The 262,050-nt window shown below is 37.4% G+C and overlaps 45 protein-coding genes and 2 pseudogenes across 77 annotated transcripts in view; 32 read left to right on the forward strand and 15 right to left on the reverse strand.

The window, feature by feature from the left end:
* The first annotated feature begins 4,046 nt into the window (after positions 1-4,046).
* LOC117615672 (GATA transcription factor 21-like) lies at positions 4,047-5,633 on the forward strand. The gene is made up of 3 exons (XM_034344798.1): positions 4,047-4,311; positions 4,625-5,083; positions 5,242-5,633. The coding sequence occupies exons 1-3, from the start codon at positions 4,090-4,092 to the stop codon at positions 5,569-5,571; spliced, it is 1,011 nt and encodes a 336-aa protein (XP_034200689.1). The 5' UTR covers positions 4,047-4,089; the 3' UTR covers positions 5,572-5,633.
* A 1,608-nt stretch (positions 5,634-7,241) lies between these two features.
* LOC117623292 (glycine dehydrogenase (decarboxylating), mitochondrial) lies at positions 7,242-13,102 on the forward strand. The gene is made up of 15 exons (XM_034354210.1): positions 7,242-9,073; positions 9,293-9,538; positions 9,651-9,728; positions 9,820-9,920; positions 10,001-10,196; positions 10,335-10,460; positions 10,629-10,814; positions 10,916-11,029; positions 11,323-11,475; positions 11,643-11,831; positions 11,933-12,010; positions 12,101-12,226; positions 12,313-12,411; positions 12,502-12,619; positions 12,722-13,102. The coding sequence occupies exons 1-15, from the start codon at positions 7,814-7,816 to the stop codon at positions 12,814-12,816; spliced, it is 3,165 nt and encodes a 1,054-aa protein (XP_034210101.1). The 5' UTR covers positions 7,242-7,813; the 3' UTR covers positions 12,817-13,102.
* A 2,844-nt stretch (positions 13,103-15,946) lies between these two features.
* Positions 15,947-22,640, forward strand: LOC117623378 (serine/threonine-protein kinase EDR1). The gene is made up of 13 exons (XM_034354332.1): positions 15,947-16,667; positions 17,207-17,647; positions 17,818-17,921; positions 18,644-19,671; positions 19,744-19,784; positions 20,333-20,401; positions 20,517-20,617; positions 20,935-21,013; positions 21,103-21,201; positions 21,370-21,438; positions 21,583-21,632; positions 21,720-21,896; positions 22,025-22,640. Exons 1-13 carry the CDS (start codon positions 16,257-16,259, stop codon positions 22,125-22,127), a joined length of 2,772 nt encoding a protein of 923 aa, XP_034210223.1. The 5' UTR covers positions 15,947-16,256; the 3' UTR covers positions 22,128-22,640.
* A 79-nt stretch (positions 22,641-22,719) lies between these two features.
* LOC117623387 (uncharacterized protein ycf36) lies at positions 22,720-24,116 on the forward strand. 2 transcript variants are annotated; one of them, XM_034354344.1, is made up of 4 exons: positions 22,720-23,293; positions 23,402-23,430; positions 23,540-23,596; positions 23,691-24,116. In XM_034354344.1, the coding sequence occupies exons 1-4, from the start codon at positions 22,807-22,809 to the stop codon at positions 23,940-23,942; spliced, it is 825 nt and encodes a 274-aa protein (XP_034210235.1). In that variant the 5' UTR covers positions 22,720-22,806; the 3' UTR covers positions 23,943-24,116. The 2 variants fall into 2 exon arrangements, with proteins under 2 accessions (XP_034210235.1, XP_034210244.1); XM_034354353.1 differs by having other exon boundaries at positions 23,739-24,116.
* A 759-nt stretch (positions 24,117-24,875) lies between these two features.
* On the forward strand, positions 24,876-27,231 carry LOC117632024 (protein REVERSION-TO-ETHYLENE SENSITIVITY1). The gene is made up of 3 exons (XM_034365392.1): positions 24,876-25,259; positions 25,693-26,101; positions 26,404-27,231. Exons 2-3 carry the CDS (start codon positions 25,793-25,795, stop codon positions 26,824-26,826), a joined length of 732 nt encoding a protein of 243 aa, XP_034221283.1. The 5' UTR covers positions 24,876-25,259; positions 25,693-25,792; the 3' UTR covers positions 26,827-27,231.
* Positions 27,232-27,279: 48 nt separating this feature from the next.
* Positions 27,280-29,514, reverse strand: LOC117632010. Of its 2 annotated transcripts, XM_034365375.1 has the most exons (5): positions 29,248-29,514; positions 28,630-28,735; positions 28,012-28,515; positions 27,849-27,939; positions 27,280-27,592 (listed from the first exon to the last, which is right to left on the reverse strand). In XM_034365375.1, the coding sequence occupies exons 1-5, from the start codon at positions 29,387-29,389 to the stop codon at positions 27,506-27,508; spliced, it is 930 nt and encodes a 309-aa protein (XP_034221266.1). In that variant the 5' UTR covers positions 29,390-29,514; the 3' UTR covers positions 27,280-27,505. The 2 variants fall into 2 exon arrangements, with proteins under 2 accessions (XP_034221266.1, XP_034221273.1); XM_034365382.1 differs by lacking the exon at positions 27,849-27,939.
* A 4,814-nt stretch (positions 29,515-34,328) lies between these two features.
* Positions 34,329-38,099, forward strand: LOC117632001 (glutamate receptor 2.7-like). The gene is made up of 5 exons (XM_034365363.1): positions 34,329-34,765; positions 35,020-36,350; positions 36,444-36,759; positions 36,943-37,349; positions 37,467-38,099. Exons 1-5 carry the CDS (start codon positions 34,510-34,512, stop codon positions 38,025-38,027), a joined length of 2,871 nt encoding a protein of 956 aa, XP_034221254.1. The 5' UTR covers positions 34,329-34,509; the 3' UTR covers positions 38,028-38,099.
* Positions 38,100-39,834: 1,735 nt separating this feature from the next.
* LOC117630331 (glutamate receptor 2.8-like) lies at positions 39,835-44,061 on the forward strand. The gene is made up of 5 exons (XM_034363072.1): positions 39,835-40,475; positions 40,740-42,073; positions 42,191-42,506; positions 42,669-43,075; positions 43,195-44,061. The coding sequence occupies exons 1-5, from the start codon at positions 40,184-40,186 to the stop codon at positions 43,750-43,752; spliced, it is 2,907 nt and encodes a 968-aa protein (XP_034218963.1). The 5' UTR covers positions 39,835-40,183; the 3' UTR covers positions 43,753-44,061.
* Positions 44,062-44,274: 213 nt separating this feature from the next.
* On the reverse strand, positions 44,275-46,624 carry LOC117630339 (calcineurin B-like protein 10). Of its 4 annotated transcripts, none has more exons than XM_034363086.1 (9): positions 46,395-46,619; positions 46,124-46,295; positions 45,860-45,942; positions 45,713-45,772; positions 45,501-45,609; positions 45,362-45,414; positions 45,148-45,228; positions 44,933-45,045; positions 44,275-44,755 (listed from the first exon to the last, which is right to left on the reverse strand). In XM_034363086.1, the coding sequence occupies exons 1-9, from the start codon at positions 46,410-46,412 to the stop codon at positions 44,698-44,700; spliced, it is 747 nt and encodes a 248-aa protein (XP_034218977.1). In that variant the 5' UTR covers positions 46,413-46,619; the 3' UTR covers positions 44,275-44,697. The 4 variants fall into 4 exon arrangements, with proteins under 4 accessions (XP_034218977.1, XP_034218983.1, XP_034218973.1 ...); XM_034363092.1 differs by having other exon boundaries at positions 46,401-46,618; XM_034363082.1 differs by having other exon boundaries at positions 44,754-44,829; positions 44,876-45,045; positions 46,401-46,624.
* An 18,749-nt stretch (positions 46,625-65,373) lies between these two features.
* On the forward strand, positions 65,374-68,779 carry LOC117622112 (histone deacetylase 2). Of its 2 annotated transcripts, none has more exons than XR_004584950.1 (13): positions 65,374-65,657; positions 65,736-65,791; positions 65,861-65,978; positions 66,097-66,159; positions 66,328-66,396; positions 66,499-66,665; positions 66,796-66,860; positions 66,955-67,001; positions 67,143-67,187; positions 67,282-67,332; positions 67,616-67,702; positions 67,875-67,957; positions 68,225-68,779. XR_004584950.1 is itself a non-coding variant. In XM_034352661.1 (13 exons), exons 1-13 carry the CDS (start codon positions 65,400-65,402, stop codon positions 68,323-68,325), a joined length of 1,215 nt encoding a protein of 404 aa, XP_034208552.1. In that variant the 5' UTR covers positions 65,385-65,399; the 3' UTR covers positions 68,326-68,779. The 2 variants fall into 2 exon arrangements, 1 of the variants encoding a protein (XP_034208552.1); XM_034352661.1 differs by having other exon boundaries at positions 65,385-65,657; positions 67,870-67,957.
* A 3,419-nt stretch (positions 68,780-72,198) lies between these two features.
* LOC117622056 (K(+) efflux antiporter 6) lies at positions 72,199-78,699 on the forward strand. 10 transcript variants are annotated; one of them, XM_034352575.1, is made up of 20 exons: positions 72,200-72,581; positions 72,867-72,910; positions 73,223-73,281; positions 73,399-73,486; positions 73,568-73,629; positions 73,723-73,798; positions 73,926-74,000; positions 74,455-74,526; positions 74,623-74,706; positions 75,001-75,069; positions 75,202-75,279; positions 75,402-75,490; positions 75,701-75,797; positions 75,876-75,929; positions 76,466-76,561; positions 77,162-77,350; positions 77,438-77,515; positions 77,794-77,838; positions 77,987-78,076; positions 78,200-78,699. In XM_034352575.1, exons 1-20 carry the CDS (start codon positions 72,335-72,337, stop codon positions 78,281-78,283), a joined length of 1,776 nt encoding a protein of 591 aa, XP_034208466.1. In that variant the 5' UTR covers positions 72,200-72,334; the 3' UTR covers positions 78,284-78,699. The 10 variants fall into 10 exon arrangements, with proteins under 10 accessions (XP_034208501.1, XP_034208535.1, XP_034208466.1 ...); XM_034352584.1 differs by having other exon boundaries at positions 73,408-73,486; XM_034352610.1 differs by lacking the exon at positions 75,876-75,929 and having other exon boundaries at positions 72,199-72,581; positions 73,408-73,486.
* A 741-nt stretch (positions 78,700-79,440) lies between these two features.
* On the reverse strand, positions 79,441-80,899 carry LOC117618332 (transcription factor MYBS3-like). The gene is made up of 4 exons (XM_034347926.1): positions 80,548-80,899; positions 79,990-80,125; positions 79,709-79,712; positions 79,441-79,602 (listed from the first exon to the last, which is right to left on the reverse strand). The coding sequence occupies exons 1-4, from the start codon at positions 80,897-80,899 to the stop codon at positions 79,441-79,443; spliced, it is 654 nt and encodes a 217-aa protein (XP_034203817.1).
* A 4,392-nt stretch (positions 80,900-85,291) lies between these two features.
* LOC117615103 (abscisic acid receptor PYL2) lies at positions 85,292-86,147 on the forward strand. The gene has a single exon (XM_034344107.1). The coding sequence runs from the start codon at positions 85,410-85,412 to the stop codon at positions 86,007-86,009; it is 600 nt and encodes a 199-aa protein (XP_034199998.1). The 5' UTR covers positions 85,292-85,409; the 3' UTR covers positions 86,010-86,147.
* A 2,529-nt stretch (positions 86,148-88,676) lies between these two features.
* LOC117616301 (homeobox protein ATH1) lies at positions 88,677-92,830 on the forward strand. Of its 3 annotated transcripts, none has more exons than XM_034345560.1 (5): positions 88,677-89,857; positions 90,169-91,455; positions 91,756-92,102; positions 92,253-92,313; positions 92,430-92,830. In XM_034345560.1, the coding sequence occupies exons 2-5, from the start codon at positions 90,325-90,327 to the stop codon at positions 92,598-92,600; spliced, it is 1,710 nt and encodes a 569-aa protein (XP_034201451.1). In that variant the 5' UTR covers positions 88,677-89,857; positions 90,169-90,324; the 3' UTR covers positions 92,601-92,830. The 3 variants fall into 3 exon arrangements, with proteins under 3 accessions (XP_034201451.1, XP_034201453.1, XP_034201452.1); XM_034345562.1 differs by having other exon boundaries at positions 90,500-91,455; XM_034345561.1 differs by having other exon boundaries at positions 89,828-89,842.
* A 110-nt stretch (positions 92,831-92,940) lies between these two features.
* LOC117616303 (inorganic pyrophosphatase 2-like) lies at positions 92,941-94,481 on the forward strand. Its single transcript, XM_034345563.1, has 4 exons — positions 92,941-93,279; positions 93,417-93,538; positions 93,634-93,835; positions 93,938-94,481. Exons 1-4 carry the CDS (start codon positions 93,142-93,144, stop codon positions 94,325-94,327), a joined length of 852 nt encoding a protein of 283 aa, XP_034201454.1. The 5' UTR covers positions 92,941-93,141; the 3' UTR covers positions 94,328-94,481.
* A 449-nt stretch (positions 94,482-94,930) lies between these two features.
* Positions 94,931-98,973, reverse strand: LOC117616269 (protein NDL2-like). The gene is made up of 11 exons (XM_034345527.1): positions 98,657-98,973; positions 97,700-97,799; positions 97,105-97,202; positions 96,879-96,967; positions 96,575-96,635; positions 96,382-96,468; positions 96,222-96,299; positions 96,075-96,131; positions 95,900-95,955; positions 95,579-95,714; positions 94,931-95,477 (listed from the first exon to the last, which is right to left on the reverse strand). Exons 1-11 carry the CDS (start codon positions 98,714-98,716, stop codon positions 95,247-95,249), a joined length of 1,053 nt encoding a protein of 350 aa, XP_034201418.1. The 5' UTR covers positions 98,717-98,973; the 3' UTR covers positions 94,931-95,246.
* Positions 98,974-103,655: 4,682 nt separating this feature from the next.
* Positions 103,656-109,485, forward strand: LOC117621921 (serine/threonine protein phosphatase 2A 55 kDa regulatory subunit B beta isoform-like). Of its 5 annotated transcripts, none has more exons than XM_034352450.1 (14): positions 103,668-104,062; positions 104,819-104,922; positions 105,059-105,157; positions 105,273-105,392; positions 105,716-105,919; positions 106,108-106,199; positions 106,332-106,450; positions 106,897-107,020; positions 107,205-107,328; positions 107,516-107,584; positions 107,692-107,783; positions 107,886-107,963; positions 108,092-108,159; positions 108,477-109,485. In XM_034352450.1, the coding sequence occupies exons 1-14, from the start codon at positions 103,942-103,944 to the stop codon at positions 108,611-108,613; spliced, it is 1,551 nt and encodes a 516-aa protein (XP_034208341.1). In that variant the 5' UTR covers positions 103,668-103,941; the 3' UTR covers positions 108,614-109,485. The 5 variants fall into 5 exon arrangements, with proteins under 5 accessions (XP_034208365.1, XP_034208359.1, XP_034208341.1 ...); XM_034352464.1 differs by having other exon boundaries at positions 103,669-104,062; positions 105,716-105,913; XM_034352457.1 differs by having other exon boundaries at positions 103,672-104,062; positions 105,716-105,916.
* Positions 109,486-110,196: 711 nt separating this feature from the next.
* LOC117621963 (NADH dehydrogenase [ubiquinone] iron-sulfur protein 7, mitochondrial) lies at positions 110,197-111,929 on the forward strand. Its single transcript, XM_034352489.1, has 2 exons — positions 110,197-110,724; positions 111,308-111,929. Exons 1-2 carry the CDS (start codon positions 110,315-110,317, stop codon positions 111,540-111,542), a joined length of 645 nt encoding a protein of 214 aa, XP_034208380.1. The 5' UTR covers positions 110,197-110,314; the 3' UTR covers positions 111,543-111,929.
* Positions 111,930-112,771: 842 nt separating this feature from the next.
* Positions 112,772-119,141, forward strand: LOC117621910 (far upstream element-binding protein 2). The gene is made up of 6 exons (XM_034352442.1): positions 112,772-113,187; positions 113,456-113,742; positions 113,934-114,023; positions 114,100-114,171; positions 114,401-114,517; positions 117,700-119,141. The coding sequence occupies exons 1-6, from the start codon at positions 112,857-112,859 to the stop codon at positions 118,864-118,866; spliced, it is 2,064 nt and encodes a 687-aa protein (XP_034208333.1). The 5' UTR covers positions 112,772-112,856; the 3' UTR covers positions 118,867-119,141.
* Positions 119,142-120,917: 1,776 nt separating this feature from the next.
* On the forward strand, positions 120,918-121,972 carry LOC117621973. Its single transcript, XM_034352498.1, has 3 exons — positions 120,918-121,071; positions 121,332-121,543; positions 121,644-121,972. The coding sequence occupies exons 2-3, from the start codon at positions 121,359-121,361 to the stop codon at positions 121,828-121,830; spliced, it is 372 nt and encodes a 123-aa protein (XP_034208389.1). The 5' UTR covers positions 120,918-121,071; positions 121,332-121,358; the 3' UTR covers positions 121,831-121,972.
* Positions 121,973-122,112: 140 nt separating this feature from the next.
* On the reverse strand, positions 122,113-125,279 carry LOC117621954 (ferrochelatase-2, chloroplastic). Its single transcript, XM_034352481.1, has 9 exons — positions 125,030-125,279; positions 124,431-124,749; positions 124,196-124,339; positions 123,915-124,016; positions 123,621-123,724; positions 123,411-123,537; positions 123,087-123,239; positions 122,822-122,922; positions 122,113-122,676 (listed from the first exon to the last, which is right to left on the reverse strand). Exons 1-9 carry the CDS (start codon positions 125,098-125,100, stop codon positions 122,361-122,363), a joined length of 1,437 nt encoding a protein of 478 aa, XP_034208372.1. The 5' UTR covers positions 125,101-125,279; the 3' UTR covers positions 122,113-122,360.
* A 2,540-nt stretch (positions 125,280-127,819) lies between these two features.
* LOC117621538 lies at positions 127,820-131,232 on the reverse strand. 5 transcript variants are annotated; one of them, XR_004584932.1, is made up of 4 exons: positions 131,056-131,232; positions 129,537-129,586; positions 128,663-129,095; positions 127,820-128,382 (listed from the first exon to the last, which is right to left on the reverse strand). XR_004584932.1 is itself a non-coding variant. In XM_034352126.1 (2 exons), the coding sequence occupies exon 2, from the start codon at positions 130,518-130,520 to the stop codon at positions 129,990-129,992; it is 531 nt and encodes a 176-aa protein (XP_034208017.1). In that variant the 5' UTR covers positions 130,521-130,533; positions 131,056-131,232; the 3' UTR covers positions 129,841-129,989. The 5 variants fall into 5 exon arrangements, 1 of the variants encoding a protein (XP_034208017.1); XR_004584929.1 differs by having other exon boundaries at positions 127,820-128,420; XR_004584928.1 differs by having other exon boundaries at positions 127,820-129,095.
* A 765-nt stretch (positions 131,233-131,997) lies between these two features.
* LOC117616691 (PITH domain-containing protein 1-like) lies at positions 131,998-134,961 on the reverse strand. The gene is made up of 9 exons (XM_034346080.1): positions 134,828-134,961; positions 134,167-134,247; positions 133,900-133,949; positions 133,350-133,427; positions 133,141-133,198; positions 133,005-133,054; positions 132,653-132,761; positions 132,508-132,569; positions 131,998-132,312 (listed from the first exon to the last, which is right to left on the reverse strand). The coding sequence occupies exons 1-9, from the start codon at positions 134,909-134,911 to the stop codon at positions 132,273-132,275; spliced, it is 612 nt and encodes a 203-aa protein (XP_034201971.1). The 5' UTR covers positions 134,912-134,961; the 3' UTR covers positions 131,998-132,272.
* Positions 134,962-135,080: 119 nt separating this feature from the next.
* On the forward strand, positions 135,081-137,243 carry LOC117616690. The gene is made up of 3 exons (XM_034346079.1): positions 135,081-135,444; positions 136,395-136,553; positions 136,697-137,243. The coding sequence occupies exons 1-3, from the start codon at positions 135,178-135,180 to the stop codon at positions 137,078-137,080; spliced, it is 810 nt and encodes a 269-aa protein (XP_034201970.1). The 5' UTR covers positions 135,081-135,177; the 3' UTR covers positions 137,081-137,243.
* Positions 137,244-138,780: 1,537 nt separating this feature from the next.
* Positions 138,781-140,751, forward strand: LOC117616692 (probable protein phosphatase 2C 72). Its single transcript, XM_034346082.1, has 5 exons — positions 138,781-139,167; positions 139,461-139,802; positions 139,889-140,003; positions 140,089-140,312; positions 140,447-140,751. Exons 1-5 carry the CDS (start codon positions 139,003-139,005, stop codon positions 140,648-140,650), a joined length of 1,050 nt encoding a protein of 349 aa, XP_034201973.1. The 5' UTR covers positions 138,781-139,002; the 3' UTR covers positions 140,651-140,751.
* Positions 140,752-141,032: 281 nt separating this feature from the next.
* On the reverse strand, positions 141,033-144,119 carry LOC117616693. 2 transcript variants are annotated; one of them, XM_034346084.1, is made up of 5 exons: positions 143,972-144,119; positions 143,454-143,741; positions 143,243-143,348; positions 141,673-141,816; positions 141,033-141,533 (listed from the first exon to the last, which is right to left on the reverse strand). In XM_034346084.1, exons 2-5 carry the CDS (start codon positions 143,729-143,731, stop codon positions 141,270-141,272), a joined length of 792 nt encoding a protein of 263 aa, XP_034201975.1. In that variant the 5' UTR covers positions 143,732-143,741; positions 143,972-144,119; the 3' UTR covers positions 141,033-141,269. The 2 variants fall into 2 exon arrangements, with proteins under 2 accessions (XP_034201975.1, XP_034201974.1); XM_034346083.1 differs by having other exon boundaries at positions 143,454-144,119.
* Positions 144,120-145,280: 1,161 nt separating this feature from the next.
* On the forward strand, positions 145,281-149,318 carry LOC117616694 (vacuolar-processing enzyme-like). The gene is made up of 9 exons (XM_034346085.1): positions 145,281-145,660; positions 146,350-146,514; positions 146,600-146,756; positions 146,838-146,923; positions 146,996-147,195; positions 147,560-147,608; positions 147,820-148,029; positions 148,520-148,726; positions 148,855-149,318. The coding sequence occupies exons 1-9, from the start codon at positions 145,433-145,435 to the stop codon at positions 149,035-149,037; spliced, it is 1,485 nt and encodes a 494-aa protein (XP_034201976.1). The 5' UTR covers positions 145,281-145,432; the 3' UTR covers positions 149,038-149,318.
* A 1,785-nt stretch (positions 149,319-151,103) lies between these two features.
* On the forward strand, positions 151,104-157,264 carry LOC117616695. Of its 3 annotated transcripts, none has more exons than XM_034346088.1 (7): positions 151,104-151,343; positions 151,441-151,566; positions 151,652-151,906; positions 152,974-153,382; positions 155,387-155,765; positions 156,846-156,923; positions 157,010-157,264. In XM_034346088.1, exons 4-7 carry the CDS (start codon positions 152,988-152,990, stop codon positions 157,016-157,018), a joined length of 861 nt encoding a protein of 286 aa, XP_034201979.1. In that variant the 5' UTR covers positions 151,104-151,343; positions 151,441-151,566; positions 151,652-151,906; positions 152,974-152,987; the 3' UTR covers positions 157,019-157,264. The 3 variants fall into 3 exon arrangements, with proteins under 3 accessions (XP_034201979.1, XP_034201977.1, XP_034201978.1); XM_034346086.1 differs by having other exon boundaries at positions 157,048-157,264; XM_034346087.1 differs by having other exon boundaries at positions 151,441-151,510; positions 157,048-157,264.
* A 4,035-nt stretch (positions 157,265-161,299) lies between these two features.
* Positions 161,300-164,724, reverse strand: LOC117616700 (glycosyltransferase BC10-like). Of its 3 annotated transcripts, none has more exons than XM_034346095.1 (3): positions 164,291-164,679; positions 163,367-164,023; positions 161,572-162,210 (listed from the first exon to the last, which is right to left on the reverse strand). In XM_034346095.1, exons 2-3 carry the CDS (start codon positions 163,892-163,894, stop codon positions 161,572-161,574), a joined length of 1,167 nt encoding a protein of 388 aa, XP_034201986.1. In that variant the 5' UTR covers positions 163,895-164,023; positions 164,291-164,679. The 3 variants fall into 3 exon arrangements, with proteins under 3 accessions (XP_034201983.1, XP_034201986.1, XP_034201984.1); XM_034346093.1 differs by having other exon boundaries at positions 163,367-164,163; XM_034346092.1 differs by having other exon boundaries at positions 161,300-162,210; positions 163,367-164,724.
* A 1,115-nt stretch (positions 164,725-165,839) lies between these two features.
* LOC117616702 (CXXC motif containing zinc binding protein) lies at positions 165,840-168,352 on the reverse strand. Its single transcript, XM_034346097.1, has 4 exons — positions 168,121-168,352; positions 167,825-167,932; positions 167,205-167,372; positions 165,840-166,332 (listed from the first exon to the last, which is right to left on the reverse strand). Exons 1-4 carry the CDS (start codon positions 168,220-168,222, stop codon positions 166,213-166,215), a joined length of 498 nt encoding a protein of 165 aa, XP_034201988.1. The 5' UTR covers positions 168,223-168,352; the 3' UTR covers positions 165,840-166,212.
* A 650-nt stretch (positions 168,353-169,002) lies between these two features.
* LOC117618342 lies at positions 169,003-170,942 on the forward strand. The gene is made up of 7 exons (XM_034347935.1): positions 169,003-169,194; positions 169,287-169,373; positions 169,459-169,746; positions 169,857-170,018; positions 170,138-170,191; positions 170,271-170,417; positions 170,559-170,942. Exons 1-7 carry the CDS (start codon positions 169,003-169,005, stop codon positions 170,940-170,942), a joined length of 1,314 nt encoding a protein of 437 aa, XP_034203826.1.
* Positions 170,943-171,928: 986 nt separating this feature from the next.
* LOC117618353 lies at positions 171,929-173,889 on the forward strand. The gene is made up of 7 exons (XM_034347942.1): positions 171,929-172,123; positions 172,206-172,292; positions 172,399-172,686; positions 172,805-172,966; positions 173,085-173,138; positions 173,218-173,364; positions 173,509-173,889. Exons 1-7 carry the CDS (start codon positions 171,929-171,931, stop codon positions 173,887-173,889), a joined length of 1,314 nt encoding a protein of 437 aa, XP_034203833.1.
* Positions 173,890-175,505: 1,616 nt separating this feature from the next.
* LOC117618363 lies at positions 175,506-177,414 on the forward strand. Its single transcript, XM_034347949.1, has 7 exons — positions 175,506-175,694; positions 175,771-175,857; positions 175,960-176,241; positions 176,340-176,501; positions 176,613-176,666; positions 176,746-176,892; positions 177,037-177,414. Exons 1-7 carry the CDS (start codon positions 175,506-175,508, stop codon positions 177,412-177,414), a joined length of 1,299 nt encoding a protein of 432 aa, XP_034203840.1.
* A 512-nt stretch (positions 177,415-177,926) lies between these two features.
* LOC117616699 lies at positions 177,927-180,416 on the forward strand. The gene is made up of 7 exons (XM_034346091.1): positions 177,927-178,207; positions 178,458-178,544; positions 178,679-178,936; positions 179,016-179,177; positions 179,307-179,360; positions 179,477-179,623; positions 179,859-180,416. Exons 1-7 carry the CDS (start codon positions 178,043-178,045, stop codon positions 180,249-180,251), a joined length of 1,266 nt encoding a protein of 421 aa, XP_034201982.1. The 5' UTR covers positions 177,927-178,042; the 3' UTR covers positions 180,252-180,416.
* Positions 180,417-180,701: 285 nt separating this feature from the next.
* LOC117616696 (protein EARLY FLOWERING 3) lies at positions 180,702-186,008 on the reverse strand. The gene is made up of 4 exons (XM_034346089.1): positions 185,205-186,008; positions 183,950-184,836; positions 182,264-182,315; positions 180,702-182,066 (listed from the first exon to the last, which is right to left on the reverse strand). Exons 1-4 carry the CDS (start codon positions 185,415-185,417, stop codon positions 181,038-181,040), a joined length of 2,181 nt encoding a protein of 726 aa, XP_034201980.1. The 5' UTR covers positions 185,418-186,008; the 3' UTR covers positions 180,702-181,037.
* A 1,025-nt stretch (positions 186,009-187,033) lies between these two features.
* On the forward strand, positions 187,034-190,706 carry LOC117616701 (egalitarian protein homolog). The gene is made up of 10 exons (XM_034346096.1): positions 187,034-187,172; positions 187,475-187,650; positions 188,049-188,180; positions 188,271-188,321; positions 188,468-188,564; positions 188,880-188,926; positions 189,339-189,555; positions 189,984-190,116; positions 190,218-190,260; positions 190,457-190,706. Exons 1-10 carry the CDS (start codon positions 187,118-187,120, stop codon positions 190,535-190,537), a joined length of 1,032 nt encoding a protein of 343 aa, XP_034201987.1. The 5' UTR covers positions 187,034-187,117; the 3' UTR covers positions 190,538-190,706.
* A 123-nt stretch (positions 190,707-190,829) lies between these two features.
* Positions 190,830-195,557, reverse strand: LOC117616698 (clathrin interactor EPSIN 1). The gene is made up of 12 exons (XM_034346090.1): positions 195,419-195,557; positions 195,226-195,282; positions 195,087-195,138; positions 194,546-194,625; positions 194,343-194,421; positions 194,144-194,227; positions 193,893-194,038; positions 193,540-193,788; positions 193,091-193,248; positions 192,337-192,584; positions 191,586-191,973; positions 190,830-191,356 (listed from the first exon to the last, which is right to left on the reverse strand). The coding sequence occupies exons 2-12, from the start codon at positions 195,264-195,266 to the stop codon at positions 191,124-191,126; spliced, it is 1,758 nt and encodes a 585-aa protein (XP_034201981.1). The 5' UTR covers positions 195,267-195,282; positions 195,419-195,557; the 3' UTR covers positions 190,830-191,123.
* Positions 195,558-196,611: 1,054 nt separating this feature from the next.
* On the forward strand, positions 196,612-198,930 carry LOC117638069 (vacuolar protein sorting-associated protein 32 homolog 2-like). Its single transcript, XM_034373163.1, has 8 exons — positions 196,612-196,772; positions 196,901-197,022; positions 197,164-197,263; positions 197,582-197,667; positions 197,747-197,838; positions 198,055-198,169; positions 198,257-198,475; positions 198,676-198,930. The coding sequence occupies exons 2-7, from the start codon at positions 196,951-196,953 to the stop codon at positions 198,452-198,454; spliced, it is 663 nt and encodes a 220-aa protein (XP_034229054.1). The 5' UTR covers positions 196,612-196,772; positions 196,901-196,950; the 3' UTR covers positions 198,455-198,475; positions 198,676-198,930.
* A 2,227-nt stretch (positions 198,931-201,157) lies between these two features.
* LOC117614472 (transcription factor MYB36-like) lies at positions 201,158-202,820 on the reverse strand. The gene is made up of 3 exons (XM_034343293.1): positions 202,556-202,820; positions 202,161-202,290; positions 201,158-202,062 (listed from the first exon to the last, which is right to left on the reverse strand). The coding sequence occupies exons 1-3, from the start codon at positions 202,689-202,691 to the stop codon at positions 201,450-201,452; spliced, it is 879 nt and encodes a 292-aa protein (XP_034199184.1). The 5' UTR covers positions 202,692-202,820; the 3' UTR covers positions 201,158-201,449.
* A 4,065-nt stretch (positions 202,821-206,885) lies between these two features.
* Positions 206,886-208,481, reverse strand: LOC117614672 (zinc finger CCCH domain-containing protein 23-like). The gene has a single exon (XM_034343556.1). It carries the CDS (start codon positions 208,366-208,368, stop codon positions 207,262-207,264), a length of 1,107 nt encoding a protein of 368 aa, XP_034199447.1. The 5' UTR covers positions 208,369-208,481; the 3' UTR covers positions 206,886-207,261.
* Positions 208,482-216,026: 7,545 nt separating this feature from the next.
* LOC117615853 (endo-1,4-beta-xylanase 1) lies at positions 216,027-220,605 on the forward strand. Its single transcript, XM_034345016.1, has 8 exons — positions 216,027-216,443; positions 216,541-216,603; positions 217,041-217,390; positions 217,472-217,631; positions 217,827-218,179; positions 218,318-218,495; positions 218,600-219,136; positions 219,331-220,605. Exons 1-8 carry the CDS (start codon positions 216,375-216,377, stop codon positions 220,444-220,446), a joined length of 2,826 nt encoding a protein of 941 aa, XP_034200907.1. The 5' UTR covers positions 216,027-216,374; the 3' UTR covers positions 220,447-220,605.
* An 8,447-nt stretch (positions 220,606-229,052) lies between these two features.
* Positions 229,053-232,903, forward strand: LOC117613454 (homeobox protein knotted-1-like 2). Its single transcript, XM_034342062.1, has 5 exons — positions 229,053-230,033; positions 230,116-230,238; positions 230,345-230,492; positions 232,014-232,267; positions 232,432-232,903. The coding sequence occupies exons 1-5, from the start codon at positions 229,596-229,598 to the stop codon at positions 232,633-232,635; spliced, it is 1,167 nt and encodes a 388-aa protein (XP_034197953.1). The 5' UTR covers positions 229,053-229,595; the 3' UTR covers positions 232,636-232,903.
* A 3,839-nt stretch (positions 232,904-236,742) lies between these two features.
* On the reverse strand, positions 236,743-238,355 carry LOC117638256 (homeobox-leucine zipper protein HAT22-like). Its single transcript, XM_034373394.1, has 3 exons — positions 237,645-238,355; positions 237,440-237,519; positions 236,743-237,334 (listed from the first exon to the last, which is right to left on the reverse strand). Exons 1-3 carry the CDS (start codon positions 238,173-238,175, stop codon positions 237,010-237,012), a joined length of 936 nt encoding a protein of 311 aa, XP_034229285.1. The 5' UTR covers positions 238,176-238,355; the 3' UTR covers positions 236,743-237,009.
* A 3,150-nt stretch (positions 238,356-241,505) lies between these two features.
* Positions 241,506-247,190, forward strand: LOC117616445 (annotated as a pseudogene).
* A 186-nt stretch (positions 247,191-247,376) lies between these two features.
* On the forward strand, positions 247,377-250,621 carry LOC117616444 (branched-chain amino acid aminotransferase 1, mitochondrial-like). 3 transcript variants are annotated; one of them, XM_034345770.1, is made up of 10 exons: positions 247,377-247,699; positions 248,145-248,221; positions 248,517-248,700; positions 248,800-248,976; positions 249,071-249,202; positions 249,288-249,386; positions 249,508-249,624; positions 249,830-249,925; positions 250,049-250,161; positions 250,350-250,621. In XM_034345770.1, the coding sequence occupies exons 1-10, from the start codon at positions 247,622-247,624 to the stop codon at positions 250,462-250,464; spliced, it is 1,188 nt and encodes a 395-aa protein (XP_034201661.1). In that variant the 5' UTR covers positions 247,377-247,621; the 3' UTR covers positions 250,465-250,621. The 3 variants fall into 3 exon arrangements, with proteins under 3 accessions (XP_034201661.1, XP_034201662.1, XP_034201663.1); XM_034345771.1 differs by having other exon boundaries at positions 248,148-248,221; XM_034345772.1 differs by lacking the exon at positions 248,145-248,221.
* An 850-nt stretch (positions 250,622-251,471) lies between these two features.
* Positions 251,472-257,884, forward strand: LOC117618372 (annotated as a pseudogene).
* Positions 257,885-261,149: 3,265 nt separating this feature from the next.
* The window catches only part of LOC117618382, a 4,343-nt gene continuing 3,442 nt past the window's right edge, over positions 261,150-262,050 (forward strand). Inside the window, exon 1 of the mRNA XM_034347965.1 lies at positions 261,150-261,501. Within this exon, the coding sequence (XP_034203856.1) occupies positions 261,150-261,501 (352 nt within the window). The remainder of the gene's footprint in view (positions 261,502-262,050) is intronic.

Below are 262,050 nucleotides of genomic sequence, written 5' to 3' on the forward strand. Positions count from 1 at the left end.
ATATTTGGTCATTTTCTGCTCTGACTGCAGACTACAGTACCTTCATGTGTACCACTTGGATCAATTTTTTCACTCTGAAAAACTGAACCAAAGCTACCCTCCAAAATAATTTAATATCTCTTCCATGATCCCATTTGGATAAGAGATATTTAGTAAACTTCCACTGTAAGTTTTAGATTTTAATCTCCAGGTTGGAAAAAAAATAAATACCACTAATTATGCCTTGGTCTTGAAGGCATCAATTTAATGCCTTTTGTCTTGTGAGAAAATTTTAAATGTAATCGGTTCTGTCTTAAATGTAATTAGTTGTACACAACCAATCACGACGAAGTCTTTCTTATTAGAAGACCTTATACTTAGGTGTAACACTGGTTGAACCATCAATTACTTGACTTTTTAATAAAAAATTGTCACTTTTTCTCTGAGCCTTGTGATGTAAAATTCTGGAAATGTAGAGAAAGCTTTGGCAATTACCATAAGCACCTTATTTGGTTGGTCCAGAGTCTAAGACTCTCTAGAGCTAGTGGTCACTCTCTGTTTTAGGTCCAGGACCATCATCATCTTCACTTGTTTCTGGTTTTAGGTTCTTAGGGTTGAAGAGGGAGGGTCCTATAATAAGAAAGCATTTGTCTTAGGGCCACAGAGGCCTAGACCAGAGTTGGTCTCACCATGCATTTTTTTTCCTTTTTTTTCTTGGGTAATTATTATTATTTTTTCCATGTTTAGATCTCAAGAGCAAAAGAATTTAAAGAAGCAACTGCCATGCTCACCAGTAACCATTATGGTCCTTGATCGTGGTAATCATGCCAGATCATTCCGTACTATTTCTCATTATGGTTCAAGCTTCAACTCATTCCTCAACTCGAGAACATTTCTTTCTTTATTTGTGAATTATCTTATGGTTCCTGGGCTTGAGAGTCCAGATTTCCAAGCCCAAAAACGTGAACGTTTGTGCACTATTTGCTGATAGCCCAATTCTTTTTTAGACTCTGAAGCCGATTCTGAAAAGATCTTACTGCACTTTACACTCAACCCATTTGCAATTCCAAGTTGGCGTTACCGAGGCAATATCTCAAGTAGATAAGAACGTTTAACTCTAGATTTAAAGTTACGTGTTCGATTCTTCTCTTTCCGAATATATGTACAATATGTAGTGTGAAAACACAAAATGAAGATTAATTGATTTTCGTTGTTACATTTGTAAAGATAACGAAACATGAGGTTGGAGATGAATGTTTGTTTTGTCCCTTGATCAGCTACTGCCACCACCACACAGTTTAAGCCAACAGAGCGATGCCACCACCAACACCAATGACGACAGACAAACTGTCATGTAGCTCAAAATCAAAATTTGGCCACTCAATTCGAAATTAAACCAAGATTTTGATAACTACACGATGGCACGAAATGATCCGGCAGATTTTTTTTGCATGCTAAATATTACATTGAGTGAGCTACACGTTATAGATGCAGCAATATGGTGACAAAAATAATCCACCAATCAACTTCAAACATTCGTGCCCCGGACTTGCTCACACAACTCATCATACGTAGCATCTTTCTTCATCTCAAAAAAAAAAACCCAAATAAAATGAAATTATGTATGCACATTTATCTGGCCTTCAATCAATCTTTCTTGGTCGAGAGATATCTCTCTTCAGGTTGTCAACGTGTTGATTTTTCTTCAGGTTGTGCCAAACCCAAGTTAACATTTGTTTGTGATCATGGTCACTTATTGATGTTGATTAGATATCTCAGAATCATGGTTTAGGATTCGAGTTAGAACTTTTTTTGTCTTCGATCTTCTTAATGATATAAGATGGGATCAGATATTTCATGGGTTATGTGATTTGATAAAGTGGCTCAGATGCCTGCCACGCATGCAGCAATGGGTTTTCCCCTTCTGTTTTTTTTCCTGTCTTTGTTAACTATGTATGCATTGTCCATATGCATAATTAATTAACCAAGTTAAATTTAACATATCTTCTGGATTTCCTGCATCTCTTATCCTGTGACCAAGATCTAGCTTGGCTTGGGGGGTAGTTTCTGTTTTTGTCCCTGTGTGTGGGTGTGGAGTTTTTTTTACTGCTTGCTAGTATTGGTGAACAAAATTTACTGGTTCATGTGTAAGCAAAAACAGAAAAGAGGGTTTCTCTTCCTGGAATATATTTTTAAACTGTAAAAAAGAAATTGATAAATAAGTAACATCAAGTGGTCAAGATAGCAAAGATTTTTGTCTGAAAATAAGAAGCAGACAAGAACATTAATGGAAAAATCCTGTGAGACTGCAAGAATGAGTATAAAAAACTAGCCTTCATCATTAACTGAAGCAGAGCATACAGGTCATGATATTTTGGCCACTCTCTTTGGGCATTCTAGGTTAGGAAATTAGAAAAAGCCAGAAAGATAAGCAAAATGAAGAGACTTGCATGTAAACAAATATATGAAAGGATAAAAAGTACGTAGATGGGAAAATTCATCTTTAATTATCTGAAGGGGAAGGCATGGTTAAAAAAAAAATAAAGATGAAAATATGAGAGAAAATCGAAGGCTGGTGGCAAAAGGTGTGGGGGACTAAGAGGTCGTCACTGTCTCAAGCCTGTACCAGCATTTGATGACTTTTTGGCAACATTAAGGATGGGAGACGCCCTCTATCTGCTTAGGCTATCCAAATTCCATTCCATACCCATCTCTTCATACATATATCTGCACTGTTTTCTAGATTTCATTTTTCTCATCAATTTTTCTTTTAAAATCGTACCGCTCGATTTGGAAATGTTGAGACATATATAAATCCGACACCTATTGTAGAATAGTATATAAAAATCTTGGTCTCTCCATATAATCATTATCAATTTGGCAGCAGAACAAAAAAAAAAGGAACAACTTCTAAAATTCTATATTTTTGTTATGCGATGTAAATTTCACATTCAGAATCGATGTGAAAATTTATACTCTCAACTCATCAAACCCAAAAGGCCAGTGATGAGTGTGCATATATGTAAACCCTTAAACCCTAAAATGCACCACACCCCACACGCACTCACACAAAACCTCAGATGCACCGATACGTCAGTTTGAAGGGGTATGCTCGTATCGGATACGGCTCCGATACGATACGGCACTGATACGGCTACAATACGTATCCGATACGCCACGTGGCGTATCGTTGACTTATATGGCATGTTGACTTCTCGATACGGTCCCGATACGGCATCGATACGTCTGGGGGTAAAAACGAAAATATTTGCAGACTTTGGGGGTGATTTTGAAAGTTTCTAAACATTTGGAGTTAAAATGTAAAAACACAAACTATAATTTCAGATTGCTGTCTGTCGAGAGGCTAGGTTTTTGGGGTTTCATTTCAACAGAACAGAGTGTGTTTTGGTTTGTTTATGGATACTTGTATTTTGTGTGTTTTGGTTAATTTTTGCTTAGTTTATGGAGATTTGAATGAAGTTATGTGTTTTGTTAATGTTTTGAAATTATTATTGGTGAAATATCAATTTTCAAATTTTCTAGTTATATTATTTTTAAATATATATATATTATTTTAATCGCCGTATTGGTGCCGTACCCGTATCCTATTTTTTGGAGATTTGCCGTATCGGCGTATCATATCATATCGTATCGCCGTACCAGTATCCGTATCGGTGCAACATAGCACAAAACAAATTATATGTATTTTAAATGATATATTGTATGTATTTGATAAAGTTTTTGAATTAACTAATATAAAAATAATAATAGGGGGGGTGTCATACGTGTATACTGTCGTGTGAGTAGAATTGTGAGTAGTAGCTTTCAACGCCTCGTTTAAATTTGTCATTTTGTAGCAGCTCTTGTTATGATAGCTGCTATCTGGACATAAGGTCACGTGAATGGCTTTTATTTTAGGGCTCTCTTCTTTTTTCTTCTTGCCCTTTTCTCTCTTATAAGAGTCCTCTGAGTATCAGGCCCTTTTGATCAGCCTTACCCTATCTCTCTCTCCTCCTTTGCTGGACACAACAGCACCCATTTAACCTATCTGTCTCTCTAGATCTCTCTGTGATCTCTCTATCTGTGATCTCTCTCTCTCTCTCTCTCTCCATGATGACACCAGTGTATCTGAACCCAGCATCCTCTCCTTTCTCCATGGTGGAGCAAGCAGAAGATCAACGCCTAAAGCTCTTTATATCACCACCCTATGATGAAGCTGCTTCATGTACTTCTTTCCCATTTCCTACTTTCTTCGACTCCTTGCAAGATCAAACACCTGGGACTACTTTTACTTCTCTTGCTCATCATCAATCACAACTATATCATCACAAGGTAATTAAGAAACCAACGTACATAAATCAAATTATATATCTTCCTCGTTTATTTTTTTATTGAAATTTTATTTGTTATGGCTCTTGATCCTCCCTTAAGTGATTCTTCTCTCTTTGACATGTCCATATATAATGAAACTTGTATAATTTCCTGATACTTTGTGACCTGATGTTCTCATAATTAATTGATTTGATGGGTTTTCTTACTAATTCATACTCCATATATAGCTACGTTTTATAACTAAGATTTGATCTTTATTGAAAACCCTTGATTTTCACTTGATTATATCTAATTTCAAACTGTCTGATCTCAGGATAAGAACATTTGGGATTGTGGAACAAGTTACGATCAAGCATCCCCATCATCTTCTTTAGTTCAAGCTCATGTGGTGGACGCCATAAGCAACAAGGACCACAGATTGTCCAGATGTGGTGATCATGAAAGAGAGACCAATATTGGAGGAGAAGGAGGAGGAGAAGAGGAAGGTAGAAGTAGTAATTATATCACAAGGCCAAAGTCAGTGAAGTGGATGTCCTCCAAGATGAGGTTGATGCAAAAGATGACCAGCAACAACCCTGATCTCCCACCTGGTACCACTGATCATATACCAGCTGAGATTTCTGAGCATAAATTCCAAATTCATGCTCAGCCTCGAGAAATTAGCGAAACCAGCTTTTCCAGTAATAGCAACAACACTGCGACTGTTAGGGTTTGTTCTGATTGTCACACCAACTCAACCCCACTTTGGAGGAGCGGCCCTCTCGGTCCCAAGGTAAATATCTACATATATTTACCGTGAATATGAACCACACATTTACACAATAATTAATAACATGATCCAAATTGAACAATATAAGCGTATGTTTATAAGCTAAAAACAATGTTCTTAAATTTAAGGTTTTAATTTGTGTATTTATGTGTTTGGTGCAGTCACTGTGCAATGCATGTGGCATTCGGCAGAGGAAAGCGAGACGAGCCATGGCAGAGGCTGCGGCTGCGGCTGCAAACCGGTTTGCTGTTGGCAGCGCCGACACTTCATCTCCAAAGGGTAAGGTGGCCAAGGAGAAGAAATCGCGGGGCAGCCATAAGAACAAGATCAGCAAGCTCGTCATCACCGACAATGCATCAATATCTCACAATAACAAGAAGAAGATTTGTTTCAAGGCTTTGGATTTTCAACGAGTGTTTCCTCAGGATGTTGCTGAAGCTGCAATGCTCCTAATGGAACTCTCTTGTGGCCTAATCAATAATCACTCTTGATCTCGAGCTTTGTCATAATTATTTCCATTACACCATTTTTGTTTTTACCTCGTCTTTTTAATTAGGAGGATTTCTTTTTATTTTTTCATTTTCCATTTTTGATGTGGTTTTGGTTGCTAGTTTAGCTTGAATTAATAAAATCCAAAGGGTTACTTGATTTGCAGAAACTGTAACTGTTTTTTATTATATTTTTATTTATTGTTACACATAATTTGATTGAGATAACTTGGGCCCATGAATGACAGGTTATGAGAGCTCTGGTCAGTTTTGAGCCCATGATTGAGGATTATACAGTGAGGAAGCTATTTGAGGAGGCCAATTATACCATCAAAATATTTAAAATGTTTGCTTTTCATGATTTATTTACATTTGTTAATGGTGCGATTGGCCTCCTCAAATAGCCTTCTCACTTTAAACTCCTCATTGTAGCCTCTCCCAGTTATGAAACTTTCAGACCTCCTTCCATATCTTTCTTTGCAGATATTTGATAATTATATCTTGAATGTCCTTCTTGTAACCTTCATATTAAATTCATATATAATTATGATCACAAAACAAAAAAAGATTTAAAAAAATTCCTAAATTATTCTTTTAGATCCAATGGATTACATTTTGAATAGCTGTATAACTTACTTTGACTGTCATAAATATTGACATTTTAATTTTTAATTAGATTTAAATTGGTATAATGTTTTTACCATATTCGAAAAATAAAATTCCCATTTTGACAAATACAGTAGCTGGTTTTTTATTTATAGTACAAGCGAAAATCTAAACTATAGAGATGTGGGTTTCTCACACACACACACACACACTACTACGGTGTTATGAAAGTTCGTATATGAAATCACTAGTTGTTTTATTTATTTCTTAATATTTGTATTTGTTTCCTCTTTTTATTGCTTCTACCGTAAATGAGAAAATTCGTTGAAAGCATGTGTTAGAATCACATTTGTCAGTCCAAATAACCTAATTTTGGCACATATTTATAGGGCCAGTCTTTGAGTTATCACATTCAAATGCAAATGAAAAGTTTTCCTTTTTTTCTTTGGGTCAAAATTAGGATGAAATGATCTCATTCCTATAAAAGAATGGAATTCCACGCATGCCATTTAATCTACTGTCAAAACACAGTGCCTTTCATAGTAGATTCCCACTTCCCTCTTCCAAGGAGTAAAAAGGCAGACCAAGTCCTAGTCTCCTGAATACATCATCAAATCAGCATTTCCTAACAATAGCAAAAAGGAGTGGTCAGATCACAACCGTCCATTCTGTAATCACCCCTCATAACTTGACAATCCTATGGCCATGATTTTTTCAGACTAAAAACAGTGGAAAAACATTAGCAGCATCTACCACCACAAGAACATCATCTGACCGACTACAGCTGAAACGTACAATGTCTTTTTGTCAGCCACAAGACATATTTTCTCCTCTCAAGGATGATCCCCTGCTTTTCCCAAAATTACCACACCAACCCCCAACTCCACCAGATACAGAGGGCCCCGCCAAAAGGAAATCCAGCAAATCACAAAATTAGAATTGGTTGGAAGACTATCCACCCAAATTTCCATTACGGCAAATGCGATAATTCTATGTGTTATCTGGTGGAAACTGATATTTAAGATTTAGATCTGATTTAGTGAGTGAATTGCATTGCTTCATAAGTCATAACCTAACCCTAGACTAATTTTTCTTTTTTGTTCTTATTGTCTTTGAGGTGAGACATGGAGATAAGCATACTGTGATAGAGAATCTGCCAACTAACTACACAAGAGATTCTCAGATTTTCACTCCAGATTTAACAGATATTCAAAAACTCTTTGGTACATGTTTTTTCTCCGGCTGAATAAAATTTGGAAACCATTCAGATCCATTGAAACTCAATCTTCTTTGCTTCAATACCTTCCATACATTCATGATTTCTCAACAAAAAATTTGTAAATTTTTGTGGGTTTTGATACCCTACAAACAAAACCTGTCTTTTTCTCAATAGGTGCGCAGTCACCCACCACCCACCACCACTACCAGATCCTGAACTCCCATCATATTTTCTAAATTTTTATATAAATTATTAAAATTATTATACTCATATATTTATATATAGACAAAACCTCTTTGTGTTATATCACTTATCAAAACAAATTCATATATTTGTTTCCAAGTTTTTTCAACAACCCAATTTGCTTTTCCTCTGTTTTTGCTTTCTGTGTTTTTGTTGCAAAAACAGTCTTTTGCTCTCATGGAACGTGCAAGGCGGCTGGCTAACCAGGCCTTCGTGAAGCGCTTGGTTTCAGAGGCCAAGCAGTTTCGCCAGAATGAGACTGTGTTGAGCTCTTCAACATCCCCCGTCTTGTACACGCCTTCAAGGTACGTTTCTTCATTGTCTCCATGCTCTTTCATGCGCACAAGTAGCAGATCAGATTCATTAGCAGGCAAAAATGTGTCACATAATGTTGGTTATGGCACTGGGACACAAACAAGGTCGATTTCTGTTGATGCATTGAAAAACAGTGACACTTTTCCTCGCCGCCATAACTCAGCCACCCCAGATGAACAAACCAAAATGGCTGAGTTATGCGGGTTTGGTAGTCTTGATTCACTTATCGATGCCACCGTGCCCAAATCGATTCGACTCGAATCGATGAAGTTTACCAAGTTTGACGAAGGGTTAACTGAAAGCCAAATGCTTGAGCATATGCAGTATTTGGCTTCCAAGAATAAGATTTTCAAGTCTTTTATTGGGATGGGGTATTATAACACTTATGTCCCTCCTGTGATTTTGAGGAACATAATGGAAAACCCAGCTTGGTATACCCAGTACACTCCTTACCAGGCTGAGATTTCCCAAGGGAGGCTTGAGTCTTTGCTCAATTTCCAGACCCTGATCACTGACCTCACTGGCCTACCCATGTCAAATGCTTCATTGCTTGATGAAGGAACCGCCGCTGCCGAGGCAATGGCGATGTGTAACAACATTCAAAAAGGGAAGAAGAAGACCTTTGTTATTGCTAACAACTGCCACCCCCAGACCATTGATATTTGTAAGACAAGAGCAGATGGTTTTGATCTTAAAGTTGTGACTGCGGATCTTAAGGATATTGATTACAAATCGGGTGATGTTTGTGGTGTTCTTGTTCAGTATCCGGGGACTGAGGGTGAGGTTTTGGATTATGGGGAGTTTATTAAGAATGCTCATGCTAATGGGGTTAAGGTTGTGATGGCAACTGATCTCTTAGCATTGACACTGTTGAAGCCTCCTGGTGAATTTGGGGCAGATATTGTTGTTGGCTCTGCACAGAGGTTTGGTGTTCCAATGGGTTATGGAGGTCCTCATGCAGCATTCCTGGCCACCTCCCAAGAGTACAAGAGGATGATGCCGGGAAGGATTATTGGTGTTAGTGTTGATTCTTCAGGGAAGCCTGCGCTGCGTATGGCGATGCAGACAAGGGAGCAACATATCAGGAGGGACAAGGCTACCAGCAACATTTGCACTGCTCAGGTTCGATACTATTCTTCATTTGATTTCTTTTATGATTTACTTTTTAGGGCTGACTGATTTAGGTTTTTTTTTTTTTTTTTAAAATATGTAAGGATAGAATTATTGACATGATTTCCTTAGCTTGGATAACCCAAAAACAAGGAATTACCGAGCAGGCCCCCTCATGTATTTCAATTTGATTTACTTGGCTTTGTTTGATTGGATATTGTCTTTGTGTAGGCACTACTTGCAAACATGGCTGCCATGTATGCTGTTTATCATGGACCTGAAGGCCTTAAAACCATATCCCAAAGGGTTCATGGTCTTGCTGGGGCATTTGCAGTTGGATTGAAGAAACTTGGGACAGTGGAAGTTCAGGGCCTTCCCTTCTTTGACACTGTGAAGGTTAAGACTTCTGATGCACATGCCATTGCTGATGCTGCAATCAAGCATGGAATAAATTTGCGAGTAGTAGACACGAACACTGTAAGTTTGTTTGTATCTCCTGCGTCAATTATTCAACTAAAAGCTCTCTAGGGAGAGAGGAGGGAGTATATTGCTCTACTTTATCAGATTACTGAAGGTTAACTCCTTGCAGATTACTGCTTCGTTCGATGAAACAACTACCTTGGAGGATGTTGATAAGCTTTTCAAAGTTTTTGCTTTGGGCAAGCCTGTGAGTATTTTCATGTCTTTATCATAAAGGTGATAGTTGAAATTGTTTATAAGTTGCATCCATCTAAGTGAGAATTTTGTTTGATTTTCAGGTTCCTTTCACTGCTGCATCTCTTGCACCAGAAGTTCAGCCTGCAATTCCTTCTGGGCTAACTAGGGAGAGCCCATATCTTACCCATCCAATCTTCAACTCGTATATCTCTTTCCTGATGATTTGAACTCTCACAGTCTGCTATTTGGAAACTAGACTGACTTTCATTTGCTCTCTATTAGGTATCATACGGAGCATGAGTTGCTTAGATACATTCATAGGTTGCAATCAAAGGATCTTTCGCTATGCCACAGTATGATTCCATTGGGATCTTGCACAATGAAATTGAACGCAACAACTGAAATGATGCCAGTGACATGGCCTAGTTTTACTGACATTCACCCTTTCGCCCCTGCAGAACAGGCTGCGGGTTATCAGGTAGTTACAAATGTTTACTTACAAACAAATTTAACACAGTTGCAAATGTTTTTTTTTTCCTGAATTTCTTTTTATATGTTGCTTTCCTTCATACAACTAGTAACTTGATAGTGTTTGTTGTCAAATAATAAAATCCAGGAAATGTTCCAAGATTTGGGTGACCTATTGTGTACCCTCACTGGGTTTGACTCTTTTTCGTTGCAACCTAATGCTGGAGCTGCTGGAGAGTATGCTGGGCTGATGGTTATTCGGGCATATCATTTTGTATGGGGACCCTGAGCTTTTCTCGTTTCCCTCTTTCTAATATTTCATAACAAGCACTTTTCTGTAGAGCTTAAAAGAAAACTTTAACTTAAGGTCTTCGAGGTTATGACCTAAAGGTTTATTCTTGTTACGAATCATGCTGAACTGTTCACCGAATACCCACTGCAGGCAAGAGGGGATCACCACCGCAATGTGTGCATTATACCTGTTTCAGCACACGGTACCAATCCTGCTAGTGCTGCAATGTGTGGAATGAAAATTGTCTCTGTTGGAACTGATGCAAAGGGAAACATCAACATTGAAGAGCTGAGGAAGGCTGCTGAAGCAAACAAGGATAACTTATCAGCTCTTATGGTAAGCATCCTATGTTATAAGAGGTTTAAATTATTTGAAATGATCAAAGATGGAGAACTTGTGCAATTTTGACAGACATTTGATCATATTTCGAATTATAGGTGACATATCCGTCAACTCATGGAGTGTATGAAGAAGGTATCGATGAGATATGTAAGATAATCCATGATAATGGAGGTCAAGTATACATGGATGGGGCTAACATGAATGCACAGGTCTGTGTTCTACTACATTACTCCCCTTTTTAGCTCCATGCTTTATAGTTTTGTGCTTGAAATTGAAATTCAAATAGTTTCTGGGCTGCAGGTTGTTGGCTGAGTATTTTGGTGTTAAAATTTCAAATTCATCTACATTTCTGCATGGGCATTCCATTGTGATTGGTTTTTAACTAGTAATTTATTGAACATCTTAATGTTGCCTGTACATATATTATGTTTATTTTTGTAGATAGTTGTAATTCAGGCTCAATTTTTCATGTTCAATCTGACGAAGCTTTTCATCCTTGCAGGTTGGTCTGACAAGCCCAGGTTGGATTGGAGCTGATGTTTGCCATCTCAATCTCCACAAAACATTTTGCATTCCACATGGAGGTGGTGGTCCTGGCATGGGTCCTATTGGTGTGAAGAAACACTTGGCGCCATTCTTGCCGTCTCATCCTGTGGTAATTTACTCTTTTGAAGGTTTCATGTGATTCTGCAAATTATTGCTTTGTTCATGTTTTTTTTGAACTTGAGATGTGTAAATGGAGGCAGTATCTGTTCATATCTTTCCAACTTCTTGTGATTTATTACATGCTGGATTTCTAAGCTTTTTGACATCGTATTGAAGGTACCTACCGGTGGCTTTCCTGCTCCAGACAAGTCTCAGCCACTTGGTACCATCTCTGCAGCACCTTGGGGTTCTGCACTTATTTTGCCCATATCTTATACTTACATAGCCATGATGGGGTCCAAGGGGCTCACCGATGCATCAAAGATAGCAATTCTAAACGCAAACTACATGGCCAAACGCTTGGAGGTTCCTACTTCTTCCTTCACTGTTGTTTTTGCTTTACAGTTTGAGCTTATGAGGTTATATTTGCTCTGTTTTCTCATGTTGTCTATGTTAATTTCTTACAGGATTATTACCCCATTCTATTCCGTGGTGTCAATGGAACTGTTGCCCACGAATTCATTGTTGACTTGAGAGGCTTTAAGGTATGTTCTTAACACGTGCTTCGATTTAGCCGCTTGTTTCTTACATTCTCTGTCTAATTGAACTCTGGTTTTTTTTTCTTTTACTTGTAGCATACTGCTGGGATAGAGCCTGAAGATATCGCTAAGCGTCTTATGGACTACGGATTCCATGGACCAACAATGTCATGGCCAGTTCCTGGTACTCTCATGATCGAACCAACAGAAAGTGAAAGCAAGGTACACCCCCACAGAAAGATTTTATATTTTTTCTATTTTTGGGTACTGTTTTTCTTTGGGTTAAGTAAACTCAATGTTTCTTGCAGGCTGAGTTAGACAGGTTTTGCGATGCTCTTATTTCCATTAGAGAAGAGATTGCTGAGATTGAGAAAGGAAAAGCTGATCTCCACAACAATGTCCTCAAGGTAAAAACACTCATTTCTTCTGAAGGTGAAAGCAAATGCAAGTTAAATTGTTCAATACTTATATAAAACAAGTTATGAACCTTTCTGCAGGGAGCTCCTCACCCACCATCTCTGCTTATGGGAGATACATGGACTAAGCCATATTCCCGGGAATACGCAGCCTTCCCCGCTTTGTGGCTCCGTTCAGCCAAGTTCTGGCCTACTACAGGTATGCTATTTACACCCCCAAAAAGAACTTTGAATAGCGTGCATTTTGGTGTTGTTCTGATTGCTTTTACTGACAACTAAGTTTTGTTGACTGTTGCATCAGGACGTGTTGACAATGTGTATGGTGACCGCAACCTCATCTGCACCCTTCAACCAGCGTCACAGGCGGTGGAGGAACAAGCGGCAGCCACTGCTTAGTCTTCAGCTCTGTGCCTTTGAACTCAACACAAAGTCTGGTCATGGATATATCTGAAGTCATCATTTCTTCTTCTTCTTCTTCTTCTTCTTCTGCTTCTCCTCCACGTTGTATATAATTATCCATCTTCATACAGCCCCTTATATCTCTGGTGACATTCTTTTCCTATTTATGATGATGACGATTAGATTTTCTAATAACAACTTGTTGCTGATTGCAACTCAGATGTTGTAATTATTATTGCTTCTTGTTTTATCTATTTTTCCTTCATTAGGGTCTTAGCTGGGATGATACATTTTCATGTTTTACCTTTTGTTTTTTCCCGCTGCCTAAGATTTAAACATAATTGGGAAAAATAAATAATAAGAAATAGATGCATCTCTTTTTGTCTGTTATTGTGGAGATTCGTGGATGGATAAATACGACGCAGTCAAAGTTTATCTTCTATTAACATGGGGCTAATCCAATTCATTGACAGTTGTGTTATACTTTGATGTGACAGGCAATGCCAATATGCCACATTTACATTTTAAGGAAAGAAAGTATTGTTCCTTTATCCCCTTATCTACATCTGAACTTGGATGCAACTAAACGAACTCCCTAACTAACTAGTTTAATTAATATTTTTAATTTTTAATTATTTATTTATTAAAACACGGTGTAAAAAAAACTCCAAGAATATGAGGAAAACTTTATTAATCATCAAAAGAAACACGGGTGAACATAAGGCATGACCCCCGATTACAACCATCAATAATCAAAGAGTCCTTAAAAAAAGGTCAAGGGCTCCTCAACCATTCAAACCTATCACTACTAATAAGCAAAGCCTATGCATGACCTCATTAGCATGTCGACATATGAACACAAAAGTAGTCTCTGTCAAACTTTTACTCATCGCCCTAATGTCCTCAATGATGACTCCATGATTAGATAACACGAGAAGGCTTAAAATAAGTAAGATTGCTGTTAAATAAACTTTCTACAAAATAATAATTTTTATATTTTAAAATAGTTTTTTTTTTTTTTTTTTGTTTTTTTTGTGTGTGTGTGGAGATATTTAGTCATATACTTATTTATAGCACTAATGATATAGATAAACTATACACCATTTAATTTCTATACCTATTTTGAGTTCTTTTTATAAGGTTTTAGAGTTTGGCTTGTTTTAAGAAATTAATTACGGTTTTGTAATTTATAATAATTTAAAAACCTCTTTATTATGTTGTAAATGAGTTTTGAATGTGTTTCTAAAGTTCATTTCATATCGAGTTTTTTTTAATATAATTTAGACCTTTATCTTTGATATAATAGTAAATCTCCTATATTTTCTTAGGTTCGATTTCTTTCCTTATTAGGGTGCTTTACATTTTCTTTTCCTTTTTTTAGAAGGCAGTATTCTTAGATGTCTTATTCGGAAACAAAACGAAAAATGAAGATAATATTGATTATAGACCATAACTTTGGAATAGGCTCCCGGCTTTCAACACGGGCGTTGGCGTATGGTGATCGCCGATTGGTGTCCAAACAGACCCATACCCAAAAACAAACAAAAAACCAGTCCTTTAAAAGCTCTAAACAAATCCGTGCGACTTTAAAGATAGAGTGGGCCCCACCTCGAGGGTCCTACAAAATTATTTAAAATAATAAAATAAGAAATGACAATGGATAAATAAAATACTATTCCCACTAGGCACTACGCTGAGGTTGCGTGCGATATTTTTTTAAAAACAAAGGGAAAAAAGAAAAAGAAAAAAAGAGATGAATGCTGAAGTCAAATTTGTTTTTTCAGCCCCTCGCTCTTTCTTATAGTCATAATTAATTACCATAAAAACGAAGCAAGATGTATAATTTGCATAATTAACTTTCTAATTGTTGTTTATATTTATGTTGGTTTACGTTCTTTCTTTATCTATCTATTGGTACCTCATTTTGCACATTGCTGTGTTCAACGTGGATCCCATACAACGAACGTACCAACGTTATGCTGCACCCTCCATTGCTCCATCCACCGTGTTGTGTATGAATTTCAAATCATTTGCTTTTGATCATCGCATTGTCTCTTTCCAACCGTAGAAAGTTAGAAACATCTCTGATCATGATATCAACACATGTTTCGGTATAAATCTCTCACGCAATCTTTTTGTCTGTTTAGTAACATCTTTGTTTTCATTTTTATACGAGAAATTAAATATAAATAAAAATAACGAAAAATGATAAGATTTATGATAAGTTTGAAAATTTCTAGAACAGGGTAGTCGGTGCAGCCACTACTCAGAGAAATGGGGTAAGGCTATTATATCAACACATTCTTGATAAACGTGAAGGATACCACCAAATAGCTCTTTATATATTTAATTCCTCAACGATAATAAACGTCTATAAATTCGCATAGATTATACAATCGTGCAATGTCTATATCATAAATGTGGAATCAACACAACATAAAATGATACTGGTGAATCCCACCACACTTCTTTTTATCTTTTTCACACCTCAACCTCAACATACACTACAAAACTCATCTATGAGTTACAATTGTCGTATTCTCAATATGATTGTGTTAAAGTTGTCGAACTCTCCGAACATCACAATATCTATATAATAAATACATAATCAACATAGGAAAAGAATAGCAATGAGTCTCACCACACTACTCTTCATCTTTTTCACACCTACAATTGTGTTACGGCTGTCAAACTCTCTTAACGGCGCAATATTTAGATCATAAATACATAATCAACATAGGAAAATGATAGCGATGAGTCTCATCGCACTTCTCTTTATATTTTTCACACCTCAACTTCAACAAACAATGCTGGATGCGTATACGAGTTACATTTGTTGTATTCTTAATAGAATTGTGTTACAGTTGTCGAACTCTCAGTATCACGATATATGGATAATAAATACAGAATCAATACAAACGTAAATGCTTATCTCTTCATCATCCTAATCACTAGTTGATCTTTGGAAATGGGATGGAGTGAAGCCCATTTATATAAGGCAATGCCATTTTGGTCATAGAGACCCATAACACCACCATCATCATCACAATCCCAACTGTTGGATATCTAACATTTCCATCTGGAAAATGCATCATACATACTCAACGGTCAAGATTGGGTGAAGTCCATAGTAAAGATGTGTGGATGAGCGTACGAACACAGTAGTGGGAGTCCTTCACTTGACTTGGGGGTGAGGAAATATAAACAAATTGTAGAAATTGTTTATTGGTTTTATGGGTTTTTATTAAGCGTGTTGGAGGGAATGAGAGAAAGGGTGAGCGGTTAATCGAAGTCTCTCTCTAAGTGGTGGTAGCTTGACGAAGAAGGGTGCGCAGGTTAAGCGAATCTGCTTTGTTTTCTAGTGGGCGTAGTTTAATCCAGTAGACAGAGAGAAGAAGAGAGAGACAGAAGGATTTCATAATTTCCATTGATGATCGATGTCGAAGATGAAGCACTTACTAAGAAAGCTTCACATCGGTGGAGGACTCAATGAGCACCAAAGACTGGCCGAGACCCGACCCGAGACGAGTCCGAGCACGAATCTCAACCCTACCGCTTCTTCGCCGGCGTCGTCCACGGGTTCGGCTACAATGGGGAGAATCACGGCCGTTGAATCGGTGAGTGATCGGACGGCTGGGGACGGTGGTAGCGGTGGGGGCGTGGATTACAATTTCTTGGAGGAGGAGTTTCAGGTCCAGTTGGCCTTAGCGATCAGCGCTTCGGATCCCGATTCGCGCGACGACCCCGATTCGGCTCAGATCGACGCCGCCAAGCGGATTAGCCTCGGCTGCCCGGCTACCGTCACCGACACTCAAGCCCCCTTCGAGGTTCTCTCACTTCGCTATTGGGTACGTTTTTCTAATAGAAATATTTCTAGGGTTAATCATTTTCCCGCATTTACGACTTAATCTGAGCCAATTGGAGTGGATTAGGTTTTCTGCAAACTTTGAATATTGTTCGTTGTGTTTGTATGGAATGGTAATTTGCATTTCGTTTCTTGGATCATTTTCTAACCATAGGGCGATGATAATGGTGTGAGGGTTATCTTTAAAAGGTTTGATAGCTGAATTATGGATTGCTTTGTATTGCTTACGGTGCCATTTTCTTAACAATTTCATGTTGAATCATTGTGCCAGTTATGTTAGGCGGGTGCTTCTTGTTAGTTCGGTACCAAAAAATTTGTGAGCCGTAAGAGTAGTGCATTGGTTCAAGGATAATTATTGGTTTCATTTTGCAATTACAATTACTTTCCAACCTTATCTGAATCAAGTTCCTTTGGTTTTATTTTTCTTCTTTGCATCTTAAGTTTGAATTTGATGCGGTATAGTTCTTTAATATTGTCAATTTCGATGAAATTAGCTTCTTAACTAATTTTTATAACATGCAGAGCCAGAATGTTGTAGATTACAATGAAAAAGTGGTCGATGGATTTTATGACGTGTATGGAATGACCTCAAATTCTCTTAGACAAGGGAAGATGCCATTGTTGGTGGATCTTCAAGCTGTGTCTGTTTCAGATAATGTTGATTATGATGTCATATTAGTTAACCGGTTGGTGGATCCTGAACTGCAACAACTGGAGAAAACAGCATACGCTGTATCTCTAGAGTCACGGATTTCTCAACATGGTGTCCTTTTAAGTGGATTAATTCAGAAAATTGCTGATATTGTTGTTGATAGAATGGGTGGTCCAGTTGGGGATGCTGATGAAATTTTGAGAAGGTGGAAAGTGAGGAGGTACGAGTTACGGAGTTCGATGAAGACTATCATTCTTCCACTTGGACTTATTGATGTTGGACTTTCACGCCACAGGGCGCTGCTCTTTAAGGTTGTGACAGTTTTTTTTACTACCTTATTTGTCAAACTGAATCATAGACAAAACATTGTGCACCATGTAACTTACTAACATCTTCATTGCTTTTCTCAAAATGCGACTCTCATTCTTTTGCCCTTTCAATTGCTTTTCTGTTGTTAATTGTTTCATACCTTTGGTTCTAGGTACTGGCTGATAGGATAAATCTTCCATGTATGCTGGTCAAAGGTAGCTACTACACTGGTACTGATGATGGAGCTGTAAACTTGATTAAAATTGATAGTGGAAGGTAATGGCCACCAATTCTAAATTTCTATGTTTATGCATAATTTTCTGATAACTTCAATCCAGTAAATCTTGTGATGTAGTAACTTTTTTGTGCCTTAAGCTTGTCGCTGAATTGTTACTTTAATATAATGTCATGCTGTGTCAAATGGGATTGCAGATAGTGATGGTCAAGTTTGTAGGGTAGTTTATGAGGGTTTGGATTATCAGATGTGGTGGGGGTGCCATAGGTAAGGGGAGCACCATAGATGGGGGCTGTAAGCTCAATTTGTAGCCACAATTTTTTATTGAGTGCAGCTCTTATCCCGAAAATTTCAAATCCAGATGCTTAAAGAACACCCTGTGTCCAAAGTTCATATGAGATGTTTTTTTGTTATTCAAAATGTACTTATGTCAAGAGGCTGATACAAAATTAGAATATTTTTGGTTGCTTTCTATGTGAAGTGCTTTGATATTTGAATGAAATTTGAAAATTAAATCTATACATATATGTGATTTTCATATATTCTCTGCAGGTCCTTTGGTTTCAGATGCCTCTCTAAATTTAAGCTGTTTTAACTTTCTATCATGTTTAAGTAAGGATATTAGAATTAAAGGTTCATGATATTTGTTTTCTGCTTTGCTCCTAAAATTCTGTGCACATTTTCCATCTATGGTGAATTGGTGCAAGCCGGAAGATGTCCTGGAACTAGTACCGATGATTAATGGGGTTGTTTCTCTGTGCAGTGAATATATTATTGATCTGATGGGTGCTCCTGGAACGCTTATTCCTGCCGAGGTGCCCAGTAGCCAGCTACCAAATTCTTTCTTTGCCATAAGGAGCTTTCAAGATGCCACTGAATTGCCCAAAGATATGTGTTTGTTGCAAGCTGAAGGAACTGGAACGTTGGCAGTTCCACCCGATCTTGACAGACTTTCTAGAGTTGGCAGCTCACAGTCAGAAGAAGCATCATATGTAGGTGTTCAAACAAAAAATGATAGAAGCGTTGTTGAAGAAAATCAAACTGAGAGTTTGAGAAGCGAGATTGGGACTCCTCTTAGATCACTTCGTAAATCATGTGAAAGTTCATCAGGCACATCTGAGAAAGCCACATCTGCGCAAAAAAGGAAAGTGAAAAATGTGTCAAAGTATGTCATCAGTGCAGCAAAGAACCCAGAATTTGCGCAGAAACTACATGCTGTATTGTTGGAGAGTGGTGCATCACCTCCCCCAGATTTATTTTCAGATATGAATCCTCAATATCTGGACGAAGCTAAATTGCTTGATCAAATCCATGCAAATGGGAAACTTGTAGATGATGGGATTCATAATTATCTGGTTCAGTTATTATCAGGCAACGAGCAATCCACTCAAGCTGCTGCTGCAGTGAGCTATGACAATTTTGATAACTTTCTAAAACAATCTGCTGTGGACTTAGCAGAGCAACGAAATGAATTGGAGACAAACATTTTATCTCTTCCCTCTGATACTGTTGATGAGGGATTTGTAATTGTTTCTGGTGGAACTAGTGAAACAACCCAGATTGGTGCTAAAAGTTCAGATCCTGTTCTTGTTAGTCCCCCAGGAATGAATTCAGAAGCTTTTCATGAGGATAAAAGCCATGAACTTTCCTTATCTAAACCAATGGAAACAGCCAATAGTGGCCTGTGTACTAGTTGCGATAGTCACTATGAGAGGTACCCAGCACTGGGAGAAGTTGCAGAGTGGGAAATTTTATGGGAGGATCTTCAGATTGGTGAGCGCATTGGCATTGGTAAGCACCCATCTGTTGCTTAAATTTGGTATATGTTTTAGAAACAGGCTCACAATATTTCCTCTCTGGTAGGTTCATATGGCGAGGTATATCATGCAGATTGGAATGGCACTGTAAGTGTTCTTTCCAACACTAATAGTCATTCCTCATATTCCTTTTCCTTGGCTATACATACAAAATTACTTAGCATATAATATTTTGTTGATCCGTTGATTTAAAGAAATGCTAATATTTGCAACAATTTGATAAATGCTTTTAAACTCTCTTTTCTAACAAAATAGAGAGATACTTTAAAATTGATATCAGCATATTGGTTGCATTTTTCTTATTGGTTTTCTTGTTGAAGTAGAAGTGCCAGTTGTTCACATGGTTTGGAATTTCGATGATATCCTCGAAATTTCTCTCCTTGACAAGCACTGATAGTAGATAAAACATTTCCCAATTTTTTTAATCATATTTCACTCAAAGTCTCTCAACATCAATATTTTGTTGATAGTTTCTGTACTTTCAACGATGATACTTTCATTAACATCAATATTTGATATGCTGTTTTTTATTGGCATATGTTGGTTTTTGATGATGGCATGAGGCTTGTCATGGTAATTCTGACTGCTATCATTACAAATTGTTTATCGGTCTGTGTTGACTTTTTGCATGACAGGAAGTAGCTGTGAAAAAATTTTTGGATCAAGATTTTTCTGGTGATGCTTTAGTTCAGTTTAAATGTGAAGTAAGCATCAAGACTTGAGTTTGTATATCATATTTGTTGATTATATATAAGCATAAAATTCAAATTCATTGGTTTTGTATTAATTATAGTTGATTTTTGGTGTTTGTTCATGCAGGTAGAAATTATGTTAAGACTTAGACATCCCAATGTTGTCCTTTTCATGGGGGCAGTTACTCGCCCTCCCCATTTCTCTATCCTGACAGAATATCTTCCCAGGTTGATTTCCTTATTACTTGTCCTTTATCAGATTTGTTATATTTCTGAAATTGAATGACCGTATGTAATTTAAATCATACAAAGTAATAAAGTAGAAGGAAAAAAAAACTGATGTGTATGCATGCAGTCCAAGATAACTAGGAAAGCCTGTAACTAGGCAAAAATAGGTCTATCAAGCAAAAAATTCCTTTACGGGGGCAGGAACATCATCCAACCAACTAGACATCCACAACCCTGTTTCCTTGACATTGAGTCATTAGTTATCTGTTTAATCTTATTCTCTTGTTTTGTTCCTTAATCATTCACTTGATACACAGGGGGAGTTTATATAGACTGCTGCATCGTCCCAATTCTCAACTTGATGAAAAGAGGCGAATGCGAATGGCTTTTGATGTGGTAAAACAGATTTTTTTAATATTTCTTTGTAGTTTTTCCTTTCCGGTTTCTTTTTGATTTCTTAATCAGTGCTTCCTGAATTTATGCAGGCCAAAGGAATGAATTACCTGCATACTAGCCATCCTACTGTTGTGCATCGAGACCTGAAGTCTCCAAATCTCCTTGTTGATAAGAATTGGAATGTGAAGGTCAACTCAAAACCACCACTTGCGTTTTAAGTTCTTCCCTGATAATGCTTTTTTTAGTCATTTATATTTTTTCCTCTTTCAATATAGATAGATTGATATTGATATCTCTATTGGTGGGAGAAAAATTGATTATTCTTTCTCAAACATCTTGTTTATATTGTGGTGCAGGTTTGTGACTTTGGGTTGTCACGTACAAAGCACCATACTTTTCTGTCTTCGAAGTCTACTGCTGGGACGGTAATATTTGTTCAATATGAATCTTGAAAACAAAGTTGAATACCCTATCATATGATCAATATCTCATAAAAAAGATTTGTTACAAGAATAGAAAATTAATCACCCTTTTGTTTTATGCACTCATTGCGTACTATTGGAGTGCAGCCCGAGTGGATGGCACCGGAAGTTTTAAGGAATGAACCAGCTAATGAGAAGTAAGTTGCCGGAAGGTGGATGCATTTTGGGAATTTTCGTTCTGGAGGTTACCATTACAATAAGCTTTGCTTGTTGCTTGCTTGCAGGTGTGATGTGTACAGTTTTGGTGTCATCTTATGGGAACTGGCTACTTGCTGCGTCCCATGGAAAGGATTGAATCCAATGCAGGTTGTAGGAGCGGTTGGATTCCAAAATAGGCGTCTTGAAATTCCAGAGGACATGGATCCAGTGGTTGCTGAGATAATACGTGATTGTTGGCAAAGGTAAGTTCTACACTCTTTAGGCAAAAATAGGGAGTGTGTAGAGAGCCAAGTTTCTTAGAAATTGAACCTGAACAGCTTGACTTATACCATAACTGAGCTTGGCTAACCCAGATTTGCTCCGTTTGCAGAGAGCCAAATCTACGGCCTTCGTTCTCGCAACTCATGGTCCGTCTCCGACGTCTTCAACGCCTTGTTGGAAGAACAAACTCTACAAACCAAACGACTGAATAACCCCAAAAAAGAAAAAACTTTACCGTGTTAATAATTGAAGTTGAAGTTGTTCCTTGTCTCGAAGAGCGGGGGCAGCATATAAGTTTTTGTCTTCAATGCAAGAAGGAAAAAGAGAATGCTGGATTTGGAAGTGTTGGCTCAGTCAAAGTGGGGGCTCAGCACAACCTATACGGAAAAGAAGTGTGGAAAACCCTCCTAAATTAATAGACTGCATAAGAAGGGCAGTGGAGGTCCCATTGAAGACCAGTCTCTCTAGTAGTAGTAGTAATAGTAGGTTGTATCACATCTGCATGTAAGAAAAAAAAAAATTGTAGAAAAAAAAGAAGAAAAAACTGAAAAAGAAAGGAAGAAAGAAACTAATAATTCTTAATTCTGCTACTGTGGAGATCTCATTTGGGAATTGTAAACATCTGATCTCTGCATATGTTATTGTGAAAAGAGTAAATACATTTGGAGGAAGAAAGAAGAAAGAGGAAGAATTTATGTGCAATACAGAACTAACATTATTTGTCATTGTAGACCTTTTAAATAAACTTCAATTTAAATCAAAATAATAACCCCAATATTTCTATTAAAATAAATAAATAATAAAATATCTCTGAATCAGATTGAGAGAGAGAGCAAGAGGCCAATAACAGTTCAGAGTTTCACTACAGAGAGATCATCGCACAGTGCCGCCATGGCCTCTGCTGTTCTGTACACATCACCAAAACCACCTCCACCGACTCTCCTCTTTCCCTCCGCACCAATCATTTCAACTCCAAGCTTCAGGTATCACCGCCGCCACTGCAGTAGAATTCCCAAAATACCCTTGTCGTCCTCGTTCAGAAACGGAAGCAACAGCCCGGCGGAAACAGGGTGCCCTGTGCCGCCGGAGCAGCAGCCTATAAACGAGTACCAGAATCTGTCGACCTCCTTTCCCTTCTCCTGGGCCTCCGGCGACCTCATAGAGTACTGCTCTCGACTGATTGCAACTGGGTCTTCTTTTGCTTTGCTTGTTGGCCTCCCGGTTGCCTCGGTCGGTGCCTTGGGCGCCCAATCGGAGCCGTTGAAGCAGTCTCTGTACGCAGTTTCAAGTGGATTTCTTGTGGTCACTCTTGCCGTCGTGAGGATGTACCTGGGTTGGGCTTATGTGGGCAATCGCTTGCTTAGCGCCACTGTTGAATGTAATTGCTCTGTTTCTCTCTCTGTTTCAACCGTGTTCTTGATTTTGAATCATTGACTGATATTGAGTTGCTGATGGGGTTTTCTGCTCTTCTTCTTTCTGGTTACAGATGAAGAGACTGGATGGTACGATGGCCAGGTAAATAGGTTTTTTTAAGCTTGCCTTTGTAGAATCAAAATGTAATTTCTTTTAGAAGTTGGAAGTTTGGCTTTTCAAAGTTAAGGCCTGAATGAGATTTCCTTGGCAGATGTGGGTGAAGACTGCCGAGGTTTTGGCTCGTGACCGGCTACTTGGTTCATTTTCTGTGAGTGATTGACATTACACAGATAGATTGATTTCTTTATTTTTCCCAGAAAATGAAAATCAGAGCTTGTTGCTGACAAAACATCCTTTTTCAGGAGAAGAAAATGACTGGATGGTTGTTTTGCCTTGATTTTGTTCAACAGGTTACGCCTGTGCTGGGCAGATTGAAGGTCACACTGGTATGCCTTGCGGCAGCCATACTTTCATGCGTTGTGCTCCTCATTTCCATTGATGGAGGAGGCCAAACTGAAGAAGCTGGCAATAGGGTTATACATGGAGTTTACAGTGACGAATCTGCAAGATCATTCGAGCCTGACGCCTTCTGTGGCGAAGCTGGCCATCCCTAATTCTCAGCCATTCAACAACTGCAACGCGATATCTATATGCTCTGTCCATAGTTAGTGATAAACAAGTCAAAAGGTATAGGACAAGAATTTGTATGTGTTTTGCCTCTCTCTTGATGATTTGTATTTAAATTAGCATAGCTTTTATATGTAATATAATAAGAATTATCCTTCAAATAAATATATTTCCTTGTTAGGCAAACTGCTACTTGTAAACATTCAATTCTTGGGGAAACAAAAACCCACTTTTACACTAGTATGCATAATGGCTTATTCCACACCCAAGCTTAAAGTTCAACTTTTTGAGAATTTGGTCCCAAAAAGAAGCTTCTCAAAAGAATGGAGTTGGGTAACTTAAATTACCAAGCATTCTCATTTCTAGTGGCGGTGCCACCCAAATGGTTGGAAACCTACCATCCCCGCCAATAAAGGAGGAGGCCCTACCTCAAGGCTGGCTGGTGGTGGTATTGTCTTCCCAAAAGTTCATCAAAATAAGATAACATTGAGTTTGACTATCACCATCGTGAAGATTGTTGCCCCTCAACGTTTCATGTCAATCTGTATGACAATGAAAGATATTCGAAAATCCATGTAACAGTAAATTTAAAAGTTACTCTTTCGCTATAAAATTCAGTGATGCTTTAAAGAAACACGCGTTGTCTATGAAATTTGAACTCGTAGTCTCTTCTAACAAAGTGGACACCGAGTACCACTGGCCCAAGTCGTCATGGGACATTTGATGTGGTCGCTTACATTTTGTGATGAGAAGTTACATACAGACAACATAACTACTCTGGCGGGTAAGTTTATGAAGTAAGTTTCAAACCCAACAACAAACGAAGCCAACCGTTTTCTAAGGACGGAAAGAGAGAATAAAAAAGGTTAGAAAAAGATGGCGAAGGAGGCAAAGACAATTAAGTGAGGAAGGCGGTGGGCCCACTGAGGGGCTGAATCTCAGAGAGGTTCATGCACCTATGCCCTGTTTTCGCCTTCTCCTTCATCGTTTCCAAAATGAGAAAAAGAAAGTCTTAACAAAAAATTAAAAAATCAAAAGATATTAAAATTTTGATCGGTTTTCATTTTTTTTCCTTCATTTTTTCAGTCAAAATATAATCAACCAGTTATTGTGTCTCGACAACAATGAAGAATAACAAGACCGATAAGAATAGCTCCTCTTCGTCTTCTTCTTCTTCTTCTTATTATTATTATTCTTATTCTCTCTCTTTCTCGTTCTCTTCAACTTCTTCCTGTTCCTTGTCACCGAATTTTACCTTACTGGGGCGGTCTCATATTTTCCTCAGCTATCACCATCCTCTGCAGGTCAGTAGCATAAGATCTTTGCTCAAAGTTCTAATCTTTGCTGACCCAAATGCATTATGTATGGTTTGGATCTTGTTTTCTTTCAATGTATCAACGAATTTTATGGAAAGCCCATTTGGGTATTGTCTGCTAGCGAGATAATCTTTGGAAAGTCTTAAAGATTGGAATTTTAAGCCACCCATTTCCTCAAAGTAAACATAATTGATGTGATTCAATGTTTCTCAGCTTAAAGTTGCATTGCTGGAAGCAGATGTTTCCTTTTCTGAGTTAAATTTTAAGACTTGGGTATTTTCGGCCTGCAATGTATTTTTCAGGAAGTAAAAAATCAAACCATTAAAGCGAACAGTAATCTTTCATTTTTAATTTATGTATCATAGACTAACTAATCTTTCTGATTCTTTTTAAAGAAGGCTTTGCATTGTGTTTATGGCAGATTGAACTGATTTGCTTATTGTACTGGGAGACAAAATTTGAATGTCTGAAGGTGTAGTTTGACATTGGGATGCTTCTCCATAAAATTTTAAACAGAGCATATGCAGCACATTAGATTTCCTGTAATGGAGGTAAAAGAAGCTTATGACGTTGAGCATATGAGGTCTACACAGAGTATCCAGCATGAGCTGTGGCCTCTTGATGAAATTGATCCAAAGAAGGCAAAATTTCCCTGTTGTTTGGTTTGGACTCCTCTCCCAATAGTCTCTTGGTTGGCACCATTCATTGGACATGTTGGCATTTGCAGGGAGGATGGAACTATTTTAGATTTCGCAGGTTCCAATTTTGTGAATGCCGATGATTTCGCATTTGGTGCTGTAGCCAGATATCTACAGCTTGATAGAACACAGGTACTGTGTCATGTTGTTTTTACATTCGCCATATTGTGTAATAATTTTGTGCTCCCTCCCCCTTCCTCCCGGCTCTCTAAACACAAACTCGTAAGGGTATTCATTAGTTTGATCTAAAATTGTTTGTGAAAGGCATTTAAATGCATCTTAAAAGTACTTGCTTAGATGAACAGCAATTAGAACTGTAGCCAAATCAAGCATTTGTCTATTTGCTTGCTACTTTGGAAGAAAGAACTAGAATTGACTTCTTAACCTGTTGATCCTTTGACAATTTTGTAATGGAATCTGAAATGTCAAAACAGTGTTGTTTCGCCACGAATCTGGGTGGCCACACTTGCAAGAGTGGCTACAAGCATGCAGAGTTTGGGACGGCAATCACATGGGATGATGCCCTGCAGTCAAGTTCACGGTACTTTGAACACAAAACCTACAACCTTTTCACTTGCAACTGCCATTCTTTCGTAGCCAACTGTCTGAATCGGATATTCTATGGTGGATCAATGAGTTGGAACATGATCAATGTGGCAGGCTTAGTACTGCTCAAGGGGCAATGGGTTGACGCCATGTCCGTCTTGAGGTCGTTCCTCCCTTTTCTATTGGTGCTCTCTCTAGGTGTTTTCATGGTTGGATGGCCTTTCTTGGCTGCGCTTCTCTCTTTCTCTCTCCTCCTCCTGGTGTGGTTTCTACTGGGCAGTTATTGTTTCAAGACCTTGTTAGAGTGCTAGTTCCTGTTTTCACACTACAGCTTGGAGGAGTAAACAGATGTTATGTAGTAAAGTTCCTCTGTATGACTCTCTAGTTCCTGATACAATTTTGCTATAGGTTTTTCTGTCAATATTGTTTCTGATTTCAAGCTGAGTCAACTTATTCAACTATAGTTGATTGATTTGGAAAGCTTATTGACTTTGTACCCTCTCTAACATGCTCGATTTATGATTCAGAATGAGACGGGACCCCTGTTGCAGCTATAGCAAATTGTAAAATGGGTAAATCTTCAATGCCCATATGGCATGGTCTTGTTTCTCATTTTGGGGAGTTTTTAGGTTCTTTCTATTGAATTTAGGTTATGGAAAACGATGTATTGCAAGTGGTCTTCATCTATTGTAATGGAAGATTAACTTGAGTGTTCATAACTGGCATATTTGTCAGATGAAATTCTCTCATTTCCAGAGCCGTCATTAAATATCAAAACGAACAAAACTTTCTATCCCCAATTTGCAGTGGGGAATGCCAAACATGAGCGGTGTTTGAGGTCACATACAGATGAATCTTATTACATGTAGGGTCCGGTAAGGCAAGTTAAAGTTGAGAAATGCTTAGGAAAACATTTTAGATAAGCAACGGGATGCTCTGCCCCTCAGGTTTAGCTTCCTTGCTTACACTGTCTTGTATAAACTTGCCTTCTCAAGCTCCATATTTCGGGGCCTTCCAAAGCTTGAAGGCCACTTCGTGCAAAAACCTATCCGCTGGTATCACAAGATTTCCACCGTACTGCATAGAAAAGAACAAATTTCATAATTCATTTGTAAACATGCAATCAGCCATTCTAGTGAAAGTATCATAGTTAAGTGAAATTGAAAATCTTTGAACTCAACATGAGACTTATGACCAGATAATGTATCAGCTCCTAGCTAGGCTAGTACAGTAGAGAAAATCAACTCTGGAGTCAGTTATATCAGTAAATCTCTCAACAATTTCCAGCATGTGCCATGCAGTGAACTCAATATCTGATAATCTCAAATTGTACCTCTTTGAAATCCTTAAATGAGAATGTCTCAGCCATATCCTTGCGAGTTACTGCATATTGCCACTGAGCAATTAACATTGGGCAATGGTGCCTGTTCACAAAGGATAGCTGGAGTTACTAAAGGTATTTCAAGTGTGCAAGAAACCACCAAGTTTTTACTCACCTAACATCCTTTCGTGGTTGAGATCCTTTCATGGTGTAACTTTGACGAGGAACAAGCTTTGAAAGATCAGATTTTTCATCATCTTTTCTAAATGAGACTGACAAGTTGGGATCATCCTTTTCTGAGACCTTCCCATAGCTCGTCACAACAGACAAGTGCAAACGGGCACCGATTTCAGATCCAGGTTGGGCTATTTGCGTTATAGCACCAACCAAAGCATTGAGATATCCCACATCATCAGTAGCCTTGTCTTTCTCAACATTCACCTCACCAGCCCCAACATGCACAAAAACTAAATCATACTGGCTCGTCTCCACTGTCTTCCCTACTTGAAACCCAAGCAACTTAAGTAACTCAGATGCCCCAAAATCAACTGGCGGTTCAGCACCGGCTGGACTGTTTTTATAAAGAGCATCGATTTGGAACACGCTGAAACCAAGTTTGGTGCCAAAAGATTTCAAACTTGCATTGTTTGTAAATATCGCAGCTTTCATCCCCATGAACCTGAAGCATTATGAAAAACGTCACTCAGTTGACATTGGGTTGTTAAAAGTTCAAAACTTTTTTTTGAACATTTCCAATTACAACAGACTGAGTGAAACCCAAAAGTTATATTACCTTTCTGATATGGTAACCAAAGATGTGGATCTCACTGTATCATGGTATGCTTCATATGCATCCAGCAGTAATGCGAACTCTCTGACTATTCTCTCATCCTCGCTTTCTGCAATCTAAATTCAAGTAAATCCCGGTGCTGGGAAGTTGGAAAGGAAAGGTGTAAAAGCACGCCAAAATGAACCCTCAGAGGAGAGAGAGAGAGAGAGAGAGAGAGAGAAGCAGGCGACCGCTCAGAGGAGAGAGAGAAGCAGGCGACCGCTCAGAGGAGAGAGAGGCCGCGCGAGGTTTTCTTTTAAGTCAGGAAAAAAAAAAAATAAAAAAAGGACCCAACCCGCCCAGGCCGCCTAGGCGGGCGCCTAGAGTGAAATCGCCCGCCTAGTGCCTAGGCCGATTTTTTGAACACCCAAATACCAAAAAGAAGTAGATTTGAATTGCATTTCAGGTCGCATATGACAAATCAACAAACTTCATCGAACCCATAAAGGCAAATTAACAAACTTGATCGAACCCGTAGAGTTCACTTGAGAAGAAAGCAAGCCTCATATTATTAATAATTAAATTATCTATTAAAAGTGAATAATTTCCAGAGAGAGCAAGAGACATTGAAAGAGTTAAAACCTGAGGGAGGGGCAATGGGGAGGCTCAAGAAGCCACAGGAAGCTTTAGAAGCGAGAGAGTGGAGATGGATGTGTGATGGGTCGACGAAACGGACCAACCCATCTCCGTACAAAACCACAGCTCGGCTTGGCTTGTCCGCCATTGCTGTATCTCTAATCACTGATCGAGGTTTACAACCAGCTGTGAGAGGAGGAAGATGAAGACTGATTTTGGGAAGGCGTGGGGTATGAATGAACGATATGGGGAATATTGTGCACGTGGCGGGGTTTGGAGGAGATAACAGCAAAAGCTAGATGCCTCTCAAGGCGAGATAATGACAGGGAGAAAGCGGTAATTTTAGATTTTTATTTCAATAACGCTACGGGTACAAACTTGTTTACCAATTTTTGGATACCAACACATGTGGCACATGACATAGGTTGCCGTGTCATGTGCCACATGTGTTGGTATTCAAAAGTTGGTAAACAAGTTGGTACCCGTAGCGTTATTGTTTTTATTTTTAAGAAATGGTAAATTAAGAACTCAGAAACTCACTTCACATAAGGACTTGTAGCTCAAGTAATCAAAAGCAATTATTCGTGCACACACAACTTCAAATGTTCGAATCCAGTCTTTTCCAATATCGCTTATATAAAATGGATGACATGCATTTTAATTTTTTACATTGAAACAAATAGCAGTGTATGATTGTATCGACACAGACACAGTAGAATACATGTTGCATGGAATTTCTTCTCCTCTTCGCCAGTGGAGTCCCTTCTCCATGCTGCTTGTCTCTCAGTCTGACTGCTCTGCCTCAGTAAAGGATCGAATGGATCAGAAACAAGAAGAATGTTTGGAATTGGAGGTATGCAAGTTTGCATTTTAGCCTTGCCCTTCTACTTTTTCCGTACTCTGCTATATATCGATTCTTGCTCGAGATGAGAGTAGAAAATCTTCTTAATCAGTTATTAATGTTTGGGCTAATCGTACAAATTCTCTGTTGTGTTACAAGTTACAACTAGCTTACCTGTGACAAAACTACTAGTTTATTCACAATTCATCGGTTCTAAAATTTGTTTTTTTAAGGTGTAAAATTCTAAAATTTGTTATTGATATGCTCCCTTACCCATGAATGCCAAGAAAGAAACCTAGCCCTTCTGGCTCTTTCGTGTATCTAAAAAAAAAAACATTGTAAATTCATTACTGTAGGATGTAATTAACTTAAATTTGTAATGCCATATATCTTTGTGGTATTTTGTTTGAACTTGCAGACGATGTGCTCTACAAATGTGTTTAGTTATATGCTTCAATAATTATAAACTTTTTAAAGGTATAGCCGCGCGGCTATACTATTATCCTACACGTATACTTGCGAGGCTATACCTCTAACATATTCGAATATTTAAAGAGTACCAAGTAGCTGCGCAGCTATACGCTTTAAATATTAATATGTTCTAATAGTATAGCCGCGCAGCTATACCGTTAAAATATTCGAATATATTTAAAAGAGTATAGCGACTATACTCTTTAAATAAAAAGTAATTAAGTCTAGCAATTAGGAAATGCATTAAACCATATCAGATATGGATTAGAAAATGACTTACATATGTTCTAGCGCCATTGAATTCTCACATATCTGCTGAACCCCAAAAAGGTTGATGGATTTCATATCAGTCGAAGCATGTTAAGATTGCATTATCTCTCATGAACATTCAGCAATCAACAGAAGGAAAAAGAAAAAAAAAAAAAATTCAGTCCGAAAGGAATAGAAGAAATGTACATGGATATATAGTATACAGTATATATCTCTGAAACTACAATCTGCAACACCAGCATATGGAATTTCATGAATGATCTAACAAAAGATTTTATAGAAGTTACAAACCTTGATGAATGCATTTGCTACAATGCTTTAAATTCCACTAAATATGTAATTCCGCTTCACTCTCGTAATAAAAAGTGTAATTTCCTCATCTTTGCGTGTTATCTATAGGTAGAGAAGCACAAACAAAATGTACCGGTCCATTTCCAAGAAAATGTGGCACTCAAAAAAAGTGGTTCTTAACGAATTAATTCCTTTATTAAAATACATTTCCTTTAAAAAGCAGTAGGGTATAGTCATTTCTGTGTTTAGTATCTCCCTCCAAATCAAGAGAGAAAAGTTACGATCTGCTAAAGCTGGAGATGAGCTAACCTGTGCAATAAGTGAAATAATGAAGTCCTCTGGTTCTTCCGCATCCTGGTCTTCCATGTATTCCTGCTTGTTTATCAGTCTGACTGCTCTGCCTCAGTAAATTGGATCGAATGGATCAGAAAGAAGAAGAATGCTGGGACTTGGAGGTATGCAAGTTTGCATTTTAGCCTTGCCCTTCTACCTTTTCCATGCTTTGCTATTCGATTCTTGCTTGAGATAAGAGTAGAATCTTCTTAATCTGTCTTTAATTCTTTGTTGTGTTACAACTACCTTACCTGTGACAAAGCTACTAGTTTATTCACAATTCGTGGGTTCTAAAATTTGTTGTTTATGGTAAACAGTTTCAAAATTTGTGTATCTAATATATATAAAAAATTGTAAATAAATTACTGTAGGATTTAATTAACTTAAATTTGTAATGGCATACATCTTTGTGATTTTTGTGATATTATGTTTAAATTTGCAGAGGCAAATAATGCCAAGAAACCTAGCCCTGCTTGGGAATCTAAGCAATTGGAGTTTACTTGCTCCCAAGTTAATGTTCTAGAATGTTCGGATCTGCTGTGGGGTTTTTCCCTTCCTCAAGGCTTCTCCTCTTAGCAGACACTTACATTAAGGGTAAGAAAATCGTCTTCAACCTTTACCGGGGATAGATTGGAGGTGAAGGTACCAAAAGAGCTGAAACTTGAGCTGTTTGGCTTTCGTCCTCCTAAAATCTGAAGCTTTATGAAAGGGCAACTTTTAGTTCACGTTGTGCTGATAACAGTTAATCACATATTTTTTAACCATTTACAACTGACTGAGCAAAAACTAGAAGTTACATTACCTAACCTTTTTGATAAGGTGTTTGTTTCCCTCTTTTCGGCTGGGCCGGCCGACAGAAGGAACTTTTGGTCATTCTTCTTTTGAGTATGGGGCGTGCCACCACCAAGCCCCGAATTTGGGCTTGAATGGAATGTGAGTAGATGGATATGTTGCGTCCGAGATCTAACTTTAATCAAACGATTGTTCGGCCGAGCAAGGAACCTCCTCACAGTCTAGGTTCTTTCACTACTTTGGGTCAAGGCTTTATATGAGCTACCAAATGATGTGAAGTGGGTGGAGATGAAGATTGAAGGTGAAACGTAATGAAATGAAGAACAAGTGCGCAAAGTAAAGGTGCTTAAACTTAAATATAATTTAAAGACAAATGCGTAAAGTAAAGTACGAAAGATAAATAACGTAAAAACGAGAATTAAAGTGCGACAAAATAAATCAAAGTGATAAGTAAAGCAAGAACGAAATGAAAGCGAAAAGAACGATAAAGTAAAATGAACTTGAAATTAAACTTAATTGAAGTGCGATAACAATGAAAATTAAAGCAATTTAAATAAACTTGAATTTAAATGACAAGAAAATATAAATTGAACAAGAATTTAAACATACACTAAGAAAAGGAAGAACTCGCTACACTAGGTACATGAAATGTAAAATCTTAAGTCTATGAAAAGAAAAGTGCGAGACAAAAATAGGTTTGTCTGTCTGATGTTGTGTGTCTTCAACCTTCGTTTGGTGAGGTTTATATAGGACTTCCGTCAGCCCATGGGCTGGCCATTGAATGGCCAAATGTCAACTCTTTTAAAACTCTTTCCTTTTGAAGCCCTTTGAATTTGTGGGATCACATTGATGGAAATATTCTGATTGCTTGATTCTCTCATGTTTTGGAGTATGCTGAACTATCATCAATCTCCTTGATTTGTTTCCTTGTGAGGCCTCCATCACATGCACATTGACCTATGGAAATTTTGGGCGTGAATCCGTGGCTTGGGCATTGACCTCCGTGATTTCATCTTGACATCTAGTTGAACCTTGTGCCCCTTGAGTTTTTAGAATTCTAGAGTTGGCTTACCATCTGTCGACCATCCGCCAAGATGGCTGGTATGTGAACTCCAGATATTTGGATGTTGGGCTTGGCTCTACGTTGGACTATATTTGAGTTCTCAAATATTCGAATATTGGGAACTCGGCGGACATACCTCCAGCCGAACTTCAACTCCCTTAGCCCAACTTTGCTTGCCCAAGTGTTGAGAGGAGGGCGCCAAGGTGCGCAAGGAGAAAATTCACCCCGCCCCAGCTTTTTGTAAGAGGAGTGGCCTACCAAGGTATTTAAGGAGTATCTGGCCCAACTTTTTGAGAAGGAAGCATTCGGCCACTTTTGCAAGGATACGCCCGGCTACTTTTGCAAGGATAAGCCTGACCATATTTTTGAGAAGGCACCACGCTAGGAATTCTTCGGCCGCTAGGAATTCTCGGCCACTAGTAATTCTTCGGCCGCTAGGAATCCTCCGGCCCCTAGGAATTCTTCGGTCGCTAGGAATTCTTCGCCCACTAGGAATTCTTTGCCCGCTAGGAATTCTCGGCCGCTAGTAATTCTTCGGCTGCTAGGAATTCTCGGCCGCTAGGAATTCTTCGCCCTCTAGGAATTCTTCCTTGGCAAATTGGGTGAATTTTGACCACCCCAAACAGTGTTCTTAGGATTTCTTCCCTATTTCTCTCCCTGTTTCAGCTTTTCATACTGTATTGTGAAATGAAGGTTCTTGAATATGAAGTTATTCGCTTTGAAAATTCTTAGACAACGATGTTGCAGTCAGCCTATTAATTAGTTTTGTCACTGAAGCAGCTCATATGACTCGTGACCAAGTCTCCTGCTTTAGAGAAGGACAGTTTGGTTGACAGTTCCCGTCAAGAGAGGAAACGATGTAGGTACGAAGAAACTCTGGCATTGACTCACTGAAGCCACCATTATTCTCCTTTTACTTGTTTGATTATGATAATAATCCACTTTGCTACAATTCAGAAAAATACTGGTTTATTTTCTTATATTCAAAGAATCATGAAAACTTGTTCTCCTAGGAATGGGGAGAGGAAACTACTTTTTCCCATTCCCTCTTCAACAGTCAGCAGTTTGAGAAAGTTCCTTCCTCTTTCGTCCCGTTTACCATTTGGGAACCAAGTATTCTGCCATTCAAAATCCTGCTACTATTCACCATTTATAAACAAGTATCTTCTCATGCCTTGAGCTGCAAACCTTCCAAGACCAAGATAACATGATCAAGTGTCCTCCCTACCGTGTTTTTCTTCTCTTACTGTTCTTTAGGATTTTCTTGGCCATGGCACAAAACACAACCATCCCAATCAATGTGGGGGTGGTTCTTGACTTAGATTCCCCGTTAGGGAAAATAGGGTTGAGCTGCATCAACATGGCCCTCTCTGACTTCTATGCCTCTCATTCTAACTACAATACTAGACTGGTCCTGCACACAAGGGACTCCACGAGAGATGTTGTTGTTGCAGCTGATGCAGGTTCCCTCTCTCTTGATCTCCTCTTTTTAATGTTTTGCTTTTTGTTTCACCCAAATATTTTTTGAACCATCAATTTCTTTTTTATTATTTATTAGCATGTTAAAGGTATCATATCTTGTTGAAGTACTTGCTGGGAAAAAGCGGCTTAGATTAGAGTCATGCTTGTAATACGTCATTGGATTCGTAATTGATACACAAAGAATTAAAATATCATCAGAGTGTAACTTAACTTAAAACTCTCACCTTTGAAACAGCGCTAGACTTAATAAAGAATGTTGAAGTGCAAGCCATCATAGGGCTAAAATCATCAAAGCAAGCCAACTTTGTAATTGATCTTGGAGATAAAGCTCAAGTGCCCATAATGTCATTTTCAGCAACAAGCCCTTCTCTGCGGGGTTCATATTTTTTCCGAATTGCACAGAATGACTCATCTCAGGTTAGAGCCATAAGTACCATCATCCAAGCCTTTGGTTGGAGTGAGGCAGTGCCCATCAGCATGGACAATGAGTTTGGGGAGGGAGTGATACCTTACCTGACTACTGCTTTGCAAGAAGTAGGTGCCCGTATCCCTTATTGGAGTGTCATTCCTTCAAAGGCCACTGATGACCAAATTGTTGCAGAGCTTTACAGGTTGATGTCAATGCAAACCAAGGTCTTCATAGTGCACATGTTGCCTTCTCTAGGCTCTCGGTTTTTTGCCAAGGCAAAAGACATTGGCATGATGGAGGAAGGTAATGTTTGGATAACGACGAATGGGATGGCTAACTCTTTCAGTACCTCCAGCTCTTCTGTCGACATAGATAACATGCAAGGGGTGTTAGGTTTAAAGACTTATGTTCCAAACACAAAAGATCTTGAAAATTTTAGAGCTAGATGGCAAACAAAATTCCAACAAGACAATCCAACTATCCTTAACGTTAAATTGGATGTTTTTGGACTTTGGGCTTATGATGCTGCTTGGGCATTAGCCCTGGCAGTTGAGAAGGTTGGGGGTACAAACTTCAGCTTCCGAAAGATGAACGGTTCTCATAATTCCACTGATCTGGGAAGCTTAGAGGTCTCTCAAGGCGGTCCTGAACTTGTCCGAGAGCTATCAAGTACAAGATTCAGAGGCATTTCAGGAGATTTCAGTCTTATTAATGGGCAACTACAATCATCAACTTTTCAGGTAGTTAATGTGAACGATAATGGGGAAAGAGGAATTGGATATTGGACACCCCAAAATGGACTTGTGAGGAACATAATTTCAACTAGAAACACAAACAGATACTCTACTTCTAATGCCAGTCTTGGACCTATTATATGGCCTGGAGACACCACCTTGGCTCCAAGGGGCTGGCAGATTCGCCCGAATGGGACCATAAAAGTTCTGGTCCCGGTGAAGGTAGGGTTTGAAGAATTTGTAACTGTGAGACATGATTCTAGCACTAACACAACCAAGGTCACTGGATACTGCATAGAAGTCTTTGACGCTGTAATAAAAGCATTACCATATCCTGTTCCTTATGAGTTTTATCCCTTTGCAAAACGTAATGGGAAGATTGCTGGCAGGTACAATGATTTGGTCAATCAAGTGTCTCTTGGGGTATAACTTTTTTTCTTGCTGATTTTTCACATTTTATTCTTAGCAAAATTATCCAATGTTTTCACTTGAAACATTGGCATTTTCACTTGACAGAACTACGATGCTGCAGTTGGAGACATAACTATTAGAGCAAACAGATCCTTGTATGTTGACTTCACATTGCCATTCACAGAATCTGGGATATCAATGGTGGTGCCTATCAAAGGCAAACATGACGCTAAAAGCACATGGGTGTTCTTGAAGCCTTTGACATGGGATCTTTGGGTTACAAGCGGCTGTTTTTCCATATTCATTGGTTTTGTGGTCTGGTTTCTTGAACATCCAATAAACGAAGACTTTCGTGGGTCTCCACATCACCAAATTGGCACAAGCTTTTGGTTCGCCTTCTCAACCATGGTTTTTGCACACCGTAAGCTCCCTTCATGTCAAACTATTTTCTAGTCTTTAGTGGTGATTAATGCTTTATAGAACCACTTGTCCAACTAACCAAAACTACTCAAAACCCAATTGGAAAAATGAGCTTTGTGTACCGTTTACATATTCTATGACTCATGGCCGTCCATTTCTGTTTTCTTTTGAGTTTTTCTAACAGGGGAACGAGTAGTGAGCAACTTGGGTAGGTTTGTAGTGATCATATGGTGCTTTGTTGTCCTGGTACTGACTCAAAGCTACACTGCCAGTTTATCATCAATCTTAACAATTCAACAGCTCCAACCAATAGTTACTGATGTGAATCTTCTCTTGAAGAATGGGGACAATGTTGGCTACCAAGCAGGTTCTTTTATTTATGAGATTTTGAGCCAGCTAGGATTTCAGGATGATAAACTTAGAACTTATAGGTCCGCAGAAGAATTGGATGAACTTCTTCGAAACGGGAATGAAAATGGAGGTATTTCTGCAGCGTTTGATGAAACCCCCTATATGAAACTTTTTCTTGCAACCTATTGCTCAAAATATACCCTTGTTGAGCCAACATTCAAAGCCGATGGTTTTGCCTTTGTAAGTTGATCACTTGCTGTTTTTCTCTTTCTCTATCAGACCCTCTCTGGCTTTCTCTCGTTTAATACATGTTTTCTGATGCGGGATTTTTTTTCTTCTTCTCTTTTTGACCTGCAGGTCTTCCAAAAAGGTTCACTTCTGACACTAGATGTTTCAACGGCAATCACTCAAGTGCACGAGGGAGATAAAATGAAGGCCATCGAGGCCAAGTGGTTCAAGAAAAAAGCAAGCTGTTCAAACCCCAACACGGCTGGCTCTTACGACACTCTTAGCCTTGATAGCTTTTGGGGCCTCTTCATTGTTGCTGGTGTTGCTTCATCACTATCTCTCCTCATATGTGTAGCTATGTTCCTCTATGAGCATGGCCACATCTTGACATGCATTGATTCAAAAGCCTCATTTCGGACAAGAATTCGTGAAGTACTAAGAGCATATGATCAAGAAGACAAGAAAAGCAAAAAAGATAGTGTTCAAGGAATCGCTGCGGTTGAATCTTCACCGAACACCAACTGTCTCTGCCTCAGAAGGCCATCAAGATCAAGGCACCCAAATAAGATTATACCAGAAAAAGTTCTTGAAGAGGAAGGAACGACTTGTACTCAGCATAGTGAGTTGAATCCGAATGTTCAAGCAACCCAAGAAATTGAATGTGCTATCGAGTTAACGGCTATGACATAAATCATGGAATCTTGCTATGGTTTGTTTGAAGCTTAATTTGTAGTTTAAATCTTTATTGTGTAGTATATAATATGTATGCATGCAGCAGTGGTTTTGATGTTTCTTGGTTACGAGGGTAACGAGCCTAATTTATATAAGATATGACGGTAGCGTAAATAAAATGTCTTACATTGCTAATTATGATTTTAATACATGATTTAGTAACTTTAATGAATCTATTAACAAGATACATAATTAGTAATCACTAATCGAGGTTTACAACCAGCTGTGAGAGGAAGATGAAGACTGATTTTGGGAAGCGTAGGGTATGAATGATATATTATGGGGAATGTTGCGCATGTGGCGTGGTTTGGAGGCGATAACAGCAAGGATATGGGAGAGAGAGTGGTAATTTTAGATTTTTATTTCTGAGAAATGGTCAATTGAAAACTCATAAACTCACTTCACAAAAATAGTAGGGTAGGAGCAGCTATCCAAGCACACAAGGTCCACTGCTTGAATTGCCTTTCTCACAGAAGGTCCAGTGTCCGAATCCCCTCTCCTCTAATATCGCATGTATCTATCTACATTGAAATAGCAGTGCATGATTGTCATGGATATCGCCACAGCAGAATACATGTTGCATGCAATTTCTTCTCCTCTTCGCCGGTGGAGTCCTTTCTCCATCCTGCTTGTTTCTCAATCTGACTGCTCTGCCTCAGTAAAGGATCGAATGGTAAGAATGTTTGGAATTGGAGGTATGCAAGTTTGCATTTTAGCCTTGCCCTTCTACTTTTTCCATACTCTGCTATATATCGATTGTTGCTTGAGATGAGAGTAGAAAATCTTCTTAATCAGATCTTAATGTTTAGGCTAATCGTACCAATTCTCTGTTGTGTGTTAAAACTAGCTTACCTGTGACAAAACTACTAGTTTATTCACAATTCATCGGTTCTAGAATTTGTTTTTTAAGGTGTAAAATTCTAAAATTTGTTATTGATATGCTCCCTTACCCATGAAAGAAAGAAACCTATAGCCCTTCTGTCTCTTTCGTGTATCTAAAATAAAAAATGTAAATTCATTACTGTAGGATGTAATGAACTTAAATTTGTAATGCCATGTATCTTTGTGGTATTTTGTTTGAATTTGCAGATGCAAAGAACGCCAAGAAACCTAGCCCTGCTTTAGAGTTGAAGCCTGAAGGCTTCTCCTCTCCTGCAGACAGTTACATTAAGGGTGGGCAATGTGCATAGTCTTGAGCAAATGGTCTTCAACGCCCCCTGAAGCCACTATGTTGGAGCTGGGGGATGGATTGGAGGTGAAGGTACCAAAAGAGTTGAAACTTGAGTTGTTTGGCTTTCATCCCCATAAGACCTGAAGCTTTATGAATAGTCAAGTTAGTTCACATTGTGCTGATAACAGTTAATCACATTTTTTACCATTTCCAATTACAACTGACTGAGCAAAACCCAGAAGTCATATTACCTTTCTGATAAGGTATTCTTAGGATTTCTTCCCTCTTTCTACCCCCAAGTGCAGAAGTCCCCAAATCATAAAGCCTTTCTCGTTGGTAGAGTGGGGGCCCAGTTGGCTTGGGTTCAAGCTTTGATATGGTCTTCCTCTCAGCTTTTCTTACTGTGGTGAAATGAAGATTCTGGTATGAACCTATTTGCAAAGGAAAACAACTAATACATATTAAATGTTGCATTGAGCTTATTAATTAGTTTTGTCAAATTGTCACTGAAGCAGGTCATTTGACTCTTGACTAAGTCTCCTGCTTTTGAGGGGGACAGTTTGGTTGACATTTTGGGTCAAGAGAGGAAACGATGTAAGTACGAAGAAACTCTGCCATTGAGTCAATGAAGTCACCGTTGTTCTCCTTTTACTTCTATGATTACTATAATAATCCAGTTTGCTACTCTTCAGAAAAATAATTCAGTAAGGCACACTTCCTATCTAAAATACTGGTTTCTTTTCTTATATTCAAAGAACCATGAAAGCTTGTTCTCTTAGGAATTGGGGAGGAAACCACTATTTCCTATTCCCTCATCAGCAATCAGCAGTTTGAGAAAGTTCCTTCCTCTTTCCTCCCATTTCCCATGGGGAACCAAACCAAGTATTTTGCCATTCGAAATCCTGCTACCATTCACCATTTATAAACATGTTTCTTCTTCCTCATGCCTCGAGTTGCAAACCTTTCAAGATATTCAAACATGACCAAGTGTCCTCCTAACCCTGTTTTTCTTCTCTTCCTATTCTTTAGGATTTTCTTGGTCATGGCACAAAACACAACCATCCCAATCAATGTGGGTGTGGTTCTTGACTTAGATACCCAGTTTGGGAAAATAGAGTTGAGCTGCATCAACATGGCCCTCTCTGACTTCTATGCCTCTCATTCTAACTACACTACTAGACTGGTCCTGCACACAAGGGACTCCGCGAGAGATGTTGTTGTGGCAGCTGATGCAGGTTCTCTCTATTGATCTTCTCTTTTAATGTTTTGCTTTTTGTTTCACCCGAGTATTTTTTAACCATCAATTTCATTTTTCTTTTTTATTAGTTAGCATGTTAAAGGTATCATATCTTGTTGAGGTACTTGCTGGGAAAAGCGGCTTAGATTAGAGTCATGTTTGTAATACTTCATCGGATTCATAACGAATCATCAATTGATGCACAAAGAATTAAAATTGCATCAGCGTGTAACTTAACTTAAAACTCTCATCTTTGAAACAGCGCTAGACTTAATAAAGAATGTTGAAGTGCAAGCCATCATAGGGCTAGAATCATCAATGCAAGCCAACTTTGTAATTGATCTTGGAGATCAAGCTCAGGTGCCCATAATCTCATTTTCAGCAACAAGCCCTTCTCTCCGGGGTTCATATTTTTTCCGAATTGCACAGAATGACTCATCTCAAGTTAGAGCCATTGGTGCCCTCATCCAAGCGTTTGGTTGGAGAGAAGCAGTGCCCGTCAGCATCGACAATGAGTTCGGGGAGGGACTAACACCTTACCTGACTACTGCTTTGCAAGAAGTTGGTGCTGGTATCCCTTATTGGAGTCTCATTCCTTCAATGGCCACTGATGACCAAATTATTGAAGAGCTTCACAGGTTGATGTCAATGCAAACCAGGGTATTCATAGTGCACATGTCGCCTTCACTTGGCTCTCGGTTTTTTGCTAAGGCAAGAGACATTGGCATGATGGAGGAAGGTAATGTTTGGATAACGACGAATGGGATGACTAACTCTTTTAGTTCCTCCAGTTCTTCTGTCGACATAGATAACATGCAAGGGGTGTTAGGCATAAAGACTAATGTTCCAAACACAAAAGAACTTGAAAATTTTAGAGCTAGATGGCAAACAAAATTCCAACAAGACAATCCAACCATCCTTAACGTTAAATTGGATGTTTTTGGACTATGGGCTTATGATGCTGCTTGGGCATTAGCCCTGGCGGTTGAGAAGGTGGGGGGTACAAACTTCAGCTTCCAAAAGATGAACAGTTCTCATAATTACTCTGTTTTGGGAAGCTTAGAGGTCTCTCAAGGTGGTCCTGAACTTGTCCGAGAGCTATCAGGTACGAGATTCAGAGGCCTTTCAGGAGATTTCAGTCTTATTAATGGGCAACTACAATCATCAACTTTTCAAATAGTTAATGTGAACGATAATGGGGAAAGAGGAATTGGATATTGGACACCCCAAAATGGACTTGTGAGAAACATAAATTCGAACAGAAAAACAAACAGATACTCTACTTCTAATGCCAGTCTTGGACCTATTATATGGCCTGGAGACACCACCTTGGCTCCAAGGGGCTGGCAGATTCGCACGAACGGGACCTTAAAAGTCCTCGTCCCTGTGAAGCAAGGATTTGAAGAATTAGTAAGTGTGGTACATGATCATAGCACTAACACAGCCAAGGTTACTGGTGGATACTGCATAGAAGTCTTTGACGCTGTAATAAAAGCATTACCATTTCCTGTTCCTTATGAGTTTTATCCCTTTGCAAATCCTAATGGGGAGAGCGCTGGCAGTTACAATGATTTGATCAATCAAGTGTTTCTTGGGGTAGACCTCGCATTCTATGCTTTCTTTTTCTTTTTTCCTTTTTTGCTGATATTCACATTTTATTCTAGCAAAATTATCCAATTTCTTCACTGACAAATTGGCATTTTTACTTGGCAGAACTACGATGCTGCAGTTGGAGACATATCTATTAGAGCAAACAGATCCTTGTACGTTGACTTTACATTGCCATTCACAGAATCTGGGATATCAATGGTCGTCCCCGTCAAAGGCAATGATGGCGGTAAAAACACATGGGTGTTCTTGAAGCCTTTGACGTGGGATCTCTGGGTTACAATCGGCTGTTTTTTCATATTCATTGGTTTTGTGGTCTGGTTTCTTGAACACCGGATAAACGAAGACTTTCGTGGGCCTCCACATCACCAAATTGGCACAAGCTTTTGGTTCGCCTTCTCAACCATGGTTTTTGCACACCGTAAGTTCCACGCTTTCTATTATATATATATATATATATATATATATATATATAATTTATGTCTCTGTCTTAAAACTCAAAACCCAAATGGTAAAATGAGCTTTGCTTACTGTTTACATATTTTATGACTCATTTCTGTTTTCTCTTGAATTTTTCTAACAGGGGAACCAGTAGTGAGCAACTTGGGTAGGTTTGTAGTGATCATATGGTGCTTTGTTGTCCTCGTACTGACTCAAAGCTACACTGCCAGTTTATCATCAATCTTAACAATTCAACAGCTCCAACCAATAGTTACTGATGTGAACCTTCTCTTGAAGAATGGGGACAACGTTGGTTACCAAAAAGGCTCTTTTATTTATGGGATTTTGAGTAAGCTAGGGTTTAAGGACGATAAACTTAGGACCTATAATTCCGTAGAAGAATTAGATAAACTTCTTCAGAACGGGAATGAAAATGGAGGTATTTCTGCTGCTTTTGATGAAACACCCTACATGAAACTTCTTCTTGCAACCTATTGCTTGAAATATACCCTGGTCGAGCCAACATTTAAAGCCAATGGTTTTGCCTTTGTAAGTTGATCACTTGCTGTTTTTCGCTCTGGCTTTCTTTCTCCCGTTTAGTTTGGTACATATTTTACTGATCTGGGATATTTCTTTTTCTTCTCTTTCTTTTTGAGTGTGACCTGCAGGTCTTCCAAAAAAGTTCACTTCTCACGCGTGATGTTTCGACAGCAATCACTCAAGTGCACGAGGGAGATAAAATGAAGGCCATCGAGGACAAGTGGTTCAAGAAAACAGCAAGTTGTTCAAACCCCAACACCGCGAGCTCTTACAACACTCTTAGCCTTGAAAGCTTTTGGGGCCTCTTCATTGTTGCTGGTGTTGCTTCATCATTAGCTCTCCTCATCTTTGCAGTCATGTTCCTCTATGAGCATAGCCACATTTTGACATGTGTTGATTCAAAAGCCTCATTTTGGACAAGAATTCGTCAAGTACTAAGAGCATATGATCAACAAGACAAGACTTGGCATGCTTACAAGAAAACCAGAAAAGAAGATGGTGTTCATGGAATTGCTGCGGTTGAATCTTCACCAAACACCAACTGTCTCTGCCTCAGAAGGCCATCAAGGTCAAGCAAACCAAATCAAATTGAACCAGAAATTGTTCTTGAAGAGCAGAAGGGAACAATTTCTACTCAGCATATTGATTTGAATCCGAATGCTATAGAGTTAACGGCTATCACATAAACCATTAAATTTTGCTTTGGTTTGTTTGGCCAGATTCTCTTAAGGGTTTTTGTGAAGCTGAATTTGTATTACAAATCTCCATTGTGGTGTGGTGTAGAAATTACATCTTCGTTGTATGGAAGTTCTAACTTCTTCGCAAGTTTCAAGGCCAGTGGAGAATTCTTCTTCTTCTTCTTTTTTTGTTCAAAGTGGAGGATTCTCTGCATCAATAAAGGATCGAATGGAACAGAAAAAAGAAGAATGTTTGGACTTGGAGGTATGCAAGTTTGGACTTTAGCCATGCCCTTCTACTTTTTCCATACTCTGCTATTCGATCCTTGCTTGAGAGTAGAATTTTCTTAATATGTTTTCAATGTTTGAAGTTACTCATACAAATTATGTTGTGTCACAATTCATCGGTTCTGAAACTTGTTAATAAGTTTCAAACATAGAAAGAAAAATGAACTTTTTATTGATGATTTGTAAAATTCTTTTGCATGTGTATCAATGTAACTGGGGTACGACGGTGGGTAGCTTAATACGGGCCCCAAACCTCATGGCGTCCTTACATTGCTCTGCCCTGTTGCTTAGTTAAACAAAAGTTAATGATCTTTTACAGAATTTAGTAATAAATCTATTAACAAGAAGCACCGTAAATTTTTACAAACACTAGTACGTTCAAATTCACTACAAAAATACTACTCTCTCACTGTACAAAGGCTTTGAATTGATGGAGATAGCTGCGCTCGTAGCGCTTTAAATGTTCAATCCAAATGGATAATCTTGTGATGCGGCCATCCCAGCGTGCCGACACTCGGATGTCTCCCATTCCCGGCAATGCTACTTGTGATCTGCCACAAAACCATTTCAAAATTGTCCTGAATCGAAGTAGCTCTGCGTGTGAGATGCTGATGCTTCAGAGTTAAGTTCTTTTAAAGATCCTCAGTAGGAAAAGACTTCAAATTCTCAGTCTTCTTCAACTTCGGTGCGAAAAATGAAACTTGGAAATACCATGGTGATGTCCCTAGAGGATGTGGTTAGCGAAGCAAGTCAGTAAAAAATTTAACAATATTAGATATCATGAAAAGGAGCCATAGGTTCAAACACAAGTCAGATTGTAACTGGAAAATAAAGGTGAGATTGGATGTTTGCATATCGCAGAATAGGATAGCATCTAAAGAGACACAGGCAAGTTACATACTTCAAATAAGGAAGAGTCATGTTTTTCAAAAGGGTTGGATGTCGAAACACAAAAGCCTTCCAGTCTTCTTTGCTAATTTTACCATCTTTGTCAGCATCAGCGTCGGCAAATGTCTGCAAGGCAATTGAAGATGCCGTGAGTACTAAATTCTCCACAAGCTCTGATTACCACCCAGTAAAACAACATCCAAACTCACACAACTACGTACTGCTTACCTTTTCAATGATAGACTCAAGAAGATCATCTGACAATTTCAAGTCAGATTCCATCATTATGGCAATCACCATTTGCTTAACCTGAAACCAAACAGAGGCCGCCTAGTTTAAATAATATCGTGTCTGCGTTCATACAAGGTATTGAATCGCAAGTACCCATAAAAACATAAATTTCCTCGGAGACTTAGGCAGTAAAAAATAGTACAAGACTCACTTCTTCTCGCTCAATGAACCCAGTTTGTCTCAGATCATAGAGCCTAAATGCAACTGCAAGTAATTAACAAACAAGAAACATAAGATAACAAGAAAGACGCACACCATTTAGCATTGCCTTTTATAGCAGTAAGACTTACAATCAATTTTATCATCTATAGGGGCATATGGATGGAAGACATTGAGTGCATGAACAAACTCATCAAATTCAATGACACCATTTTTCTTTTCATCAAAGAGATCAAAAACCTAGAAGAGCAAAAACCAGTTCGTGTAAGTAGAGTTGCAGGGAATTATATATATATATATATATCCTAGTCAGTGGTTCAAGATGTTGGTATGAAGCATTTACCCTGTCCAGGAAAAGATTTTCACCATAGGGAGTTCTGAATAGTGCTAATTGAAGCTCTTCCTGCAACACAATCATCATCCAAATAATCATTACAATGCATGAAACTAAAAAGAAACAGTTTGAATGATTCAGGGAAATTTGGCTGACCTTATGAATCGATCCGTCGTCGATAATTGAACTACTCAGCTTCTTAAACAGCTCATACAATGCCTCCAGCTCATTAACAGTAACTGCATCATCATTTCATGCAAGTAAGCAGCACAAACAGCATTCAAAATTACTATTCATTTCTTTCTTCTTCTCTTTTTCCCAAAATCCCCAAAGCAAAAAGAAATAATTAACAATTCGAAGTTCTGCATAAATATAGTTTTCTTAATCTTCTGAATATTTTTTTAAAAAAATATTCCATACATCTAGTTTCATTGGCGAGGACAGACATATCGCCCAAAGCGAAACGGCATTTGGTTTCGCGCGGACGGTAGCTGAAGCAATCGGTCACAGCAAAAACCAACACCTCTATGATTGCTATAAACGGTATAAATGCCACGCAGATACGCTCGCCCAATGATAAAGAACTCGATCTCTGCCCAACCCCAAAAAATTACAAAATAAAATACGATTAATGATGCTTAAGTCATCGGAAAATATAAACAATGGGAAATGAAAATTCGGCCATTTTTACTTTTACCGAGAAATCCATTGTTGTCTGCTAACAACAGATCAGATCGAGGCTGCTACTTCTCGCGCTTTGTTGCTTTGTGCTTTCCGATGAAATATGTCCGCATGGGCACCGGAGAGCTTCGTGAGGCGTCTTCTTCTCTCTCGCTGCCTGGATTATACATTTCGTTTCAAAGACGGAAAGAGAAGAGGGCGCACGAGGCCGCGGGAATAAGTGAACCAGGAAGCTCCAGTTTTATATATGAATGAATGGACCTCACCAAGCCAAACCAACTGTTTATTCTAATCCGACTTCCGTGAGTGCTCTTGAGCTATATTCTGACACGTGGATTTCGGATTGGCTTTGTAGCCCTGGCTTCCATGTGACGCGGCACGACACGACACCTCGCGAGGTCTGAGCCTATGAAAAATATAGAGCCATCTTCTTAATTCTTGCGGTAATATTTTTCCTCCATAATGCTCAATCATATTTCAAGTTTGGTTCCCATTTTGTCAAATATCAATGAGAAAAAGGACTAATGTTTGGATAACGACGAATGGGATGACTAACTCTTTTAGTTCCGAACACAAAATTCCAACAAGACAATCCAACTATCCTTAACGTTAAATTGGATGTTTTTGGACTATGCTTATGACGCTGCTTGGTCAATAGCCCTAGCGGTTGAGAAGTTGGGGTACAAATTTCAGCTTCCAAAAGGTTTTAGGCATTAACCCTACTATCATTTATTCTCTTTGCAATTGACATCTGTAATGATCCGGTCCTAAATAAATTGATAAATATTATTTTATTCAGAGAAAATACCATTTTGCCCCTAGAATATTTTATTAGGTTTAAAGTTGACTTTTTTTCAAAAAGGAATTTGGAAATTCCGACTGTACCGTTACATATAGCATGGCGAGTTGAGTCCGTAGACACGTAGTGGGCCCGAATCGAAGTTGTAACGAAAAAGATATTATCAAAATACCCTCAATGGCACAATCGTAAATATTACGAAAAGAGTTTGATAAAATCTGATTTTTTTTCCTCTCTCTCTCTCCTTCCACCGCGCACTCTCTCTCTCTCTCTCTCTCTCTCCGACGGCAGCTCCCTCTCTTTCTTCGAAACTCCGACCACCGGTCACGGCTGCGGACGGGACGGGTGCCAAAAGGATCGGCTCAGCCCCGGCGTCACGACCCGGCCCTTTCCCGACATCGGCAGTCGGAAAAAGGTGATTTTTAGGCCGGTTTTCGCTCGAACTTCGCCGGCTCCGATCTCTCCCTTTCGGCCGCCATTTTTGGTGATCAAGGTATGGAAATTCATCCATTCTTCATAATCTAGCTGATGGTTAAGTAGGATTTCATTAATTTTGAGCATAGATAGCTTGATTTTCGAATTGGATTTCAATAGATTTTCGGATCGCGATTTCGGCCACTTTCGGTCACTTTTTGGGGTAGTTCTAAGAACAAAAGTGGGTCCAAATAGGGTGTTATACCTAGGGTAGGAGTCTTGAGCCGTGATTTTGAGATTTTACGACGAAGCTTAATCGCTTTAGACACCCACACGCTGTCGGCGCATGGGCACTGTAGAAAAAGGGCATTTCATCCCAACATAATCTCCTGGTCCTCACAAGTGCAGAGGTGTGCTCGGATGTCAATTCGGATATCGTTTGATAGTTGAACGGATTTCCGCCTATTGTGTGCTATCTGGGTTCGATAGGTTTGAACCTTTGGATCGTCTTAAATTTATTATATGATAATCTAGACATCCTTAGGATCATGTAGGATTTGACGGATCGTAAAATGGACACCCGGATATTCCGGAAAGGCCAACCCTAGGGCTAGGTTTACAGTAACCGTCTGATCGTGCGATCGCGAGCGATCCGACCGTTCGATCTAGATCAAACTTGCAGGACGTGTGTCCTAAACCTTTTAGGACTCATAGGAACTTTCGGATCGGAATTTGGAGATTGTGGGCACCGTGGGCCCGTTTGACCAAGTTTGGGTAGTTTGACCCTTGGGTAACCGTGAGTCTTCCGAGATAGTTTTATCTTCCTAGGAGGGTTAAAATGATCGTAGTGACAGGTCTTGATCGTTAGTTAAGTTATGTTGATTATGTGGGATTAGAATATTAGTTTACTATTTTAAACTAAGGGAAATCGGAAATAAATATTATTAATTATTGTGAGAAATTATATATGATTATTATGTCACACGTGGCGTAGGATTTTCCGGCGTGTTGACAGACCTCATAGTGGCGTTGGATTTTCCAGCGTATAGGGAGATTATGTGATGGTTAGGTCACACGTGACGTAGGATTTTCCGGCGTGTTGACAGACCTCATACGTGGCGTTGAATTTTTCGATGTATAGGAAGATTATGTGATGGTTAGGTCACACGTGGCGTAGGATTTTCCGGCTTGTTGACAGACCCCATATGTGGGTTGGATTTTCCGGCGTATGAGGAGATTATGTGATTATTAGGTCTCACACGTGGCGTGAGATTCTTTCGGCGTGTGAGACAAGCCGCATATATGGTGTTGGATTTTCCTGCGTATGGGGAGATTATGTGATTATTAGGTCTCACATGTGGCGTGGGATTCTTCCGGCGTGTGAGACATGCCCCATACGTGGCGTTCGATTTTTCGGCGTATGGGAAGATTATATGATTATTAGGGAGATGAATGAAGGATTGTGATACTGTATTGGAAAGAACTACGTGTGGCTTGATCCTTCAGTAAGGGTACGTAGGCAGCCTAGGGTAGTGCCTAGGTGCAACCGCGGACTAAATGTTATTTATGTTGTTCTATTGAGATTGGTTCTGACCTTGTCGTTGGTCCTGAAATCCAGTTGAAAATGAGATGAGAGTGAATAATTTTTCATACTCTCGTATGGCTGAGGGAGAATTGTGTAAATGTGTTCTAGTCAAGCCATGTATAAAACTCATTTTGGATTGATATACGATTTGGGCTGAGGCCTTAAACTATTTGTGATTGTGTTGGGAGGTTAAACCTCGCATGTTGGGTAGTTTGGAAAGTTAGATTATGTAAATTTCTTTTGGCATTTATAAGTGAGTTTGAGTTTATTATTTGCCTTGTTTAAGGTATTATCTGGCTTAAGAACTTTGTTGGTGGTTTGCTTTCGGATATTGTGAAGGCCGGAGTTCGTTTATGTGAATTGCATGTTGATACACTATGCATGCTGCTAGTTGTGGATATTAAATGTGTTTTATGCATGTTGGAATTTTTGGGATTGTTCAAATTACAAGGAAGACTCTGTCAAGATTTTGGTAGAAAGTCTCGGTCTTTAGTAAGTGGGCCCGGCATCAGGGTGATGTCGGAATTTCCACAGGATTCGTCTCGGGTTTCGGGGAAGTCGAGGCGGATCCTGTCAACATCTCCTTTGAAGATGCTCTAATTTATTATATTTTAATTGAGAAGATGATCGAACTCGAGTGTATGAAATATAGTCACTTTTATACTAAGGTTTAATTGATCGTTTTTATTTTTAATACTAATTTATTGGAGGAATTAATTATTTCCAACACCCATACACACTTTCACTTGTGAAAATCCTGAAGTTTACCAATTCAGCCGATCACATCAGCTTTCCTCATCTTAGGAAGGCAGCCAGGTTTGTTTAATTTATTGGTCTTTCTTTATCTTAGAAAGGCAACTATATTTGTTAATTTTTCGGATTGTTGTTTAATAGTTTAATGGGCATGTGATGATGTGATTAACACACATTGATTAAATTAAAGAATAATGCAACTACATTATTAACGATTGCGTATAAAACTCCATTTGCCAATATGATTACTTGATTGTGGTTGTTATGACACCATCGTGGTCTTATTCAAATGGATACAAATTCTCAAGCAAAACTAGATTTTTGAAGAAGACTTTGTATCGATTCCTAATACTGAACTTTAAGATTCTTCTTCTTAATTATTGGCAAAAAATTATTAAGATTGTTAAGCAACCGCATGGATTTTCCAAGATTCCAAAAATGTCAATGTCCTCCTTAAAATTTGATGAAACATAGAAAAAGAGGAAGATATTACATCCAAAGTTATTACTTTAACACAAGTATTATCTAGATGTTATTATTATGCAGACTCCATAATAAACAAGGAGGAAAGTAAAGAAGGATAAACAACATTTGCACAATAATAACATCTAAATATCCGTATAGAAGAATTTCCATATATATATAATAGATTATCGATTTTTACACATGGACCTTTCTGTCAATCACATGAAACTTTTTGCCCATATTTGTATAACTCAGTTTATAGGATGGCCTAATGTCACGTGTGGCCTTGGATGGTGCCTGACAACATTTGTTAATGTAACTCCATATATAGTTTTTTTTAACAAAAAAAACAAAACTCCATATAGGACAAATAATTAGAGGATGATGATTTGAATGGGGATTTACAGAAAAATTTCCATTCTTATTTGAGTACCTAGGGAGGGAAGGATCCCGGGCATAGAACGAGAAGAGTAAAATAAGAAATAAGAAATATATTGGCTTGTAGACCTTATTGATTGTGATATTGATCGTACGGGGGGAACGAAATCAAATAATATATAAACTTTAATGTCAAATATTTTGAAAAAAGCATTCGTAGAAAAATGAGTTTCAAATAATTTATTCTTATCATTTTCTTTCTTGACCTTTTTGGCTAGGCAAGATTAGACAAAAAATTATAGCTCTAAATGCTACCATTTTTATAATTATAACTGAAAATACCACCTTTAAAAAAAAAATGGAACTATAACCTATAAATATATATTTATTGTCCCCCTATTGCACACATATCACTTTTGCTGAAGTTCTCTATCAGTTTTGCTGAAGTTCTCTCTCAGCTCTCTCTCTTGGCTCCATCTCTCAGTTTCTCTTCACTCTCTCGTTGCTTTGCTCTCACTCTCTCATCTCTTGTCGATCAGCTCTCACTCTCTCGTCGCTCAGCTCTCAATCTCTCGTCGCTCAGCTCTGACTCTCTCTTCTCTCTTCCTCTCCCAGCGAAATCTGTTCATCGAAGCTCAACTCCATCGTTCACCTTGAACAGGTATTGTTCATCGTCATTTTCTTACAGTTTAAGGGTTTCTCTGAAGTTGGTTTAGGGTTTATGCATTTCTATGAAATTGGTTCAGGGGTTTGTTCGAAATTGGTTGAAGGTTTAGGGGTTTCTCTGAAATTGGTTTAGGGGTTTCACTGAAATTGGTTTTGGGGTTTCTCTGAAATGATCTTAGTATGATGATTCCTTGTTTGAAACAGTGAATGGGTTTGTTCTTTGTGGACTGATGCTTGCACTGCTGTTGTTTTGTTGTTGCTATTGATGTCGTATTGTTGTTTTTTTGCTAGTGTATTGCTAATGTAGTGATGTTGTGTTGGCATTTTAGTGCTGTTGTATTTTTAGTTTATTATGGTTTTATTATGGTTTTTGTAGCAGTTATTGATTGGTATTTGGTGGCTTACTATGGGTCTTTATGACCATTGCATTTAACCTTCTTACAAGTCTAATCGGTATGTATTTTCTTTGTTGAAGATGATATCTAAAGTCTAAGACAATTAACCTGTGTATATCATTTTGAACTTGTAAACTCCCAACCATATCATACTTTTTGTTTGAGAATAATGCTTGTTAATTTGACATATTTTTTTATAACTCTGTTTACTAACTTTAGGGCTTGCATATTGGATATGGATAAGTTTTCTTTAGAACTATATGTGGTGTAATATGAGTTCTTTAAAAGTTTGCTCTTTTGTGCTTGATCATTGTCTGCTTAAAAGAAAGCGGGAAATGAGTGAAGATGGGAACCTACCACCAGCAGGTGTGGTTTAGAGAAATGGGGACATTGATTTTGCTATAAGCTAACTCTTTAAGCTTTTGCTTTTCTTGTTTGTGTATGGATACTTAGAGAACTTTGTTTCTGAGGAGAACTTATAATTTTGTAATTGTACATGTCTTACAAACATTTTATACAGTTTTGATGGTTTATTTATTAATTTATCTTTGATATCGATAAAGCAGAGAATACATACAGACCTCTTATTTTGTTAAGAAAAAACTGAAGGGATGGTGCCAATTTCATTCATTTTCTTACATTTGAAAGGAGGGCCATAGTGGAGTCATTATTGTGGTTGCCACTAATTCATAGGATGTTCCATTACATTATACCTTGAAGTCAATCAATTCTTTCCCGATGTCTTCTTGTTTTTTAAAACTCTTTCTAGTCAGATAGATTTCTATCGTTAGTCTTGAATTGTTCTCAATTAGGCTTGTGCTACCGCACATTCCCATTCTAGCTGAAGCTGTCTCATGATTATCTGGTGTGTTGAGATGTGTCTTTAGATATTATATTATGCAGGAGTGGTAGAGTACTGGGTGTCTTGAGATGTGGCTTTGAGCTATTGAATTAGTAGGTCAGTTGTAAATAGCTGGGGTTTTGTTTATGCTCTGTATTTTTTGTTTATTTTTCACTTAATATCCTATAATAGGCTGTTGATAAGTGCTGATTGTTTATTGCTTGTTATTGTCTAGATTGCAACGGACTGAATTTCTTCTTCAACATATCTGGGACATTGAAGGGTTTAGCAAATAAGTTTGGGTTGGCGGTGGTTGTCACCAACCAAGTGGTGGATTTTATTGGGCCACATGATAAAGTGAATGGGGTGAGGTTGGGAAACTTGGAGTCCCCGGACACATCAGGCAGACGGGTGAGTCCAGCTTTGGGACTGGCTTGGGCACATTGCATAAATTCAAGAGTGTTCTTGGCAAGACATGAGCAATCTATTGAGGTTGACATTCATAATGCTCCTTCAACAAGTATATGTAGTCAAACACATAGGACATTTCACCTTGTATTTGCCCCACATCTGGCCTATGCATTGGCCGAATTTGTAATCAGAAAAGAAGGTATAGTCGGAGTATCACAGTAACTGTGTAATATAGGAATTCTAAGAACTTTAATGTTTTGGATCCATTTGGAATTACATTCCAGTCCCTTTAATTTCACACTCAAATTATAATAGCAATCTGGAAGCAATACTAGAATAATAAAAGTTCAATATAATAGCAATCTGTCAGCAATACAACATGCTGTAGCAATGCAACCCAAATTATGCAAATTTAAAAGAATTCCCATTCAACATAACATGAAACCCACCACAAATAAAAGTAGAGTTTACATGACCTACCAAAGCAACACAAATCATATTGTCTAAGATACATTGCGCAATGGAATATTGTTTTTACAAGAGAATTGCACCTTAAATTCAAAGTGGCCTCTTAATGCCGTCAACCGTAACTCTGTCAACAATGCTTTCTTACTAGAGAAAATTTGCCCAACTGTAATTTTCGGATTCCAATCACTTCGTGAAAACCCGCTGTCCAAATATGCTTCTTCATCATTTACACCGCCTGCATTATACCAATTTTGTTCACCCATTTGACTCCAATAATGTTGACGAGTGGGTTCAGATTCTCCTCCTAAACGCATTATTGGCAACTGGGCAGCTGTGTTCAAGCAGCCCAAATTAGGAGGGGCAGAGTACACTGGCACTTCATTTCTTTCAGTACCATTATCACCACCATGCATCTCCTCCACCTCGCTAAAATCAATCATATCCATAAAATCTGTCCCTACTTCACCTCCCACATCAGTGACATTTGTATTATTCCAAGTTACTTCATTGCTTTCAACAATGGCAACTGAAGAATGACCCATCCGACTACTATCTGTCGTGATATGCATACTATGAACTACATCATTTGTCAGTCCTTTATCTTCTATACTCACGAGTAAGGGAGCTAGTTTTGAAGGTGTTACCTCGAAATTGTACTTCATAAAAAAATTGACATCATCATCGTCCTCAATCTTTATGTGCTTCCACTCATTCGAGGCCACCAAAATTGAGAATTTTAAGCAAACCTTGTCTTCCCTGCTGTTTGTATTACCAATCTGATGCACACGGTCCAACAGTTCAGCAAATTTGATGGTCCGTGGAACTATTAAGCCTTTTGAGTCACCCACTTCGTATTTGCACATCTTCTTCGAGGTGACCCATTTTCCATTGTAGCACACGAGAATAACAATTGTCTCCATTTCTGACCATGACAAAACAACATTTCATTAACACAATATAACCACAATAACCATACAATACACTAGTAATATAACAGCAATATAGCAGCAATAATAAGCAATATAATGGCAATATAACAGCAATACGACTGTAAAATAAGAGGAACACAACAGCAGTACACCAGTAACACATCAGAATCACACTATACAGATCTACTACATCAAATGGAAAATCCCAAGTTTCAAGATTCACATATCCAGACCAATCTAAATGCAATTGGTACAAACCCAGATGAATGAGCATGAATATTCAACAAAACCTAACCCAAAGAAATTAAAGCCAAAACGAATTTAACACAAACCCAAACAATCAAACTATAACCCATTTCACATAATCCCACTGATATTAAGAAAATAACCATCAACACTACCTTTTCGAGGTCGGCAATCCACTAGAGCTTCAAGATTGCAAGCAGCTATTCAGAAGACATAGCTAAAGGGAGGGGTTCGCGATTCCAAACAGAGAGCAAGAGATCGAATAGGGGAGAAAGAGACATAACGAAGCTAGAGAGAGAAACAGCTGCGCTATGAGAAAGAGAGCAAAGAGAGAGAGACAGAGAGTTGTGCTAGAGAGAGAGAGAGCTAAGAGAGAGAGAGCCAAGATAGAGAGAGCCAAGAGAGACACAGAGAGCTGTGATAGACAGATACCAAAGAGAAAGAGAGATGTGCCAGAGAGAGAGAGCTGTGTGAGCTAAGAGAGAACAAAATTTATGAACTTGTGAAAAATCAGCAATAAGTGGACAATAATTTTATATTTATAGGTGATAGTTGTACAAAAATTGGGAAGAGGTGGTATTTTTAATTAAAATTATGAAATGGATGTCATTTTAAGCTATTCTTCAAAAAAAAAATAGACAAATTATTGGGTTTATTGATGTCTATACTAGGCAAAAAGAAAAACGATTTATTTTGGGTCACATCATGTTGTAAAAATGATTGATTGGACTTGGGCCAATTATACCCATGATGACCAGAACGAAGGAATGGCAGAAATGTCACAGGCCCACCGTGGGGGTGGTTGCTTTATGGATGGCAATTTTCAATCAAATTGAATCAAATTTCAAAGTAAGAATGCAGAATGCAAAGCTCTTCCATTTGAAGAGTATATATAGATTCTCGAAGTCTCCTATTCTTGCCACTTCCAAGTTTCCTACCCCATTTGTTTGCTTTTAATCAGTAGCATGGATGGCATGTATTAATACGACTGTTTCAAACAGGTTTGCTTAGTCAAGAAAGAGAGTCCCTTGGCATAGGCTCCGGGAGAATTAATTAAGCTTAATTACCATAAGAAATTAATGGCTTATTTCTTGTTGGCCTTGTGCAAATTATACTAGTTGTTTGAGTATTTTTCTGATTATAGTAGTATTTTTCTTTCAAATGATAACTGCTCTCATATGTGTAACATATGAAACACATATAAGGAAACACTCATGTGAAGTAGTGGAAGGAAAATACTCTAATATTTTTATTAAAAGAAAATACTTTATTGAATTGAAATTAAACATTTTAACCCAATTATAATATACTAAGAAAATTATCCCAACGAGGTCTAGTCCAGTAAAAAAAGGACATTCACTTGCAGACCAGAGGTCTCAGGTTCGAACCCTATGGCATCTTGATTGTATGTATGTGTGTGAGAAACCATCCCTCTCCTATAATTTAAACTATCGCTTGTACTATAAAAAAAAATATCAGCCGATGATCTCAAAATTGCTATTTCTGTTTTTGGCTAACATTTTTCTCTGAACACACCTGTATTAGAGAGATGGTCAGTAAATAGGGTACAAATAACACCACCCTTCTTGATATTATTTAACAAGCAAAGTGAACCTAGTTCCTAAATAATCTCATATGGACCACTAAATTTTTTTATTTTATATACAAGTGATATTGGAAGAATAAGGAATTAAACTTAAGACCTAAAATGTAGGAGTAAATATGCTCTTAACCTGTTTAACTACAAACTCCCTGTGCACCACTAAAAATTCTATTGCAATATTTTTTTGTTGGCTGGAAATTTTTATTGCAATGTGATGTAAACGGTTTATTTACAAATTTCCTAAAAATAGAGCACAGTAATAAACAATCGTGTAAACCCTCCACATCCAACACTTGCATGTCAGAGCACAAAATGACAATGTGTCAATAGCCTATTGGCTAATACATATGATGCAAATCCTGTTGGAAGTTAAACCGACGCAGCAAATTACCTCACCTCAGAATTTCAGAAAGCAAAGCACGTGTCATACGACGTGTCAACAACGTGGACACATGTTGACCATGAGTTGTCATCAAATTGCGGATGCTTCAACCCCCAACCGTTTTGGTTGGTGGTTGAAGCATCCAGAATTTAAGCAGGTGAAAGCCGCACCAGGTTGCACCTTTTTACTTTTGGTTTATAATTCCTTTTACCTACTATACTTGTTTATTTATTCTTTGTTTAAATAAAAGAAAGGCCTTGACGTTGAAGCCAGAAACTATAATGCACTGTACTGTTCTATTGATGACATTGAAGTCAACCGAGCTGTTTTTTCGGGGCCGAGGTTCTATGTCCCATACTAAACGAAGCTTATAGTTAGCATCTACATAATAATAACATCTAAATGTTCGTATGGAAAAATTTTCATATATATAATAGGTTATAGATTTGGACGCATAGACCTTTTTGTCAAGCACATGAAATTTTTGCCCATATTTGTATAACTCAGTTTATAGGATGGCCTAATATCACGTGTGGCCTTTGGGTTGTGCCTGACAACATTTGTTAATGTAACTCCATATATAGTTTTTCCTGACAAAATACAGAACTCCATATAGGAAAAATAAGTAGAGGGTGATGATTTGAATGGGGATTTACAGAAAAATTTCCATTCTTATTTGAGTACCTAGGGAGGGAAGGATCCCGAGCGTAGAACGAGAAGAGTAAAGTAAGAAGTAAGAGTTATATTGGCTTGCAGACCTCATTGATTGTGATATTGATCTTACAAGGGAACGAAATTAAATAATATATAGACTTTAATGTCAAATATTTCACGAAAAAAAACATTCATAGAAAAATGAATTTCAAATAATGTATTTTTATCGTTTTTTTTTCTTGACTTTTTTGGCTAGGCAGGATTAGAAACGTAAAAGAGCTACCATACTCAACTTGAAGGGAAAAAAAAACAAATTATACAAATTATTGGGTTTATTGATGTCTACTCTAGGCGAAACAGTACAGATCTACCAGAAGCTCAATCTTGCCTAGGCAATAAGTCACCTGTATTCCAATAAAAAAATATATAAAAAAAAGTCACCTGTATTATTTAGTCCTTTAAAAAATCTTTTCAGAAGGTTAGCTCTCTCTCTCTCTTCGTATTCATTGAGCAATCAAGGCACAGCCTTACTTTGGACTCTTCCTAGTTCATCATCCAGCATCAAGCTTGAGAGAGAGATAGGAGCAGCCTCGTAATTATGAAGCCCCAAGGGTAACTCATACCTCAAGTTAGCAAGGTGATCGGCTGCTCCGTTTTGCTCCCTGTAGATATGAGAGACATTGCATCTCCAATCACGGTTAAGTAACAACTTGCAGTCTTCAATCAGACTTGAGCAATCATTTTCAGATGTGCTGAAACTCAACAATGATATATTCAATCACTTTAGCCCTGATCCCATTTAGACATTTACGTTGCAGTAAAAAATTAAGAGACATTAACTTGTAAATATCATCAACTATACAAAAGAATAGAGAATCCTATATTGCTTATGGAAGCAAGATCTGTTTTTGCTTCCTCGGTTTGACATTGCATTGCATAGAGATTGAGTCTCATCTGTCATACATTTTTATTCAACCGCAACATCCGGCTGCTGAGCTTTTCAAAATCATATGTTTCTCGACTTCAAAAACATCGAATCCTGGTGGTTTATATTTTTGGAAATCAAATCAATATGTACTTCACCAATTAGGCATGCAATACATTGATTATAGATTGAATTGAAGCATGTGCGCAGGTAAATGAGTGAATTTATTTGTCATTCTTCTCTCATGACTCTTATTATTGGCATGAATATATTCTTTTTTAGTAGCAGATCAATTTTTGGTTTCATGGTTGGTGATGATTAAGAATGAGGTTTCTTGACAGGTCAATAGAAAAATGTGAGAATTTGATAAGTTTTGAGGGAGAAAAAACATGTCATGCGTTTAATGGTTATTTGAAAAGTAGAAAAATGGGATATTGGAGAAAACCAAATTGAATACAAGTGTTGAATTCCTTTTTATTTGGCCGAGATGAAATATGATGTGACCAACAAAGATTACTTGCTAGCGATGATGGGAGTATTTGGCAACTTCACCACGGAAGGAAGTAGTGTTCCTTATTAGTATATTATGTGTGTTATGTCAGACAAATGAAACTTTTTGCCCATATTTGTATAACTCAGTTTCTAGGATGACCTAACATCACGTGTAGCCTAGGGTTGTGCTTGACTACATTTGTTAGTAACTCCATATATAATTTTTTCTGATCCAAAAAAAAAAAAAACCTCCATATATAGTTTTAATGTCAAATATTTCGAGAAAAAAACATTTGTCAGAAAATGAATTTCAAATAATGTATTCTTATCGTTTTTCTTTCTTGACTTTTTTGGCCAAGCAAGATTAGAGACGTAAAAGAGCTACCATACTCAACTTGAAGGGGAAAAAAACAAATTATACAAATTATTGGGTTTATTGATGTCTACTCTAATCCTAATCCCTGAAACTAGATCATAGCTAAGCCACTTTCACCTATATCAAGATAGAACGATTACGGCTTGGGCTCTATAACTTTGTGACGCGACTTGTATCTTAATTCAATCTTTGATAAAATGTACGTACTCCAATATTTGATCGATTAGTAACAACAAATAGTGATAATGTGTTTTTGGAAAATATAATATCATTTTCAAAGGGTCCGTTCGATATCATTTTCAAATAGCGTGCTTCGAGAATTTCAAAACTCTTTTATTTTGAGTTGTAAGGTTCTCTTTCTTTTCTCTTGATAGATTGATTGAAGCAAAGATAATTCTGATACATATCCCCTATTCTATAAAATTTTATTGTTGTTATCTGCGAAATCGGCTAAGTGGAGAGAAAGCATAAACCTTCCTCTTTTTTCTCTTTAAAACTCAGATCACTATCAACACCAACCCCACCATACAACTCTTCCTCAACTCTTTCCTCACATCACATGCAAGTAGCTTAGTTTATTGAGAAAAAAAAAACTTTGTATAAAAAGTAAAAACATGGATTTAGGGAATGCTCTGTTGATGGATGAGCCTTTGGTCTTAGATAGCAGTGGATGAACCTTCGTCTAAGATTGTCACACCCACTTCCTAGATTCCTCTTTTATGTTCTAGAGTTTTTCCTCTAATTTACTTTCTTTCCCGTACGTAATTTTACTTTTACCTTTTCTTTTTTATCACTACTTTTAGTTACTAAAGGCTTTTGGTGTTCTCGAGAAAAACTTTGTTTCAATGTTCAATAGAGATAACACTATTTTGCTATTATCGGCCAATAACATTATACCACGTAGAAAAATTATCAGAGCATCCACAGTTCGGGGGTGTAAAGCCACTTTTACATCCCCTTTACACCTCTGAGGGGTGTAAATATGTTTTTTGCTCTAATGGGAAATGATGTAAATCTAAGATGTATAATTTTTCCCCTCTTTTCTCGAGTGGGTCCCGCCTACAAATGATGTAAAAATATATGCAAATGTGCATTTTATTTTACATCTCCATGGTGGTGATGTATGTTTACAATCCTTTATATCTCCTCATTGGAGATGATTCCGGTGACAAGGGATGTATATTTAACATACACCCCTTTATACACCCTCCTATTGTGAATGCTCTCACGCATGTCATAGCGTTATTGATTGGGGATAGCGATATTCACATTTTATGCAAGTGTTTCTCCCTCTCACCGTAGCCTAAGACACAAATTGGCTCATCTTGCAAGCAACACACATAAAAAGACTAGACTACCAAGACCCTCTATAAAAATATTTGCCATGAAAAAAATATATATATTTATATTGTCAAACTATAAATCATATACTGTTTATTAAGTAAAATGTGAATCTTCAATTTACAGTGAATAATTTAAATGATGAGAGTTGAGTTAAAAAATGAGTTAGAATTAGATTAAGTCAGAATTTGAGTCCATTCTATTGTAGGTGACCAAGAAATCCCTTAACACGTGATAAAATAAGTTTACATATTTAAGTTGTTTTTTTTTTTTGGATTAAAAAAAAAAGAAATTATAAACAGAAAACACCCAAACAGGTCAAAGAAGAAAGGAACCGAACAATTTAGAGTACATTATGTATCAAAGGTACAATCTCAATAAAATAAAATAAAAATCCAAAAGTCATTGTTCCCTTCCCAATTAGATTTTAAAATCGTGGTAATAGTCTTTAGTCGACCATATAAATGCTACTAAATTTGTAAATTTGTAAATCAAAAGCTGACCCATTTAATCTAAAATCTTGTGCTTTACGCTAATATATATGTAATTTAATTTATAATAATGGAGAATGGCAAGCAAGAGGGAACAGAGAAGTACTCTTGGGAAGGTACAATCACTGTCTGATTAGACAGTAGATGGATGGATGGAGATAAGCAGCACCAGCATCATGTGATAAATCCAACACATCATGTTGTGTGGGGGTCCTCTTTCTTCCTCTGTTGTTTTCTATGCTGTTTCTTTCGTTCTGTTTGATAAGACTATAGTCTGTCAGCAGGGGTGACCTCGAGAGTGTGCAAGTTGTGCCATCACACAGAGTCTCTAATTTTTTAGAGGTCTCAATTTTTTTTTATGTGTATAATATGTGTAGAGTGTTGCTATTTTCACCCATCTCATATTTTTTCACCCACCTTATTTTAAAAAATTTAAAGACAAATTTATCTCTATGTAAAATGACTTCTAAAACCCTAAAAATAAAACAAATTTTAAAAAGAAAATAAATTTTTTATTTTACTCTCCATATTCTTTCCATCTTCCTGACCTCAACAAATTCAGCGAGCATTGATCTACCCATCCCAATCCTTTGAAAAGTTTTTTTTTTAAAAAATTCAAATCAAATTCTCAACTCCACCTTTAATATTGTGTCAGGGTTGGTAGGTGTTGATAATAGAGGCCAAATTGTCCTTTAATTTTATTCCATTTTAAAGATTTTTTTAGTCTGATTAACCCACATACGGGTCCTTATTCCATATAACATCACTTCAATTAAAAATCCATTGTAGTCTTGTTGGTTGTATGTTGTTGTGGTGGTGGTGTCGCGGTCGTGAAGCCACCAGTAATGCTAAGGGGTTGATGAGAATATTAATATGGTAGGGTAAGGTCGTGATGTTGAAAACACATGAAGAAGATGAAGAATGTTTTTTTTTTTTTTTTGGGTTAAAATTTTTATGTTTTTAACTTGGAGTTGATGGTGTTTAGTCGAATTAATAATTAAAGGGTATTTTAGGAATAATGGTGGGTGGAAAAGTAGGATTTTAATTTTTCAAATTTACATAGTGGGTGAGAAAATAGGACAGGTAGGTGGAAATAGCAGTACTCTATATGTATAACAAATGTTATATATATATACAGAGTGAGCAAATTGTTGACACAAAGACGTTTCTAGTTGTGTTGGTTTGTAGGGCCTCAACTTCTATTCAGGACTCGACTTCAAAACCTGCTTGTGTTAAAGGCTTGTCCGATGTCAACACCAACATTCAATATCCCATCTACTTTCACAACCACAAACTGAAATAATAAATACCCGATCACAATGAATTAGTCAGTAATTATGCTCAGATATTCAATTTCGCAAAAATAATGCATCCAACTAAGTCAACCAAAATAATTGCATCAAATTAATGATGTTCTTGGAATATTGATACAAAATAAATTAGGTGTTAAAAAATATTTAATATCTGAGTATGACCTATGATGACAAAGACTCATCGTCACAATCATGGTGATTATTCAAAAGGTGTAACATCTCTGACCCAATGTAATCGATTTAATCCAATTTAATTCTTTTGTGAAATTTCAATTTTGTCCTTGGGAGTAGGGGTACTTTGATCACTTGAAGAAAAAAAAACATTTATTGTATGGCATTACATAATGGTGTAAGTTTGTGTTAGCTTATGTGAGGCCCGAATTTAAAGTTTGCACAGGGCCTTCAAAATCTCAAAACCGGCCCTGTCTGTCAGTGTGCTCACTCAAATCACTAGAGGAGAGAGAAAATAAAGTTGACTTGTCTTTGTCAACACCTCCTCCTCCCAGTGGCTCCCTATAATTTAATGCTTCTTTTATTTATCAAAATCATAAGACTTTATTTAATGAGTATTTCAAACTACCTTTATTTAATGCTAACTATTTTTTATTTTATTTTTTAATAGAGATGGACCAATCAAAAAAGAGTTATAATATTTATGACTCCCTGAACTAGAGAGGATTATTGAAGTTTAAATTTTATAGAGAGCTCCTAAAATAACTTTTATATGTTTTTAGTTAAAATTTAACAAAAAAAATAGAGAACATGATTGTGGATGCTCTAAGTGCAACGTGCAGGGATGATCACTTGAGCTACAAATCCCTTGTCGAAAGGTATAAATTTGGAATAATAGTTTATTAGGTTTAGAGAGAATCATAATTATTTTCTTTCTAAACAATAGGGGCATCTTGGGTTCAAGTCTCAATGGTATCCGTGTGTGTGAGTTTTCCCTTCCCCTTCTTAACTTTGGCAACAACAACCAAAAAAAAAAAAAAAAAAAAAAAACCTTTTGGACTAACTTTTACTTTCGCTATATGTTTGTGCACAATGTGGACTGAAAATTTGTCATCAACCAAAATAAAAATAAAAATATCATTTAAATCGTTTTTCTTCTCATAATAATATGTTAATTTATTAATATGCTTATATAAATAATTTAGTTAAGAATAGTGTTCCAAACATTATTGATACATTTATATTTATTATTATTGTATTTTTTTAATCACTATCAAACACGTTTTTATTGTTTTTTATTATGCTACCAAACGCATTCTCGAATCTTGAAAATACAAATTCGTTTTCTCATTTTCGTTTTATGAAAATGTTACCATATGGGCCCTAATATTTTGTGATGTGGCTTGTATCTAAATCTAATCTTTGATAAAACGTGCTCCAATATTCAATCGATTAGTGACAATAAATACCGAAAATGTCTTTTAAATAATATATATATAATTTTTTTTTATACAAGCGATATTGAGAGAGAAGGTATTCGAACACATCATCTCTAATGCATGAGTGACTACTTTTAACTACTTCAACTACAAGCTCCCTTACGAAGAATGTTAATTTCAATAGAGATGGAGACGGATGGATCAAGGTGCGCTAGATCTTGAACTTCTTGTTGTCCAGAGAGCACCTAGAGTTGGAGCAGTTTTGTCAGTTTTTTCTTTCAACTTTACACTTTTAGGGAATAGTTTTTCTTTCTTTGCTTTCCTTTTTCCAAGTGTCTTTTGTTTATGCTTTTATTTTATTTTTTCTGTTTTTTCCCTCAAATTCAAAATTTTTTTAAATTCATTTTTGTCTATGATGTTATTTACTTCATCTACTTGTTCTTGATTCTATTAAAGTGCTTGTTATTATTTTTTGTTTGTTTTTTATTTTTTATTTTATCTTTTTCTGAGTTTTAGTTTTGGCCACTATTGTTTAGAATCCTAATGAAATTTTCTTTTTGTTTGAGATGGTTGAAGGATTATTCATTTGTTCATCAATCTTGGAGAACTATAGCGGACACTTTTTGTAGCGGAGCAGTTATAAGACAAGATACAGTAGTAGGTGGTGTTCTTTTCAGTTGGTCTTGGTACTCGTCCATGGGTTGGGCTTTGTTGGGCTGCTTTGCGCAACATTTATTTATTGTCCACTTGCCCAAGTTTTGCGTGTTGGTTGTTATTGATGAGCAAGCTTTACAGTGGTACTTTTTTTCCTTAATCGGATTTTCCTCCGTTTGGGGGTTTTTAAGGTAATGTTTTAACGAGGCTACTATTGCTCCATCACTTGACTCCATTGGGGACTTTTTGTCCCTCATGGTGATGATTTCTATTGGTGGCATTGCGGTTTCCATGTGCAGATCAAAGGGGTGTTCATGCTTCCTCTTCTTTCTCTTTTCTTGTTGTTTCCATTTGAGTTGTTCAAGCACGAGTCTTTTTAAGATCATGCATTTGTTCATGTCTCTCATGTTTGGGTTTTGGATAGTATTGACTGTTTCAGTGCTATCTTTTGTACTCTCTTACGGTGCTTATTATTTTTTAATAAAGTATCTTTTCTAAATAAATAAAAATGATAAATTATTCCAACAACAAAAAAACTGATAAATTATATTTTCCCTATATTATATAGTATTTTTACGTAAATGGGTTTTAAAAAAAATGAGTAAAATAAACACGAACAACTGAACAAGGCCCATAATGTTGACCAAAAGAAAAGAACAAGGGCCATAATGGCCAGAGTAAAAGGGCTCGAGTCTTTAGAAACTGAATAGGCTGAACATTTGTTTTTAGACTTTTGCTTTGCTCAACCCAGTCTACCCAAAGTTTCTCTCCTTCCCAACTCAGGGGCCAAATGACACGTTGTCGTATTTGCGTAAGAAACGAGTCAAACGACAGGTATTAGATTATCTGTCACAAATGTACGACAGCAGAACAGCAGCTGCATATTAGTCTTATCCGAATCTATCGTCAATTGGCGCGTGAAAATCTAACTGACGAAATAGCGCCAAATTTCTCATCTCCCAACCGTCCGATCAATCAAATGGTCTCAACGTGCCTCAGATCAGAGGCGCTTAACATTTTTCTCTCATTTAACTATTACGAATATGAAGAACCCAGTCGTGACGAGTTGGACCGAGTCGACTCGGAATCTCTTCACACCAGTCATCGTTTTAGTCATCACTTTCGCTGCCACCGTCAAACTATCTCAGTCTCTCTATCGCTACAACCTCCGTCGCCGCTCAAGAGCTCGCTCTGGAACGATGTCGTCGTCTTCTTCATCTGACAACGGCACCGGCGTCCAAGCTCGTAGGCGCAGTCGTATTCTCTCCAGCACGCTCTACTTCGACATCCCCAACTCCAAGGTAAACTTATATATTAATTTCATTTGTGTTTTGATTTTTTTATTATTTTGGATTCTGAGTTTTTTATCAATCAATCAGGTGCCGTTGATTTACTCGTCTACATACGATATTACTTTTCTTGGCATCGAGAAGCTGTAAGAGATGAATTTGCAGTTCTTTTATTTAAAAAAAATTCAAAATTTTAAATGTAATTGGTTTTTTAGGCACCCGTTTGATTCGAGTAAGTGGGGTCGGATATGTGGGTTTCTGTTGGTGGATAATGTTGTGGACAAAAATTGCATCGTAGAGCCTCTGGAAGCTTCAAAGAATGATCTCCTTGTGGTATTTTCTTGTCCCTTTGGTTTGTGTATATAGCTGTGTGGTTGCTTACTTGTTTGCTGTATATATGGTTATTAGTAATATAGCACTTAGATTGCTTACCATATGTTGCATTGAGCAGGTACACTCGGAAGCATACTTGAATTGTCTAAAGAAAAGTGCAAATGTTGCTATGATAATTGAGGTAATGTTGATGGACCACAAACTTGACTTTGGTTTGATTGGACATTCTTGGTTCGTATACTCCGAAATGAACTGAGTGCTTCTGATCTGGATTAATGGTTCTGGCCGAGCTTTGTTAGTTTCGTATATGCTATGAAGATTATGACATATTTGGGCTACGATGATTAAGGTACCTCATGTTGCCGTATTCCCGAATTGCCTTGTGCAGCAGAAAGTTCTCTATCCATTTCGCAACCAGGTAACTGATAACCCGTGTTGTGTTTTAAGTTTTCAGTCGTGTTGCCAAAGAGGAAAAGAAAAACAAACCAAAGAGGTTTGCACTGATCATTTTCCATTGCAGGTGGGGGGAACTATCTTGGCTGCAAAGCTTGCAAAAGAGCGAGGATGGGCCATCAATGTTGGGGGAGGGTTTCATCATTGCTCTGGGGAAAAAGGAGGGGGATTCTGTGCTTATGCAGATATTTCTCTTTGCATACACTTTGCCTTTGAGCGGTTAAACATATCAAGGTAGTAACGTTTTCACCTCAATTCAAATAGTTGTATTATAGGATAGGTTTTGAAATTTCAATAGTAATAAAAGAAAGAAAAAAAACTACTTTCAAGTATGGATATGATCATTCATTATTTGCCAATACAGGGTGATGATTATTGATCTTGATGCACATCAAGGAAATGGCCATGAAACGGATTTTGCCAATGACAGTACGGTTACCTCATCGTCCTCATAGTCATAGGGTGATTTAAACTTTAACTTGACTCTCTTCTGGAATTCGAATAACTGTTTTTTTAAAAACAGGTCGAGTCTATATACTGGATGTGTACAACCCTGGAATATATCCATTTGTAAGATGCCTGCTCTTGTTCTGTTTTGAGATGCAAGTTTTTCGCACCAAAGTTGCCTGCTGTACTGCTGTTAAGGTCTATGAGGGCAGGACTCTAACATAGACCAAGGATCTAACTCCACCTTCATTTGATCTTCTTTAGGATTATGAAGCAAGAAGATACATTGATCAAAAGGTTGAAGTAGTGGTGAGTCATCCCAAATTCCCATTGTCATATCAGATTGTAGTTGTTTCATACTATGACCTTGTGTAATGTAATCCTTTTTCTTGAATTTAAACAGAGTGGAACTACAACAAATGAGTACTTGAGAAAATTAGATGAAGCACTTGAGGTATACACTTAACTTTGTCTCAGATATGCTCAACTCTCATTTGTTGCTGATTAATTTGCTCCATTGAATGTCACTAGCAAGTAATGTGCTGCTGTTTCCTCTCTGGAATAGTGATGAAAATAATAAACCATAAACAGCTCATATTAGTATTAGTATTAGTTGTATTATTGTTTGAATTAATATTTAGGAAATTAGTAATCATTTTTTGCTTATAGAAAATAACTGTTCGCCAATTTTTGTGTACCATACCATGTGAACTAGACCTTGTTTATGTGTATGTTAGGTTTCTGTTCATAGTTTTGATCCTGAGTTGATAGTCTACAATGCTGGAACTGATATTCTAGATGGCGATCCTCTGGGCAGGTTGAAGGTAATATCGTTCATTGATCTTTTTGGTCAAAGAGAATATCACTTGCCTCCATTCTTTTTAGTTCCACTCTTTATGTTGAAGGAGTAGGTCTCAAAATCTTGAAATGCAAGCGGAGAAATTTCCTTCACCGGTTTTCTGTTGATGTGTGTTTATGTTGACTTGTGTAGATCAGTCCTGATGGGATAACAAATAGAGACGAGAAAGTTTTCAGGTTTGCTCGTAAGAGGAACATTCCTATTGTCATGCTCACATCAGGTCTCCCTCTGTCTCATTTTTGCCTCTTTAATTTTCACTGGTTTCTAGGATCGTGTAGTCTTATTACACTAGCCAGTTATGATAAGTAGATCAATAATACAAGAAATTTACCCACCTTTGAAATGTTAAAGTGGTTTACCACACTAGGTTCTTGGGTTTTCATGCCAGTCGGATGTTATTGCGAATTCCAGATGACTTATTGTTGCTAGATAGATTGCATAGAATCGTAGCTTTCTTCAAATTTAATCCACCCCTGTTATGTTTCAGGTGGTTACATGAAGTCTAGTGCCAGAGTTATAGCAGACTCGATAACCAATCTCTCGAACAAATGCCTTATAGATACAGGTAAAAACATGACTGCCACATGAACCATCCCCCAACGTATTTTGTGGCTATTTACGAGGTTGGGTCACTGCCAAGAAGCCATGACATGGGTTTCAGGATTCATACATGAATGATAAATGCATCTGAGACGAGCTAGGCATGCATATTCACTAAAAACAATGTATAGCAATAGCTTAAGTAGCGGGGGAGATTCATCATTCTGCGTTCTGGTTGGCCACGACTGCATCTTGTAATATACAGTCACGCATTCGAATTCAAAGAGATAAGAGAACGCCTGCACTTAGGTTCTGCATAAATGTGTTGATTATCTGATATTAGAGATTATCGAATTCGATGTAATATACAGTCATGCTTTCAGCCCTTGTTTCATTTGGGAATTGTCGGGTTGGGGTCAGCTCAGCCTTCTTTCAGGCCTAATGAGGCGGGGCCTTCTCAGCAAAACAAATAAATAAAGATGACAAACTAATTGACTAGCAATGTTTCTTTTTCTTTTAGGATTTTAAATTGGTTCAGTTGATGCATGAGTTCAATTTAGGTCAAGTTTTAATATATGCGATGGGAATCCTAATCCTCCTCCTACAAAGCCTACCATTTCTATTTGTACGTGAATTAATTGTTACCTAACCTAACCTAAATGTTAATTGATTTGGATTCAACTTCTCTTTGAATAAGGCTTTGGGGTGGGGCAGACTAGCTATTTAAACCCTAGAATTGTTGCTAGCCTTTGTATCCATTAATTTCTGGTTAGACGTACTGTTTCTAGCTTTTTCTTAACCATGTCTGAAAGCTCAGACAAGAAGAATAACAGCATCTGCGACTGCAAGGAAATATTGACGGTGGTGCCGTTTGCTGTTTGCATCTTCCTTGGTTTTATGTTTCTCTTGTTCACGTTCAAGTCATACGAAGGCCCCAAATTCAGCATTAACGATGCTTATCTTACCCGATTCAATTACAGTGAAACCAATCATACTCTCTTCTACAACCTCTCTCTCACAAACCCTAACAAGGGACTCCCATTTGATTTGATCGACATCCGAGTCACTGCATACTATCAAAACAAAATATTTGGTCTTGTGAGTTTGGACCATAGGCATACAACGTTTCACCAAGACCCCAAGAACGCATCCATTTTTCATAATGTAGTTGTTCAAGGATGGAAGGCTCTGGTGTTGGATGAACCTGTGCTTACCAATGCTGCTCACCTTACAGTAACGACGTTGTGATTGCTTTCCAGGAAAATGTTCCTTTGAGGTTTAATGGAACATTTTTTGGGATAATTACAAGCCTATTCATTAAAATATAATACTAATACAATAAATAAAATTAAATTATTATAAGATAAAATAAAAAGGGCCCCCGTAAAGCCGAGCGGCTGCACTCTTTTTATTTTTAAAAAAAATCCGAGTATAGCCGCGCGGCTATACTATTTACAAGACCGCAGTGCTCCCACGTGTCCAAAATAGTACAGCCATGCGGCTATACCATTTTTAAATAAAAAATAATAGTATAGCCGTTCGGCTATACGCGTAAGTATATTATATTTAAAAGGAGTGTAGCCGGACGGCTACACTATTTATATTAAAAAAAAGACCCCAGTACAGCCCGTCTATACTCTATAAAAAAAATCCTGGGCGGCTATACGCAATAAGTATATTATATTTAAAATTCATATAGCCGCGCGGCTATACTATTTTTTAAGAAAAAACACTCCAGTAAAGCCGCCCGGCTATACTCATTTTTTAAAAATTCTCACGAATAGCCTCCCGGCGATACTACTTGTATTTATTTATTTATTTTTAAAAAAAGGGATCTACCTATCAGCTCAGCACCCACGTGTCAAAAAAAGTATAGCTACTATTTTTAAATAATAAAAAATCGTAGTATAGCCGCATAGCTATACTACTTATTTAAAAAAACTAGGTCCTCGCTTGAATTTGACAATATCCAAGTAATCCAACAAATAAAACTAAGTCCTCACTTGAGGATCATATATATGGGCCTTATTATAGAACAACTCTGAACTCGTGATACTTTGGGTATTTGTACTGATATGTATCAACCTTCTTTATCATAAGAAATACCGCAACAACCGGGTAACAAGAGTGCCCTTGATTGCCATTTTCTAATGCTTAGTGGCAGAGACTAGCCTGAAATATTCTTTTTGTATACGGTGACATTGTCAAAGTATTAAATTTGAGATTATTATGAATTCATTGCCGTACAAAACAAGTAATTATTTTAATGGTTCTTTTCTTCCCACTTTATGGGCATCATGCTATATTGCTGGCTTTTACCGCCTATGTCGTTGATTGCAATTGTTTGTAGCTTCTTTCGTTGGGAAAGTTTTCAATACCGTACGTGGTATAGACAAAAAAAAAAAAATATATATATATATATATATATATGAGGCTTTTTATGGCCCTTCCTCTCTGTCAAGTAATAGTGATTTTGGCTGCAAGTTGGCGTCAAGCTCAAGTCCATTTCAACTCTAACATAAAAGAATTTATTTTGGCGTGTTAGCAAACATGGTCATTATCTTGTGACAAATGGCCAAAGGCAATAATGCACAACAACATTAATTTGGATTGGAGAGGTGCACGACATATTTACACTTCCAATTATGACATTATTCTTTTTTTAATATTTGTGATCCAGTGAAATAATGTCTACCACCATGATAAGTAATTTCTCCAATTGAGCAAACACAACTTTTTTCCATTCCAAACAATTATTCAATCATAATTCTATTTATGATCAATAATTTGATTAGTAATGTTACGAATTGTCACTCAAGAACAATTTGCATGGATTGCTAGTTGACACGCTTGTGTGAGTGGTTGTTTGTCGTTGATGAAAGTGAGTTATATGATCTCTCAACGAATAACAACTAGCATAACTCGAAACTTAACAAACCTTAATGGTAATTCTCTAAATCCCAAATCACATGCATTAATTTTGGACAACACCAATTATAACTCTCATAAGGGTAATTCTAATCTACATAAATGGTGATTCGAACTTGAATGCAATGAGCGGTCATATTGCCTTCATCAATTGGCTTAACCCAAATATGTAATAATTTGATTAGTTTGGAATCCCCAAAAAAAAAAAAAGAATTTTTATATAAAATTCAATATTCCTTGAAGTTAATACTTGCACACGCTTGCGTAGGTGAATTCTACAATATATCAACGGCTAATAACTATTTCACCAATTCGCATCCAATCCAAAATAAATTGGATTATGATTTTTCCAATTGAAACCAATTGTATTAGAGGTTTAAATCCAATATGATCCGATCCAATTGCTATAGGATTGGATTGGATTGGATGCTCGGTTTTCATAATTAAAAAAATATAATAATAAAATATGAAACATTTATCGTCAAGTTTAATATAATCAAACATTTTAATAGACATAAATGTAAAATATAATAAAATGTTAGAGAATTATAAACATCACTCTATCAAATTACTTAAAACGTTTATATCTTTCTTAATAAAAATTACCTAATGAGCAAAATAAGCATGAAATTAGATTGGATCCTCACAAGCAAATCCGTCATCCGATCAAATCCAATCATGTCAATTTTAGAAATTAGAGATTCAATCCAATTCGCCAAATCATCTAAACCGACTAAAATTGAATTAAATTAATCAATTTAGACGGATTGAATTGGATCTTACACACCCCTATCTTAAAAGAAACCATAACGGTAATTCTCAAAGTTCCTAATCAAATTCATTAATTTTGGTCACCGCCGGCATTATAAATTCATAAAGCATCCCAGATTACAGTTTCCACCGACGACGGAATCCCACACATTTGTTTAATTAATCTGAAGATTTATGAGTCTTTGACTCTAAGTTGACCACACCGCCCTAACTCTGGTTAGTTCCCACTCTCTCTCTCTCTCTCTCTCTCTCTCCCCCTCTCCTCTCTCTCTCTGCTCTCTCTACCAATTGCGATTTCTCGTTCTTGAAACTCGACCCTCTGCGAGCAGTTTTATCCTTCGCAGCTGCCATTTCTGCAATGTTGAGAAGAAGCTCGTCCTCCTCGCATGGCCTCTTCACTATTTTGATCCCTACGCTGCTCCTTCTCAGCTCAGATTTGCTTTTTTCACTGTCGTTCGCTGAGCCGCTCACTGAATCAGATCCCCTCCTCAACGCTAACGCCACCGAGTCCAATGTCTCCCTCTCCAAGCCAAAAGAAGGCAGCTTCGCTGACATGATCGATAAAGCTCTCGAGAACGAGTTCAAAGAAAATGATCAGAACGAAGGTTTGTAACTTCGTAGATCCGATGTTCCTCCTCTTTCTCTGCATTTGGGTTCAATTAGGGTTTTAGGTTGAAGACCAAAAAGAAAAGAGAGGAAAATTTCGAGGATCTTTGGTTTTCTTTTTGGCTAAGAAGAAAAGGCAAGAAAATTGGTCATGGGAAGATTACTTCTTGAAGAATCTATAAGATCACGTTAAGTTGTTAAAATACGGTTATTATAGTCAACTAATACATGTTCTTAAATTTTAACTTTGTTTATTGTTTTCCTTTGCTTGCTCGCACTTGCAGCTACTGATCCTGGAAGCTTTAACAACAGCGTAGCCGGCCAGCAGGTTGGTGTCAAGCTAATTTATCTAACATTTCTATACAGTGAATGGGCTACAGCCATAGAGAGTCATTACATCAAGATCTGATTTTCTTGAATTCAGTTTATAAAATATTTTGAAATCCTTTCTCCAAACACCTTCTTATTGCAATTTATGCTTTTCTAATATTTTGATGCATTCGTAATTCATTCTCAAATTTGATATGGTTGTAAACTTTTGCTACACTTGACCTTTTACCCATCTTTCAAATCCATAAAGAATCTGTTTCAGTTCGAAGGTCTGCTAAATCACAACTTTATCTCTCTTTGTGTGGATCAGGCAGTTCTGGAGACAGTTGCTAGAGTGAAGTCGAAGAAAAATGAGACAAAAGAGGAAAAGTACGCTTCTTTTAACTTACACTTTTCATGTATCCTTGTCACCATTAGAATAATGAGCTTCACTGTATAGCAGCCATCTTCATTATTTAAAGCCCGCTTCTCACTACTCTGTTGTAGCTTAAATAGGTCGTTTCAACTGCACGATGTATTTAATCTGGATAATGATAATAGAGGAGAAGATACACCAACGCTAATAGATCGAAAGGTAAGACTGCTTCTTTGATACTGCTGCAGGTATTTATCTTCATGGTTATAAATTTAAAATTTTTTTTATAAATTTTTTTAGGACAATGTCTTCATAATATCAAATTTCAAATCAAAATATCCAGTGCTGCAACTAGACTTAAGGTAAACTTGCTGGCTCATTACAGTTTTGTTAAGTTCATTGGTCCTCACTTGATAGAAATGCTGATTTGAACTTTTCTACTTATTGCATTGTAGATTAATATCAGATCTGGTGGTCGTTATTGTATCTGCAACCTGTGGTGGCATTGCCTTTGCTTGTGCTGGACAACCGGTCTGATACATACATTCATACATACATACTCGTATACATATATTTCCAAGCTCAATAGAGAAAATATATAATTCTATGATCTTACTAAGTGTTCGTATTCTGCCTCCTTGATACTAAAACATTACAGGTTATTAGTGGATATTTGCTAGCTGGATCTGTTATTGGGCCTGGAGGGTTCAACTTCGTCAGTGAAATGGTTCAAGTATGTTTTACCCTACAAATTTACTATTTGCAAGAAGATTCTCTGGCAAATTTCTCTAGAGCCCTTTTGTTACAGTGGTTCCTAAGCTATTATTTTGTACTCTTAGGGTTTTGGTCAGATGATCTCGTAGCACCTATCAAGATGGGTATGAAACTACAGGAAAAATATTGTAATTCATACTCATTCTTGAAAAGAAGAAACAGAACTGCCATTCATTTTAGCTAATCCTATCACTGCTAAGGCTTAGACTTTTTTCACTTGTAGTCTTGTAGTATCCAATAAAAAAATTTCGGTAAGGCACTTTTGCCTCTTTTATGATTAATAAATGAAATGAAACAATTACTTTATGTTAGAGATAGATCTTCTTTTTGCTGAAATTTATTTGTTAATGTTTCTTCTTACATAAGATAGTTTTGTGTCTTACATCCATCTTTGCTCTGGTTTATGTGTGCAGGTTGAAACTGTGGCTCAGTTTGGGGTAATTTTTCTTCTTTTTGCTTTGGGCTTGGAGTTCTCCACAACAAAGGTAGACTTCTCTCTCTCTCTCTCTCTCTCTCTCTGCAGTTTTGATGCGCTTATAACTGAGCTAAATTAGTCAAACTTCATCCCTACATAATTTTAGCTTCGAGTTGTTCGAGCGGTTGCTGTTCCAGGAGGCCTGCTGCAAATCTTCCTATTTATGTGCCTGTGTGGTATTACAGCCTCAGTATGTCTACTAATTTTCCAGAGAACTTACTTTAAAGTTGGTGCTTGCTTATACCTATTTTACATGTGAAAACTACCTCCAACTTAAGCTCCTAATTCTTGGCATTCTCATTCTTTCTATGCTCAATTCTTTAAGTCATATGTAATTCATTTTCTATATCTGGTATTTAGAAGCTTGCAGTTCTGATAAATTTTCTTGACATGGATTTTGAAGCTAAATATTCTGTTAATATAGACTGTGTTATACATGTTTCTCATTCTCAATGCTGCAGTTCTGATTGGATGCTGTTTGCAGTTATGTGGTGGTAAAGTTTCCGAAGGGATATTCGTTGGTGTGTTCCTTTCTATGTCTTCAACAGCAGTGGTAAATTAACTTAAACATGTCTCGTGAATGCCCAAATACACACAGATTTGCATCCACATTCACACTCTTAGTTATCAACTTTGTTGGATGCGTAGTTTTCACAAGGTTTTTTTTTTTTTTTGGTGGTTCTAGGTGTTGAAATTTTTGATGGAGAAAAACTCTACTAATGCCCTTCATGGCCAAGTTACCATTGGCACCCTTATTCTGCAGGTTTGTTGGTTTTATATACATATACTTGTGGACTTCAATTTCCTTTGTGAATGCCGAATTACTGCTTTTTGCACTGATTTATCACTCTTCTAAGTATGTGTAGAGAAGATTTTGCTTTTCAGGATTGTGCAGTGGGTTTGCTGTTTGCTTTGCTTCCAGTTCTAGGTGGGACTTCGGGTATTCTTCAAGGAGTGATATCTATGGCTAAGTTGTGAGTTGTTCATGTTTTCTTTTAATTGTCTTTGTTCTTCCCTCATGGAACAGTCTTGTATCATATGTGTGGTATTTCATGTGTTGACCTTGAGGTTTTGAAGTCAAGATATTTATAATGTTTCTTGTTATATTTTTTATAAAATGACTCAATCAGTGACAAATCCATCTATTAGTTTTAAGTTTATAACATCTTTCTATCTTGAACCAGGATGGTGACGTTGATTACATTTTTGGCTGTTCTATCTATATCATCTCGTACTTGTGTTCCTTGGCTACTTAAGCTGATGATAAGCTTATCTTCACAGGTACCATTTTCTTAAATTTGTTATAGAAAATTGCTGGATGTATTTGTATTTTCTGTAATTAAAATTTCATCTTTGCAGACCAATGAACTCTACCAATTGGCATCAGTTGCATTCTGCTTACTTGTTGCCTGGGTATGTTTTCCTTCCTGCTTTATTTGTCCTTACTTCATGTTGGCAAGCTTCACATTACTCTTCTCTTATATTCTAAAGAATCATTTTCCTTCATGTTGCTTCCAATATATTTGCTGGTTGTTTTCCATTTTGGCATAAGTCCTTTTTTAATGTGTTAGGAGAATTACATACGGTGTTTCACTTAAGCCTATCTATGAATGGACATTCGCCTTGACTACTCACAAAATCCAGTAGCAAGTTGGGTTGATTGGTGACCTAAGAATAGTTTTGGCTACAAATTTATACTGTGTTGATTATATTTCAAAGATATAGCCTTGTTATGTGAAAGATTAATTTTGCTTTGCCTATATGTCCTATTACGCCTTATGAGTCGTGTTTATAAGTTCTGTCCGTTACAGTATATGCATAGACCCTCAGCATCTGGTCAGTAGGGTACTGTGCACCTTATGAGTTTCTCGAAATGATGTAAGATAATTGTGCTTGAATTCCCTGACACTAGTCGTGACACTTTAGTCTAATTGTTTTTACAATTTCAGTGTAGTGATAAGCTGGGACTAAGTCTAGAACTGGGTTCCTTTGCTGCGGGAGTGATGATATCAACAACTGATCTTGCTCAACATACGCTAGAACAAGTAAGGCTATACTCCATGCCATATTCATGCAGATGATCTTCTTTGGATGTATTCCTTAATTCTATAGCTCAAGAATGCATGCAACCAACCATAAATAGAAGAAGTGGTTTATTTTACTTTCTTTGTTATGTTGGTTATCTTCTGTCAAAGACCTTTCTTTGGCTAGGGAGAGAGCACTGTTGTGTTTATGGTATCCATCATTATACGGAAGGGAAAAGGTTATCTATCAGGATTTTATTGGTGGGCTTAATTGAATTGGGTCCTTACACCAGCTGAGGTGTTTCATTGAACAATATTAGTGAAAGTATTTCGCTCACTGCATAATGTGGGTTTGGATTCCCTTGGATCGATTAAGGCTCTGTACCATCTACTAGAAAGTGAATGGTGAGCTTAGTGCAGACATGTAAGAAATGTAGGTTTCTAGCCTTCTAATGTACCAATACCCTGTAATTTGGTAAAGAATGCAACTTGCAGTAAGTGTCACAATCATTATATGTATTGGTTTTCTCGTTCTTATGTGGATGATAAATTGTTGCTCATAATGTTGAAGCTCCCGATAGTAACTTTTTATAGCAGCACTGAACTTTTCCGTATTTGCAGATTGAACCCATCCGCAACCTTTTTGCTGCTCTTTTCCTTGCCAGCATTGGGATGCTGATCCATGTTCAATTTCTCTGGAATCATGTTGATATATTACTAGCGTCTGTTATCTTAGTTATCATCATAAAAACAATTATTATCACCATGGTTGTCAAGGGATTTGGTTACAACAACAAAACCTCATTTCTTGTGAGTTTGATTTGAATGTCACATTGTCATATTACTTATTCTAGTAATTCAGTTGTTGACAGTTCTCGGATTCTTGTATTTGTTTAGGTCGGAATTTCTCTGGCACAGATAGGCGAATTTGCTTTTGTGCTTCTAAGTCGTGCCTCTAATCTCCATCTAGTTGAGGTTAGTGCTACTATTGTTTTTTTTTTTTTTTTCCTTTTTGATGATGATATATACTTAAAGTTAAAAATTCACTTGCTGAGGAAATTTCTGGTTTCATACCCGAGTAACCTGATTCTTTTTGGGGTCAAACCTGAGTAACCTGATTGACGCCATTGTAAATAGTTAATGACCACAGTACATTAGTATGTCTGTGTTCTCTGGATCTTATAAACCTCCAACTTGTAGAACAATGTGACTACAATTATGAGCTAGTGAGCTAAAACTTTGACAATTTTCAGGGGAAATTATATCTCCTGCTTCTTGGGACCACAGCCCTTAGTCTGGTATGAAAATTATCTCCTTCTGTTTTATGATGTGCTTCTTTAGTCCATTATTGATGTGGTTGCATTTTATTTTTCATTGATAAAGAAAAAAGTGTAGATATGATTTTTGTAATAATTTCCTGCCTACATTTTCTGAAATTTATTGCAGGTGACCACTCCTTTTCTATTCAAGCTAATCCCTGGTTTAGTGCATCTTGGTGTGCTTTTAAGGTGGTTCCCTCCGGACGGGGCTGTTGAGGTATTGACATTTTAAAATTCATTTTCAGAACTGGTTTAATAGAACTTGATTGAAAGTTGAAGTTTCTGCGCTTTTATTCCCAGCTTAATCTTCACTTATCTTACATATGTTTGTTGACTTCAGATTGGGTTTAAAGGAGATAACCTTCGCACAGATAGTGGTAAACAGCGCGTTATTTTGATGGTCCGAGAATCACATGATTCGTGATCTCTGTATAGAGGAAACTGTAAAGGCAATCTCCGTTTTACCCAACATGTTTTGCTCCAGCCACATTTGGGGAGTGGGTGCTTGTGGAGTTGATAAGAGAATTGAACTGTTTTCTTCACTTCTCATACAAATCTACTCTGGAGTAATTTTCTGTTTCACATTACCGGCCTAATCAACCGCTCAAATTGAGCTTCAGTAATGGAAGAACAGGAAAGAGACTATCTAACTGCTGAAAGAAGTTAACATGCTTTACGTATAACATTCATTCTTTGCCACAGTGATTTATTCTTTTGGAGTTGTAACATAATTTTGCGTCTTGTAATTTGAACTGAAATTTGTAGTTCATATGTTTCTTTTTGTCCGGGAAGTGTAGAATTTTGGATATTTCAAGTAATGTCTATATCATACCTCCTCCATGTCTTTTTCTCTTTCAGATACGCTTAATTGTAAAGATTCACAGTTCAATGGATTTGTTTTTCCTTGTGGAAGTTTTAACTGTCATAGATACCAAACCGCGATGTATCACTGATGTGTGCTATAGGAACACGGGGGCCAACACAACCCGGAACAGGTGATTTTTCTCCTGTGGCACTGTGAACCCCGGTATATAAGCCAAGGTAATAGTTGGAACCAAAACTCATGGGCATGGATCCCAATCCTTCCAGTGGACATGAGGAGAGATTTTAGGATAAAATTTATTATTCCGACTCTGTTTGTTTCTTCTTCTTCTTATGTCACAATCAATCAATAAAAGAACACAAAGTGGTCATGCTGACAATGAGAACAAAATCAAAGGAGGTCCCCTGTGACTGTCCACTTTGTCAAGCATGGGCATGGCCAGTATAATTAATTAATTTAAAGGAAAAATTAGGGCGCCATCCTTCGCCACCAATGTTTTTGCAATTACTTCTAAACCAATTACCTAGATTAATTTATTATAATTAGTTCATTAGTAGATGGCATGTCACATGTACTTCGCTAATAAGGTTAAAAAATGTGATGTTCCTAACATTATTGTTTCCGATATAAAGCCACAAAGTTACATCTGACACATGAAATTAAACAAACATTAATGTCCTAGAAATACTATTCCACTAGCACTAGCAGTGGCTGTAAATCTTCCGATCCGTGTCATGTACTAGCTAGCTAGATAATGCTTAACATATAGATATAGGTGCAATTAGAAGGGCTCTAGGGATGGGTTTAGTCTGTTGATCCAACGGTATCAGAGCTGCAAGCTTAAGTTCTAAATCAGTTGCTGCGGTTAGAAGAGGAGCTGCAGGCTCTGCTGCTAAAGTTGATGAGAAGACAGCTGACAGCTGTCAAACCCATACCCATATGGAATAATAGCACTCGAAGCTTCAATATTATTAGGTCTAAAAATGTTTGGTTTGTTCATCAGTTGAACTGAGAGTTCATCTTTACCAACCTGCATGCAGCAAAGAAAAAAAATATTAAATTAAACTAAATAATTAACTGAACATGAATAAAAATAGACGCAAACATGAGCATAGCCAAGTTAGCTTAAGCGAATGAACTCCCTCATTTGGCACGTGAGTTTAAATCCCCTCCCCATAATTTAGAAGATTATATTAAAGTATAATATTTATTGTATAAAAAAAAAGATATATTAATTGAAATTAATTACATAAAAAAGGTTGGGACGGCGTCGTTTCTTGTTGAGGGTGTTTAATCTCAGAAAATACTTCTGAGCATGACTGGCGACTTGGGTTGGAGTTCTTGTGGTGACAAAATGCCGAGAGATGCCCTTCCAGTCGCCCTTACCGAGCTTTTCTAGCCCCATCACAAACACTCGGTGCTCTTCCTCACTCCAAGCCACACCTACATATTATTATTAAATATTAATCATCACCACCAACTCATCATCAAATCAAACCACAAAAAAATTATGAAATTAGTAAATTGGCAATTCTAATCAAGTTTGTTTTGATCATTAATTCTTATACTATGATAAAGCTAGTTTGCTGGTTTACAAGTATTCGAAAAGTTTTAAGGTGTTAATGTGGGCCAACTATATTGTTGCATCAACTTCATATATTCCTTCCTCAGACTATTAGTCATGTGAAGTACCTTCTGATGCATCAATCATCACTTTCAAGCAAAGTTGACAGAAAGAGAAACCCAGTAATTAACGATTAAAATGAGTGTTTATGCAATGGTACCGTTTTTGTTCGAGAGAGAGAGAGAGAGAGAGAGAGAGAGAGAGAGAGAGAGAGAGAGAGAGCAGGACAAGAAGAACTGACCCTTGTTATTATTTTCTTGGGGTAATGCTGTGAGGCCATCAGAGGGATAGCCATTTGACATTTTCTCAGAATTTAAGTCGATCAAGGCTCTGCTTTGAAGGCGTGAAGATGTAGAAGAGGAGGGTGCTGTTGGAGAAGAAGCTGCGACAGATGGCAAGCAGTGGACCATGCTCGGAGGACATCTCTTAATTATTATATTCTTCTTCTTCCTGGAAATTAGAGAATTAGTTGAGGAAGAAGAAGAAGAAGATAGGTCAAGAACTTGGACCCCAAAGAGCCTAAGGCCACCACCTCCACCTCCACCTCTCTGCCGCCGCTGCCTGACACCGCAAGTCCTTGAATTGTGACCCATGTTCCCACATTGTGAGCATTTCCTGCCCATCTCCCTCGCTCTCTCAGATAAAAATGATATGGTATCTATCGTGCAGCGCTTGGTATTGTTATATGTAGTCAACCTCAACCAACCCTTTTTTTTGGGTTGGGAATTTGATGATATGAGATTATGAGTAGTACTAGTAGAGAGAAGGGTGGGCCCACAACAAAATCAATGCTTGTGTTGTGTGTAATAAACTTTAGCTATCAATGCCTGTTGCTTGTGTTGTCTCCAGTCTCTGAATGGAGGAGGAGGAGGAGGAAGAAGAAGCATGCATGAATCCATATGCATGTAGGGCCCTTCCCACTGAAGTTGTCCGATATATAAAGGGAAATTAAAGGCCACCTTCTTATTAATCAGTGATATGATATTATCACGTTATGAATTTTACGTGTTATATTATAAATGAACGATAATTTATAAATAAGTTTAAAAAGAAAAAAAAAAGAAAAAAGACTGAATCATCAATGAAGTGAGTAGCTAGGGTGCCTCCAACTTAGCAGACAACCAAATGTAAATGGTTTTCATCGTACCCTGCTCTTTCTGATTTGGTTGAAAACCAACCGACCTAGTTCATCAATTCTTTCTTTCCAAAGTGTTCTTCTTCAGCATATTCATAATGTAGGATTATGTTCTGTTCAAGCCCATGTCCATAACATTATGTTCTGTTCAAGCCCAACCAGGATAAGGTCCTCGGACTCAGAAGCTTGGTGGAATAAAGAGTTCCGTTTGTTTATTATTTGTTTTTCTCAAGCTATATTGGAGGAAGGAGGGACTGAACCTAAAACTTCGGATGCAAAGATAAATACTTTTAACCACTTAAATTAAAAAGAAGTCATTGCTTCAAAAGACTACATAATTGGATTAAAATCTAAACAAATTTAATTTCCTTTTGCCATTTTGAGTGACGAAAAGCATGGTCTTTTACAATTCTTGAGCTCAATCTTGTGCATGCTGTCGGGGCTTTTTCGTTCCTACAGCTACAGATGGGCCTGAGCTGCTGTAAAGTGCAAATGGGTGGAATTGCCCCATGTATCTGAGTTCAAGAATCAGACCCCAATAGTGCTTCGAAAGGTTCGTGGAGCCTTAGGAAACACTTTGGTCTCATTCACCAACAAAACCAACAGTTGCTTACAAGTAAATATTTGGCTTGGCTTGAGGAGTTTGTGGCATGGAATCTAAGCATTCATGAGTTTAGCATTAAAAAAAGAGAGGGATGTAATTTCCTAGGGGAAACAAGGGTTCAAAGTAAGGGATGAATTTTGAGATGATTTGTTGAAGGGAGAGAGAGAAATGAAGGTGGAAAAATGGGTGGTTTGAGCAAATTTCTGGTAGCTTAAAGAAAGATTTGTCAGGCTCTGGAGTGGCTTGCCAGAAGAGAAATAGGGGAATATGCCTCAAAATTGAAGGGTTCCAGGGATGAGAGGTGATGCTTGCTCTCTCTCTCTGACTATGTGCTGGAGACTTTTAGATATTTTCTAAGTCACTTGAGCCATTCCCTAAGGTAATGGGCTAGTTTACTAAGGGGATGAGCCAACCTTCTAAAATGATGGACTCTTTTTACTAAGGTTATGGGCTAATTTTCTAAGGTAATGAGCTACCTTTTTTTCTCTTTCATGCTTACCCACATATTTGGGCTCAAGAAATTGGCTCGAGTTTTGGGGCTTCCAAGCAGCCCAAAACTTCCACTTCTTGACTCATTAATGGGCCTTATGAATGCTCGTAACCATCCATACCACAACCCACTCAGTAAGCCCCTGACATTTACGTAGCTTGGGCCCATTTAAGCTTGTAGCGTGGCTAAGTGCAAAATAATGATTTTCCGCTTGGCATTACATGTCGATTGACGTGTTCGTGCTCGAATTTTATCGCTTTTGTAAAGAGCTATGATGTTTGATGGAAAAATTAGCATGGGTTCATGAAACCAATGTATGTGACGGATTACATATTTATTTGGCATGACACGTGGATTATAACTCGTGCAAGCGTGTATGACGAACTTTTGAGTGCCCAATACATTTGGACTATGAATATATTTAGGTCCACCTTTGAATTTTTTGAGCCTCAACACATGCATTATTATATTGTTTTTGTCAAATGGAAGTCAAGTATTAATATTTTGGGATTGAAGTGAAGACAGACTTTAAAGCAACCTAACATTATATATATATATACTTTGAAAACAATATTTGCCATACATTTCCGCATACAGCCATATATTGTTGGATATGCATAATGCATGCAGAGGCAGAGCTGTATGTTATCTGTTTCTTTTCCTTTCTTTTTTCCTCAACTTTGTGTGAAACCAAAACCAAAACCCTCAGATAAGCATGAATGCATGCCCATTATATATATATATATATATATATATATATGTATATATATATATATATTCATATCTTCCTTCCTAAACCATGGTTCGAAATTCACTCAAATTCGAAATCATTTAATTATATAATAAAGTGATCGCAACTAGGTGTTTCTATGATTTATAATTCTTTGCAAAGATGATAGTTGAACGGACAATTAGAAACTAAAAATAAAAATGGTATATGCAAATTGCAATGCAGATAAAATATATTTATTAAAAGAATATGTCAATTTCCTTACCAGTTTGTTTGCTGTGCTTTTAGAATAAAATCAAGAACCACACGACTGCATCATAACTACCACTACCACACAACAAGCCCAAACCATAAAGCATAAAGTGTTCAATCTACTCTCCGTCATCAATTGCAACCAACAACACCACATTAACTAGTTCTTTGGTATTTATTAATTATTGGACAAGTTTTAACTTCTCAATCAATAATTCACCAAAAAATAAAATTTGCAATTTTCATCTGCAATACTTTTTTTTTAAAAAGACATTTCTTATTAGATGAGAGAAACGATAGCATATTAAAAAATTCACACGCACTACACGAATGCTAAAACTCGAAGTCATTAAACTATTATATTATACTAGGTCATTTGCATCTACAATACTCTTTTTCAAATTATTATTTTTTTGATAACAAAAGGGCAACCAATTACTGAAATTTAATATAAAAAAATGACTGATATTTTTCATATTGACAAATTTATGCTTTTTTTTGGGGCTAAAATAAAATTATACCAACTTTGAAAAAAAAAAATTAAAAAAAGTTGAGAGTTTAGATATCACGCGTGAGTTTGTTAGAGTTGTCACATGATCCACGAATGTCCAGCTTGTCCTTTTCAACGATTGCGACTACTCCTTCCTTTCCCTCCAATTTTACAGTCGTTGTCCTCTTTCCCCATTTTACTCTCTGTACCCCTGCCTTTTTCCCATATTTACATGCATGTCGTCCCTCCTCCTCTCCTCCCAAAACTTATCAACATTTCAATCTTGATGATCTCACGGCTAACCAATTTTTCTCAACACAATCAATGCACGCATCAATCTAATAAACCCACTTTTTACGGGACGATATTCTATTTTAATGTAATTTATTTATTTATTTATTTTAAAAAATACGGTTTTCTATTTTAATTTAATTTATAAATTTATTTATTTTAAAAAATACGGCATGCATGCGTGCATTAATTCAAAAAAGTACTAATAATTTTCCCTAATCATGAATTGCAAATTAATTATGGGTCGGTGGACATGTTTGGGATTTAAAAGTTAGGCATCTTATGCTGCCTTTTGGTAGATACTATAGATTTCGGATTTTCTCTTTCTCTTTAAAAAAAAAAATATGTATATATATTTAACAACCAATGCCTCAAGCTATATATATACATAAATAAAGTTATATTTTTTCTCGAAACTTATGATTAATTTATTAACTATATAAAAAAGATGCGGTCAACTTGAATCAGAGTAATCATCACTCCCCAACTTGTATATATTATTCTAATCACTATGATTAAAAGAAAATCCTTTCACGAAAGCACAACCTCATGTTCATTCATATGGTATCGACCTTTTTTTTGTGACTTCCAAATTTGGGCAGTGGCCCTTTTGTCCCATTCCCCACAAGATGAATAAAGCCAAAGAAGGATTGAGCTAAAGCAAGATATTTCCTAATATAGTTGTTGTGATAGGGTCCACCCCAATAATTATCTAAATTTGGAAGTAAACACTGATTTAAGCAAAACATAAGCACATCATAGACCCCGCTTGCCACTTAATTAATCGAATATAATAACAACTGTAAAAATGAATTATATAGGTTGGTGAAGTCAGTGTATTCGCTCATTTTACACCGGAATTCAATCTTGCTTCCTATTATAATAAATAAATAAAATATGTTACAAGGGCATATCTGTCCTAAAACAAAAACAACCCCAAGCATAAATGCACCCCTCATGTGTTCATATGATGGTTCACTTAGTCTTTTACTTTTAGTGTTCATTCATTTCTTCTCTTCTCCTCCTCCCTCCTCCCTCCTCCCTCCTTCTCCTTCTTCTTGCATGCTCTAATTAATTGTTTGGTTTTCTCACACGTGTGAGCACAAAAGCCATGGATGCTAGCCAAGCTCCACCATATGGCCTAACCCAAGAGGAGTTTGCAGAGGTAGAGAGCCTCATCAAAACCTACCACAAACTCGAGCCGTCGCCAAACACATGCACGTCGCTAATAGCACAGAAAATCGACGCCCCGGCCAGCCACGTCTGGCCTCTGGTTCGAAGCTTCGACAACCCGCAAAAATACAAGCACTTCATCAAAAGCTGCAACATGAAAGGTGACGGCGGCGTCGGGAGCATAAGGGAGGTGACGGTGGTTTCGGGGCTTCCGGCCTCCACGAGCACCGAGAGGCTCGAGATTTTGGACGACGAGAAGCACATAATAAGCTTTAGGGTTGTGGGAGGCGAACACAGGCTGAACAATTACAGGTCGGTTACTTCGGTTACTGAGTTCGTTGATGGCAGAGACGGGGTGAGTGATCAGGTGTACTCGATTGTATTGGAGTCTTATATTGTGGACATACCAGAAGGCAACACTGGGGAAGATACGAAGATGTTTGTGGACACTGTGATCAAGTTGAACCTGCAGAAGCTTGGGGTGGTGGCTATGAATTCTGCGCACGGCATTGGAGGACAGGAAATTGAAGAATCTTGAGTTGACACACCAGATTATGTTTTTAGTTTTTTTCTTTTTTTGGTTCTTTTTTTCAACTTTTAGTGGTTAGCATTGTTGTTTGTTGTTCCCTCCTTTGATTTTCTTTTCTTTTTTTGGGTTTTTTATTCACTTGGTACAGTTGGGATTTGATTAATTAATGTACTTTTTTTTTTTTTAGTTTGGTTGGGTCATTGGGGTGGATTATATTGTTATGGGGATATTATTTTTATATCTTATCATTTTTCTCTTCAATAAATTAAAAAAGCAAAGGCACTTTGTTAGTTGGTTTCAATTCAATGTATTAGTTTATAGCAAATTTTTATTATTTTGTAGGGATCGACCGCCCCCCTCTTCAAAACTTGAACCCTACCATCTGGAAATTTGTTCATAATCAAATTGGAGTGTGTTGCGAGGTTATATCCTATGCCGGAGAAGTTGAAAATTTGTTTTGCATTACGTAAGATCTTTCGTATTTTCTTCACTCATTACTCATCCATTTTTAATTAGAAATTAAATTAGATTATACAAGTGTTCGGACGTCACCCAATATATAATTGCTTCATATTGAATACAAGGCGCATATTTTTCTAAGCAGCTTTCGTGCACTTAAATATAAAAGTACGGCTATGAGCTTAAATCCGGATAAAAATATTGATAGATTTCTGCCTTGTATTTGTGCACGATTGAAGAAAAAGAGAGAGAGATTTTTAGGGAAGGGGCAGATAGTTGGTGCATAATTTGGTCCAGTGTTTTTTCGTGTGGCTTAAATGTCAAACCTGAATTCAACGGCAAGGACAGCAAAAGGAAAAGGAGAAAAAATTAGTGTGACTTGTGATCAAGCCTTGAGGGACATGTGACCAGGAAGAAAGAAGCCTCTGCCTCGTCTGTCACTTTAGTGAAGCAGCCAATTGTGGCCACTTATATTTCATTTACATTAATCTCAATTAATTAAACCACTAATTAAGTGTTGTGTGGTGTAGTTTAAACAAAGCTGGTAAATGTAGTGATCATAAAACGAACTTATTTCACTTTTGATTTAACAATCATTTTCTGCACACGTCAGTTGGCTAAGGCAGCGAGGCAGCTCTTACATACACCCAATTTCCGATTCTTCTTTAGGGATGACAATTTTCCCCGCAAGTAAGAGTCTTTGCGGGGATTCGACCCTAATGGGTTAGGTATGAGGGACCAAAAACGGGTATGGGGAATTTTTTAGGTATGGTGTTTGGGGAGAGGTGAGGATGATATTTTAATCCCGAACCCGAACCCTCTCCGTTTAGAATATATATATATATTATTTTATTTTATTTTATTTTATTTTTGATGAGGTATATAAATATATATTATAGTATATATAAGTATGCTATTAAAGTGATTGTACCGACTAAGTTTTATATTTTATATTATTATATTATGTACTTATATAATTTATATAAATCTTAAGCCATAATACTTATTTATTTAGTTAACTTCCAATACATATATAAACATTCTCATATTGTCTTGTAAGTAAGTATTATTTATATTCATTATCTTGCTTTAGTACATTTTTTTTTTTCTTCAACAAAGTAGTTATATATTGGTTTTTTTTTCCCTAATGGGGCGGGTCAGGGAACCCATTCCCCAACGAAGGTGGGAATATTGGAGGTGTGAAGGCGAGGATGGGGAAAAAAAACTTAACGGAGATGGAGATGGGAATGACATACCGAGCCCCGATTTGACCCATTGCCATCCCTATCTTTCTCCTCATAAATTTAGTAATTTAAACTATCACTTCGCTTGTATTTTTATTATTTTTAAAAACACTAATTAAATGGAATACAGATTTGTGGGTCATCTAATCTATTTGGGTTCTGCATGATTTGTAGGCCCTTTTGTTCAGGCTTAGGCCTATAAGCTACTTGAAGCTGATCTTGGGCCTGGCCCAATGCTGGTCTTTCTTCCATAGTTGAATCTGGAAGGCAGGGCAGCTAAGTTTACAAATGGCAGTGTAGGTAAGCCGTAGGAAGAAGACATGGGTTTTTCCAATTTCCAGTCGTTGATTATTTGAGTGTATTTACTTTCTAGCCAAATCATGTACTGGCACATGGAGATGGGCAGCAAAATCTCAGAGCAGGTTGCATGTACTGTCACATCAGGAAGCAGAGCAGCTTCATGTATTTGCTTCTAATTTTTTTAAATATATATATATATAAAATAAATTTTTTTAAAAAGCATTATTTGTTTGTATTAAATTCATGATCCAAGAATTCAAAACAATATCAGTTAAGTGTGAGAGAGAGGGCCACTCCTTCATCATTATGGAATCTCATCTCACCAGTTTGGCAGATTCTCATCATTACTTGTTAGATTTTAAAAGCCTATTTGATAGTAATTATGTGATCCTAACCTATTAGAATTAGGGCATAGGATTGGTTTGATCCATGCAAAGAGAAACTATGCCAAAAGAAAGTCAGTAGGTGGGTGGGTTTGTAATTGCTCATAAATTCATGAAGATTTGCCAAGTAGATTTTCTCATCAGATTTTGGGTTTGCTTGCATCAGCATTGTCTACAAAAGTACACTGCTGGAACAGTGCATTGGCTCTCTCTCTCTCTCTCTCTCTCTCTCTCTCTTTTCACCTATCAATTTGCCTTTTAAGCCATTAGTTGTTGGATTCTGAAGAGAAAGTTTGAGAGCCTCTTGCTACATTTACTCTTGTTTCTCGTCAGGTTAAGCTGGCTTGGTGTCCAAAATAGCTAAAAAGCAAAGGCCTTTTTACTATATTTTGCATATCTGAAAAATGGGGCTGAGGGGACCTGGCAAGAACAGTGGCTTGAACAGAGAGAATCCAGATATTTTGATTGTGATGATTGCAGAGAAGCAGATAATGAGAGGTGGTGAGGAGGACAAAAGAGATCAGAATGAGAGGGAAAGAGATGGGCCCTCTAAAGCCTGCAGAGGAAATAATGCACCATGTAGTAATGTGTGTGCTTGTATTTCCCTCTCTTTCTTTCTCTTTCTATCTCTACTATGTGTGTTTGCTCTTTGTGTTGTGTGGCTCTTCTTACTCTCTCTATCTTAATTAATGGGTCCATTTCATAATTTCATACACATTCAAGCTCCACCTCTGTGATAAAAGCATTTTACCACTCTGTGATAAAAGCTTTTCCTTTGTTTGTATTTCTCTTTGGCTTTTTGACTCACTCACTCACTCTTTCTTTTATTGGGTTCTCTGATATGGGGTGTCCTTTATTTTTCAGACCCATTTATGTTTCATGCTTTTTTCAAATCTTGTGGCTTTAGCTAGAGAAAGAAAGAGAGATAAACTCTCTGAAAAAAACTTGATGGGTCCTGATTCCTGAAACTCTGAATCTCAGTTTCTTGGGTTTTGGTTTTCTTGAAAAAAATTCCCACTTTTCTGTTCATTCAAACAAAAAACTTCACCTTTTGTGTTGCCTTTTTCATTTCTTGTGATTTGAGAAAGGTGGGGGGAAGGATGCATGAGACCTTATAATTAGCTTTTTCTCCTTGTTCTTTTTGTTAAAGAAGGAACAAAGTTATTTTTCATTGTACTCCCCGTAAGGCTTTAAGGATAAAGTAAACGAATCATATCTTGTGAACTTTCACTGAATTGGCTTGTTCTGAGTTCCAAGGGAAGTATACATATATTGTTGTCAATCACCATTCCATCTTTCATCATTATAAATCTAAGGGGTCTGATTTGGCAAATCCCATGAATCTATTTGAAGATTTATAACAACATTGTTTTGCCTTAGGGAAGGTTTGTTCCTAGAAAGGCCTGCATTCTCATTGAGATTGTTTGCTGGTGGGTGATAGCTCCGCTCCTCCTCTGTAAGTAGGTGGCAGGTTGGTCTCTTTCACCTCTTTCACGGTTTTGTTAAATGTCTGTGTTTGATTTAAAACACTTTCAATTGATTAATCTAGAGAAATTCCATAACAACACCTTGACTTGCATGTACCTAATTTGTTAAGTGGTTCCATGGTATTTATTTTATGGAGTTGATGACAGTCTGCATCTATCCTGTTTTGCCCAACTGTTTCCATGGTAGCTAAAACACAGACTGCACCTAAAAACTGTGTGCGGTTTTGTTTTACTTCCCTCTTTGTTGCCTTTGAAATGTTGTTTATGTTTTAACTTTATTTTGAAACTTTTCCAGGCTAAGATCGATCTGTATTGGTCGTCAGTTCATCTTATCAGAAGGAGTGGCCTGATATTATATTCATCTCCCCTGCTTTTTGTTAAACTAAATTTCCTAGAGTGTCAAAAGCTGCTGTTTATGCTCAATGCTAACTGATATTTGTTGTCTCGTTTTATGATGGACAATCAAATGTATAATGCCCCTACGGACTTGACCGCCCGAAATTCGGTTGTCATGGATGGGATTGTACCACATACAACGATGAACTCACTTGTTCAATCCTATTCATTTGATCTTAATCACCAAAACCATGGCATGGCCTTAGTTCCAATGCTTTCATCCTTTCCAGGAGAACCTGTCATGCATTCTCATTCTGAGTTTAATGGCACAAACGGTGCCGGCATTGTTGAATCAAATCCATTTGTTTCATCCCAAAGAAGGCATAATGTGAGAGACTCCTCATTCATCAGTTCAAGTTTCGCTGATAATACTGTGTTCCAAGCAACGCCTCATTCTGCTGCTTCACTTGCTACCCTTTTGGCTGCAAGGGGTAGTCTTCAAGAAAATCTCAACAACTTAGCAATTTCAGGAACTCCGGTCAGTTCTTCAGAAGCTTACGCTTCAAATGACTGCTCTAACAACTCTAATTCTCTGTTTGCAACCTCTGTGAATTGTGGATATGATGAAATACTTGGTAGTATAAGTAGTCAGTGGGAGATCAACAAGTACGCAGCTCCTTCGGAACTTGGTGAGAGAACTTCAGTAAGAACAGGGCTTCAACCATATTCACCCACAGGAAATCTGGATCCAAATGGATGGTTATCATCAAATGGTGAAAATGCAATGACATATCATTCTTACAGTTCCTGTAAATTCAGCAACGAGCTCGCTCTAACTCTTGCCACATCCAGCCCTGCTATCATCGGTGGGGTGGATATCCGAAATCAGTGTTCAGACGTTGGTTCTTCTGGGATGGCTCACCCTTCTTTGAATCAAACAAGGTTTGGCTCATCAGAGCAAAATTCTTGCAACAGTGAGGAGCTTTCTCTAAGTTTTGGTTCTTGCAAACCTCCTCAACTATCCCAAGTAATATGTGGATCAAGATATCTTCATGTGGTTCAGGAAATACTTTTTGACATTGCAAGCTACTCACTAGAAAATCTAGACCAGTCGAGTTTTTCATCTGCGAGGATCTTGTCTGAGAACGCTGACAGCGATAGTAGATTTGAGGTGCATAAGGAGACTGCATTGCAAAAACAGGAAATCAAAACAAAGAAATCCAAATTGCTGACCCTATTACAAATGGTACGTCAGTTCTTTTGTATTATTAATTAGTCTAGAGTTATCTGTTCTGGTTCTGATTCTAACTGAGATGTCAAGTGCATTTAGATATTGGAAGTCGTGTAGACAAACTGGATTAAAATTTGACATTTGGTAAAATTAAAGTTTCTTAATAGACGAAAGGTGTAGAAATGTTTCATTTTACACCTCAATAACCTTGTTGCCTGTTCTAACATATTTGTTTGCACATGTGGTGGACTTGGAAATAGTTTTTGGGCACTGTAAGAGATTGATAAGATTGATATTGTTCTTCTGTGGATGCAGCTTGATGACTGCTACAACCAATGTGTAGATGAGATTCATACAGTTGTATCAGCGTTTCATGCTGCTACTGAGACGGATCCCCATATACATGCTCGTTTTGCCCTTCAAACAATCTCTGTACTGTACAAAAATCTGAGGGAAAGGATTAGCACCCATTTCCTTTCAATGACTGCAAACTCGGACCCTGCATCCCCCAGTGAGAGTGAAAGGTCTTTTGAAATCCACAAGCAGTTGGCTCTGCAGCATCTAAAAAAGAAAGAACATCAAATATGGAGACCCCAGAGAGGCTTGCCTGAAAGATCAGTCTCAGTTTTACGTGCATGGATGTTTCAAAACTTCCTTCATCCGTGAGCTTCTCACTTAAATGTCTTGCGCTTGTGCTTGATTGAGTATTCGGCATCGTGATGAGCTCAAACAATGCAATATATATTTTGCTGAAATGAAGTGTTTGTAAGTGGAGATATCCTAGAATGTCTTATCCATTTGATTGATTTCAGGTACCCTAAAGATGCAGAGAAGCATGTCCTTGCAGTGAAAAGTGGATTGACAAGAAACCAGGTATATTTGATCTCCGATTTTATTACATCCCCAACTTTTGGTTTTTATTTCCTTTTGTTTGGCATTTGAATCCTCAGCTTCTAAGAATTCATTCTCTATAAAATTGTCCATGCCAGGTATCCAACTGGTTCATCAACGCCCGTGTCCGGCTATGGAAACCGATGATTGAGGAAATGTACTCGGAGATGAACAGACGAAAGACTCGTCAAAGTGACAACACTGAGAGAAACAATAGAAGCCACCACCACAACATAAGTATTAACCATCACAAATTTGGTGTGAACTGAAGGTTTTTGAAAGGGTACATAGCGAATGGAAAATGGGGCATATTCCACAACATTAATGCTACAAGTGTATATAGTTGTGGAAATTATTCAGGAGTAGGTTTCAGTGACCATGCCCATTGCCCTTGCCCACAAGAATGTTTTGCAAGCAATAGTAGAATCGTTGTGGAAAAAAATGGCTAGAAAATTATTTATTTTGGAACTTTTTCGTAATGAAAACCGAAAGGTTTACACGCATGATTTAGTTTAATCCTTAATTTAAATTACGGTTCATGCATGCTAAATAGTGTTTGGGATTTGGACGTGGGAGTTTATAGTTCACGCAGGACACAACATTGTCCACTAAGTATATGCATGCGTACCCTCCTCCCTTTATGTCCCAAAGTCAGGGACTCAGTGCTTGCTAAGCTGTAAGCAATTTGCTAAAGCAACCCCTATAAAAACAGATTAAGGCTTAAGCCTACTCTGTCACTTGATTTACACGCGCTACTTCTACTCTCTCTTTGATACTTTTGAACTACCTAGTGGTGGTGGTGCCGGAGCAATGGCCGAGCTGGTTGTTGTTTTTGACTTTGACAAGACGATCATTGACTGGGATAGCGACAACTGGGTTGTGGAGGAGTTGGGTGTCAAAGACTTGTTCACTCAGCTCCTCCCTACCATGCCTTGGAACTCTCTTATGGTTTGTTTCAGTTGGTTTTCTTTATTATCAACAATTGTCAGTGTTTACAAGATTTTAACTCGGTACTTTTAAAATGAAGATTGAGTGACACCAAACCAAAGGATCATTTAACTGTTGAATTGGGTGTGTAACTTCAGGATAGAATGATGAGGGAGCTTCATTCTCGTGGAAAGACAATTGAGGACATTGCAGAATGTCTAAAGAAGATTCCACTGCATCCCAACATTGCCTCTGCAATCAAATCAGCCCATGCTTTTGGGTAATTTCCTTTCCTTATAAACATACTACGAATTGACAAAACAGAACAAATTATGCTATAATTGTTATGAAAAATTCTAATTGTAACACATGCAGGTGTGATCTGAGGGTGTTAAGTGCTGCAAATGAATTTTTCATAGACACAATATTGAAGCATCATGGGCTAATGGATTGTTTCTCAGAAATCAACACCAACCCAAGCATTATTGATGAACAGGGCAGGCTTAGAATCTTTCCCTACCATGATTTCCACTCATCTTCTCATGGCTGTACCATTTGCCCTCCCAGCATGTGCAAGGTGATTAAACTAAACTAATTGCATACATTTAAGTATCCCAAATCAAAATCACAAGTTTAATTACATTGGTTTAGTATGTTTGTGGGGTTTCTTTTGTTACAGGGTCTAATAATGGAAAAGATCCAAGCTTCTGTTGCAGCAGATGGGAAGAAACATAAACAGTTCATCTACGTTGGGGATGGAGCTCCTGATTTTTGCGCAGGTTTGAAGCTTGAAGAAGGAGATTTTCTGATGCCAAGGAGGGATTTTCCTATCTGGGACTTAATTTCTGCCAATCCATTGTTTACCAAGGCAAAAATTTACGAATGGAATGAGTGTGATGAGCTTGGGGCTGTCTTGCTCAACACAGTTAATGCATTCTTCACTGAAAACAAGTCGAGATCAACTGATCAATTGGTTCCAGTTGACTGTAAGTCTCAAAACAGTTCGACCTGTCTCACTGCCCATGAAGCCTTTCAAAATGCTCTCCCAGTTCCACTTCCTCGCCAGTAGTTAAGATTTAAGAACGACTTCATGTTGAGGTAGCTTAATGTTGTATTCTAAGTCCTTATAGTTAATCCAAGTGGCGACGATGCGTGGACAAATAAGTTAGAATTAAGTTAGGTTTAAGGTTTGATTACCTTCTATTGTACCGCAGAAAATTGTTGTATTATGTTATTTTGTCTTCATGCAAAAGTTACGTTTTATGGTGATTTACTTATCAGATTGTCCAAAGACATAAAATATTATATTGTCGAATTGTAAATATGGGCCGTTGATCATGTTTCGACATGTAGGAAAGATGATGAGCAAAAAATTGTTCATATTTGATGACAAGCTTTGCAATTAGCCAATCTTATCATGCAGGCCATGACAGAATCCACCAAGTCCACCTTGAGGGCATGCATAGTGATTCATGGAACCATATTTTGTTTGTGGCATTATCATCAACTAGCAAGTGAACAAGAATGACATTGCATTTTCATCTGGTTTCACCTTTAAGACGCAATAAAGTGCCAACGAAGGATGGGCTGGCTGACACATGAGCCACCATGAAACTTCCATAGTGTGCCACGTCATCCATGAAACTAAAAAGAAGAAATAAAACATACAGGAGAAAGCACAAGCTCATCATCCATTTTATATCATTATTGTAATGTCCGTTTTTAAAAAAAAATAATAATTATTTCGAACGTATACAGAAGAAAACTAGCCCTCCCCCTCCCCAACTAACATTTTTGGACTACAAATGAAAAAATGATGTCTGCTTTCCTTATCAATTTTCCCTTGTATCTTTCTCTTTCTTTCTTTATCTACAGAACCGCTAATAACCCCTCTTTTTCTTAATCCCCAACCAATCAAGTGATAGCTCAGACTCCGATGGCTCGAATACATTACCAAAAAAACCCGATTTTCCCTGCAAACCATTTTTTCAACTTCTCTCATGAGGATCCCGAACCCGAGTTTTTATTGGTTTCAACTTCAAGCCCATGCTTTCGGGTGAAAGAAGCTCCGGTGCGATGCAGGACGGACTTAAAGGGCTTCTCGGGCTGACACTAGACTGAGAAGGCCTGTATAAGCCATATCCCATGAGGAAGTACTCTATTGGTATCAACATTGCATGGGGCTGCTCCTCTGTCACCATTGACCCGCATGCCTGAACCTGCAGGTCACACACACCTCCAGTGATGAGTTTGCTTTACACTTATGGAAAGATACAACTAATGCATGATATGACCATGGGAATTTGATATGGTTCCATACCTCAACCAAGGCACTATATCGTCTGTCTAGTTTTGAAGTCATGTACAGAGCTTCTGAGTGAAACGGAGAGCTATCCCCAACAAATATTAGTGAACGGCATTGTAGCTTTCGCAATCCTTCGGAAATGTCAGGTCTCCTGCTAGGCATAAAAAACAGAGTTAATTCCATGCCACCTAATGCGTCAAACTCTAATTTATTTAAGAGGATATTATTGGACATCTCGGATGCACAAAGGCAGTTCACGTGACAGAAAACTTGACATGTAAGATAATGGAGGTTAACATATAAAAACTAAAAAGAAATCTTGGGGACGGGATTTACCCATTCATTGCTTCAAGAAATCGCCAAACATTTGAACTCTGCCTTTCATCAAGCGACTGTAAGAGCATCCACACATTAGACATGTGCTCAGCACTTGACCAATCTCATTGTTTGATTTACACAGACAAAGAACTTAATATAAATCAGAGAAGGTAATAAAGGCTAGAACACTAACCCTTCTGCATGCCTGAACTATATCTGACTCTGGTATGTGAACACCACCACGAACTTCCTGCCACCAGGATTAAAAACTTAAAACAATCAAACCAATTTAAATGTGGTGACACAAGTATATGTGAGTTAAACTAAAACAATGGCATACCTTGCTGAAGTACCGCTTAAGCAGTATCTCCTTTACCACCCCGCACATGCCATAGAAGTACAGTAAATTCGACATCACCTGCAAATGATATGGAATGTTATGTGAGAACTAGATTCTCTAAACAGAACAAAGTTACAGGTCCAGGAAAGGGGAAAAAAACCTTATTATACAACCATTCGGTCCAAGAGGCTGCTTTGCATATAGGAGACACAAGTATCAAGCCCATGACACGTGATCTATATTTCATCTGTTGCAAAGAGTTATGGATAAATCAGAAGATCCATAAAGGATTTATTGGAAAAATTAATAACACATATGAGCACTATTGTGCACTGTGCCAATAGAGATCTTACAGCAAACTGGGTGAGAATGTAAGCTCCAGCTGTAACCCCCATACACATCACTGCACCAAGTCTACAGAGAGAGAAAGAAACATCAGGGTAATTCCCTTCCTTGTTCAACCTATCTAAATATGTAAAGAATAATAATGTATTAATGGAAATGATAGCTTCATGGAGCTTTTTTTGTGTGCGTGTGTAGCAATAGCAAATGTGTCTAAACCAGAAGCATTCTGACTAACAGACAACTAATTCAGATTACTCTAAGGCAAGCTCCTGATTTACATAAAGTTAAAGCATAAAAGGAAAATTTGATTACCCAAAAAAATCAAGAACCTCGGCAATCTGATCTACTAAATCATCAACAGAATACACAGAATCATCAAGGCTGATTGCAGAAGCTCCCAACTGAAATAGTTCTTGAAGAAAGCACGAGATAAGAAACGATGTGAATAATAGCACTCAATATAAGAGATAATTAAACTCATGTAGACATGAAAATCAAGTGGGAGCCATATATGTAGTCAAGTTATTGAGTTACAAACCTCATGGCCAGGAGGACTGATATGATATATGCAAAAGTTGTGGAGCAGCAAGGAACATGCTTCTGGACAAAATAATAGTCCTTGAAAGCAGGACATATCTGATAAATCACATAATAACACAAAAGTTAAGTTGGAGCTTCAAAGTAATGTCACTGAAAAAAATATGATGTTGAAGTGCATGATTTCTCTTCATCTTTCATTTACGTCCAAATGCAACAAATCAACTAGTTTGGTTGAACTAATCCATGATCCTTCAGATCGTAAGTATTATTTTACAGTTCATAAATTTCTCCAATTTAGGAAGAAAATAGCAAAGCTAAACTATTTTGGAACTGCACTTTAAAATCCACAATGCCCCTCTGCCACCCAAGAGAAAATAAAAAATAATAATACGAATAAAAATGAATTTTAGAAATATAAATGTCAAGCATCTTTGTTTCTTACACCTATACTAAAAATATGGCATTCTCGATATGATGGGTAAGATCAACCAACTAATAAGTAGAACAAGGTTGAAATGCAAGACAAAAACAAACCACAAGTACAACCCATCAAGAAATAATAATTATTGGTAGCTAAATTTTGTTTTACTTACGGTTTAGGGCTAAATCAGGATAAGTGACAAGAGCTGGCTTGTCCTGATCTCCCAACACAGCGACAGACACATAGCCAAGACAGGTTTTTACAAGATGCTCCTGCAGAGAGATTCCATAATAAGAATACAATTCCGGCAACATTCCAGGAAAGTAAATTGAGAAAACATAATATAAGTTACAAACACAGAATAGTGACAAAGCATTGTTATGACTGAAATGAGCATTCAAGAGAAGAACTAGACATTAAAAAGTTTAACCGCCTTTTGGGGTAATTTTCTCCAAGGAAACAAAGTATATCATCAAGAAGAAAAGTAGAGCATTCATGTACAGTGGTAGCCTTAATTCAAAGTAGAAAGTTAACCACTTCTGCTCATAAAGGCAAATTGGCATTCCTCAAATACAGAATGTTAGAAGTTTTTATTCCTCGACTCCAAGAACATCTACATACAATTACGAAACAAAAACCATTATATTTCCCAAAGCAGAGAAATCAAACTGCTAACTAATTAACTTGAAATTTGACTTATATGCACGCTTCCAAATGAGAAACTTGCGCTGTTTCAAGCAAAACAAGAATTCAAAAAACAAAAAAAAGCAAAAAAAAAAAGACAATCTGAATTTGCCAGTCTTAGCTAAATTATTAAACCAGCAATGTTACACATAATTTACAGACAAACCATTCCTATACAACCTGCATTTAAGAAAAACTAATGGTTGGCATATTCCTTGTAATCAAACAGTGGGGCATTTCACAATAGCAGAATCAATGCAATATTTGCATTAAACAAATTTCAAATGAGACCCATGTCATTAACAATAACCTGAGAGGTTCAATGCTTACATGGTTTAATTTTTTTCAAACATTATTTTCTTGGCAACCAAACAGAGCAAAAGTGTTGTTAAAAGCAAAATCATAAACAAACACAATACAATACAATTTCTAGAAATGTGGGTACCTTTCCACCAAGAGAAACCCCCTCCATATCCACCGACACTGAATCACTTGAATCCCCCATTTTTTCCCTCTCTCTCTTTCTCTCTCTCTCTCTCTCTCAATTCTCAAATGGCTGAGGCATTGGGCTTGGTTTCCATGTATTATATATTTATATATGTATATAACAATCTCTCTTTCTCTCTCTGCCTCTGTCTCTGTCTGTCTCTTTAAAATGTTGACGCGCGGTGAACTCGCACGAGTTGCTAACCGAGTCACCGACGCTTAATCCCAGAGGGGCTCACGAGCTGTCCGTATGTATGAACGGGGTATGGTCCTACCACGGACGCGGGTTTTAATTTAACCAGGGTTAGAGATAGAAGCCGACAGTTTTTGCGATTTTACCAAATTATCCCTGATTTCCTAATTTTTCTTTTTCCTTTTTTCCCCTTTTCAAACAATAACCCTATTTGATAATTTTTGTGCAAACAGGTGATGCTGATTGATGGGTATATACTACTGGTGAATTAGTTATGTAGTTGAAGCTGTTTTTCCTTTTTTGAAGTTGTTTTCTTTTTCAGGTAAAATTTTGACAAATAATTGTTAGTTGCATTTTCAATCAAGGGCCAGATGGTAAAATAAGCCATATGATGCTGGCAATTCTGGGGACGTCAAAGTTGTCAAAGCGTGCCATTATTTACGTGTCCTTGTTAAATGACGGGGATATTGTTTTCAAATTATTTGTAGATCAATTAGAATGATCCATTAATTCAAATTACGCGTCGTAATTAATCCTATTAATTCTAAGGATAAGTCGATATGTCCAATCAAAAAAAAAATGGATAAGTCGATATGTCCAACAACAAAAAAAGGATAAGTCGATATGATGAACAACATCGAAAATGTTTATTTATTTTTAATAAATCTATGGCCGTACAATACACAAATGTACAATGGTTTTTTTATTCTATGTTTTATAACAAGCGATATTAAGATATTTACAATCAAATACTGGATTTCGACTCTTCAAGTTATGAGGATTTAAGATTATTCTCAAAACGCTTTTGAATTTACATATACACATGCACACACGTACCGCGCAATAAATAAGACTAATTGAGTTGTAAAAATAATTTTGTGCTTGATTTTATTAATCACATATTGATTTAGTTTTCTTTCTTCTTTTCTACTTTGGGGAATATTCATCAATTTCTAACAATCTCAAATATGATACATGTGTAAGTTGTGTATGTAGCTGAAATTCGAATATACTAATAGATTTTGTAATGGCATTTTGTAATTATTATTTTTGGGATGCATGGTAGGCTTTCATCATCTCAACCCACAGGAATCCGTGGTTGAGACATCGTGTGGCTAGATTTAGCTTACAACTTCAAAATATGAATATTGAATGATTCAAGTTGGTATCTGTCATTAGCACTCACCAGACAGCAATTCAAATGTTCTTTTTTTAACACAACTTTTTTGTCATTTTAGTAAAACGTTTTTCTAATACCAGATAACGAGTTTTCAACGGAAATTGCCACACAAACAGAAACAGCCTATATAATTCTCATAATTTGTTGCCTATAGTTCTTAAAAAGCACGTTCTATTATTATCAAATGGGATTTTAAAGGTGGGGATTGAATTGACTTCCAATTTTAATTTTAGATTAATGTGATCTAGTATTTTTATTTTTATTTTTACATGTCATTGTGCATGCTTATTTAAAGAAAATTTCAGCCAACGGGTCTAACCCAGTAAAAAAGAGCATTGACTTGCATAATATAGGTCGTTTGAACCCTCATTACATTTTAGTTGTGTGCGTGCGTGTGAGAAACCCCCTCCCCTGTAATTTAGATTATCACTTGTACTAAAAAAATAAAATAATTACATTTAGATACGAGTCCATTTAATCAATGGTGCTGATCATTCTCTAATCTTAAAAAAATTACTAACTTTATAAGTTTAAGATATTTTTAAAATATATATTAACATGAAATTATTTGTTGTTTTTTTGAAAAGTAAACTCCATTTTTTAATTGCATATAGAACCACCTACTCAATTCCTTTTATTATTATTATTATTATTGAAATTGCAACATGAATCAATCACTCAACTAGAGCCAAATTGAACTCTCAGAAAATTATTGTACTAAAATTCACACCATTTTTCTATTCACCAATTAAATTCTACCAACTCCCTCCCCATATACGAAATCTAGCAAACACACACAAAAGTCACTATTCTTTAGTAGCTAGAATATGAGAGGTCTTGTCAATCAAAACCCCCATCGGCCGTCTATATGACACTTACCAACTTCATAATCTGTTTGTCTTAAATCGCTTTTAAAATAATTAATCCACGAGCCAAACATGCCCATATAATTCATTTTGGAATTACTCGTTCTTTTGATACACTCTTGTAAGATTATAAACCAGAATCTTTGACTAGTAAACTAACGTAAGTACACCATAAGTTCCAATACCCCATCGCCATTTTCCCCACCAACCACATTCTAAAACTTCTTTAATTTTATCCTCCAACCCCCCCCTCTTTTTAATGGTAATAATCTCATTTATATAATTTGTAATTGGCAAAATATTATTTCCCATATGCGCTTAAATCATTTCCATCAAAAGTATATTTTAATTTTGGTACGGCTTTTGAAACATATTTAAATAATGTTTGCTAAGGCAGATAATGAGAACAACAAAAGCGATAGCTCAGCTCAGAGTGATGAACAACTTTTCTTGAAAGCCATGGCAGGTAGGGTATTGACTACACTACATTAAATCTTTTATAAACAATAAATGTTATTAATTGGCTACATAGCTTAGCCAAAAGGAAAAGAAATATCACTCTGCCTTATTTTTCAACCAAGGTACCTTGGCATTTATAAATCGCATTGTTGGTGTTCTCACAGTTTTGAACAACAACCAAAAGCTGTGTCGGTCATCATGTTTGGCAACATAACACATATAATTTGTGGAGGAGTGTTAGCGATAGTCGCGGATGGACGTGTGATGAATTTTTTAGTTACGTACTGATGTATGTGAGTTCTATAATTAAGTTTACAATGATTAATGAGTAAAAATACTTCACGCATCTACGCACGATTGATAATAACATTATTCTAACTCCCCTGAGTCTTAAAAGTATAAAATATATACTCCAAGCAAATGTAAGGGAAAAAGAAAGGAAAAAGGTTGGTGTGGTTTCATAATCTGTGGGTTCTTCTCCTCCTCGCACATCAAAGTTATGACCGTCCCTCTCAATCTCGAGTGCCACGTCGTAATTGGCCCCTTTTTAAACCTTTCTTGTGCAAATCATTAGTAAAGTTTGCATAAGCATTGCGTGTGTTACAGGGCAAGAACAATGCATATAATTTTTTTTTTTGGGCACCATTTTTAAAATTAAATCCTCAAATAATATTTATAATTATTTCATATACAAAAGAAAATTTGAAATTACCTATTTATAGAGATTAAGATTCAACTCAGCAGCATGCAGGCAAGGGAATGTAAAAAAACCTTTGTTGAAAAGCTGGACGACATGGTAGACTTGTGAATGTCGTTTGCTCGCGTTGGAGCTTGGAACTCACACCACGTATTACACGTGACCAGTTCAAGTGTGGACGCTTGCAGAGAAGTGGGCCCACTTAAACCCCATTGGCTTGCGCCTGTCGGTCATAAGGACCAGTCAGGAGGAGGTAGAATTGAAACAGGCCCGACCCAATCCCTCTGCCTGCCAATCAGAACAAAACGACAACAAGCTATTTGAATGGGCTGCTTTTATGCCATTTGAGTTCATGGGTCGGCCCCATGTCAAAATTCTGGGCTCTTGAAGACTATCCCAACTTAGTTTGGGCCTTAAGCTATGTGCCAAAGTTTTAATAAAAGAATTAGGGTTTGTTTGCTTCATGATCTAAAATTATGTTTCAAAAATCTAGGATAAGATCCAAAAATATGGATTGTACTCTATTTATACAAAACCTTAAGAATTATGAAAATGTTGGTGGTAGTTATGAGTTCAAGTTTGAGTTTCATATTTAAAATTTTCAATCGAACTGCATAATTTGGAGTTTTATGTCTCAATTTGGTTGTTCATAGTCTAGTTCCACGTTGATGTCCCACACTAACCCTCACATAATAAGGCCCTCTATCCAACCAACCATTATAATGGGCATATTTCACCAATCGCTTGTTAGATATGCTTGGAAGTTTGAATTGTGTTTTTGAGACAAATGTGTATAGAAGATGAACTTGATGAGATGACAAAAATGACAGGATTCGGACCGGAATTAGCCGCTAGATGGTAGATATCCAACCGAAACCCTGCCACCTAAATATGTTGTTAGAGAGAGGCCTTTTAACAGAGGGAGAAAAGAGAGAGGCTAGGGTAAATGGTTTTAATTGAGTTAGCAGAAAAATAACAAGAAATTGGGATACAAAACACACATGCATACACATCAACTTTTTAGTTTGACAAACACGAACACCATCTTAAACAGATAAAGTATTCCTTTTTGGAATTGTGCGATACATTAAATTTCAGTACCAAGAAAAACAAAAGTAAAAGATATTGGAGAAGTCATGCTCCTAAATAAAAACCCATCACCGTTGATTTCACTGTTGTACACTTGTAGCCCAACAAACAACGTTGGATCAAAGAAAGACAGTATCATTGTAATCTACGCCGAAATTCACTCGACCGCATCCATAAAGTCGAAAATATATAAAAGCATATAATATCAAAATTAACGTCCCTTTCAATAGTTATCACATCTTAATATATCACTCCCACTTTTCTTTCATTATTATTCTTTATAGGAATTTGGCTTCCATATTTATTTCACGCTTTAATAAAGTCCAAATTTTCTCCAAATAAATATTCCTCCAAAACACAAACACAAAAAATTGAAAAAAAAAATATAATAAATTAATCATAATAAGCGAGGACGATGAATTATTTAGATATCCACGACAAAATCAGCTAAAAAGCTACGTCCTGCTGCGTCATTTTCTTCCCCTCTATTTTTCAGCAACGAAAGAAAAAAAAAAAAAAAAAAAGAGATCAGAGACACAGAGAGAGAGAGAGAGTGGAAATTCCATCGCTGTGAGGACCGTACGCGTAAGGCTGGGAATGGATGAAGAAGAAGGCAGAGACTGCATTTATTTTTCAATGAAGATTGGTCCGAATCCGTGAGATTCACGCAAATCCGGTTTCTCAGATCGACTTCCTCTGCATTGATTTGTGTTCTCTTTTTTCGACTCATTTCTCTGTCAAATTTTTGGAATATTTATAAATGAACGTCGGCGGGGAGGGGCTCTTGGCTCCGGCGAGGTTGGCGGCGGATTTATCGCCGCTGGAGTGGAAGTTTTCGCAGGTCTTCGGAGAAAGGACCGCCGGAGAAGAAGTTCAGGAAGGTACTCTTCTCGATTGTTTCAATTCGTTTAATATTATTTAGGGATTCAGTATTGATTTCATTCTCATTCTCATTAATACTTGTTATTTAATGTTGCGATTTTTCCTTTTATTGGATGATTAGCTTCAGAAATTGGGCATTGAATATTGAGAATCGTAACACGCCAATGAAATTTAATGGATAAAGTGGGATTTTATAGTTTGAGGACAGAGTTTAGGTTTATGATGGCAGAAACACTTGAGCTGTAGTTGGTAGACATGTGGCGTGTATATTTGATAACTGATGCCTGATGCTGTTGTCATGAGATTGATATTATGAAGGGTTTATCATTTAGAATCTTAGACAGTGAAGTTGATGGCTGTTGGTTATCTGGCTATTAATTAACGAAACAAAAACATTGGGAGGCTGTCTATTTTGTATGTATGTATGTCTGTCTGTCTGTTTTATTTATGTTGTTTTTATTTTTGAGCCCCTACATTTAGATGATAAGTTTAGGATGCATTTTGAACATGCTCTTACGATTGTGACGTACGCATTTATATATCTTAAGCTCACAGGGCCTAGATTTAGAGTGAAGTTAACTGGAAATCGATTATGACGAATGTATCTTTTAGAATGAATGTCATCACCCGAATACTTATTTTTAATTTTTTTTATAAAGATACTTCGTAAGTGTTTGAGGGCATTGAAGTTTTCTTTGGTACACTTCACGTGCACGACTACTTAGCTTGTTTACATGCTGACTGATTTTTTGCAGTTGATATAATATCCGCTATTGAATTCGATAGAACTGGGGACCACCTTGCCACTGGAGATCGTGGAGGTCGGGTGGTATTGTTTGAAAGAACTGATACGAAGGATGTAAGTTAGTTGATACATTTTTTTTGGGAGGCGGGTGGGAGTGTATTTTCCTTATAACCATTCTGCCTTTGTATTTTTGTTCGTTACACTGTTGTGATTTAGTTCTTACTGTATGGTGTAAACTTAAAATATGTAGCATGGTGGACATCGGAGAGATCTAGAGAGGATGGATTATTCAATCAGTAGGCATCCCGAGTTTCGCTATAAAACTGAGTTCCAGAGTCATGAACCTGAGGTATTACTTTCTTTGTGCTGCCCTGTGACTAGTATAAATTGACTTGTTAAGATTTCCTCCTTGCTGGAATCTGGTTTGACTAACTTGCATCTTTCTTGGTGTTTCCTAAACCCAGTTTGACTATCTTAAGAGCTTGGAAATTGAGGAAAAAATCAACAAGATCAGATGGTGTCAGACAGCTAATGGTGCGCTGTTTCTTCTCTCCACTAATGACAAAACCATCAAATTCTGGAAGGTAGCACTAGCCACTTTTGAACTTTTATGTGGTTAGATTATTAACTTATAGATGATTTCCCCTCAAAATCTTATCTCCCTGTACTTATTTTTATTCAACCGCATTGCCTTTTTAATTTATATCTTGTTCCAAACAAAGATGGCGATTACTCCAACCATTTCACTTTACACATCATTCTCGTAGTGAACACAAACATAGACATACACTTAGATTGTAGTGAATGACTTTTTATAGCTGCTATAGTACAATGACTTCAGATTTAATTACTTGTAATTTTTACATTATGGAAGGAAATGTTCTAATCCTGCCCTAATTCTGAGCAGATCCAAGAAAAGAAGGTAAAGAAAGTATGTGAGATGAATGTAGATGCTTCTAAATCTGTGGAAAATGGGGCAGTTGGTTCTCTGTCAGCAAGCTCCAAACCATCTCTTGCAAATGGAGTATGTAAAGAGAGACCCATCAGTTCTCCAAGCAATGACAATTCGATTCCATCTGGGGGTTTGCCATCTCTGCACTTGCCCGTGGTAGTTGTATTCCATCTGATTTGTTTATTTTCTGACAGCATATGGTTTTGGTATTTAAAATAGTTCCAGAGTCTATTATATTTGACTTTCTTGTTATATTATACTGTGAGAATTGGCACCTGCAGTTATTGACATCTTGGTGAATGATATCGTATTTTCAGCTCTAACACTTGAACAATTGTGGAATCCAGGTGACCAGTCATGAGACGAGCCTTATGGCTAGATGTCGAAGAGTCTATGCCCATGCCCATGACTATCATATTAATTCCATTTCAAATAACAGGTGCGTTTTGTCTATGAACTAATTTTGAGTCTTATTTGCATGTAATATGCATTTTGTTATTGTTGCTTGGCTGTTACCTGGCATGGTTTCCATTTTCTATACACTAATGTATCTTACTTTATGGTTTTGAAGCGATGGAGAAACTTTTATATCAGCTGATGACTTGCGAATTAATCTTTGGAACTTAGAGATTAGCAATCAAAGTTTTAATATTGTTGACGTGAAGCCTACAAACATGGAGGATCTAACTGGTAGAACCCACGGCACTATGATGTCCATTACTTACTTTTCTGATTTTTAACTATTGTTTGAAATACACGACAATAAATGGAGCCTTGTCCCAACTATTCAGGGTTGGCTACAAGACTCCTGGTCTTCCATTCTCTGCTATCCTGTACGATTTTTCGTTAAGCAATGTGCAATAATATTTTTCTTAGTTACCTTCGACGTTTAAAGATTTAGATGTGTAAGTATTAGTTTTGATGTTCCTTCTTTACTTGCTGTTTGTATTTCTCTCCGTGTGGATTTTTTTACTTGTTTCCTTTCTTATGTTTTTTTTTTTCTTTGTCCCCCTTTTTCATTATGTTTGGATGGCTGTATAGTAAACTAGAATTATGCCTTATTTATATGGTTTGTTAGTCCAACGGCTCCACATATGTAATTATGTTTCTTTACATACTTGACTTTTTATGTGCAGAGGTGATAACATCAGCAGAATTTCATCCTACTCATTGTAACATGCTGGCGTACAGTAGCTCAAGGGGCTCAATTCGTCTTATTGATCTGCGGCAGTCAGCTTTATGTGACACTCACAGCAAATTGTGAGTTGTTCAGTCATTCTTTCTTCCTTCCGCCCTTTTTTGTTCTTACTCTGTTAAATGTTTTTACCCATAAAATATGATTTGGTATTGGAAATGTAAAGTTCCTTTGACACTTCCTACTTCCTAACTTATTTTTTCTCTTCACCAAAACAAATTTTAAATATGATTTATGATATTGGTGCAGGTTTGAAGAACGAGAAGTGCCTGGTTCAAGATCATTTTTCACTGAGATAATAGCCTCAATTTCAGATATTAAGTTTGCTAAGAATGGAAGACAAGTACTTAGTCGTGATTACATGACTCTTAAGGTACATATTTTCATTCTCTTATTTTTTTAAAAGGTTCATCTTTTCATACTTTGAACCTTCAGATATTCTAATCCTACAAACGAAGTTACAGAACTACCGATGCTTGAAAACCTTGTTTTAACATACCACTATGGGTGCCACATCTTAACATCTCACTTATATTAGTATTTTGTTTTTTGTTTTTCAGCTGTGGGACATAAACATGGATTCTGGCCCAGTTGCAACTTTCCAGGTTCATGAATATCTAAGACCTAAGGTGATGTATTCTTTCAGAAAGCCGGTTTAATCACAGATGATCTAAATGAAGATGATACAGTTAAATACAATAAAATGCAACTTATTTTAGTTATTTACCTTGCTCAGCTGTGCGATTTGTATGAAAATGATTCTATCTTCGATAAATTTGAGTGCTGTTTAAGTGGAGATGGGCATCGAGTGGCAACAGGTTCTTACAGGTTAGCTTTATTCTCATACACATCCTTCGTTGCTATAACTTAAACTCTGACCTATGTTGTGTGCGGCTCAACATATGAAGAAACACATTTCTGTGATTCCAGCAATCAGTTTCGAGTGTTTGGTTGTTCTGAAGGGAGCACAGAAGCGACGACATTGGAGGCCAGCAAAAACCCCATGAGGTATCTTTTAAAAGTACATATAATGCTCATTAGGCGTGCATAGCATAGCATCTTTTAGTAAGAGAGAAACTCTTTTTCGTTATTTTCTCTTAAACTGATTTCCTTAATTTGTTCTCATGGGCTTCCAGGAGACAAGTGCAAACGCCATCAAGGCCTTCTAGATCTTTGGGCAACCTTCCTCGTGTTCTCAGGCGAGGCATGTGTTTCCTTGTCAAACTCTGAAACTTTTGAGCAGTCAAGTTAAATTTATCATAATTGATTTCAACTCAAAGTCTCAGACAAACTTGCTTTTATAGTAAGAGAAAATTAAATTTCAGAGAATCAATTAGGTTTGATAATTCTCTGATTTATTCCCTATTTAATTTGATTTAATGAGGTTTGGTTGCACTTGATGGTGAGTAGTCAAGTGAGTCTAAACTCAAAAAGTTATTTCCATCATTGTGTTAGTTTGTATCTCCACTGTCTATTTGACTAACCTGTCTGTACTCCTTTTCTTCCATTATAATATAAAAGGTGCGGATAACTCTGGAGCTGATGCGAACGGAAATTCTTTTGATTTCACGACAAAGTTGCTACATCTTGCATGGCATCCTACTGAGAATTCACTCGCCTGTGCTGCTTCAAATAGCCTTTACATGTATTATGCGTAAAGATGGTATCAGAAGTTGTATGTTTTGGCAGGCAAAGCTTCTCTCATTACTAATGACTAAAGGCTGCTCTGCCTTCTTCCCCGGCTAGTGATGTGAAGCTGCACCCTCAATCAGAAACTCTACAATCCATTACCTAACTGCGCAACATCAGGAAACATTTTTTAGCTGATGTCAAAGTTTTCAAGAAGAAATTAGTCTCTCTCCCTCCCGTTGATGCGAAAAATTGATGTTTATGCTATACCATAAGGAGAATGCCATTGTCCTAATTGTGTCTTGTTAATTGAAGAGATGTGATATTAGCTCATCTGCCTACGGAAAGAATACCCGGTCGATATTTGCTGCCACAGTAGACACCAATCGGGCCCTACCCTGAAGCTGGGAGAAGCTCTAGTGGTGCATCAACTCTGATTGATACCTCGGGGCCTTCAACCTTTGTATTATTTGAATTAAAGTTAAAAGGGTTGTGAAATTTTATCACTGTTTTTATTCTAACCATTCTTTCCCCTCTTTCAGAATCTGCTGATTTTCTTTGATCTTTAGCAAAAAAGTATTGGTTCCTTTGGATTGAAGGCCCCATGCAAGACATATTCTTTCAACAGTTTCACTGGGAACCAAGATTTGTGGGTCTTAATTCGTCTGGTTTTCTGGTGTTTTATTCTTTAGGTTATGTTTTTTATGTAGGCAACTGATCATCTTCTATATAAATCAGAGGGTCATAAAAGTGGAAGCCTGAGACTTGTTTTGTTGATCATCTGCTCTGCCCTTCTGCGTATTTCTCTTCTGCTTAGACACTGCTGACATTAGTGTTGCCCTTGGGGCTAGAAACTGTAAAAACTCAACTTCTCTTATTTATAAGCCACTGTTTTATGAAATATATGGTAAACCAATACCGATGAAACCCTTGTGAAGTGATTTATAGTTTTACTGCGTGTATCGTGCACATTGTGCATCATTTTTCCCAAAATAAAATTACCACGGTGAATTAATTATTTCGCTTTATTGGTATTACCTTTACTACCACGGTGAAGTAAGATAAACTTCTTGAGTGGGCTCAAGGCATCCACGTCAGGCATGGGCCGTGGCGGTGGACTTTGATTTGATGGTCTCAATTTTGCCACATTGGTTACTTTAAATAAAGAGCAGTTAAATATCAATTCTCAATTAATTGCCTATTTTAACACAGTTTACTATTACTTACATAAAAATGAAATAAATAGTATGTGTCTGATTTGTGAGGCTTTTATTTTTTTTAATTTTTTATACAAGTTATATGGAGAGAGTGGAGATTCGAACACATTATTTAGTGTTTATGAGGTCTTAATCAGCTGCATTATAACTTATAAGCGAAATTAGATGAGGGGGAATCAAACCTATAACCTCAATGTAGGGATAAATGTTATTAATCATTTGAATTTTATTTCATAAAATATTAATATGGATTAAGTGGTTGATAAGAATAAAAATAATTTTTACCACAAAAAAAAAATAAAAATAAAAAGAAGAGCATCTAAATCCAATAATTTAGGAAAAACAAATTGTAAAAACGTCCAAAATAGGTAAATCCCATATGTTCTAAATTCTATCCCTAGAAATTGTCATTTGATTCAGATGCAAAACTAACACGGAGAAAAGAGCTTCAGGCCATTTCAGCTTCCTCAAACTTCTCCTCCTCTCTCTGTCTCTCAGCTCGAAGCTAAGGTCATGGCTCTGCTGACCCGAGCCTCACGCATCCCTCTCCAGCTCTCGGCCCAGCGGGCCCTCTCTCTCCACACGACCGTCCCCTCGCTGTCGTCCTCCTCCCCCTCCGGCTCAACTCCGACCACATATGCCCGCCCTCCTCCCCCCTCGGCCTCGCTGCCTCCGGCTGGCCTCTCCAAGGCCGCCGAGTTCGTGATCTCGAAGGTCGACGATCTCATGAACTGGGCCCGCCGTGGGTCCATCTGGCCCATGACCTTCGGCCTCGCCTGCTGCGCCGTCGAGATGATGCACACCGGAGCCGCCCGATATGATTTGGACCGATTCGGCATCATTTTCCGGCCCAGCCCTCGCCAGTCTGATTGCATGATCGTCGCCGGCACTCTCACCAACAAGATGGCCCCCGCTCTCCGCAAGTAAGTAACTACCCCTTCCGCATCTCTTATTTTGCTGAATTGCTGTTTAGGGTTTTTGAATTTTTAGCTAAAAGTTGTTTCTTTTAATGTTAATTAGATTTGTATTTACCTGCTAGAGTCACAAATTGGAAAAATTGGAGCTGCGTTTCAGCAGTGTAACGAAACATGGCTTATTGCCCATTGCTTTATGAATCTCTGATTGAATGGGATTAACATGTCTGCCATTTACCCATGTTTGTTATTTTGGAGTTTCTTTGAGAAACCAACTTTTGTTTTGTTGCATTTTCATGCATTCTGCTAATAAAAATGCACATTTCTAGTTATGCTGATAGTTTAATGTTTACTCTTGATAACAAAAACTGGTTTGTGTTGTGTTGTGTTGTGTTTCTTTTGATGGATGGTCAGTATTCGGATAGTATTATTACATTTGTTTTTAAGAATTTTGATTTCATTTGGTTGTATAATTTCCTGGATTTTGGGAATTAGAAGGTATTGACCTTTTCACTCTGTGTTATGCTAAAGTATGCACAAGTAAACAAGGGGGATAAGTGATTTTGATATCTATGCTGAAACTTTGTTGCAGGGTTTATGACCAAATGCCTGAGCCTAGATGGGTCATCTCTATGGGAAGCTGTGCAAATGGGGGTGGTTACTACCATTACTCTTATTCCGTTGTTAGGGGTTGTGACAGGATTGTCCCTGTTGATATCTACGTTCCCGGCTGTCCTCCCACTGCCGAGGCCCTACTTTACGGCCTTCTCCAGCTCCAGAAGAAGATCAACAGGCGCAAGGATTTCCTTCTTTGGTGGACCAAGTGAGGGCATGGATTCACCTTGTCTTTTGGGGCAGCTTTGGCTATATCTAATCAAATAATAAGTCTATCCGGGGTGGTTTGCCCTGGCTAAGCACCATGTAAAGGGATAAATTTTTTAAATTTAGATCCCAGGGTGTCCTTTGTTGTGCTTTCCGCATATTTGTGTTGTTTTTTGGGAGCTATAATAGCAGCCACAGATTCTGTAAAACTGTTTTTCTGTTGTTAAACTGGGTGCTTGAACTATGTGCCATTGTTTATCGACATGTTTGATTGATTGATTGCTAGAAGCTGCTTATAGTTTTTTCTTAATCTGGGATCAAATAATGTGCCTGTATTTGTTTAAACTAGCGAACTTTGTGGTTCTAATTTTGAGTAGCCCTGTATTGTTGTTGTTCCAGACTCAGAGATTATTTTTTAACCCTTCGCCTAATGTTCCTTAGTAGATCTCGGGTTTCAATCTGTAAACTTGTGCTGCTTAAAAGCTGTGGTTCAATTATATGTTCTAATCAAGCTGTGGTCGGTTGCATTATACTATTGTTCACCCTATAACAGTCAAGAGCTGTGATAAAGAACTGATGAATAGCGGGAATTAATAACACTTCTTCCTCTTGACGGATGAACTAAATTTGAAAGAGTGATGATCCTATTGACGGCTTTTATTGCTTAGATCCACCTGCATTGCTGATCCTCATTGCCCGAGCCGGACTTGACATCTTCATCTCCACATGCTACCCTCATTGCCCGAGCCAGACTCGACATCTTTGTCTCAACTGCGTTGTAATGCATTACACAAAAGCTTTTTGTGTTTTAATAATATCTCTAACGATCAATAATTTGTTATTTACCACATATATGGACGAGTTATTCTCTTATAAGGTTTTGAAGGGAAATTTGTTTTCCAGTCCATTATGTTAATAAGCTCCTGATAAAGAAAAGAACAATGATATATATAAATAATTCTCTCTTTACATATTTAAGTTTATAATTCTTTTCTACAATTACTTTTATTTTACTTCTTGTCACACATTACATATGCTTCAAACTCTATGTTATGTTTTTATATGTTGATCGTGATTATACATTTATTTTTTCTTTTTATCAAAATCCTTTGTAAAAAAAATTTAAAACACGCTTATTTACCGGAAAATACTTTACACGCGCTTTCCGTCCGATAAAGTTTATAGACCTTTATTCCCAAACGCAAACGCCAAAAAATCTCCGTCCCATATAAAAATCCTACTCGTGCGGACCTCACCCAATTCCTCACTCCCTCCTTTTTATCTCTATCGTCTAGGGTTTCTTCCTCTACGCAACGACAATGGCCGACGAAGCACAATACTCCTCTGGTCCCGATTCGGGGAACAACAAGCGCAAATACGAAGAGCAAACGACGCCGCCTCCGCGTAGAGCCACTGGCTTCTCAGCCCCCATCACGTCCTCATCGCCCGATTCTGCACCTCCGTCCTACAGCAACGTTCCTCCGCCAGTTGATGACATTCAGGTGGCCAAGCAGCGCGCGCAGGAGATCGCAGCTCGATTGTTCAACAACGCCAGTGGTGGTGTTGTTGCTGGTGGCCTTGAGGCTAAGCGCCCTAGGGTTGAGAATGGCTTTGATTCCATTGACAAGGGCTTTAGCTCTGCTCCACCTGGTTCGCCTCCTCACTCTAGAGTTTGCTTTATTTATTTATTTATTTTATTATATGCTTATTTGGGTTTAGTGTTCTCTTAGGGTTTTCAGTAGTTTTTTTAATAGCATACTTGACATCAACGAGTTGATGGTTTTAGTTTTTTCTGGGATTTGTTTGCTAATAATTGATTTGTTCCGAGGTGCTATTTGTGTTTTGTTGCATATGTGTATGCTTTGATTATGAATATGTATGCAACAATTGTGATTGTGTCTTGTTGAATGCGATACAGATTTGAAGCCTCACTTGTCAAACACAGCTCCTTCATCGATCCCTGTATCGTATGGTAGCTTCCAGGGCTCAAGCAAAAAGATTGATGTTCCAAATGGAAGGGTTGGTGTTATTATTGGTAAAGGTGGTGAGACTATCAAGTATTTACAGACTCAGTCTGGTGCCAAGATTCAAGTTACCCGAGATGGTGATGCGGACCTCAGTGCTCCAACTAGGATGGTGGAGCTCATGGGTACTCCAGAGCAGATCGCAAAGGCTGAGCATTTGATAAATGAAGTTCTGGCTGAGGTTCTATTTGTGCACTTAATTTTAATTTTAAAATTTTAAATTTGAGTTTTATCATGCATCTGCTTGTGATATATGTAAAAGTTAATGCATTTAAATTCTGGATTATCATCATGGTCATTTTTTGTGCTAACTTTTAGTTAGATGTGTTTTATCAAATTGGTATACATGGATAAGCTCTTATATTTCTGCAGGCTGAATCAGGAGGTCCTGCCATAGTTTCACGAAGGTTAACAGTACAAGCTGGTGCTGAACAATATGTTACAAAAATTCCTAACAACAAGGTACAGAGGTTTTTCTGCATTTATCAACGTGTTCTAGGGGTTTGGTTCTTTCGGATTGGTGACTCTGTAATTCCAGGTTGGGCTTGTAATTGGGAAAGGAGGTGAAACGATTAAAAATATGCAAGCTAGGACTGGAGCTCGTATTCAGGTTTGATTTGAATCTTGGAAACAATCTTGGTCTTTTCTCGTGCAATTATCTGTGCTTTTCTTTGTGGAACATGAAAAACTTAAAGCATTTTTCAATCAGTTTTTTGATATATACCTTCTATGTAAGGTTGTACCTGGTTTTACTATAATATTGGTATATGTAATGTGCCTTAGTAGTGGAATCAAATATAGCATGATGGTTTTGATTTGAAAGTCTGTATTCTATATAGGTGATTCCCTTGCATCTGCCACCTGGTGACACATCAACAGAAAGGACACTACAGATTGATGGGACTAGTGAACAAATTGAAGCTGCAAAACAGTTGGTCAATGAAGTTATTAGCGAGGTATGGGTGATTAGTGTTTGCCTAAAAATTTGGCCTTTTACACTTGTAGTTTGTTGTAGTCTGAATTTGTTAAATCTCATGAGAAGTAAGCTAAAGTAGATATGATTTTCTCAGATTTTCTTAAGGCTACTTTAACTTCTGTCTATGCCTTTAATTTGTGCACCTCTACTTGCTCCAGTTAGTTTTTTTCCCCTCACATTTGCTTCTTGATTTGTAGGGCTGCATTTAGTATACAACGAAGTTGTTTCTTCTGTTTGGCACTGCTTCTTGATTTGTAGGGCTGCATTTAGTATAGTACGAGAGTTGTTTCTTCTGTTTGGCACCCGTACTGCCCCATAGTGTTTACTGAAATATGTCTGCTGACCTGTTTGAATGGTCATTAGTCCAGTCTTTCCAATATATCTTATGTTCTAACTTATTTTAATAGCTTTGGTGGAGTTGCACTTTTGCATTTTGTTCTGGTTTTAGTTTTCTTTCTTGCAGGGTGTGTAAGTCTTTAAATGTATAATTTTTATTTTTAAAAACTCTGGCAAAATATTTTGTTTAGGAGCTTCTAGATTATCTTTATCTTTTGAAGTAGTATCACTTCATATACATCTTTAATCTTATCTATACCTCTGTGATTGATTGTATATTGCGGATGACTTTATTCTACATTCTTTGTTCCATGAAGTTGATTATTGATCTGAGTTCCATGTCGGTTACTTGCCTTTATACTAAACTATTTTTTCTGATATGAGATAACTTTACCAAACATATACCGTCCCTATATATTGTATTTGGTAGTCTATAAGGTTGTACATTTCACCGTGTCATGAAAGGTGTAGATGCTTTCCACTATTGTAAACTCAAATTTTTTGGCCAGTGTTTGGGCACAATATGTTTAATGTTGCACTAGTTTTGCACTTGGTATTTTGAACATGCTTATGGACCCAAGTATCATGAGGTATTGAGGATTGGATAAGTTTCTATTGTCCTCAATTTCCTTTCTTCATTTTTAGTCTTATTAATCCAGAAGTTGTATTTTCCGCTGATCTTGTTACCATGGACAGCATAGCTGGCTGAGGTTTTAAGTCTAACATTCCATGTGAACACTGGAAGGAGCCCGCTTCTGCAGTTATATATGCGTTGAGTATTGAATCATATGCAGGGTTCTAGTTTCAACTTAGGAAACTGGAGAGCATGGTAATCAATTTGGATCTCCTATAGATGAATCTCTAACTGTCTATATAGAACCTGCTGTGTCTTCTGAATTGTTATATTAAATAGATATGTTATATATCTGCAATAAGTTTCTTCTTCCCGTGTGATTGATGCAGAAAGTGGCTAATTTGACCTTAATGGACAGAGTGAAATAGCAGGTTGAACTGCCAAATTCTTTTAGGAGTGATTATTATGACACGTTGAGCTGTTCTAGGTCATATGCTAGCTTATTCAAAATTTAGTCTGTGGAGGTCTTATACATACAGGTTTAGGTTATCAAGTCACATGGAAGCTTCCTTAACTCCAATAATGCTCAACGGTACAATTAGTTGTTCAATGAGTGAAATTATTGGGATAACAGATTGTTCTACCATCAATGTGCTTATTTCTATTGTATCATGTGACTGATTTTCTTATTGGGAACTGTTGTAGGGTTAGTTTGTATTGGACCATTGGTGACACCAACATGTTATCCTTTGTGTTGGTGTTCCCTCAGCATCACTCTGGTATGGTTCTAAATCCGATTTCTGGCATTTAGTAATGATATTGCGGAGAGAAGCTTTGTCTTGGAAAAATCGAAGGTTAATAGTATATTTCAGGATAATTTGAGTCCCTTTTTTTTTAATTTTTATAAATGTGTAAAATAGTTGTCTTTTAACTCAATTAAACTAATGAGATTTAAATCCTAGTTTTTTTCTTATCACTTTGATTTTAGGCATAATTATATAGCGCTTCACCTGGGTTGAAGCTTCTATTAAATTCTAGATTTTCTTAATATCATATTGCAAATAATTTAATTGTTTGTTTTGTAGTGGTTTTTAAATGTTCTGTGTTTTTATTGTTGTGGGAATTTCCTTAGATTATTTGTTTGGAAACTGTCCTTTGCTTCCACTAAATTTTAATTCCTTTGTCTTTTGCTGGATTTAATATTTAAGTACCATTTTATTCAGTCCAGCTTATTTTTGTTGAACTTGAATATAACAAATCTGTCAGTTTTACCTGCTTTCTCTTCGTTCTCCTCTTTTTATTATCCTATATGATGTCTTCTGTTAGAAAGATATTTTCTGAATTTATCACTAGACATGTTTTGTGCTTCCTTTATCCTGAATTGTTCCAGTCTTCTTGTTCCTTCTCTCTTTTTTCTCGCAGTTCTTCTGTGTATAACAAAATGTGGATGGATGCTTGCTGCTTATGTGTTATGTGCTTATTCTGTCAATTTTAGATCAGCTTCATACTTGTGGGAAGTTGAAGGGTCTATTTGTGTTAGCTTTTAAGATGATCCCTGGACTTATGTCCCTGGTTGATGCATACAGGTTTTTCTCTATTGATAAAGATTTATGTCTTTTACATAAGTTTAGATATTTGACTTTGACTGATTACACCTTTTTTCTATGTTCCGTAAGTTTGGATTTTACTGTTGATCCCATAATGTGGTAAGCTATTAGTGATGTTTTAGTACATGGACGATGTCCAGAAGACTGGAAATGTTTCTAGGATGTCCATTTATTGAAGCTAAACTGATTCCTATGCATTGCTTGGATATTTGCTAATCTAGTCTATTGTGTGCACGTTGCACTTATTGCCGTTACGTTGTTGCCTCTTGTGGCAATTAGGGTTAAATGTCAGTTTGCTTTTTATGTAAAAGCTTCTATATAGTATTGTGTTATTCTCGTACCCATTCACTTCAAATAGGGAGAGGGTGGGCTTCTGCTGGAGTAACTGAATTTTTACAACCACCAGTACGGTATGTAGGCATTTACACCTTTTTCCAATATAATTTGAAATCCATTAATCACTGTAAGATGTTTTTTTTGTTTTTCCTATATGTTATGTGTTCTGTTGAATCTTAGAAATTTTCATTTATACATGTTTCCAATGTTTGTTTTTGTACATGCTGTGTTTGTGTTTCTTTATTCCTCCATGTCCCAGTATTATGGGAAGTTCGCCATGGTTATTTTGTTAAAACAATTTTCTTGCAGAATCGTGTTAGAAATCCAGCAATGGCTGGAGGATACTCTCAGCAAGGTTATCAAGCGCGCCCTCCCACTGGCTGGGCTTCTGGTGGACCTCCAATGCAACAACCTGGTTATGGCTATGGACAGTCTGGAGCATATTCTGGCCCATCACCGCAGTATAATGCTGCCCAGCCTCCTTTTCCAGGTTATCCCCCTCAACCAACATCTGGTGGATATCCCTCCAATTGGGACCAGTCAGCTGCTGCGCCAACTCAGCAGACTTCCCAGGGAAGTGGTTATGATTACTATGGCCAGCAACAACCATCACACCAACAACAAAATCCGGGTGGTCCCGCTGCACCCGCTGACAATGCTGGTTACAATTACGGCCAGCCGCCTGTTTCAGGCTATAATCAGCAAGGACAAGGTTATCCTCAAGAAGGCTACGGTGGGTATCATGCACCACCTCAGTCTGGGTATGGTCAGCCACCATCGTATGATCAACAGCAGGGATATTCTGCAGCTGGCTATGGTAATGTGAGTAACCCAACTCAAGATGGACATACTTCCTCTTATGGATCTCAGGGGGATTCAGCCCAAGCACCACCTCCTGTTCAGCAAGGATACAGTGCGAGTCAACAGCCTAGCCCTAACCCTGCAGGTTACCCACCCCAAGGGTCTACTCAGCCAGGCTATGGCGTACCCCCAACTTCTCAAACTGGTTATGGTAGTCAACCACCAGCTCAGGCTGGATATGGAGCTGGATATGGAGCACCTCCAGCACAAAAACCTCCTGCAAATCCCGCAGTTTATGGGCAAACCACACAGTCGCCCAGCACTCCTGGAGCCTATGGTCAGCCAGCACCTGTGCAGCCAGGCTACGCCCATTCTCAGCCCCCACAATCTGGTTATGCTCAGCCAGATTCTGCTACCCGTGCCCCATCATCCGGCTATGGCGCAGCTCAGGCTGGGTATGGGCCTCCATCCTATGGTGCACCACCCGTTGGTCAGCCTGGTTATGGGCAGGCGCCACCACCTTACAATGCATCTTATGGTGCTGGATATGCACAACCTCCTGCCTACTCTGCTGATGCCAATGCAAATGGGAACACTCGCGGGACATATGATGCTGCACCTGCTTCACAGGCTGCTCAGCCAAGTGGAGTTGCCAAAACTTCCCCACAGAGTTGATGTGTTACGGTGAGTGGGTTTTAACAGATTGGTTAGTGCCCTTGATGTTTTATTGTATTTTCTGTAGTAGCAAGGCTAGTTAGGTTAGTTTGTATGGGACATCGTATTTGGTCTTATGTGTTTGGTATTTTGGGTTTGTAAGGATGTGATGATTACAAGAATTTGTTGGATCTTGCTCTCTCTCGTTTTCTATGTTCCCCCTGAATACTTGTCCAATCTTTTTCACTCTTGTTCAACTTCCTCTAAATGGCAGGTGTATTTGATTTGTGAAGTGACATTGAAAATCCAATGGATCCCGTTTGTTTATTATATTGTTGATGTTTTAAATGGGATTTTAACTTGAAAACGATACTATTTGTTGCAATTCTGATGGTGGTTATTATTATTATCTTTTGGACGAAAAAAAAAACCACCATCAGAATTGCAACAAATAGTAGAGAGTCTGAAGGATTATTATGGGACCCAAAAACAAAGAAAGATTTAACTCATTATTAACAAAGTAGAAGGTTTTTATTAAGAAATAGAAAGATATGCTGAGAATGTATTGAACAGATTTCGAATAATAGTTGCTACAAACTTATTTCTAATAATAGGCGCATAAGCACTTGAAAAATAATGTATTTATTTATACCTGTTTACATTTATTTTTTTTATAAACCTCTCCTAACGAGATTATGTCGGTAGAGATCTATCCCGGTGAAGTTTGCCAAATAGATCTCTCCCGACGACATTTCATCGGGACAGGTTCTCTTGGTTTTTTTAAATAAATAAATATATATTATTTTAGAAATATAAAAATAGATATTAATTTGGCATAAAAAAAACGTATTGAAAAAGGACCCTCCTAGTTGCATTAGTTTATACTTTATAAATATTAATTTGGTATAGCCGTGCGGCATACAACTTAAAAGTTCGACCATTATATAATACGTGAATTGTGTGTATTATTAAATTTTTTTGTAAAAGATACATGTATTAAAAATGAAAATTACATATGTCCATGCGTATAGTTGAGCGGCTATACTATTTATTTTTTAAAAAAAAAGCAGAGTGAAGCCCTGGGGCTATACTCTTCTTTTTTTTAAAAAATTCGAAAAAACCGAGTATAGCCGGGCGGCTATACTATTTCCTTAAAAAAATTTAAAAAATCGTACAGCCGCGCGGCTATACGATTTATTTAAAAAATAAAAAAAATCCGAGTAAAGCCGGTGCGGCTATACTATTTTTTTAAATAAAAAAAACAGAGTACAACCATGCGGCTATATGATTTCTTTTAAAAAAATTGAAAAAACCGAGTCTAGCGGGGCGGCTATACTATTTTTTTGAAAAGAAAATAAAAACCCGAGACTAGCCGCCCGGCTAAACTATTTCTTTTTTAAAAAATTGAAAAAATCGAGTATATCAGCACGGCTATACTATTTCTTTTAAAAGAATTGGAAAAACCCTGTATAGCCGACCAGCTATACTATTTATTTTTTACATGGCTATACTATTTCATTTAAAAAAATTGGCATAAACCGAGTATAGCCTAGCTATACTATTTAATTAGCATAATCTTGATTTCTCATTTTTAGTTACTTTAATTTGTAGTTATCTTATGATTATTATTTACTTAGTGAATAATTAATATCTAAATATTTTATTAAAATAAACAATTAATGACTATTTATTAAGTGATATAATTTATGAAGTTAATTAAAATATTTAATATTATTATTCACTGAAAAAATAATAATTAAAACATAATTACTAATGGAAGTAATTAAATAAGGCTAAGATATTATTTGATTAGTAAAAAGAAAATTTTGAAAAAAAATTTATTGACCTAAGGATCAAGTTCTAGTGGCAAGATAATCAAATTTTATTTAAAACTACATCAAATAAAATATATTGCTGATTCTTAACATTGAAAATTGTTTACCAAAATGAAATTAGCCCAACAAAAAAAGATTTGTAGCAAAATGAGTCGGGTTGCCCGAATTCATTTGTTACAATAAGGGGTGGCTTTGATGACGTGGAATGAATTTAGTGGCGGGAATGAACACTGGATAGACTTCACCGGACAGTAATAAATTGCACGCCAAACTTTGCTTGGTCGCTACTCCACGACTGTAGCGTAAAAACCCAAATATTTCTACCCAAACAAAAAGAAAAAAAATACCAAAAGTTCTCTTGTAAACAAGAACAGACCACCAGAGCAGCAAGGTATGTTGTGCTGTTTATGAATCTGCAATTTGATTCTCTACGCATTCGCTTGTTTCAGATTCTTCTTGCATATGATATATCCATGGTTTTTAATCTGTTAAATTCAACTCCCACAAAAACCCATATCTGTCAAAGCTTTTTTTGGCATGGTCTGGTCTGTTTTGCCTGAAAATTTTCACTTTCAAATATGGTGATTTCATTTTGAGACGAGACATTAGTTTCAAGATACCATTTTGGTTGGTTATCTATCTTTAATCCAGGGAAAGAAAAAATAAAAAAGAAAACTGATGATGGCCTCGAAGCTGGTTCAATTGCAAGGCAAGGCTACTCAAGCTTCAAAGGTTGCGGCTGAGTATGGATCTTCCTATTACAAGCAGCTTTTGGAGAAGAACAGGCATTACATTCAGGAGCCACCCACTGTTGAAAGATGCAACCTTTTGTCCAAGCGGTTGTTTTATACCCGTCTTGCAAGGTAAACCTTGCTTGGCTTGCCCTGTCTGATTTCAAGAAGATTTCTGTTAGAGTCACATTGCTTGGCTTGCCCTCTTGATTTCTATCATTATCTTTTACAGTATACCGGGGCGCTATGAATCGTTGCGGAAGGAGGTTGATTCTGTCAAACAACTGTGGAAGAACAGGCAGGAGCTGAGGGTGGAAGATGCTGGGATTGCTGTCCTGTTTGGCTTAGAATGCTTTGCCTGGTTTTGTGCTGGTGAAATTGTAGGTCGGGGATTTAAATTCACTGGTTACCATGTCTAGGTTCCGGATGGCCTTGATCTAATTAGTTGATTTTGTTTTGTATATTTCGATTCATTGTTATCAGAGTGATGAAACTCAGAGGAACGAATTTATTAACCCATCAACCATCCTCCATTTTAATGTTATATCTACTGCGCACGTACCATTATGCTTTGTTTGCACCTTATCTAGAATTGCACTTGAAGGATCCCAAATTGTGGACTTTCTTAGACATACTAGATTCAATGTTCAATTAATCTTGGCTCTCTCTCTCTCTGGGAAGCGACACTCTAGTTTTTCAAATTATTGGAAACCACCATAAAATGATGATACTCAGTCTTCAGAATCTATGCTTTCATGAATCAAAGCAACGTTCACCAAAATTATTACAAAAAGAATATTTAAAAAAAAAAAAACATATCCTGGATGAAGGCCTAAATACAAAACTTTTCTCTTAAAGATGTTGAGAGTAGGGATCTTTTGCCTTTTATCTATCCGTGTTGTACGAGAAAGCCAGTATAATATTGGGTAGTAAAATATCGTAATATCCTTTAAATAAGGTGGTTCCTAAATGCCATTATCATTTTTGGTGAAAAAAACAAAATGAACGCCAAGAAGGAACCAAAGAACAGTTTGATAGCATATCTGGCAGGGTCGTGATCAACGTCTTCTGAGGTAGTTCTTGGGGTTGACATGGGTTTTGCCAGTGGTGCGGCTTCAATTACTGCATCTGCTAGATCCATAATAAATGAAGGAGTACAGCCAAGGGCAGGCACTCGGCCCCAATTCTCAATGCCGGATTCGAGGGCCAATTCCTTGTACTCCATATCAATCTCTTCAAGAGTCTCTATGTGCTCACTCACGAAGCTGGACAAGAAATAGATGTCAAGATTTACTTAATTCTCTTTTGAGTGATATGAAGAACCGAAAATGTCAGAACCACAAACCAAATGGTATTCTCTAATAGCCCTAGATATACAAGACATCAGAGTATCATGATGAAGTGAAATACCTGACTGGAACAGCTAGCAGACTTTTCACACCTTTCAGGCCAAGCTCCACAAGAACTTCATCAGTATAGGGCTTCAGCCATTGTACAGGACCAACTCGGCTCTGATCACAACCCAAGCACAAAATAAGGAGGAAAAATAATCAGAAAACAACATTTACACAAGTTGGAGCCCTACATGGTAGACAGCAACCAACAAAAGTTCTGAGAATCAAGAAAGCAAGAAAAGTAAAAGCTAGAACTCAGAAAATGGACTTCTATAACCAACCTGATAAGCAAGAGTATGTTCATTGTTGATCCCTCTAGATTTCAACTCTTCCATTATTAAGAAGATGCACTCCTCCATTTGATCTTTGTATGGATCTCCAGCATCCTTCACATAACTCTCTGGTACCCCGTGGGCACTGAAGAATATCATGACCTAAATTTCATACAAAATTAGTAATGCTTACCAGTGCTGTTAAGTTAGTGGAATAACCATACGATAAATTTGAAAAATATGCTTGATAGCATCATTTGACCAAAGAGAAACAGAAATTTAATTGCATTGAAAGAGCCATTTCAGATGAGTCCGTGAATTGATCAAGCGCACCTGTGCAGGCTCAGAAAATATTTCTAGCTGTTTGGAAATCAAATCAGCCATTGACTTAATATAGCCTTCACGTTGATACCATGAGTTTATAATAGAAACAGGCATCCTTGATAGGTAGGTGTCTTTCCTGCAAGATGGGCTAACATTCAGGAAAAATTGAACAATGTATAAAAATGTATGTAGTTACATAAATAGACAGTGAAATGTCACCTGAAAATATCTTGGAGCACACGAATGCTTGATCCGGTTGTAGAGATAGAAAATTGAGGATATAGAGGTAACACAACAAGCCTGGTTATTCTGTCTTTCTTAATCTGCCAAAGGTAATGGAAGAAATTTCAGTTATTTGATTCACTCAAATAGAAGATAGATGTATAGATTGAAGACTTTTAGGTGACAATTCTATCTTCTCACATAATTTACATTAACCAAATCAAGTAGCTTACTCCTTGGAAGTATTAATATATGATATGTGTGTTATACATATAGAAATTAAAGACTCACTTGCTGAACTGCTTCCTCAGTGAATGGGTACCAGTAACGCATTCCCACGTAGACATTTACAGGCAAGTCTTTTGACTTCAAAGCCTTTTTGAGTTCATTTGCCTGTAAAAAGTAGCAAAAACCATGTAAGTGCGAAAATAAAAGAACAAACCAACAAATAGTCTATTTAATAATAATTCTTGCAGAACAGTTATTCTTTTCTTTGGTAAGGAAACAAGACAGATTATACAAACAAAACTAAAGGAAACATTTCAACAGGACAAGTCATGTATCTGCTCTACCTGCTCATCTGTTATTTTTCGCAACGGTGAACCACCTCCAATAGCAGCATACCCTTCTTTGCTTTTGGGAGCTCGAAGCACAGAAATTAATTTTGCCAATGGTTGCTGGAGAAACTGAAACAACCTTGGGAGCCGGATGATATCCTGGTTCACACAACATGGCAATTTATCAGTAAAAGTGTGTAAACAACTAATGGGGACACAGACTAGGCAAGTAAGCTTGAGTAGAACATACCGGATCCGCAAATAGATTGAACAAAAATGGTTGAACATCTTGAAGCGTCTCTGGCCCTCCAAGATTGAGGAGGAGGACTCCCACTTTCTCTTCCGCAGTATGGGAATGAGATTCTACCGTCCCAGCGTAAGTGTATACACCCGCAGGACATAATGTTTCCCCAACAGGGCTTTTCTTACAAGACTGTGATACCCCAAACATGTCTCCTTTATCGCTTGGCGTAGAGCACGAAACCGTGAGCTGTTTCGGAAGTCGCAATCTCTTGGATGAATGGCAAGAGTCAAACCCAAGCGATCTCGAGGAAGAGCACGACCTGCCACTAAATACATATACACATTTACTCAATATCTCAGCTCAACAGAAACTCCGAAACTTTTAAACCAAAACCCAATTGCCATAACTCAAAGCTTCTATTTGGCGGTTGTAAAAACGTAAACTTATAATACGATTTTCCGGGAAACAAGAAAGCTTTCGCTCAAGAAATTTAAGGACTTTCTTGCATAATTTATATAAATATATGAATCTAATACCATAAAAGAGCCAACTTTACTGATCCAAACACAAAAACACAGACAATTTTTTACGATCGGAGGGCTTACATCGATAATTTATGATCCGAATGGGAAAGCTTCATTTGGGGAAGAACCCCGGAGCATGAGGTGGAGTTCATGGCGTTTGGCGTCCAAAAAAAAAGACCCAAACTTTTCTCAAAACCTTGAAGCGTAACAGAAACGTCTCAGCACTTCTTTAACAAAGTCGCTACCCTCTCTCTCTCTTAACTGCTCTACTATCTACCTTCTCACTCTGCTACTAATTATAATTTTTGGTTGAATACGTGTTTGAATAATTGGACCAAAAACTAACGAATACGTGTTTGAAGACTTGAACACCCACGTCAGCGAGTCTAACGAAAAGGCAGTTGCCATTGTTTACCCTTTTTTTTCCCGGAAGTTCGCCGTCACGTGACGTCACGTGTTGAAATAGTTGAGCCTGGGAAAGCTCAAAATGATGTGTTTAGCCCAATATCAAAGTCAGGCCCAACTATTTCAACACGTGGGCTTTGAAAGTGGGCTTTGACTTGATGCTTCTTCCTCGTACACGTTTAGGGTTAGGCATCAGCACCTATAAATTCGTAGTTAGCTCAGTCCCTCATGCCTCTTCTCTTCCATATCTGCCTACTTTTCCATCTGGAACTCAAAAGCTGCCTGCAATTGTTCTCCGTTACTTAGATTACAGTGTTGTATGAACGCTTCTTGGTAATTAAATTTCATTTGAATTATATATATTTGTTTTGGGTTCTGGTTTCTGGGTCGTGGGTTGTGTTTGTTTTCAGAAATTGAAACCGGGGCTCCATATTCGAGTCAACAGCAGGCGCCCATATTGGTGGCGACCCGACTGCCGCTTGGAGCCGATAGTAAAATTATAGTAGTGGGTGAAGATCCTTGAAACTCAAACCCAGTTTGTTTCATGACACAATATCCACTATACATTTTTTCATCTCTCTGCTGCTTTATTTATTATTTTATTTTATTTTTCTTAAAATAATTTGTTATGATTGCATTTTTTTTTTAACTGGTAAGGTAAAAGTGAAGTAGGAAGAAGTGAATTTTGGCACTCCAGTCAGACACGGGTGTTTGTTACTGAATTACAATAACAATCAACCTTTTGCATGGTGCCTATAAAGAGCTACTTATCACGATTGGAGGAAAGCCATTCATTTTCCACGCTTTCCTTCAAATTCAAAGCAGCTAAATCTTCTTAAGTATTTTCTGGTCTAGCTTTCAGTACATCAAGCAAATTGGTTTTTTTTTAAAAAAAAAATTACAATCTGTTGGGTTTTGATTCTTTTGGGTCCCTGAAAACAATGGGTTAAAGACCATAATAATGTTGAATCACAAGAAGCAGAGATTAAAGAAGCCTCCCTGTAAATGAAAATAATGAAAGAGTGTTTTGGGCTCTAAATATACGAGTCAACAGCAAGAACCAATTAAATTCCATGGTGCCTTGACTGCCGCTTGGAGCCAATATGATATTTGCCAATAGAAATTGTTTAGCTTGAAATGCTCTCTGGTTTCATGCTACAATCTTTGGCTGCATACATTCATGATTCAACGTCTCACTTCCCTCATAATGGGTTAAAATTGTAGTTTCAGTGGTTGGATTTGATGCCTTGTTCAATTGTTTTGTGACTGGTAATTTGCTGTTTCGATGTTTGTGTGGTTGCAGCCTTGCAGATTGCATATTAGACCCGTGATTATCTACAAAAGGCTTGACAAACAAAAACAACCATGAGGTGAAGAATTGTTCAAGATTTCGAATTATTCTAACGGTCCGATCGTTGTGTTGAACGTGATGCCACTTCATGATTCATTGGCATCGGATTCGCCTTTGGATTTCCCGAAGAGTCAAGAGTCACCAATCCAAAAGGAGCTGAGGCCTATTGGCCGAAAGGTAGCTAAGGCGAAGAGAAGGAGTAATTCTAGCAATATTACATCAAAAATTTTGGAGGAAATTGTGAGGCATGGCGCCATGAGAATTGAAATAGATATACGCGCCCAAGCAAACGAGATGGCAATTCAAGAAGAATATGCAAAAGAAAGGGAGTATGTACGCAAAGAAAACATTGACAAGAAGGATCGGGAAACTATGGCCATGAATACAAGCCATATGTCCCCTGAAACAAAACAATTTTGGAAGTTAGAACGAAGGGATGTTATGAGAAGAAGACTTTTCCGTGACGATGGACCTAGCAACACGGATTGGTTAAATGATCAAAACCATTAAGTTAGTTTGCTTGCCTTTTATTTCATTGTATTTCATTGTAATTCATGTATTTTATTTAATTAGTAGTAATTCTTAATTATTTGTATTGGTTTTCTTTGAGTGAATAAAGAAAGCATTCTATAAAATACATTTTTATTCAACACATTTCATACATCAAACAAAATATAATTAAAAAAAACTCACAACCAAAGCATAATTTAAAAAAAAACCACAACCAAAACTTAATTAAAAATAAAACATAAACAAGGCATAAATAAAAATATTCTAAAAGTTAATTGTTTAGGTTAAAAAAAAAAACCAAAAATTAAATAGTATTTGTCCTTTGCCATGACAATGGGTGGAAACACACATTGCTTTTTGCAAGAGCAGCCACTATTCACGTAAATAGTGTCTGCCCTAGCCCCCTATTGTCCTTTGCCATGGCAAATGGGTGAAAATGCTCTTATGTACTTGCAAACAAAATGGACGAAATAAAAAGAATTTGAGTTTCAGTCAATCATGCACATTTTATCATTGCCATCAAGTCTGTAGAGTTCCCAGCGAAGAGGAATTATTCAATAACAACTTACCAACAAAACCTAAATATCGGCACATATCGCCAATGATTCAGGCAAAGCAACAATAAGTTCATTATCAGAAAGGTTGTTTACATCATTGTGTAGTTTGAAGTCCTAGGTTTCAAACGCATCACTTTAATCTATATTATCATAACAGACTAAGGTCTGGAGCAGACAAAGGGATGAAGAAAGTACAGCTGCAACCAACAAAATCCACCTCAAGACTTCTCTTTTCAGATTTTTGGATTTAAATACTAGTACAGTCATGATTTAAAATTTAAGAATTCATAATCACAGGACATCGTTTTCTAAGATGGCACTGATTGAAGAATGATCAGGAGTCATTAAGCAGGTTCTGGTGTACATAAGAAGAGCCAAAAACTACACTCAGCTATCCTCAAATTGCAGAAACCGAGACCAGAACCAAATTTTAAGACAGGGAAATGTCACAAATTCGCAAGTATCCTTAGAAGCAACAAGAGCAATCAAATGGACAAAGCGGTGTGCTTCCAGCATCTGCCTCATTAATTTCCAACTCTTCTTCTGTATAGAGAGCAAAGCCATCCTGCGTTCTCTTTTGAGAACTCGACAACTTGTTCAGAGCTGCCATCCTGGCCACGTGTTGAAACTTTGAATACCTAATGAATATCTTTGGGCAAGGAATCCCCATTTAAAATTTAATTGGAATAATTAACAATATATATCATTACTTAACTGTACTGAAACTTAGATTTTTATTTATTTACGGAGAATCAGAGGGACAGCAGATGGTAAAAAAAAACTAAAAAGAAATAAGGTTTCCTTCATTGTGCTCAATTTTTATAGTTTTCATGTTCTAGAAAATTAAACAACATGGTTTTTGAAGCAGTACAAAAGGCAGTGAATAAATACCTTGTCTGGTACTCCAACACTCCTTGAAAATTTTCGACCAAATCCAACTCCTTAAAACTACAAGAAGACGTGTTTCAAGGCTGAAACGTTGAATTTTTCAACTATGGGACAAGCTAATATGAAAGCAACACCTGAATGGCTTGCATTCCTTGAACACCTGAAAAGTCAATGCCATCTTGATTGATGAACCTATTTTAAGCAATGCAGTCTTGTTTTTAGTATTTTCAAATACAAAAAATGCAATGAAGTGAACATTGAACACCTAACAAAGACTGTTTTGATATTTATTTTATTCGAACTACACCAATATAAGAAATCCGGGCCTTAGGTAGAAAATATTAAAGTTCAAACTTATGCACTCATCTTGGAAATACTTGTTCCAGCAACACCACCAATAATTGAAATGCTCTTGATCTTGACATCTGATGTAAATCTATCAGAAATAAATGAACAAAATATAACTCAATCAGAATGTAAAGTAACGACATCAGAGATAAATTCGTCTTAGAATGGTAGGTTTTAATAAAATTTCTCAAGATGCAATGCAAATGTTTCAAAATTAAGTACAGCTAGTTTAACATCAGATATAGCAGATGAGCACAAGAACAAAAGATAATTATAAATGACACACAAATTAATTTGTTTTAGGTGAACCTGGAGATGCTACTAAGGTTGAATCCCATACTCAAACTCATACAGATTTGACTATGGAGATCTAACAAAACATGTTACCATTGAAATTGAATGAAAATATGGAAAAATGGGTATAACTACTCAACCAATGGATCTCCCTGTCCCCATCCATTTCATGTTTATGCATTCTTTAACTCATGTCCTGAAGATAACACATAAAACAACAAAAATGGATACTCACAGAATGTAAACAAGTAACTCAGGATCACCCTCATTGCTCTCCAAGTGTTCCTGTTGCAGAAAGTAGGATCAGATGAGGCTTCACATGCCTAATAATTGAAACATAAATTAAAACCAATATATATGGTAAATCTGAACTGAACCTCAACCAATGGTTCATGATCTAAGGTCTGCTGCTGTAGACAAAGGGTGAAGAAACCTCAAGACTTCTCTTTCAAATTTTGGACTTAAATACTTGGTACAGTCATGATCTAAAATTAAAGAATTCATTATCAGAGTACAGAGAGTTATAAGATAACACTGGCTGAAGAAAGATCAAATTCATTTAATCAGGTTCTGTTGTACATAAGAAAAGCCTAAAACTACACTCAGCTATCCTCAAATTGCAAAAACCAAAACCAGAACCAGAACCAAATTTTTTTATGACTGGGAAATGTCATGAATTCACAGGTATTTAGAAGCAACAAGAACAATCAAATGGACAAAGCGGGGTGCTTCCAGCATCTGCCTTATTAATTCCCAACTCTTCTTCTGTGTAGATAGCAAAGCCATCCTGCATTCTCTTTTTCGGTTTAGAAAGCAGGTCCCCAAATCCACCATCTCTAATCCTTTTGTCTTTCTTCTTTTTATTCAGCTTGTTGGGGTTTTCTATCCCATCTCCATTTGGATTTTTAGGCTTTTCAGACTTTTCGGTTTCAGGTTTCTTCCTCTTCTTCCCTGCGAATATTTCATCGATCTCAGAAGTTCGCTTTTTGGCTGAAGATGAGGGTTTTTCAATCCCATCTTCAACTGGGTTTTTAGCCTTTTCAGTTTCAGGTCCCTTCCTCTTTTTCCCTGCGAATACTTCATCAATCTCAGAAGTAGGTTTTTTGGCCGAAGATGAGGCTTTTTCCTCTTCTACAGTAGATGTATTATCTTGCATCTCTCTGGGAGTTTTTGATTTACTCTTTTTGCCCATCTTATGGATCCAAAAGCTGCATGTCATCCAGATTACATTACTGAGAATTGACAGAACAGAGATTTAAAAAGAAAAAATGGAATGGAAATTTTCCATCCAAGAACAGATTACTCAAAAACTGGAGCCCCTGGAGGCAACAACTCCTTTTGGGTCAACTTGCCAGACTAACTCAGTTTGTAAACAATCAAAACAACAGAAGGAACATGAAACTGGAAATTTAGGTTACAGGATATCTGCTCCTCATTAGCTTCCTAGCAACCAAACATAACACAAAAGAAAAACAGAAAATGGAAAATACTGATTTCAATAGCAATTTCTCAGCTTGTAGGCTTTCAATTTTCATAGAGACGAATTTCAGTGAAACATGGACTTGATCAAAAGAAATAGCCCAATAATTATTACAAAAGCTCCAATTTTGAGAACTCGACAACATGTTCAGTGCTATCGAAAATTTGATAAATTTCAAACAAATGCACTGTAAGTCACAGAAACAAACACAGGATAGTAAAGAAAGAACGCACAGAAAAATAAAAAAGAGTTCGAGTTGTTGGGAAGCGCTAACCTTTAGGTTGTTGATAAACAGCGAGAAAGAGTGAGTCGCTAAAACACTATCTTGATGTATCTGCAGAGATACCAGCGAGCTTTGTTGCAGAGTTGCGAGCGACGAAGTATAAAACCATTTATTTGTTTTTTGTTTCTGGCGAGCTTTTTAGCTAAAACCCTAGCTTGATGAAGAATATAATTCGTTCCCACGATTTATGATTTAAAAATAATTTGGGTTTTGCAATTAAATTAGCCCAATAATAATAATCACATAGCCAATCGGGTTTTGATGGAAAATAACATTGACTTACAGTGCGTTTGGATGAGGAAATTTAAAAGTACAAAAGATTTCATAAATGACGGAATTTAAAATGACGAAAATTAATGTTCTAGAATTTGCAAAGTTTCTTGTTTTGGTGATGGATTTAAAACACGGAATTTAACATTTATTTGTAAAGTTGTCTTTTTTAAAAACTCAATCTCTCTTAGAATTTTAGAAATGACGACTTTTAGATAAAATTTAAAGTTGGGATTTATGATCTCCAAATTCTTTTTTTTTCCACGCGGAATTTCTAAATTTATATATATTTTATTCAAACACATGAATTGGTTCATGTCAATTTAGAAAATTCTGAATTTTGTCAAAATTCCAAGTTTATTTCCCTCATCCAAACACACCGTTACAGATAAATAACAAATAAAAGGTCTCATGTTCGAACCTTCATGGCACCTTAATAGTGTGTGTGAAAAACCACATCCATCTTGTAGTCGAGACTATCGCTTGTATTCAATGATAATAATCCCATATGAAAAGGAGTTAACTTATTTAATAAATGAATCATTTGGATTAATTTGGACAATATCTTATTTGAACGATTCTATCAAATTCCAATCCATTTTGTACAAAATAATAAGCTAATCCAGCTCAACATTCCAATGGAAAAGGAAGAGAATGGCTGGCTTTTTTTTTTTTTTTTTTGGGGTTTGAGAGTGGCTGGCTTTAATTTTAAGAGTAGCATTGTGCAACCCATAAAAAAGAAAGCCAAAGAAACATAGCACAGGAAAAGGAGCCACAGCAAATAAAAGGATTGTGATGTGACAACAATTCAAGTAATTTCCTTGGTGTTTATATTATCGATATACAAAGAGTGTTCCATTCTTAAGAAGCACAGCAGGTCATAGTTAGCATAACTTGTTCATTTCGGCCTTTGAACTGCTAGCATGGCTTGAGTTTCCTCATTCCACATGTGAAAAACCCCCACCTTCAGCCTTTGTCCTGCAAACAAGCACACAATTGACAAACAACAAAACCACATACATCAGTTCTTTTCTCCACTGGCAAATAGTCTCAAATTCTTTCGACAAGACATGAAACTCTACATTTTTTTTTACTGATAAACCCACAAAGAGTAACCCACATTTCTTTGAAAAAGACCAAATTTTCCGTTCCTCAAGGATAACGAAAGCTTACTTGTGATCGGAAGGATTTGGCCTGAGTTCATAAACAATTGTTGCAACAACATCCCTCTTCAACTGTTCATCAAAGAAAAGAAAATGATGTATTAGTTATTTGCACAATTAACGCAACAGAATATGCTCATATGGAATGAAATTACCTGAGTAGCTTCGCCTTTAAAGCCAATGTACTCTATCTTAGTTGTATCACCACCAAAACTATCAGGAAAATGCAATGTGATGCTGGCCACGTTTTGAAACTTGGAATACCTAATTATACGGAGAAATGTAACATTAGAGGGATAGCAGATGGTAAAATAAAACTCAAACAAAACAAAAAACAACAAAAGAACTCATTTCAGTGGCAATTCAAAGTAATTCACCGTCACTGTTCAATTTGAAAAAGAATAAGGTTTCTTTCATTGTGCTCAAGTTGTCTAGTTTTCATGTTCTAGAAAATTAAACAACATGGTTTTTGAAGTAGTAGTAGTCCAAAAGGCAGTGAATAAATACCTTGTCTGGTACTCCAACACTCCTTGAAAATTTTCGACCAAATCCCACTCCTTAAAACAATAAGAACACATGTTTCAAGGCTGAAACGTTGAATTTTTTCAATTAACTCTTGAACAAGCTAATATGAAAGCAATACCTGAATGGCTTGCATTCCTTGAACATCTGAAAAGTCAATGCCATCTCGGTTGATGAACCTAATTAAGCAATGCAGTCATGTTTTTAGTTTTTTCAAATATAAAAAATGTGATAGATATTGAACATCTGTCAAAGACTGATTTGATATTTATTTTGTCAGAATCATATAGAACAAGACTCGTGATCAGTACTATTAAAGTTTGAACTTACACCCTCATCTTGCTAGGACTTGTTCCGTCAGCACCGCCAATAATTGATATGCTCTTGATCTTGACATCTGATGTAAATCTATCACAAATAAATGAACAAAATATAGCTCAATCAGAATGTAAAGAAACAACATCAAAGATGACTTCATCTAATAAGTTGGTGTCAGAATGGTATGCTTTAAGAAAACTTATTAAGATGCCGACCAAATGTTTGAACAATAAATACAACTATATTAAGCATCAGATATAGGAGATGAGCACAAGACAAAAGGATAATTATAAATGACACACAAATTAACCGTTATGTTTTGTTTTAGGTGTACCTGGAGATGCTACTAAGGTTGAATCCCTTACTCAAAACTCATACAAACCCAACTATGGAGATCTACCAAAATCAGACACATGTTATCATTGAAATTGAATGAAAAGGTGGAAAAATGTGTAAAAGTACTCAACCAATGGATCTACCTGACCCCATCCATTTCATAATTATGCAGTCTATAACTCATTTCATGAAGATATCACATAAAACAACAAGAGGGGACACTCACGGAATGTAAACAAGTAACTCGGGATCACCCTCATTGCTCTCCAAGTGTTCCTGTTGCAGAAAGTAGAATCAAAATGAGGCTTCATATGCCTAGTAATTGAACATAAATTACAACCAAAATATAAGGTAAACCTGAACTAAATCTCAATCAATGATTCCTACAAATTTTCGTAAATGTCATTCTGAGCTTTCAAGTAGATTAACTTATGAAGTTTGGATCATTACTTTTAACTAGGACGTATAGAGAAGTAAATAGATAGCTCATTACCCCAGTAGAATTCAGCCGTTGCTCCCAAGCTTTAAAAACCGACTTGACGCTTCCTGGAACCGCCTCATTCAAAGCCGAAACCTAAAAACAGAATAAGACATTCTCTCAAGGAGAACACGTCATCATGTCAATCAGCAAGAGGAAGCTCCAACGAAATATTCATTTACAAAATAACAAAGTGTGAAAATATTGCAAAGTATAAATCACCCCACATCAACAATCATCAATTACCAGTCATATAGCCACCCACAACCAAACTGCCCAAACCACAACACACAAGCACCCGTCTCCGAAAAAAAAATAAATAAAAGTTTCTAAACATTTCTGGAAACTAGCAATAACAGCATCTGCATGGAGTATCATTAACAAAGCTTCATATCCAACTATTTTCATTTACAACCAAGAAGCCTACACATAAGAACCATTATGCTTACGGAGAAATGCTTATGAGATTCAGCATTTGAGCTTGAGGGTTTATGTTGATCACTGTTCTTTCAACTAATTTTCATTTGGGCACTTTCAGATAAAACCAAAACAATCACAAAATGGGAGCAGACTGAAACATACCAGTATACGCAGAGCAGCAGTGTGATAGCTAACAACGAAAACATAGGAATAGAAAAATTAAGACTGAGCAAAGAAAAAGGCAGAGAAATAGGACCTTGGGGAGGTCTATATGCTTGTAGAGAGACCAATCAGAAGAACAATCATTCTCTTCGCAGCTGTGGTCATGTAAGCAAGCCATCTCTCTCTTTCCCTCGATCACCAAATTTCTAAGAAGCAGCACAAAAAGGCAAAGAAGAAATAGAAGCAACCAGAAATAGGGAGCGAACCGTGGCTTTTTCTGTGCATAGTGCCGAAAAGGCCCTTGTATCGGTACCATAAAACGCACCGTTTACCTGTACATATATGTCCTTTTAGGCTTTTACTGTGAAATGCAAATGAGACTGTTTTCGCAAAACTTTCTTCTTTGCTTTCATTTGGGAAGTTCAGCTCTGAGCTCTGTGAGAGATGGAGGAAATAGTAGAAGGGGACGGGTCGGGTGCGGGCAGATACACGCTGAGACCAACGAGGCTAAGCAACGAGGACATTCTGTTCTGTATAGATGTTGACCCAGAGTCTATGGTGGAGATGAAAGCCGCGATGGGCCCAAATGGGCGACCTTTAACCCGCTTGGACTCGATCAAGCAAGCCATACTTGTATTCATCAACGCCAAGCTCACCATCAACCCAGAGCACCGATTCGCCTTTGCCTGTCTCGGAAAGTCCGCGTCTTGGGTAGGTTCTCTCTGTTCATCTCTCTCTTTATTGCTTGGTTTCTGTTCGGTTTCCGAGAAAATTTGCGATCAAGGGCAGAGGATTTTATGGTTCTTATGTGTTTTTTAGGAATTGAACTCCTGGAAACCATGATTATGGCTTTGGGTCATAGTTTTGAGGTTTTTTGTGATATATACGGTTATGGGTAGACTAAAATTTTCATTTGCAGGAAATCTAAGCAATTGCGTGCCATGAATTTGGTTTCTGGATGAATCAATGAAGGAAAATTAGTTTAAATCACTATTTTCAAGTAGCCCATTGTACAGAGTCTCACCAGGTCAAAAACGTTTTGATACCATGAAAGAGTTTAGACAGAAGTGTGAAACCCACGATACAATATGGGGTTGCTGTGCATGTATATTTATAAGAAGTAGTACGTCGGTAAACAAGATTTGGATATGAACACTACTACTGAGGAGGCTTATCAGAGAATACTAATGATGAACCCTTGAGATAAAATACATGATAAATATAAACAGATAAACACGTGAGGAAACTAAGCAGGTAGCACTTCTATCAGTTTTCCTTTGATTAAGCTTTGGTCACTTTTATTGAATGCGGGTGAGAAATCAATTCCTTGACTATCTGTTAAGGAGATTTCGAATCTTGATCATAGTTTCAAAGTGTACTTTCCAAGAATCATCCGCATACCTTGATCATTTTTGGTCCTAGACTTATTTTATGGGGTGCAGTACCAAGAATCGTTCGCATACCTTGCTGTAGGGTTGTGTTTTGATGCATGATATGCATAATTATCGTGCAAATACCCCATTAGTAGTAAATATTTATGCAGTATAAGCAAACCTTCTGCAGGTTTTTGTTCAAAACACTCAATTTATCCTTTGTGTCTGTTTGTTTGATTTATGTTTCTGTAATTGATTTGGAACCTTTTGTTTTTCGTTTTTATGAAGCTTCGGAAAGAGTTTAGCAGTGAAGTCGATTCTTCTATTGCTGCATTTCGAGTACTCTCAGCTACTTCATCTTCTAGTAATGCAGATCTTACCAGTCTATTTCGAGTAGCAGCTCATGAAGCAAAGAAATCTCGTGCTCAAAACAGACTTTTAAGGGTGGTAAGCAATGGTTGGCTTAACTTTTCATGCAATTACATTGGTTAATTATTACATCCGTGCCATTGTGATATTCCATCTTATCCCTTCCATGATGTTGAAATTTTTGTGTGTTGATTGCTAAAGCCTGACATGCTTGCCCTTAGATTCTTATTTACTGTAGATCATCTGTAAGACCAAATCATCAATGGCCTGTGAACCAGAAACTCTTCACTCTGGATGTAGTTTACCTTCACGACAAGCCTGGACCTGAAAACTGCCCTCAAGAGGTCTATGATTCACTTGTGGATGCCCTGGAACTTGTTAGCGAATATGAGGGCTACATCTTGGAGAGCGGTCAGGGATTAACTCGAGTTCTCTTCCGTTACATGTGCATGCTGCTATCACACCCTCAGCAGCGTTGCCCACAAGACCATCTGGACATACCTAAGCCTCTTGCGAAAAAGTTGCCGGCAGCAGACTCAACGACTACTGATGATAGTATTATAACTGTGTCCGGCATATCAGAAGTTCAGAACATTAGAAATTAATTTTACTGAGGTCATTTTGCTTCTAAAAGTCTCATATGTATGTAGTTTGTCTGATGTTGATGTGAACCTCTTGTTGAGTGAGAATGAGTAGCCGATTTGATCTTGATCCTATCTGTCTGTACAAATTGTGAATGTTATGAATACCAATGTTTATTTTAACCTATCTGTCGAAGATTTTTTTATGACATTCAAGATCACGTAAAATATAGCAAAAGCAAGAAGTTCTTAGTACTAGTTTGTATGTGTATCCCCATTAATATGAAGAGGAAGGTGGGAGCTGGCTTGCTACGCCGCGTCACCCCGCAGCTAGGCATATTAGATGTCGAAGGATTCTGGCACTAAATGTAAAGTATTTATAAACTTGAGGCTCAAATTCTCCCATAAGCAGCCTAAAATGAGGATGTTGTAAGTTGAATTTTGCTACATAGAACTACATTCTCGGAAAACAGCTTAGTTGCCACTTTGCCAGTCACATCACGAGACATGTGTCGAAATCTCCCCCGCTCGAAAAAATAGAAAATAATTAAAACAAAAAAAGGTAAGCCTTCCTGAAAGTCTAACGCTACTAGATTGAAAGGTGAAAAAACTTGATTGCCTAAGTATACTACCCATAGGTATTGATGAAAGACTTATGAGGTTTGAAATTAAATCTTTCAAGTTCCCCGCAGAACCCTGCCTTGCCCTTTGGAGTGAGGCTAAGGTTTTCTTCTCTTATTAAAAAAACCAATCGACTATTATTTGCATTCCCACAAAACCGTATGACTCATTGCTTCCAATGGTGAGGTCAACATATTGGTAATCAAAAAAAAAAAAAAAAAAATGCAGAGCTCGAAAAGTTGAAATGATAACCAAAATCCCTCGTCCATATAATTTTTTTTAAGTAGAAGTCAACTTGGAGGGATGATCTTAATCACATGAATTGTCTGTGACATCTCTAGAATTAGTTTTAGTAATTAAATAAATCGTTAAACTCTTTCGCTCAAGAAATCTGCCGGCATGACGTGTCGCTTGTGTGTTCCTTGTCCACTTGTGCATGCTTATATATTGCTTGCACACGAGTGCAAAGAAAAACTCCACTTTGAAAAACTTTTTATATTAAAAATAAACCCTAAGCATTATTAAATTTGTATTGTTTTTAAAGTTTGACCAACTGTTTTGATCTTTTTTCATGAACTTGTCCAAGCCGTTCAGGCGCTCTTTAACTATTATCAGTCTTAATAATCTATTTCTAATTGTCATGAGTCATGACCAATCTCCCTTCTCTGTAAAGTGCATCAAGTCGGTCATGTCAACTCATTCTTTTCTTTTTACAAGTGATGGTGGGGATAACTAGGTTAACACTTAAAATTGCTTCCATCTTCACCTACTTGAATGACAGACGAACATGGGCTCGTGCCTTGTGGGTCACTTATCTTATCTTATTTAACCTTTTTTTTTTTATAGCTTTTAGGTGAATCGACCGCACAATCTTAAATGCATGAATGAATGCTTTAAACTATTTAAATTACGAGTTCTTTATTGTGTTACTTAGACAGAAGTTAAAACCATCATGATTTGCTGGTTTTGAGTTGGTTAATTAGTGTTTACATGGTGTGAATGTAAAAGTAAATGGTAAATGGCTTACATAGCAAGTTAGTTATATATAAGTTAAAGTAGACACCTCTCAAGTGGTATGTGAATCTTGGGGTGGCATAAAATAATTGAGAATTTATTTAAATATAGTCAAATTATTGAAGCTCCTTCAGCTCTCTGTGGAGCCACTTTAATTTGCTCCAATAGATGATCATTTTGCTAACATGTGCCCTTTATATTCATGATTAAAGAGAAGAGGACTTCAAATGAACTTTGGACTATAGGAGACAGATACGAGGAGGAGGAGGAGGAGGAGGAGGAGATAAAGGAGAAATCCATTTCCAGTTTTAATGGGACTCTGCATATCTTCTTCAGCTCACAAAATTCAGGATGGCCATGAAGCTCCAATGTCCTTTGAAAGGACTGACGATTCTAATGGAATTCAGAGGCACGGTTCCCTTTATTCTTTGGAAGGAAGCAAAGGAGTAAACCAAGATAGTGCCATTCTTTACCAGGTTTGTGAATATTTCTTTCCCCTTTATTATATGGAAGGAAGCAAAGGAATTGTTCTGTGTGTTTCTCTAGCTGCTCATTTCAAAACCATATTGTTTGTTTTTCGCTTTGTCTATACATAAATATATAGAATGGCAAGGCTTGTTTTCTTAGAAAATCATCAGCAATTTCGTTTCAAAAGCATTCATGTAAAGCATGTTGCATAATCGGGTTTCATATTATTTTACTAGGCTTCTGAAAGTCTGTTGATTATAGCTTAAACCTCTTCTTTTTTTCTTTCTTGTCTTTTCAATAGGGCTATGGATTGGAAGCTGAAGCTTTCTGTGGAGTTTTCGATGGACATGGAAGATTCGGGCATCGAGTGAGTCAGCTGGTGAGAAGCAACCTGCCATCACTCTTACAAGGCCAGATGAAAGCTCTTGATCAACAAGCCATTGCAGTAGCAGAGGATGATGATTCGAAAAATCACATTGACAGAATAGAAACCGAGTCAGAAGATTCAGAACCAAGCAAGAAATTTCACAAATGGAAAGAAGCCTTTGTTAGCTCCTTCAAAGTCATGGACAAGGAGATTAAGCTTCAAGAAAATCTGGACAGCTCTTGTAGTGGAACCACTGCTGTTGTTGTCATAAAGCAGGTGAGAAAAACTACACATGATCATTGAACAAATTATTTATCTTTCTTTATTTCTTTGTGTTCGGCTTTAATTCAAGAATCAAACAGGGTGAGGATCTTTTTATAGCTAATCTGGGTGACTCAAGGGCAGTCCTAGGAACCACTAGAGAGAATGGAATTGAGGCCATTCAATTGACCACTGATCTAAAGCCTGCTTTACCTAGTAAGAAGTTCATCATTTTTTTTCCATTTTTTTCCTCGTGTTTAATTTGAAGTGATTATCTGACTGGTGATCGTTTTTAATGCAGGTGAAGCAGAACGAATAAGGGCGTGTGATGGTCGAGTGGTTGCGCTAAAGCAAGAACCTAACATCCAAAGAGTGTGGTTGCCTCATATTGACCTCCCAGGCCTAGCCATGTCCCGAGCTTTCGGAGACTTCATACTCAAGGACCATGGCATCATTGCCCACCCTGACGTCTCCTATCGCCGCCTGACTTCCAAAGATCAATTTGTCGTTCTTGCAACGGATGGGGTAAGCCCTATTGGAAATGAAATGTGTACTTGTTAAGAGTTTTAGCGTTGCCAAAGAAAAAAGGGCACAGTTGCTTTCCTATGAATGGCATTTTAACCACAATGATGTGTTTTGTTCTTGGGCTTGGTATTTAGGTTTGGGATGTGCTCAGCAACCTTGAAGTTGCATCCATTGTGTGGGAAGCTGATAGTGCACAAGCAGCGGCAAAGGCGGTGACGGAGACTGCGGTGGCCACATGGAGAAGGAAGTTCCCTTCTGCTAAGATAGATGACTGCACTGTGGTTTGCTTGTTTTTGCAAGACAAACTACATGATCATGTTGTGCCTGTAAAGATATGAGCTTTTGAGCAATGCTTGTTGCTTTGTGATCTTTTTTTATCTTCATACATTTTAACACGACACTATACTTTTTCAATTTCTGATAAGCTATACTTTTTCAATTTCTGATAAGCTACCCGTCCAATTATGTACATAAGCCCACAAGTTCCATTTTTGGTTAAGACAACAGTTGCTTTCAAGAATAAATATTTCGTCAAATCATCCGCCAGTAAATGAAATCTTTCAAAACCAAACAGAACCATTGACAACCTTCAAAATGCTCAGTAAATTTTCAAAATGTCCACGAATAAACAATGATGTTTTGATTTGTTTTCTCCAGGCAATTCTAGAAAGACATCACAGGGCTAGAAATTCATGAACATAAATATAATAAGACTTGACATAGTGGCAAAAGGCATTCTTGAAATTTCATTGAAATGCTTTTAATCACAATAGGATAAGGCCGATAAACTTCAGTTAAACTCTTTACTAGGGGAAAAGAATTATGTTGCCTCCAGGCTAACGAAACAAAAGAGAACTTTCTGCATATAAAAACCCCATTTGTGAGTAAACTCAATGCCTACCATCTGGATGAAAAAATAGAAACAGAAGATCCTGGGTGAATATAAATCCATTTCCTCTAATATTCAAGTGCATCATCTTTGGGCGCCTCTCCAAGCAGGTCATCATCATATGAAACAGGTATCCTTAACCTATCATGAACAGAAAGTTGTTTCCCTTCAGTATTTGACTGAATGCCTTGAGTTTGCATTTGACAAATAACCGGTACGGCATCTGAAACATTAGCTGGAGTATCATCCTTGAATGAATTCACAATTGCTTTAGATGAACCTTCTTTCCCTTGCTGTATTGGTTGTCTATTATTTGTTGACCTGAATTGCTTCTGCATGGAGATAGAAAACATAAAAAGTAATCAACGATGCTGTAGTTTTACACTTTTTCTAATAAAAGTGATATTTAATTGACGTTTGGGAAATAACATCAGAAACAACACTATGAATCTATGATCCACTACTGCGCACCTCAAATTCCCTTCCTTTTTTCATTATCTCTTTGTAGGCCTTTGGTTCTCGTGCTTTGATGATACTCCATAGTACTCCACCACCAAATCGGAAACGTTTGCCATCATGAGTCATCTGACCTCCACAAGCCTGGATTGCATCCACCTGAAATTTTTCATCATTTCACAAATGATATCCTAGATACACCATGGTTTCTAGCAGGGAAAAAGTATCCATTCTCCTCATACCGGATTCCATCCGGACTACAAATAACTAATATACGAGAAACATAGAAACACTTGTAACAACCACATCTAATAAAATTCAGAAATTACTTAACTAAGGATATCGTTCCCTACAATCAAAGTAAGCTCAAAGACGTTCATAATCACAAAAGTTTCTGTAAACCATCTCCGGATAGAGCTTATGGTTCCTGGGGGAGGAGCAAACATGAATGATGAGCTTTTTGGAGCAAAAATAGATGTGTATTGCTTCGTTATGCATATCTATTAGAGTACTCTTACATGTGTTTTGCATGCATATTGGCTAATGCAACCCCAAGAAAAAATGATATCAACCTACACAAATAGCATATGATGAAGTGGTTCATCCAGGGGACATCACAGCTCAGAGCACAAGATTGAAAGGAGTAAAATGGCTTCTGCAAGAGAAATCTGCAAGGGTAGGGAAACAATATTGAGGATCAGAAATTATGCAAGGCTGCGTGGCCAAATAGTGTGCATAAGCATCGGCAGCTCTAAGCTGGTCCAAAATTAAGCAACCCAGAATCTCACCTTCCCTTGCAAAAGGCCAGTCGAATCATTCAAATCCACTCTCAACAAAGGATACCCTGCCTTCCCCTTGAAGCTATAATGTGAAGGGAACTTAAAAAGGGACAGATGGCTCAGAAGGTAAAGACAACCTTAAAAGTTACCCCATAAAGCATTTCTGGGCGCATAACCATCCTCCCAATAACAGGACCCCGATTAGCAAAAAAACCAGCGTGTTCAAGAATCTATAGAACAGAATTGGCACGGACAATATGATAGGTGATTTTTAATTGACATCACTGAAACCCAGCTCTGAGTGCAAATCCCATGTTCTGAACATGAGCAGCAAGGTCGGATCATCTTAAAGCTAGATGTGAAGCGGAGTCAAGGCAACCTTAAGAAGTACCCATAAAGCACGCCCAGACACAACCCATTCACCCAATAACAGGATTACCATTAGCAGAAAGACCAAGAGTGCTCAAGCAGGTACATAATAGAATTACTTTGAACAATGTAATAGATGATTTCAATTGAGAATATCACTGAAAACTCCACTGAAAGGTATTGGGCACAAAGCACATGTTCTTAAACTGACAGCAAGGTCGGATCATCTAAAAATGCACATTAATGCAGATAAACATGTACCAAATTTACAACCAGTTGTTAATGGCGTCTGTCAAGGAGATTTTCAGAAGACAATTACAAAACATAATGCAATGCACACGTAGTTGCGTATAAAAGATAAAGAAAACAATCCCCAAGTTATATAATTTGCTTTGTCACAGCATTTCCACAAAAGCACACAACGAAGGGCAGCATACCTCTTTGACGAGATCATTCAATGCAAGAACACCCAGACAACCAACAGCAGTATATACCAGATATGATTTCTTCTCTTTCAGTCGCCTACATGTATCCATCACAAACCTGAAAAAGACACAACATTAAAAGAATGTAAAAACCCACAAGAGAGCTCCAAATTCCTTTTGAATACATGTAATTTCTTTCGTTCTTAATCGGGCAGGGCATAACCTGTCTATGTCAGTGACATTAATTCCAGGGCCACTGTTCCTTCCCCTATTCCTCTTCTTCTTACCCCTGCGCTTCTGATTCTTGCCCTGACGTTCTTGGTTTGCTACACTGACATTGCCACCACTGATCTGTCCCGAACCATTTTGTGAGTTAAAATCCACAAGCTCCCCTTCTTCCACAAGCTCTCCTTCTTCCACATCAAGCATCTCAACATCTTCGCCATCTTCAAAGTTATCGTCTCCAAATACTGCGTCTAGTATGTTGTGTTCTCCTTCCATATAAGGTTTTCTTCAATGGGGAAAAAACGCACCACAAAATTTATAAGCACCTACAGAGCAGAAAGCAGGAAGAAAACACGCAGATTTCCACAGACGAGACAAAAACTGCAAACTCGTGCAAATTTTCTCTATGGCAAATCACCAAACAGATTATGCGAGCCCTAACCAGAAAAAATCACAAGTACAACGAAAACAAAAAAAAACGTAAATAAATTTTTTTTTTAAAACCGATGTACGAACCCTAACAATGCAAAAACAAACGCAGCAATTCAAAGCTTATGGAATTTTCCAATTCGAGTGCTCTGCTTAAGGACGATGAAGCATAACCGCGGCTTTTGGCGTTTGGTTGATCAGAGGACTGCGTTTCGCTGGTATGGTTAGTGAAGCCTAGACGAGGGCTGGCGGTAATCAGTAATGGCTTGTTTGGCTGCGTGGCAAACGATGATATTAATCCGGATTGGGTTATATTTGGAAAGGCCCAACCCAAGGACGTTTTGCTTATTTGTACTGAGCGAGCCCAAAATGGCTGAAACTTAGTCCATCCCCAATCTATTAGTGATATTTTATGAATTTTTTTGTTGAATACGTAATTGTTAGTAGGTTCATTGAATCTGTCGACGCTTGATTTCTTTTCAATAGTGGGCCATACGTCATTGGCCAATCCGTACGAGTCCACAACAAAACTGAGTTGATGTGGATTGTTGAGTGTGAAATTTTGAGGAGTAAGTTTTGGGTGAAACGCTCGGACCACATAATCTATCTGTCCAACTGTTTTCATAAGAGGATATAAATTTTATTGAGCGCCTGTCGGACGGATGACATGGTTTTAGAGCAAAGCCAAGCAAAGCCAAGCAAGGCTGCCAATCCCAGCCTCATATTCAGACACCATTGATTGGAACGGGTATGAAGTGGAAATACAGGCCTTCCTTTATCTTGTTCAGCAAGCAATGGTGCATTTTTGTCCTGTAATTCATAAATCTAATAGATACCCTTTGTCTGCATCATCACTTTTGTTGCATTCTTTAAATTATACCTACCTTGTTTTCTACCTATTCAAACGAGGGGAAGGTGGGCATGATTGGTACCAAAGTTTCAACCTAACGTTCTTCAACATCTAGTAGCTTTTATATTATAAAGTTAAAAGAAGAAAAATACAAAAAGAAAACTCATTACAGCTTTCAGCTCTTGTTTTGAATGATGATAGATTAGGTCTGATGTTGGGTCGAAGTATTCTTTATTAAGGCTAATTTGTCATTGCTGTGCTATGAAAATAATCGCGGTTAGATTTATTGTGAGAGAAAGCAGTTTAGCGTTTGGTAAAAAAACAAAAAGGACCTCACTTGCTCTAATAACAAAAAAAACCAAAAATCTTGCAAGTTAACTAAAGAAACTGTATTCTTTAATAAATGAAATTTCCCGTTATTATACGAATTACAGGTGAAAAAACCAGTGGAATTATACGGCGCCAACACTGTAAATTCCCGCAATAATACGGTGCCGACGTGTACGCTCCAGATTGCACCCCTTTCCAATTAAAGAGTGAGCTCACTGGGGCCCGCAATCAATCATCCAAGTCGCATTGAAAAAGAGAACCCACGTGGTCGCCAATAAATATCAACTCCTCCTCCGACTTTCGATCTTTGTGTTATATGTCAGCTCCACCAATCAGATATCCTCATCCCGATTTTACCGGAAACCGCCATGACTCGGTTGGCTAGCGCCGTCGTCCTGTTGTTCCTTGTCTCCCTCTCCAGTTTCGCTGCCGGTAGCCGGGACCTGATCGGAGACGTTTTACGGTTACCTTCTGAAGCTTCTAGATTCTTCGGCAGAGGCGATGACGGCCCTGATGAGCAAGACGACGGCACCGTGGGGACCAGATGGGCTGTTTTGATCGCTGGCTCAAATGGATACTGGAATTACAGGCATCAGGTCTTAATTTTACACGATATCATATTTCTTAATTCAGAAATTTTTTATTTTTATTTTTTGGTTATCAGACTTCAGTTGTTAATGGAATTTGAGATATAATTTTGGATGTTAATTTCAATTTTTTTTCCCTTCATGTTTTTTGAATTGTTTGATATCTGAATTTGGGTAACCTTATATTGGAAAGTTTATGCTTGTATAATCTCGTCTAAATTTGACTTTCATCTTCTCCAATTTCTGATTCTTTTACCTTGTTGCTTTCGAATTTGTCAAACTAAATTTTGGAAGCTTGAGTTTGTTTTGGAACTAATATGAATTTTGCTCAAGCTTGTGTCTTTCTTATCTTCCTTGATCTCATCTCATTTTGACTAAGACAGAGTTTTAAATTTACATGTGGCTTGAGTTTGTTTTGGAACTCATATGCATTTAGTTCAAGTTCGTTTTATTAATTATTATATTCCTTGATCTCATCTCAGTTTGAAACGTTGACATGGAGTACATGATCTCAACGTTAACCATATTTGTATACGAGCTGGATTTCTGTGTCACGGGTGAAATTGATACTTTTGTTTGTGTCTATATCTTCATATGAATGTCAATAAATATCTTATTGGTTTCACATATTTGAAAGCTAAGCCACCCTCATTTCTTGATTGATGTTTAACACGGACCTTTTTATCTTGTTTGTTTAGGCTGATATTTGCCATGCCTATCAACTACTGAAGAAAGGTGGGCTGAAAGATGAAAACATTGTTGTATTCATGTATGATGATATCGCTTATAACGAAGAGAACCCTAGGCCCGGAGTCATCATTAACAGCCCACATGGTGATGACGTTTACAAAGGAGTCCCAAAGGTCTGTTATCTTCCCCTGTAGGTGTTTACCTGCTTTTGAATTGATAGTTATAATTCCCCTCATGCGGTCGATTTTATGGTGGCAGGATTACACCGGCGATGATGTTACTGTTAACAACTTTTTTGCTGCTATCCTTGGAAATAAAACTGCTCTTACAGGGGGTACTGGGAAGGTTGTGGACAGCGGTCCAAACGATCATATTTTCATTTACTATTCTGATCATGGTGGTCCTGGAGTTCTCGGTTAGTATCAATTCTGCACATGACAATACTGACATTATTTTGCCCACATCCCCATATCTTATCTACTTACTCTTTCCCTAGGGATGCCTACCAGTCCATATATTTATGCTAACGATCTAATAGAAGTCCTGAAGAAGAAGCACGCAGCAGGAACCTATAAAAGCTTGGTAAGTTTCTAGTTGAACTGTAAATAGATGCTGCATATACCAATAGAGTTGGACTAATTCGTAGAACTGCAGGTATTTTATCTTGAAGCTTGTGAATCCGGAAGTATCTTTGAGGGACTTCTTCCTGAAGGTTTGAATATCTTTGCAACTACGGCATCAAATGCAGAAGAGAGCAGTTGGGGGACTTACTGCCCAGGAGAGTATCCTAGTCCTCCCCCGGAGTATGAAACCTGCTTGGGTGACCTGTATAGCGTTGCTTGGATGGAAGACAGGTATGCAGAATTATTTTATTTTGTTAAATTTTCAATAAAGGGGTGGGAACAAAAGCAGCTTAATGTTAGCTTCATTTTGCATACCCTTGGTAAATAATAACAATTTCATCTTTCCGTAAAAGTGCATTACTTCTTGAGTATTGTCACTTTAAGATTTGCCTCAAAATATGAAGAATATATGAATTAGGTAGAAGTTTGAAACTGTATCATTTCATGCCAGTTGTTTTTTCTTCTTTAATTCTTGCACTGGTGGTGTGGGTGTTTGGATTGTCTTTACAAGAGCAGTTTCTTTCACAGGTTGGAGAATGAAACTGTTCAAATTATAATTTTCATTTGAGATTTAACATTTTGACCTTGTGAACAGTGACGTACACAACTTGAGGTCGGAAACTTTGCACCAACAGTATGAGCTGGTAAGAATTCGTCTCTTAACACATTGTTATGGAACAGATAGAGATTTTTTTTCTTCTTTTGTACAGGAAAGACCAGCTGTTTATTATTGTATGTTTAAATAAAAGAGATTGTATGTATTTAGAAAAGTCTTGGGGGTCGAGCCAAGAAATATCTAGATGTGATCCTGCTAGTTGCTAATGTCAGTTCTTTGATTTCATTATGATGGCCCAGGTTAAAACGAGGACAGCAAATGACAATTCTGGCTTTGGTTCTCATGTCATGCAATATGGCGATGTAGGGCTCAGCAAGGAAAACCTCTTTGTGTATATGGGGACAAATCCTGCAAATGATAACTACACTTTTCTGGGCGAGAACTCCTTGAGGCCATCTACAAAAGCTGTCAACCAGCGGGATGCTGATCTTGTCCATTTCTGGCATAAGGTTTAACTCTTACCTTTTTCATCCGTGAATAGTTATTTTGCCTTTTCTTTTAAATATCTAGTCTTAAAAGTTATGTACTAGTCATCATCGGTACTTATATTTGGAAGTATTTCATACTGTTAGATATTATGATTGATTTGATTAAAAGTCAGGAGAGATCAGTAATGATGATTGGGGAATACTCCATGTTTTCATTGTTTAAACGGTAACATATCATAAGTACCATGGAGGTTTTGGAACCATGCCATTTGCCCTGCTCTCCTGTGAAGATCCAAACAAAGCAGTAGAATATCTCTGCTTGGAACAAGAATTTTGAATACCAAAAAGGGAATGAAACCAAGGTTTTGATTAAATAAAAGCCTTAATTGTTATGAAATTCTAAGGTCCTACTTCTGAATATTCTGTGGTTTTGTAACTATTTCTGTGTGTTAGCTGTCAGCCTGAAGATCTAAGCCCTTTGTTTTCCCTTCTTTTATTTTTATGGATGCAGTACCGCAAAGCTCCTGAAGGCTCACCAAGGAAAATTCAAGCTCAAAAGGATTTTGTTGAAGCAATGTCTCATAGAATGCATATGGATCAAACCATGAAACTTATCGGGAAACTCCTGTTTGGAATCAAGAAAGGTCCAGAAGTGCTCAACACTGTTCGACCTGCTGGGCAGCCACTTGTTGATGACTGGGACTGCCTTAAGACAATGGTAGTACTTCTGCTGTTCATTTTCTCCTTAATGCTGTTAAAACTTTTCTGATTCCATCTTGTTCTGCATATAAAACAGATTTTCACAAATAATATATGTGGCTGTGTCTGATGGGTTTGTGTGTGCAGGTGAGGAGTTTTGAGACATATTGTGGATCCCTATCTCAATACGGGATGAAACACATGCGGTCCCTGGCAAACATCTGCAACGCCGGAATGACAAAGGAGCAGATGACCGAGGCTTCAGCACAAGCCTGCACGAACGTTCCTTCTAGCCGTTGGAGCTCCCTGCACCGGGGGTTCAGTGCATGATTTCAAGAAGAAAAAAAATGTGGGATTTGAATGACCAATCCGTGGTCATCTCTATATGCAAAACATATCTTAGGATGCCTTTCGATGATTGTTAATGTTATTCTGATTGCTTCAGTGTAACCTTGTGTAAATACAACTCAAGCCCCTGTACTGTAATGCACGTACCTACTGAATCTTCTAAGTAAATATTAGCATGTTTGTTGCGTATGAATACGTACCTGTTTGCTGCAGCTGGTGTACGCATCAGGCTCTGGTTATAAAAAAAGTTTGCAATTACGATATGCCTTTGTTTTATGTTCACTTTTGTTGCTTCATTAATGAAGTGAGTGGCTTGTCTCCATCTCCTTCACCACCACTACTACCATCACATAATTATCACATCACACTTTCAACATCATGTCTATTTGAGTTATTATTCACAGTCATAATTTTTTATTATTAAAATTTACCAAATAATTTTGACAATAATTTTTGTACTAACAGCACTTTAAAAAAATTGTTTATTAAACATGAAATTGTTTTACTTTACAATTAATTATTTTCAAAGCACAGCAAAATTAAATTTTAAAAAAAGTCACAGTAATCTCAAATTCCCCTTAATTCTTGTCTGTCTCCAAATGGTAAACTGGTAATCTAGCTTTTCACCCAAAAAAAAAAATTGGAAATCTAGTGGGCCTTTCATAAGATAATGTCATTATCATTGTGAGTATATTCCGTGTAATTGAGTTTTTCATATAGAATGAAAGATATCGATCGCGTTGGGAATTGGGGAAAGTTAGAAATATTTAAGAGACGGATTTACTCCCTCAATCAATATAATTTATGGGTTTTCAAGGATTAAATGACGGATTTTAATATGGAACACACATAAATTTTTATGCCTGATGTAAATTTAAGAGTTGGAATAATTTTAATATCCATTATAGGCAAATGAACATGCCATGCTATAGGTGTGTGCCCAATTTCATTGTGGAGAACGTAGCCGTAGGAGAGCATGCGTCCAACCCCAAATTCCCTTTCTTCCTCACCTTGCTCCAACCTCTAGCTGCCAAAATGTGGGTAAGCAACAGCCTACATTACGGGTCCAATAATGTACAATTTTGGCAAAGTCCAATTACTTTAACGATGGAATGATTGTATAGTTAAATCTTACTTAATAAGAGAAGAGTGAAAGTCAAATTTATGCGGTGCATATTCATTTTACGTGTCAATACCAATTATGTTATATATTTTAATTGAATAATACGCACCACTTAACTTGACACATGCAAAATTATAGATGAGCTTGTAATTGTAACACTACGATTCACACAAAAAACGAAACTCACAATATTGAGCTGAATGGGAAATGTTTTCAAGATGCATCTATCATAAGTTCTAGCTGTGAACATTATTATATGGCAGTGTCCCACCCACCCCATGGTCTCCCCAAGATTCACCACCCAACATTTTCTTTTTCTTTTTCTTTTATTTTTTTTATTTTTATAAAACGCAACCCAACTTTAAAAATATGATCCATAATTGCATATTGTCAAACCAACAGTGAAAACCAAAAAAATGGGGAGCAGGAACCGACGCTCTAGATTCAACAATTTTATTTGGTCAACACAAATATTTAAGCTCGGCTTATATACGGTCTATAATCGGCCACAGGAACCGGACATCAAGGACAATTGTCTGATAACGTTAAATCCACGACTCTGGTTAAACTTACCATGGTTAGTTCACTATAACCATACTACAACGAACCGGTTCACCAGAAAAATAAAATTAAAAATTAAAAAATTAAAAAAAAGGTAAAGGATGAATAAAAAAATAATTGGGTAATGCAAATTATTGCCACTTAACGGAGTAGTAGATTCTGTTAGATTCATTTGACGAGGCGAGGAGGGGGCGCATAGTAAGAACGTTGTAACGAGGTTTAAAAGAGACGGAGCTGACGGTTTAAGATAGGGAGACGCGGGAGCCGTTGGATTGTTGATCAAGGGCCGATAATGCAAGGCGTTGGACGGTTCAAGTGTGACGGAGGGTGGGAGGGGTCGTATAAAGCCTGGGTTTTGAAAGGTGAGAGTGCATTTCGTTCCATCAAAACAAGAAGAAGAAAGAGGAAGAAGAAGGAGAAAGAACCTCTCTGTCGTTTTGGCCTTCGGTTTTTCTTCTGCTTTAGAATTTAAAGAGGAATTCGGGAAAGAATTCGTAGAGCTGGACTGTGTGTAATGTTAAGGATCTAATTACGAAGCTTTTCTCTGAGCCTGTTGTGTGTTCGCGGGAGAGAGAAGGAGAGAAGGAGAGAAGAGCTTGCAGAGGTTGGTGATGGAGAAAACAGAGCTCGATTTTGGTAGTTTTAATGTAATCTGATTTCTTAGAATGACCGGGTTGTTTTGTGCAATTTCTGTTTTGCAGATACATTCAGAAGAGCTTTTGGAGGAATTTGAAGTGAAATCGATTGCGATTTCCTGGGATAATTTCCAAGGTGGATCTCATTTCATTGAAATTTACAAAGAAAAGGTCGAGAAATCTAGTTTAGAGGTGAGGGGAGTTGGATTTGCTTAATTTCCTAAACGATTTCACTCCCCTATTCTAACTCATCGTTCGTTTGATTTTGGTTTCACAGGTACATTTCCAGGAGATTTGACCCTTTTTTTGTTGAAGAAATCTCAACTGGGGTATGAGATAAAGAAGAACAAGCATCTCTCATTCATGAGTGTCAGGGACATAGGCTCTAAGTTTCAATCATTTCGTTGATTTTCGGCTCTAGATTTGCATTTTGCAAAGTCAGAAGGCCTAGAAGAGCAAGATTGCCCAAAAGAAGCAAACTTTCTTTTGCAAATTCAGGATTGTAGCTGCTTGCGAAATCTCAGTATAACAGGTGAGGATTCATTTTCCGAATCCTAGATCAGTGAAACCAAGTCTCGGGCTTAGGATTTCACTGGCTGATTTGATTTCCTTCCATTTTCGGTTCTTCGAATTTTGATATCTTTCTACTCAATTTGGTTTCTTCAAGGAGGCTCTCACTTTTCTCTTCTTTTTCCTCATCTGCAGCAGAGTCCAAGCAATTGGTTTCTCTGTTTTTTGCTTTCGATGTTCAAAAGCAGATAACTTTGCAACAGAATTTTAAGCTTTTCAAATGAAGCCAGCCGAGTTCCTTGACTCTCTCTCTCTCTCTCTCTCTCTCTCTCTCTCTCTCTCGCTGGGTCTTACATTTGGATCCATCATCTTTGTCCATCATCTTCTTTCAATTTTCTGTCATCTGCCTTCTGTGCAAGAATTTTCAATTTCAAAAAAACTAATTGACCTTTATATTTGGGAAGATTATCTCTTCTTCTTCGTCTTCTTCTTCTTCCTCTCCTCCTCCTCCCCATTTTAAAGGCTTTTAATATATTTTTCTGAATGATTTCCGTCTGTATTATCAGCATTGAAAAGAAAAGACCTTCTCTATGAAATTATACCCGCTGTTTTGTGAAAAATCTATCTGTCTTTGGTGTTCTTTGCTGGCAATCCGAAGTTTGTGTCTTTTCCGAAATTCAAACACCAGCAGAGTACAAAATCTTCTGTTTGGTTCTCGGGAAACTGATACAAGAAAAAACCGAGCTAACAGACGTAATTGCTCAACATATTTAATCGCAATTCGTTGGAAGCGTCTGATAAAAAAAAAATATATATATATATCAAAGATACAATTTTCATTCTTTGTCCTTTCCCTGCCTTTTTTTTTTCGATCTTCATCTTCTCCGTCTGTTTGGGTAGGCCTTGCTTTTCATTTGAATTTTATTTTTAGGCACTCGCAGTTGCAGAGAGCCAGCCACAATCCAATTCCAGATTCTCAGTTTTTGCCATTTCCGTCCCTAACTTTAATTATGAGAATTAACCGCGGTTAAAGTGTAAAAAGTCATGTTAACCAACTAACCGCTGTGATTAATTGGCATGGGTGGACAGGTGTACAAAAGGAGATGGAAAGGGACTGTCTTAGGCACACCCATACTAAAGACACCCACAATCCCAACACTCGAGACAGAACCGCAGGGGACGCCTCAGCCTCTCTGCTGTTGAGAGCGAGCTCCGATGCCATACGACACGCAACGACGTCGTCCGATTTCGTTTTGCAGTGGGGGAACCGCAAGCGCCTCAGGTGTATGAAGATCCAGGTCAAGGACAAGGGCAAAGACGACTCCGACGCCCCGGTTACCCGAACCACAGTCCGGGTCGACCGCCGGGTCGTCCGACCTGATAAGGACCCGGCCAATCAGCCCTCCACGGCCGGTAACTCTAATCAGACGAATGGGTATTTGAATCTCCGTCAACGGCCGTTATCTCCGCAGCAGCCGCCACTTCAGCGTGTTCTCAGGTTACCACTTGCACTTCACGCTTTTGCTTTATCTAATCTATATCTATTGCTTCCACGGGACGTCGTTTCGGTCCTGCCTTTCGTTAACATGTAGTTTCGTCGTTTTGTGGGGTAATTATTGGTGGCGTTTTGTCGTTTAAATTAGTGGCGGGTGGGCCAGGTGCGCGGGTTTTGTCGTTTTTAGTTATTTTGGGACTTGTTGCCTACGGTTACATCTGTACAGTTTTTGTGCGGTTTTTATATATCCCTTGATCTCACCGTCGATGCATGAGTCATAATCATCAGATCAGGAGATTTTATATTCAGACTTGCTTGATTTTAGATTTTAGATTTGTGAGGAAAAATCTCAGATGATTGCGTGGCCAATTTCTCTACGTCTGTGAAGGTCAAAGAGAATAATTTTGTTAGGTAAGTGTTTGTTGCTTTGATTAGATTATTTCATATGCAACAATAGAGTGATTACAAATTCTGTTATCTTCTTCCTTGTTTGGTTGAAGAGAAAATCTTGTTTGCGTGAAGGGAAAATCTCTGATTTTCTTGTGGAAATTTGTCGCTTTAGATTGGATTGATTTATATGAGTGGGACTGGATAAATGGATAAGGCTAGAAAGCATGGAATTTTGTCCCACACCACTGGTTTTTTATATTCCTGGCCTGCCATTAACATGGCTGTGTTTAATCCTATGTGCTTAATGTGTAGTTTAATGAAATTTTGTCGGAGGGTTTTTGAGATTAGGAGTTTTAATGATGAAATTTGGGGCTGAATTTGTTGTGAGGCTTATCTGAATGATCCACTCTCCAATTGGTCAGGTGGGTGAAGAGATGTAAAAGCCCCAGAAGGAGAGCTCATGGTAAGTGCATGAGGGTGCCTTCTTTGTTTGTCTTTGTAGGAAACTACTAGCATATGATTGAATTAGGTTGCTCATGTAGTCATGTAATCTTTTTGGCTTGATTGTGCACAACATAAAACACATTAACATAACAAACAACTTAAATTGGAGAAAGAGAGTCTTAGTGCCATAAGGTCGAGCATTTACCCTCACGTTCACGGCAAGAGTTTGACTCTTCCTCGTTCGTGTTTTTCAGGATGCGGTATTAAATTATAGTATCATACAAGATGGTGGATCATTAAGTTGATGTCAAGCATTATTGATTTGATACTAGTTTTAGTTTTCTTTTTTGGAATGAATGCCTTATTTATTGTGATTGATTTGTTATTTATTTTAGACATGATGTTAGAGCTGATTTGATCATAAATCTAGCATGATTAGGCTTGAGTAAATTGAATTCCACTAGGACTCGTAGCAGGCTTATTTTGCTCATGGTCACACCGGATCGGAGCTCCACTACATCTTAGCATGATAGCATCCGATCCATAACGACCGGCACCCTGATTCCATGGGCTCATTGGAAATAGGAAATGGGCAACTCCTATTCCACGTGTCCACGGAAAACCAATTCTTCAACCCCGTTTCTAGCCCTCGGATCACTGATGGATCAGGCAATGGATCCACTCCTTCCACGTTTCAACACGTGTTCCTTAACCCCACAAAAGGCACTCTCAATCCAACGGCTAAAATCATGCCCAAAAACCAGCTGTGCACGTTATACAGTACATCACATCCCTTTCCTCTCTCTCTCGCTCTCTCTCTCAAATATCTAACTTTTCATTAAAGAAAAGAAAATTAACAACTCCCTCGTTTAAAAGCAGAACACAAAGGTCCCCCAAAGAAGCCAAAAACCACGCTAATTTTCTACGCAAAACCCATTACAAACTCTAAGCCTCTCTCTCTCTCTCTCTCTCTCTCTTCTCTCCAGTCCACCGATCTAGATCGTCTCAAGGCCATTCCCGTAATTTCACAACTACCCACATAAATTTTATTTAATTTAATTTTTTGCCCAAAAAGTATCATTTATTATGTTTTGTGCCAGCTTTTTTATGGGTTTATTGAATTCAATTGATTTGATTTGATTTGATTTTGATATGCGTATCTGAATTGTGTAGAAACTCAGAGACCACAACAAGTGCCATGAGAGGCCAGAGCAACGGAGGCTTGAGGGGAATTGTTCCACCCGACAACAGAGGGGGTGCGCACGATAAGAAAGGCAACCACCACCATCACAACCACCACCACCATAATAATGAGAATAACAACACCAAGTCTGCAGCTTCTTCGGACACGGCGCACGATAGTAAGAAGGGGGGAGGTGGGTCTTCATCGGGAAGCGGCGAAGCAGCGTTGGCGCCACCGATGGTCTGGCCGCCGAAGTTCGTGATTGCTTTGACCAACAAAGAGAAAGAAGAGGACTTCATGGCAATCAAAGGGTCAAAATTGCCTCAGAGACCCAAGAAGAGAGCAAAGTTCATTCAACGCACCCTCAATGTAAGCTCCTCTATTTTCCTTTTTTAGTTACTTTATTAATTAATTAGTATTAATTAAAACTAACTAGTTTTTTTTGTTTTTTTTCTTTCTCTTTTTAAAATAACACCATTGCCTTGCAAAAACAAATCAAAACCCAGTTTGATTTTATTATATTTATATGGTTGTTTTACCTTGTATTTATGCAAATTGTTGTTGTGACAAAATGTGGACTAGCTTAGAAGGAAGGAAAAGTAAAAAATAATAAAATAATAAAAAATAGAATAATAGAATAATAAATAGAACTTTCTGGTATTTGTTTAGTTTGGGTTAAAAGAAGCCGAAGAAGATTGCTAAAGTGACAGCAAGAGCAAGGCTTACACGTGTCCGCCAAGCCATGTATGCATATACCTAATATGCCTAAAAGTTTGTTTGCTGTCCGCTGGAATAGTATTAATAGGACGATGGTTTGGGTTAAGATTAAATTCTATATTATTCATAATAATATGATAATGAAATATTTTATTTAGGGTCGTCTCGTTTAGTGGAAAACTGGTGTTACACGTGGCAATACATGGTTGTTGCTTTTGGGTTGGTTATCGTGGTGATGGACGGTGCGTGGCGTCTCATGTCATTTAGTGGGCATCAGTGGACGTTTAAAGCAAGTGGGCCTTAATTCTTTACTAACCGACAAAAAAAAAAGGGCATATGGGTCGAAACGGACCCTGGGCCTGTTACCGTTGGTTTTTTTTTTGTGGGGTTCTTTTTTGGAGATAATATGCTTCGTGTTGAGGGCATATAGGTATTTTCACTAGCCCTTAATTATGCTAACTGTTTCCCGGCTTGGACCGCACTGCCAACAGCTGAGCACAAAAGCACGAAAGCTGACTACCCACAATGCACCGTTTTCGTTTTTTAAGTTCCAAACATAGCAAAACTCATCAAAGTGCTTATCAAAAAGCCTATCCAGCTTTTTCCCCATTACCTAAAGCAAAAGCTACCCTTTTGCCAGTCTGTTTTTGCTTGTTTTGGCCTCTTCCTTTTAATTAGCTGGAAGATTATTGTTCTAATTAGTTTTTTATTTTCTGTAATTTTGTTTTATAGCTGGTAAGCCCAGGAGCATGGCTCTGTGATCTGACCCTAGAACGGTACGAGGTCAGAGAGAAGAAGATTTCCAAGAAGGTATTTTATTGAGTAATTTTCTTCAATTCAGGGCCTAAATCAAATTTCCTTAATTTGCCTTTAATATTGATATTTTTATGCAGCAGAATGAATAGTTTTTGTGTGTTTTTGCATGATGCTGCAGAGACCAAGAGGGCTAAAGGCGATGGGCAACGTGGAGTCTGACTCTGAATAGAAAGGAGTTTTAGTGAAAAGACTGATATAGCATTTTCGTTTTTTTCCCCCTTCTTTTTTTGAAGGTATGAGAAAAATGTTAGAACTTTGTAAAAATCTTCACCTTTCAACCATCAGAATAATGAATGGATTCATTTCCGGTCCTGTATACATAGTCTTGTTCCTCATCTTCCTACTGAGTTTGTTTAATCAGAACAAGAAAAAAAAACAAATCATCACGTCCAACTACACGAACAAATGAAATTTCTCTCTTTCAAACCCTAATTGTGAAAAATAATTAAAATAAGCTTCAGGGATGTAATTCCAGTGGTTAGTCATGACATGTTATACAATCCAACAATTTTTTGTTTTCTTTTCAACCTACAACACATTTTCTTATGTCGTATTAAGTTAGAAAAAGAAAAGGGAATTAACGATGTTGTACAGTCGTCCAAGCGCACGTGAGTGTCTTATGATTGTTCATATATTAACATATGGGTCTCTGTCTCACATGCACGTGAGTATCTTATGATTGTTCATATATTAACATATGGGTCTCAGTCTCACATACATCGATGACTTACGGTGGAAGTGCTTGGGCAAAATCAGTTTCAGACTTCACCATCCGAGTGAAAAAGAAACTCGAGACTCGATCGCTCTCAAGATGTGAAGAAAATCACGAAATTGACTCTTGAGACGAGATTTGAGACTCTTTAAAGGTTAGACTTCAAGAAGGAAGAAGGAAAAAAACAAACCATGACTCTCTTTAGCTGACACACGTAACGTAAAACCACAATATATGAATTTGCAAAGCTGTTAAAGACAATGACATCTAAAAATTTACCTGATACAGGAGAAAAACCAAAACCACAACTCCCTTAAGTTACCTAGTCATTAGCAAATTGAAGGGCCACCTCTAATTTATAATGATAAGACATAATATCATTGTTTGGTCGCAAGATTTGTGTATGCCACTTTACATTATGTGGCCTCCCTAATTGGTATTTTGATGTGACACGGAACACTTAACGCGGTAATTTAATTTCTTAACGTCATTGACAATTTCAATGAAAATCTATGACTTATCACATCAGGCCACCAAACCAAACCCAACTGAATTAAACTATTGGAAGAGGAGAAAACATGGGTCCTAATTCAAATTAACATTCATAATTCGCCATCATTGACGGGAAGACCTGAATTAATCCCCTTAATTATGCCACGAAGAAGCATAAACACATTTTAAGAATAACATCTGCTCTGTGAGAGTTTGTGGAGACAGACAGATCCACCACCCACCGTCTAGCTGGTTCTCAAAAGGCAATTATAATGCTACCTGCGGGTCGTGAAGAAAAGAGGAAGATTTTTCAGTTTTAATTAGCCCCCAAAAAATAGCATGGAAAATACCCCCAATAGGCCCTAAATATACCCTTACCCACGGGGCATATTTGTCAATAAACACTGAAATTAGGGATTTTTTCAGGACCCAAACACAATTGCTATAGTCGGTGACCCAGAGCCTATCAAATTATAAACTCATTAAGTGTTGCTGTTGGAAATACAGCTTTATTCTGTTAGAATAAATGATTAATTAACACCGACTTGTCTACGCCGCTTTTTTGGTCCATTATTTTTAAGGAAAGCGAAAATAAAATAATTTAGATCTAGATTTGTAATTTGTCGCTTTTTATTTCCAGGTAATGAAAATGAAATAACAATTTGGATATTAGTTAATTTTGATATCACAAGCTAGACAAACACCATTCTCAAAGCAACTCAAGCATCAAACACAGGAGGAGGAGGAGGAAGACAAACGAAATAAAATCAATGAATTATTTACTCATAATAAGGATAATAATCGAAATCCACAAATACAAAACCCATAGTAATAAACCAAGTGCATTATATATGTAGTCTATGCACCACAAAAACCCATGACACTGAAAATCCTACAGATCCATAATCACCAGCTACTAAGATGACAAACGATACTAATAAAAAACCAATCAGAAACCCAACCGCTCTCTACACAGCCCCAACCATAGTTGCAGTAGTAAGCGAAGACTCAAACCCTGAGCGCAGATCCGAAGACGATAGCGGCGAAGGCGGCGGCGAAAGCAGAGATGAACGACGGGGAGATGGAGGCGGATGCGGAGGTTGGGCTAGGAGCTGGAGAATCGGCGGCCTGAGCGGCGCCGATGACAGAAAGGACGGTGACGAAGACCGCCATGAGAGCCACGAGTGAAGTTGCCTTTGAGACTGCCATTGTTGATTGGTGTGAGAGTTTCTTGTGCTTCGGAATCTAGGGTTTTGGGAATACGCAGAGAGACTAAAGCACAAATATCAGAGGTGGAATGAAGTAGGCTCAAGGAACGTATTTATAGCGGGGATTTTGCGCTGGGGTCAGGCAGCCTGGGCAGCTGCCCGGTTCTACAGGCTGGCTACTTGTGATTGGTTCAGCTCGACAACTCACACCGCTGGTCGGGGTAAATTTTTCTCTGTGGGCCCCACTAGAAACCAGTGTCTACGCTTAGTCGTTTCACGCACGATTTTACCTTCGTCTGAAACGACGCCGTGTGTTCACATTCCTTAACGAAAGGGGTTTTCGCTTCGCGGCCGAGTCGACACAGTGGAGAATATATTCGCAAGAATCTTTTAGCTTGCGACGCGCGGATCAGATTCTGTCCGTACGGTGTCATTTGAGTCACATCACACGATGAACGGTCCAGATGAACCCGTGGGAACACGTGGGACACGTGGGAATGGAAGATGTTATAACGGTTTCGCGGTAAAAAATTTGGTTTTTAATTTATTTTTAAACTTAAAAAATGGCCCACAATGCGCAATCAGGGAGATTACAGCGCAGAAAACACAGAGAGGCTGCGTGACTTTCTGGTGAGCGACTAGATGGCCAACAGGCGATCGACACGTGGGGATTTCGAAAAAGACAGGTTGTTCAATTGCGAGGAAAAAGATACGACAGGTGTAGGGTGGGATTTAGTTCTGTTGCTTCTGATATTTTTATTTCGCGGGATTTCCAGAACATTCGGTTGGCATTTTGCGTTTTGGAGTTGGGGGGGCGCACGCGGCGGATGAAGTTACCGTAATGCCCTTGAGAGTGATTGGGTGCGTGTCAATTTTATATTCACGTTCACTATGAGGAGCTATGAGTATCTGCTTAAGAAAACCAAAAGGAATGTGGCGCTGAATCTGAATGGGTTTGAAGTCCATTAATGCGTTCCAGGGCTTTTCAACATTTTGTTCCATATTCCATGCCGTGCCCACTGGCTAATGGGTTTGATGTGGGCCCAACATATTCTTTTCTAGTCAAATCCAAATAAAGAGACCGGGTGTTACGGGAGCTCCTATAATCCGGGCCGGTTTATGTCGTCGAAGGTTAAATTCAGCTGTCTAATAATAATATTTTTAAAGTGTTGATAAACGAACTCTCAAATTAATTGAATACACGGAATTACTAAACTATTTATTGAATTACTAATTCACTCTAGTATAAAATGACCAAAAATGATATATTGAATTGTGAAACAAATGTAATGTTAATAAATACACCCTACTCTAACTAAATAAATAAAAATTACACCTTACACACCATATTCAACCAAATAAAACTTTCTTTTTCTTTTTCTTTTTCTTTTTCTTTTTCTTTTTTGGGTTTGTTTGTTAACCTCAATAATAATAAAAAATGAATAATTAGGGAGGGACCAACCATAAAGCCAAGCAGGATTAACAAATGTGTCTAGAGATGGGTAAGTTAAGAATTAATCTTGTATTATGAGACAACCATCACAATGTCTGTCTGATTCATATAGAACTGCAGAATTAATGACAATGATGATATTAGTGTGTATCAGGAGTATTTTTAAGTTTTTATAATGGTGTATTAGTGTGTATCAGGGGTATTTTTGGTAGTTAAATAGGGTGTACTTAGTTAATTTTACATTTTAATTTAAATATTAGAGTATATTTAGATCATAAGGTGTGCTTAGTTAATTTTAGAGTTCGTTTAGCAACGCTCTACTTTTATTGATCGGACAATTATGAAGACTCCCACACTACAGCCTCACACAAGTGGTACGCAGCATAAATGGGCATGTAAACAATAGAGAACCAAGCTATAGAACCGTTGACGCACGAAAGTTCCACAATACTGTTAACATATGTGCGGGCGACTACGAGTAACTGTTAACCTAGAGTCAGAGAAATGAAATTCAAATATAAAATATTTTATTCTAATGTCGATTTCTGAATACAAAAATGTGAATTTGATGCAGTGCTAAATAAGGTGTGCTACTTCTCTGTACATCTGATACTGTTGTGGACGGGGGTTTGGCCAAAGAGCTATCAAGTGAACCTCAACTAATAATAATATTACATCTGAGGTTGAATTCTATGATGACAAATAACACACACCACAAACAGGGAATTTTGCATGCTCTTCGGCTCGATAAGTTTGATTTGACTGAGGATTTATGTGTTAGAAGCCCAAAAACTTTGGTGCTAAATGCAGAATAGGTTCCATAGCACTTGGAGCAAATTTTCTTCCAAAAAGAAAGCAGATTGAAGAGTTCCGGTCGTTGTAAGTGCAGCGATGACCCTCGAGCATTCTCTTGAAGAATTCCTCAGTGATATCAGCTCTTCCAAAGGTAGCTGGGTGAGGTCCACCCCTTGACCAATCCACCCAAGTGATGCTTCTGTTTGCTAAGGAATTCCCTGCTTGAATGGTTAGCATGGTGGGGAAATAGTGCTCATCAACGTAACATGCGGGTCTACAGAACTTTTCAAATTTTTGGTAAAATGTTGTATCTTCGACAATGCTGATGGCAAGCTTCCGGTTAACTTCAAACCATTGGGAGCCCTTGCGCCACTGGGTTATATTCACTTCAGGTGCCATGTTATTATTATAGCGTCCTCTCCCGAATGGCCCAGGGTCGTCAAATGCACCGATGAAGCTGTACTTGGATTTCATTAAGTAGTGGTAAATGACACTGAAGTTATAGAGCGGAATGCAAGATTCGGAAACAAGAATGAACCATTCATTGGATATGTCAAGCAATGCATTAGCAAGGAGCCTTCTCTCAGCATCACACATACTCATTCTTCCCCACTCAGAAACCTGCACAGCAGAAAACCAAAACTCTTAGCAGATATGTAAGAGATATTGCATAATATCTATCCAGATTTGAACAGCAAAAATTTCTACAGCAGCAACCAAGATTACCTCAAAGAAATTAGACAAAACAAGTTATCCTCAAGCTACAAAGCAACAACAATATACTTTTCCCTGGATACCCTGTTTTTGAAGCTACTAACTGCGGATCATGAGTTTCTCTTTTGTTCAAAACACCCAGGTTAAAAAGTAAAACAAGCAGAGATTTTATGGAATATGTTCATGAATCTGAAATAAATACTTGGTATGTTTCTATACAAGCTTGAACTCTATCACAAAGCATCATTCACATAAATAATTAATTTCTTCCTCATAACCTGAAGGCAGATATCATGACAGTATGGAAATGTCATGATTGTGGCACGAGAACAAGTCAGGAATCAAGAACGTAGATAAAAAAAAACATCAGGACTATGTGAAAGAGGTCCAGAGTGCCACCCAAGTAGTCAATGCCTTTACATCAGCTGTTCATCATGTACGAATGCATTTATGCATCTGCTTTTTTCATGTTTATAAACACAGGTGTTGTAATAGTCTCAAGATCCAAAAGTTAGCAGCAGATGGAGTGGACCTAGTGGAGTTTCACATGCAGGATTGTCAAATTCATGGAATAAAGAGTCAAATCCATTCACTTAGTTGAGTTTGCACTTGACACACGAGTCCATGGAACAAATACGGCGTCCTGCCCTCCCCAAGAGATGGTCTATATATCCTACATCACTGTAATTCTCAATACATGAACATGATAAAACTGACCAGTTCCTTTCTACCAACACACAGAAAGGTAGTTTTAACCCTTGCTTTGATGATAAGCAAAAATTACCAACTCTTGGAAAGATGAATTTCGGATTTCATCATGTCTTAAGCTTCACATACATAACCTAACATTTTTAAATGCAAGAGACCAGGGTGTGTGCTCACCACAGAGCAAATATAGAAAATCAAGATGTGCAGAAAGTAAAAACCAGATAAACCAGTGATAGAGAACTAGATACCTAAGAATTTACCACAAAATAAAAAATAAAAACTAAAAAAATAATTTTGTACTTGCTGAAGGATGCTTAGTAGAACATGCAATCTCACAAAAGGATAGAATATCGACCTGGCTGGGAATGTGTCTCCCATAAAAAACGGACGAAGTGTGAAAATGAGGTTGAAATGACGGCAGTGAATGAACGTAGATTGAATAACGTCCTTCATGTCCCTTCAGAAACCTCTCCCAAAGGGGTGCAAGCGGTAACGGCCCCCTGGTCAAGAACATAAATGCAATCTTTGGAACTCTCTCAAAAGGATACTTCTTTATTCTAGGCATAAGAGAAGCCCTCCACAATAATTCCTTATCAGTCATAGTGTGTTGAAGATTTGATGGCGGCTTAATCCACCGGTCCAAACCACTCGGTTCCTCATAGCATGGCTGGAAAGAGGACGTGACCGTTGTCATCACCCCATTAATTCCAAAATGACGAATCGTCAATATGCTAATGACTGAGAAAGTAATACAGAAAAGCACAAACAGCACAAATAACTGAAGTAGCCTTATCGGCAATGCCTTGGTTTGGTTTGTCCTGCCAGTAACTCCGGGGTCCTTGCCTTCCTCTAATGGCACAACCCTTGATTGCATGGTTTGCATCTTGATTAAAACACTGCACGAAAATCAATTTCTAGCTCTTCTGATTACTACAGAGTACCTCCAAGTCTCAAAATTTTTGGCACCTATTGACTTCTCTCAAACAAGAAAACCCACGGTCCAAAATTGCATCTTGCATCACAAACGGTGAAGTGAACACGAATTTAATCACATTGGAATCTGAATCTCTCAGTTTTCTTCAAAACTGCAACCCCACCAAATAAAAACACACTGCACAGATCTGAAACTAATACTACAGTACTGAACACATACTGCGTAAAAAATTTTAACTTTAGCACATGGGTTCTTAATAAACTGAGCTTATATCAACGATCTAAGCTAAGATCATACAAATATGGATCGAACTTCTCTTTCACCAGAGAAAAAAGTATGACATACCATGTGACTTTTGAGGTTGAAAGCTAAATTGATGAAGACGAATGAAGGATTTAGATCCTTGTATTTGACTGCTTGAATTGCGCCCAAGAATACGGGAAGTGGTCAATTGGATGAAGAACAAGAGAACAGAAGGAGGAGGTCACGCAGAGGAGACTTTGGCGGCAGAAACAAAAAGGTGCAGTGACCAATAATAATGAGAGAGCTTGAAAAACTTGGGGAGAAGTCTTGACCAACTGAGTGTGCGCGTTGTGTGTGAGATGAGAGAATTTTGAGGAAGACGACGACTCTGATGATCTGTAGAATCTCAAGTTTTAAGAATGTCTCTCACACGGTGCGGTGCGAGTGAGGAGGGAGAGGGGATTGAGCTTGTCGGCTAAATTGGGAGTGTAATATATAAGCACCCATCCAGTTTCATAGCTTGGTGGAAAAACGAACTTGCCTCATTTGTTGCGTGTGTGTATTTTTGGGTAAATTCATTAGTAACTAAAATGATAAAAATTTACCCTTCGGATGCTATTACTATGTTTTGATTTTTTTTTTTTTTTTAGTAGAAGCGATAGTCTCTGAACTAAATGAAAATGGGATTTCTCACACACATACATCTATAATGTCGTGGGATTCAAACTTGAGACCTCTATTATACAAATTAAAATTTTTCCACGCACTAGACCTTGTTGGCGATACACTTTGATTTTAAGATGGGCAGATAACATTAGAAACTTTATTTTTTTTATTATTAATTGCAAGCACCCTATTGGAACACGTTTCACCCTATTGGAGCATAATTAGCATCAAAGCAAGAAAATCAACTATTTTCCCCCCTCATAGCCGCATAAAAGAACAGATAAAAGGATAGAGTATAGAAGCCTAGGTACAGATGTAAATGTAATTATTGGTTAGAGATTGGGTTTAGTTTAAACAAGTTAATGAGGCTTTGATTGGTTGTTGAAGCTTAAAGTCTTATGGTGGTGGAGAACCCAATTGTATCAAACAATGTAATAAACACGACGTGGTGTAGTTGGGCAGACCGCAAGTCTTGGCCTCTAGTTAGGTGGGATTTCAGTTCTTTCACCAAACCAAACAAGCCATGAGGAAAGCTAAATAAAGTCTAAAGGTAGGAGCCATATGTAGGATCAAATCTGCCTAGTAACCAGTTGTATATCCCCTTCTGTCTACAACACTTTACATTACGTAATCGGTTGTATATTTCTATTCTATCTGTTTAAAACAATCGTCATGTTACGTAATGAGTGTTGTAGACATGAGAGTACAAAATCGGAGATAGCTAAGATTCTCTCCATATGTTGAGTCTACACCTACCTCCAACCGCATCTAAGATTCCCCCAGCAATAAGGACACAGGGACAGCTGAGGATCCAAAATGGTTCATATACATGGGGTCCCGATCTCGATCTAAACTTTGTTAAAAATAAAATTGATTGGTTGGTAGAATCAACCACACTCAAAAAAAACAAGCAGTTTTAACTCGAGAGAGGAGTAGAATCAACCACACTAAAAAAAATAAGCAGTTTTAACTCGAGAGAGGAGTAGAATCATAAAGCCTTCGCTGCTGTGAATGGCTATCCTGCAAAACAATTCATGATGTAACTGTGATTTGCAAAGAAAACCATCCATGCATTCATTTTGAACGTGTGATATAATAACACGTCATATCGACAATGAGATCCTTGAAAACTGAGCAACGTCACAACATTAGCTCTGTAATTTGCCAGTATATCTACTGTCTATGAAAACGCCAAAGTTGAAGACTAAAACTAAGATACTACAGAGCGTTTTCTGCTCACAGTCACAGCACATGAAACAGCCAAGATGTAGATGTTTCTATCTTATTCACAAAGGAACAGTTAGCTCCACATGCCAAATTCTATATACCATGGCATATTTCTTGTAGCATATACCACTCTACTTCACCACAAAACTGGCACGGAGGTTGGAAACCATAACTGGGCACTCTCCCTTCTCATCATATTCAACAAAGTCCCCTCCCGACAAGTCAACATGGTCAAATTTTGTCCCTTCCACCTACAAGAATGAACACTAGTTTAAGTTGAAATAAAGATGCATCCAGCAGAGTCGATTGCAGTACATAAAAATGAAAACTAGAACTTCAAAAATCGAAACTATTCTCCTATTTTCAAAAATTCAACAATTCAAATGCAAAAATTCAATTCACTGGGGCCTCTAGTAATTCGTTTTTCACTCCTTGTTTCTTTTTCTAAATTTCATTATCAATCTAATTTTCACTTTTATTCTCCTTGGGGTAGGGAATGGCGATAGGCGGGCATGACACTCCTCCTGGCCAAGCAGAACAGTAAAAATGAGTTGACATTTGGTGACACCATCTCTGGTCCAATCCACATGGTAGGCTTCCATAGTCAATCTAGTGTACAAGACAATTATACTGTTTGTGGGATGCCCTTAACGTCAGAAAAATAAAATATCACTATTTTCTGCAGTTCCCACCTCTTGAATATGATATGCTCATGAGATGTACTAACCTTAAGATCTTTATTCTAAAGGACAGAGACCTGAGCTTTCTCACCCCAAAAAGAAAGGATCAGAACTCAAAAGGACAAAAATACCAAAATAAGCTTTGAAAGGCGCTACCACATTATGGAATAGGATATGCAATCCTTAATGCTTAATGTACTATGTACTATAAGTACAAACAAGGAGAGTTAAGAAGAGAAGAATAAAAGAATTTATACATATGCGCTGAAGTTCATAGGAGTTAACGAGATTTAGTGCTTAGGAATGTTCGCACGATTACTATTTATAAGACCATTCAGCTCAAAGGTCCCAGCAAAGTCATTTTCCATCCATAAGTACAATAAGAAAGTTTTATACAATATGCTACATAATTGGAAGGTGGTGTGTGAAGAAGAGAAACTTACAGATTCAACCTTCCACCCACCAGCAAATACATAGTCCACAGGCTCATAACCCCTGCACTCAAACATCATCAAGGGGGAAAACTTCCTTTCTTCACACATTTGCTGGGTCAGTGGTTTACCATGACCTGGCATCATTGTCAGAGTTCCATCCCTTCCACAAAACTTGCACTACAAGGGGAGATGCAAATCACCACACATATATAGCAAACTTAACCAGAAAATATTCGTTCAAAGATAAAACATAAAGGGAACAACCCCCATATCCATGAATTGAAGATATGCAATAATAAAAACTTATGTCAACGTAGTTGACTCATATGTCATCAAATAGAAACTGCACAGAGAAATGTGTTGGAACCCACACATGTAAACTTTAACCAAGAGAAGAGAAATGAAATCCCGATAAAATCTCAAAGTTGTCGCTACAATTAGGCACCCAAACAAACAAAGCATTTGCTCAACCAAACAAGCATACTACAGAAAACACAAACTACCATAACTCTTCTGTTCCTTTCCTTCTATTTCCTCAGAAACTAAATATACTTCAATAAACTCTTAAATTCCAAAGCCCACTGAGCAATTAGTAGAGAGAGAGAGAGAGAGATAGAGAAAATGGTTACCTTCTGAACGAGATTAACGGTTGCCTTGCCCGATGGAAGAGAAACAGTCTCGTTCAAGCTCACACAAGTTTCCCTCTGGCTCAGCTCTCCACACCTCTCACATTTCAACTGCAAGATTACAAAAAGAATAGAATCATGTTAATAATGACTATATCAAGCTCGGGAGACTAAGCGACGAACATCGACGTCAATTTTAAGCTACAACCCCTAGAAATCTGAACACGAACACCAACTATAATGACAAAATCGACTGCATTTTTGGAGCAAAAAACTTGACGAAAGGAAATGAAGGTGACCTTGAAGAGATAGGAAAAATTGGGTTCGTTGCAGCCTTCCTGGGGCTGCAGGTTCGTCAGGTTCTCGAGGTCCGCAGCGATCTGAAGTAAAAATTTCACCATTTTCGATTTGGCGTCAATCACGAGCTACTCACCGCGTCTTTGTCTCACTCTGTGTAGCTAGTGGCAGGATGAGTAATAAATAAGGGGGGCTTGGGCGACGAATAGACGCTATCAGTTAAACGGCGTCGTTGTGCGGAATTTCATTTTTTTCCTGACACGGGGATTTTTAGCTCAAGTTAACGACAATTTACCCTAAAATCGATGGCCTATGTTGGAATCATCTTTCTTAATATCATTTGTATTAAAAAAAATATTAAATTATATGAATCATATACATGATACGGGTTACTTGTGATACCTGTTACAAAGAGAAGTTTAATATAATAAAGTTTTTAAAGTAGCAAATGTGAATTAGGTCTGTTAGTCAAAGAAGTGTATCCATCTTTTTTCACATTAGTTTTTAGATTTATGATAATAGTACTTCATTTGAAATTTTGAAGGCCATTGAAGTGAAGGAACCAAAGCAATATTGTAGGAATTTAACAATCATTTTGCCATTCTAATTTGTGAGGACACGTCATAATGTTAGTCCTCATACCATTTTCCATTTTACACGCCGCAGTTCAAATATTGGACCAAAAAACAAAACGAAATTGGCATGATTGGAAGGTGAACCATGCAAAGTTTGCAGATATGTAATCAGAATCATGTGCTACATATTATGGAGGCACTGTCCTTGAAGAGATTCAACTAGTGTTGGGATCTTAGCCCATCTCATATACTGAAAGAAAGATAATTTCCATTTCATGATTTTGGGTCTTTGTGATTAGTTAACAACAAATGGGGGGAAGGGGGTTGTTTGGTGGTGAAGGGATTGGAATAAGGAGCATAATGGTAATTATGTTGGGAGCAACTGTGACTCTTATTAGATGTGGGGTGCTTGTGGAGGGTAAGTTGTTCTCTAAACAGAAGATTTTGGAAGCCGAAAGACAATTAAACCAACTTAGAAGGCCTGCAGTTAAAACCATTCAGGTAAGAATTGTCCAGAACTTGAGCCCTTCACATAAGTTTTCTGCATTGTATTCATTTACTCAGTTCATATTAATCTCTATGATTGCTTGTAGAGTGAAGATGGTGATATCATTGATTGCATTGACATCTACAAGCAGCCAGCTTTTGATCATCCTGCTCTCAGAAACCACACCATCCAGGTCTGCCTTCTGTTGTGCAAGTTGAAAGTAGACAAAGATTTACTCTTTGCTACCATATAACAACTGCTTTGAGTCTTTTTTTCAGATGGCACCAACATATGATACAACCAAGGAGACAAAGACAATGAAAAAAATGGACAGATGGAAGAAGAGGAATGAAGAACAATCTCCCATTACCGTGAAGCAAACATGGCACAAAAGTGGAAGCTGTCCTCAGGGAACAATCCCGGTCCGAAGAATCCAGAAAAAGGAGCTTCTGAGAGCTAGCTTGGTTAAGGACTATGGAAGAAAGAAGCACAGTTCTACCTTGTCTCGTCATGTTTCACAGTTAAGTGACAACAAAACTGTGTACCTTCAACGAGCAAACCACTCGGTACATCAATTCGCCACACACACATTTTTAATTAATTGGAAAACTAACTACAACTATACACCTAATGAAGGTGGTTTTTTTCCTGTGTGTGTAATTTGTGATGGCATCAGAAGGCAATATTGTTTACAGAAGGGTACAGATATAATGGAGCCAAAGGAGACATCGAAGTTTATAACCCATCTGTCGAGCTTGATGATGAATATAGTACTTCTCAAGTTTGTCTCATAAATGGTGCTTATTATGACTTTGAGAGTGTTGAATCTGGATGGGCGGTATATATATTAACATAATAAACCCTTTCACTTTCATCTTGAAGCTACTTACTTCTTCTGTCATATTATGTTCATGGCATAACTTTTTAGTCTGAAAAATTACTCTAATCCCTCTTCAGGTAAATCCCAGTGTATACGGGGACAGACAGACTCGATTTTTCGTGTATTGGACTGTAAGCAGACATGAATAAGGACTTAACATTCATGTGAATAATTCCACTAGATTTGATGTGATTTCTGATGTTTCTGCAGGTTGATGGCTCACAGAAAACTGGTTGCTTTGATCTCACTTGTCCTGGATTTGTTCAGACTAGCCATGAAATTGCTCTTGGTGCAGCAATCCATCCAATCTCTGTTCCTCATGGGCTTCCATATCAAATAATTGTCTACATCTACAAGGTCAGCTCAACAGTTTAACAACATAACACGCTTGATGAACAGTTTAGCAACATAACATGTCTAACATTATTCGTAATACTAAATAAGTTTTCCTATCGTATCTTCAATTGAATTTCTTTTTTGTTTTGCCTCCAAATTTAGGATCCAGTAACAAGCAACTGGTGGGTGCAATATGGGGAGAGAATTAACATCGGTTACTGGCCGCCGGAGCTGTTTGTTTTATTGAGCTACCATGCAACAAGTGTTGAATGGGGAGGTGAAGTTTATAGCTCAAGAGTGGGAACTACGCCTCACACAAGAACAGATATGGGCAGTGGACACTTTGCTGAGTCATCAGTTTGGGGGACTTCAGGCGTCATAAAAAGAATTCGAGTACATGAGAATTCACCTGGGCTGAAATTCCCTGATATAGTTAATACTTTGATGGATGAGTTCAACTGTTATGATGTCAAGTATCTTTCGGATTATGTTGAAGATCCTGAGTTCTATTATGGAGGGCCTGGTAGAAATTATATGTGCCCTTAAGCTTATGTTAGCTTTGCTAGGACTTGTTTAAGACCCCATTAGAATGGGTAATTATGTTGTTTTAAACTTTCATTAGTTATTTTTTCAATATCAAACTCTGTAAACCCCAAAGGTCTTATTTCTCAAAATGACGTAGTTTTAGACATAAACACGATACAAGCACTAAAAACACAAGTGGATAATCCTATTTCGTCCCCAAAAGGAAAAGCCTTAGAGAGTGGAAATCTCCTAATAAATTGGTAAAATTAGGCATATTAATTTTCATTTCTATCCAGAGGTTGCGCGATATTTGAATTCAGATTTAGAGGGAAGTGACGTTTTTGGTGTATAGGCATCGATTGTGTGTTACACTAACATAACATGTCCAACTTTGCACAAACGACTTGGAATTTCATTTTTTATATATATAATAATCGAGAAAAATATTTGTCTCATTTCTTAAAATGAGTCATTCCTCCTTACATGCAAATTACAATTTGACATGATCTACATGTGTTAGGTTGACTCGTTTAATTCTATTATTGACACATAGCATTATCTCCTAATAACATAGATTAAGTTATATAGTAGAGATATGATGAAATCAGTACATTTGAAATTTTGAAGTAAGGCCATTGGAGGGAAGGAAACCAAGCCATACTGTAGAAATTTAACAATCAGTTCTTCTTTGGCTAAAGATTTATGTAGCTGGGTTTACCAAGGTTAAGGACACACTTGTCCAAATATTCAACAGCTACCATCTTGAATTTAACACTTGGCAATTCAAATATAGAATAAAAATGTGAAATTTGCATGATTTGGAAGGTGAATCATGCAAATTTTGCAGATATATGTAGTTTGCAGAAGATATGTATGCTGCACATTGTGGGTGGCATTGTCCTTAAATAACCTAAGCTCATCTTAGATTCTGAAAGCAAGATAATCAGTTTCCATTTTATGATTTTGGGTATTTAAAATTACCTGAGATTTAGTATATAATCAAACAAATGGGGAAAGGGTTGTGTAGTGGTGAAGTGATTAGATTAAGGGGGATGAAGATGATGGTAATTATGTTGGGAGTGACAGTGACTCTAATTAGATTTGGGGTGCTTGTAGAGGGTGATTTGTTCTCTAAACAAAAGATTTTGGAAGTTGAAAGAAAATTAACCCAACTTAGAAGACCTGCAGTTAAAACCATTCAGGTTTGAATTGTCCAGAATGAGCCCTCCACACATAAGTTTTTTTATTATTGTATTCATTCTCAGCTCAAATGATTGTTTGCAGAGTGAGGATGGTGATATCATTGATTGCATTGACATTTACAAGCAGCCAGCTTTTGGTCATCCTGCTCTCAGAAACCACACCATCCAGGTCTGCCTTTCTGTTGTTCTAGTTGAAAGTAAAAAAAAGAAAAGATTTACTCTGCAACTTCAATCTTTTTACTACCATATAACAAGTGGTTTGAGTCTTTTTTTAGATGGCACCTACATATGATGCAACAAAGGAGACAAAGACAATGGGAAAAATGGACAGATGGAAGAAGAGGAATGAAGAACAATCTCCCACTACAGTGAAGCAGACATGGCACAAAAGTGGAAGCTGTCCTCAGGGAACAATCCCGGTCCGAAGAATCGGGAAAAAGGAGCTTCTGAGAGCCAGCTCGGTTAAGGACCATGGAAGAAAGAAGCACAGTTCTACCCTGTCTCGTCATGTTTCAGAGTTTAGTGACAACAAAACTGTGAACCTTCAACGAGCAAACCACTCGGTAAATCAATTCCCCACACACACATTTTTTTAATTAATTGGTAAATTAACTACAACTATACATCTAATGGAGAGGGGTTTTTTGGTTTTTGTGTTGGTGTAATTTGTGATGGCCTCAGAAGGCAATATTGTTTACAGATGGGTATAGATATAATGGAGCCAAAGGAGACATCAAAGTTTATAACCCTGCTGTTGAGCTTGATGATGAATATAGTACTTCTCAAGTTTGTCTCATAAATGGTGCTTATTATGACTTTGAGAGTGTTGAATCTGGATGGGCGGTATATATGTTAAAATTAATAAACCTTTTCACTTTCATCTTGAAGCTACTTACTTCTGTTACATTTTAAGTTCATGGCATTACTTTTTAGTCTGAAAAAATGCTCTGAATCCCTTCAGGTAAATCCCAGCGTATACGGGGACAGACAGACTCGATTTTTCGTATACTGGACTGTAAGCTGGCATGAATCATAAATTAGTTTTCATATGAGTAATTCCACTAGATTTGATATGATTTCTGATGTTCCTGCAGGTTGATGGTTCAAAGAAAACTGGTTGCTTTGATCTCACTTGTCCTGGATTTGTTCAGACTAGCCATGAAATTGCTCTTGGTGCAGCAATCTATCCAATCTCTGTTCCTAATGGGCTTCCATATCAAATAATAGTCTACATCTACAAGGTCAGGTCAATAATTTAACAACATAACGTACCTAACCGATAGTTTAGCAACATAACATGTCAACATTACTACTCGTAACACAATAATAGGTTTTCTTCTCGTATCTTCGATTGAATTTCTTTCTGTTTTTGTCTCCAAATATAGGATCCGGTAACAAGCAATTGGTGGGTGCAATATGGGGAGAAAATTAACGTCGGTTATTGGCCGCCGGAGCTGTTTGTTGCACTGAGCTACCATGCAACGAGTGCTGAATGGGGAGGTGAAGTTTATAGCTCAAGAGTGGGAACAACTCCTCACACAAAAACAGATATGGGCAGTGGACACTTTGCTGATTCTGTTTGGGGGACTTCAGGCGCCATAAGAAGAATCCGAATACATGAGAATTCACCTGGGCTGAAATTCCCTGATATAGTTACTACTTTGATGGATGAGTTCAACTGTTATAATGTTAGGTATCTTTCAGATTATGTTGAAGATCCTGAGTTCTATTATGGAGGGCCTGGCAGAAATTATATGTGCCCTTAAGCTTAGCTTAGCTTTGCTAGGACTTGTTTAAGACCCATCAGAATGGGTAATTATGTCGTTTTAAACTTTCATTTATTTTTCCAATATAAACTATAAAAACCCAAAACTCTTATCCTCAAAATAACGTAGTTTTGGACATAAACACCAAAAACACAGATGATTCTATTTCATCCCAAAAAAGAAAAGCCTTATGGAGTGGAAATCTCCTAATTAATTGGTAAAATTTTGCGTTAGTTACTTACCATCTTCAATTTGACCGAAGTTCTATCCAAAGGTTGCACAATATTTGAATTTAGATTTAAAGAGAAGTGACGTTTTTGGTGTATTGGCGTCGATTATGTATACATTAACAAGTTCAATTTTGCACAAAGGACTTGGAATTTTTTTTAAACAATAATAATAATAAATAAAGAAAAATATTTGGTTCCTTGCTAAAAATGAGTCATTCAATTTCAGAATGCAAATTAATTTGACATGAGTGTAAATTTTTTAACATGCTTTTAATAAGTTATTTATGTATAAGTGTTAAGTTGCGATTTGAATGTAAGGAGAAACGACTCAGTTAGTTCTATAAATCAAACTAGAAGAAACACATACACATCCGTGTGTAATTTGCTAATTTGTAATACCGGTTGCAAAGAGAAAGTAGGTATGGTGGAAGTCTTAAAAGTCCCCAATATATTGTATAGCCGCGCGGCTCTACTTTTAAAATTTTCTATTTATAAAGCATAGCCGGCTATACCCTAAAAACGCCGTGAAAGCAAATTCTTTGTTTATATATTACTGCCCAGTAGATTTGTAATTCAAAGCCGTGCGGCTATACCCTTTTTATTATATAAAAAAATCCGAGTATAGCCGGGCGGCTATACCATTTTTAAAAGAGGACAGGCTGGCGCCTAGCGCCTATTTTACCACGTGTCAAAAACCGTACAGCCGCGCGGCTATACTATTCATAATTCAAAAATAAGTATAGCCGCGCGGCTATACTATTCATAATTAAAAAGGGCCCATCGCGTAACGAGTACAGCCCAAGTATAGCCGCTCGGCTATACGCTTTAAATATAATATTCTGAAGGTATAGCCGGTCGGCTACACTCATACTCGTTTGTATAGCCGACCGGCTATACTCGGCATTTTCTGAATTGTTTTTTAAGAATAGTATAGCCGCGCGGCTATACCCGGGTTTTTAATTTTATTAGGGTTCAGGGTTTAGGGCGGCTATACTCGTTTTCCCCTAAATTTTTTAGTAAAGCCGAGGGAAGGAACCAAGCCGTATTGTAGAAATTTAACAATCATTAATTCATTGGCTAAAGATTTGTGTAGCTAGGTTTAACCAATTCTAAGGAATTGTTTAAATATTCAACAGGACACCATCTTGAATTTAACATGTGACAATTCAAATATTGAATAAAAATGTGAAAGTTGCATGATTGGAAGGTGAATCATGCAAATTTTGCAGATATATATAGTTATCAGAAAACATATATAGGTTTAGGAAGATAACCCAAGCTCATCTTAGATTCTGAAAGGAAGATGAACAATCTCCATTTTATAATTTTGGGTATTTGAATTACCTGAGATTTAGTACATATCAGACAGAGTTTAGTTAACAAAAAATGGGGAAAGGGTTGTCTGGTGGTGAAGTGATTAGATTAAGGGGGATGATGGTAATTATGGTGGGAGTGACAGTGACTCTAATTAGATGTGGGGTGCTTGTGGAGGGCAATGTGTTCTCTAAACAGAAGATTCTGGAAGTTGAAAGAAAATTAACCCAACTTAGAAGGCCTGCAGTTAAAACCATTCAGGTTTGAATTGTCCAGAACTTGACATAAGTTTTCTTCTCATTGTATTCATTTAATCAGCTCATATGATTGCTTGTAGAGTGAGGATGGTGATATCATTGATTGCATTGACATTTACAAGCAGCCAGCTTTTGACCATCCTGCTCTCAGAAACCACACCATCCAGGTCTCCCTTGTATAAGTTCTAGTTGAAAGTAAACACATTTTTCTTCTCTGTGACATTATATATTTACTGATAATCTAACAAATGCTTTGAGTCTTTTTTCAGATGGCACCAACATATGATCTGACGAAGGAGACAAAGACAATGACAAAAATGGATAGATTGAAGAAAAGGAGTGAACAATCTTCCGTGACAGTGAAGCAAACATGGAAGAAAAGTGGAAGCTGTCCTCAAGGAACGATCCCAGTCCGAAGAACTCGAAAAAAGGACCTGCTTAGAGCTAGCTCAGTTAAGGACTATGGAAGAAAGAAGCACAGTACCCTGTCTCGTCATGTTGCAGAGTCTAGTGACAACAAATCTGTCTACCTTCTACGAGCAAACCACTCGGTACATTAACTCCCCATTTTCACATTTTTAATTGATAAATTAATTACATCTCATGAAGAGGGGTTTTTTTTGTTGTTGGTAATTTGTGGTGGCCTCAGAAGGCAATATTGCTTACAGAAGGGTACAGTTATACTGGAGCCAAAGGAGACATAAAAGTTTGTGCCCCTTCTGTTGAGCTTGATGATGAATATACTACTTCTCAAGTTTGTCTCATAAACGGTCCAAGTTTTGCCTTTGAGAGTGTTGAATCTGGATGGGCGGTATATTAACATAAACCCTTTCACTTTCATCTTGATGCTACTTACTTCTGTTACATTCTATGTTCATGGCATAACTTTTAGTCTGAAAAATTACTCGGAATCCCTCTTTAGGTAAATCCAAGCGTCTACGGGGACAGAAATACTCGATTTTTCTTATACTGGACTGTAAGTTGACGTGTTTCATGACTTAGTTTTCATGTGAGTAATTCCACTAGACTTGATGTGATTTCTGATGTTCCTGCAGGCTGATGGTTCAAAGAAAACTGGTTGCTTTGATCTTACTTGCCCTGGATTTGTTCAGACTAGCCATGAAATTGCTCTTGGTGCAGCAATTTATCCAATCTCTGCTCCTGATGGGCTTCCATATGAGATAATTGTCTACATCTTCAAGGTCAGCTCAACAGTTTAATAACATAACATGTACAGTTTAGCAACATATATATAACATATCTGATATCTGAAAAAGACAATGTAATATTAAGTGTTCTTCTCATATCTTCGATTGAGTTTCTTTTTTATTTGCTTCCGAATTTAGGATCCAGTAACAAGCAATTGGTGGGTGCAATACGGGGAGAGAATTAACATCGGTTATTGGCCGCCGGAGCTGTTTTTGGCATTGAGCTATCATGCAACAGGTGTTGAATGGGGAGGTGAAGTCTATAGCTCAAGAGTTGGAACTACTCCCCACACAAAAACAGATATGGGGAATGGACGCTTTGCTAGTACTGCGGGATTTTCAGGTGTCATAACAAGAATGAGAATACATGACAATTCACCTGCACTGAAAATCCCTGAATGGGCTGAGACTTACATGGACGAGTTCAACTGCTATGATGCTATCTATGTTGAAGACTACGTTGAAGATCCTGAGTTCTATTATGGAGGGCCTGGTAGAAATTATAAGTGCCCTTAAACTTAGCTTAGCTAGGAATTGTTTAAGACAACACAAGTCGATAATACTATTTCGTCCCGAAAAGGAGAACACTTCCAATTTTCAATGTTTACCAAAATGGCATATCAGCTTAATTTCCAGGTTTCCAAATGAGGTTTTTTTCTTGGTAGGTAACAAGGAATCTGTGTTTGTATGTAATCGGTATAGCATATCTTAGAAGAAAGTGAGACAGAAAGGTAACAGAGATCTTAAGCAAATGTCCACCATTCACAATATGTGACTCTCTAAATTAAATGAAAGGACAAAATGCTGCTAATGGGAACATCTTAATTCACTGGATAAAGATAAAACCCGTTTTCGGTACATGCAATTATGTCCAAATATTGCACCAAGACAAGAGTACTTATTATGTTTCTATATTTAAGAGAGGCGTGCATGAACTGCACATTTGACATGTGGATGAAGCCGCGAGGACTTGCATCATATATATGATAACACATTATCTTCTTTCTTTTCAACCAGACACGCCTTCATTTGGTTTCTCAAAGGTTAATTTTACCACCTAATTATCCTGTTAATTTTATCTATAGCTTGATTGTATCTCTCTGTGTGTACAAGAGTGTAAGTGAGACACAAAAAGAGATTGAAGATGGGGAAGAAGAGGGCTTTAATGTTCTCGTTAGCATTGGGATTGTTTGTTTTTTGTGTTAGTGCAGCAGAACATCACCATGTGAAGGCTAAAACTAAACGAATTTCTTTGGAAGTTCATAAGAAGTTGAAGCTTTTGAATAAGAGTGGCGTGAAGACTATCAAGGTCTGATTTTCTGCCATTTTTATTAGCTTTCTGACTAATCACACTTCCACAGAATTTTATCTATATCAGATCTGTTATACAATTTTCTTTCATCATTCTTCTCCATTTCAAAATTTAGCTCAACCCTTTGTGCTATTGCCTCTGCTGTCTTAAATTTCACAATTTCTTCTTTGTTGTGCTACTGCTATGACTTGGTAAGCTCAGAGGACTGACTGTATGTTTTACCACTTGATTATTTGATTTCTTGCAGAGTGAGGATGGAGATATCATTGACTGTGTTGACATCTACAAACAGCCTGCTTTTGATCATCCGGCATTGCGCAACCACAAAATTCAGGTCGACTTTTAAACCTTTGTACATTTGGAGAATGTATGAAACAAAAAATAAAACATTCTCCAAGTTTTAAAAACGTTTTAAAAACAATCATGTTTTCTTCCAAATGTTGATATAGTTGGTGTATAATATTGCAGATGAGACCCAGTAATCATGTACAAAATGATCATAATTCTTCTCAGCTCGTATCTCAAATTTGGCAAAGGAGCGGAAGCTGTCCAGACGGAACCATTCCCATTCGGAGAATTCGAAAGCAAGATTTATTGAGAGCTACTTCACTTGAAAACTTTGGGAAGAAAATGCCAGTGCATTCTTCCTACTCCCCCACAGATGACAAAGGCACTGTGTACATCAACAGCACCCGAGTCGAACTCGGGCCTCAAGTCAATCGTTCAGTAAGCAAACACCGTGAAGATTTAATTAACAAAGTTTACTTTGATCCTTGTCTAACTTGTGCAAAACTGTGTTTGCTAGGCTGCTATCCTGTTAACTACTGGATACAATTATATAGGTGCTCAAGGAGATATAAATATTTGGACTCCAAGAGTTGACTCACCAGATGAGTTCACTACTGCTCAAATCTGGCTTAAGAATGGACCTGGAGAGGCTTTTGAAAGTGTAGAATCAGGCTGGGTGGTAAGTAGTATATTATGGTAACTTCATTTGGAAAATATTACTTTTCAACTATCAGTTCCTCAAAATCACTCCATATATGTGTATATAACTGCTACTCTTTTTTGCTCCTCTTCGTTTGGCTTTGGACAGGTAAACCCAAAGGTATATGGTAATGGAGCAACTCGACTTTTTGTATATTGGACTGTAAGTACTTCATTACAAAATGATCAAAAGAACAGGAAAATGTAGCATATATTATGTTTGCTCCATCTGAAATGTGCCTGCACTTAATTCTTCTTCTTTTTTTTGGGTTTTTTCAGAAGGACTCGTACAAATCATCAGGCTGCTTTGATCTCACCTGCCCAGGATTTGTGCAAACCAACAAAGACATAGCCCTTGGTATGGTCCTTGGACCTGTATCATCTAAAATGGGACCCCAATATCAAACCACCTTCAGCATCACCAAGGTTTGAAAATCTTAATCACTTTTCGTGCATTCAAATCATTTCCATTGTTAGTCAACGGGATTTAGCCCAGTGAAAAGGGCTTTGACTTGCAAACCAGTGGTTTCAAGTTCGAATCCCCATGGCACATTGACAGTTGCGTGTGTGAGAAAACCCCATCCCCTTCCTAAATTTGGCGCACAAAAAATACATTTCCATTGTTGAACAAAAATGTGATGGTTTAAAACATACGTTGTAGGAACCAAGCACAGGAAATTGGTGGGTGCGTATTGGCCAAAACGTTCCTGTGGGATATTTTCCTGGAGAGCTCTTCTATTATTTGACACGCGGTGCTGCAACATTAGTTGAATGGGGAGGAGAAGTGTTTAGCTCCAAGGTGAAGCAAAATCATCCACACACTGCAACAGGGATGGGAAGTGGAGATTTTGCATCGGGCAAATTGGGCAATGCATGCTATGTGAAGCAAGTTAGGATTTTAGATTATTCAAAGCAATTGAAGTACCCAGAATGGGTAGGCACTTATTCAGATGAAGAGTATTGCTATTCTGCATTGAACTACGCTCTGTCACTTGCTCAAGAACCTGTGTTCTACTTCGGCGGACCGGGTCGAAATCCTCCTTATTGTCCCTAAGTTGTTCATAATCTCAAATGAGGACGCTTAATTTCCATAGTTTTTTCTTGAAATAATGTCCAAATATATGATGGCTTGAGCCAATGTAGCAAGACTATTTTATATTTGAAGCCTATTGTTATTGATTTATATGTGATCAGAAATGGACTTATAATTTTGGTCCCATTGTCTGCGATCCTCTTGCATTGCTCACTGGTTGTGCTTTCACAGAGATACATCTACATATATGAGCATATAAAAGCCAAATTACAAGAGATTTATCAACATAATTGGTCTAATAGCCATATTAACTTTATTGGCCTCCTCACATTCTGAGGTTTCGAATGATTAGGTTTTTTTCTTTCTTTCTTATTTTAAATTTGGTGAATAATTAAAATGGATTTTGAGTTTGGTAATTAAGGTGATCACTTGTCCAGTATTGACAAAGCTTGGATCTAAAGTAACATAAAAGGACGGTACAATTTCTGGAACTTGATTTTCACTTTTTAGCTTGAACTTCAAGACAACAATATCAGATATTCAAAAATGGACAATTACTCCTATTACCCAAATAGTTGCTACCTATGCCCAATAACACAATACATGAGGGGAAATATCGCATATTCAGATTACACTGCTCTGGTTGTGGTATTCCAGAGGTATACAAGATATACATATACGAAGAATATACAATCACAAGATCAAGAAATAAGGAAAACCCCATTACAGAATATCATACCAAAATGGCCAGGCCACACCAACTTCGATGAGACCAATATCATTTGCAAGCCAATGAGAGAAAATCAGCTAGATCGAATCATGCTGTTTTCTCTCTTCTTGTATAGATTGGAAAATACGAGCAGCTGATGCAGTTGCAGTTCTTGGATTGTGTGGCACAACTCTAATCGCTCGCGTTGGCTGGCCTGAATCATGAGGTTGGGCAACTCCTTCTGGAGTTACCGGAGCCATTGGAAAAAGTTGAAGAGCATCACTTCCTTCAGCATTTTGATCTGTCCCCAATCGTGCTGTGTCACCTGGACTATTTGCGCTACTTCCTTGAAGCTCACTGTCGTTAGATGCCTGAAACATCATGGCATGAGGAATAGCTCCACTTTTCTGGGATGGCATATTGCATGAGCTTTGATGCTGCACATTAGAGTTTGTTCCCCCTCCTGATAACTGATCGATTTGACCATGTGAACCAGGTCCGGCAAACCAATGCATTTGTTCGACGCCTGAGCTTGGCATGGCTGGATTCATAACGGACATGCCATATGGAGGAAAGTAAGCATGGCCTAATGGAGGAGGGGCAGGAAGAACCCCCGTCCCTTGATGATGATGAGAAGCTGGAACCCCATAGTTTGGCTTAACAAAGTTACCCGTCATGGGAGTTGAGTTGAAAGGTCCACATCCTCCACAAACTGGTCCCATAAATCCAGGTCCATGATATGGCTTATATACAAGTCCTTCAGAGGGAGACATTACAGGAATTAACAACTGGTGTCCAGGTGATTGATGGAAACACCAAGGACTGGCTTTATTATCAGTACCGACAGGTGTTGGCTGTGGGTTCCCTACATATGGCCCATAATTTGAAGTCTGACTACCATTTTTCACAGAAGAAAGAGATGTTTTCCCAACTGCATTTTCTGCAGAACATTCAATTTTGTTGTTTGGCTTCTCAGGTTCATGTTTGCGCTTTACAACACGTAGTAGTGGCTTTACAACATACTCTGATGAAAGTTTCTTTGCAGGAGAACCCCTTAAAGAAGATGTGCCTAGGAAAGCAGTATCTTCAAGCAAAAGATTAGGAGACCCAGCAATCAATCGTTGGACCTGTTGAAAACAACTAGAAAGTTAAAAATCTACCCTCCTGTAGTCCTTTTGGGGTTCAAATAGCATCATTTATTCTGTGTTTATATATACATATATTTTTTTTTGGGACTATACACACATATATGTTTATTTGCATCTCATAATTGCATTCCAAGAGAAGCAGAATTACAGGGTCAGAGACTATGTTATAGTCTTACCTTAATGAGCCTATGCAACTCAAATACTTGCACTGCAAACAATCTTTGCTGACTGTAGAAAGTAACAGGGGTTGGATCAAAAACATAATTATACAACATATACCAAATCATATGAAACTTGGCAAAACACAAAACCGAAACCAATACAAGGAAAAAAAAAAAAAGAACTGGACAGAAATGAAAGATCAGGCACTTGAAAGAATCATTTATACCAAAACAATCCTTACTGTGTAATATATTCCATATAAAACTCACATTATGTAAGAGATAACTGCCAAAGGACTAGGTGCTTTAATCACAAAATATCTGCTTACCCCATGAAAAGCACCATAGCCTATTAACTCCACATGACCACACCCCCAAGCTAACCTTAGACTTGATATTGATCAGGAGTGCAGGCAAATATGACATTTACCAAACATGGGAAGAAAACATCTTAAGGATGGATTCAGAAAATTGCACATCAGAAAATAGTTATAAACAATGAGGCACTTCAGATCAGTAAAATAATAACAACAAAAAATAATAATAATAATAATAGTGAATACAATAAAAAGGAAAGCTAAATGCTAAAAACACTATCTTCAGAGCAATAAAAACGAAAGCTAAATGCTAAAACAGATTCCAAAACATAGCAACTATCTGCAATATAAATCAAGATGTCTGCAAATCTCCTTTATTTCACATAATTAGAGCTCCAAATATGTAATATTCAATCAAAACCATATAAGAACTATACATTCAGTTGTATGGATGTCATAAATGATCCTCGTTACAACAAAGTCGGACAGCAAGCGCATAATATAGCTTTCTAATTCACATGTAAATACTTACAGCTCTTTTCTTATAGTACAGAAAGAAAGAAAAAACAAAACCTTCAATAATGAAAAAAGAATATGCAATGATGAGAAGAAGCCATATATAGGGGAAATCTCATATTCTATAAAGCATATAAAAAGAGTACGCAACCCCAACCCAACAAAATCTTCCAACACAGGACATCAAAGCACTACATAAGAGATGTAATCCTCCTCACCACCATGTCCACCACCAATTCCACAATGTCAAATATAGTCCAAGATCCACAAAATGTAGTCCCAAGGATAATCCTTCATCACTTGTTCCCCTCCTTGCTCCCAGCCCTCAAGTGCCATGAAGGGAAAATTTTCCCAGTGGCCAAAAAACCAAAGCATTACGAAACCGAGACAGGAATACACCCGAAAGGCAGATACAAAAGGGCAATGAATAATGAGATGATCCGCTGTCTCGGAGGTCGCGTTGCACAAGATAATTCTATTAAGATGTATGTTTCCCTGCTTTAAGATGATCCATATCCACTGTTAAAATGTTATCGAGGGCCTTTTAACAAAAAGAAATTCCACTTTAGAAGGGATTCAGGGACTCTGCACTATGAAATATCACCTCCCTCAAAGTCGCATTTAAACAAAATTCAGTCTATACTCCTAGTTGTTATATTTGATGGTGTAAATAACAGTCTAAAACGCTTATGAAACAAAAAATCCAAAGTACAAGTGCGGAAATATTAAATAAAACAGAGGTATTATGAGACCAAAATGCTTCACAAGGACAGCTAAACATGTACTATATTTGGAAAAAGGTAAACTTCAAATTAAGCAGAAAGTAACAACTGAATTGGAGCAGCTATTGGAGAAAATAGAGACTTACTTGACGATTGCTTTTCTTGCCTTCCAGAAATGTTTCTGACCTATTATTCCTACAACGTCATCGGGAGAGATATCCAAGCCAGATATAGAATCCACCATGGAGGTCTCTGAGACATCATCACTTTTGTCTACATGTCCCATTTGAGGTGAAATACACGTTCTATCTCCACGGTATTCACTGTCATTATCAAGCTCATTGGGACCACCAGGATCCTCCCCAGAATAAGACAGACTTCTTTCCAGGAAAACAGCTCCCTTCTCTACATCTCTTGTACACTCAACAACACCATCACCTTGCCCAGTGATGTTTGGCTGTGATCCAGATCTGGACTCTTGTTGTAAGCAAGCATCACTCTCAGATAACCTGCTGAATCTAGGAACAGGATAGTCTGCATAATCTTGATTTGGAGATGCACTTACTTCTTCTGCAGGCCCATCAATCTTTTGTCTAGTTGATATTTTTGTGGCAGATTTTGCTGAATGGTCCCTAACCGGGCCACTTACTTTTATAAGATCCTCTTCTCTTTCACTTCTCAATTCTCGTCTCAAATTGAGAGTAGTTGGGGAGCTTAATTGTTTTGGATCCTTCTTGCCCACATTTTTGAGTTTCACTGTATGGCCAGAATGAGATGGGCCGATTGGAGCAAGTTTTTCCTTATCAATACCAATTTGAGTTTTACTTTGACAAAGACCCATCCTTGATTGAACAAATACAGGCACCCTAAAATCATCCTCCTCTCCGACTTTCTTTCTTTGGTCGGGTTGTGTCAAGGGCGTGTTCTCATTTGCTCCATCAGATTGACGAGCATGAAACATCTCAGCCTGACGAGTAGGTGTAGATGGATGAACATGAAGCGGAACAGGCAAATTTCCTTCAGAACGACTTCCCTGAAAACATAAATTGCTCCAGACAAATCAGATATGCAATACCCACTTTTCCCTATAGAAGCTTCCAATACTATTTCTGAATACACTATTGATTTTCCCTTATTAAAGTGCAGATATGCCAATATTGGTTATATTGGCATTTTCTTTTCTGGACTGAACTATATTGGCAATAAAACACAACACATGTACATAGTAGCATGCAAAACTACTGGATATAGCATAAAACAAAATCTGTAGTTAGCTACTACAAAAACAGAAAACCAACCTAGTGAAATCCATAACCTAACTAAAACTTAAAAGGATAACACTTCAAAACTAATCCTCAGTAAACCTTAAACGAGAAAGTTAGGCACAAATTATGAGTTTACCTGGCTCGAGAAAGCTGAGGGAACCACACTGCTAGTGCTATTTGGATTAAGAGGCATCACCACAGGGTTGAACCTCTGAGAAGGGATACTGAGCTGTTCATAGAGCGCCATCTTATTCCTTGGAGGTGCTCTTGGCCCTCCTTTATCTGCATCATTCACATGAAGTCTTGGGAACATAGGTCCCATAACCTTTTCTTCGTTCCCTCTCTTCATTTTCAACACCAACACCAAGTATTCTTACATTAAATTCCCAAAACCCACCCTCAAAAACTCAAACTTGTTCAAACCCATGCACCAAAAACAGCTCTTTTGTTGAAATTGTGCTCGCTAAAACGAGAATACCAAAAGGGATCTAACAAAATCCCAGCTAGCTAAAAGCCTTCTCCTTTCTCATAATAGATCAAATTCCAGAAAACCCAGAAGCAGACCAGGCTTCTAAAACCTGAACCGACATAAACAGACTCAGCTTATCACACCCGAAAAAACCAAGCTCCAAATTAGGCAAGACCCAGATGTCAAACACCAAAAGTAAACAGATTCCCTTTGAAAAAATGAGAGATTTCTTCACAACCCAGCTGGGAAAAAAGGGTACTTGAGAACTGAAACTGATGGAGGAACGAACTAAAAGCGTGAATTGTGGAAAAGAAGGGATAGGAATAAAAGAAGAGCCAAGAAAGAGATTGGGAGTTGAGGGCTGAGAAAGGCTAAGGCTTATTTTAGGGATTCCGCAAAGGGATCGTCTTCTTAGAAAAAGGTAAAGTGAAAAGTGCGGGGGTTTGTTGGGCCCTTGTTTGGGATAGACCCAGAAGAAGACTAGAACCTCCTCTTAAGAATAGAAAAAGACCATATGTTGCCATTGCCAACTTGGTATTATCTTTTTCTCAAGACTACTCCTTTTGGTATAATATATTTTTGTCTGTACCATGATTTACTCTTTTTTTAACTACTTTATCTGAACATAATTCAACTCAACAAGACGGATGAGGCCATTTTAGTTGAGATCATAGGAAAATTGAATATACATGGCACAAACCCAAACTACCTATGGTATTTTATTCTCAATTCTGATAAGTGTCTCATATTCATATTTTTTATCTCGGTCGCGTATGAGTTACATTCGAGAAGTGATGTATGTGCATGATTATAAGGCTTTTTATTTATGCGGACGTATGATTATAAGTAATCGATGAAATGAGTCTCATAATTCATTAATGTCTAACGAGACACGTGCACAGTGCACATACGACTGATGGTAGCGTTTATCTTCCTCTTATATCCTCTTTCACTCCTTTTTTTTATATTTTCTGATCATCTCTATTTTGCCCTCAAGATTGGCCATTTGGGTCAATTTTGCACTTTTTGATCCTAGGTGTAGCTGGAACATAAGGGACACGTGTTAGTAACTTTTTTGGAGAGTGGGATCTAAAAATGGTGAACAGCTTGACAAGCAACACAGAAAGTTTGATTCGGTAAAATCTGCAGTCGTCAAACACATCCAAAACTATTTTTATCTGATTCCATAAGCATTAAACCCAATACTTTTGCCTTTTATAAACATTAAACCCCACATGATTTTCTCAGATAACATGGACAAGATCACAAAATGGTAGTATAGAATATAGAAAATATAGCACTTTAGACTAGTTTTGGGTTAGGGGGAATGTGGTCCACTCCTACTACAAGTACAGAAGTATTCATTTTTCTTAGTCAAACAAAAAAAAAGTTTCAATTTTTCTCAATTGGTTTGTTGAAAATGAAATCGGGTCGGGTTATCCCCACGGGCTGTCGGCTTTCTCAAACTAAAAATAAAAATATAATAATAGAAATGGACATAATATTTGGTGAAGTGGAGAGAGAACCAGGGTTAGTTGGTTTCAGAGGCAAAATTAGATTGGCGTGGATGGTCCGATCACATGGCCTCTTTACCTCCTCCATATCAGACACACCTTCCTCTATCGCCTGACCCAGGTGGGTCCTTTCAATCCGATCCAATTCACGAAAGTTTTCATTTTTATTACAAGTTTCGTGTGCCTTTGATTTTATGTTTCCTTCGGGTTTGCTCATTTGCTTGCTGGGAAAAATGTGGGAAAGAAAAAAGTATATGCGAAATGTTGAATCTTTGATGATCGATTTCCATATATGCGTGACCCCAAATGATTTTGAAGTGGGTTTATGAATTTGAACTAAAAAATATTTCTTTCTTTTTTTTCCTTTAATTTTCTGGAGCACCCATTAACCTGTAAATTTGAGCTATTTTGTGTGTATTGCAGGTGAGAAACCCCCAAATTATGAACCCCAGTTGCCGCTGGTTCCTATTCATGTAGTCACTCATGCATCTCAGCTTCCTGCCGAGTTCCTGGAGCCATCAGCTGAAAGGCAATTGGTAATTGGCTTTGATTGTGAGGGAGTTGACTTGTGCCGTCATGGAACACTCTGTATCATGCAGGTATGTAGAGTTTTACTTACTCTGTACTCTTATGAATATTTGTTCCACTTCAAATTTAGTTTTTTTTTTTTTTTTTTTTGGTCAAGACTTCAAATTTAGTTCAAATCAACCTCATTTAGTAGATGTGTGCCTAATCCAAACAAGGACATATGGGTTGCTACTAAACTACCACAAACAAAAGAATTAATAATAATAAAAAAAGCAGTTACTTGCATCCCAAATTGGTTGTTGATTGGTTTCTGATTGAATTTCAGCCATTTGCTTGTATTCCCATGCAGCTAAAGAAAATAACGAGAGTATCTTACTTATAGGTCTTCTTTATTGTGAATTTTCTGCTACTCATATCCCTGGTTCTCGTTCTTGTTTTCTAATAAAATGATGTGTTTTCTTTCTGTCAGCTTGCATTTCCAGATGCTGTATATCTGGTTGATGCCATTCAGGGAGGGCCTATGCTTATCCAAGCCTGTAAGCCTGCACTTGAGTCTAGCTACATCACCAAAGTTATTCACGACTGCAAACGAGATAGCGAGGTCTCTGATTGGTTTTATTTGCATCCCATCGTGTACCTTCGTGTAATATGACATTTCATTCCCATGATTGAATTTTTTCCTATTTTATAGGCCTTGTATTTTCAGTTTGGCATCAAGTTGAACAATGTTGTAGATACTCAGGTGAGCATCCTTTATCACTGGCTTTAACTTTTCAATGGATTGTTGTTTTAAGAGAAACGTATAATGGTAGTTAGAGAAGTAATATAATTGGGATGGAGAAAATACTCATATGCTAAGTGATTTGAAAGTTCCCTTTTGGTATTCAGATTGCCTATTCGCTGATAGAGGAACAAGAAGGGAGGAAAAGATTGCTGGATGATTATATATCATTTGTGGGCCTCCTTGCTGATCCACGCTATTGTGGTATTATATATTTCGTGGTATCCATTTGAAGTTTCTGTTTCTGATCATATTTGATTATGCTTTTGGATTACATTGATTTTATGAAATTAAATGATGCTTTTATTTTTCTAAGAGTTTCGAATTAATATTAACGGGGAATTTATTTGAAAGATCATTCTTGAAGTACTGCCTCCAAGTATTTTACATTAGCTTATTCCATACCAGAAGTTTTCTGGATGACAAAATAAAAATAGACATGAGGGCATGGTGCATTGGATTATTAAGTTTTGATCTTCACATATGGCTTCAGTTTTCACCGTAAGAGTTTGAATGCAGGAATATCTTATCTTGAGAAGGAAGAAGTTCGATTCCTCCTTAGGCAGGTTAGTGTCAACATCCTAAGAATTTTTCTGGATTTTTTTCGTTTTCTTATTCTCTATGTTTAGATTTGTCGTTACTAGTCCTCTTATTGTTATCTGGTACTATACTAGATTTCTAATAAAATATATTGAAGGTTTAAGTCGGTGTGGTGACTGGGATGTGATAATGAGATTACAGTCCAATGAACAATACGTTTAGAATCACTCTACAGTGGTTTTAAACTTGAGGTTATCAACAGAGCATTAGCCTTATAACTTAAATTTGTCTATTTTGTTGATTCATATTTGCTTTACACCTAGCAAAGGGCTTTAGATAAATTTGCTTCTAGACCTGTAGTTTTACCAGTGCAGCCACAGTATTGTTTGGGGCTAGGATCTTCTGTCAAATGACATTTATTTTATATGTAATGTACAGGACCCCAACTTTTGGACATACAGACCTTTATCTGAACAGATGGTCCGTGCAGCTGCAGATGATGTCCGCTTTCTTCTGTATATCTATTACAAGATGATGGAGAAATTGAATCAACAGTCATTATGGTATCTTGCAGTTCGAGGTGCTCTCTATTGCAGATGTTTTTGCATCAACGACAACAATTTTGCAGACTGGCCACCTCTCCCCCCTATTCCAGGTATCGAATCCTCCCTCACAACTATACTAAGACTTCAAAATGAGATGAAATGTTTTGCATTCATATAAATACGTTCTCATATGAATACAAGCTTAAAGCTATTATGTCTGAGGCTGATGTTCGTAATTCGGCTCCAATTAATTCTGCCACTAAGCATTATGTGCATGTGATGTCATCCATTAATGTCCTCATTGCTAATTTTTGATAGAATTATGTGCATGTCATCCATTAGTAGAATCTCTAGCCTCCTAAACTTACTACGGATACCGTTTTATGTATGACATTAGACCATAGTGTTTCCCTAATGTACTTGAGAGCATACGGTTTTGTTGGAATGTGCAGCAAAGCACTTTAGAGTGTACATTTAATTGAATACTAATTGCGTTTCAAAAAAACTTGAATACTAATTCAGATGTTATTTCTTCTAGCGGATAACCTAATAGTGGATGGCAATGCTCCGGAGGAAGAAATCCTTTCAGTGCTTGATGTTCCTCCTGGAAAGATGGGACGTGTTATCGGGAGAAGAGGAGCTTCCATTTTGTCAATAAAGGAATCTTGCAAGTACCATTCTATCTCTATCTCTGCATGTTTCGGTAGTTTGTGCTCCATTTTTCTCTCCATCTTCCCCCACTTATTATTACTTCAATGGTACAATTTTACAGTGCGGAAATTCTCATTGGAGGTGATAAGGGCCCACCCGATAAGGTCAGTCCATTGCATTTATATAATAGTTTCAAAGTAGGGGTAAAATTAATCCAAGTTTTTTTAAAACTTATTTTTCACATTCAAATTCAGACCTTTGCTTATATGATTTTATATGATTTCATCATCAAAGCAAAAAACAACTGGAATTTGGAAATGTTTCAAATTCTTTTGTAATTTTTATTTGGTTTTGATGTAGGTGTTCATCATAGGACCAGTGAAGCAAGTGAGGAAAGCAGAAGCCATGTTAAGGGGGAAGATGATGGACGTGTACTACTAGAAACATATCATGTTGTCGTCTTCGCCCCTTTCTTTAAAAATAAATAAATAAAAGAATTCTAAGAAATTGGGTCATCTTTTCTTTTTCTTCTTTCCGTGCTCTTTTTCTTTTCTTTCGGTACAGAACAGAACCCGTCATCTATTCAAATTGTTCTGTTTATGAAACGACATCCTGTTGTGCAGATAAATTATATAATTGTCAAACAAAAGGACGAAGAAAAAAAAAATAAAAAAATCTGTCGTGGCTGAGACATTGGCAAAATTAAACGTTTAATATACAAATAAAATCATAGTAACCTAATGATATCTGGAATAATTTTTCTGGACCGACCATGTTAATTGCCACCACATTGTTCAAAAGACTAGAGGATTAATTTAATCACGAAGCTGTTTGCAATCCACTGGAGTTTATATATAAAAAGTGTCGCAATCATCTTCACTCACGATCAATACAATCCTCAATACCACAATATCCATTGACGGATGTATTAACAAACTAAGCACACCAAAAGACAGGACTTTCTCTTCAATATTTTGGCCGAGTAGGCAAAAGAATATGCAGACAAAAAATGGCAGAAATAACAAAATTACTTTTGGAAACCACCGTATTGGTATTGTTGGCCGCCGCCACCACTGAGACTCGAGAAGATATCATCGCCTCCCATTCCCGGCGATGATGGGAACCCAGATTTTCCAAGACCAGTCCCAGAACCCATTGCTCTACCCATGTAATACGAAGTTGGGGGCCCTTTCTCCCTTTCATCTGATCCGTCAGTCAATCCACCCACAATCCCTACATCCGCCAGATTTACCTTCTTGGCTGCAAGTACATGAAGTGAAGAGGGGATTACAAAAGCAGCCTAAACATGCGATTCGAAATGTCAACATACATAGTCTCTGCTCAAACAATTATATAGACATACATCACCCGGGCAATTTTTCTAAATCTCAACTCACACCTTGAACATTAAGCAAAATTTACTTTCATGTACACACATATAAATTATGCTCATGAAAGGCAAAATGCTAGTTGAAATGGTTGAACTTACAAGCAGATATATTAAGATCAATCAGTCCACGGCTAAGTGAGTCGGCCCAAATGCCAGATTTCACCTGGAAATCCTTCTTGGGTGGACCCTTCAGGTCTGCTGAAGATTTTTTACCCAAATTAGTGTCGCTGCCATCATTGACAGAACTTTGGGAAGGTTCTGAAGATGTTGAATCAGACTGAGAGGTGAACGCCCCAAAAATATCAGATTCACCAAAATTGTGAAGTGGAACAGTGGCAAAGGGATCAACAATGTTGGTGTTTGTTGGGGCAGCATTTGTAGACTTGGTTTCTGGCTGCATAACTGGATCAGGGGCAGAAAAAAGATCTACTGTTGAAGAAGCCAATGGAGAAATGGTTGGTTGAGAAGCAAATAGATCAACACCATTCTGTATAATTAGTTAGAAAATAAGATTGTTAGCACTGAACTTTAAACCCTGTATGAGGAACAAAAGTAATATTAAAATAAAATTTAAAAATGGAAACTCCTAAATTCAGTTGCTTGTTAGAATTCCAAAATCACAACTAAAATATTTCTACATGTTCGAAGGTTGCATAAATTAAACTCTGCCCCCTGTAATCAGGAGTACGCTTTACTCATACCCCTCTTTGTTATTGTTTGGCATTTAATGACAAACGTCACAACCAAAATCTATGACTGGCTAAGCAACAAGCACACTGAAAAAGCTACCTAAATTGTGAATGGGTGTACATGAGCTATGTGCCAAAATTCAGACGTAACTGCGTCTGACCTGAGTTTGAGAACTTGCTCCATTTGCTGTCTGGGGTGGTGCTGATACAAAAGTTGAGTCTGCAAATGCTCCAGTTTCTGCCTGGGGTGGTGCTGACACAAAAGTTGCATCAGCAAATAGATCAACCTCTGATGAACCGCTGTTAATCCCAGGCTTTTCTGCAGGAACAGATGTTGGAGCATCTATGAAGTCATCAATCAAACTTTGTCCAAACAGATCCACTTGGTTTGAGCTTGCAACAGCAGCCTCTGTTGAAATAATATAGGGCAAAATGAAATGTTCAACTATATCCCAGGAATCATACATATTATTTAAAAAACCAAGAACAGTAATTCAAAAATCAATGCACTAAAAGATTACCCCATTAAACATCATTGCATAGGATAGAAGAAAAAGCAGGAAAAAATTACATCAAAAAATACTGTGTTGAATGTAACTAGTGATATTCATATAAACGCATATGTTTGAACAACTACCAAAGAAATCAACTAAATATATAGTACATCCTATAGCACATGCAAATATTCAAAAGACCATTATGTTTAACAAATCAAACAATCTCGAAAAGCATCCTCAATGCCTTCACGACATCACTTGTGATAAAAAATCAAAGAGCCAAATGGCACCAAATTGATTGTAGCTACGAGACACATAGTAGATGGTAAACATGAAGCAACATTTGCCAATGTCTGCCTCGCAAAACTTCCTTTAACTAACACTAAATTAACAACTGCACCAGAGTTCGTATACTTACTAGCAGCAGAAGTCCCTCGGGGATCAAAATCATCATCATCATCATCATCATCATCAGGAACATTTGCGCTTTGAGTATGAACTGAACTGTAATTCTCAGAGTCATTTGATTTATTTGATGACTTTGACACACTGGATGATATATTATCCTGATCCTTCCTGCAAGAAAAACATTCGGAAGTTAATAAAAACAAAATCACCAAAGCAACATATATGTGCTACAGTCTCTCTGTATACATCTGTGCAAGGTGTGTGTGTGCGTGAGAGAGAGAGAGAGAGAGAGAGAGAGAGCTGCAGTCGAAATTGGTCATTAGTAATAAAAATCGTAATTATTCCCAAATCTTTCCCTCTAGTTCTGAATCTCAGAAGAGCCTTATCCAGTGTTAGTCAACATTTCTCAGCATATAGGCACAATTGTTTGACCTATCATGAACAGTAATGATTAAGTACCTGCTGCCATAGCGTGCTGAGGCCTTCTTTGAAGAGCTCTCTCGACGTGACCTGCTAGAGCTGTCCTTCTCAATCTTGTCTTCTTCATGTCGATCCCTGTCTCTATAGCTATCCTTGAACCTATCACCAGCTCCAGTACCACTTAGACCTCCATAGCGTTCGCTACTCTGATAGCTGCTACTACTAAACGAGGCTGAAGTTGCGGAACCTGACTTATATGTTATCCCAGTAGATGAAAGTCCAAAGTACCTAAAGTTGGCAATGTGCTAAAAGTTTATAAGATGAAAACTAATCAAAAGATTTAGAGAAGTTCAAGTAAACTTGAAAATTTAGTCCCCAAAAAATAAACTTACTTGTCACGATTCGCAGCAGCTTTATTTCTAACTTCTTGTATTTTGTCTTTGTTATTTAAAAGAGCCACAATGGTTTCCGCCTTCTTCCTCACATTTATTCCCAAATCCTTCCCATTTGGCTCAACATATTCAAAACTTGTGAGAGCCTTCACCACCAAAAAACCAAAGGATAAAGAGGTTTGAGTACACTCAACCATATTCTAAACTTCATATCTGCCAAAAAAATTCGGGATAATAGAAACAGTCCTTACTGAGATTTGGAAAGTATGTTCTATAATGTCATCCACAGCACGTTCAGATCCATGTGACACCAAATATTCTATAACAGCCAATGCCTGATACAGAAATGATAATGTTGAGGGCATAAATAGGCACATGATTCTATGAAGTTATAATACACTAGAAACCTCTGTAAGCACCATATTTGAACAATATTAACTGAATTCTTACCTTATAGACATAACGCCAATCTTTTCCTGTCTCGGTCAATCTTGTCCACAAAACATTCATGACCATCTGACATTCCGAACTGAAAGATAACAAAAGTCAGCAAATCCGGGTAAGTACAGCAAGCCATGTTCTTTCTGATTCTGAAATTTACTGCAGGGAGGATTAAACAAGGAAAAAAACAGATAAATGGAGTTGAAAATTACAATTTTTTTGTGGCCTGTGCGATCTCTGCCAATGCAGATCCATGAGGACCCCAAGGTTCATTATCCGTTGCATCCAATACCTGTAACATATCAGTAATGAAACAAATTTTGCGTGAGCTAAAATTAAAATTCACAAATTGAGAAATAGCTGATATTCATATCATCCACAGTTTACCCCTAGAAAACGAGAAAACACAAAACGTATCAGCTACTTAAGCTAAAATACAAATTTGATGCATGGATTTCTTAATTGGAGAAGACTTTTTCCACCAACTTCTCAAAGCTAAAAAACCAAAACTAAGTCCAGAATATCATTATTTCTGTCTAAATGTATCTTAAAAGATAGATTTAAGCTTGCAAAAAGCACAATGGTACAACAAACATTGAACACAAACAGAAAGGGCACTATTCGCACCATGAATACAATAATTCGAGTTCAGATCTATAATTTTAATCACAAAATGAAAATTCTAATGAAAAATGAAAAATTCAAAGAAATTAAACGTAACCGAAGTTAATTAAACTCTATTTGTTGTTTTACCTTCTGTTCCATCTCCGGAACCTTCAAGACCTTCAGATTCACCTCCCTCTTTCTGCACATTAAGACAAGGAAATGAAATTAACAGCTGATAAAAATGAATAAATTGCGTAAATCGAAAATGCCAAGGTCGGAAGCTGACATTTCTCGGACCGTTTGATCGAAGACCTTCATGAAATCCATGACGAATCTGCAGAATCTGAAATATTCAAAAAAAAAATTCGGAAATTCGTGATCAGTTTGGAACAGACAAATATTGCGATGCATCCGATGGAACCGCAAAATTTGAAGCCAATGTATGAAAATTTACAAGATTATAATGGAAGAAGAAGCACCTTTGAGTAGAAACCAGAAAGGAAAGGATTGCAGATCTTGGCGTGCGTCGCAGTGGATAGAGAGAGAGAGAGAGAGAGAGAGAGAGACGTAATCAGGTGGTCTCGTTTGTGGTTTTAAATCTCATATACTGTCCGTCATATTTTGCAGTTACAAAGAAATTGAAGGTTAAACCGGTAAAGCCAGCGCGGCTCGCAATCATATATTGCCAAATAAAAATAATTATGGGCTTTTTTTTGTTCACCCAAAAAGAATAATAATTTGTTACTTGCCAAATAAAAATTAGTCGTTTTTGTTACTTAAATTTGATTTGATTTGATTTTTTTTTTGTTTTTTTTGTTTTTGGGTTTCGTTAACAAATTGTATTGACACTCAGAAATTATGAATGTACACTAGAAGCTTCTTAACTTTGGACCCGAAGTTTTTGGGCAACTTATTTTAAACTACCTTGTTAAAATTGGTTTCTCAATTTAGCAAGTTTTCCTTATTTCAATAGAACTTAGGTGCGAAGAACTCACTAGTGTAGTGGTTTGGTGTATTTATTCATTCAAGTAAGGTCCTGGGTTCGAGTCCTAGCATCCGTGTTGTGTGTGTAAATTTAATATGATATCGTCCATTTCAATAGAAAATGTCCTCAAAAAAAATATATATATACCACAAGGAAGTTGATAGTGGGAACGAAACGAGGTATAATAAGTTTGAGAAGGAGTGTATAAAGGTTTTATTCAATTGTATACATGCTCGATTTTGAGGTTAAAAGCGAAGATTCTTTGACAATATAAACAAAATTTTGCTGAATCACGTAAATTTTTAGTTCAAAAACTCTGTAAGGAAGTAAATAAAATTTTGTCAAACCACGTTAACTCTTGGTGTGGTTTTTTTTTTTTTTTTTTTTCATATTGGGCTTTAAGGGTGGCTCGCGGTGCGAGATTGTGGTATCCATAAATCACCATTTTTTTTCCCTTTTCCAAAATTAGGGTTACTGAAAAACTCATGAAATTTATTAATTGGATCTGCTAGTGGGCCCAATAAGCCCAACCCTAGAAATATATGGGGCCTGGGTTTTCTTAAGGCCGCTCGGCCTTCGCGTGCTGGTTCATCAACTCCATTTCCTAATTAACCGTCTGGCTCATTTCTTCATACTACGAACAAATCCCATCATCGTAGTCCCGCTGATTATTCGTCTGTCATAGTAAATTACCTCACAGCCTGTGATATAAGTCTCCCTCTTTTGTCTGGTTAAGTTATTTCTGGTACCTAAAAAAAACTACCATTCCTGGTCTGCTTTTACTCTTTAACCAGTCCAACCTTCGTGACCGATCACCCTGCAAAACTCTGAACGCGGTTTTCAATATTGTCAGTCCGTTTTTTTTTTTTTTCTTTTTTTAAAATTATTTAAATTATATAGCTTCATTTATGTTGACCGTTGCTTTGTTCAATCAGATGGTCAAAGTCACTGATCAACTTGTTTGATTTGGTTGCAGGATCTTAAAAGATATTGTTTTGCTTGTCTGGAAAACAAATCAAAGCAAAAATGTTTAAGCGAGTGTTTGGGAAAGCAAAGCAGGAAGCCAATGCCCTGCCAACTATACACAAATTAAACGATGTATGATTTTGGGTTTGTAGGTGTTGTCAGGGTTGTGCTGGAATTTTTTGCAAATTTTACGAGTCTGAATTTTGTGTTGTGATTATAGTTATATGGGTTTTTGTTTTTCTGCTAAAAGTATTGTTTTTTGGGATTGTGCAGACACTTGAGATGCTAGAGAAAAAGGAGAAAGTTCTTGTAAAGAAGGCAGCTGCGGAGGTTGAGAAGGCTAAGCAATTTACTCAAGCACGAAACCGAACTGGTAAGAACCCCCTACAGGCTACATGTCGTTTATTTAGTTTTTTTCTGTTCCTTTTTTTTTTTTTTGGTGAAATTATATCATATAAATATATGTTTTGTATAGGATCCGGAAAGAACTTTTTTTTTTTTCTTTCTTTTTGATTTTGTTGGGTTTTTAAGAATGATGCTAGGCTGTTGCATGGTTTGCCATTTGTGGTGGAAGGACATGTAAAACACTAGAAAAAACAATGGAGTTATTAATTACCTGTTTAAATCTGAACCCGTAATTTTTTTCGCAATTATTATCAAATTGTATACCTTATTCTTGTTTTTTATCCAGCGGCAATAAAATGTTTAAAGAGGAAAAGGCTTTACGAACAACAAATTGAGCAGCTTGGAAATTTCCAATTGCGCATTCATGATCAGGTAGGTTCTGTTGTAAATTTTAGTGAAGTTTCATTGTCGAGAGTTTATCATGAAAACATATTTTGAATTGGGGTTTCAGATGATAATGCTGGAAGGTGCAAACGCTACAACGGAAACTGTTGATGCATTGAGAAGTGGAACATCTGTGATGAAGGCCATGAACAAGGCCACGTAAGTTGCATTTAAACTGCATTCTGCAGAATTTATAGATTCCATGGCCATAATTGCCATAACAATGAAAGAAATTTAAATTCAAATGAACTATAGCATCCTCTGCAAAGTCAGTCTTAAGTTACTCTCAAAGCACTTTGGATGATCTTTCAAAGGAAGCATTCCATATCCTTCTGTTCTGAATAGTACATCTCAACTTTGGCCTTTTTTTAACAGGAAAATTGATGATTTGGAGAAAACAATGGATGAGATCAATGACCAAACTGAAAGCATGAAGCAGATTCAGGAGGCATTATCAGCACCTATTGGTGCAGCAGCTGATTTTGATGAAGTATGATCTTTGCATGTTCTTAGTTCATGCATGCAATGGTTTATTTTCAATATATTAGGTTCAAATTATGCAACTTCGTTTCTGCAGGATGAATTGGAAGCAGAGCTTGAAGAACTGGAAGGAGCTGAATTGGAGGAGGAGCTTTTCCAGCCAGCCACAACTGCTCCCGCAGCTACAGTACACGTAAATGCCCCGGTAGGCAGGCAACCAACCCAACCAGCTCCTCAGAGGAACAACCGTGATGAGGATGAGCTTGCTGCATTACAGGCAGAGATGGCACTTTAAGAGGTTACTTATATGTATCAGGTTGGTAATTTATCTTGACAATGGACTCCTCACTCAAGCGGGGTGATGCACATAATAAGATTTAAATTGTCGTAGAACTTAAATAAGAATTCAGCTTCTGTTGGATTAAGATTTAAATTGTCATTTGAATCAAAGTTATGTTTCTCAAAGCATTTATGTTACTTCATATGATCTGATGGGTTTTGTTGCTGTGTTTGCAGTTGTTAACATATAGAAGGAGAAGATTAATAAAACTTGAATTATGGAGGATGATGCGAATCTCTCGGACTCTCCAGACTGACTTGTGACTTTTAATACTGCATTTGATGGTCTGTATGTATACAAAATAATAAGTTGGTAAAACTGTTTTTACTACTTTGTAATATAATGGGTCAAATATTAGGCTTCTTTGTACAACTAATACTGGGAACTTAGTCTTTTTTTTTTCTTTTATCACTATCGAAATCTTATTATGATTTTACAGACTTAAACATAAACTCTATGCTTGATCACAATTTTAGAATCATTAAGCTATGATTTCGAGCTAATCGATGACTTGCAAAATCGGCTATAGCTCACAGAATGATTCTAAGAAAATCTTAACACACGCATCGCATCAATTACATGAGGGCAATGGAAATATATCATTACTCTCCATACATAATATTGATCCATTGACCGAGCAACGTGCATGAAAAATATTCAAAACGACGCACCATAATTTGAAGGATTCAATGTCAAAGAGAAGAATGAACAAAACATAAAAGCACCATAATTTGAAGGATTCAATGTCAAAGAGAAGAATGAACAAAACATAAAAGCATGTATAAGATGGGTGTGAACCATGCTTGCAATTTGACAAAGATTCTCTACTTAAATATAAACAGAACAAACCGTGGGGACCATAAGTGCATCATCATATGAACACAAGAAAAACAAGAACCTGTATGTTTTTGCTCTGGTGTTTCAAAGAGTTTCATAATTTTAATTTGAACTTTTAGACAGGCAACAAAGTTGAGGTTATCTTTTCTCTGACTTGGAATAACTCTGTCTTCCATAAAGAAAAGTCTGAAAGGGATGCCCCACCTTAAGTTCTTCACTTGCTGATGATTGTAAGGCATAAAATAGGACTATGGGGTGTGATTTCTTAATCACATCAGACTAATTGCAAGATTCTTCACTTGGTTTGTTTTTTTTTTTTCCTTTCTTTTTCCTTATTGATTTCTCTTAACAGCTAAATTCCATGAATTTGGACTTTCTGAAATAGCCAATGGAGAAGAGGGACCTCTATTGTGAAAACAAGGGGCTCTTACACATTGTCTTTTCTGATTTCTGATATGGGATTTATGCTTTCTTCTTAAGTTCATTTGAAGAAGCAAATGACCCACTAGTATAGTGGTTTGGAGCAATTGTTCTTCAAGAAAGATTCTGAGTTCGAGTCCTAGCATCCTTGTAGTGTGTGCGTGATCGCCCCTCTCAATAAAAAATGTCCTCAAAAAAGTTCATTTGGAGAAGGAATATTCAACCACACATAAAATGCCACCAAGAAGCAGATAAAGAACATTCATTATGATGCAACCTTTGAAGTTCAATGTGAAAGCATAAGATAAGAGACAGAGAGAGATCAAAACGTGAACCCCATCTGTTTTAAACCTTTCTGTAAATGCAATATATCCCATAATTAAGAAAACTTCAAAACCAGATTCCCAGCCCTGGATAGCTTCGATGATTTTCAAACAATCCCTAATTGGGGCAATTCGCGTAGATGGAGCATATGCAATGTTTGGTAGCTTATGGCAAGTGAACTAATCTCATATTTTAAGATGATGACTAAGACTAACAATGTTTTATTTAAATTGGGTTTCCAAAATAAACAATAATGATTAAGTAATGCTTAAGAACTTAATAATGGCAGTGATTAGTGAGGCTTAATTATAAGCTTAAAGTCTTCCCTTCACCAATAAATTGTACGGGAAATTAAAAAATAATTATGTCCTCTCGATTCGTGAATGGACAGGGTACTTGACCGTACAATGAAAAATGAAAACGATTTATGGATAAGTTTAATGTTTTAGTTATGAATCACAGCCCTCAAACAGTGACACTTGACCTTAGGCACACACTGCATGAGTAATTTAAACCATATGGAGTCCCTAAACCCTAAAAGAATGGCTTCTCAATACACATAAAGAGAGAGAGAGATATATATATATATATTTATAAGTTTCTATAGGGTAATGTATGCACATGTGTATTCACATTGCTGCATGAGATGAAAATATCCAAGCGATAATGGAGAGGGGGATTGGAACACAAGACCTCAACTGCTTCTTCAAACATAACCTTTGATTTTACCACTTCCAAGTCTTGAAGTTGCAGAGATGATGTAGCTTATGACTGAGTAAAATATCAAAAGCAGGGCAGAGTATCTTTTATGGTTATTTTTTGAGAGGGACATTTCGGATCATGATCAACTTTGAATTGGCCACACCCCCACACAACTTTCATGACCCCTGGCATATAAAGAAACAGGCAAACATGCTGAGGCCATCCAAACCCCCCAGCACTGATTCTTTGTGCCATTGTACCTTAAAGACAGAGTAAATTAATTAACCAAATTTCTGAGAACCCACAATGGGAATGCCTGTGAAAGTTGAAAGCTTTATACACAGACAAACAAAACAAAAAGAGGCAAAGAGGAAGGGTTCCATACATGTTCATCTACTAGTCATTACTTAAAAATTTGATTTACATCACATTTTCTCCTCCTCTATGAACAGAAGCAGAGGTCCAACTGAGACTGAATGTGACTAGAATAAATGAAAAAGAAATTATAACAAAGGGGAACCAAAAAAGAACATCCTTTTTTCTAGCTAATATTTACTTCCCCCATTTCCTTCGCCAATTCTAAGCATTTGCTTTTGTTTCTTTACCCCATGCTTTTTGTTTTTCACAGATGGTTGAGAACCCTTTGACTCAGTCCTTGTTTTGTGCCTCAATATGAGCTTGAAAATAAATCACCAAAATTTGTACAGCTAGCTGGGCCAAATTCACTGGTTTTTTCTCCAAAGCACATGCCATAATTCACATCATAAGGCAGACCGAAATCTGTAAACATCCCAGAATCATCAAGGGAACCATTTCCAGGTAGTGAGGCACACTTGTCAACAGCAGCTATTGAAGAAGAGTCTGAAATGTTTGAGCCATCCTGAGATAATGAAACAGTAGTGTAACTTTTCTTTGAACTTGCACCAAAATCCGAAAAAGCCATGACGTTGGAGCTGTATAATTGATCTGGTGAGTTTAAAGTCCAGGTTTGGTTATAGGCATTCAGTCCAGAATTAACATCAGTTAACATGTGCAATGTGGGTGGAATTTGGGTTTGGAATGTTGAAAAGGCAGAGTCTTGGGGTTCAGCTTTTGGGACACAAGGCAGGGCCAGTGAGGCTGCAGAGCCAGGAAGAGTGGCATTGTTAGTGGGCTCTTTGCTGTTCTTTGTTGTGAGGTTTTGTTTTCCCCCAAATAGCTTCTTCTTTAATTTGGTGTTCCAATAGTTCTTCACATCATTATCTGTTCTTCCAGACATCTGAGAAGCTATCACTGACCATCTGAAAAAAAGTGGGGAAAAATGTTAGAAATTATTAATAGTGTTGCAGATATAAAAACCATGAAAAAATTTAGTATAAAGAATGATAAATGGACTTGCCGGCTTCCCATTTGGTTGTAGAGGCTACATATAATGCTGTCTTCCTCTTCAGTGAAGCATCCATGTTTGATGTCTGGCCTCAGATAATTGAGCCAACGTAAACGGCAACTCTTCCCACATCTCCTAAGACCTGCAAAAAAAAAAGGAAAAATACAATTGTAAGAAGAAGAAAAAAAGTTCAACCTTTTCTCATCCAGAAAAATTCTGAGAGTCAAACTGATTAATGGGTTTAGTATGGACGATTCACTGAACAAATTGGCAAAATAAAAAAAGAAGAACCCTTTTGTTCTTTTTTTCATAATTTTCATTCTGTGAGGTCAAAAGATAGAACTAAGCATCACACAGAGACAGAGTGTGCGTGTGCGTGTGTGTGTGTGTGAGAGAGAGAGAGATACCAGCTTTTTTGGGCAAAAGGATCCAATTTCCACCAGTTCCATGAGTCTCAAGGTAGCTCTTGAGAGTTGCGTCTTCATCAGGTGACCATGGACCTCTCTTCACATTATCTTTGTCACAACACGGAGTGCGTCCCATGGCTAATTACTCACTTCCACACACACACCACCAAAAAACTAATTTCAGAGAGGGAGAGAGAAAGACTTAGAACCAGAGACAGAGACAGAGACAGAAAGAAAGTTCAGACACGCAGATGCTCCAAAATAAGCAAATGCAGGAGCTTTTGGTGGAGAGCTTATAAAGATGGTGGCACCTTAAAATAAAAAACAAATAGAGTAAATGAAAAAAGGCTTGACCTTGTACTTGTACGACCTCCCCATTTCTCAACTTTAATTATAATTTCTTTTTATCTGGTACTTGTTCCTTGCATTCCAAGACAAAGACCCAGTCAACATTCACACAAAAACTGTATTGACTTTATTTTTATTTTTATTTTAACTTTTAATATCGGGTAGGGTAATATCATGATTCATGAAGATGAATGAACCATTCAAAACTGACGCTCCAAAATGTCCCTTAGTCGAATTTTACTGCTTTAATTAGTTGTGTTCTTCTAGCTCTGGTCAGAAGATATGGACTTAGCCACCACACAGGCACAGGGGAACAAAACCCTACTCTTGCCTTGATCCACATCCACTGACAAGTGATTAGCGGTAAATAAATATTTGATTAAATAGTATCATATGAGAAAATTGTGTCCAATTAGCAATAGTAAATCGAAAATTGGAACTCAGACACACACAGTTCTAATGGTGAATGCTTCAAATGCACTTTTCAATGTGAGCTTGTACTATTTTTGACATTTTACTATTCAAAGTAACCCATCAAGGTGATGAGCATTGATGTCTTGGTCACAGCCAAAAGGGTTTTAAAAGATCATAAAAATTAATTATTTAATTTCAAGTTGGTGTGGCTGCTTCTCCATTGCTTTCCTATTGACTTCTTGGTTTTTTTGTTGTTTTCTCTGCTTCCAGTCTAAAGATTCCATGTCACGGGCTCAAGTCGTTTTTAATGAATATATATATATATATATTGGTAAATACTATGAGATGTTCGGGCCAGTTTGTGCCCACCTCAATTAATCTCCACTCACGAAACTGAGCCTGCCACTGACCACTAGATGTTGCAACTACCAGGACTCGAACTGGAAAGCAAATCCAATAGAACTCCAGAACTTTATCCAAATGACAGACAAACCACTGGCCACTTGCTAAACCAGTAACTCGACATCACCATGTATTTTTGCCTTTTAACCCCACCACGACATCATTTTGGTGCACATGGGTTAATTTAATTGGTTTACTTAAAGCAATATTTCATACATTCACAGCCCAAGTCTCCTTAGGGCCTTATCAATGGACAGAACAAGCTGAAACTGACCCATTTCTTTCATTCATTGGGTTCACTTGGGCTGGGCTGATGTGTGAGGGTACCACAAAGGAAAAACGTACAGAATTTGAGGAGAAGACAGCTCTACATATCTTTGATTTTTCCTGCGGCTTGATATATAACCGATGAGATCCCTTGTTACTCCCGTCAAAACATTATTAATACAGTGTAAGTATTTAGCAAACAAATGATATTTCTTAACTGACGTCTTAGATTTGATTTCCTCTTTTTCAATATCGTATGTAAAAAATAAAATAAAAATTATCCGTCCTAATATTTGAATAAACTAATTAGATGTATATATATTGAAAATTTGCAATGAAGGGCCTTTGCATAATCATTTGAGGACATTAAAAGATTGGAACAATATGATTGAGAATTTGAGCCTACGTTACTCCTACTCCTATACTAGTGAAAAATCGTATCGACTAAATAAAATATTTTATATGCCCAACTTCCATTAATTTACCCTGATCATTTTGCTGGATGCACATACAAAATCCAATATGCTAAATTATTTTTCTTATAACTTAGAAAACAAACAAAATAGATAATCATGACATATTTATTTTACACTACCTAACTCTTTGTATAAGATAAAAACAAGATTTGGATAAGAGCCCAACTTGTCACATCATTTTTGTGCAACCACCACATTTTCAATCCAGAATATATAAATATTATATGGTCCTCCCCATAGCAAACAACAACGTAACACCCAACGAATAGATGGCACAAAGGAGGGAGGAAATAGTGCCAAATATTGGCATATAATTGTCAATCAACTTAGCACGATAGCGACAATGTTTTGTCCATCGGAAAAAAAAATACTTGGGTCCCTTCAAAACGTTCGTTTGTCCCTTTATTACCAAGTCAATGTCTCGCAGTCTATTTAAGCTTCCATTGCATGGCTATACACATTTTGGAGTATAGTAAATATTTTATTGTCGGGAGATAAATAAAGATTTATCCGATTGACTTTTATTATAATATATGATTTAAATTCAATTTGATAAATTAATAATGTAAGCCCTCTAAAATGATAAATTCTTGTAAGCAGGTATAAATCTTTAGACAACTGATGGAAAGGTAGGTATGTACTAAAATTATGGCACTCACGAAGAACTTCTACTCCATCAGATATTTTGGAATTGGTTCAAGTCCTTGTCCTGGGTTTTGGAGATGAAATTACATGTAACCAAACAGAGCCCAATAACACACTCTCCAAGGGATTTTGTGATGGAAGCTTTTGTTTTTGATTTGATGGTAATGTATATAATATATATAAGAGTAAGACCCACCAGCCCAAACAGTTTTGATGAGCACGCCACTACAGGATCCCTCCCACTCAATAAGTAAAGTTGCCATGCCACTGCAAAAATCAACGAAGCCCTTGGAACCACCGTCCACTTTGTCTGCCTTTTTCATTCTTTTAAATCATTCAGTCCCCTTTTTCTTTTGTTTTATTTAATCCTTCTATTAAACCCAATCTCAAAGGAGTGGTCTTTTTTATTTATTAACATAATTATATAATCAAGATGTCATAAGAATTTAAATTAGAAAAAAAAAAACTTCATTGTAACAAAATAATACTGTTTTATTATTCTGATCAATAATACGACACGTGAAAAAAGTTATGTTAAGTGAACAAAAAGTGATATTCTCGTTACATGAGAGTTTATCTTCTAAACCTGAGACCTCTAATCTACATGCCAATGCACTTTCCTTACTTTCAATGAGGTATATTAATCACAAACAGAACTATGATTTTGATTGCTACATAAAACAATTATTTACACGGATGTGCTTCTCTAAACCATCACTTTCAAACTTAATGGATTATATAGACATTAGTTCTTGTATCTTTGTATGATTAAGATTAGGTTAAGTAGGAACAAGTGTGGCCGTTGAATAAGAAACGTGAATTAAGAGGTAAGTTTATTCAAATATGCAATCTAAAATAAATTGACAACGTGCGTAAATCTTTGTATGGTTTATACTCTAGTACATTTTGTGAGAGAATGCAAATAAATAACACTACAAATGATCATCATCACAAGAGATTATCACAAGAGATCATGACGAGATTAATTTGATGTGGAAGTTGTAACATAAGCAAATGGTGCCTCCTTGACCATATCCTCTCTTTGAAAACCTTCACATCAAAGACATTATTTTCACAGATAAAATCCACGAAAGAATAGTCAAAGCACAAGTGGTGGCACATAGTGGATAAATTAAAAGATTTCCAATGGATAAGGACGGGCTTATCAGCTCCACAAGCCACGTCATGAATCCAATCGCTGTGTACATGAAAACCAGATATAATTGTTTATAGAGGGTGGTGGGTTTAAATTACAATGATTCTTTTCCACAGGTTTAATCATTTTCTTAATCCATATAGCTCTAAATGAATAATTTTTTTTACAGGACACTTTATTAAATAAATTATAATTTTCTATTGCTTCATTCTTTATAATAAGCTTGGAAAGCAAGCTTGATCAAAGCGAAAGCGTCAATGAATTCTATCTGCTTGGAAACCCACAGAGTCAGATAATTCAATAAGACAAATGATAGTCTAAATTAATTTAATGTTCAGTAATTTAAATTAATCTAATGTTTGAGGAATTTAATTAATTTAATATTTAATAAAACAAACGATATTCTAAATTAATCTAATGTTCAAGAAGAGAATCTCAAATTTAAATGCAAGGCAAAATAAATAAGACTAAAAATAATTACTAAATTTCATAATTCTTGAGAATCCAAAGCTTCAGTCTGAAACTTGAAGACAAAACACAACTTTTTCATCATAATGTTGAACTATCCAGATTAAATTGTAAGACATTAATTACGGAAAAAAAAACACAATTCAATTGCAGAAATAGGGAAAAACAAAATTGATTAACTGAGCCATGAAAATGAACTTACAATATGATTATCCGAGAAAATTTGACAAAAGATGCAAAAAGAAAATTAAAATTCATAGACATTGAAAGTAAAGAACAGCTACCCAAATCCCCAGCAGCCTCAACAAATTCTTCTTTTTTATCTGTACAAATTTGCAGAACGGAACTTTGCAAAATCTCCTTCCTTCCTTCACAGTTCATCACATCAACTATTTACAACAGTTTCAAAATTAACCTCTATTCACAAAAGGTCAGAAGAATCAGAAGGCCACTGATATTTAACGCATCAGCCAAAAAATTGAATCAAAACGGAACACGATCGACAAACGAGTTCACACTGCACTCGGGTTTCATTCACTCACTAGCTCCGAAACCCAGCCCACATCAGGAGCTGACATGCCCGAGTCTACTCGGCCGACTCTGCCCATCGAGTTTTCCTTACTCAGCCTCGCATACATTCTCGCTCGGAGATCCCTCCCGGACTCCACCCTCTCCATTGCCGGCTCTTCCTCGCAAGGGTGGTCCCAAATATCAACCGCCCCGGGTCCAGCCCGCCCCGAGGTCCGAGTCGGAGTCGAAGGAAGGCTACAAAACGCGGGTCGGAGCGCAGACCCGCGTGGAGAAGAACCAAACCCAGATCCCATTTGTGGGCCCCATGCAGGCGGAGCACTCATTTTCATCTTAGCAAGCTTAAAGTTCCGCATCGAAGCGACGAGTTCACTCACCGAGTTACAGCCGAGTTGAGGGCTGTTAGGCGACATTGGTGGCGAGTCAGACGGCGGAGATATCGGCGGCGATATCAGGATCGAGGTGGGTGACGAACCGTACGAATACGAGTCGAAAGCGCCCGACCCGTGAGTTCTCGGGCTCTGCCCGGGCAGGACCCGAAGCTGTTCGGGCGTGTGAGCAAAGAAGCAGACCCGGCGGTGGCAGCCCAGCCCATCCTTGCATGGCTGCGTCCGGTAACGGGCCGGGTGGAGCCAACACTCGAAAACGCCGTGCGCGAACTCGCACGAGTCGCCTTTGGCGCAGTGGCCCTTGCGGAATTCGGGGCAGGCGGCGCCCGAGTAGTGGTACTTTCTCGGGTCGCGGCGCCGGGCCTTCTCGCCTGGGTGGGCGTACGGACACTCGGTCCAGTCATGTGATCTGCCACGCGCGCACCGCCGGACCTTGAACTCGAACATGCGGAACTGGTCGCAGGAGATCGGGTTCATGGGCATGTCCGGGTCGTCGCCGAGCGAGTCAGACTCGTTTGACGGAAGGTAACGGTGGAGTGCGGCGAGCGAGTCAAGAAACATCGGAGACAGTGGAGAGTAGTCTCCGTTACCGGCATTGCTGTTTACGTTAACGGAGGGATTTGGGGCGGAGAACGGTGACGTTGGGGTGAGATCGTCGAATGGGTCCCACGGAGGGACTTGGAGGGTCGGGTGCAGTCGGGTCGGTTCTCCTAACATCATTTTCGGGTGGGGCTTGGACTCGGGAGTTTCTGCAAATGCGAGAGAAGATGGTCGCCGAGTGTCTCATATATATAAACGGTTTTGAAGTAGGATGAAGAAGGAGAGAGAGAGAGAGAGAGAGGGTAAATGCCAACTTGCCAAGTAGGCCACATAATCACAGAGTGGGGTTGGGTTTTAAGTTAACCGTGGTGGAGTTAAATACGTAACTGCGGTCAATTAACTCTAGTAAAATATCTACCGCCTCCAGAATAGCCCCTCTATTTCCATGGAAAGCCAACGTTCAAATTTTAATATATTTTACATTTTTTAAAACAATAAATCCTATTTTTAATGCTGCACTTGCACCTTTTTTAAATATTTATTATAATTATAATGTTACATCTAAATTGCTTCGCACCCTTCAAAAATTTAAAAAGCAAAAAAAAAAAAGGAAAAAAAAAAAAGGTATTGCTTGGAAGAAAGCCAACCAACACTTAGTTGATCTCAAACAAAGATTTATAGGATCGAATCCAATAAATCGGTGCATGAACTTGTATAGATCTGGTTTGATGTTTAAAATGTTTTATTTCCCCCAATCAAATTTGCTTTATAACGTTTTTCACCTAAAAATGCATGCAGAAATGGAGGATAAGGTTCATGATCAAACAAAAAAGGAAGATAAGATCAAGCAATGAAAGTCATGCAACATTTCAACCACTTCGATTATGATTGATTATAGACTTATAGCTCGTTGATATACCTTAATCTTCAAGACAAAAATAGTACTTGCGTATTTTCCATGGAAGAGCTATTTTCACACAAAATTGTGCAAAGTTTAGATTTCTAAAATAATATTGCCCAAGATTTTTATGTTCAGTATTTATTAAAATGGTAATTGGATAAATGTTTGTCCGAAGTAAGACATGTTTATAGAGGGTTTATAACTTAAGTAGTTTGTGCTAAAGAAAGTGAAACTTTTAATTATAGTGGTGCTTGAATTTATAACCGAGTTTTATTTTGATTCTTGAACTTGTTTGTGTGTTATTTATGTCTTTCACTTTTCATACGTGTTCTAATTTAGTCATTTCCTCAAATTATATCAATTCTATCTCAAGGGGTAAAACGTCAATTTTGATACTATTTTATCCTCTAAAACCAACAAAAAAATGTAATGGAATAATTAAATTGGAACTTTAATGAGCGTTGAAAGAATAAAAGGTCGTAATACATGGAGATTGTGCATTCATTCCAACGAGCTACTTGGATTTATGAACTCACGGACCACGGGCCCTGGTTTGGTACAAAGTAGTACCACCGGATTAAAATTGCACGTAGATTTGGGTCCAGGTTAACCTAACCGGGTCAAGGTGGTGATAAGAAGCTTGAGACTGAGAGGTTGTAGGCCCAACCCCTTCAATAAAGAAAAGTTGACAGGTCGGCAAAATGCAATCGCTGTGGGATCCTCCGTCAATGGATGGTTCATAAATACTCTGGGATGGAGGGAGGGTTACGTGTAATTTGCAAACAACAAATTCTGTACGGAAAACACGTGTGAGCTCGTTGAGCGATGCTGTACATACACGTGGTTGGTGGTTTCTCGAGGTGGCGGTGACTTAACTTCGTCCTTGGCTGATAGTCGCAGGGCTCTAGCTGAACGGATGGTGTACGTGTGGCACCTGATTAGCTCCTCCGCGTTTGCCCTCCTCGAGATCCTCATGATCTTGTCGACTCAGTCCACTGGAGATTTTATTTTTTTATATTTATCTTGTTTTTCCAATATGTAAATGTCATCATGGATATTAGAACAAAACAGAATCTTAAACAAATGGTTAAAAAATGGCAAGGGAAGATAGTCACAAATTAACAATGTCACTTTTGTTTGATTTATGTTTAATCTTTACTCTTTTGTTATCGAGAGTTATGTTACGGTTAGCCGCTCATGTACATTATAAAATCTATAAATTAATCATGATTTGTTTTGAATAAAGATATAAGCTTAATTAAGTTGACTAGAACAGTTATACTCATCTTTATGCATCCGAGTTCAAATTCTTCATTCCATAGTTTCAATGAATTTAAAATAAAATAAAACCATGCTCTTAGCTTTGGTTATGATGTTACCTAATTTAACTAGTTGGATGACGGTGAATAAGTGGATAATCATTTAATCCCATGCATTTGGATGGTCTACTTGTAAATTAGAATAAAGATGCTAGGCTTAGCAAAAAGAGAATGAAGATATTAATAATTGTGATTTGGTGGGGGTTTATGCAAGACAAATCTCATCGGCCCGTGGTTTAGGGCCTCGTGCTTAGTAAATGTCGCCAGGATATGCTGCACATCACAATATTAAATCACTAAATAAACCCAAATTGAGCACCAGTTTCTATCTTAATCGCAGTCATAAAACCCTTTTAAAAGCACTCGGAAGAGTTAAAGTCTTCAACCATTAAATAATTATAAAACTAATGAAAGGAATTATTCTCAAAAGGGTAATGATTCGTTGGGTCGTTTTGCATCAAAATCGGCTGAGGCCCAAAATGAAAAACGGGCTTTTGAAATTGGGCTAATTTAATTTTAAAAATCAAATTATTTTAATTCATAAATCGTGGGAATTATAATCCACATCAAGCTAGGGTTTTAGAGAAAAAGTTCGCCAAATCGGTTCTGACAAAGCTCGAAAAATCGGCCTAGGCAGGTCTAGGCGGATCCGGTCATTTTTTTCCTTGAGGCCGAGATACCGAGCTCTCTCTCTTCCCCGACTTTGAGGGGCGGCGCTGATTCGATCACCTCGCTGGCCTCCTCGTTCTGAATGTCTGACACGTCTGTGGCTTTCTCAGCCTCCATGGTGCAATCAGAACTCCAAGCGACGGTAGCATGGAAGTTGTGATTTTTGTACGGGTGAGATTAAATTAATATATTTATTAGATGTAGTATAGCCGCACGGCTATACTCGTTAAAAATGGGTATAATATAGCCGACCGGCTATACTTTTGAAATAATATCGTATAGCCGCACGGCTATACCCGTGAAATAATATATTTGGTGAGTATAGTAAACCCGGTCGGCTATACGCTTTAAATAATATATTTAATGGGTATCATATAGCCGAACGGCTATACTCGTCAAATAATATATTTAATGGGTATAGTAACGCCGTGCGGCTATACTCGTTAAATAATATATTTAATGGTTATAATATAGAAGTATAGCCGAGCGGCTATACTATTTATTAAAATGAAAAAAAAAAAAAGGAAAAAAAAGGACCCGCCTAGCACCCACAATTTTTTATTTTTTATTTTTTATTTTCCTGGGCGGGGGGCGGGTCTGGCATCTCTACAAATACATCAAGCTAGAATTTTAGCACTCACTCTTTCTCACCATTTATCAACAACGTAAAGGCTGGCTCTTCCAACAATTCACTCTTTATTTCTGTGCATTCTTTTTGCTGTGACTTAGAGTGCGTTCATTTGAAATTTGTCAAATTGTCGATAGCTCTGAAGAAGTTGTCAAGTTTTGTGATAAATATTGGGCTCTTTCTATTGAATAAGTCCAAGTTTCACCTGAATTGCGTCTCTTTGAAAATTCAAACCCTACAAGCTGAGAAATTGCAATTGAAAATCAGTTCCATTTTCTGTTTTGGTTTATGTTATGTTTGGTTTCTAGGAAGCTGATGATGAACAAATATTCTCTTACCTAAATATTCAGTTTCATGTTTCTTTTGTTGTATTGATTGATTAGTTACAAACTGAGTTGGTCTGCTTTATGGGGCTCCATTTGTTGAGTCATCTGATCCTAACAGGAACACTTGGAGAGCAATGAGGGTGATCCTGAGTTACTTGTTTACATTGCGTGAATATCCACTTTTGTTGTTTTATGTGTTATCTTCAGGACATGAGTTAAAGAATGCATAAACATGCAATGGATGTCCATTGGTTGAGTAGTTGTACCCATTTTTCCGTATTTTCATTCAATTTCAATGGTAACATGTTTTGTTAGATCTGTATGAGTTTTGAGTATGGGATTTAACCACTTAATTTGTGTGTCATTTATAATTATCTTTTGTTCTAGTGCTCATCTGCTATATCTGATGTTAGACATTGCTGTACTTATTTTTGAAACATTTGTGTTGCATCTTGAGAAATTTTATTAAAACTTACCATTCTAAGACCAAGTTATCTCTGATCTCGTGACTTTACGCTCTGATTAAATTATAATTTGTTCATTATTTCTGATAAATTTACATCAGATGTCAAGATCAAGAGCATTTTTATTATTGGTGGTGCTGATGGAACAAGTCCTTCCAAGATGAGGGCGTAAGTTCGAACTTTAATATTTTCTACCTAAGGCCTGTATTTCTTATATTGGTGTAGTTCAAACAAAATAAATATCATAAGAGTCTTTGATAGATGTTCAATGTTCACTTCATCGCATTTTTTGTATTTGGAAAAAACTAAAAACAAGGCTGCATTGCTTAAACTAAGTTCATCAACCGAGATGGCATTGACTTTTCAGATGTTCAAGGAATGCAAGCCATTCAGGTATTCCTTCCATATTAGCTTGTACCCAGAGTTAATTGAAAAATTCAACTTTACAGCCTTGAAACACGTCTTCTTGTTGTTTTAAGGAGTGGGATTTGGTCGACAATTTTCAAGGAGTCTTGGAGTACCAGACAAGGTATTTATCCACTGCCTTTTGTACTGCTTCAAAAACCATGTTGTTTAATTTTCTAGAACATGAAAACTATAAAAATTGAGCACAATGAAGGAAACCTTATTTCTTTTTAGTTTTATTTTACCATCTAATATCCCTCTGATATTGCAATTTCTCCAAGCTGAGAAATTGCAATTGAATTCAGTATCTTCCATTTTCTGTTTTTGGTTATGTTCGGTTGCTAGGAAGCTGATGGGGAGCAGATATTCTCCAACCTCAATTTCCAGTTTCATGTTCCTTCTGTTTTGATTGTTTACAAACTGAGTCAGTCTGATTGATTGTTTGCATCTGTCCTTGGATGGAAAGTTTCCATTCCCTTCTTCTTTTTTTGTCAATTCTCTCAGTAATGTAATTTGACTGAAATGCAGCTTTTGGATCCGCATTTGTGTTGCATCTTGAGAAATTTTATTAAAACCTACCATTCGAAGACCAACTTATCAGATGAAGTTATCTCTGATGTCGTTACTTTACATTCTGATTGAGTTATATTTTGTTCATTTATTTCTGATAGATTTACATCAGATCTCAAGATCAAGAGCATTTCAATTATTGGTGGTGCTAAAGATACCTGCGAATTCGTGACATTTACCAGTCCTAAAATTTGGTTCTGGTTTTGGTTTAGGATAGCTGAGTTTAGTTTTTGGCTTTTCTTATGTACACCAGAACCCGATTAAATGAATTTTGATCTTTCTTCAACCTGTGTAATCTTATAACTCTCTGTACTCTGATGACGAATTCTTTAATTTTAGATCATGACTGTACCAAGTATTTAAGTCCAAAATTTGAAAGAGAAGTCTTGAGGTTTCTTCACCCCTTTGTCTACACCAGCAGACCTTGGTCTGTGGTGATCATAGATTAAAGTCGCCCGGTTTTTCTGCATCAAGGATTTAAAAACTACACTTTGACATGACAGCTTTTCTGATAATGATAAATGGTGCATGATTGAAGAAAGAAGGAAAAAAGAAAAGTAACACGATTGAAACTCAAAATCTTTTTATTTCGTCCATTTAGTTTGCAAGTACACAAGGCATCCCATTGTTCTTTGCGATTTCAATAAAAAAAAATGTTTTCAAGCAAGAGGCCGGAGCACAGAAAGCCTTGTTCAAATCTTCAATGGTCGAATACTTAACCTGCGATGCGAGGCTGCAACCACAAACAAACACACACATCTTCATAAGGCTTTATAGCTCCGTAATGAACTTCAATCCGAACATTTCACTGAAACTACAATTTGAACGTTATGAGGGAAGTGCGACATGTTGAATCTGAATGAATGTAGCCAAAAATTGTAGTACGAAACCAGAGAGCATTTCAAGCTATCTTCTTCCATTGGCAACATAATTGGTTCTTCTCCAAGCGGCAGTCAAGGCAAGGCACCACGGAATATAATTGGTTCTTGCTGTTCACTCGTACATTTAGAGCCCAAAACACTCTTTCATTCCTCTCACTTCACAGTCTTAGTTGTTTTTCATTTACAGGCTTATTTAATCTGCTTCTGGTGATTCAACATTTGTTCTGGTTCCAGTCATAGAATCTAACAATTAATTTACAGGCCTTTTCATATCCATAAAGGAATTTTTGTAGACACATCACCCGAACTTAATACTTAAACCCCACAAATTGTTATGCTCCAACCGACTCAAAAAATTGTTATAAAAATGAAAACCAATTTGCTTGATGTATTCAAAGTCAAAGATAGAACAAAAAAACTCGTGACTTTTGAGTAGAATACCAAACTGGCCTTAAAGTCTTCGACGAATAAAAATGGAGGAGGATTAATTATAAAACTAATTAAAGGATTATTCTTAAACGGGTAATGGTTCGTTGGGTCGTTTTGCATCAAAATTGGCTTAAGACCGAAATACAAGACGGGCTTTTGAAATTGGTTTATGGGTTCTCAGTTTGCCAAGAAATTTACTTTCCAGTTCTTGGGTCAAGACTCTTGAACTGTTAGATACGTTTTGAGAGAGGCATATATACCCAGTCCCATATATATATAGAAAATGATAGTCCGAACTATAGGAGAGAGGGGGTTTCTCACAACCAAGATGTTAAGGGATTCGAACCTAAGATCTCTTAGAACATCGGCAATGGTTGTTCAATAGTTCAAGAAATTGATCTTTTTTGGCATCTATTGAATTGAACTGCAGTTTTACTTGCAATAGTACAGTTCAATAGCTTCAGATCAATAGTTATATCTATTTACACATTTTTTTACATACTCAAATAAAATAAAATGGACAAATTCAATAACATTAAAAATTGTAACATTGCAATATTCTCAATGAGATCTTTAAAAAGAGACCAATTTTGAATATATTTGAAGAAAAAAAATTAATTAATGTATTTTTTCTATTACATTGAATTATTGAACAACCATTACGGATGCTCTTAAAAACATAATACATTAATTGCTGTATTTTTTTTTCAATTTTTATTAACATGTGGGTCCCATAGTTAGCTTATTACAATTGCAATAAAGGGTTCATCACATAGCACCCTCTATTGCAATTGCATCTATTACAATGAACTAAATCACATCATTACAAGTGAGATTTTATTGTTTTAATTCAATTTCATGCAATAAAATTGCATTGATCCTAACATTGCAGAACTCTTTAATACATTTTTCCACTGGGCTAGACCATTGGCATATTAACATTATCTTTAATTCTTCATTTATTTGTCTTAAAGAAAATTATTACCCTTACTATATTTTGCAAAAACTAAAACCCATTAATTTTTGGTCTGCCTAAAATGATTATTTCATATTGATGGAACATTTGTGCCCAATCTTATATCTTTCTGGGCTTGCAGCCTTGCACACAAATTTGAAATTTGCAAATGAAAATTCAAAGTTGGGTTCCAGTCTTATAAATATAACCATTGACTCAATGAGCACGGATAGTTATGAAGGCCCAGTCTCACCTAATTTTGCAAAGGATCCAACAGCCGAAAGATTAATATCATTCATGTATCGTGCAGTCAAAGGCTAGAAAGGCAAATGAATATTCAAAATCATAAATTAAACCCCTCTCGGGAGCTTCCATTCCAATACAAGCATACCACCAATCTGCAAGACAAAGCAAAGCACAATCCTTGGAACAACAAAGAAAGGACCAAGATTTTTTGTCTTGTTTTCTAATTTATTTGTTCAGATTGGTAGAGTCGTTCGTTGCTTTTAAGGTTTGTTGATCCAAATGTTTTGTTTGTTTGGGTTAAATTAAACCCAGGTAGACAAATAAAAAAATGGTCCCGCGCTTTTCGTAGTCTTCACTTTACTCGAAAATTTGCAGTTGGGATTGTGTTTATATATGAGGAGGCTCAGAGCTTGGTGCTTCAGAAGCCTAGTCTCCAAAAGCAATCAGCAGAATCATCCAAAGGTAGTGTTTTTAGTTCTCTAATTATCTTTTATGAGTAAAATGCAGCTACTGATTTTGTATTTCTTTAATTATTTTTGGTTTTTTGGTTTTGGGTTAGAGATCCAAAGAAGAAGCCATGGAGAACCAAAAACAGACCGACAATGGCGCCGACCACAAGGAGGTATGGCCTTTTTTTCTTCTGTTCTGTTCTGTTCTGTTTTGTTCCTCAAGTTTTGCGGACGCTTTTCTTGACATTGGGTTATTCGTTAGGTTGCTTTTGGAGAATATTTAATTCAGGAGAATTGCAATTGTCTTTTACTTTATAAACATGTATTTTACTTTATTCTTTTTTATTTTATAGAACTCACTGAACTTTGAAATCGAAGCAAATTGACTTTTGAACACGAAATATATATATATTCAAAATAATGAACACAAAAAATAGAATTATTTATTTATTTATAAATAAATCTAAGCAGACAATCTGACGTTACATGGTATTTGATTTTGAGTCCTTAAAAGAGGAAAATGATGATAAAGGGTTTTAAGAAGTAGCTACCTGAACTTAAATGCTCCAAATGCTCCAACATTTTTATGACTTCTGCTTTCTCCGGCTAGAAATTGGTCAATTCAAGTAGCAGCCATGCTACAAATATCGTACTGAACCATGATTTCTCTGGAGGGCTGCATTCTTGGCACCCCAACTGCTGCGACGGCTTTGTAGTTTCAGCTGATTCTGGTCACCCAGAAGCAAAGTCAGCAGGCAATAATTATGCTGTTGTTAACAATCGAAAAGAATGTTGGCAAGGCTTGGAGCAAGATATCACAGGGAGAATTTCCCCAGGTTCCACTTATGTGGTTTCGGCTTGTGTTGGAGTCTCTGGACCTCTTCAGGGATCTGCTGATGTCCTGGCAACTTTGAAACTTGAATACCAAGGTTCAGCAACTAACTTCTTGTTGATTGGAAGGTAACCGATGTTTTTATCGTATTACTGCATTTGTTTCTTTATAGATAAGGAACTTGTTTTAACAGTAGGAACCATCTGCAGAATTTCTGTATCGAATGGGAGGTGGGAAACGTTGGATGGAAAGTTTTCACTGTCAACAATGCCTGATCGGGTTGTATTCTATTTGGAAGGGCCTTCTCCTGGAGTTGACATTCTTATAAAGTCTGTTGTGATCTCATCTTCTAGTCCAAAGGAATGCCAGGTACTTATAGTCCCTTTTCTTGCTCCCTCTGAAGTATAGCATAAGAAAGAGGTAGCAATTAAGTGTTGTTTATGGAAGAAGTTTGCAGCGACTGTTATCAAGTTTTTTAAAAGTAGGAAAAGGTCTTTTTCTTCTTTGCTATCATCTATTGCTGATTGATTTTGGAATGTGTATCTTCCTTTTGTGTTTTGAAAGAATGGAAGCTCAGGAAATGTCAATCTTGGGGATGAGAATATAATCCTAAATCCAAAATTCGATGATGGATTGAATAACTGGTCTGGAAGAGGCTGCAAAATTGTTCTGCATGACTCGATGGGAGACGGGAAAATCGTCCCTCAAACTGGAAAGGTATTTGCATCTGCAACAGAACGCACGCAGAGCTGGAATGGCATCCAGCAGGACGTCACTGGAAGACTGCAAAGGAAGCTAGCATATGAGGCCACTGCTGTTGTTCGGATATTTGGTAACAATGTCACTAGTTCTGATGTACGGGCTACCTTATGGGTCCAGTCACCAAATCAACGTGAACAGTATATCGGCATTGCTAAGTTATTATCTTTCTCCATGTCTCTTTCTAATGAAATTGTCATATAATTTGTTTCTTCAATTAAAAATCTTGATTATTATGTTCATTTGCACCTTATCAGATTAGCCTTAATCTTAATCGAAGTTGGTTTGCTATAAAGTGTGCAGGCAACAGACAAGGATTGGGCACAGTTGCAGGGGAAGTTCCTTTTAAATGGCTCCCCATCAAAAGTAGTCGTTTATCTAGAAGGTCCACCAGCAGGAACGGATATTCTTCTCAACAGTTTAGTTGTCAAGCATGCTGAGCGAGTCCCTCCCTCCCCTCCACCAGTTATTGAGGTTTGTTGATTAAGTGATTCTTTTTCTATATTATTTCAGAGCATGTTTTCTTGGAGCTGAATACATAGATATAAGCACTCAAGTTTTGGCTTTTGTTTTCATAGAATCCAGCCTTTGGAGTAAATATAATTGAGAACAGCAATCTAAGTAAGGGCACCAATGGCTGGTTTCCGCTTGGTAACTGCACTTTGAGTGTCGGAACTGGTTCACCTCATATACTTCCTCCAATGGCAAGAGATGGCCTTGGACCTCATGAACCTTTAAGCGGTCGCTACATCCTTGTAACGAAGCGCACACAGACTTGGATGGGTCCTGCCCAGATGATTGGTGACAAACTGAAACTCTTTTTGACATATCAAGTATCTGCTTGGGTTCGGACCGGTGCCGGAGCAACTGGTCCACAAAATGTGAACATTGCACTTGGTGTGGACAACCAGTGGGTGAATGGAGGGCAAGTTGAGGCGAGTGACAACAGATGGCACGAAATCGGTGGTTCGTTTAGAATTGAGAAGCAACCATCCAAAGTAATGGTTTATGTCCAAGGCCCTGCTCCAGGTGTAGATTTAATGGTTGCTGGGGTTCAGATATTCCCTGTTGACAGACAAGCAAGATTTAAATACTTGAAGAGGCAGACTGATAAGGTAAAGGTTTTGTTCTTTCATTTGTTTTGCAAGCATCATTATAAGTATTTCCAGCATAACATTATTACAAGCATCATCAAACTTGTCTCACTGAGCATTGCTTCATAAGATAAGAGCCTAAGTATATAGTGATCTGAATTCGCATTCCCCTAATTTGTTCCGAATTTGAGTATTTCTCCTTTGTTGGAATGCAGATCCGAAAGCGTGATGTTGTCCTAAAATTTTCAGGATTGGACTCAAGCAGCCTGCTTGGCTGCTTTGTGAAAGTTAAACAAACGCAAAACAGTTTTCCATTTGGGACATGCATAAGCAGAACAAACATTGACAATGAAGACTTTGTTGATTTTTTCGTTAAAAACTTCAACTGGGCTGTATTTGGAAATGAGTTGAAGTGGTATTGGACTGAACCCCAAAAAGGAAATTTCAATTACAAGGATGCTGATGAGTTGGTGGACTTATGCAAGAGTCACAACATAGCCATCCGAGGTCATTGTATCTTCTGGGAAGTGGTGGACACAGTCCAGCAATGGATCCGTTCATTGAGCCAAAATGACTTGGCAACGGCTGTCCAAAGTCGGCTCACAGATCTTCTTACCCGCTACAAAGGGAAGTTCATGCACTATGATGTCAACAACGAGATGCTGCATGGCTCATTCTATCAAGACAAGCTGGGTAAAGATATCAGAGCAAAGATGTTCAAGAGTGCAAACCAACTGGATCCATCTGCAACTCTGTTTGTGAATGATTATCACGTTGAGGATGGATGCGATACTCGATCATCACCAGAGAGGTACATTGAACATATTCTTGATTTGCAACAGCAAGGTGCACCTGTGGGTGGCATTGGAATTCAAGGACATATAGATAGTCCAGTGGGGCCGATTGTTTGTTCTGCTCTTGATAAATTGGGCATTCTTGGCCTGCCAATCTGGTTCACAGAGCTTGATGTGTCATCAGTCAATGAACATGTTCGAGCGGATGATTTGGAAGTGATGCTGAGGGAAGGTTTTGCCAATCCTGCAGTAGAAGGTATAATGATGTGGGGTTTCTGGGAGTTGTTTATGAGTCGACAAAACTCGCATTTAGTGAATGCAGAAGGTGATGTGAACGAAGCTGGAAAACGCTACTTAGAGCTCAAGAAAGAGTGGCTTTCTCAGGCTCATGGCCACATTGATGAGCAGGGAGAGTTCATATTTAGAGGCTTCCAAGGAACATACAGTATAGAAATTGCCACTGCCCCAAAGAAACTTGCGAAGACATTTGTTGTCGGCCAGGGTGAGTCGCCGGTAGAGGTGCCCATTGCCCTATAAATTTGCTGCTTCACTCAGTGAAGGGATCATTACTTTCATACCTTATATTTCAAATTTGTGTTGCATTGTTGTCACAGTTGTGCACAGAAAAAAGGTTCCACATGTATAAAACACAGAATAAGAAATAAGAAATAAGATGAAGTTTGTTGGTTGTGATCAGTCCGACGCAGAATATAAAACAAGCCCATTAGGCCTATTGAGCTAATGGGCCAATCTTTCTTTTAAGAATCGGGCCGTTATCGGTATCGTCTCTTTAACTCACTCACACACAAAAATGTTACGAATAGATGTACATAAATCGTATGGAGTTACATCAAACTTTACCAAATATGTAGAAGAAAAAGAATTGTGGGAGGAGCATGTACAAATCGTCCTCCTAACAATCATTTGGGTCCCAAATTATATAAATCATGGAAATTGGGCCCAAACCCAAAATGCCTTTATCAAAGGGAATGGGCCCACCCAACACCATCACATCAATCTGATAGACTCCCACCATCTACTACTACTACTAGCTATATATCACTATCACTATGACAACTAGTTCTCTACTTCTCTACTTCTCTACTTCTCTCTCTCTCTTCCTTACCATGATTATGATGATAAATGGGACCCAAACACAGTCCCATCCCTGTCTCTAAATACCTGGTTCCAATGGACCCCACACCCCACATGGGTGCATAGTCAGGCTTGCCCGTGGCTCATATTACCCGACCCTCTCCTATATCTCTCTTATTAATGCCCATTTTACCATCCATATATATATATATTTGTTACTGACCTCAACTATTTCAATTATTATTCACAAGAATTTTCGCCGCTTCTTTAATGTTTCAAGATTGAATTTATTAAATTTGACAATAGTTCAATATATTGTATTTTCTAAATTTAGCTTGAACTCAACTTCAATTCAATCCAAACCGAACGTTAACCGGTTATGGATGTCAGCATCACGAGAAAGAAAAAAAAAAGTCTATTTTCTTCTTAAAAATGGTAAAATAAATTGTATGAAGAGAAAGAAAAAAAAGTTTGAAGGGAATGAATGAATGGTGGAGTGAGACACTGAGGGAAGAGAGAGAGAGAGAGAGAGAGAGAGAAGTGGGGACTGGTAGGAGGAGCAGAGTGAGTGAGAGAGTGAGAGAGTGAGAGAGAGTTATGATGTCTAGTGCATTGGGAAACAGCTCCCGCGCTGTTTTCGCGCGCCTTCCCCCAAAACGACATCGTTCGTGGGACCCACCCACCCGCTCCTGAAATAAGCTCCTGTCTGTCATTAACCAACACCTCCGCTGCCACTCACACACAGTCTCTCTTCTCACATTTGAATAATCTTTTTCTTTTTCTTCTTTTTCTTTTTTAATACCTTAAAAAATAATAAACTCCAGAATTTCTTCACTGTGTGCTAATCAAAATGACGGATGGGTCATCCACTGGTAGTTCTCTGAAACCCTAACCCTATAGATTAATATAAATCCTGAAATGAAAACATCAACTTCTGGCACGTGCTACATTTTTAAACATTTTATTCAACTTGTCATAATTCAGATTTTATTTTTAATAAGTAGAATAAATAAATAAAGGTTTTCCTGCTTTTGGTTTCTTTCTTCCTTCTTTTTATTTTAGGGTTCTGAATCTGAATCTGAATCTGAATCTCTACCCAAGGATTCAGAGTCAAGTACTGATAAGTGACAATTAACACAAATAATTCTTTTTAGTCAAACTACGTTGACCCTTTTCCCACGGGACAAACTCGTTTGGTTAAGCGGCTTAATCAGAGAATTTATCAGTAGACATAATAAAGTTGTTCTCGTACACTGCTGTATGTGTTTGCATAATCCTCAAATGGTTGTTTCTGTCTTCTGAAAAATAAATGTTATGGGCTGTTTTTTCGTTTTTGCATTGAAAAGTTTAACCTAGCGCTTCATGTGAATTGATTATATTGCGTGATCGTATTACAATATTACATTGGCATGTTGATACCATTATATTAAACAAATTTTTTACTCGGCCACGTGGAAGACATGCAAGAAGATTTACTGATAATCAGAGACATATGGGTCACCATGAGTGTCTATGACAATAGTAAATTATCATTAATCATAGCTACGCTGCTACGCATATATGAATTTAAGTAATGAATTAAAGTAAAGGCTTTTGACTGAGATTCTCTCCTGGTTGTTGGAGTGGGCATCAGCATACTTACCTACAATTATTATGATCTGGGACATTCAAAGTGCAAAGAGAAAGCAGATTCTGTCCTGTTAGCTTTTGCTAACTCGGGTAATTTTTAATGATAGACATGTGGAAAACCAATTTGAAAGACTATAGATGAAAGTCCATGCACTAAAATTTGTTTAGTGAGGGCTAGCTTTAATTACTTTAGAAAAAAAGCTTGACATTGAGAAAGAAACGTTCTGATTAAGAATCATTAAAAAGTCGCTTAAGTTAATTCGTAATATCATATGCTTTCAATTCAATCATCCAGATGTCATGATTTACATGCAGCTTGTAACCATTAATTAAATCTTCTTTGAAACTAATTATGATACGCTGCTGAAAATTTTAAACTTTTGCTGGAGGGAAGCCTTGTAATAATAATTACTGGATTTAGATTCCTCTAATATTCAAAATTAGTTTTTTTGGGGATTTTTATCTCCAACACAGAGCATAAAGAAATGCCACATGTTTTTTGGTATGCTGACATTCTTCTTGATATTGTTTATTCTTGTAAGAAGAATGAGGAATAAAATACTAATTTTTGTTTTCCACTCTCAAATTATTCTCATGGAATGGACTGTGAAATCATTTGGAATACAAGCGATATTCTACTCTAAATTACGGAAAAGGAGATTCAAACTCGAGTAAATACGACAAATTCAAAGTTAAAACAACATTGCCAATTTTACAAACTCCCTCATCAATAATTCAACCCCTTACAAATTACATGTCCAATGAAAATGAGACTCATAAGAGCCAAAAAGAAAAGAAAAATTGTACAGATTCAATAGGTTATTGATGCATGATATTGCAAAAAGTCCATGGGTAAAGACAGACAAGATACCTTTTCTTTATTCAACAACTTGAGTCTTTATGTTTACGCTAATTAGATTATTTTCTGTTCCCATCAAATCCGACTCTTAAAGAAGAAATTAGACATATAATACCTTATTCTTAATCTTTTAGTCAATACTCAATACTTAGTGCTCATCACTGTACGATTGAAACAGCCAGCTTTGATCTTTACCCTTACAAATTAAAGACAAAACCTTTTATTGTTTCACATTGGTTGCGACCCTCCAACCTCTTCACTTTCATAATTAGACACAAAAGTCGAATACTTACCGAGCTAATAAAGCCAAGACAATTGTTTTAACTTGTGCTTTTGTATGCTAAGCAGCTGGGTGGGGACGAATGATTATCTTAATCTAGGTCTTCAAAACTTGAGTACGTGGACAATATCCTTCCACGTATAGCTTCTTAATCTGGAATCACAGCCGAACATTATCTCCTTGGATGCTTTTCATTAACTTTGATTGGTTGCTTAACCAAGTATTTTAAATACATTATCTCCTACTACGGTACGTAATGTATGTCTTGTCTTGTGATGTATTCAAAAACCTTTGTCTCACTCTCACTCATGAGACCAACAGTTCTACCATAATCAAACATACCAATCTTTCTTTTTTACTGTAACTAATTAATAATGAACTGCCCATCAAATTTCTGGTAGCTCAAGGGTATTTAATTTATAGCGTCGTATTTATTTATGCTAATTTAAATTTAAAAATAATAATAAATATGAGTTAAGTCAATCGGTCAAAAGAATGATAAATTTATAGCATTTTATTTATTTATGCTAAATTTAAATGTCAAAACAGCAGTGCGTCTATCACTCAGAATTGTTTGAAATGTTGCATTCAAAGAAAACAAAACCCACTACGGATAAAAAGGTGAACTATTAACCTGTTGCAGTGAAAGTTTTTCCTCCAAGTTATCTTAGTTAGCTCTGTTAAGAAAATATTACCAGCATATTGAAGGAAGTTTTCCGTTGATGTTATTTATTTATGCGCTCTGTTGTAAGTTGTGAGTGAGTTGACAGGAACAGCTCATTCATATGATGATGAGAAGATGGTGATGTGATTGGGAAAAGGGGAGCACCAATAATAGACAGGTGAACTGTGCATCCAATCTAATCCCCGCCAACTCAAACCCGATGGTGCATGTATATATTCGTGTTAGGATCACAACTTGCCACGACGTTTCTGATTGGACAACATTAAAAATTAAAATAAACCAATACTACGTATGTTACTTATGTCCCCCGATGTTTAAATTATTAAATTTCCTCCCAAGTTTGGTCATCTCTTTTTATCTTTTTAGAATTTAACTTTTAAACTTAGTCGGTAGTTTTTGTGATATTCAGTGGAACTATTTCTGCTCAAATGGAAGCCAAACTGATGCGCATCATTTTTTCTAAGAAAGAGGCCAAACCCAAACTGGTAGCTGCCCCAAATAAGAAGGGTGCCAGGTGTATTTAGCTTCTATTTTAATTTATTTCTATTTTTGTAATTAACTTATATTTTAATATTTTAATGTCAGTTGGGAACGAATGTATGTACTTAAGTTTGCTTTCACCAACCGGTCTTTATTTCGTAGAAAAATAAACTTGACTTGCAAATATGTGATTTCAAGTTTAAACTCCCACGTATCTATAAGAAACTCCTCATTCTTTTATAGTTTAAACTATCAATTGTATTTAAAAAATAAACATTACATTCCACTTATCCTTACATGAAACCCATTATTAAACCCTTCATGGGGTGTCTCTTTAACAAATTAAATCTACTCTTTTGAACATGAAACCCAGTATTTTACACTTTATAGGGTGTTTGTTTAGCAAATTAAATATACTATTTTTCACTGCATAATGTCTATCTTCTCCTTCTTCTTCTTTTTTGGGGGTCAAAGAAGTATTGTTCTTGGGGAGTGAGTGAGTGATAGAAAGAAAGAAATAGTAGAAGGTGCATGGGGAAGAGGCGAAGAGCAGTGTGAGTGAGTGACAAGTGAAGATGGGGGGCACCTGCTGCCAGTACTAGCTACTAGCTACCACCCTGGTCGTGTCTTCCTCTTGGACACGTCCAATCTTTCTCCCATCTCAACTCTGAAAAAAAGCAGAAAGAAAATGCAGTTAAAAACTTAAAAGCATACAAGCTTACTGGCTAAGGACATGTTTGGCAATTGGTGCATGGCCATGGCCCCGCCCAACGGCTTTAGGTGTACATGTAGCGCGAGTCTCCCGGGGGGATTCTTTACACGCTTTATATATATAAAAGGCCCTCTGATCATCAGATCAGTTTTCAGTGGGGTCTTTCTCTCTCTTCTCCTCTCTCGCTCTCTTTAAATTCTCTGGGTGCGTGCGTCGTGCGGGTGAGCGAAGGTGGTCGTCGCCGCCAGCTATACCTCGTGTTGCAGTGCTGCACAACCAGCAAAACGACGTCACACTACACACCCCACCCCTCCCATTCCCTTCTCTACATAATATTTTAATATTATTGTGTCACTGTTAAGGTTAATTTGTCTTGCTCTGTTTTGCTGTTTTGCTCTTTTTCACCTATGTATGCGTCATTTGACTGACTCATTTGTACACACAGCCCTCCTCTGGGTCCCATTCCACTGTTTACCGTTGAAATTTCGTACTCCTACGGCCCTACCTTTTATATATGTGTACATATATTACTAATAATACAGATTGCACTACGGATCATCTTCTCTAGTGACCTAGTCCTCTGCATGTATGAAAGTGAATAATACGATAGTATGATCACGTGCTATATATTGTATATGTGTTATAAGTTGATATGTATTGATATTATTTCTTAAAAGAAAGGAAAATAAACTATATCGTCTATTCATATTGTAACATACGTATATAAAATATATCACGTGACCATACTACTATAGTATTCTATAATTTCTTCTTCTCTAATGACTTAGGCCTTTGTATGCATGTGTGAACAGTGAAAGAGAGGCCCCCCCCCCAGCTATGCACAATTGTACGTTATATTTTGTTCCATTATTATTTCATTTATTATTTTTCAATTCCTTTATTGCACCCCCTTTGTTATAACAAGAAACCCTCACGTGATGAGTGTTACATTATGGGACTCACATGTATATATCAACGCTTCACGCTTATATATGCATATTAACTTTACATTCTTGGAAAATAAGTTAATTCTCTTTTTTTCTATACAAATGCACAAAGATAAAGAGGAAGAAAACCAATTTACGTTGTATTTTTATAACAAATCGATTTTCTCTCCCTTCCTTTTTCCTAACTTTGGCACACCAAAAAAAGAGGGATTTTCAAGGTTAGGGGGTGGCTTGTTTAGTAGTTGAACTCTTAAATGTAAACATCTTTTAAGGGTATACTACGTCGTATCTATTCTTGGAAAGTTAAGGAGAAGTAGAAATTTTTTATATAGTTTATGCTCGATAGTTATGCGACATTAAGTCAATCAATTGTCATTTCATTATAAATTCTTCTAGGTGTTCGATGAGAAGTTAGCTACTGAGATTTGCATTCAGATCCTGTCGCTTTAAGGAAAAAATGAAAGCGGAATATTGCTGACCTGTTAAATGTGTAACTGGTTTAATTTGATTATAAGCTGTAAATAGCTAAGCATGTGTGTTAAGGCATTAAGATGCTCTAAACCGTTGAATAATAAAATCCAAGTCAATGGAAAAGAAGAAAAGATGGAGCGTCTTGTAAGTAAGTAAATAATACACGTCTAGATTATTCTTATCGTCATCAAATCAATAATTATTTGATGTTACAGTGAATAAAGCAGCTCCAAGAGCACAGTAAAAACTTGATTAAACAACACTTTTGTCATGTTTAACTAAAACAATTAGGCAATGAGAACATCATCATTTTAGTGCTATGCTTATCCTTTAATTGCGCCTGTCATTAGCGTGCTTTGGTTAATGAGACAAAACCCCAAGGGAACTGTATCCCCAATTTGTTTGTCCATCAATTTCTCTTTCGGGTGCTTATTGGACCTGAAGAAGAATGATTAATGATTGTTAGTGCAAATTATAATGGGGTTATGGTATGGATAAGTTTTTTTATCCATTGTTTATTTGTTTTCTGGTTTTAATTGAAGAGGGATTATATGAGATTGATGAAGGAAGTTGAGGTTCTACTTTAAAATTAATTGGCTTTATAAGCTCTTTCAAAGTTTGTTAGTTTTTAAATGTGAGACATTTTCACTTTAACAGTCTCGTTCTATTTCTTCATTCAACTGCCAATTCTCGAAATAGAAAAGGCGTGAGGGATTATAGTTTTAGTATAAGGTGCTTATTTTCACCATAAAACTCAAATTAAAGTGATGGTTGTGCACAAGTTCCCGCATCTAATTTAAAATTATACATTTCTAATGTGAAATGAAGGGTTTAGCGGAATGTGTAATTGTTGAGTAACCAATAACTATTTGGTGTAGTGACATTTAAGGCTTGTTCGGCAACCTTTTTTGAGAATGTTTTATGATAATGAAAACGAGAAACAAATTTGCATTTACAGGATTCAAAAATACAGCTGGTAAATTAATTGAAAAATAAAATTATAATATAAAGATAGTGAAAACGTGTCTTGTACGACAATTTGAGAATAATAACATGGGAGTTATTTTTTGATAATTTCTGTCCTAAAAAATGTATTTTTTTTTTAAAATCTGATATTTTAAAGGTTAAAATTATTACAAACAATGAAAAATGTATCATTTGAGAATAATAGTGCATAATTAAAATAATAAGAAAATCTAATTTTAAGAAAACCTAAATAATAAAATTCGATTATCTTTAGTTTAAAATAAATATGAAATTGAATAATATTTGATAAAATTAATATACACTGGTGTAGCAAAATAAAATAATGAAGTGGAACAAGAAAATTGAAAAATTAAAATAAAATCAGACCAACAAAAAAAAAAAGGAAAACAAAAAACAATCAGATCAATACACCGGGTAGAAAATGATAATTTGTTGTTTCCAATTTTTCTACATAAAGTTTGAATTTGTTTTTAGAAAATGAATTTCAGTAAAAATGAAAAAGACATACCGAAATCGTTTTTGATAGAAAATAAAAACGAGGCTTTAAAAACGTTAGTAAATGGTCCCTTAGTCACTATTTTGTTAGAATATAGCATCTTGAAGGTTGTCCATGAATATTTTCATAATTTTAGTAATAGTAACTTGTTGAATCTACAATTCAATTAACTAGTAGAATTTTTTTTTGTAATGTCACATGAAAAAATTATCTCACGTGTTATTGCGCTATTGGTCGGGAATAGCAAAAAATGCAATACCCATTGCATGAAAGTCTCGGCGGAGCTATACTAACTTAAATTTTAAAAATTAAATAACAAAAAAAAAAGTAATTTTTTATAATAAAGATTCAAAAGAAAAGAAGAAAGTTAAAATAGTGCCCCAAATGTCTATATATGCAAAAAGAAACGAAAACCATATTAAATTCAATTAAACGAGAAAGGAGCAAATAAAAGAGTCAAAAATGGGAAACGTCCGTGAAACAAAGGTTAAAAATCAAGACTAAGAGGGAGAGAGCAAGAAGATCAGAGAGAGAGATGGAAGAAAAATCTACAATCTATTGAGTTGCCTTATCGCTAGGTCTCCTAGAGAGTCATAGCTTTTAAGCATTTTCAAATATTTCTCTTTTCTTTCAACAAAGCAAAGCCAGTCTCTTTCAACCTCACCCTCACAACGGGGAGCCCCTAGTTGCCGGTTCCGGCCACGCTATCTCCTCCACTTCCCTCCTCTCTCTGATATTCCCAAACCATCACTCATGATTCAAACGCAAGCACAATTGATACATATTCTGTAACGCAATTATAACATGCTTAGTTCCCCGTTTAGCGTCGCTTCCTGGCCTCCATAATTTCATGGCTTGCCAGTAATATTACTTCCCATTTCTCCCACTCAACTCCTTGACCTTTTTTGCGTATAAAAACTCCGGCCATGCTTTGTTTGTCCACTAGGGTTTTGGTTTCTTCCTCTCTTGCTCTATTTCTTCTTCTTGCTTTAGGGTTTTAGTTTGCTCTTGTTGATTGGAAATCATCTGGGTTTGTTGAGAGGAAATGGAAGAGTACAACCAAATGGATCATGAGAGCTCAGGTGGTAGAGGAAATTTCCTGTACGCCTCACCAAATCTTGGAGGCAACTATGGGAGGGCAAGCCATGATCATCAGATGGGCATCAACGCCTTTCATCTTCAATCGAGCGGTGGTGGTGATTTCCACTCTCCAGGAGGAGCACACCCAATTAATGTCAAAACTGAAGCCAGCACATCCCATCATGGCCATCACAAATTTCAGTACAACAACAACAACAACAACAATAATAATCCTCTTCTGTCATCAAGAGGGCACCAACCAGTAGTTCAACCACAGCATAATCTGGACCGTCAAAACGATGATCACACCCTGAGCTCTAACGAAGTGGAAGCCATCAAAGCCAAGATCATCGCCCACCCTCAGTACTCTAACCTCCTGGAAGCTTACATGGATTGCCAAAGGGTAAGTGTTTTGTTAATTAATCAGTTATATTCATGTTTATTTAAGTGATTAAAAACAAACTTATATGTGTGTGTGTGTGTAGGTGGGAGCTCCGTCTGAAGTGGTGGCGCGGCTAACAGCTGCTAGGCAGGAGTTTGAGGCAAGGCAGCGGTCTTCTGTGGCTTCAAGAGAGGCTTCAAAAGATCCAGAACTCGATCAGTTCATGGTGATTCATTTTCCAATTTCATTCCCTATATTATTACATGAACATTTGATTGAATTTTTGTTTTTCCTATTTCTATTTGGATCGGTGACAATAAAATAATAAGCAGGAAGCTTACTATGATATGTTGGTGAAATATCGAGAGGAGCTAACAAGGCCCATACAAGAAGCCATGGATTTCATGCGGAGGATTGAAACTCAGCTCAACATGCTTGGCAACAATAATGCTCCTCCTCTTCGCATTTTCTCACCCTCTGGTAATTTTAACTCGGTTTCTCTCTGCACACTCACATCACACACGTATAACTTTTGGGGAATATATTCTTAAATATTTAGTAGCATTGGAAAGGAGCTTGTTGGAGTGACAAAATTGATGTGGGTTTTGCTTTGGTCTTGGGATGGTGCAAAAAAAAAAAAAAAAAAAAAAACTGATAGTCCGACTGTTTTGTCTCTCTTTGAGAAACCAATACTTGTCAGTTTCTTCTTTTCATTTGATTGAAGTGGCGGGTCAAATCCTGTGTTCATGTTATGGGTTGAAGGGAAGAATTTTGACCCCATCAAATAATGTGCCTTCCCATAGCGAAGAACAAAAAGGGATGAGTAAGCTAGACGAAGAAGCAGCAATAACCCCACACCAACCCTTTTTAAATTGATTCACGAGTGAGTGGCTTAATTAGTTAACATACCCAAATGATCACGAGCTTAATAGTGTGATGAAGACCTAATTTTTTGCTTATTTGTTTTGATTTTTAAAGAAGATATATCCACATTGGAAAGAAAAGGAGTATTAATGAAGACAAAACAGAATTCGTGTAGCTAATCTCTGACAAATTCTCATTCTTATTAGGGTTTCTTGCCCCAAATCAAGACGTCCTTTCTGGTTCATAAATTCTATATGGGGATGGAATGATTGTCTTCATTCCCGAGCCTCACTAGATCTGCTAAAAAGGGTAGTCTCTAACTATAATGTTGTGGATAAACAAAATCTCTAAACCTCATACAGACCAAAAAGAGAAGACAATCTTATAATAGAGAAAACGTAGGATGATGTTTAAATCAGCTACATCATGTAGTCAGTACGGACATGTCAGAATTAAAATAAAATACCACCATTTATTAATTTCCATGCTACTAGCTAATAGCTATACGCCCTATATGTACTGACCCAGATTTGACTTATCTTCAATTCATGCATATTATTGTTGTTTTCGTTTCTGGTGTTGGAGTTGCCTAGCTAACCTATTAGCTAGCTAGCTACAGAAAAGGTAATTCTTTTGTTAGGTAGCTGTTCAGTCACAACTGAAACTAGTGGCCATGGAGATCAGTCTGTTTATCACTCCACACGCAGGCTTCATATATCCTGACCTTGATAGTAACTAACGTTGACCGATTCATTGATCTGAAAAAAACTTTTTGAGATAATCTAGATAATATATTTTCAAGAAAAAACCCTTTTTTATTGTTAATTTTTACGTGAAGAACTGCAAAAATCCTTTGGTTGAGCTTCTGTTTCTGTCTACCAAGGTTTTGAATAGTGTATCCAAAATGGTGCTTCTCCCATAAAAAATATTCATCCTTTGGGAAATTTTTATTTTTTGGGGTGTAAATATGTAATCAATCATGTTATGAATTTCAAGATGTGTTTTTTTTGTTGGCGAAAATGATTTAAAGATATGATACAAAACACCAGAGTTTTGCTGAGAATATTTCTTCTTAATTAAGCTAATAGTCACAAGTTTGAGTAATTTGATTGGTACATATATACTGCATGTACACAGAGGACAAATGCGAAGGACTTGGTTCATCTGAAGAGGAGCAGGAGAATAGTGGTGGAGAAACAGAAGTGCCTGAGATTGATCCAAGAGCTGAAGACAGAGAGCTCAAGAACCACCTGTTGAAAAAGTATAGTGGTTACTTAAGTAGCCTGAAGCAAGAGCTTTCCAAGAAAAAGAAGAAAGGGAAATTGCCCAAAGATGCCAGGCAGAAGCTTCTCAGTTGGTGGGAGTTGCATTACAAGTGGCCATATCCTTCGGTATGTTTCCCCCCTGAATCCTAATATATATTATATAAACATTTCTTGCTCGCTATATATTCGTGCTATGTTACGAGGCCTTTAATCTAAATATTGATTAGACGACCTTTTATAATTTGGCGACATAACATGTCAGATATGTGACAATAGTTTACTACATACAGGAATCGGAGAAGGTGGCATTGGCGGAGTCGACAGGCTTGGATCAGAAGCAAATAAACAATTGGTTCATAAATCAGAGGAAGAGGCACTGGAAACCCTCAGAGGACATGCAGTTCATGGTGATGGATGGCCTACACCCTCAGAATGCGGCCCTGTATATGGATGGACACTACATAGGTGATGGCCACTACCGTCTGGGGCCGTGACCGAAACAAGTCATCAAAAGAGGTTGTGGCCTCTTCTGCTCGTGCAGGGCTCTCGCATGGAAAGTTTGGTTAAATTAATTCCATATATATCCAAAAGACAAAGCAAACTGCTTAAATCATAGTTTGTGATTTGTATTGCTAGAAACTTGGGAAATGAATGTTCTACATTCCAATCTGATAATTTATATATTTTTCTTTTCTGTTATTACAAATGTTGTACTTTGTTACTCAAATTTTATCCAGTGTGGTCTACATCTTTCAGTTTCTACAGTCGTCTTCGACTCGTTTGCGTTTTAAAAATCGATTTGGGATATTATTAAGACGTTCTAGAATTAATGTTGCCTAATTGTGGAAAGCCCTTTTGAGTAGGAGTGCAAAAACATAAACTGATTTGCAGCATCAGTTGGGCTGGTCTGGTCCATGGTGGCTGGCAGGGCGGCATAACTTACTTATAAAAACATGATATTTTAAGTAGGATTGATCTAAATGTTAATGAAGTTAGGTTGGTTCGGTTCCAATCAGATCAGACCATAAAGTTCTAAGAGGATAAGTTTTTTTTTTTTTTTTTTTTCTTCTTGGGTTGTTTGTTAAGGATATGATAAATTAAGTTTAATCCACAATTCTAGGAATAATTGTCTTCAATAGTAGAGGGCAGATTCAACTGGTTTAATGGGGCGGACAAAACATGTTAGGTTTAATAGTTACATGCTGTTTGATAGGCCTTCACGAGGTCATAAAAAAACAACAACGAGATAAAGACGACAGAAAGCAAATGCCCACAACAATTGTAACGTCAAAAACACAAAAACAAAGAAACCCTCCTCCAATCCAAAACACAAACGTTGGCCTATAGTCTGCCCATTAAAGTTGAAACTGATCAATTTGAGTCATTTTCCGATAGCATTATTATAGGTAGTTAGGTAATTAATATATATGTAAGCACTTTCGGAAGTTGTGGATGGTGCCGTGCTCTTGGAACCCAGCTACAGTTTGAGAAAGAAAAAAAATCATGTCATGAATAATTGGTTTAGGTAAATCCCATTATAAAACAGTACGAATCTTATCTTTTCACTATTACTACAGAGATATATTTGAACCATAAGCAATTGAACAATTAATCCACGTCCTCATCAACACTACGTAGCATCTCTTTCTCAAGGAAAATTATAAGTATTATAACAGCAAAAGAAACTTTTGAAGGTGTGTGTGGGTGTGTTTGCGTGTGATTGGGAAGTCTCAAGACAGAAATGGGACAAATTCTTTCAGTTCGTTTGTGATAAATTTGATGCTTATTATGAATTTGTATTACATATGCGTTGGCATTTTCCAGTTCCTTTTTGTTAAATCCAAAATTTTGATTACGTTTATACAACAGTAAAAGAAGAGGTGAAAGTATACCACCCAAAAAATTAAACCCTTATAAAAACACAAAAAGGTGACAACAAGAGATCTGTGGGTCAGTGGCTATGGGCTGAACAACCCAACCAATTTTCCATTTCCATGGTTTGGGCTCAATGTTATGGAACAAGTCTTACTAAACGTGCAGTAGTGGTCTGACTGCAACCCAACTTCGGATCTTTCAAATTATAATCAGCTCACAACTGAGAGAGGATCTCTATACCAAAGTGATGGGGTAGTGAGAAAATCTGAAATTTGAGAGAAACTTAGATATCACGGGTATGTCAAGTGATAACAAAGATAGAGAGAGATTAGTAAATTTATTCTGTAAGACTTGTTTATAATAAGTTTTGAGAGCAATTTTAATCGCCACCCTATTCTGTATGTAGATTAGTAAACTTATTAATTTTAGGGTAATATAAGAATAAGAAAAATTATATCACTGACTCTGTAATTAACTCATCACATTGCATAATAAAAAATGGCTATACGAAGATTAGTACACGTAATAATTTTGTATTAAGTAAATATAGCGCAGCCTCAGACACTAAATGGGTACTTTTCGAGTCATTATCCAATAAGCATTAGCTTACCACTTGGTGAAGTTATGGATCCATGATATTGACCCATGCTGGTTAGGATATATATTTCTCTAGGCAGAGACAAGAAAAGAACAATATCTTTTTTCCCAGATTACGAATTAGATTTGTCTCCTTCACCCCCATGCCCCGACCTAACACGGAACAAGCACTCACTGAACAATCATCATCCCGGACCACATTGGCTAAAATATTTGTATATGATGCCAGACCTAACCCAAATCTAGTGGTATATTCCAATGTTTTTTTCCCATTTAATTTGTCCAAAAGGGATATGGATATTTAATTATTCATTATATCTAGAGCGTTGGATATTTTGTTTCTATATAATATGCCTACCATTCTACATCCCAATTGGTGAGAAGGCTGCCTAATTATATTAATTACCATCGTCATTATCAACCACGCAAGTCTAAAGCTAGCCCGGACTCGTTCTCCAGGAGAGTTGGAGTTAGGGTGAGCGTTTGAACCGGTGAATTGGTAAACAATAATCAATTGAGATGAAAAAAATTAATAAATTTGATTCGGTTATCTTTTTTGTCACTTAAAAAGCAAATGATGCCGTTATTTGTTTTCACATGTGTTTATTATGTATTGAAAATAATACTGTTTTGTTATCTCCGGCTAATAATGTAATGATACATGAAAAAGTTATTTCGTGTGTTATTGTTCTATTGACTAGGGATAGCAAAAAGTACTATTCTCGTTGCATGAAAGTCTCGCTTCTTCATCTCTTGCTCTTTTTCCTTCTCTTCCTCAAACGGAACAAAATTGATTGGTCGATTTTTGGAGTGAAGCGGCGGAACCAAGACCCACCCTAGTTGGAGCAATGTAGAAAGAATTGTTGGTACTTGAGAACGAAGTTAGAGGAACAGATAACACGATTACGACCATGATTATGATGCCGATGTTAATTAACCTTTTGATCATGATTGCATCAATGAACAACAACAACAACAACAACAATCAAATTGTGAACCGCTATTTGTATTGTCTTAATCAATCGATCATCTTTTACACTAAATTTCAAATAATTTAATTAAAAAGGTTTTGAAGTCTAAAAACGTGCATACTCCCTGCAGCAGGCAAGTGGCAACCAACTTGGTCACCCAACACCATTATTTATGATCACTACTCACTAGTATCTTTATCTATACCTATCTTAGGTCTTACTCATGCCATAGGCCCATAGCTTAATTAGGCTTTTCCTTGTGCTTCTTTTCTCATTCGTTGTCTTTTATGAACTGTTTCTTTTGTTAACAAATTAGACAGGGGAGCGGGCACAGCTAGCAAACTTTAATATACATTTCAAAATCACAAACCTGTAAATACTCTCCTATCCTATGCTACTTCCAAAGATATCATTATCAGATTACGCAAAACAAATGAATAGTCGGTTTGTAAGGCTTGGAAAGTATCCCTTTTCCCCTTCTTTCTTGCTTTCTTTAAAATAAAATATAAAGTTTTTCTTTCTCTTTTCTTTCCTCCGTGGATGGAAGATTACAAAATACAAAGCTGCACACGTCAAGAGGACGACGTTCAAGGATGGATGATAATAATATGATATGGACTTGGCAAATTCGGTCGGTTGTTAATTTCAACCAAAATAACATCTATTTTTTTTGGTTGGGTTCCTTCCTTTCCTTTCTAAATAATGACATTTGGAATTATCACAAGTTTCATGATAGGTCATGGACTCGTCACTGTATTATGAATGATTTATTTTTTCCTGTTCTTGGGTTTCATACTATCATAAGACAAAACCATGCTAGATAAATGATAAAAATTCAATCAAAACTTACAAGTTATGTACCTTCTAATTAAGCAAACACAGATTGTTTGTCGTTGTTTTTGTTTTCTAGTTCGAGAAATTTTTTGTTCTAAAGTAAATATATTGGGTCCTTTAATTACTTGTGAAATATAATTTGTGTTTGTTCATAAAATTAATCATATTCGGTATAACTCACAAACCCCTTTAATAAAGAACTAATTAGGGCACATTTACTACTGTTAGGTACAGAAAAAGCAACTGATTGCTATTGCTATTGAATGTTGTAAGAAATTCATCGAATTGATTTTCAATACCTCAGTCCAAATCACGTCCACCAACTTTGCGGAAATTCATAGAGGCTGATCAAGTAGGTTTAATTAAGATGGACTTGACAAGCTTCCCATACCCTAAACATGGCATTACGTACAAATTAAAGTAGACCTAGCTAGCAAAAATTTGTCATTAAACAAGAAGCAAGAAGACAAGGATCCTTCACCATACGACTAAATCGTAAAAAATTTACAAATATTTGTAAGTAAAGAGAGAGAAATAGACAACCTCTCTACAGTTAAATTTCATTGTTCTCTATACAAATTAATTTGAACTTTAGCAAGCTGTAGATGGATGGGTGCTAAAGGGGTTGAAGATCAAGTGAGCCGGCTTCGATCCAATCAAAAAAGAACTCGTCGACGACCCATGATGATTATGGTGGTCACCGCCGTTGCAGATTTTCTCACAAGAAGGGCACATGGTGAGAGTGGCTGTTGGAAACTGCATGTAAAAGGGTGGTACTGCTGCTGCTGCTGTTGCCGTTTGTTTCATTAACTTGAGCTCTTGCAGCTCCTTGTGTAGCCTTCTGTTCTCTTCTTTCAGCGTCTCACAACACTTTTTCAACAACTCACAATCCGCTTCAGTTTGCTTCAACTTGGTCCTAAACATATGTATATATAGAACAAATTAAATTTGAGGCTATATATTTCTCATGCAAGCATCAAACATCTTGGAAATTATAAAGAATAAGATTTATCGCGCCTACCTGGCCCTCCTGTTTTGGAACCAGACTTCCACTTGTCGCGGCCGTAGATTTAGCTTTCTTGCCAGGTCTTGCTTTTGCTTCTGATTTGTTCAAGAAAAAGAAAAAAGAACAAAAAGAAAACTCAAGCTTTAATAATTTGAAAAACAATGATTTTCCCCACAAATTATGGACAGATAAAGAAGTTAATATGGTGTAAAATATTTACGGGATTGAGGGTGGTGTGTTCTCTGAAGCTGTCTTCCAAAGTGGCAGATTGTTCTTTTGAAAGCCTGAGCTTCTTTCTGGGGCTGCCCTCATGATCTTGTTCATATAACTCCTCGCTTGCTCTTGAGGAAGTCATATTCACCACTCTCTCTTCCTCTACCTCTACCTCTACCTCTACCTCTACCTCTATCTCTTCACCTCCCAACTCTCTGTCCCTCTTGAAACTTGACGAGTTAGAAAAAGATGAAAAGGCGCCGCTGCAGGGAGAAGAGTCCTGTTCCTGTGCGGCTACTGCCTGGTTCAAATCAGTGGACTCGGCCTCCTCAATCTTTGAAGCAGCCGATGGGCCTAGCGTAAGAGAAGGCAATAGGTGATCATATTTCAACTGTATTTGCTTGTTCTTGTACGTGTTTTGGTGATGGTGATGATGATGATCAGGAGGAGCCTGCAAATTTGTATGGTCATGATCTGGGCTGTCACGGCAGCCTAGACTGAGACCAAGGCCAGTGTTACAAGCTTCATCAAAACTCATCTCTCTCTAGAAATTTAAAACTCAGCTAGCTCAATAAATTTATTTTTGGGGAGGGTTGGCTTTGTGGGGCTGGGTTTATTTAAGCAAAGGGAAGTGAGTGAGAGGAGGAATGTGGGGTTTTGTGGAATTATAAGAATTCGATCGACCCCATGCTACTTTGTCCTCATAGGTTGACCAAATATATCAAAACAAAACACAAACAAATTCTCTACTTGTCTATCTTATTGTCTCTCTGTAATGTCTAAATGATGTCTCTATACAATTAATGTGTGCTGTATAGCGTATGAATCTAATTAGTCTGTAATGTAAGCATGCGTGGAGCCACATGGAATGTGGGTGTACACAAGAACGCATAATAAAGAGAAGACAATGATGATTCGGCGCTTTTCACACCTTTTCTTCTACTGGATTTTCACTTTACATATTATTTATTTATACCACAACTATTTTATTCTACAAATCTTAATTACTCTTTTACAACTGGACAGGGTGCATGAGAGAGATAGAGATAGAGATAGATTCTTCTAGTATGTATTGTTGAGAGTATTTGTTTCACATTGAAAATTTAAGATATTTAGTTTGGGATTATAAGTAGTTGGACTATTTCTCTCATTACCAATTGGTTTTGTTGTGAAACCTCAACTTCCTTCGTAATATCAGAATCAGGTTTCACGTGTTGAGCGTAACGGTCACACGTGCTTCTACACCACTTAATATGTGTTGTTCACGTGTTAGGCTTGAAACACTCAACTTCCTTCATGTATATACCATCACATATTCCTTTTTGGTATAGATTGAATAAACAAATCAATATACTCAAACAGTGTATATGCGTTAGTTAATAATAAGGCACAAAATTAGTTACTTAACGATTATTGGGGCATCTAAGTGTTTTCGTTTTTAGTAAATAACTAGGTCTTTTAAACTATTTAAATGTGAGATCAGACAAACAATAAATAAATAACAAATCCTATTCGTTGTGGTGAAATAAATGAAAGCAATCCAATGGAGGAGACAACATTCATAAGAGTCTGATGAAGACCAATCCTTTGTGTTCCTGCATGTAGACACAGTCGCAGACCACCCAAATGCCTCAACCCTCTACCATCTTTAGTTACTTTTCTTTTCTTTTTTTACTTTTTGATACAATCTTTAGTTACTTTCACAAATTCTCAATTATCACCTTCCTATTGCTATCTAACTTTGTAGACTCATAAATTTTAAGAGCATCTTTTGTGAAGATAAGCGATGGGAAATGATAGCATTTGTACGGTTAATCCACCGACGAATCTTGTAAGTTCATTGCATCCTTTATGCCAGTCATAATTACAAAAATCTTGATACAGTTTTGATTAGACATCTAACCGTCAGAGTGATGCATTTTTAAAACATTTATTTGTGTATGTTAACAGTGTGTTTGTTCACGAAAATAGTAATTCATGACATGAACATCACATAAGGAATGAAAGTTAGTTACACGACACCTAGATGGCATAAAGATTAGAGATAGGGTTATCGTTATCCTGGCTAAGCCTTCGTCGATAAGTTTCTAGTGCGATCGAGCAGATAGAGATATATTGACTTTGACACAGTGCCAATCAATTAACAATTCGGCCTAAAAGATGATTGGGAATAATTGGGTTAATTTAGAATATAGAAAGAAAAAAAATAATTATTCCTTAATCCATCACTAGCCTTAAATTCAAAGCAAAAGGGAAAAGACAAAACTTAGAATGAAAATAATACTAATTTTGTTTATTTTATTGAACATAATAAGATATACCGTGATTAAAAATGATGAGCAAAATTGTTATCGTTTAATGCTAGTTTCATTTCTACTAGTGACCACGAGTCTATAAGAGAGGCTTGAAAGGGATGCTAACACGTGCAAAGGCGGCAATGGATAGGCAAGTGGAACCCACAAATGATTTTGCATGATGGGGCATTTGAATTGATTCTTAAGGGTGATAATTATTATTGTAGCCAAGCCAGAAGACCTAAAAATAAGACTGTAGTCTATAAAGCATGCAATGATGGATGGATGGACGGATGGATGGATGGATGTGTTGAGAGCATTGTGGTGTTGGAGATAAGGTTTCAGATCTGTTTCCGGGCTTTAAGGCCAGCCGACCACTGAGAATGTGGGATTGTGCTCAGTGTTTGGCTTTTCCACATCCCTCTTTCTTTCTTCCCCATACCCCAAAACCCTCCATGTCAAATTAGAACAAAGCCACGACCTTTGTCTCCATTTCTATACGTAGTCACAAGACCACCTACACATTTTTAATACGAATTCATTATATAATCTAAAAATAATGAGAAAGAAGTTTGTAGCTCAAGTAATTATCTTGCATTCGAGTTTTTGTGTTAAAAAAAAGTCTAGAGTAAGATTGAATTAGCTAGGATTATTCTATATTCGGAGAAATATTATTGCATTTACACAAATGTGAAATCTTTGGCAGTGTGTATTTTTGTTTTGAGGTAGGGGAATAAATTCGAAGAGGAGATGGGATGGGACAACAAGAGTCTAGTCAGAGTAACATAAGCAAGTCACTGATTTGGAAGAAAAATTAGAGGAGCATCGTCAGCAAGGCACCGACTTTTCCGAAAGCAAAGCCTTTTGCTTACCCCACTGGGATTGTATGCTTACTGTTTGTGTGAGACTAATTAAGTTTTCAGATTGGAGCATCTTATCATTTGGACCCAAAAATAGAAATATAGGCCATGTCATCAGCGAACCCCGCACCTCACCTTCCTTAAATGCGACTTCTTCACTCTCAATCTTACGGTGAGTTAGGCCAGTTGGGTACAATTTAATCTCCATTTAACAATCTATTATATAAATAAATGTGAGTTAGGTCAGTTGGTAAAGGGAGTATGTCCGTCCCTTGCATCCGAGTTTAGTCACCCTCCCTTGCATCCAAATATCACCTTGAAAAAAAAAAAAACCAGTTTACTATATACAAGAAATTATTAGAACTAAGGGTAAATTACAGTAAACTCCTCAACCTATAGGGTCATTTACGAATCCATATTTGATTTTGGGGACATTCACCAATATATACTCAACGTCACGGAAAACCTACAAATTTCCTCATTCGTTAGCCAAACTGTTAGTCAGTCTATTAAATGCTAATGTGTCAAAAGTGGGACTCTTTTTTTTGATGACGTAGACCTCCACGTGGACCAAAAATTAATAAAAAATTATTTTACTGTTTAAATTATTTATTATTGTTAAATTAATTTTTTTTAAAATTTTAAAAATCTGGCAAAAATCAAAAGAAAAAAATTTCTCTTCGTCTATTCCTCTTCCCCCCCCCTGGCATCTCTCTCTCTCTCTCTGGAACTTGCACCATCGCCTGACGACCCACCAGCAACCTCCTATCATCCCACCCAGCCAACCCCCATCCTCCATTCCTCCTACTTAACCCTTCATCGATCCACCCCAAACCCATCTCCAATGCCTCTCTCTCTCTCTCTCTCTCTCTCTCTCTCTCTCTCTCTCCAATAGAACCAAACTCCACACCCCTCTACTTACCATGCGTTACCAACGACAAAACCAACTCCCAACCCAGATTCAGATCTATTTGAAATAGAAAGTATGCAAAAGCAAGCAAATTTGAAGTTGGGAATTAAACAGAGCCACGGACTGGTATATCACAAAATCCCAATTGATACTAACCAAAGGCAGACTGAAGTGGTGATAATGATGACACCCAAAACCCGCGAAATATCAAATCCTCCTTCGGAATCAGAACCAGAAGCAGAGTGCTTTGAACCCCAAAAACACTCAAAACCCTGGAGCCCGAAAAATGGATTCTATTGTTGCAACAAATGGCTCTCGTTCCAAGTCGAGTTCTCAGGCCACAGTGGCCACCTCAGGCTCGAGCCTCTTTCTACCGAAGAGAGCTCCAACCCCGTCAATTCACTCCCTGATTTCATTATGGTCAGTCTTCTTTCCCACGTCTAGCAATTCCGATGCAAATTTTCTTCCGATTCTAGGGTTTGGCTTAGTTCTAATTTTGCAGAGGGTCTGGAGATGATGGATATTGTGAGGCTGAAAGGTTTGGGTTTGAACCTGGTCCAGAGTTTAAGTTCATATGGGTTTTGTGTCCACCCAACCACAGCTCTAGAAGTGGGATGATGATATGGGGGTGGGGGAATAAGGATGGGGTCGGGGACAATGAGGTTTTGTGGGGGGTGGGGAAGAGCGAGTTGGGTTGTTTCTTTACTTTTTGGTAGAGGAGGATCAGACGGATTGAGGGTTTGATGGTAGAGGCTATGGAGGAAGAGAGAGAGAGAGATTTTTTAAAATAATTTTAAAATAATTTAAACAGTAAAATAATTTTTTTATTACTTTTTAGTCCACGTGGAAGTCCACGTCATCAAAAAAAGGGGTCATACTTTTGACACGTTAGTATTTAACAGATTGACTAACAATTTGGTTAATAGAGGGGGCAATTTGTAGGTCTTTCATGACGTTGAGTATGTACTGATAAATGTCTTCAAAATCGGGTATGGACTCATAAATGACCCTATATATTAGAGGGTTTACTGTAATTAACCCTAGAACTAAATAACTAATTAAATCATGACAATTTGATTGAAAATGAAATGGGTTTCGTCGAAGATATCATCACCTTCTTTATGGGCACATGCTCATGAATTATGGGCTCTTTTTTGTGACCAGGGACCCCACAGAAATTTGGGTGTCAAGAGTGGCTTAAATTTGGATTTTTGCAGCATAACGAACCCCACAGGCCCACACTAACATAGCAAGTACGTAAAACCATATATCGTATATGTAATGTTCAAATGTTACATCATATTAAATATATAAGACTTGTCGTGTACAATTTGAAGAAGATCTGAATCAACCAATACTCCAGTCCAAACCACAAGCAGGCAATGTCATGTGCCCCCTTCGATCTTATCTTCATGACAAGATTTTGGACCTTTGACATGAAAATAGTAGAGGCACGATGGATCTATATATGTTGGGCTTTTGGGCTTCAATGGCTTGGTCATTGTCAGTCTTGCAAGTAAGTGGTGACCTTTCTGATCGTTGACGCATATGGGTCTATATCTCATCAACGGTTAGAAATCTCCCACATTAGTGTGGATGGGGAGGGTCGGCCCTATCAAAATCCAGCGAAGATATGAAAAACACTTATAATGATAAGGAACTTTACAGGAGATTTCTATCTCAAGTGATTAAGGGCATTTACCCATGCACTGAAGGTCCTAGATTCGATTCTTTCATCTTTAATATTGCTTGTATATATATTAAAAATAATAATAATAATGAGAAGGAACTTGGCGATTGTATGGAATATAGGCACTAAGGGCATGTTGGGCAAGATCAACTCGGCCCAAGCAAAACATATATGGGTTGAGGTCCAAAAATATCAAACTCTTGATTGGGCACCTGGCCTTTGTTAATTTGAATTTGAGGCCTCCCTCGCCCAGCCCAGACCAAATTGCTTATATTTTAACGGGTGATTTGCGTGTACCACGGGTATTTGGTACGTGCCGGACAAACCCACCAAGAGAGAGGTGCCGACTGCCCAGTGATCCATGCCGAGCGATGTGATCAGAGCCAAAAGAAATTTCCAAATTGCCCATCAGAACTTTCTGAAAAAGCTCTGCAATCTCTGCATGCGTAGGTGAAATGAGGTGACTCAGGTGAGAGACTGAGGAGAGAGATGGCTTCCAGCCTTGCAATATTTACTCTGCCGCATTATCTCTGCTCCACCACCAACAATTACTGCAAGGCATGCAATTTTTTGAAGCAATCTCATTTTCTCAATTTGTATTATAAAGTTTGCCTTTGCGTTGCATGTGTTAATGCAGCAGCAGCAGCTGCTTCGACTGTCGCCGTCTTCGCTGGGCCCAGCAGCTTTGCTCGCCGCCTCCTCCACCACAAACCTCCGAGCCGTTTCTCCATCTCATCATGCCTCCTATGGGTACACATACCGGACCAACGACCTTTACTTAATTCAACTAATCCATATCAAACCTTAATTACATTTCCGCTTGTTTCTGCTAATCATATTCTTCTTCTTCTTGAAAAAGAACAGCCAAACGTCTGAATTGCCTGATACAACTTGGGATAACCTTGGATTCGACAAACCCATGTCAGCTGATTATATGTTTATCATGAAGAGTTCCGAAGATGGAAGCTTTTCAGATGGTGGGTTACAACGTTTTGGGAAAATCGAATTGAACCCAGCAGCCTGTGTCTTGATCTTGAACTATGGCCAGGTTAGTATTCTCGTTATATAACATGCATTGCCCCCTTATTTTATTAGTACCCACAATTGAATTTCTGGGTCTGATTTGAAACTTGGCACTATAGCTACTTTGGTGTTTCAACTTGATATTGATACATTCATCTTCTTACATAAAAAAATATTTGATTTCTGTACATTATTATTCAGTCTGCATAGTTTTAAGATTAGTTTAATTTGTGCAAAGAAAAGTTCCTTTCTTTTTTATTCAGGGAATAATTGAAGAATTGAAAGCCTACAGGAAGCCAGACAATTCTATATTACTATTTCGCCCAGAGAAACATGGGTTGCGGATGAGGGTGGATGCAGAGCGCCTGCTTATGCCTGCACCAACCGTTGAGCAGTTTGTGGAAGCTGTCAAAGTTACTGTATTGGAAAATAGACGTTGGGTAAAGTTACAACATGTTTCTTCCTAAGACAAGTCCTCCTTCTGTTGTATGTTCTAGTCATTCTACTCAGTGCCTCTCTACAGGTTCCCTCACCAAATAAAGGCTTTCTACATATTCGACCGCTACTTATTGGGAGCGGACCTGTTCTTAGTCTTACACCAGCTCCAGAATTCATCTTTCTGATTTTGGTGACCCCAATGGGGGACTATTCTAGGGTAAATTGTTTAATTTATGTTCAAACTAATCTATATTTTGGATTTGTATTTTGTAAGCTGTAACCTTTCCCCTTTTGAAAAGGATTTTATGTGGTAGGTACTCTAATTCAACTATAACACATTTTTCATTTCTATGATGGCGACAGGGAGGCTTAGAACCTATCAATTTGGTGGCTGAAAACGAAATCCATCATGCAGTCATGGTGGAGCTGGAAGTGTAAAATTATGCTTCTGTAATTTCCACTTACCACTTATTCACATAGCGCTTAGTGGCTGTTTATCAATCGGTCTTCCTGTTGGCGCACTATGGTCATTTTGGCATTCTCACTGTTTAGCAATTCATAAAGAAGCTCCTGCTGATTGCTGGAAGATGGCTACAACAAATCATCCGGGCTCTTATCATTTTCTATGACAAAATGAATTCAGTGTGTTATTTTTCTTTTTTCCGGATACAGAGGATTTGCTGTTTCATACAAAGCTATACTAGGAAATCTAACTAGGCTGAGATTATATATTGCTAGTTTGTTTAAGTTTCATTTCTGCATTCAAAATATGGTCATATCATATATGCATTCAATGATCAAGGACTGATATGAAACCCGTGATTTCTTTTAATAGATTTTGAAGGCACATGTGGAAGCTAAAGAAAATGGTTTCTCTGATGTTTTGTTCCTCGATTCTGTTCACCAAAGATATGTTGAAGAGACTTCTACTGCTAACATTTTTCTCGTGAAGGAATGGTTGAAGCTCTGGCTTTGGTTATCAACAAATAAATGGTATGTGATTGTAGGCTATATATCATCTATTGAACCATAGGTCGGTTAATGTTTTTGATAAAAATGTAACTGATAGGATAAGATTATCTCCACTCCAGCATTGGAAGAAGGGACAGTTTTGCCTGGCGTTACACGTAAATGTGTAATTGAAATTGCTTGCAGCCAAGGGTATCAGGTATGTATCTTAGGTAACAAAAAGGTACATAGCTAGGTCTCTCCTGCAATCCTTTTTCTTCATCGCCAACTGAAAGAGTACATTATTTTTTTGCTTTTCCGTTGGTCATCCTTCTTGTTTCTTACTTCTGTGAGCAGTCATCAATCTGCAATTGGCTCAGCTGGAACCACATGTTAATGTCTTGCTTGATAGGATAGATCATACTGTGTGTTTGATATATAACCCAGCATATCATGTAGACACGTCTTCTTGCCAACTTCAAATTGTAGTTGGCACCGCCATTCTGATGGGTACTTTTAACTAATCATTTTCACCCCTTTAGATGATAAGTTGTCATTTGAATTACTGTGGTCAGTTAGCATAAATTTTATGATTGGTAACTTTTCGAGGATTTTCAAATAGGTCTGATTACTCAATCAGGCCTTTGCGTCCAATATATGACAGGTTGAGGAACGCCTTGTGTTGGTTGAGGAATTATTTGAAGCTGATGAAGTCTTCTGTACTGGAAATGCTGTCCATTTATCACGTGTGGGCAGCATAACTTACCTGGGCAAAAAGTGAGTTTCTTATAATTTGGTTCCTTGATACGATGATGTCCAACCTTTGTTTATTACTTGTGGTCCTAACTTAGATGTCTTTAATTAGCTATTCCTAGAGCTAAGATTTCTCTGTTCTTGCAGGGTGTGTTGCTGTGAATCTGCACCTGCTGTCGTGTCTCAGCAACTGCACCGGGCGCTGTTAAATATACAAATGGGTCATACAGAAGACAAGTTGGGTTGGACAGTAACCTCGAAGTAGGAAGGATTGATCACGGATGTTAAACAAAACTTCCAGTTGTGAGCATTGACAGCTCTGTAGAACGAATAAACATTGTTGTAGTCTAAATGTACGTCCAACAAAGTTGAACCACAGTTTGAAGTCTATTTAGCCCTTTTTAACTTTCCTTTGTTAAGAGCCAATTCAATCTCTAGATATCTTCCTATTACGATGAAGAAGAACATCATCTTTGGACTAGTTAGTCAAAAGAAGCAACGTATCATTTTCAATACTCTGTATTTTTGGCCTTTTGGACCACAGGGGCCGTATTTAGAAGACAGTACGGCATGCTATGTTCATGGATTTCTTATCCACTAATTAAATTGTATTCCTTTATTTTCGCCTGACCTGGCATCCTCTGCGTTGAAAACGTGCTGTTATATATAGTTATCTGCTCCTATCTTCTTTTAGTAATTTTGAACCTTATCAGACTTGTCATATCCATCTCATTCTTATTGATAAGTAAGTGATGACTCAAACAATGATATTTTTGTATATATTATAATATTATTATATATAAGGACCCTCCATTATGAGACTAATGGCAACGTGCTCTGTTTCCAGATCCCTCCATACCAATTTGGCTCTTTGCACCCCTTTTTTCTCACTTGCCGCTCTATTAATGTGATTCATAACACATCCTTCTCTCTGCATTTGTGCCCATCTCTCTCTGCTCTGAGTCTTATCTCTTTTGCTTTCAATTCTCAAATTCTGTCTCCTGAATATAGTATAGGTTCAATTGCTGGGTTGGTTGTTTGAGAGGTCAAAGCAGAGAGACATCAGCCATGATTCAAAGGACAACACGACTTCATAAGTTGGTTCGATCCATTGGAGTTGGTTCTTCATTATCTTCGTCATCCAAGGTTAATTTTTCAATTTCCTTTGTTTTTCAATTTCCCCCTGTTTTTGATTTCCTCTGTTTTGTTTTTCATATCCCCTGTTTTTCTTTATTGTATTACTATACTTTGGTAAGCTCCTTTCTGTACTCTTAGCCATCGAAGTTCATTGATTCTGTTTATTTGAATATGTTAGTCTATAAATGAAGTCATGTTGCATGCTGCGCTTGTTTTATGTTCGGCACCGTAATATGTTAGCCTTAATTATTGTCTGCGAGCAAAATGAGCAGCATGTATAATGTTCATGGTGAGGAGCCTTGTGTAGTTACACATTTTAAATTTCTTAATGCCTTTTCCTGAACTAGCTAACTTGTCGAAACCATTGTTTGAAAATTTAAGCAAGAGTGACAAAATATTACCCTGAATTAAGGAGGAGAAACTGATCTCTCTCTTTTTTTTGTTCTCATATTAGCAGCTTAGAGTTCACTGTTGCTTTGGTTCTGTGGCTGCATCTAATGCGGAACAAGCATGTGAACAATCTGTAGAAAGGTAAAGGTAACTTCTGTGAAAGGAAAAAAAAACAGTCCTGCCCTGTAAAATCAAGAATGCTTCGAGATTTGGTTGGTAGCTTGAGATTTTGGGAAATTATTGTGATAATTTAATTATAAAGGCTTAAAATAATTCTGAGATATTATGAAGAAACTCTTTTCAGCAGTTTGTTGGCAGCATTATTATCTAGCAAATAAAAAAGTTGAAAATTATCATTTTAATATTTGCAGTTATGGGGATATGTCTTTCAGCTCTGCTGGTGTGCCTTTTTATGTTTTCTGCATTATTTGTACAGCTATAACGTTAAAAAGAATGAGTATGCTGATGTGGATTGGGATAATCTTGGATTTGGTTTAACGCCAACTGATTACATGTACGTTATGAAATGCTCCAACAATGGCACATTTGAAAAAGGCCAACTTAATCGTTATGGAAACATTGAACTCAACCCTGCTGCTGGAGTTCTAAATTATGGACAGGTAAGCAAATCTCCTCCACTCTTTCATCTTACAAACTTCATAGTTGGATTTTGTTTTGACCCCAAAAGAAATTCATGGTTGGGATTAAAATGTAAACAGGGTTTGTATGAAGGCACAAAAGCATACAGGAAGAAAGATGGGAATCTCATTCTCTTTCGTCCAGACCAGAATGCAATGCGGATGCAGTTTGGTGCAGAAAGAATGTGCATGCCCTCACCATCCGTCGATCAATTTATTGATGCTGTGAAGCAAACAGTTCAAGCCAACAAGTGTTGGGTAATCTTTGTTTTTATTCTTGCATTGAAACTTAATTCATTTGTGGACAAATTTATTTACAAGTTTACGAATGTGTGCCGTGACCAAAAAAAAGGTTCCTCCACCAGGGAAAGGGTCTTTGTATATTAGGCCTCTACTTATAGGAAGTGGTCCTATATTGGGTTTGGCTCCATCTCCCGAGTACACTTTCCTTGTATATGCTTCCCCTGTGAGGAACTATTTCAAGGTTAGCAATTCTTTTACAATACTCAAGCTTATTTTATCAGCTTTCAAATTTAGGAAGATTTATATGCTTTCTGTTCTTTGAATAGGAGGGCTCTGCACCCTTGAATATATACGTCGAGGAGGAGTATGATCGTGCCTCTCGCGGGGGAGCTGGAGGTGTCAAAAGCATTACCAATTATGCTCCAGTAAGAAAATAACTCATATGCTTAGTTATTTTGAGTAAAGGGCTTTGCTAAGACTTGTGTAAAATTCAAGTTTCATGGAAGTAAGTGTGACTTCCTGTTATAATTTGTACTTCACATGTAGGTTTTGAAGGCACTACTCAGAGCTAAAAACAGAGGATTTTCGGATGTTCTGTATCTTGACTCGGTAAATAACAAAAATCTGGAGGAGGTCTCTTCTTGCAACATTTTCATTGTGAAGGTATTGTTTTAGCTCTTTTTACTGTACTAGGCACCTCGTTTTGTTTACAATTTTATTATAAAACTTCCCATGAAGCTTTTGTAACCTGATGAAGTTCTCATTCTGTCTGTACAATACTAAGACTTACTCTAAATCTAAATCTTCAGTTTTGTACTCAGAATTGGCTTAGCATAGGTCTCTCATGCATGTAATTTCCATGTTTTAGGGCAACCTTATTTCAACTCCGGCTGCAGTCGGGACGATTCTTCCCGGAGTTACTCGAAGAAGCATTATCGAAATTGCTCGTGATCTTTGTTACCAGGTGATCTTCTATGCCAGAAACCACACCATTTCTTATTAAAAGAAAAGAAAAGGAAACAATTAGTAAACTAAAAAACTTATCCCTTATGATCTGATTCTAACACCGGGCCCCAAAATGTGTTAGGTTGAGGAACGTCCTATTCCGGTGGATGAATTGAGTGAAGCTGATGAAGTGTTCTGCACAGGAACTGCTGTTGGGGTTGCCCCTGTGGGCAGCATTACTTGTCACGGCAAAAGGTGCTATTATAGGATAATCCAGATTATCATTTTTAAAAAAGAACAAAAAATTATCAAATTTACTTTGAAAAGAAAAAAGATTGGCAATTTGGCCCATGCAGCTCTACAAAATTGTGCGACTCTTATGGCAAAGTTCATGTAGGAATATTTCTAACTTGCTTTAGCTCATGCAATTGGCTCATATGCAGGATGGAGTATAAAACGGGCGCTCAGACTGTGTCCACACAACTTTACTCAACCCTCGTAGGAATTCAAACGGGTCATATTGAGGATAAGAAAGCCTGGATTGTTGAAATTGAATGATATCCCATTTCAGATTTTACAGTGGAATAAGATGTACAAAATTATAATCATCCACCACACTTTACCAAGCCATATGTAGAGACTCGGACTGCAGAACTACTGTGTGCCATTTTTATCAGTTATTCAAATCTACAACTTGCACCTGGTGTTAAATCTATCTTTGATTATTCATTAAACAAAAGCCATAATAAATATCAAAATTTGATCTCGATAGAAATTACTCAATTAGTATATTAACTCCTAATCTTTGACAAATATCATGTCTAGAAAAACATGCATTGGTCCCCATGGAAATAAAACCACATTATACTTGAACCTCGGAGACTTAGAGTGGTTAAGGGAGTTCTTTTTGCTGCTTTTGGTTTAGTTTAAGTGGTGTGGGGAAGTGAGGTAACGAGTTAGAATTAAGATATTCTCTCCAATATAACCAAGAAAAGTGAGTTACATTGCTAATTTGAACACTTTGATTAACGTATAATTTATCTACCAAAACTTGAAATAGTTATATTTAAAGCACAAATTAAGTTGTTGAGCTTTAAGAGTATTTGGTTTTTGTTGATTCTTAAATGTATCAAATCTTCGGGGTTGAGTCAACTCATTTCTCTTCCATGCCCTCAACTGAAGTGGTTGAAAATACAATACTAATAGTTCACTCTAGTGATTAATTGTTTTCTTCTGGCCATTCATTAATTTCTTCTAATAAGGAATTTAGTTTTTATGCTGACTGGTAGTAGGAGAAAAACAAAACCAAAATGCATAAATTCGTTGGAGAAGAAGAGTAACCAAACCAGCGTTTCCATGACCAACTAGAAGAGTGCTTTTAAAATAAGGCGTCAAAAGCTCAGTTGGGCCCTTTATCAATGAGGACACGAAGTAAAAAAGATAGTCATGTCAAACGTCTTTCATGCAGATACAGAAACATCATTGCATGATCTTCCTTCTCTTAATTAACCTGCCACCACTTTCTCCCAGGCAACCAGCCATGTAAAACCTACCCATTACTCGTTATGAACTTTGCAACAACCCACATTGAGCCTTTTGGTTTGTCTAAATAAAGTTGAAGACTTTTTTCTAATTTGCGTAGTTGTCATATTAATTTCTCTCTGTGAGAACTCTCCAAAGCAAAAACCCAAGCTGCCTCATTGTTCTGCCGGAGCTCCAAAAGACCAAAAGTTCGAGATTTCTGAGCAGGTGTTTCTCTCTGTCTTCCTTCTTATGAGTGACTATTCTCACGTTTTACTATATTTTTCTCTTTTTTTGTTTGTAATTGTTAGTTGGTTTGTCTGGTACGCCAGTGCAGGGCAACCATGGCGGCGAGCCATACAAATGAAAAGTTGCGTTCTGCTAAACTTCACATGCTAAGGACTAAAAAGTTTATCTGGGAAGAAAGAACCAAACCCCTTAATCCTCGATCTTCATCATGCGGTCACCAGTTTATCTGCGGAACTGTACCAGAAAGACATCCATTTCCTGATGGAGCTCATACAGGTCTTTTGCTTCTTTTTCTTTTTGTTTTGTTGAAGCAAGTTTCAATTTTTTCCTTTCTGGTCAAAACTTCAATGAACTTTATAAACAATGTTAGGCTTCTGTTTTTATTTTTCGTGACTTTTTTCTTTGTGGGTTTTTATTTGTAGAACGCAGAAGACAATGAATACAAAAAAGGGGTAGAACTAACGCTGGAATTTGTGCTGACCAAGAAAGACATAACTGGGACTGGAGCACCAGCTACTCTGCTTGTTTTCAATAATGAGGTTGGCTTTTCCAGGAAGAATATTGATTCCATCTGCAGCATAGGCCGTTCTAAAAAGAAGGGAAAGAGGCAGCAGGGTTTTATTGGAGAAAAAGGTAAACTATTAACAAGCCCTATTTCATTTTAAAACGCTTATATTACTTTTTAACTTTAAGTTGCGATTCCTTATGATGAAATTATTGCAAGGAGAAAAACAGAGTATGTATTTCCTGCATTTCACATCTTGATCTAGAAAAATGAACAGGAATGAAAAAAAAATCTCCTTATTGACTTCTCCCTCTGTGAATTAGGAAGTTTTTGAAGTCTAGATCTTCTACTAAGTTGTTGCCTTCAGATGCACACTTGCAGCATGTCTTGAATTCATAATAAATGTTCCCATTGTAATCAGAGCTAGCTAAATTCTTTTGAAAAAAAAAAAAAGCTAACATTTTGAGTTGCATGCTTCCCTTCCTTATTAGTTGGAGTTAACAATAGGAGCCTTCTGAACATTGGTTATCAAGTTGAACTCATAATACCAATGTTTGCTTGCAGGAATTGGATTTAAAAGTGTGTTTCTTGTGAGTTCACAGCCTCATATATTTAGCAACAGATATCGGGTCAGATTTACGGAAGAACCAAACCAAGATTGTGGTATTGGCTATGTAGTTCCTGAATGGGTTAGTGGAAAACCTCATTTATCAAGCATATGTGATGTATATGGTGTCAACAAGATCATGCCAACAACTACGTTTATTCTTCCCCTGAAGCCTGACAAGGTGGAGGCTGTTAGGGCACAGCTGTCAGAGCTTCACCCAGAGATTCTCCTGTTCTTATCCAAGGTAAAGCGGTTATATGTACGTGGGTGTGATCCTGAAGAAGCTGATGATGTCTCTACAATTTCTATATTTAGTGAGACTGAACATATGGATTTGAGCGACGAAAGAGCCAATTCTCGTGTTGTGCAACTTTCAGTAAAAGAGAAAAAGTGTGATACTGAGTTGTGCAAGTATTACTTGTGGAGAGAGGCATTTCCAGTAAAACCTGGGAATCAAGTTAGTATAAGGATGGATGTGGAGAAATGGGTGATTACTCTTGCTTTCCCGTTTGGAGAAAGACTGAGAAGGGGAATGTCTTCTGTTGGTATATTTGCTTTCCTTCCTACAGCAATGGTCACAAACTTCCCCTTTGTAATTCAAGCTGATTTCATCCTTGCTTCTTCACGAGAATCTATACTGTTGGACAATGTATGGAATTTGGGAATTCTTGATTGTGTCCCATCAGCCTTTGTAAATGCTTTCCAGTCTTGTGTGAGAGAACTTCAACTCTTTCCTTCAGTGGATCAGACATTTCAGTTTTTACCTGCCCAAGATTCGGCAATTCCCGTGTTCAACAACTTAAGAGAGTCCATAAAAACTAGTTTGCGATGTCTAAGGATAGTGCCTTCTGAAATATTTTCTGGTAAGAGTTGTTTATTCATAACGCCTGAACAAGCAGTTCGGGTCTTGCCAAAATTCAGGGACCTAGTCCTTCAAATGGAAAGTGAAGGGGCTATTTCAAGCAATTTATCTTCATTGAATAAGGTCTTGCATTCATCTCTGGACCTCGAAAAATACAGTGCAGTTCTGGACTTTCTGGATGCGGCAGCTGCTAGTGGTCATTGGTACACAAAATGCATCAAATCCTGCAATATTGTGTTGTTATCTGATGAGGTATATGTTGAACTACTTGGTTTTATTGTTGATAATGAGAAAAGGTTTGCAAAAGGTATTAAGACCATACCTCTTATTAAATACATCAAACTTGGAATTGTGTACAATTGCTGAAACCATAACAGGAATTCCAGGGACACTGAAGGTTCAATATGCTATGGAGCTGGAGCTTCACACTTGGCTGAGCAAGTGCAATATGGAGTTTGGATGTCCTGGTGTGTATATCATTCCCAATAGCACACAGAAAGCTCTTTTAAAGAACAAACCAATTTGCAGAAGGAATTGGTCTGTCAGGAATTGGCTTGGCCAAGCAAGAGTGTCTTCTTGTTCAGCACACGATTACGCTTCATTGCTTCAGAATCATGTATCAGGTGAGGAACCAAATCTTGCAGTTACATTGTCCAATTTCCTTTATCACACCCACAGGAAAGGCTTCCTTGATGATAATAGCATATCTGATATTTGTCGAAGGATCCCAATTATTGATGGGGCTGACCATGTTAGAATGCAAAGAACCGTTACTCTTGTCCCTGCATTAGATAGCAAATGGATGAAGTTGTTTGGACCTCAAAACCCATTTGTGGAACAAAATTACGTTGATATAGGGTATGTTTATTCTAAAAGTAGTCTGTTTCTGGGAGAATCTATGCCTGAGAAGGAGCTTCTTCAATTTATTAGCAAGCATAGTAAAGCTGTGGACTTACCGGAGTTGTGTCCTCCAGATGTGGTGCTACAGAGCATCTCATGAACTGTCAAGTGAGCAGGCCTTTTTGCTACTCGATTGGATCAGATTACTTCGGAATAAAGGTTCACCTTTACCTTCGATTTTCATTGAAGCATTCGAGATGGAAAGTGGATGAAGACATATTCAGGTTATGTTCCTCCAAGAAAGGCCATTCTTCCAGATGAAACAGGGAAAGCTATTATTGATATGATGAAGGATGTTCTGATGGATGTCCCCATTTTAGACCTGGAATTTTATATGAACCGAATCAATCTTTATCAAGATGAATTGAAATTTCTGGGTGTGGGACTTGGATCAGATGATGTGCGGAGGCTGGTTGCTAATTGGTTAAATTCCCTTGCTTCTCCTGGAATGAACAAACTGTGCACGTTTTCTTTGCTGACTTTCATTAATTTTTGTAGAGGAAGAAATATGATTGATGAGGACTGGTTGGATGTTGTGAAGGATAAGAGATGGGTGAAGACTCGTCAGGGTTATAATGCTCCTAAGGGATCTATTCTTTTGCCATCTGAGATAGAAGCTGAAACCGGTTTAAAAATTACGAATCTTCCTATTGTTGATCAAGCATTCTATGGAAGCAGATTAGGTTCTTTCTTATCAGAATTAAGGCTGCTTGGAGTTACATATGGTCTGGAGGAGGTGCAAAAATCAATTGCAGAGAATATGACTTTAACTTCAAATCTGCCTTCCCTGACTGGTAGTTGTGGTTTGTTGATTCTTAAATGTATCAGATGCTTGGGATCTGGAGCTGCTGGCTTGATTATAAAGATTAAATATAAACCTTGGATAAAGACAATTTTGGGTTTTAAAACCCCTTCAGAAACTGTTCTTCTTGATCCAAGATGGGGTGCTTTGTTCAATGCTCTTCAGGTCCCTGCCATAGAGGAATCATATTATGGGGATGCAATTAGGCAGTTCACTGATGAGTTGAATGCTATTGGAGTGGTGGTTGACTCTACCGGAGCAACTAAGATGATAGGTGCTCGGTTTAATTCCCTGCTGTCTTCTTCTAGGTTAGCTCCTGCCACAACGATGTTGTTGTTAGGTTGCATCAGAGAGCTGATTCCAAATATGTCTTTACAGCGCTCTGAACTGAAGTGGTTGTTGTGTGAGAAGTGGTTGAAAACACGTCATGGTTATAAGACACCTGGTGAATCAATTATTTCCGGCTCTAATTGGGGACCGATCTCATTTTTTGTTGATCTTCCTCTCATAGATGACGCACACTATGGTATTGGCATATATAAGTTCAAGGATGAACTCCAGATGTTGGGTGTCATCACGGATTTTGAACGAGGAGCTTCATTTGTTGCTAAAGGTCTCCACAGTCCAATTCAACCTGAACTATTTGCTTCAGATGGTATGATATCATTGTTGGAGTGCATCAAGCATTTAAGGTCCAGGTCTGATGATGAGCCTTTACTGGGTGACTTACGCCAGAACGTTGCCGAAAGCAGATGTTTGAAACCATGAAGGGTTACAAAATTCCACAAGAATGTGTTCTCTTTGATCCAGCATGGGAAAGAATTCTTAAGAGGTCAGATGCTCCAAGCATTGATGAATCTTTTTACGGAACTAGCATTTTTTTGTACGAGAATCAGTTGAGAGATATTGGTGTGAAGGTAGACCCATTGGATGTTTGTTCTCTTCTTTCTGGGCTTCTTTTGTCACTATCAGACAGGGGTGTAATTACAAGTATTTATGGCTTCCTGAACAAGTTCCAATGGAGTCCTAAAGATCAAGATAAATGCAACTTTCAGGTGTGGATACCTGGCTCAAAGGGTACAGGTGTATGGGCTAATTCTCAGGATTGTGTACTTCATGATAGGAAAAATCTGTTTAGTTCGCGTTTGTTCTGTCTTGAGAAGTTTTACAAGAAAGGGCTCCTTCCCTTTCTTTCTTCAGCCTTTGGAGTTGCAGAAAATCCTTCCATCAACGATTACTTGCTGCTATGGAACTCATGGGCTTTGAGGGATAATGGTCAAGTAACTGTTGCAGTGCTGCTCCTTTTGGGAGTTTGTGGTAGACAGCTGGAATCAACAGGTAGAAGATATTCTGAAGCGGAACTTGACTAAATTACCTGCCACAATGGACACGGTTGATGAAATATATCTGGTGAGCAGAGAGGAAGTATTTATTGCTGATGACTTGCAACTGGAAAAGATTTTCTCCAGCTCTAATAAGGTTCCTCTGTTTGTGTGGATTCCCAAGAGTATAAGCGAGTGTTATATTACTCCAAGAAGACTACATGCAATTTATGAAATACTCAGAGTTAGAAAGATGTCTGAGTCAGTTGAGTGCAATGTGAGCGGCACACTATCATTTGAGCATTGTGAAAAGGTTGATCCAAGAGAGAGATTAATTGGGAGGGGTTTAATCAAAATTATTCTGGGTTTTCTAGCTGGTCCTGAGGTAAATATGCCAGTGAAAGAGAGACACGAGGTCGCTAGATCAATAGTTGTACTGTCTGTGTACAAGAGTGACAAACCGATTCAAGTCTGCTATCAACTAAAGCCATCTGCAAGTACAACAGTTGAAGTGGAAAAATTAAAGCTGGTTCTTTGGGAGAAGAATTCTCCGCATTTGCTCATTGATGAATTAGGCTATGAGGATGGGAAAGATGATCTGGAATTTGTTGCTTCTTTTGCTGATGAACTCTCACGAGGACAGTTAGCACAGGTGAGGCCTACTGCAGCAGATGCTCTGAGCAAGATTATCCAAATGGGGTATATGTTCCATTTTAATGAGAATGAAGTGATGTTTTTGCTGATGAAAGAAAATTTGGAGTTACTTGTGGAGGATGTTAAGTTTCTTGATTCTGCATTCCTCTAATCAAGAGAAACTACTGTAACTTCTGTGTATCGAAAGCGTGCACATAAAAAGTTAGAGCAATTAGGCCCTTCCACACCAATGCCTGCATGCAAGAAGCAGCGTCGGTTATAAAGGGGCATTGATCCTGTGGCCCTTTTTTCTTTGGTTCATGGCTTGAATTATCAGAACCATAAAGTTTTATTTTGAATGTATTTTGGTAGAATCCTCGTGTGTATATGGGGTCTGATGTCTGGCATGTAAATCATTCGAATGTTGATCCTCTCCTTGGCTAGTTTACTTATGTTTGGCTTTTAATCCAAGGATATGGTTATGCTTGTCATGGCTAATGGATGAACTGTGAGATGCCCTTTGTATTGTTACAAATTATATGAATATATCCGGGCATGAGCCTGTATATCCTGGTTCTCACAAAGTTCTATATTTCTCAACTCTTTCTTTGTAATTTGCTAGCTGGGTTTGTTTGGAACGCTTTCTCTCTGCATGTTGAGTAAGCCGTTGCAGTGCAGAGAAACCATGGCAACCCCCACAGATCAAGCCTTACGTGCTGTGCTGCTAAACTTCACATAGAAGAGATTCAAACGCTTCACCATGCGGTCACTAGTCTCTCTGCCAAACCAGCAGGCAGCATCATATATAGCCATCCATGCATTAATTAAAGGTAATCTAATCGGCCTCTACAAATGAATATATCTCCACCAGTTACACCATGTTGACCCAGAAATGGTTTGTGGAAGTGGAACTCTCCCACCTAATCATGCATATGCAATCAAAGTTTTGCCTATGTTTTTCTTTTTTTCCAGCTATTGGGGTAGAGTGGATAGAATGAACTTCGTAAAAATGACACTAAATTCCTATTTTTTTCAAGGGTAACTCCGCCCTTGCCTACAACCCTTTCTATACAACTTTTCTTCACGTCCTAGTTACGTGACCAATTTCGCTAGAACCATACAGTATACAACAATCATAGACATAGAGCTAAACCCATGACATACAATATACATCTTAACTAATCAAACATGTAATGGTGTAAAAGGGGTTGACAACTTTGAATGTTGGTTTGCATTTGACAAAACAAAAATGAGAAGGAAATAATTGAGTTGCATGGAGATACAGCTAATTGACTTGCTGCATATGTGTTGTGTGCCATCAAATTAAAATATACATTACTCTATAAGTTATGGTCAAAAACACAGAAAGTAAATAACAAATAGCCTGGAGAAGGAAGTGGGCTTGAGCTGTAGCCTGTATGGATGTGAGAATTGCAAAGATTGTCAAAAAAATAGTACTACTTGTTGAAATATGTAGGTCCATTCAAGATTGGAAATATATGGATCGATCCACCAGAGGCATCACACAATCTTCATATCTATTATATTATTGCTCTGTTCATGCGTTATTAGTGAAAGCCTTAGCGTTTCTACTTTTGTTTCTTTAGAATCTTGTGTTGTGCTGCAAATTCAAATGCTATGTTTTTCAATCTCTTTGCATTTTAAATGCATTCAGCAATTAAATTATTTTCCTCGTCTCTCACAATCATTCCTCATGTGCTACCTTAATTGAAGTGGCCTAACATGGGAGCTTTAGTTTTCACACATAAAATACTTTACTAATTTGAAAGATAGATATACAATTTTACTTAATTAATATAAAACCAAAGACAATAAAGTAACACCTACTTTTACTAAAATAACATTGAAGAGCACTACAATTACAACATGTGCCATTGTGATTTATTGTCAAATATAGAGTCAAAACGACATAACAAGACTCAAAACAGAACAAAAAACGACACTACTCAAATTGAATCAGTTCCAAAAACCCTTTCGCGCGACCTTTCATCTTCAACTTCAGAGTGCTTCAGCCGATAGTTCCTCACTGACCACCACCAACGAACGACGACGAGCAACGACGACACGAGTAGCAACGAGGAGCAGAAACGACGAGCAGCAACGACGAGAGCAGCAACGACGACGAGCAACGACGACGAGCAGAAACCACCACCAACAACGACAACCACTGACGACCTATCGAAGCGATTTTCACTCTCTTGGGAAAAAAACAGTAAGAAAATGACCCTCTAACACAGATTTGTCTTCGATTTTAGGGATTACACATTTTTGCATGTTGTTCTTTATGCAATGCAGTTTTTGGAAAAATGGATGAATCGTTGGATTCAAAACTACTCTTCGTTTAGGTTTTGCTTCGTTTATAGGGATTAACCATTCAAAATCGTTGGATTCAAAATTTCTGGTTGTTTGTAGCAGATTTTGAACCAGAAACAGTTTCTGGTTCCATAATTCACTTTCAGAGTGCTTTTTGCTAGGGTTTATGGGAATGTTATAACTGCTCATGAAGTTAAATGTGTTTTGATATTCAGTACTGTCTTTGCATTTTGATTTCTGGTTGTTTGTAGCAAATTTTGAACCAGAAACTGCAATGCAGTTTCTGGTTCCATAATTCAATTTCAGAGTGCTTTTTGCTAGGGTTTATGGGAATATTATAACTGCTCGTGAAGTCAAACTTGTTTTGATATTCAGTACTGTCTTTGCATTTTGATTTCTGGTTGTTTGTAGCATATTTTGAACCAGAAACTGCAATGCAGTTTCTGGTTCCATAATTCAATTTCAGAGTGCTTTTTGCTAGGGTTTATGGGAATATTATAACTGCTCATGAAGTCAAACGTGTTTTGATATTCAGTACTGTCTTTGCATTTTGATTTCTGGTTGTTTGTAGCAGATTTTGAACCAGAAACTGCAATGCAGTTTCTGGTTCCATAATTCACTTTCAGAGTTCTTTTTGCTAGGGTTTATGGGAATGTTATAACTGATCATGAAGTCAAACGTGTTTTGATATTCAGTACTTTCTTTGCATTTTGATTTCTGGTTGTTTGTAGCAAATTTTGAACCAGAAACTGCAATGCAGTTTCTGGTTCCATAATTCAATTTCAGAGTGCTTTTTGCTAGGGTTTATGGGAATATTATAACTGCTCGTGAAGTCAAACGTGTTTTGATATTCAGTACTGTGTTTGCATTTTGATTTCTGGTTGTTTGTAGCAAATTTTGAACCAGAAACTGCATTGCAGTTTCTGGTTCCATAATTCAATTTCAGAGAGCTTTTTGCTAGGGTTTATGGGAATATTATACCTGCTCGTGAAGTCAAACTTGTTTTGATATTCAGTACTGTCTTTGCATTTTGATTTCTGGTTGTTTGTAGCAGATTTTGAACCAGAAACTGCAATGCAGTTTCTGCTTCCATAATTCAATTTCAGAGAGCTTTTTGCTAGGGTTTATGGGAATATTATAACTGCTCGTGAAGTCAAACATGTTTTGATATTCAGTACTGTATTTGCATTTTGATTTCTGGCTGTTTGTAGCAAATTTTGATTTCTGGTTTTTTGTAGCAGATTTTGAACCAGAAACTGCAATGCAGTTTCTGGTTCCATAATTCAATTTCAGAGTGCTTTTTGCTAGAGTTTATGGGAATATTATAACTGCTCATGAAGTCAAACGTGTTTTGATATTAGTTTCAGTGCTGTCTTTGCATTTTGGTTTGATTTCACATCAAATTTTGAGCAGCAGTTTCTGGTTGTTTGTTGCAGATTTTGACCACAAATTGCAGTGCGTATCACAAAATGGAACAAGAAAACCAACCAAAGCGCAGAATCAAAACGATGGCTCAAAAGATTAAACACAAGCCAAAGCCAAACTATGATCGGAAAGCAAAGCACCCGGACTATGTCCAATTTCGGTGCAATGCCTATGCTTTCAACAACATCATTAGAGACATAAAGGACAAGCTCAATGAAAGGCAGAAGAAGCTTCTCAAGAAAACCCCTTTCTTGAACTTGATCGAGCTGTTTTACCACCAAAGAATCGACATGAATAACATGAATAAGTCGGACCTGGACTTAGTACAGCTGCTCAAGACATTTGATCCGGATACAAAGTCCTTCAAATTTGGAACCAAATCATTCCAAATCACAGGCAATGCAGTGACACAGATTCTAGGACTGCCAAATGAAGGCAAATCTGTCAAACTTGTCAATGATAGGTACACTTCTACCTTCAGAACAAGGCACTTTGGAGAGAAGGGAAAACCATCAAAAAACCAGGTAGAAGCAGAATTACAAAAGACAATTGCCTTGGCAAACCAACCGAAGAAAGAAAAGGCAAAGACAGAGCAAAAGAAAAAAATGAACAAAGGAAAAGAAAAGAAAGAAGCTGAAGAAGAAGAAGAAGAAGAAGAAGTCGATTACGACAAGGAGGCGGTCAGCCTAATCTTGATTCTGCTGTGCATAACATTCCTTTTTGCCAACTCTTCATCGACTTTGCATTTGAAATTATTTGAGCACTGTGTGAATCTAGACACACTTTCAAGCTATTCGTGGGCAAGAGCTGTTTCAGCCTACATGAATGAATCCTTGACCACAAAAGCAAAAGCAAAAGCAAAGAAGGGAGGAGAAGCCTCTATAGGAGCTGTTTCGGGTTGCACTATCCTAATATTGGTAAGTAAACAGTGGCTTATGCAATGCATTTTGAGTTTTAGGCAATGCAGTTTCCATTTAGTGCAAT

Source organism: Prunus dulcis, chromosome 1, assembly GCF_902201215.1.
Source record: "Prunus dulcis chromosome 1, ALMONDv2, whole genome shotgun sequence".
NCBI classification, from domain to species: Eukaryota; Viridiplantae; Streptophyta; class Magnoliopsida; order Rosales; family Rosaceae; genus Prunus; species Prunus dulcis.

Coding starts and splice junctions, on each gene's coding strand:
- LOC117616702 (XM_034346097.1), bottom strand. CDS start 168,222: ATGGTGAAATTTTTACTTCAGATCGCTGCGGACCTCGAGAACCTGACG. Junction 167,373..167,824: donor CCGTTAATCTCGTTCAGAAG/GTAACCATTTTC, acceptor CTCCCCTTGTAG/TGCAAGTTTTGTGGAAGGGA. Junction 166,333..167,204: donor GTGGGTGGAAGGTTGAATCT/GTAAGTTTCTCT, acceptor TCATTCTTGTAG/GTGGAAGGGACAAAATTTGA.
- LOC117621963 (XM_034352489.1), top strand. CDS start 110,315: ATGGCTCTGCTGACCCGAGCCTCACGCATCCCTCTCCAGCTCTCGGCC. Junction 110,725..111,307: donor ATGGCCCCCGCTCTCCGCAA/GTAAGTAACTAC, acceptor ACTTTGTTGCAG/GGTTTATGACCAAATGCCTG.
- LOC117621910 (XM_034352442.1), top strand. CDS start 112,857: ATGGCCGACGAAGCACAATACTCCTCTGGTCCCGATTCGGGGAACAAC. Junction 113,743..113,933: donor TAAATGAAGTTCTGGCTGAG/GTTCTATTTGTG, acceptor ATATTTCTGCAG/GCTGAATCAGGAGGTCCTGC. Junction 114,024..114,099: donor CAAAAATTCCTAACAACAAG/GTACAGAGGTTT, acceptor CTGTAATTCCAG/GTTGGGCTTGTAATTGGGAA.
- LOC117616696 (XM_034346089.1), bottom strand. CDS start 185,417: ATGAAGAGAGGGAACGAAGAAAAGGTTATGGGACCTATGTTCCCAAGA. Junction 184,837..185,204: donor CCTCAGCTTTCTCGAGCCAG/GTAAACTCATAA, acceptor TTATGTTTTCAG/GGAAGTCGTTCTGAAGGAAA. Junction 182,067..182,263: donor AGTTGCATAGGCTCATTAAG/GTAAGACTATAA, acceptor TGTTTTCAACAG/GTCCAACGATTGATTGCTGG.
- LOC117638256 (XM_034373394.1), bottom strand. CDS start 238,175: ATGAGTTTTGATGAAGCTTGTAACACTGGCCTTGGTCTCAGTCTAGGC. Junction 237,520..237,644: donor AACACACCACCCTCAATCCC/GTAAATATTTTA, acceptor TGAACAAATCAG/AAGCAAAAGCAAGACCTGGC. Junction 237,335..237,439: donor TTCCAAAACAGGAGGGCCAG/GTAGGCGCGATA, acceptor ACATATGTTTAG/GACCAAGTTGAAGCAAACTG.
- LOC117622112 (XM_034352661.1), top strand. CDS start 65,400: ATGAAGAACCCAGTCGTGACGAGTTGGACCGAGTCGACTCGGAATCTC. Junction 65,792..65,860: donor TTTCTTGGCATCGAGAAGCT/GTAAGAGATGAA, acceptor TTGGTTTTTTAG/GCACCCGTTTGATTCGAGTA. Junction 67,333..67,615: donor AATTAGATGAAGCACTTGAG/GTATACACTTAA, acceptor TGTGTATGTTAG/GTTTCTGTTCATAGTTTTGA.
- LOC117616301 (XM_034345560.1), top strand. CDS start 90,325: ATGATGGACAATCAAATGTATAATGCCCCTACGGACTTGACCGCCCGA. Junction 91,456..91,755: donor TGCTGACCCTATTACAAATG/GTACGTCAGTTC, acceptor CTGTGGATGCAG/CTTGATGACTGCTACAACCA. Junction 92,103..92,252: donor TTTCAAAACTTCCTTCATCC/GTGAGCTTCTCA, acceptor GATTGATTTCAG/GTACCCTAAAGATGCAGAGA.
- LOC117616698 (XM_034346090.1), bottom strand. CDS start 195,266: ATGGATTTCATGAAGGTCTTCGATCAAACGGTCCGAGAAAT. Junction 194,039..194,143: donor AACATACTTTCCAAATCTCA/GTAAGGACTGTT, acceptor TTGGTGGTGAAG/GCTCTCACAAGTTTTGAATA. Junction 193,789..193,892: donor GCTGCTGCGAATCGTGACAA/GTAAGTTTATTT, acceptor TGCCAACTTTAG/GTACTTTGGACTTTCATCTA.
- LOC117621973 (XM_034352498.1), top strand. CDS start 121,359: ATGATGGCCTCGAAGCTGGTTCAATTGCAAGGCAAGGCTACTCAAGCT. Junction 121,544..121,643: donor TTTTATACCCGTCTTGCAAG/GTAAACCTTGCT, acceptor TATCTTTTACAG/TATACCGGGGCGCTATGAAT.
- LOC117616695 (XM_034346086.1), top strand. CDS start 152,988: ATGGAAAGGGACTGTCTTAGGCACACCCATACTAAAGACACCCACAAT. Junction 153,383..155,386: donor CCACTTCAGCGTGTTCTCAG/GTTACCACTTGC, acceptor TGAATTGTGTAG/AAACTCAGAGACCACAACAA. Junction 155,766..156,845: donor TCATTCAACGCACCCTCAAT/GTAAGCTCCTCT, acceptor TTTGTTTTATAG/CTGGTAAGCCCAGGAGCATG.
- LOC117616303 (XM_034345563.1), top strand. CDS start 93,142: ATGGCCGAGCTGGTTGTTGTTTTTGACTTTGACAAGACGATCATTGAC. Junction 93,280..93,416: donor TGCCTTGGAACTCTCTTATG/GTTTGTTTCAGT, acceptor GTGTAACTTCAG/GATAGAATGATGAGGGAGCT. Junction 93,836..93,937: donor GCCCTCCCAGCATGTGCAAG/GTGATTAAACTA, acceptor CTTTTGTTACAG/GGTCTAATAATGGAAAAGAT.
- LOC117638069 (XM_034373163.1), top strand. CDS start 196,951: ATGTTTAAGCGAGTGTTTGGGAAAGCAAAGCAGGAAGCCAATGCCCTG. Junction 197,668..197,746: donor AATTGCGCATTCATGATCAG/GTAGGTTCTGTT, acceptor TTGGGGTTTCAG/ATGATAATGCTGGAAGGTGC. Junction 198,170..198,256: donor CAGCAGCTGATTTTGATGAA/GTATGATCTTTG, acceptor TCGTTTCTGCAG/GATGAATTGGAAGCAGAGCT.
- LOC117621921 (XM_034352450.1), top strand. CDS start 103,942: ATGAACGTCGGCGGGGAGGGGCTCTTGGCTCCGGCGAGGTTGGCGGCG. Junction 105,393..105,715: donor AAACCATCAAATTCTGGAAG/GTAGCACTAGCC, acceptor AATTCTGAGCAG/ATCCAAGAAAAGAAGGTAAA. Junction 106,451..106,896: donor AAACATGGAGGATCTAACTG/GTAGAACCCACG, acceptor TTTTATGTGCAG/AGGTGATAACATCAGCAGAA.
- LOC117623292 (XM_034354210.1), top strand. CDS start 7,814: ATGGAACGTGCAAGGCGGCTGGCTAACCAGGCCTTCGTGAAGCGCTTG. Junction 10,197..10,334: donor AACAGGCTGCGGGTTATCAG/GTAGTTACAAAT, acceptor AATAAAATCCAG/GAAATGTTCCAAGATTTGGG. Junction 11,832..11,932: donor ACATGGCCAAACGCTTGGAG/GTTCCTACTTCT, acceptor AATTTCTTACAG/GATTATTACCCCATTCTATT.
- LOC117616694 (XM_034346085.1), top strand. CDS start 145,433: ATGACTCGGTTGGCTAGCGCCGTCGTCCTGTTGTTCCTTGTCTCCCTC. Junction 145,661..146,349: donor ACTGGAATTACAGGCATCAG/GTCTTAATTTTA, acceptor TTGTTTGTTTAG/GCTGATATTTGCCATGCCTA. Junction 146,924..146,995: donor CAGGAACCTATAAAAGCTTG/GTAAGTTTCTAG, acceptor GTAGAACTGCAG/GTATTTTATCTTGAAGCTTG.
- LOC117630331 (XM_034363072.1), top strand. CDS start 40,184: ATGCCTCGAGTTGCAAACCTTTCAAGATATTCAAACATGACCAAGTGT. Junction 40,476..40,739: donor TGTTGTGGCAGCTGATGCAG/GTTCTCTCTATT, acceptor TCTTTGAAACAG/CGCTAGACTTAATAAAGAAT. Junction 43,076..43,194: donor AAGCCAATGGTTTTGCCTTT/GTAAGTTGATCA, acceptor TGTGACCTGCAG/GTCTTCCAAAAAAGTTCACT.
- LOC117618332 (XM_034347926.1), bottom strand. CDS start 80,899: ATGGGTCACAATTCAAGGACTTGCGGTGTCAGGCAGCGGCGGCAGAGA. Junction 80,126..80,547: donor CCAAGAAAATAATAACAAGG/GTCAGTTCTTCT, acceptor AATAATATGTAG/GTGTGGCTTGGAGTGAGGAA.
- LOC117632024 (XM_034365392.1), top strand. CDS start 25,793: ATGCAGCACATTAGATTTCCTGTAATGGAGGTAAAAGAAGCTTATGAC. Junction 26,102..26,403: donor TACAGCTTGATAGAACACAG/GTACTGTGTCAT, acceptor ATGTCAAAACAG/TGTTGTTTCGCCACGAATCT.
- LOC117615103 (XM_034344107.1), top strand. CDS start 85,410: ATGGATGCTAGCCAAGCTCCACCATATGGCCTAACCCAAGAGGAGTTT.
- LOC117618363 (XM_034347949.1), top strand. CDS start 175,506: ATGGGGAAAGGGTTGTCTGGTGGTGAAGTGATTAGATTAAGGGGGATG. Junction 175,858..175,959: donor TCAGAAACCACACCATCCAG/GTCTCCCTTGTA, acceptor GTCTTTTTTCAG/ATGGCACCAACATATGATCT. Junction 176,242..176,339: donor TTCTACGAGCAAACCACTCG/GTACATTAACTC, acceptor TGGTGGCCTCAG/AAGGCAATATTGCTTACAGA.
- LOC117622056 (XM_034352575.1), top strand. CDS start 72,335: ATGTTGAGAAGAAGCTCGTCCTCCTCGCATGGCCTCTTCACTATTTTG. Junction 73,799..73,925: donor TTGCTTGTGCTGGACAACCG/GTCTGATACATA, acceptor AAAACATTACAG/GTTATTAGTGGATATTTGCT. Junction 75,280..75,401: donor TTGGCACCCTTATTCTGCAG/GTTTGTTGGTTT, acceptor TTTGCTTTTCAG/GATTGTGCAGTGGGTTTGCT.
- LOC117623378 (XM_034354332.1), top strand. CDS start 16,257: ATGTCGAAGATGAAGCACTTACTAAGAAAGCTTCACATCGGTGGAGGA. Junction 16,668..17,206: donor TTCTCTCACTTCGCTATTGG/GTACGTTTTTCT, acceptor TATAACATGCAG/AGCCAGAATGTTGTAGATTA. Junction 21,202..21,369: donor ATAAGAATTGGAATGTGAAG/GTCAACTCAAAA, acceptor ATTGTGGTGCAG/GTTTGTGACTTTGGGTTGTC.
- LOC117613454 (XM_034342062.1), top strand. CDS start 229,596: ATGGAAGAGTACAACCAAATGGATCATGAGAGCTCAGGTGGTAGAGGA. Junction 230,034..230,115: donor CTTACATGGATTGCCAAAGG/GTAAGTGTTTTG, acceptor GTGTGTGTGTAG/GTGGGAGCTCCGTCTGAAGT. Junction 230,239..230,344: donor CAGAACTCGATCAGTTCATG/GTGATTCATTTT, acceptor AATAATAAGCAG/GAAGCTTACTATGATATGTT.
- LOC117616700 (XM_034346092.1), bottom strand. CDS start 163,894: ATGCAAACCATGCAATCAAGGGTTGTGCCATTAGAGGAAGGCAAGGAC. Junction 162,211..163,366: donor GGAGACACATTCCCAGCCAG/GTCGATATTCTA, acceptor TCTGCTGTGCAG/GTTTCTGAGTGGGGAAGAAT.
- LOC117616701 (XM_034346096.1), top strand. CDS start 187,118: ATGGCCTCTTTACCTCCTCCATATCAGACACACCTTCCTCTATCGCCT. Junction 188,181..188,270: donor ACTGCAAACGAGATAGCGAG/GTCTCTGATTGG, acceptor CCTATTTTATAG/GCCTTGTATTTTCAGTTTGG. Junction 190,117..190,217: donor TCAATAAAGGAATCTTGCAA/GTACCATTCTAT, acceptor ACAATTTTACAG/TGCGGAAATTCTCATTGGAG.
- LOC117618342 (XM_034347935.1), top strand. CDS start 169,003: ATGGGGGGAAGGGGGTTGTTTGGTGGTGAAGGGATTGGAATAAGGAGC. Junction 169,747..169,856: donor TTCAACGAGCAAACCACTCG/GTACATCAATTC, acceptor TGATGGCATCAG/AAGGCAATATTGTTTACAGA. Junction 170,192..170,270: donor GATTTTTCGTGTATTGGACT/GTAAGCAGACAT, acceptor ATGTTTCTGCAG/GTTGATGGCTCACAGAAAAC.
- LOC117616691 (XM_034346080.1), bottom strand. CDS start 134,911: ATGGCTTGCTTACATGACCACAGCTGCGAAGAGAATGATTGTTCTTCT. Junction 132,762..133,004: donor GTGTTGGAGTACCAGACAAG/GTATTTATTCAC, acceptor CCGTATAATTAG/GTATTCCAAGTTTCAAAACG. Junction 132,313..132,507: donor CCAAATCCTTCCGATCACAA/GTAAGCTTTCGT, acceptor GCTTGTTTGCAG/GACAAAGGCTGAAGGTGGGG.
- LOC117616444 (XM_034345770.1), top strand. CDS start 247,622: ATGATTCAAAGGACAACACGACTTCATAAGTTGGTTCGATCCATTGGA. Junction 247,700..248,144: donor CATTATCTTCGTCATCCAAG/GTTAATTTTTCA, acceptor TTCTCATATTAG/CAGCTTAGAGTTCACTGTTG. Junction 248,222..248,516: donor TGTGAACAATCTGTAGAAAG/GTAAAGGTAACT, acceptor TTATTTGTACAG/CTATAACGTTAAAAAGAATG.
- LOC117615853 (XM_034345016.1), top strand. CDS start 216,375: ATGAGGAGGCTCAGAGCTTGGTGCTTCAGAAGCCTAGTCTCCAAAAGC. Junction 216,444..216,540: donor ATCAGCAGAATCATCCAAAG/GTAGTGTTTTTA, acceptor GTTTTGGGTTAG/AGATCCAAAGAAGAAGCCAT. Junction 216,604..217,040: donor ATGGCGCCGACCACAAGGAG/GTATGGCCTTTT, acceptor TTCTCCGGCTAG/AAATTGGTCAATTCAAGTAG.
- LOC117614672 (XM_034343556.1), bottom strand. CDS start 208,368: ATGATGTTAGGAGAACCGACCCGACTGCACCCGACCCTCCAAGTCCCT.
- LOC117615672 (XM_034344798.1), top strand. CDS start 4,090: ATGATGACACCAGTGTATCTGAACCCAGCATCCTCTCCTTTCTCCATG. Junction 4,312..4,624: donor CACAACTATATCATCACAAG/GTAATTAAGAAA, acceptor GTCTGATCTCAG/GATAAGAACATTTGGGATTG. Junction 5,084..5,241: donor GCGGCCCTCTCGGTCCCAAG/GTAAATATCTAC, acceptor TGTTTGGTGCAG/TCACTGTGCAATGCATGTGG.
- LOC117614472 (XM_034343293.1), bottom strand. CDS start 202,691: ATGGGACGCACTCCGTGTTGTGACAAAGATAATGTGAAGAGAGGTCCA. Junction 202,291..202,555: donor CCTTTTGCCCAAAAAAGCTG/GTATCTCTCTCT, acceptor TTTTTTTTGCAG/GTCTTAGGAGATGTGGGAAG. Junction 202,063..202,160: donor TACAACCAAATGGGAAGCCG/GCAAGTCCATTT, acceptor ACTTTTTTTCAG/ATGGTCAGTGATAGCTTCTC.
- LOC117616693 (XM_034346084.1), bottom strand. CDS start 143,731: ATGGAAGGAGAACACAACATACTAGACGCAGTATTTGGAGACGATAAC. Junction 141,817..143,242: donor TGAATGATCTCGTCAAAGAG/GTATGCTGCCCT, acceptor GAAAAATTTCAG/GTGGATGCAATCCAGGCTTG. Junction 141,534..141,672: donor AAAAAGGAAGGGAATTTGAG/GTGCGCAGTAGT, acceptor ATCTCCATGCAG/AAGCAATTCAGGTCAACAAA.
- LOC117616269 (XM_034345527.1), bottom strand. CDS start 98,716: ATGGGGGATTCAAGTGATTCAGTGTCGGTGGATATGGAGGGGGTTTCT. Junction 97,203..97,699: donor TCCTGATTTAGCCCTAAACC/GTAAGTAAAACA, acceptor GTGATTTATCAG/ATATGTCCTGCTTTCAAGGA. Junction 96,469..96,574: donor ACATTCTCACCCAGTTTGCT/GTAAGATCTCTA, acceptor TCTTTGCAACAG/ATGAAATATAGATCACGTGT.
- LOC117621538 (XM_034352126.1), bottom strand. CDS start 130,520: ATGACATGCAGCTTTTGGATCCATAAGATGGGCAAAAAGAGTAAATCA.
- LOC117616699 (XM_034346091.1), top strand. CDS start 178,043: ATGGGGAAGAAGAGGGCTTTAATGTTCTCGTTAGCATTGGGATTGTTT. Junction 178,208..178,457: donor GTGGCGTGAAGACTATCAAG/GTCTGATTTTCT, acceptor GATTTCTTGCAG/AGTGAGGATGGAGATATCAT. Junction 179,178..179,306: donor GTGTAGAATCAGGCTGGGTG/GTAAGTAGTATA, acceptor GGCTTTGGACAG/GTAAACCCAAAGGTATATGG.
- LOC117616690 (XM_034346079.1), top strand. CDS start 135,178: ATGGAGGAAATAGTAGAAGGGGACGGGTCGGGTGCGGGCAGATACACG. Junction 135,445..136,394: donor TCGGAAAGTCCGCGTCTTGG/GTAGGTTCTCTC, acceptor GTTTTTATGAAG/CTTCGGAAAGAGTTTAGCAG. Junction 136,554..136,696: donor AAAACAGACTTTTAAGGGTG/GTAAGCAATGGT, acceptor GCTTGCCCTTAG/ATTCTTATTTACTGTAGATC.
- LOC117632001 (XM_034365363.1), top strand. CDS start 34,510: ATGATCAAGTGTCCTCCCTACCGTGTTTTTCTTCTCTTACTGTTCTTT. Junction 34,766..35,019: donor TGTTGTTGCAGCTGATGCAG/GTTCCCTCTCTC, acceptor CCTTTGAAACAG/CGCTAGACTTAATAAAGAAT. Junction 37,350..37,466: donor AAGCCGATGGTTTTGCCTTT/GTAAGTTGATCA, acceptor TTTGACCTGCAG/GTCTTCCAAAAAGGTTCACT.
- LOC117618353 (XM_034347942.1), top strand. CDS start 171,929: ATGGGGAAAGGGTTGTGTAGTGGTGAAGTGATTAGATTAAGGGGGATG. Junction 172,967..173,084: donor GTGTTGAATCTGGATGGGCG/GTATATATGTTA, acceptor GAATCCCTTCAG/GTAAATCCCAGCGTATACGG. Junction 173,365..173,508: donor TAATAGTCTACATCTACAAG/GTCAGGTCAATA, acceptor CTCCAAATATAG/GATCCGGTAACAAGCAATTG.
- LOC117632010 (XM_034365375.1), bottom strand. CDS start 29,389: ATGGCGGACAAGCCAAGCCGAGCTGTGGTTTTGTACGGAGATGGGTTG. Junction 28,516..28,629: donor TTGGTTACCATATCAGAAAG/GTAATATAACTT, acceptor ATAATGCTTCAG/GTTCATGGGGATGAAAGCTG. Junction 27,593..27,848: donor CATTTAAGGATTTCAAAGAG/GTACAATTTGAG, acceptor TTTTCTATGCAG/TACGGTGGAAATCTTGTGAT.
- LOC117621954 (XM_034352481.1), bottom strand. CDS start 125,100: ATGAACTCCACCTCATGCTCCGGGGTTCTTCCCCAAATGAAGCTTTCC. Junction 123,538..123,620: donor GTGCTCCAAGATATTTTCAG/GTGACATTTCAC, acceptor CCCATCTTGCAG/GAAAGACACCTACCTATCAA. Junction 122,923..123,086: donor AACATACTCTTGCTTATCAG/GTTGGTTATAGA, acceptor GGTTGTGATCAG/AGCCGAGTTGGTCCTGTACA.
- LOC117616692 (XM_034346082.1), top strand. CDS start 139,003: ATGGGACTCTGCATATCTTCTTCAGCTCACAAAATTCAGGATGGCCAT. Junction 140,004..140,088: donor TCTAAAGCCTGCTTTACCTA/GTAAGAAGTTCA, acceptor TTTTTAATGCAG/GTGAAGCAGAACGAATAAGG. Junction 140,313..140,446: donor TCGTTCTTGCAACGGATGGG/GTAAGCCCTATT, acceptor CTTGGTATTTAG/GTTTGGGATGTGCTCAGCAA.
- LOC117630339 (XM_034363077.1), bottom strand. Junction 45,415..45,500: donor TATAGATGATAAAATTGATT/GTAAGTCTTACT, acceptor AATTACTTGCAG/TTGCATTTAGGCTCTATGAT. Junction 45,229..45,361: donor GGTTCATTGAGCGAGAAGAA/GTGAGTCTTGTA, acceptor GTTTGGTTTCAG/GTTAAGCAAATGGTGATTGC.
- LOC117623387 (XM_034354344.1), top strand. CDS start 22,807: ATGGCCTCTGCTGTTCTGTACACATCACCAAAACCACCTCCACCGACT. Junction 23,431..23,539: donor CTGGATGGTACGATGGCCAG/GTAAATAGGTTT, acceptor TTTCCTTGGCAG/ATGTGGGTGAAGACTGCCGA. Junction 23,597..23,690: donor GGCTACTTGGTTCATTTTCT/GTGAGTGATTGA, acceptor ATCCTTTTTCAG/GAGAAGAAAATGACTGGATG.